The 288,358-nt window shown below is 32.2% G+C and overlaps 4 protein-coding genes and 1 long non-coding RNA gene across 6 annotated transcripts; 4 read left to right on the top strand and 1 right to left on the bottom strand.

The window, feature by feature from the left end:
• The first annotated feature begins 61,484 nt into the window (after window positions 1-61,484).
• On the top strand, window positions 61,485-238,485 carry LOC127703885 (uncharacterized). Of its 2 annotated transcripts, XR_007983102.1 has the most exons (6): window positions 61,485-61,781; window positions 63,699-63,753; window positions 64,164-64,237; window positions 69,248-69,301; window positions 74,060-75,287; window positions 238,085-238,485. XR_007983102.1 is itself a non-coding variant. In XM_052207955.1 (5 exons), exons 1-5 carry the CDS (start codon window positions 61,685-61,687, stop codon window positions 74,893-74,895), a joined length of 1,116 nt encoding a protein of 371 aa, XP_052063915.1. In that variant the 5' UTR covers window positions 61,485-61,684; the 3' UTR covers window positions 74,896-76,806. The 2 variants fall into 2 exon arrangements, 1 of the variants encoding a protein (XP_052063915.1); XM_052207955.1 differs by lacking the exon at window positions 238,085-238,485 and having other exon boundaries at window positions 74,060-76,806.
• LOC127703891 (asparagine-rich protein-like) lies at window positions 117,042-117,619 on the bottom strand. Its single transcript, XM_052207958.1, is given in 3 exon segments — window positions 117,042-117,161; window positions 117,501-117,559; window positions 117,562-117,619. Coding segments are annotated over 3 exon segments (237 nt in total).
• On the top strand, window positions 160,219-166,011 carry LOC127703887 (uncharacterized). Its single transcript, XM_052207956.1, has 5 exons — window positions 160,219-160,386; window positions 160,738-161,043; window positions 162,496-162,550; window positions 162,964-163,037; window positions 165,819-166,011. Exons 1-5 carry the CDS (start codon window positions 160,287-160,289, stop codon window positions 165,833-165,835), a joined length of 552 nt encoding a protein of 183 aa, XP_052063916.1. The 5' UTR covers window positions 160,219-160,286; the 3' UTR covers window positions 165,836-166,011.
• LOC127703890 (probable serine/threonine-protein kinase roco4) lies at window positions 208,261-215,658 on the top strand. The gene is made up of 3 exons (XM_052207957.1): window positions 208,261-208,485; window positions 212,044-212,165; window positions 215,641-215,658. The coding sequence occupies exons 1-3, from the start codon at window positions 208,272-208,274 to the stop codon at window positions 215,656-215,658; spliced, it is 354 nt and encodes a 117-aa protein (XP_052063917.1). The 5' UTR covers window positions 208,261-208,271.
• An 18,860-nt stretch (window positions 238,486-257,345) lies between the features above and the next one.
• LOC127703893 (uncharacterized) lies at window positions 257,346-271,166 on the top strand. The gene is made up of 3 exons (XR_007983110.1): window positions 257,346-257,433; window positions 270,000-270,082; window positions 271,033-271,166. It is a non-coding gene; the product is annotated as an uncharacterized LOC127703893 (long non-coding RNA).
• The last annotated feature ends 17,192 nt before the right edge of the window (window positions 271,167-288,358 follow it).

The raw sequence follows: 288,358 nt of genomic DNA, 5'->3' as shown, positions 1-288,358 counted from the left end.
CCACTCCATTTGAACCTTGATCATTTTGGCGGATAGTTGTCTCATTGGCCATTTTGGCGGATAGTTGTCTCATTGGCAATCATAAAATCATAATTTGTACTCCAAATTATATTTAAACCATGAAACTAGTTTTACATGTATGAAACATTTCAAACCTTTCTTTGAATTTGTATCTTTTTATTGAGCGTTCTGTTTCCAAATCTGCTTTATCCTCCTGTTTGATTGACAACTAATACAAAAGCTAAACGGTATAGACCAATGGCACTTCATGTCAAAGTTAACTGCATTTTAAATAAATGCAATGTTTAAAAAGGACCTTGACCTCATTTTCACGGTTCATTGCACAGTGTTAAGTTTTTGTGTTTTGGTTTGTTTTTCTTAAACTATAATCAATGTATAGGTCAACTTTATTTGTTGTATGGAAGGATTGTAAGCTGTACATGTCTGCCTGGCATGGTTCATCTGACCGTAACCTCATTTTCATGGTTCATTAGTCAATGTTTAGTTTTCTTAATTAAGTCTTTCTTAGAAACTTACCCCCAAGGGTGACTGGGGAATAGAAGTATGGTCACCATTGGTCTTCCTCCGACCGGCAGTAAAAACCTTGCTAAAGTGGGGCGTCCGTTTGGCTTTGCGGGATGTACACATTTGCAGCCACGTCCGGTCAGACTGGGGACGTTAAATCCGATGTCTCGTGTAAAGAGAGTGCCACGCTCTTTGTACATTAAGAACCATTGCAACAACTCTTTGAGGGGTTCGTAGGTGACCTGTTGCAAGACAGGCTAAATTTTTGTCCCTATCCAATATATCCTCATTTCCCGTGGCAGTCTAAATTTCTTCAACCTTAATCCCGGAAGCCCCTTTTACAGAACCTACCTATTATATTTATTGTAAATTTGTTCTCGTCCTGAATATACATGAAATAATTGCCACTGGACGTTAAGCAACCAACAATAAACCAATCTTAGACACTTTAAGCAATAGGTCAACTGTATTTAGTGTATTGAATGATTGTAATCTGTACATGTATTTCTCGTTTGGTTTATATGACCTTGACCTCTTTTTCTTGGATCATGTTAAGTTTATCCGATAGTTGTTGTTAAGTTTATGTGAGAGTTGTAGTAAAGCTTTATATTTAGGACTATATCAATGGGTAGTAAAGAAGGCGTGTGCACTCTTGTTGATCTAAGGTTTTTTACACTTCATTTATTGACAAGTGGTTAACAAATTGTACTTAAAAAGTACAAGTAAAGATATCCCCCTTTGAATGTACTAGAGAGCAATAATTTCTCTTCACGCACAACTTCATATGGTGTATTTCCTTATGGCATTTTTTCATTAAAATCTGAGCAGCAGTTAAGGATGAGTTGCACATATGAGGTAATATTGATGAATTGTATAAATAAAACAGACATGGTGATTCCTACATATTACACCCACCAACCCCGGAAATTTCATTGCAGATACATATATTTTTATTCAATGGCTAAGGAGGAGTTGGGATACAAAATTAAGTTGGGAACAGATACAATAGTACAAAAAAAAATGTAACACAACAAACACTTCACATTCTATTAACATACTACGTTTCTAAGCCTCGGGGTGTGAAAAATACCTGTGTTCTAACATCAGCCAAATTACTTTGTCTAGCCGGACTGTGTCTCATACTTTCTACAATGAAAAATGTCTATTAATGGTGAATAATCAGTCAATTTAAACCATATGAAAATATTTCAATAACTTTTTGTGGATGCAAGATCGACAATGTTAGCAAAACATCATTTAAATTTAAACATGAACTCAACAAGAATGTGTCCATAGTTCACGGATGCCCCACTTTTCCAATATTTTTTTCTGTGTTGACATTGGTATTCAGGTACTTTAATTGAAGAAGAAGTTGTTCTTTTGATAAAAGACCATTTTCTCTTTCGATGGATATGTTGTGTATAATTGTAATATCTTTTCTGCCATTTTATGAGTTGAACACAAGTTTCTGCTATTTTTGATAGTTTGTTTACAGTAGACTCAATTATCATGTATGACATTTTACGTCGTAGTAAAAATTCTCTCATCTTTAGTACCTCTGAAGTTTAAATTATAGTAGTGAAGAAATTGATGTAGTTCATAATTGCATCACATTTTGTATATTTGTTGGACTATCAGAAAGATTTGCTTTATCAATGTCATTTTAGTAGTTTTAAGTTCTTCGTTTCTGCTTTTAGCTGTACAAAATCTGTTTTTGTATGTTTGGCAGAATAGGTGATATGAGCATTTTTTGCCTTCATTTGAAGATCAGCCAGAGTCTTTTTGAACAAATCATGATTTTTTCACCTTTCTCTACTCTTGTCGTTATCAAAACCTTGTTCCATTTTGTCATGATGTTTTTTAAGTTCATCTGTAAGCTTAACAGATGTAAGCCAAGCAAGTAGGACAACATAATCAATCACTGATTGGTCATTTTCATAATATAAACAAGGTAATGTTGTTGGTTTTTTTTAACATATTGATAATATTCAATGGTGTTTTTGGGGACTTTAACGGCATTGACTCAGTTCTTGTGTTCGATTTAAGGTCTGAATTTGTTAAGGGCAATATCTCTGTTTGACTTTTCTGCAGATGTTGACGGCAATGACTGGTAATGTGTAAAAATAACAATCTGGAGGTTTTTGACACACTCTTTGATACAACCCGTCTCATTATAGCATAGACACATGTGCAGCGATTTCCATGATGGCTAAAATGTATGCTTCCTTTTTTTTTCATCGAAACAACTGTTGTACATTCCGCCTTTCCCCATTAGTTTTACTTTTTTCTCGCCTTGAGTCAAAAGGCGAGACATATGTATGCTGTTTCCGGCGTCGGCAGCGGTGTCAACAATGTATTTGTTTGTGATAAGGTCATTTTGTGGGAAACTGTTAGTGGTATGTCAATAATAATTGGTATGCAGTTGTATAAGCATTGGCATATCTCATTTCCATGAAGATTATTTAGTCCCGCCCCCTCAGTCATGGTCTATTGACTACTAAACCTTTGCTAAGTTGACATGTATTAGTTTGTGATTAGATCAGTTTAAGGTGAACACTAGTGTTAACTGAATGATATTTGGTAAGCAAATGTATTTGCAAGTTTCATATCCATGGAGATTATATAGCCCCATCCCCTAATCATGGCTCATTGACTTCGAAATTTTCATAGTTTACAAGTTAATGTTTGTGTTTAGGTTTAAAGGCAACAAGTAATAAAAAGTCAATGGTATTTGGTATGCAGTATTAACATTGACACATCTTATTTCCGTGGAGATTGTTTAGCCATAACCAATGGAATAGCTTTATGAATATGGTCTATATAGTTAATATAATGCTCTACAGTTAGAGCTTCCCAAAAACAGTCCAATACCAGATATCAAGGGTTCGATTGTCTTTTAATTCACTTAACTCTGTAGATATTATTTCAAAGTACTCAATTTCTATGGGATTCACATCTGGTGAGGTATCAGACATGTACTTTCTAATCATCAACTACTTAGTACTTTTACTGGTATGTTTACCGTCATTGTCCTGAAAAAAATGCAAGGTAGATATTCAAGACAAATTTTAATTTCAAAAAGATATTTGTGTGTATTGAAAGAGGGACGAAAAATACCAGAGGGACATTCAAACACATAAATTGAAATTAAACCAACAACGCCATGGCTAAAAAAGAAAACAGACAAACAATAGTATACAAAACACAACATAGAAAAATAAAGCCTGATCAACACGAACCCCACTAAATCTGGGGGTGATCTCGGGTACTCCTCGTGTTTGTCATGTTAGTACAAACCCGGTAACAAGTCTAATTCAGTAGGTGACATGGAGGTGTATATGTTCTAGTGAACACGGAAATGTATATATAAACAGATTATTTATAATTATTTACTATTGACAATACAAGTTTTGTCTTGTATATTTTTAGTATCATAACATTATTCTTGTTATCTTTGTTGACTGTCAATATCAATGCGAACGTTATCAAAACATAATTAAACAATTAATATGGGATTGCTGAAAAGTAAAATCACAAAAATACTGAACTCCGAGGAAAATTCAAAAGGGAAAGTCCCTAATCAAATGGCAAAATCAAAATCTCAAACACATCAAACGAATAGAGAACAACTGTCTGTTCTTGACTTGGTACTGGCATTTTCTTATGTAGAGAATTTAGCGCCATTTATAAGTTTTGCCACACACCACTAAAAAGCTAAGTGGAAATAATAGTTATAGAACAAAACAATACGAGAAGATATGCCCCCTAAAAATCATTAAAAACTCACATAAAAAAATGCAATAAATAATTATGATTGAGTACAAACGTTTTAAACGAAAAATATTTAAAAAATCTGTTAAAAATTCATTTATTTATACAATCAATTTTCCACTGTTAACTTCTAGTTTGGTCACAAATATGTTGCGAAGGGGTATGTTCCTGGCGTTAAACCATTTTAAGCACCCTTTGCTTTATCATGGCAGCCACATATTTATTGTTTGAGGCAGCCTCAATACCTGGAGAGAAACATTAATATTATAAAAAAAATACCTGGAGAAAACCTTCAAACTTTGACTGGAAACTGGCAATCACGATGTTGAGTAGAAGTAAAAAGGGCCTCAAACAAACACAATTTTAAAACCAGATAATATATGAAATAGGACTTTTATTGGTCACCATACTGTCTTCAACAAATACATGCCAATGTAAATTAGCTTAAAAAAATGAAACTCACCAAGTGTCTAAAACAAGTTATAAATTGAATACAACATTATGTTATAATCAATCACTTAAGAAAATAAAAATTTCTTTCCAAAATAAAGTGCTGCAAATCTGTCTAGTTTAGTCGTTTGCTTCAATCAGAAACAAAATAAAAGCTCGCTTACTTTTCCATGTTTTCTAAGAATTGTAGTATGTAGTCAATCTTACTTTTTCTAGTTGGCAATACAGAAATAATGTTTGGAAACTCCTCTGATAAAATGTAACAGATTTCTGATTGTTCAAAGAATTTCATGTGTTAGTCAATATTTTCTGTTTTCAACGATGAAGCTTTTGGTTTTTTTTTCTGAAGCTTGTTTTCTTACTGCTGATTTCCATGGAAGCACTGCTTGCATAGTTGTGCTAATTATTTGTTCGTTTCTGTATGCTATGTAGATTTTTTTCTTCTGCATTTTAAAAGACAACCAGACTTCTTGTTGATGAGATGGCCTTTCTCCTAGTTGAGCAAAGTATTCTCCCAACCAATGGATTGCAGTTTGCTTTTGTCCACTGAAACCTCTTTCCTCCTAAAAAGGAGGTGTGCTTCTCTTTTCCGCAACACGAACGAAGGTGTAGTGGATCCAGGAGAAAAATACTTTTCTCCTTGGCGCTTGATGAGTATGTTGTAGTACTGTCCTCTTTAGGGTTTGATGAGCATAGTGCGTTGATCTCTGGGGGGAAAACGTGACGATTGGTGAACCAAGTGATGAATCAGACATTGTATCATTTTTCTTTGACTTTGCTGAGATTTCTGGAGATGAATCTAATGTCAACTGTAACAACTTGGACGAACTTGATCTTTTGAAACTGCAGAGATGTTCCAACGGATAACACTTCCACTCAATTTTCTTGTCGGAGTGAAAGCAGCACCAATAAATATAATGTATAACTGATGTAATTACCCATGATGATACAGACAGCTTGAGATGACAAGTCTCAATGCTTTCGTCCAGCTTCCTGCAGAAAATGATGATCTAGGCTTATTACTTTACATGCATATATGAACTATTCACTTGTACAATTTCCTGGGGAATTGAGCATGATGTACAGATCATATGAAAATTGTTAAACAATGCATGCCAAATTCAAAATACTTGGGCATTACATGAACATTGAAGCATGCACTGTTTTTCAATTGCTTGGTGATCTAGGCTTCATTACTTTACATGCATACATGAACTGCTCACGTGAACAATTTCCCGGGAAATTGTGCATGATGTACAGGTCTTATGAAAATTGTAAAACAACATACCCATTTAGCTGATTTATTTTGCCGTTCTAAACCATACTTTAGCTGATGCAAGTATGCGTCGTCTTTTCAAAGCGCACGATTTATGTTTTTTGCTTTTGAGCTCTGCAATTATTCGCGTGTATGACTAATCATATAAATCTAGTCGTCTTCTTTTTGAAGGTGTAAGCAATATCACCTCCTCATTCAGTTGTTTTCCTTTTCTTAGATTGCTTTATCGGTCAGAACATATAAAACGGTGGCAAACTTTTTTGAAGATGAAGGCAAATGCTGTTTTGCACGATAAACATTTTCATACCGCCGCCTTGCCTGCATTTTGTTTTTGAAAATGGGAAATATAAACATTAATAACCTTAGTTTTAATATTTATAACAGATTCTGTATGCATTACATATGTTATTTTATATGAAAACATTCTTAGGGTTAATCATATGCACATCATCTAGTAACTTGAACATCTTAGTGTATCATTAAATAGCAAACCATTGACCTAATAGGATTTGAAAAACAATCACTTTACTGCACTATTTCCTGTACATTAGCTAATATAGTAATTAACCTGGGGTAAGATATTGACCATTTCAGCCACATATGGGTTTTGATAGCATTTTCACAAAAAAAATCATACATACAAAATCAATTGTTTCTATATTGTGATTCTTTATGGTAATGTTTACTGAAACTGGTAACATGTCCAGTGATACTTTGTCTATATCTTTTTCTCCTGTGCGAATGTCGTTCTAATGATATACTTTGATATGGTATAGTGTTGGTATGTCTCGTGGTCTTCTTCGGTGTGACACACCAATATTCTCTTGTTTTCATTACCATAGAAATACTTTCGATTAAAGTTTACACCAACCTCACCTGCATGCATGTAATCTAAACACAGTCCATTTATTATATCAAATTTAGGTTGCAATAATCCCAATCTAAGTCCCTTCACTTTCTTCTGAAGAAAACTATACAATTTTTGCAACTTTTAAGTATGGAATGAGAAACTTAACAGGATGTTTGAAATAGTTTTGATGCAAGTAATGAAACAACTCACAAGACCCTTTAAATATGTTAAGTTGTCTCACTGGCAGTCATAACACATACTTTAGAGACATGCGATACAGTTACAGTGGAGGTAATGACGTTGCTAACGTAAAATGTTATTTTTGCGACGTCTAACAGTGACATATCCGGAAAAGATGCATTTTTAAACTGATTTTTGTCGAACCTGCGACTTTTGTCGCAGAAAGCTTGACATAGGGATAGTGATCCGGGGGCGGCGCCGTTAACTAACTTCTTAAAAGCTTTATATTTTAGAAGGTTGAAGACCTGGATGCTTCATACTTTGTATATAGATGCCTTATGTTACGAAGTTTCTGTCTGTCATATGTCCATTGTCCTTCACGTCAAGTTCATGGTTCAGTGACTACTTGAAAAAACAGTTAAGATTTTTTGTATTGTTAATTTCTTTCTTATTATGAGAATATGATAACTATATTTAGTATGTGCGTGCCTTGCAAGGTATTCATGCCCGTCATGCAGTTTTCATTTGATCTCGACCTCATTTCATGGATCAGTGAACAAGGTTAATTTTTCGTAGTCAAGTCTATATATCAGATACTATAAGCAGTAGGTTTTTTTATATTTGATGTATGGAATGATTGTAAGGTGTACATGTCCAACTGCATCTGACCTGGACGTCATATTCATGGTTCAGTGGTCAAAGTTTAAAGTTTTTGAGTTTTGGTCTTTTTTCTAATACTAAATGCAATAGGTCAACTATATTTAGTGTATGGAAATATTTTATGATGTACATGTCAGTCTTGCAGGTTTTATAAGACCTTGATCTCATTTTCACGGTTCATTGCTCCGTGTTAAGCCTTTGTGTTTTGGTCTATTTTTCTAACATTTGTAACAGAAGGGTCGGGCTTGGTTTCTTCTGTCCCCATATAAAGATGTTTCTACTTGTTTTAAATGAACATGATGTAAAGCAACAATAACAATGTACATATTCAAAAAATGTAAACTTGCCAAAAAGCTAAATTAAATTGTACAGTTTGTAAGTTTAACAATAGCAAAATAAATTTCTGAGGAGTATAACAATTATTTACATTTCAGGACAAATAGTGTATTCGAGTGGACCCAAAGTTTATAACTAGTTTTTAGATTGACCTATTATTTACATTTTCTGGTTTATTTTTGTAACTCTATATTTAACTTAATTGTTTAAAATTGTAAAAGAACACGCTGAGGTAGTAAACTGGAAAAAGGACTTTCAATGTTATAGCTTACTTTACTTCATTTTTATCTATAATACTAGACACACTATTTATCAGTAATAATTGATTTTGCATATGAGCCTTACCTATCTAATGGTCTGAACACAAATTGTGTTTGGAACTTAGACTATTAATAAATTAATTATTTCATAACTTATATATAACTTTTCTTTCTTCACAAACCCCCAAGGGTGACTGGGGAATAGAAGTATGGTCACCATTGGTCTTCCTCCGATCGGCAGTAAAACCCATGCTAAAGTGGGGCGTCCGTTTGGCTGTGTGGGATGTATTAATTTGCAGCCACGTCCGGTCAGAATGGGGACGTTAAATCCGATGCCTCGTGTAAAGAGAGTGCCACGCTCTTTGCACGTTAAGAACCATTGCAACAACTCGTTGAGGGGTCCGTAGGTGGCCTGTTGCAAGGCAAAATTTCTGTCCCTATCCAATATACATTAATTTTCCAGTGGCAGTCGAAATTTCCCCAACCATCTTCCCGTATGGTCTCTATTACAAGACCTACCTATTGTATTTATTGTTAACTTGTTCTCGTCCTGAACATGCATGAAATATTTGCCACTGGACGTTAAGCAACCAAAAATCAAAAATCATCTTTCTTCACAAAATTTTAACTATACTTAGAAGTTTTCCAAGATAAATTAAAGTTAATCACACATATTGATAATTCATAAATATCATCAATTTGACCTTAAATTTACTGAAACAATATTTAAAAAAATGAAAAAAAATAACTAAATTTAGTCCATGCACATTGAAGGGAGATAATTATCATTAGTCCTATAACGAAATTGTTACATCCTCCCTAAGAGTCATATTTATATGAAAAATGTATATCAGTCTTGATATTTTTTTAAACAATTTAGCTAATAATCAAATATATAAAATTTAAAAATTAAATCTATAAAATGAACAGTTATCCCTATAAATAAATATTGCAAAATAATGTCCAAATAAATCACCAAAAAATGTCCCTTCATTGGCATTTTAAAAATATGAGCCTCTTCGTCACGAGGTACATTGATGACTCCTTGAAGGTTTGGAAACAGTTCATCACTATTTAACTTCAAAATTATTCTTTCTTTTCTGGATACCTCTCTTGCCTTTATATTGACTTTGTGTTTACATATTCCTTTCACCGTATATCCAGGATTAATATAGTTCATATTATCAATTAATTTTGGAATTGTGGTAAACATTTGTTCAGTAGTCAAGTACGTGTTGAAGCAGGTAGCATCTCTTCCATAACTTCTTTTGGCACAATCCACAAATTATGATTGAGAATTTCTTCGTATGAAAACGAAGCCAATGTTTTGAATACATTCAGGTGCTGTTGATGACAAAGGTTTCACACCCCTTTAAATCACATGGCATAACGTTATCTGGCCAATAGTCAGGATTACCTTCTTACGAAGATTTGACAAATTTAGCTACAGATATTTCAGACATGCTGAAAAAGTTAAAATATAAGGATTTTGTAGTGAATTTCGTGCTCTCCGGTTACAGACTTAATAATACAATATCATGAGAAATTCCTGGGAAACCAATCATTATCAATCTGCATTCTTTTTTTTTTAATTTTCCCCGAGGCCTTCGTCTGCACTTGTTAACAATTTCGAGATCGAGGGCTTAGAGGGATATTTCAAGACAGCTTCTCCATTTATTTTGATGAACTATTTAAAAAAATATATAATTACACTTCCGAAACTTACCATTTTTCTTCAGTTCTTCTCAATCTTTGGCTACCAGTGATTTTTTCATGGTGTTCATTCTATTCCATACTTTACAGATTGGCATTTCAATGTATAAGAAGTAAAATCACAAAAATACTGAACTCCGAGGAAAATTCAAAAAGGAAAGTCCCCAATCAATAATAAGGACAGTCTATCAGCTCTATAATTTATTATTCCTCTTTCAAAAAATTAAAATAATTATTGGATTCATATAGATTAATTCAAAGTTAATTATGACATTAGTCGGTTAAAATAAAAAAGTACATCTTCTTATTTTCATATTTACAGATCTATTCTCTCTCAGGTTCACAGATTTAAAATATCTCACACGTATATGTGAACGTGACTGAGAAAATGGGTCCAGATGAGATTTATACATATTTTTAGTTTTTTGCATTTTTTCAATGCTACTAATGTGCTTACCATGAAAACAAAATGTTATGATGATATCTCAACTGGTTTCGAAAATACAGCATGTTCATCTTCGGCATGCATTTGCGTACATAACATGTAATCAGAAAAATATTGAAATTCAAACAAAATTCTGACTAATTTTTTTTTTTGGTTATTGCAATGTATTAAATGTGTTCAACCTCGATATTGTATTATCTATAAATACTCCAGAGTCGAATATCTATATTGATGACAAAAATCTAGTTTTTTATGGAATATTTATTTGTTAAATATGTGGTTTCCATGGAAACAAAATATATATTCTAAAATTTTTTTTTCATATCCTCCAAGTGTCTTAATTTTTACATATTTCATATTTTATGTGTTGTTTCTGGTGATAATGTACTGTCTTCGTGTCATTGTCCCTAAATCTGTACTCTTTTCACATTGATACTTTGAAATTAAGTGTCTTTTTTTAAGTTTTGGTTGGTTTTCAATGAGTTGTTTTTTGTTATCGTATGTTTTGAATGTGTGTTTTGTTTTTATATGATATATAAAAAAAATGTATCAAACTTCTATCGGATTTTTTCCCCAAATTAAATGAAATAAAAACTTGAACTTAGTGGCATTGCTATTGAAAATGTCTGTACTAAGTGCAGGATATGCCAGTTCTCTGCCAAGTTGTCAATATATTCACAACTAAAAATGTTTTGACTTTGTTGGTGACATTAGCCTTGAGAATTTAATTTTTTTCAAATTAAAAAATAAACCAACAGAACAGTAGACAAAACAAACTTTGCTCCTGTCCCAAGTCAGGAGCCTCTGGCCTTTGTAAGTCTTGTATGATTTTAATTTTAGTTCATTTATATATTTCGGAATTTAGTATGACGTCCTTTATCACTGAACTAGTACACATTTTTGTTAAGGGGCCAGCTGAAGCACGCTTCCGGGTGCGGGATGTTCTTGCTGTGTTGAAGACCCATTAGTGGCCTTCGGCTGTTTTCTACTCTTTGGACGGTTTGTTGTCTCTTTGACATATTCCCCATTTCCATTCTCAATTTTATTTTGGTATTTTATTTCATAAAAAGCTCCGTTCTTGATGGACATTAATGTTTATTGGATTCTCCTTCATCGGTCAAGTCAACCTCAGTTATAGCAATGATTGGCTTTGGACAGACTATGTCATTATTAGTTTCATTATAGCGATATTCCCTGATTTGTCCATAGAGATACTACTGTCTTGCTGCATTTAATCCTTTGTGTGTTAAGGTGTTTGGCATAATAGATGGTGAAATTATAGTATTCTTTTTTATTAACATATTGATGATGAAATTATAGTATTCTTTTTTATTAACATATTGATGATAATAGGTTATGAGTCACATGAATCCTTAAATGTTAGCATGATATTACACATCGTTGTTTTGATGAATCAGCAATAAAGTGGTGATATGTGCTTATATGCTGCAGTGTTAAAATATATCTGAAGGTATTGCTTCCAATTTTAATATATGACAGGTTTCTCCATATCCTTGACTAGCTGGGCAATATTATGGCTATTCCTAATGGACTTGATTACACTATCTTCAATCTGCAAAATAATAAATTATAAATGCTATTACATCATCATCAAATATTGTACATGCAGTATGTTTTAAATGTAGACAGAAAAGACACTACATTAAAAAAGGGTTAAGCATGCTTTTTTCCTGCAATGGATATAGGATGCATACATGTATAATCTTCAATTGAATAAGTATATGTGTATGGTTAGTCAGTGCCACAGTGGTAAGACTCAGTGACAGATCCTGGGGTCAAGAGGGAGTGTTAAAGCCCCCGCCCCCACATACCCCTTTGATTGCCGAAAAAAAAATCATGTTTTTCTCGATTTATATAAATTTTAGTATAAAATCATCCAACACATTTTTTTAATGTCACACATTTTTTGGTGTAATCAATAATTGGGAATTACACCCCCTTTAAAACAAAATCAGGATCCGCTCCTGAAACTTAAGGTAGTCTGTAAAAGCAAGCACATTAAAGAATAAGATATGTTGTGATGATAACAGAAAATAATCTTTCTTATCCTTGATACACTTCTTTTAATTCTTTAGTGAATTATCATGATTATGCAAAAATATTTAAATATGTTTTTTCTAATGTACATGTGTTTTGACATTATTGTATTTTTAAGTGTTGACACAGTTAAAATCAAGTACTTATTATAAGAAAAAATGTCAAAAAAAATTAAACAAAAACATGATATGAATTCTTAAATTAACAAGAAAATTAATGTGAATGTTATTTGTTTGTAATAAACGAACTCATTCTGGTTTTCATGTTTTTATTTAGTATCTATTTTGAAAACAAATATTTTAATGAAAATAGAATTATGAAAACATAAAGGAGCTTTATATAGAAAAAAATGCTTTTGGCATAAAACAACAAAAATGTTATCTTTTAAATTGTCCATAATATTATTGGCATCTACATGTCCTTATAAAAAGTCACTTTGAATTTTAGCTCACAAATTTTATCTTGTTAACCTTGAGCTACCTTTCATTTTAAACTCAGTTTAGAAGTAAAATTAAAAAAAAACACAATTTAACACAAGTTTGAAATTAATATCATTAAATGCATTTCATTGCACTTAGGTGAAAATATGTTGCAAACATGGTAAACAGTTTTCCTGATAAATAAAAACCCAAATATATACCTTATATAAAAAAGAGGAAATGTGGTCTTATTGCCAATAATACAAGTATCTAATAAAGTTAAAATCAAGTGGTATAAAGCAATTTAAGGCACTGTACGGCCTTCAACAATGAGGAAAATCCATACTTTATAGCTGGCTGTATTAAAAAGTCCAGAGCATAAAAAGATGAAACAATTCAAACGAGAAAACTAAGAACTTAATTCATAACAAAACAATTACAAAAAACACATATGACATACATGATCATAATAACCACTGTACTACAGGTTACTAACTTTGGAACACGCCCTCCACCAACTTGGGACGGTGGTGTAACAGCCCAACAAATGAACAAACTACAAAAATCAGTAGCAATTGGCTTAACTTAAAAGATTTGTAGGAGTCACACAAACCACTAACATCAGAACAAAAGACAAAGAGTCAACATACATGTACATGTATATATTAAATTGGTTTTATTAACTCAGCTTTTACTTAGTAGACTGAGTTAAAAAGGACAATTTATAGGTTGAGTTAAACAAGATGAAATTTTATGTCTAAAATTACAAAGTCGCTTCATGAATGTGTACATTTTATAAGGACATGTAGATGCTGGTATAATATGCAAATGTGGATGCTAGTTATGCTATATGCAGTATAATATGCATATTCAGACTATTACACAAAGATGCAGTTTTCAGATTGATGCTGTCGGTATCATCTGTCTGTTAATTAAATTCATGGTGATGCATAAATTTTGGGTAAGATATTAATGATTTGTCAAATTCAGAGAAAACTAGCTAAAACACTCTTTTTCATACTAATACTAAACTACAATTGTGTGCTTTCATCATAAAATGTCACATGTACATGATAGAACATCATTATGCCATGTGTGCAGTGTGGTAAAAAAAAAGTGCATCTAAATTTATAAATGACATTTTTTCAATGTGTACATAGATTTCTACATATGATTTGCATATAAAAATTACAAGTAATATTTAAAACAAAATAAAAGTACATTTTTGATTGATTGATTGATTTTTGTGTTTTAACGCTACTTTTAAGCACCGCTTTTGGACTATTTCGTGGCGGCCAGTTTTTATTGGTGGAGGAAGCCGGAGTGCCCGGAGAAAACCACCGACCTTCGATAGGAAAACTGACAATCCTAGTCAATTGAGATTGGAGTCGAGTGCACCCGCACGAGCGGGATTCGAACTCACAACTTCAGTGTTGACTGGCTAGTGATTACAGTAGTAACTACTAAGACCACTCGGCCACCGAGGTCCCTAAGTACATTTTTGAATACATGTAATATACATACATGTATTACATGTATATTGTGCATACATTCTTGTTCTAAATGGATACATGTCATATGTAAGTTGTCAGTCACATTTTCCCTTACTTCAGCTGTTGAAAGGGGTACACAGCCTGAGTTGTCACAAAATTTATTGATTTTACTCAAAAATTTTATTTAATAAACATGATAAAACAAGATAAATATCAACAAAAAATGTTAATATTCAAATATGTAATTTAATGTGTTTTCATTTGATTTTAATTATTCAATATAATAACTTGTATCTTGGCTGTCACCTGGGAGTTTAGTATTGTTTTCTTTGCTGGAAGAGCATTAGTCCCTGTATGTTGTTGCTAGCTGAACATGTATATGTGTATTGTATTTATCAAGTAAATCATGGTTTTGACAGCACAATGTTAGGAAATCTTTAGAAAAAGCCTAAACCAGCACTTTTGTATTTCACTTATGCGGCATATGTTTCATACATTCCCGATTTTCTTAATTCATTTGTATAAAAAGATCATCCTAAATTGACTCGGATTCATCAGATTCACATGTTTTCAAACAGCACCAACATGATCGTTTAGATTATCACGTTGAGAACTTTTTATCTGGGCAAAATATAATTCACAAACTTCTCAAAATCCTCAATAAACTCTCATCATGTTTATCTGTGCGTTCCGATGGGATTCTTTAGCAAAGTAACAAAATTAGCTTCAGACTCTTTCACTTTGTAAACTTTCGTTTTCGGTAAGGGAAGTAACTTATAATATGAACAGGCTTAAATACGGAATCGTGTTAAAATGATAATTGCGGACTTTGATATATAAAGATAATTACGAAATACGCCCACATCGTAAGCTGTACATGTGATATAATTAGTGAAATAGTATTGTTTTAGGCAGCGACCAAATATTTTGCAGGTGCTCGTCAACGTTAACTTGCAATGTCATAGCCAAAATTACGTTTTACCGCATCTGGGCCCATTTTGTCAGACGTCGTCACAATTATATCGACTCCAAATAAATGGTCCGAGCGGATAATAATTGTTCCCAGAAACTGCTGTCTTTACAAACGAAAGCTGATGACTAAGCTGTTTTGAATAAATACAGCAAAATAAAAGCAAACATCAAGTCACTTTTAGAGTATATATTCAATAGATAACCGTAATAACAGACAGACAGCAATCTAAACAAATTAAGAGTACAGCGTTCATCAACCTATATGGAGCTGCCATCCCGTCTAGAAGATATAATCTAGGAGACTAACAATAAAGACAAGACATTTTAGCGTCCACATACGATAACATCTATCTCAGGCAGTGTGGTTGGGGGCATGATATGATATATGACGTGATATATAATAAAATATAGTTCTAATGGACGTGATATATAATTGACGATTGTTGTTATTGACGGACATGATATATAATTGAAAATTGTTCTTAATGACGGACGTGATATATAATTGAAGATTGCTTTTATTGACGGATGTGATATCTAATTGAAGATTGTCATAAGGGACGTTATATATAATTGAAAATTGTTATAACGAATATTATATATCATTAAAGATTGTTCTCACGGACGTGATATTTAAATGTAGAATGTTCTAATGGACGCGATATATAATTGAAGATTGATCTAACAAACGTGATATATAAATGTGGTATGTTCTAATAGACGCGATATATAATTGTAGATTGTTCAAACAGACGTGATATAGTTGAAGATTTTTCTAACGGACGTTGAAGATTGTTGTTATCGACGGTCATGTTATATAATTGAAGATTGTTCTAACGGACGTGATATACGACTGAAGATTGTTGTTTATGACGGACGTGATTGTTCTAATGGACGTGATATAGAATAGATGATTGTTGTTATTGACAGATATGATATATAATTGTTGATTGTTCTAGCGGTCGTGATATATATAATTGGAGATTCCTGTAACGGACGTGATATACAATTGAAGATTGTTATAACGGACGTGATATTTAATTAAAGAGTTTTTTAACGGACGTGATATATAATTGAAGATTGTTCTAACAGACGTGATATATCATTGAAGATTGTTGTTATTGACGAAAATGCTATAAAATTAAAGATTGTTGTTATTGGCGGACGAGATATATAATTATATTTTGTAATTTTTGACGGACGTGACATATAATTGAGGATTATTGTTATTGACGGACGTAATATATAAATAAATATTGATATCATTGACGGACGTGACATATAATTGAAGATTGTTGTTATTGACGGACGTGATATTTAATTGAATATTGTTCTAACGGACGTGATATTCAATTGCAGAATGTTCTAAGGGACGTGATATATAGTTAAATATTGTTCTAACGAACTTGATATATAATTGACGAATTTTCTAACGGACGCAATTGATGGTTCAAGATTGTTCAAACGAACCTGATATAAAATTGAAGATTGTTCTAATCGACGTGATATATAATTGAAGATTGTTTTAACAGACGTGATGTATAGTTGAAGATTGTCCAAAGAACGTGATATATAGTCGAAGATTGTTCTTAACAATCTGATATATAATCGAAGATTGTTTCAACGGACGTGATATATAATTGAAGATTGTTGTCATTGACAGACGTGATAGATAATTTAAGATTGTTCTAACAGACGTGATATATAACTGAAGATTGTTGTTATTGGCGCAAATAAGATTGAACCAACCCTTATATGTGTACACGAACTGTGTAAAACCCTCGCCAATGTGGGGCGTCCGTTTGGCTGTGCGGGATGTACAAATTTGCAGCCACGTCCGGTCAGAATGGGAACGTTAAATCCGATGCCTCGTGTAAAGAGAGTGCCACGCTCTTTGCACGTTAAGAACCCTTGCAACTACTCTTTGAGGGGTCCGTAAGTGACCTGTTGCAAGGCAAAATTTCTGTCCCTATCCAATATACCCTCGTTTCCCGTGGCAGTCTAAATTTCTCCGACCTTAATCCCTTAATCTATTTTAGAACCTACCTATTGTATTTATTGTAAAATTGTTCTCGTCCTGAATAAGCATGAAATATTTGCCACTGGACGTTAAGCAACCAACAATCAATCAATCAATCCTTTCTTTTAAAGTAAAAGAACCTTAATTAAGCAAAATCATTGACATGGCTAAATGAAATGTGTATCATTTATCCCAACCGTATTGTCAATTTGTATAATTTTGTAGATACTATTAAAACCTATTACGACAGCGTGACATTGGCATTCGTGTTATAGAAGAGATCAGTATCATACTTCAGATTGTCGTGTCCAGTCAAGGGATAGTTTTTGTGAATCTGATATCCGAAAAAACTTTCACCACTCCAACTGTTTGTATTAGAGAATGTTATAAATATTTGTTGTACGTACACGAATCATATCAGGTTTATTTGTATCTATCATTAAATCAGTAAACATCAAATTGAATAAGAAACTGGATATATTTGTTTATCATGTCTTGTGTTATGTAAAACTGACTTTTAACCCAAGTAAGCCGTGCAGAAGTGTCCGAATTCATTTATTTGTCTCCACCATAAGAAAATTATTTGTAAAATTATAGTACTGCCGTGTCAAAACTATATACGTGTTTAACATTGTATTACAAAAATCTATTCAAGGTGTATAAAATTACTTTGTAAATCATTCTGTTTTGGCGTATTCACGCGAGTTTGTAATCTCATTTAGATCCTTATCTGTATAATTAGAATGATGTCAGTTTTAGATTTAATGAAATAATATCATATGAGAAGTCGAAGTCAAAGATTAGTTTTGTCACAAATAAGTGCAGGTGTTGCAATACTATTTTGATCATTGGAAACCTTTACTTTAATAATTTTGTCGTTCAGATATTCTTAAAGACTTCTCAACTGAATGTGAAATATTTGCATATAAAACAAATGAAAATATCTAGTGTAGAATTATACTTTCAATTTGTACAAGAAGGATTCTGAATCCTCCTGAATTCTGATTTTGTACTGTCACATTTACATCTAAACCAAATTCATTCTTGCAAAATAATTTAAAAAAAGCATACTACACATCAGTACTGTATGGCTTTATATCTAACCAAATAATTAAAGATGTAAGTAAATAATGGGACTATAGTTAAATTTCCTCTCTAAAAAAATCTTATTGTTATTTGTATTTGATACACAGGTTTTACAAAACATTTCCTTTTTTACGTTTGTACTTGTTTTTTGTAATTTATCTCGGACCAAAACAAAACCCTAAAAGCAGACGTCAGAGCAATCTCGGACTTTTCTGTTTAATATGCAAGTTGTGTGTTTAGATTTTTTTTTTGTTCAAATGTGAATTAAAGGTGATGTTGGGTGAGAAACAGTTACCCAAAGACACAAACAAACAAACGACCATCAACTGACAGGAATTAAATATACAAAATTTAAAGCTAACATGGTTTACCGAACTATTTGTTTAATGTCTAAATATTAATTACGAGCCACTTTGATTGTCTTTTAAACGGATATTTTGTATCCGATATCGCATCTAGTTGGTTAGAATATATCATTGTGTAAATGTAAGATACCAAATCCAGGATAATACGTTCTTTGTCTAGTTGAAGTTTTAAAGAAGAAATAACAAATTTGTACAACTGTAAATGAATTTCAAAATCCAAAAGTTCAATGAATTACCGACAAACATCAGCTTATCCAAAGTACATTTAATTACCGACACACATTAGCTTATCGAATTACATTAAATTACCAACACACATTTCCTTACCGAAAGTACATTAAATTACCGACAAACATTACCTTACCGAAAGTACAATAAATTACCGGCAAACATTACCTTTCCGAAAGTACATTTAATTACCGACAAACATTTACCTTACCAAAAGTACATTAAATTACCGACAAACATTACTTTACCGAAAGTACATCAAATTACCGGCAATCATAACCTTACTGAAAGTACATTAAATTACCGACAAACATTACCTTATCGAAAGTACATTAAATAACTGACAAATATTACCTAACCGAAAGTACATGAAATTACCGACAAACATTACCTTACCGCAAGTAAATTAAATTACCGACACACATTATCTTACCGAAAGTACATTAAATTACCGGCAAACATAAGCTTTACTTTTGTTACACAAGTAAAAAATGTTTCATGTCATTTTCTTTTCAATCAAGTTGCAGTAGAACCTGAGTCTACGTGTAGCCCATTTACTAATGTAATTCTCAGATATGCCATTGCTGTGTACCCATTTCCAAATCCAAAACAGTTAAAGGAAAACATTCTTTCACATTCTCGATTGAAGTTGATGCAGTGTTACTGCTTGCGGTATTTTTCTGTACTTTTCGTAACTATGGTTATCTTTGGATGAGACCAATGATTCTCTCAGAAACTTTTCTTCTAAACGGAAATGGTATGACAATTAACAATTTCTTTTAACATATATATAATTCTGTGTAATGTGGGCTATTTCACGATATACATATTGACATTGAAATGTAACTTAAATTGCCGCTATGTTTTTCTAAAATTGTTTTAGTATATAAAGTGTTTTCGTAAATATGAATTTCTTTATCTTTAAAGCAAACATGATGGAAAAACATATGCTTGGTTAACTACGCTGATTAAGTACAGTGACATAGAGACATGTCAAATACAAAAAAATAATACTCTTTATTAGGTGTTGTTTAATCCTTAATTGAATGAACAACACTTTACCTCTGTTAAAAAAACACGACCGCTTTTTTGCATATCTATAAAATAAATCTTAAACAATAGAATTTCGGAAACATTTAATCAATCCAAATCTGATATTTATTTTCTATATTTAACTACCCTTATTATAGAGTACATGCACGGATTTTTTTTAACACTTGAATTTTAACGCAAATTACTGAATTCGAGTTCGGACGTTACTTTTGGTCGTTGATAGCAATTTTGAGAGAGAAAAAACAATTTAAGTTACGTAGGTAAAAAGCATGTCCGGAATTGGTTAGGATGTATTTTGCTCGCCATATGTGTTTCGTCTTTTCAACATATCTTTTATCATCAATATTACTAATATTAGTATAATAAGGATTATTCCGCCCTTTATCCCGTCTTGAAGATTACAAAGGGGCAATTGTTTGGAAGAAATATTACAATTAATTTGTATTTAAACAAGTTAATGAATATTCGAATTCAAAGCATGGTCGGTAATACAACCATCTCATCGCAACTTGTTTTTATTTAAAATTTATTTCTGATTTCGTAATCTGCCAGAAATATGGAATTTCCCTCGAATATTGTTCGATAGTGGTTGAATTTTGAATGTTTCTCCTTATCCATGGCATTTTAAATGCTGAATCTGATGAATATTTATCAGGAAAAATAAAACATGTTGAAATAAGAATATGTGACATTGCAAACTTTGTAGTATAACATATACACTCATATCTACTTCTATTAAGAATTCTCATAATCAAAGTTCATTTTCTCGTTATTAAAATACACATATACCATCGCTCACCTAACTGATGGAGTTAAAAAGTGTCTTTTTAATTGATGTTTTTACAGTTTCACGAATATATTTATATTCAGAATAACTTATCATATGGACACACTGATGCAGGTTTTCTGCTGGTAATATATTAATCTATATAAAACCTGAAGATGAAATAAATCACCTATAACACACCGTCCCTTTTAATTTGAAATCCATTTAAAATTACTGAACTACGTCGATGTTCGTCATGCAATAATTTTGATGAAGACATAGAACATCTTAACATTTTATAGTGAAGAAAAACATTCAAATGTGAAAAAAATGTTTTGAAAACCATCAGTACGGAGATCGGGTAAGTTGTTATCGAATAATTCGTTTCTATGTTTGTTGGCGTTTGTGTTTGTTGCACTTCAGTGGTCCTGTTGTGTCTTTGTTTTCCTCTTATAGTTGATGTGTTTCCCTCGGTTTTAGTTTGTAACCATGATTTGTTTTCTCTCAAAATCGATTTATTACTTTTGAACGCCGGTATACTACTGTTGCCTTTATTTATAAAACTATAATACGTAAAGCTTACATAACGTTTCGATATGTTAACATTCTCGTATATCCTATATGCCAATCATCATCAATTCTGTTTAAACACTTTTTGACAGCTTCCAGAAATGGACAATTATAATCAAAGATTGATGGAAATAATTACATGCTAGTAGGTCCTTTGTTCTGATATGATTTATACCATAATTTTGCTTAATTTCTGTTGATAAATTAGAATACAATTATTGAGAAACTAGGGTTCCAATTCCCTCAGGCAAAGTTGACGTTAGGTGAATTTTGATCTTGTTTTTGTGTCCGTTTTTGTCATATAGCTCATCCTGATTTTCAGCACTTATACACCAATTCCTTTATTACATATGCGTTCCCGGTGAAGTAATATCAACAAAGCATATCGGACGCGCGGAATTTATCAATTGTTTTTTTTTTTTTTTGTATTCCTTTACTGTCGGTATACATCGAACTTGCACTGCATAACCTGATAAATGTCCGGTTATTCATTAACGTTTGCTGTAAATATTAATCACAAACATTGGTCTTACTAACAATTTTGATTTGAATTAGCGGGTCTATTGTATAGCGGTTAATATAACAAGTTGAATGGTGTAAATTTAAAAAGAAATTGTTTATGAAGACATCCAACTTGTCGACAAAGGAAACATTGTCCTCTCATTGGGTAAATTGAAAACTATCAAATACAGCTCGTTCTTTATTTCCATTTAAACCAGTATACATAAGTGCAATTTTGTTCTCTCTGATTTTTAATCGGACGATGGGCTTCTTTCCCATAGTATATTTACACCATGTTATTGTAATCTTAGTAAGATATATAATTGATTAATATATGAATGTAAAGATGATAGACTGAAACCAGTTTATATAGTATGATTTTAGTGTGAAAAAAACATACATGAAAGTGAAAACTGTGAGAATTCCAATTCATGTAAATTGATTGATTTACGTAAAGTATAACCTCTGTCAATTATTTCAGAAATTGTGTTAAAACTAAGGTAATTAATAACTTCCTAAGCAAATATTGATTTAATGTCATTTTTGTTTTGGGCCCGTTCCTTTCAAATAACTAAATTTTTGGTTTGCACGTTCCAAATGAAGATCCATACACACATTTGTAACATTACATCGTGTTGTCTCCATAACAATGGATTTACATTTCTGAATGTCTCAAAGAGAAAGGATTCGATTGATTAAAAATCAAAGTTGGTCCAAAATATCGATGAAATTAAATCAGCTTTTGACTGGTTCGCTGTCAGATTAAAATGCCGATTTGATCTGTGTAAAAAGGTATCAGAAAAATACCTAACTCCAAGGTAAATTCCTGTTATTTACTGACTTTGGAGTACACCTCTTTTGAGTTTCTTCGTGTAATTTCCAAGACATATCTACATATAAATCAACATGGTTGAAATCTACAGAAGACTCCTTATTGAAGTTTTTGCCATGTAATGAGGACTTTTATCATTTTTTTTTCGTTTTCGCGTCTGAAAAACTATTATAGATAGATAGTCCGGTCAGAATGGGGACGTTAAATCCGATGTCTCGTGTAAAGAGAGTGCTACTCTCTTTGCACGTTAAGAACCCTTGCAACAACTCTGAGGGGTCTGTAGGTGACCTGTAGCAAGGCTTAATTTCTGTCCCCATCCAATATACCCTCATTTCCCGTGGCAGTCTAAATTGCCCCAACCTTAATCCTTGACGCCTCTAATACAGAATCTACCTATTGTTTTTTTTGTTAATTTGTTCTCGTTCTGAATATGCATGAAATATTTGCCACTGGACGTTAAGCAACCAACAATCAACAATCAATCAATCAACCCTTCAAAACAGATTCTTTAAAGACCTCTTTAACTTTATAAAACTTAACATTTAATACTCTATATTTATAAAGCCCACACGATACATAACCTTACTGACACATTTGAAAAGTCTCTCATTTAAAATTCTCATAAATTAAACGAATTCGTGTTTACTGTATAATATGATATTATCGTATAACTTTTCCCTCTATTTGACAAAATAAACGTCAAAAATAGATTAAGGATGATATTTGATATTAACCAAACAAGGCATTTAAAACTCAACGAAAATAGTCTGTAGAATACATTAAGGTAAAAATCGTCACGAGTTAACAAAGGCATTTAAAAATAACAAGCTGTAAAGATGTGCTATCGAAATCAAATCCCATCATTGTATTCACGAAATGTACTTTAACTACTTCATCGATCCAACGTATTTTTGTTTTTAACAATTTTGTCATGTGACGTCATTCTTGCAGATAATCATCTAGAGGTTTGGGAGCGTTACTTCTTGACGACTTTTTTTGTTGTTTGATTTTCATTGAGTTATACGCCAGTGAGAAGGTGATAGAAACTACTTTCGAACAATTGTATATCGCGACGTCATTGATACAAAGTAGAATAAACACCGAAATATAAAGATCGATAATCAAGTTCCAAATGCTTACTTACTATTTTTGTTAACACCATGTTGTGGTTCCTCGACAAAGCCCATACAATAATGTGTTTATTGTATAAACTTCATTAGGCGTTACTTTCTATGAAAGGTAATGATTCTTTATACGTATACAATATATATATATATATATAAACAAGTCTAAATTGAAAACAACGTTCAAACCTATGATTGCGTTGGATAAAAACCGCAATTTTTATACGTGTGCATGCAAAACAAATTTCTTGTTAGAGGGGTCTAAATACAGCACAAACAACATTTTCCAAAAGATCAAAAAAGTGAAAAAGTATATTTTAACAAAACGCATTTGACTAACAGGTCGAACAACAAATGTTCTTAAACCCTGCTGACTGTCATTGGCGATTGCCAAATAAACGGATCACAAGGTGTAATAAATGGATCTTAACTACAAATTTAATACCAAACTAAAAACAATATACTAGCGGCAAAGATGGTATACCGCAAACAAAGGTGCAAAGATTTTTTGTACACCATATCCGGATTTCGACAATTAATGTCTCTTCAGTGATGTTAGGAATCGAAACGGTTATTGGAAGGCCACATAATTTACCTCAACTTAGGATAGACTCTTGAATTTTGAGGAGTCAAAAAAGGATGAACGGATCATATAAACCCGAAGGCAAATATAATACAAGCCCAAACGAAAAAATATAAACAAGCCTAAATTGAAAACAACGTTCAAACCTATGATTGCGTTGGATCGCAATTTTCATACGTGTGCATGCAAAACAAATTTCTTGTTAGAGGGGTCTTAATATATATATATATATATATATATATATATATCTCAATTGCAACGAGATGATTATGTTGGATAGGTTGTCACATATTTTATGTTTGTCTCAAATTTAGATATCCTCCACTCTTTATTTTGTTAAAAAAAAAATCGTTTGCTTTATTGTTTGTAACCCAATGTTTCTGTAGTATATAATAATTTCTGCTTGGAAAATAAAATGAATACGATTATAACCAATTGAAAACATGTTTGACTGTTTGTTTATTGATAACAATTTAGTTCGTCACTGATCCCCAATTTGTCCAATGAATAAAAACGCAGTTTCCTCTCATTTGAACGATATCAGCAGTATCATGGATATGTTTTTGTCAGCTGGATGTGTTTTTTTTTTTATGATATTCGTTTTTTAGCTCACCTGGCCTAAAAGGCCAAATGATCTTTTCTCTTCACTTGTCGTCCGTCGTCGTTAACTTTTTACATTTTGGACTTCTTCTAGATAACCACTAAATGGAATGAAATCAAACATTGCATGAATATTCCTTATGAGGTGCTGACCAAGTGTCGTTACTTTGTAGCCAATCAATCATCCAAGATGGCTGCCAGCGGGGAACTTAGTTTAACAAAGGACCCTATGTGAAATACATACAAAAGTCTTTTTTTGGAAGAACCACTGAATGAAATGAAACCAAACATAACATGAATGTTTTTTATGAGGTGCTGACAAAGTGTTGTTATTTTGTAGCGAATCCATAAAAAAAGATGGCTGCCAACAGGGAACTCAGTTTAATAAAGGACCCTATGGGAAATATTGAAACGTCTACTTCTAGAAAACCGCTTAATGGATTGAAACCAAACATGGTATGAATGTTTCGTTTGATGTGCTGGCCAAGTGTTGTTACTTTGTAGCTAATTTATTATCTAAGATGGCTGCAAGCAGGGGGAGTAACTTAAACATAAAACCCTATGGGAAATACATACAAATGTTTTTTTTTAGAGAACCACGGAATGGAATGAAAGCAAAAATAACATGAATGTTCCTAATGAGGTGCTAACCAAGTGTTGTAACTTTGTAGCCAAATAATCATCCAAGATGGCTGCCAGCAGGGAACTTACTTTTAACAAAGGACCCTATGTGAAATACATTCAAAAGTCTTCTTTTGAAAAACCACTGAATGGAATGAAACCAAACATGACAGTATGTTTCCTTATGAGGTGCTGACCAAGTGTTGTTACTTTGTAGCAAATCCATCAACCAAGATGGCTGCCAACGGGGGACTTAGTTTAACAAAGGACCCTATGCGAAATATATACAAATGTCGTCTTCTAGAAAACCGCTTAATGGATTGGAACCAAACATGGTATGAATGTTTCTTTTGAGGTGCTGGCAAAGTGTTGTTACTTTGTAGCTGATCCATCATCCAGGATGGCCGCCAGCGGGGGACTTCGTTTAACATATGACCCTATGGACAATACATTTGTAGCAAATCCATCAACCAAGATGGCTGCCTTAACAAAAGACCCTATGGGAAATATATACAAAAGTCGTCTTCTAGAAAACCGCTTAATGGATTGAAACCAAACATGGTATGAATGTTTTTTTTTTGTGAAGTGCTGGCCAAGTGTTGTTACTTTGTAGCTGATCCATCATCCAGGATGGCCGCCAGCGGGGGACTTCGTTTAACATATGACCCTATGGACAATGCATACAAATGTCTTCTTTTAGAGAACCACTGAATGGAATGAAACCAAACATGAACATGGCATGAACGATCCTGATGAGGTGCTGACCAAGTGTTGTTGCTTTGTAGCAAATCCATCAACCAAGATGGCTGCCAACGGGGGACTTAGTTTTACAAAGGACCCAATTTTTTTTTTGTTTTTTGTTTTTTTGGTTCATTTATATGATATAGAGTTTAGTGTGAAGTCCATTTTGGCGGACCTAGAATACATTTTTTTTATGGGTCAGCTAAAGCCCGCATCATTGGCGGGATTTTCTCGCTTGGTTGAAGACCCATTTCTCAATTTTATTTTAAATGTTTTCAGTGTCTAGTCCTAAACGATGTTTTTAACATCACTCTTAGTTTAGTGACAAAGTGTCATACTATTTTAATAGTTACTAAATGAACCTTTTGCGATATGAATAAATGAACATAAAGATAAGAAACGGCTGCAAAATTACGACAGCGCCCTTCGAATGTTCTCTGTGAGTAACTAGAAACGTATGTATACAGAAAAAAAGTATGAAGAAAACATAACTATAAAGCTAATTAGATTCTTTTGCAAAACTTAAAAAGAGCAAGTATGACACAAAATGAAAATATGACTTAAATTTATGATTTCAAAATCATGACCAATATTTGTTTCTTGCTATTCAGATCATTTAAAACGTTACCCTATATAATTGGATATGTAGCTAGCGTAAACAACTTGACGGAATATTACATATTTATACCTTTAACTTTTTCAATGATAATGGTTCAGTAGTTTTCCATTGACCTTTGTTCGTAATACACATAGGATCCATCATTCATTTAAGTGTTATAAGGCAAGTGAAACCGAATTTAGTGTATATATTCTTGACATATTCATTCTTTTCTTATAATCAAATTGAAGGAAAACATGCCGAAACAAGAAACAATATATAGACTATCTTAAACAATACACTCATCGGAGATACTAGGCTTACATATCTTTTCTTAAAATAATCATTGCATGAACACTTTAAAATTAAACTATCTATTACAGAGTGTCAAATTGTAAACAAACATATCACTACCACTACCCCGCTTAAAGCCTCTTCCGAACATTTGAAAGTCCCTACTATGTACTGGTTACCTAAATTGCACCAAAAAAAAAAAAAACATTTAAATTCCGTTTCATCTCCGCATCTAGTAAGTGATCTACTACTAATCTGTCAGTGCTTCTAACTACCTCCCTTACTACTATCAAAGAACTTGTTATTAACTTTTGTAATAAAGCTTGTGAAAATAATGGTATTAAATATTTTTGGAGTGTTAAAAATTCTTTAGAGGTTTTGGATAAAATACGTGCTTTTGATGGTCCTTTTAATTCTGTTGACAGTTATGGTTTTTCTACTCTCTACACTACACTTCCACAAAATCTTATCAAGAAAAAGTTTTCATATTTAATTGAATTGAAATCTCGTTGCAAATTTATTTGCTGTAACTCATTTAAAGTCTTTTTCTATAACGAAAAAGGAAAGTATGCTAGATACACTTACTGGAAATGTGAGGATATGATTGAAGCTTTAAATTTTCTCCTGGACAACATATATGTACGTTTCGGCGATAAAGTGTGTCGACAAGTAGTAGGTATTCCTATGGGCACTAACTGCGCCCCTTTAATAGCAGATTTATTCCTGTATTTCTATGAATCTCAGTTTATGACCAAACTCAGTAAAAACACGTCATTGTTACATTTGGTTGATACATTCAACAATACCTACCGTTATCTGGATGATATTGTTTCGTTAAATAATCCAGAGTTCTCTAAATATACTACCGAAATTTACCCAAAAGAACTTACTTTTAACTAAATCTAACATAAACAGCAGTAGTTGTCCTTTTCTAGATTTAAACATTTAAATTTCTAAAGTGAAACTCCATACTAAAATTTACGACAAAAGAGACGATTTTTCATTCGATATTGTTAATTTTTCCTTTTTTAGACGGCGATGTTCTTTTGGTGTTTATATATCCCAACTCGTTCGTTATGCCCGTGTGTGTAGTGATGTCATAGATTTTAACAAGTGAACGTAATCAATGCACCACTAGTAAATTATTAAGTCAGGGATTTCGTTACCATAAATTACTTAAAACTTTACTAAATTCTTTCATAGATACAAAAAATTTGGATGTACCTGTAGAAAACTTATAAAAAACGGTATTTCACATCCTAAATTTTACAGTAATGTTGTACTAAAAGCGCGGAAATCACTATGTGATCCGTGTAAACTCATCGAACCTTTAAACAAACTTATTAGTAAAGGTTATCTTACCAATGTTGTGATTAGATCTTTAAATATAGTTAACATTGGCACTAATATCGATTCTGTCATCAGCAAATTAAAACCTAACTAAAATTGTATTATTTTCAAACGGGATGTATAAAGACAAGCCCTAGTTCATTTTTATTTATTAAGAAGTTAACTCCCAACTATCCTACTGCCTGTCGATACATTTATTTTTGGCATTGCACAAGTCATGTCTTCTTTGACTGTCCATGACGTTAAAATACTAAATCCCTGGGATGTGTTTTAGTTGATTTTTGTCTCTGGTTTGATGACTGAATATGAATGTTAACTGTAAACAAAACTAAGTCCATTTATCAGTAAACAACGGAAAAAATTAAAAATAAAATTTTCAAAATATCTGTCCAAATTGCATAAAATTCCATAAAAGATTGACATAGTTATTGATTTCTAAAAAACTTTAACCACAGACTGAACCTATATGTTGACGCCGCCGACGCCGACGACGGAATCTAGGATTGCTAGTCTCGTATTCGCGACATAAATTCGCAGGCTCGACAATGAAAGAGTAATACAAGGAAAATATTGGAGGTGAAACCTTTTAGATATAAAAAAAAAAGGATATGTGGTTTGGTAGCAATTGAGAAACATGACACCAGAGATTGATTGATTGCTTGTTGTTTACGCCGCATAAGCACAAAAAGGCTATATCGCAGCGAGAGCTAATTCGAATATTTTTACAATTTAAGGTATATTTTTTAAAATCAGACAAAAGGTCCTTCAATAAACTGAAATTCTAGACTAAAGGAAATTGATTATTTACAAATATATCAACACTAAGATAACGTGATAAAAATTAAAAATGTTTTAAATGTATACAACATTTTTATATTTTATAATATATTCCAACTTCTTTTAAGAATGAAACAATATTTGTAAATGGAACACTATTAAATAAATCATACATATTATTGACATTGAAATGCTTCCTACGAATATCAGCAAAGTCAATACAATTAATTAAAACATGTTTAATAGTATACTTGCAGTTGCAAGCTATACATTGTGGTTCATCTTCATTGTTTAAAAGATATTCGTGTGCTATTCTAGTATGACCAATACGACATCTAGAAATGACACACTGATCTTTTCTGCACATAAAATTATTGAAAGGTTTACCTAAATTAGGTTTAATTTCATGTAATTTATTATCATCTTTTTTATTCCATTCATTTTTCAGTATATTAAAAACGTATTCTCTGATATTAGATCTAAATCGGTATATGGTATATCACAGTTAGATAAAGGGTCATCCAGGGCATTCTTTGCTTCCTGGTCTACAACCATGTTTCCATGGATTCCAACATGACTCGGTACATATAGAAAAATTATCTCTTTATGAAGAATTTTAAAATTCCTCATTTCTGATAAAATCTTTAGAATTATCGGGTTTTTAATTTTAGTATGTTGTATAGCTTGTAAGCATGAAAGTGAATCGGAACATATTATAAATTTGGATTTGTCTGAAGTAGCAATAAATTTTAAAGCTAAAATTATTGCCTGTGCTTCAGCAGTAAATAAGGATGCGTCAGATAACAAACGGAGAGTCGCAGCTCTGTTTCCAAGGACAGCAGCAGATGCAACTCGGTTACCATCCTTCGATCCATCTGTATAAACAGTTGAAAAATCTGAATAATTTGCCTTAATTTCAGCAAAATGTTGCTGAATTAAAAGAGGGTTTGTTTTTTTGTATTTACGGAGATCAAAAATCATTTTAGGTTTGGAGATTTCCCATGGAGGGCATTTGCAAGTTTCTACATGTGCAACAGATTTTAAATCAAAGGTGGTTAAATGTGGTTTTAAACGAACTCCTACTGGAGGAATTTTATTTTCATGTTTTGCAAATATATCTTCATCAATGGGATTAAAAACACAGTCGTAGGCAGGATTTTCTGGATAAGCTTTCAGCTTGACAGCGTATTGAAGTCCTAGCTTCAAACGTCTGTTTGACAGTGAGTGCATGACACCAGAGACTAAATGGCCCAGATAATACAAAATTTGAATCAATTCCAACAAGAAAACTTACGGCCTGATAACAAACTTGATGTGAAAACAAAGTTGGTTTTCTTTTTGATTTTTTAACATTTTGTTATGTCGAGGCCTTTTATAGCGTACTGTGCTGTATGGATTTTACCTATTTTATCAGTCTGATAATGTTCGATGACGCAACAGATACAATCACTAAGATAGAAAAATAATTCCTCCGCGGTCTTCCTGTTGCATTTAGTTAATGAATCAAACCGACGCTAGTCAGGTCTCATCTAATAGATGTAAAAAATTATGGTCAATTTCCACTCTAAACAAATTCGAAACCCATATGTTGTTACAACCGCTAGAATTTGAATATTGTAAAAGAGTCTTGAACCTACATTGAAATGAGAGTTGCTGTTATATCTCTTGCTCGGCCTCATTGTGATTACAGCAATGAAAGCTATGTAAAAGTTCCTTTATTATTGGTTTTAAGTCTGCGCTGTAATTTGTGTGCAATTAATTCATATACTGTGGTTTATTATTATACGTTGGATACCAACTCCGTGGATTTCCTGGGTACAGGTGAACCACGAATTTAAATGTTCAACGAATTGCTTATTTAGTATAGGGTTGTATGTAGACTTTGGCAAAACCATGAAATCAAATATCCACGAAAATGCAGGTTTTTTTCAATCCACGAGAATTGGTACCCACGAAAATAAATGAATCCACAGTACCATATCCTTTTCCCCATTCTTTATAATATGCATTGCATATGTAACAACAAAATTACATAAAATAAAAAAAAAAAACAACAAAAAGACAAACAACAGTTCAAAAAACACATCATGAAAAACTTCAGACTTAGCAACACCAACACAACCAAACAAAGCGGGCTCCGGAAGGATATACAGATCATGCTCTACATGTGGCCATCGTCGTGTTGCTGATATATGTACAAAATCGGTGATAAGTGTTATTTGGTAAGTCACATTCGAGTAAAAGAAGACGGGAATTAGTATTTTAAAAAGTAAAACCTGAAATTTTATAATAAAATCTAGGAAACCAGAAAGTTTGTCAAATGTATTCTATTTTAAATATAACAAACAAGATTGTATACGATACAAAATTTCAAAACCAGAAATTACTACTTCGAGTCAAAAACTAGGATGTGTTTCACGGATATCCGAAAACAGGAAACCGGAAAAATTGTCAAATGTAGTTCAATTAGGATTTTTGTAAATTTTTTCATCATGAAACAATATTTAAAACATATTTTTTAGTCAAAAGCTATCCATTTAAAAAAGAAGAAAAAATAATAATTTTTATATATATAATAAATGGAGAAAGAGTCCATGGGACACGGACAATGTCCCCGCTTACATATTACGTTATAAAGGGACATAACTCAAGAACGGTAAAAATTACGGTACAAATGACGCAACCCAAATTTGAACATGAAGGCCGTACTTTTACTTATAATGGTTTAATTTTACAAATTGTGACTTGAATGGAAAGTTGTCTCATTGGCACTCATACCACATCTTCTTATATCTATTGATCTGTGTTTTGTGGTAATTAGCATCGTGTATAAGTTTCATCAGGGGCGTTACTTAAACAAGTAATTTTTTTTAGTTACTTATATAGGTAATTTTTGTTTTTGAAAATTATAAAATAACTCAATAGAGTTATTTTAAATTTTAATAGAAGCATGGAATAAATATAGTTTTCATGAATTTTTACATCAATTTTTATCATAAAATGAAGAATTTAATAGATTTGAGAGGAGTATCGAGATAAAGGGTTACTTTAAAAATAATGACAAAAATATTACTTGAATAAGTTATTTTATTCATCTTTGAAAGAATTAGTAATAACACTTATTTAAGGAACATATGTAATTGTTTTGGGTTACAAATTATATAAATAACTTCAAGTTTAATTAATTCACAAGTTTCTATCTATTTATATCTGTCTACCTTCAAGATTTTCGAGGAAAATGATTTTTTAATAGTCCCAAGAGACCAATCTTTGACCCAGAAGCGTCGATATGAAAGATAAGTGCGTCAGAAAGGCAATTAGTGTTTCAGAAGGATTAGATTTTATATTTTATGGGAAAAATAACCAGATGACTGTGAAAATTTGTTAAAGCTAGTAAAATCTGTATAATTGGACACCTATAAAAATAATATTTAGAAAAGTTACTTATATAAGTAATATTTAGAATAGCCTCGTTTTCAACATTACTTGTATAGGTAATTTTTGAAAGTTACTTGTTTAAGTAATGCCCCTGTTCATAACGTTTGGTTGAGACAAACTTAAGTTAGAGAACGAAAATTATTTTGGACGTACGAACAAACGGACGTACGGACTAAAAAGGGTAGCACTTAATCTCCTCTACTGCAGTGGGGGCATAAGAATAAGAAGATGTGGTATGATTGTCAATGAGACAACTCTCCAACAGAGACAAAATGACATAGACGTTTACAACTATATGTCACCGTATGACATTTAGCAATGAACAGAACCCATACCACATAGTAAGCTATAAAATGCTTCGAATTGACAAATGTAAAACAATTCAAACGAGAAAACTAACGGCCAGATTTATGTACAAAACAATGAACAAACCACTGAATTACAGGCTCCAGATTTGGGAAAGGCACAAACAGAATATGTATGTTATGATTCTGTCACCACCTCTGTTGCAAAGACTTTTGAAAAGCTTAGTTAGAACTTAGATTTCGTATAGCTATGTATGAATTATTCCAGGGCATGAGAAGTCGCAGGAAAATTGGAATAAGTGTAAGGCAGATTAAAGTTTATAATCATCCCCTGTTTTTGGTGGGGTTCCTGTTACTCAGTCTTGAGTTTTCTATGTTTTGTTTTGTGTACTATTGTTTGTCTGTTGGTCTTTTTTTTCTTTCTTTTTGTTTTTGCCATGGCGTTGTCAGTTTATTTTCGAGTTTGAATGTCCCTCTGGTATCTTTCGCCTCTCTTTTATAGATTTAAATACAAGACGTGGCATCATTAATATTTGTCTGATAATCCGGCCACTAACTATTTATGTGCATGTAAATGTATATAAAGTAAGGAGATACTTGCCGTAGATCGAGACAGCTTACCAAACAAAAGACCAGAATGGCGCAGACGGGCGAAACAATAGATCACCGTACGAGCCTTCAACAATTAGCATACTGTTAGCAATAAGAGGCCTCGACTTATGAATCAATTCAAATGAGAAAACAAGTATATATAACATTATGACTCGGGGACGATATAGAGCTCGATTTATCACGACAGACTCGGGACAATAAAGAGCTCAATTATTGTGGCAGGTTCGATGCTGACGACTCCGGACGATAAAGAACTCGATATATTGCGTCAGGTTTATTGTTGAAGACTCGGGACAGTAATAAACTCGATATGTCGCGACATCTTTATTATTGAAGACTGTATGTACCGTTTATGAAGTAGAGTTAATTCCAATGCAAAAATTAAATATTGTTTACGCAAAAACGAGACGCATTACAATGAATGAACTAAGACACGCAGTTAATGTAACAGTTACAAAATGAGAAGCGATGATACCGAAGGGACATTCAAACTTATATATGGAAAATAAACTGATGAAATATAAAAGGCCAAGGCAAAAAGAAAAGACCAAACACATACAACATTATACAAAACACAACAGAAAAAACTAAAGATTGATCAACACAAACACCGTCCTATAAACCGATGGATATCTCAAGTGCTCCGGAAGGGAAGCAGATCTGCACACTGCTTTTATTAACATAGATCATCTTTAAATTTTAAGTAATGTCGCCACTAGTACAAGAGTTATCCCCTTTTTGGGTTGACAAATTTAAAAACAAATTCCGTTTAAGTTCTCTCGGGGTCCGAAGTGGCATATTGTAAGGCAAAGTTCTGTCTATATCCAATATACCCTCATTTTGGTCCGTGTATATTTGCGTCCATTCGTTTTTCATTTTGAAATATCAAAAACAAAAAACAAAAAACGAGAGTGTTTTCATTTTTCGTTTTTGATTTCTCAAAAACCAAAATGAAAAACAAAAGTCTTTTCGTTTTTCGTTTTTGATTTCTCTAAATCCAAAATGAAAATCAAAAGTGTTTCCGTTTTTCGTTTTTGAATTCACTAAAGAAGAGTTTTGTATTTAATTTTATTTATTTCTCGTTTTATAATGTACAATGTTTTCCTTTCTTGTTTCACAGTCATTGATAGTAAATAATGCCAATGTAAACACCCCGGTGTTCTTTCAACATAATGTAGACAAAATAGACCGCCTGACTTATGAACTGAACTACGGTGATAAATGAATCAAAGCCTTTCAAATTACCTTGTTTATATCTTTAATAAAAAATAAATTATTATATTTGAATATTAAACGAATCATAAATTTAAATTGTACAATACAATATTATATAAAGATGGTACAAATAAATAGATTGATTACAACATCACATTAACAAGGGAGGTTACTACTTTTTAAAACTTATAAGAAAACTACCCCGGTCGTTAAAGTATACATGCACAGTCACTGTGGTTATCGGATCTTTAATCGAAAATAATGTCGACGGATGCAAAAGACTTTATCAATCTGAACAATAAGGGTGCGTGATCTTTACTTTTAAATTTAAAAAGGTTGATCCCAGATGATTAGAATCCATAACCAAGGTCCATTATACGAACATTCAGGACGATAATGTGTTTTGCTTGATCAATTGATTGAAAAACAAATTTCCGCTGTTTCACAATTCAAACCGGGATTAGCATTCAATCATTTTGCCATTTGGAGCCTACTTGGTATTAGTTTTGCTTATTTTTGAAAGCTATATGGCGACCTTAACTAGAGCCTGGGTGTGGATGGGGGTTTACGGAATAGAGAATAGTGGGCAAAAATATAAATAATAGAGACAATGGACCAAGAAATAAACAAAAAAGAATAATGAGGTGTTAAAATATAAAAAGGATAGAATAATTGGCAAAAAGTATAAAGAAATAAACATGATAAAGAATAGAGAAAAATGGCCTGAAACACTGATTAAAGAATAAAGAAAAATGGAATAGAATATCAAAGAATACAGAAATGAAGAAATACGCATCCAGACCATCATACTAGTTGCTTAAACCAACGTTATTTTTTCTCCGGTAGAATGTTATTGGTTTTCATAAGTTTTCTTTTTATTTCTATGCCTATCAATTAAGACATGAGCTTTCATAATTTGCCAGCTTATAACATTATAAAAAAGACTAAGCCGAACATCACTCTGGATTTTTTCTCAAGTAGACCTCAGCTACCCACCCTACCACACCATTACCGAAAAGTAAATAAAAAAAAATCTACGGCAATACTTTTGTCTGCACTAGGTGCAAAGGGAAGCTGGGTACCTGAGGTCTTCTGGAGAAAAAATCCAGGGTTTAGAATAAAGCAAAACATTGTAATCCACATAGCCAAGTTTGTGGCTGTTGTTTTCAGGGTATGAATGGTTCGTTCACTCGTTGAAGACCCTCCAGCTACTTTCAAGATGAAGAACAGGAATAAAAGCCCTGTTCATTGATAATTTGTATTTTTTCTATGTATTGTGTGCGATTTTGTCCAATGCACATCTCTTTATTTTCTATTTTAGGGCCTAAACACGGCTCAATGCATGTTTAGCCTTTCAATATTAAAGGTCATATGTTACATTAATTTATTGTTTCGGATAAGAATGAATTTGGTACCTATTAAAACGTGTAAACCCGCTGCATTTGTTTGCACCTGTTCTAAGTCAGGAACCTGTAGTTGCCGTTTGTTGATGTGGTTCATAAGTGTTCTCGTTTCTTGTTTATTATATAAACAATACCGTTGCATAGTTTTCCCGTTTGAATGGTTTTGCACTGGTCATTTTGGGGTCCTTTGTAGCTTGCTGTTCGGTGTGAGCCAAGGCTCCGTGTTAAAAATCGTACTTCGACCTATAATGGTTTTTCTTTTACAAATTGTGACTTGGATGGAGAAATGTCTCATTGGCACTCATACCACATCTTCTTATATCTATATATGGTCTTTTTAAGTGAATTGGGAGATTGGGATTTCTAGCTTTAATCTCACCCATGTCAGCTTTTTATTTGTATTTACAGAAAAGAGAGCTAGTTTTGTATCTTTAATATGCTGTAACAGTTTAATTTTCCATGAAAAAAGGACAGTTTTTTCTATGTCCGGTAGCATCGTATCATATCTGGACATCGGCTGTTGTCTGCTCTTTGGTAGGGTTGTTGTCTCTTTGACATATTCCCCATTTCCATTGTCAATTTTATTATCGGTAGGCATGTAAAATTGCCAAACCATACACGACCGTTCATTAGTCATCGTAGATCTATTCCAAGTCTAAATAAGTCTACACAAAGCAGAAAAGGAACTTTTACAACAAGGAATATTACAAAACTGAAGCCATAGTCATAAAGATCGATTGACTGATTGGTGTTCCTTTAACGTCGCCGCAGAACATAAAATGATTACCTGATCTTCATTCTCAACATCTTCAATCTCTATTGTTCCCAAGGAAGCAACCATTTGACTCTCTGGGGTGGGGCAGGGATTTGTACCCGAAGTCAATATTTTTTTTTAACCCAGACTGAAAAACATGCCTTTATCCATGGCCACACACAAACACAATAATATTTTCAAGATTTAATTAAAACAAATTTTTTTTTACACTTTTATATTTTTATGTGGTTTTGAAATATTTAATTAGGTCTTTCCACTTTTCCGTGGAAAGACCTATTGATTTTGTTCTGATTATTATTATTTTTTTTTTTTTTCTTCCGCCTAATTGTTTTCTTGCGTAGTATTGTTGTTTCATAAGATGTCGCTTAGATATTTGGTATATGATATCGAACAGTTTATACGCTTTTGAAACTGACAACCGCTTAACCGAATACTTTACGTTGTAAGAGTTATCTCCCCAAACACTGTTTTTCTTGTGGCCACTACTCCTTCGCAACCGTAAAAGATTACAACAAATTTATTTTACCAAATTGCTCGCTATATCTTCAGGATTTTGAGTTTGGTTTTCATCGAAGCGTTCCGGAGACTCCATATGAGAGTTATTTTCCCTTATGCATTTGATATAAGTGATATGCATTTCTCACTGGTAAACCATAAGTCATAGAGACCTAGAGTCTTTTGATTTGAGGTCCTTGGTCCAAAAAAAAGAAAATTTGGTCAAGGTCAAAGGTCAAGGTCATATTCTAAATTTTGATTTTGGCTTATTTTCACTTCTTTTCAAAAACCGTATAAGATATCGACAACATATTATTACTAAATTGTTAGTTGCGACATGTCGTAACACATCCATTTTGGTTTAAAGGGTGCGCTAACATTAAATTAGAGTTTTCTCCCCTTTTGTATTTAAAAATACGTGTATGGTGATATAACTCATTAACCATATATAACTAAGACCTATGGTCTTTTGATTTGAGGTCCTTGGTTTATGACCTTGAAATTAAGCTCAAGGTCATAGGTAAATTTGACGTTCTAGATTTTGACCTTTGCTTTTACCTCATATGTATACATGATAAAGCCATGGGACTTTTTGCATTAGGTTGCAAGCCATTTGACCTTGAAAAATCCAACCGGATGTGACCTTTTGTAAACCGGAAGTAGCTATTTTTTCGACTTATTTAATATAAAAGTATATAGAACCATATATTTTTGGAATCAGTGTCAAGTAAACATTCAAATTATACCGGAAGTAACATTTTTCAAACCGTAAGTAACAAATTATCTCCCTTATTTAAAAAAAATGTATAGAGACCATATATTTTTGGAATCAGCGTACAATTTGACGCTGGAAATGACATTTTAAACCGAATTTTAATATTTTTATATCAAAATAGATCTTTATGGGTGGAAAGACCTTTAATTGTTCTCTGAACAATTGGTTTTTAATTTGACTTTATACGAATTTACTAAATATACATGTTTATACCAAGCCAAGTCCGTTTATATCTTGTTTCTCGCCTGACTATACAATAGGCCAGGAGAGCTTTGGCCATCATTTGTCGTCTTTGATAGATATGGTTGACTGATAAGCTGTCTATATAAAGTAATGGGACAATGGCATGAAGACATCACCAAATCACCATATACAATACACAAAAAGACACCTAGAGCTTACCATATGGTCTTCAACTACCCACCAACAGGTAGTAAGCTCTGGTTGGCCTTAAACACAAATCCAAGGGCACAGCAAAATGAGAAAATATCTAATTAAAACTGGGTGACCTGGGAGGAAAACATTGGAACTTTCCTAAGAAATACAAATTTCACCCCCTCCCCCCTCAACATTTAAATAAGGAGATGTGGTATGATTGCCAATGTGTAGAACTATCCCCAAAGTTCAGATGAAGTGGATGTAAGCAATAATATATAGGCAACCGTACCACCTTCAACAATGAGAAAAAAACCAGTAGGGTATAGTCGGCTATGAAAGGCTCTGACATGAAAAATATGAAACAGTTTAGTTGAGAAAAAACGGCCTAATTTATAGCACGATAAAACGAAAAACAAATATGACAGACATCAACAAACGACAACCATTGAACTACAGGCTCCTAACCTGGGACAGGCACATACAGTATGTGGCGGGGTTAAACATGCAAGTGAGCGCTCAACCCTCTCGTTAACCTGGGACGAGTTTTGTTACAGAACAACATAAGAACAAACTATAAAAATCAGTTGAAAAGGGCTTAACATATCAGATCGATACAAAACAGAAAAAAAACATCTAAAAGCAAAGACCGGACGTGGCAGGGTATTTATACATCCTTAACAAACAAAAAAGGACACAAAGTACAGATCTAAGAGTAATCGCAGTACTGACAGCTAGTTTAAAGCCACTAACAACTAATACAAAAATCATGTATCTAAGACTAAAATATCAATCAGTACACATCCAACTTCCAATGGATTTAGTGTAAAGACGTCATTAACAGTCAGAGAAAGACATGACCTTGTGCAATGCCAAATCATAGGTATCAACAGATTGTAGTACCTTGATGTGTATAACAATAATATGTAGTATAATTTTAAGTTACTGATAACAAAATTAATATTTGTACCAATAAAAACAATATTCAAAGATCTATTTACAGTGTTCAATTGGTAACCTTTTAAAATAAGTTTATTTAAAGAATTGATAAGTTTACCCTGATCGTTTTTAATTTACATGCATACAATTTCTATTTATATTATTATTGATAAATACAATATTGCAGAAGTAGTGGAAATAGATCTACAAGTGAGGGAAGTTGTTTGTGACTTCAGGGAACTTTATTTGGATATGCCCGTTATGGTCTAATTGAGATTTACAAGACCTTCAGTCAATTTCAGCACATTTTGTGAATGTATGTCCCATTTATAGGCATTATGTTTTTCGGTCTGTGCGTCCGTTTGTTCTTCCGTTCATCCGTCTGTTCCGCTTAGGTTAATGTTTTTGGTCAAAGTAGTTTTTGATGAAGTTGAAGTCCAATTAACTTGAAACTCAGTACACATGTTCCATATGATATGATCTTTCTAATGTTAATGCCAAATTAGAGTTCTGACCGCAATTTACGTCCACTGGGCATAGAAAATGATAGTGCGAGTGGGGCATTCATGTACTATGGACACATTCTTGTTCAAATCCTTTATTAAAGAAGTTAGTAAATCTACTTCAGATAAAAATACTAAATTAGACGAACCAATCTAATTAAAAGATATATCTCTGATTTCGTTATACTTATATATTTTTTTTGTATGAATTTTAATAAGATTACTGGACAAACGATTTCAATCTTCGGACTTAATTCTTAACAATTTTACCGCGCGGAGCGAGGCGAAAAAAAAGTCTTTCAAGCCAAATTTTATATGTATTCTATGCACACAAATTTAATAACGTGGTAATCAATTAATCTAAAATAAAATCTGAAATAGCTTTCCATATTCTCGGCATCCTGTCAAATAGTTCATGAAAAGTAACAATTGTTCCGATTAGAAGAAAAAAAAGTTGCACTCGTGCTTTAACTTTTTTCTTGCCACACAAAACTGTTTTGACAAAACATTCTACTTCTGAAACAATGGATTTCGCTTACTTATGATTGGACGAAATGTTTATTTTTTTGCACTGAAAATATGGTGGGCAAGGAAATTATTTATTAGCTTTAAAAAATAATCCGTGCTATACCCAAACTGGGAATTTTGATCAAGTAGGCGCTAGGTTTCTAGCTTACGTTTGCACCTAGTGCGGAAAAAAGTATTGCCATAGAATTTTTGTTTGTTAACTTTTCGGTAAGGGTTGGGTAGGGTATCTGATCTCAACTTTGGACCTATTTTAGAAAAAAAAACTCAGCCGAAAAATACCCTGTGTTTTTTCTACTGTAGACCTCAGCTACTAAGCTTCCCTTTGTCTTAGTGCGGACAAAAGTATTGATTTAGAATTTTTTTTTATTAAATTTTCGGTAAGGGTGGGGTTGGTTGTCCGCGGACCCCAACTTTGGACCTACTTGAAAAAAAAAAACTTAAGACGAATAACACCCTGGATTTTTTTCTCCAGTAGACCTCAGCTACCCAACTTCCCTTTGCACCTAGTGCGGACAAAAGTGTTGCCGTAGATTTTTTTTATTAACTTTTCGGTAATGGTTTGGTAGGGTAGGTAGCTGATGTCCACTTGAGAAAAAATCCAGAGTGATGTTCGGCTTTGTCTTTTTTTATAATGTAATAAGCTGGCAAATTATGAAAGCTCACGTCTTAATTGATATGCATAGAAATAAAAAGAAAACGTATGATAACCAATAACAATCTACCGGAGACAAAATAACGTTGGTTTAGGCAACTAGAATGATGGTCTGGATACGGGGATCTTCATTTCTGTATTCTTTGATATTCTATGCCGATTTTCTCTATTCTTTAATCAGTGTTTCAGGCCATTTTTCTCTATTCTTTATTTCTTTATACTTTTTGCCAATTATTCTGTTCTCTTTATATTTTAACACCTCATTATTCTATTTTTTTATTTTATTTCTTGGTCCATTGTCTCTATTATTCATATTTTTTGCCCTCTATTCTCTATTCCGTAAACCCCCATCCACACCCAGGCTCTAGTTAAGGTCACCATATAGCTTTCAAAAATAAGCAAAACTAATACCGAGTAGGCTCCGAATGGCAAAATGATTGAATGCTAATCCCGGTTTGAATTGTGATATTGCGGAAATTTGTTTTTCAATCAATTGATCAAGCAAAACACATTATTGTCCTGAATGTTCGTATAATGGACCTTGGTTATGGATTCTAATCATCTGAGATAAACCTTTTTAAATTTAAAAGTAAAGATCACGCACCCTTATTGTTCAGATTGATAAAGTCTTTTGCATCCGTCGACATTATCTTCGATTAAAGATCTGATAACCACAGTGACTGTGCATGTACACTTTAACGACCGGGGTAGTTTTCTTATAAGTTTTAAAAAGTAGTAACCTCCCTTGGTAATGTGATGTTGTAATCAATCTATTTATTTGTACCATCTTTATATAATATTGTATTGTACAATTTAAATTTATGATTCGTTTAATATTCAAATATAATAATTTATTTTTTATTAAAGATATAAACAAGGTAATTTGAAAGGCTTTGATTCATTTATCACCGTAGTTCAATTCATAAGTCAGGCGGTCTATTTTGTCTACATTATGTTGAAAGAACACCGGGGTGTTTACATTGGCATTATTTACTATCAATGACTGTGAAACAAGAAAGGAAAACATTGTACATTATAAAACGAGAAATAATTAAAATTAAATACAAAACTCTTCTTTAGTGAATTCAAAAACGACAAACGGAAACACTTTTGATTTTCATTTTGGATTTAGAGAAATCAAAAACAAAAAATGAAAACACTTTCGTTTTCCGTATTGGTTTTAGAGAAATCAAAAACGAAGAATGAAAACACTTTTGTTTTTTGTTTTGTTTTGGTTTTTGAGAAATCAAAAACGAAAAATGAAAACACTCTCGTTTTTTGTTTTTTGTTTTTGATATTTCAAAATGAAAAACGAATGGACGCAAATATACACGGACCCATTTTTCCGTGGTAGTCCAAATTTTGACTTCATTCCAGACAGTCTCTTTTACGGAACTTACCTTTTGTATTTATTGTTAATTTGTTCTTGTCCTGAACATTCATGAAATATTTTCAACTGGACAATAAGCAATCAACAATCAATTGATTAATCGTTTATTAACAAAAATATGTATTTAGTTTTTGATTTCAAGCAAGGCGAACAAGTGTAGTTATATCAATACATATTTTTTTCTGGCATAATGCATATCCTTATTACACAAAATCATCTTAACCAAAACCCTGTAAATATCTTGCGAAAAAAAAACACATTTCGTGTATAAAATATCTACTTATAATCATTTCTACCTTAAAACATCACGCAAGTACAAACAATACCAAAACAATACTACATCAGTCGAGGCAAATAGGAAAGTGCATAATATTATGAAGTATCCTAATTTAACACATTATTATGAAACTTCATAATATTATTTAATCGGATAATTTTGTAACTATATTATGGGATTTCGTAATTCATAAGATTATAGAAATACATAAGATAAGAAACATTTTATAATTTTTAATATTTTTTTCTGTCGGTTATTGGGCCCTGCGACTAATTTTGGGAAATTTCTAGAAAAAAAAAGTTATTTTTGAGTGGCGTTTATACCAGGTCATAATGAACAACCGTCAGATTTTCTCAGAAACCCCAAAAAATTCTCCCGAAACCCCAAAGTTTGCTTTATGTTCATAATTCAACGAAAGGAGACAACTAGTGTCGGTTTAAAATACAACTTGTGGTTATAGTTCTTTGATACTTCGATCTTTTTAATACTAATCTAAGGTTGAAGATGTGTTTTTTATATATTTCTATCTTAATTTGCATGTGATTTACAGCTGCATACTTCATTTTCATTTCAGAAATCTTGAATTATCTAGTTCAAGACGTTTGAAATGAATATACTTTAGATAAAACTTAAAGGTTAATCTAACCTTTTGTCTGTTGTCATGTTGGAACAATAAAATATCAAAACACAAAATAAAATATTATGTATGTATAATGCATAACGATGTATTTGTTCAATAAAATAATGACAAATAACAAAAATATTTAACAGCTAAAATCACATGTTTGATCACAATTTTGTAAATGGCGACATTTTCTTTATTTTTACCGCGTGTAGAATCTTTATTATATGTATATTTTTTTTAATTGGAGAATTATTTATTTTGTATTTTACCGTATTCTTTTGTTGATTTGCTACTGTAAATTGGCCCATAGACGTATTATATTGTCAATAGAATACTTCCATGATCGTATTATCATGATAAGATTAAATCGTTAGATACGGCATTTAAGTGCACAACAATGTATCATGGTTTATTTTCATTACTGCTGTCAAGATATGCAGCGTAAGAGACATATATATGCCTCTGGCAGCGTATAAGAAAAACTCCTCTTGGTATGATTAAAGAACAAAAGTTATCTTTTACAATCTAAACAATGAAAAAAGAAACGATTGTAGAAAATTTATGTCGTAAAAAAGAGTATTTGTATTAATAACATACAATAGATAGAATTAAAAAAAAAAGACACTCTGAGATCAACAAAATAGTACGGAAGCGTATTAACGCCGCATATTCTTTTTTTAACGAAACTTTTTCTATATAACGCAAACATTTTGATTTTAATGATTCATTAAGTTTTTAATATTTCATAATCAAAATCTTTTATATTGAAGTTACATTTAATGTTTATTATATAATTTGAAAGTGGTGTTTTTTAAATATCGGCATTTGCATGTCCGTCTGCCAGTAAACATTGGTTGTGATTTAGTTAAGAAAGAGAACATAAAAACCAGGCTAAATTTTTAATAAATATACATAAGGATAAGGGAATACTTGTATCACAATTATACACAAATTAAGAAAGATTTTTGTATTAGAAAATTATATAAATTTAACGTAAAAATCGATATGGTGTAGAACAATTTTAATTGAAAGACTACGCTTTCGGTAATTTTGATTTACGGGAAAGTGACAAAGTAAGGAAGAGCAACAAAAAAGTTCATACAGTTGTGAAACTATCGAGTTCAGTAGATACAATGATCTTTCGGCTTTAAAATTATTTACTTTGAAGAAGAAAAAAAAAATGAGTTTTGAGATGTAAAAAATCGTTTGTTGAATTTCAGTATATGATAAAGTTTCTTTAATAAAAAAGTATGGGAATTTTAAATTTCAATCTAGTGAGATAATTATTTAAGATGCTTGAGTAGAAAGTTATTATAGACTACATAATTATAATAATAAAAAAATCTTCATCTTATACATTTATTTCAATATGGTAGCTTGTATCAATCTAACCAATCTTTCACAATGCTCAAACGAGCGCTTACTTTTAAAGTGTTTTTTTTTCGGCTACATTAACGGGTTCATTTTTTTATTTTCTGCGGTATAACTTCTATAAATCTACAATTTTTTTAATAAAAAATTTATATACGTGTATTCTCCTCCTCATTGTTATGCCATGGTATGTGCATAATACTCAGCATTTTACTTTGCAGTAAGAACAAAGGGTGGTAAATTTTAATACATGCACCTTCCTTCATAAGAACTAGAAATAAAAAATGTTTGCGTTATATCGCACATGTTTGCCATATTTTGCAAATGTTTACGTTAGTTCGTAAAGGTTCGAATTATACGCAAATTTTTGCGTTATTTCGTAAAGGTTTGCATTATAACATGAACATAGGGAGACATGTAAGAAAACAAATGTGTGGGGCTTTTACGCTTCCGTAAAATAGCGACAAAAACGAAGTAAAATCATAAATAGCATTGCCTGTTTCTCAATTTTTATTTATGGGTAAAAAAAAAACTTTTTATTTAACAATCATCGTTAAAGGCCATACGGTGATAGTTAGTTGTTACCTTCAACGTCTTTTAGTTTTTAGTGGATTGTTGTCTCATTGGCAATCTTACAGCATCTTGGTTTTTTTTTATTATATGAATATTTTTTACAAAACCGTACTAACAAATAATAAATGTCTACCCAGGATATCATACTGCTTCCAGTTTGTTTTCATTAGAAGTACTAGCTTGTGAGTGTCGTCCGTATCGTACATTTTTTTTATTATTTATTATAACATTTTTCTATTGAATATCTATGCCTTGTTGTGAATCCTGGAATTTCGTACATATTGTGTCGAATGTAGGTTTTATAATGATTACTTAGTAATGCCACTGCCATACGCCACTTGATCGGTATAAACATTGTTTTACCTTTTAGTTTAATGTTATGTGTATTTTTAATCAAACTGGGACCCTGTTTACAATCAAAAGTATGCAAGAATTAAGAAGCATACAAAAAGCAGCGTATTTGTTAACGAATGATAATCTTCTGAACGTACGACATTCTACACAATCTGTTTTATAATCTAATCAGATTTAGGAAATCATTCTGTATGATAAGTTTTATCTACCAGCTTGCAGTTATAGCATAAACTTGATTAATATATAATGAGAAACAGATTTCTCACTATGCCTGCGATGTTTATTTAAAGGGACAATAGTTATCATTATCGTTATGAAAGTGTTTGCTATTCAAAACACAAAATTATTTGCTTAATTAAAGATATGGAGGGATATTGTGCAATAATTGAAAAACCTAAACACAGTATATCATCGATATAAAGTGTTTGGTATGTCATGTAAATAATATATTCATTGTGTTCATGTATCGTTAATGATCCAGATCGTTGGCAATTATCTAGACGTTTTATACATTTTAGCCTTTCTACATAATTTTGAAAATATCAAAATAAACCAATGAAATTTGTTTTTTTTTAAACAGTCATCTACAATTAGAGCAACATATAACAAAACATTTGACTGTATGTTCATGCACGCCTGAGAAAATAGTATTATACTTTTTTTGTTTATAAACAACTAATGAATGCAAGGGGAACAACCAAAGTTTTTCTTTGACATTTTTTCATACTAAGAGGAATAACCCAATGTTCACTCACTACTCACACCAGGTACCGTGGTTTAAAAATATAATTTCGGTCTTCACAAATTGAAACAAGCTTAGATGAACTATGATGGTACAGTTCCCCGGACTATTCATACAACAGAATAACCACAAGAGGAATATAGTTTTCAATTTTAATCCACTAATAAGAAAGCTAATTGAAGAATTTCGGTCAAAATTTAAATGTACCATCCATAAAAGTTTCTTTTTGTCTATCGTTTACCAAGAAACGTAAACTGTATTTTCTATAATATGTCTGGTTTACTCGAATATGTTTTTCTAATTTTGTCGTTTGTTCGGAAGACCTTTCAAAGAATATGTTGACTTAAATTTTCTAAAAATTACAGGTAAACTTTTAGAGGCAAAAGCGCAAATGTCAATTTTGTTCAGGTGTATCAATGTTTAAAGCGCAAATGTCCATAGTGTTTGAAGCGCACATGTCCATAGTGTTTGAAGCGCAAATGTCCTTTAGTGTTACAGGTAAAATAGCGAAAACGTCTTGCGTCCGTCTGGTCACGCCTTGTCTTTCGCGATCAAATAATGCGTTGCCCGATCTTTCACGATCAATTTTGATGAAAAAAATCAACAAAATTTATTGTTTTCAAAAACAAAATGAATGGCTTCAAGCAAAAATTTTACTGTACTATCTGACACACCAAAGATTGCGTTTCAAATATATCATTATATATTGGAATGTGACCATTATAGGTACAAAACGTGGTGTTTTTTCAATGAATATCCTTGACTTGTGTTGTGCCTTTTGTGTTTTCTCATAAAGTACTGCATATTTTCGTAATCTTATTACACGGTATTATTGAGAAAGTTGAATCATTTTGACAGACATAATTTTTGTTTTCGGATTTGTACTGCATTTTGAAAATACAGCAGATTTTTCACAGATTTTGAAGTAGAATTGCAATTAATTACAATACGATCCGATACCAGGTCTTTCACGATCCGATCGCAATGCTTGACCACCGTAAGGTATTCTTTCACGATCATTTTTCTCGATATACCGAATGACAGCCGTGGATATGGCATCTAGTTGGTTAAAATAAATCATTGTGTAAATGTAAGATACCAAATCCTTGATGAATGGTTGTTTGTCCAATTGTAGTTGAGATTTACGTTTTAAAGAAGAAATAAGAATTGTGTACTGCTGTAAATTATAAATAAATTTCAAAATCGATAGTACATTAAATTACCGACAATCATTAAGCTTAACTTTTGTTACCTAAGAAGGAATGTTTTATATCATTTTCTTTTCCTTCAAAGTTACAAATCATGCCTACGTGTAGCCAATTTCCTGATATAATCCTCGGATATGCCATTGCTGTGTACCCATTTCGAAATCCAAAACAATCCAAGAAATATATTCTTTCACATTCTCGATTGCAGCTGATGCAGTGATATTGCTTGCGGTATTTTTCTTTACTTTTTTTTTAAACTATGGTTATCTTAAGATGAGACCGATGTATTCTCTTAGAATCTTAATTTCTGAATGGAAATGGTATGACAATTAACAATTTCGTTTAACATATATATAATCCTGTGTCATGTTGGCTATTTCAAGAAATACATTTTGACATTTTGTTCTAGTGTGACATGTTACTTAAATTGCCGCCATGGTTTTTCTAAAATTGTTTTAGTATATAAAGTCTTTTTCCTAAATACCTTTTTCTTTATCTTTTAAAGCAATCGTGATGGAAAAAAACATATGCTGGTTAACTACGCTGCTGAAGTACAGTAACCTAGAGACATGTAAAATAAAAAGAAAATAATACTCTTTAGTAGGTGTTGTTCAATCCTTAATTGAATGAACAACACTTTAACTCTGTTTGCATATTTTTTGAAATTTATTTCATACAATAGAAATTTAAAAACATTTAAATAATCCAAATATGATATTTCTTTTCCATGTTTAATTACCCTAATACTAGAGTATATGCACAAATGTTTTTAACACTTGAAGTTTAACGCCAATTATTAAATTAGAGTTCGGACTTTTGGTCGTTGACACCGGATTGATAGCAATTTTGAGAGAGAGAAAAAAGTGTAAGATATGTAGGTAAAAAGTGTAAGATATTTAGGTAAAAAGTGTAAGATATTTAGGTAAAAAGCATGTCTGGATTTGGTTAAGATGTATTTTGCACGTCATATGTGTTTCGGCTTTTTAACATATCTTTTATCATCATTATTACTAATATAAGTATAATGAGGTTAATTCCGCCCTGTATCCCGTCTGGAAGATTACAAAGGGGTATTTTTTTGTAAGAAATATAACAATTATTTTGTAGTTATACAAGTTAATGCATATTCAAATTCAAAGCATTGTCGGTAATACAACCATCTCATCGCAACTTGTTTTTATTCGAAATTTATTTCTGATTTCGTCCTCTGCCGGACATATGGAACTTCCCTCGGGTATTGTTCAATGGTGGTTGAATTTTGAATGTTCTCCTTATCCATGGCATTTTAAAAGCTGAATCTGGTGGATATTTATCAGAAAAAAATAAAACATGTTGAAATAAGAATATGTGACATTGAACACTTTGTAGTATAACATATACACTCATATCTACTTCTATTTAGACATCTCATAATCCCAGTTCATTTTCTCTTTATTAAATTACACATATAACACCGCTCTCTTAAACTGAGGGAGTAAACAAGTGTCTTTTTAATTGATTTTTGTACAGTTTCTCGAATATATTTATATTAAGAATAACTTATCATATGGATACACTGATACATATTTCTGTTGGTAATATATTTATCTACATGAAACCTGAAGATGAAATTAATCACCTGTTAAAAACCGCCCTTTTTATTTGATATCCATTTAAAATTACTGAACTACGTCGATGTTCGTCATACAATGATTTTGATGAAGAAAGAACATCTTAACATTTTATAGTGAGGAAAAACACATTCAAATATGAAAAAAAAAGTTTTGAAAACCACCACTAAGGAGATCTGGTAATTTATAAAACAACTATAATACGTAAAGCTAACATTACGCTTCAATATGTTAACTTTCTCATATATCCTATATACCAATCATTATCTATTCTGTTTAAACACTTTTTGACAGCTTCCAGAAATTGAAAATTTTAAGCATAGATTGATGCAAAATATTTACATGCTAGTAGGTCCTTTGTTCTGACATGATTTATACCACAATTGTGTTTAATTTCTGTTGATAAATTAGAATAAGATTATTGAGAAACTAAGGTTCCAAATCCTTCAGGCAAAGTTGACGTTAGGTGAATTTTGATCTTGCTTTTGTGTCCGTTTTTGTCATATAGCCAATCCTTATTTTCAGTACTTATACACCTTTAAAACTTTATTGTTTTGTCGTTCACGGTGAAGTTAAATCAACAAAGCACATCGGACGCGCGGAATTTATCAATATTTTTTTTTTTTTAATATTCCTTTACTGTCTGTATATATCTAACTTGCACTGCATAATCTGATAAATGTCCAGTTATTCCATTATAGTAGACTGTAAATATTGATCATCCACATTGGTCTTACTAACAATTTCAATTTGAATTGGCGGGTCTATTGTATAGCGGTTAATATAATAAGTTGAATGGGGTAAATTTACAAAGAAATTGTTTATGAATACATCCAACTTGTCGACAAAGGGACAAATCGTCCTCTCATAGAGTCAATTGAAAACTATCATACACATCTTGTTCTTTATTTCCATTTAAACAAGTATACATAAGTGCAATTTTGTTCTCTCTGATTTTTAATCGGACGATGGGCTTCTTTCTAATAGTATATTTACACCATGTTATTGCAATCTTAGTAAGATATATATTTGATTAATATATGAGTGTAAAGATGATATACTGAAACCAGTTTATATAGTTTGATTTTAGTGTGAAAAAAACATACATGAAAGTGAAAACTGTGAGAATTCCAATTCATGTAAACTGATTGATTGACGTAAAGTATAACCTCCGTCAATTATTTCAGAAATTTTTTAAAAACTAAGGTAGTTAATAACTTCCTAAGCAAAAGTTGATTTAATGTGATTTTTGTTTTGGGCCCGTTCTTTTCAAATAACACAATTTTTGGTTTGCACGTTCCAAATGAAGATTCATACACACATTTGTAACATTACATCGTGTTGTCTCCATAACAATGGATATACATTTCTGAATGTCTCAAAGAGAAAGGATTCGATTGATTAAAAATCAAAGTTGGTCCAAAATATCGGTGAAATTAAAACAGCTGTTGACTGGTTCGCTGTCAGATTAAAATGCCGTTTTAGTCAACAAATTTCTTATGTAAAAGGATAAACACAAATTTTGGTATTATGTGCCAGTTTTTGCAAATGTTAGTGATCTGTGTAAAAAGGTATCAGAAAAATACCTAACTCAAGGTACATTCCTGTCATTTCCTGACTTCAGAGTATACCTCTTTTGAGTTTCTTCGTGTCTTTCCAAGACAAGATCGACTTATAAATCAACATGGTTGAAATCTACAGACGACTCCTTACTGGAGTTTTTGCCATGTAATGAGGACTTTTATCATTTTTTTTTTCGTTTTCGCGTCTGAAAAACTGTTATAGATAAATAAAATTAAAACAGCCAAAATTATCAGCAAGACGAGATCTTCATATAAGGCTTCTGACCAAATTTGTTAATTCATTCTCCTTGTTAGAGTAATTGCTCTTTAATGACGATTTTTACCTCTTTTGAATGTTCTGCTTCTTATTTTGGAAACTATTAAAGATCGATAGTCACTTTAAATAGCAAAAATTATCAGCAAGACAAGATCTATAAGTAGGTAAAATGTTGTCGAATTGGTTAGTAGTGATTCCCCTTAAATGACAATTTTGGTTTACCCTTTTTGTGTGTTTGCCTTAAACTAAATAAGAAGAGAATAATAAAGAGAGAAAATGTAAACAAAAAAAAAAAAGGATCTCAGCAATACAAGATTTTTGCCATGAGTTCTATCCTAGTCCACAATGTTGGAGAGTGTCAATGTTGTAGATACCCATAAGCCTTGAGTTTTAGTCTGAAACAAATTTAAAGTCTACATGTGTCTGCTGTTTACGTTTATCTATTTTAGAATTAAGAAGAAATAGTGACTCTCAAAGTAGTATATACAACTATAAGTATACTTCAACCCTTCAAAAAAGATTCTTTAAAGACCTCTTTAATTTTATAAAACTTAACATTTAATACTCTATATTTATAATGCCCACACAATACATAACCTTACCGACACATTTTAAAAGTCTCACATTTAAAATTATAAATTAAATGAATTCGTGTTTACTGTATAATATGATATTATCGTATAACTTTTCCCTCTATTTGACAAAATAAACGTCAAAAAAAGATAAAGGACGATATTTGATATCAACTAAACAAGGCATTTAAAAGTCAACGAAAATAATAATTCAACAATAGTCTGTAGAATACATTAAGGTAAAAATCGTCACGAGTTAACAAAGGCATTTAAAAATAACAGGCTGTAAAGATGTGCTATCGAAATCAGATCCCATCATTGTATTCACGAAATGTACTTTAACTACTTCATCGATCCAACATATTTTTTGCTTTTAACAATTTTGTCATATGACGTGATTCTTCCAGCTAATCATCTAAAGGTTTGGGAGCGTTACTTGTTGAAGACTTTTTTGTTGTTTGATTTTTATTGAGTTATACGCCAGTGAGAAGGTGATAGAAACTGTTTTCGAACAAGTTTATGTCGCGACGTCATTGATACAATATAGAATAAACACAAACATATGTAGATCGATAATCAATGACTACATGCTTACTTGCCATAATTGTTATCACAATAATGGTTCCTCCACAAAGCCCAAGTAATAATGTGTTTATTGTAAAAAGTAAAATAACAAAAATACCAATTCCGAGGAAAATTCAAACCGGAAAGTCCCTAATCAAATGGTACAATCAAAAGCTCAACCAAATCAAACGAATTGGTAACAACTGTCATATTCCTAACTTGGTACAGGCATTTTCTTATGTAGAAGATGGTGGAATAAACCTGGTTTTATAGCTAGCTAAACCTCTCATATGACAGTCGCATAAAATTCCATTATATTGACATCGATGTGTGAACAAAACAAACAGATATAATAGGTAAAAATGTTTAAAAATAGGGGTACAGCAGCCAACATTGTGTTATAATCTTAATCACTATAAAAACAATGAAATATGTCAACAAACGGCAAAGCACAAGAATGCAAATATTTACCATAGCACAACGGCACAATGACGGGATGTATAAGTACCGAATCACGTCAAATGGATATTTCCAAAAATAGACTAAACAGTAGATTAATAATTTACAAAGAACTTCATCGGGCTTTACTTTGTATGAGCGGTTAATAGCAATTTAGATTTTTTATATTCGAAAGACAAAACGTATATATCAATTGCAACGAAATGATTTTGGTTTCATATGCTATCACATATTTCATGTTTGTCTCAAATTAAGAAAGCCCTCACTCTTCATTTAGGAACTGTTCATAGCTATTAGATATCCTCACTCTTCATTTCATAACCAATTGACAACAGGTTAATATATATATATATATATAAGAAGATGTGGTATGAGTGCTAATGAGACAACTCTCCATCCAAGTCACAATGTGTAAAAAGTAAACCGTTATAGGTCAAAGTACGGGCGTCAACACGGAGCCTTGGCTCACACTGAACAGCAAGCTATAAAGAGCCCCAAAAATGACTAGTGTAAAACCATTCAAACAGGAAAACAAACGTTCTAATCTACATAAAAAACGAGTAACACCTATGAACCACATCAACAAACGACAACCACTGAACAACTGGTTTTTGACTTGGGACAGCTGCAAAAAAAAATGCAGCTGGTTTAAACGTTTTACCAGGCGCCAACATTAACCCTTACCCGAAACAGGTTAATCGAAATTCAATCCATGCATTCACAAATTAAAACAATGCATTAATAAACACTGGGATCTACTAAAACAGGATGCGGTTTGCAAAGAAATGTCTCAAGCAAACCAATAATAGCTTATAAAAAGCATAAAAATATAGCCGATCTATTGACATCGATAAAATTAAAATAAATTGATAGGTAAATCCCTGATGATGGCGGGCCTACAGTGCTTAAACCCTTCATCATTAGCATATAATACAATAAACTGCTGCGCCTTCAGCGCATGATACGCCCGTTACTTTTTCAAAGAATAAAGTTCAATAACTTCTCAATGTCATATCAGAAATAAAAAAAAAAAATTAAATGGAGGTGTTTTTAATAGATATAAACCAGTCACCAAAGTTTCATGAAACTGCTCAAAGTACTTTTTGGTTATTGTCGAAAAATGGAAAATCATCCCTTTTTTATGAATGAAATCCCATAACTCTGAAACGTAAAATCTAAAATTTATAAACATTGAAAGGGAGCTTACATTAATAGATATAAACAATTCACCGAAATTTCATAAAACCTGCTCAAAGCGTTTTTGAGTTATTGTCTGAAAACTGGAAAATCCCCTTTGTGAAATGAATATAACCCCATAACTGGGAAACGTGAAATCTAAAATTCATAAACATTCAAAGGGAGCTCAAATCAATAAATATAAACAATTCACCAAAGTTTCTTGTAGATTAGTTAAAGTGTTTTTGAGTTATTCTCCGAAAACTTGAAAATCCCGTCTTTTTTAATGAATAAAACCCTATAACTCGGAAACGTAAAATCGAAAATTTATAAAAATCGAAAGGGAGCTTACGTCAATAGATATAAACAATTCACCAAAGTTTCATGCAAATTAGTGAAAGACTTTTTGAGTTACTGTCCGACATGTTAACGACAGACAGACGGACATACGGACGGACAACGGCATACCATTATACGTCACGTAAACGGGCGTAAAAAACCGCCGAAACATTAAATTAGTGTCTGATTGATGTAAGCAATTGCAAGTAATACTAGCATCATTAAATCATTATGTTGTAATACAATTACAATAAAATACTAATAGTATGTATACGGATTCTTCCTAATAAGATTTTTTTGCTATCGGAATTCGGATTGATGTTTGAATGCGTGGATGTTAGGTGTCACTTTTATACAAAGCTTATTCATTGATATCAAATTATTTCGTCATTGATACCTAATTTGTCCAGTAAATATTCATTAATATTCACTGAGTTATACTTGAAGAACGCATTTGTCTCTCATTTTAACGATATCAGCAGCATCATGTACATGTTTATGACAGATGAATTAGTTATTCTTTTTTTACGAGATTTGTTTTTTTAAATTGTTCGTCCATTTTCGTTTTTATTTAAATACCATAAACTTCCAGCAACTTATAGAAGGAATGTAAATGATTCGTCTTGGTTATAATATGTATCTCTATATTTTGAATATTTGTTAAGTTTTAAGTTAATTCTAAATAAGGTTATCATATGAACACACTAAAATGTGTTTAAAAAAAATTGAATTTACATGAAACCTGTATACAATAACAAAACAACTACCAAACATCGCACCACTTGAATTGAAATTAATTTAAAATTACTGAACTGCATCTTTATTCGTCATGAAATAATTTTATGTAGAAAACAAACACCTTAATATTTTATTTAGGAGCAAGACATATTTGTTTCTTGGTTAGAATACATCTTGTGACATTAAACAAAACGTTTAAAATCTAGGGCGTTAAAAAAATTACTATTTTGCTTATTTTTCATACATCTAATACTGTCCACCTGAGATTTACTTTTTTTGACAGAATCTGCTACCGACATTTTAGTTTCGATTTAGACATTTAATTAATGACAAAATATCAACAGTTACATACAATTTAATATCTGACAGATTTTGTAGGAACTTGCATTGTTGTATTTATGTACTGTTTGTTAACTTCTTCTTGCAGCTCTTTCAAAGGGTTTATAATGTTTTGATTGTATGAATAGATGATTTTTCGTTTCTTCTGAATTCGTATAATATGTCACTAAACTTGTGTATTATTTCTGTGATTCCGTCATATTACGGAAGTAGTAAATTTAAGACAAATTGTTGTTAATAGAAATTATTATAACCAACCATTAAAAAAACTATCAAACACTTTTCAATGATGGTATATATATATAATATGTTCCATATACCTTTCATAATATTAATTTAAATGAATCAATATTTTGACACAATATTGCAAGAGAAAGAAATATCAAAATCAATAAAAATGAAGATTTAAAAAAAAACTTCCTGCGAGTTTAAACACACTTTCATAACTATTTAACACAATAAAAAAAAACAAATATGGCAAAATTTGTAAAACTGAAGTCGTATGTTTATTTTATTCATGAAAACAAGGAAAATGACTTTGATATCTGTTTACAAATGTTTTTTTTTAATTTTTTTAAATGACCAATCTCAAATTAACTTTACTAGAATTTAACAACGTTAAAGCAGAAGAGACAAATTGTAAACATAACTGTACAATGAAGGACGTGGTGCGGTATTTAAATTACTTGGATTATTATTATTAACCCCACAAGGTGACTGGTGAATAGAAGTATGGTCACTCTTGGTTTTCTCCCTACCGGCAGTAAAACCGTAGCCGAAGGGGGTCGTCAGTTTGACTGTGCGGGATGTACAACTTCGCAGCCAGTGCCAATCATAATGGGAAGGTTAAATACGATGATCGTGTAGAGAGATTACCAAGCTCTCCTATGAACGGAATTTGAATCTATATGATAACTAACTCAATGACTAATTTTATGAAGACTTATAGACAGGGAAGGTCTAGCTATTTTACCCCAATAATGTTCCTCATCTAATTGCAAATTGACATTTCAAGCCCTCCATACATATGAAATTTGTAATAGTATACATTTGTACCAGTTGTATATATTTAACGTAGAATAGTTATAGATAGTTCATTAGAGAACGCAAAGAGCAGTTGTACATATTATAGTTCATTGATATCAATTGATGAATAAAGTTTATTTATTCGATATTTTATAAATAGAACATTTTTTATCCAGTATCAAACTGGTAAAGAACCTATTCTAAAATAGAAATAGATACGCGTACACTGTGTACACGTTAAAAATGTAAACAATGACGTTATTTTTGCGTAATTGTTTGTGTTGATCCAAATTATTTGACGAAACGTGTTGAATCGATTGGTAAACTAATTCGAATGACAAGGGAATATAAAATTTGCCAGAAGTGACAAGATATCAAGCAATCAGATGAGATTAAAATACGAACGATAAATTATGCATACAAACAGGTAACGAGTAAAGTCGAAAGTATTCGAGATTGAATTAGGAATTTTTTATTAATTAAAAATTTACCAATTGTTAGCTTTTAAATAAAGCATGTAAAGAGAAGAGGTATTTCCCAAGGCACGTAGTAAAACGGTAATCAGTGTCTCTTTGGTGAAATATTATTATATTACCGAGGCGGATCAATTGTTAGCTCCACAAATTATAATGGTAAATAGGTAGTTAAATGATTATCACTTCAAGCCTAGTTTTCGTACATCAAATTTTTAATCGGCATAAAGAATGTTCAATTTGGTAATTTTTCATGGACTCTTTATAACGATATATGTATATATATATAGTATAAAGGGTATGTCTAGGATTTGGATAATATAAATTGCGTCTTCAAAGTCTGATTAATAGTTGTAGTTTTAGGGCAAATTGTAAGTAAAATTGTGCATGTCTTTGACATGAAATTTGTAAATGATGTCCTTCGAATCGCGTGGCATTGAGAAAATTTGGATTTCCATGATCGGCCAAGAGACAGTGCTTTGTGTGTTTTAGATGTTGATATTTTGAGATATGATAGAAATAGTACTTTGTATACATTCAATGTCGTTATTTCTCTTATTGTAGTACAATCTAGAGCTTAGAAGATACTAACAGCGAGCTAGTCAATAAACTTAGGTTTATTGTTGAGTTATTTGTTTCATATAATTAACTATAGAATAGAATTGGATGTAAAGGTACATAAGTAAAGAGAAGATTAAATGAATTATACGTTCAATAGTCAAAATATTATTAACTCCAGCACATAACTAATTTTATACATCAGCTTTCCAGACGATATTATCTCATTAATTCTAAAGTCCATTACTCAAATTATATAGTTTCATATTCAAACAGTTGGATTTCTTCAAATGAAGATGATATTCCAAATTCCCACGATTACAACTAAGCTGATAAATAATTTATAAAGCAATTTTACATTTTTTAAATAGTTTTTGGTAATAAATGTTTAACGATTAAGTAATTTTGACATGACATTAACATTATTTTATAGACACTATTCTTTTGTTGGAGACTTATATCTGAGACATGATACTTTGTCATGCCTTACCACAAAGAAAAGTGTTGATGTATGAAATTTCTGTGGTTAAATGTCTCATCAATTTAATCAGGATAACCCAACACGATAAAAACACACCTGTTTATCCAGTTGTAGTATAATATTTATGTTGACTGATTTAATGTCGGTTAACTATTTTTGTTCGTACAACTGATATTAAGAACTGTCTCAAATATAAATATTATGATTAAAGTTATTAGAGGATCAAATGCCTTTTCATGGGAATTAGCAAAAACAGTCTGTCTGACTCTTACGATAGGTTTGTGAGTCACTTGGTCCTGTTTAAACACCAATAAATTCCTTTAAAAATGCGTTTAATCCTTATAGTTCTTTAAATTTGGAGATAAGAAATTTAATTTCCCCACTCGTAACCTCTATCACACGTCAATTGTATATTTGAGTCATTGAATTGGCCTGGCGCATGAATATATTTTTTTATTAACGGAATGAAAATTGCTGTCTGATAAACTATACAATACTAATAAACTACAAATTATCGTATTATCATTTAAATGAAAAAATGTTTTGTGTTTATTTTTTAAATTAACGATGAACACGAAGTGAACATAAAATTATATTTAATGTTGAGCCAGTTTGGGTTATCTTGTTTACCTTGGTAACAAAAAATAGTTTCGTCAACGTCGTTTATCGAAAAATAAACAAGAGCCACTAAGGGAAGTCCTCTTGACCAATCAATTAAACATATTCCCTAATATGCAAATCATATAAGAATTAGTGTCTAACACACATTCACAAAGACAACTATCGCCGCGACATAGCCTTTTTGTGCTAATGCGGCGTAAATCAATCACCAATGAATCAATCAAAGACAACTGTTAGACCAGATACTAGCATTTGAAGTATCATACCTATATCTGTCATTACCCGATGATCACTTTCACGTCATCTATATAATTTTTAATATATCTTCCAATAATACTACATAATACAAATATATAGGCAGATTTCAATAATACACATCAACGTTTAGCCATGTCAATGATTTTGCTGAATAAAATAACTATATTCTGTCACTGCAATGCGTACATGTTAATTAATGTTCATATTAAGGAGAGTGTACTTAATCACAATCAATAATCACATATAAGTTTATTCTCATTTGTTGCCATCACAATTCTATTTCTAAAATAACCAACAGTTGATTTCTTCCAATGCTTAAGATTTTTTGTCTCATAATTTGATTGATAGTTCGAAATTATTCCTTCCTAGCAATCAGTAAAGATGGGTGTGTAAATATTTACAACTATCTGTAATGTTAATTTCTAAAGGCGTTTATGTAGGCTGCATGCTAATTAAATATTTTGTTTTGGTATACTAGACCAATATTACAGGATACACATTTGAAATTTTTCATGATAGGAATTGATCAATTAAAACTGGTCTTTCACACAAATGATACACATCTTTGTTTATTTGATAACCAAGAATTGTAACACAAAATATCATGCTGACCACAAAACAATGACTAGTCAGTGTCTTATATATAATCATTTATACAATACTATTGCATTTTTTAAAGATATATTTCATAGCTAAATGTAAATTAATCTTTTTTAATAACAAAATATGAGTGTCCTGATGGGTATTTCAGAGTAGAGAATAATGGGCTAAATATTATAGCTTAGAGAAACACGGAAAAAAATGAAGACAAGAGGTGCTTAAGTGCTAAAATACAGATTGATTGATAACTGATTAGTGGTTACTTAACGCCCAGTGACAAAAATGTCATTCATGTTCAGGACGAGAACACGTTAACAATAAATTGGAATAAAGCATCAGATTTATGTCTATACCAAGTTACAGTAAAACAAAACTGAGAAAATTACCCTTTTATTGTACTATATATAGCCGATATCTACATATTTGTTGTTAACTATATTATTGGTTATAAAGTTTTCTGTTGTGCTTTCTGTTAGATGGAATGTTCCCTGTCCTTTTTGTTTTTTTATTAATTCTTAGCATGTAGGTATTGTTCCAATTGTTGTTTCACATTGGACAATGGGAATATTCCTCCAGTGTGCTTTAAAAAAAAATCAGTTATAAACTTTGCAAGTATATTTCAACATCCATGATTTTAACGAACTTCACAACAATTTCATATGTATATGTCTACTGTGCAACTTTAAAGTTTTTCTATAAGAGTTTTTTTGGTTTCCGGGATAAATTTCGAGCAGAATTTCCCAAATAACTGCATAACAACACTTTCAATATCGGTATTCTGATTCAAATGAAAATTATGGAGTGTTGAAAAGGACTCAAATTAGAGGTAGCAGTAATTGAACAATGCTCAAATTTCATAAGTCAGTCGTGCCTTGTCGTAACTAAATAAGAAGATATAAAAAGATGTGGATTAAGTGCCAATGAGACAACTCTTCATCCATGTCACAATTAGTAAAAAGTAAATCATTATAGGTCAAAGTATGGCCTTTAACAAGGAGCCTTGGCTCACACCGAACAGCAAGCTATAAAAAACCCCAACAATGGCTAGTAAAAATCATTCAAACAGGAAAACCAACGGTCTAATCTATATAAAGAAACGAAAAACGAGAATTACTTATGAACCACGGCAACAAACGACAACTACTGAACAACAGGTTTTACATCCTCATACACCCCGGGTGTGTGTGTGTTGAACAAATAAAACGTTGACGCGGTAAAGGTTAACTTTGCTTTAACTATTGATGAATATGGATTTATCTATTTTGTAGATGTTATGCTTTAATGATGCATTTGACTTCACCTGTCCATCGCAGGCACACTGGAAACTTCGGGCAAAATCCATGTGTAAGACTCCAAGAAATTATACTTGCTTATTTGACGTAAAATTTCAAATAAATGTATACAGGGATAAATGTTACAGACCTAGAATTTTAGGTCCTGGTATGTATTTTTTTATTTTATGTTTGTCCTGTAAATGATAGCATATTTAAAACTTGATAAGACAATGAATTGAAGTAACTACTATTTCGAATATATTGAACAATAACTGTATTTTCATTTAGAAAAGAAATGATTGAAACATAATAAACAGAAATTGTCTTAAATAGAATAGCCGTTAATATTAAAGAAATGAATTTCATTGTATATAAAAAAAATTGAAAAAATGGAATTGACAAATTACGGATGTAGCAGAATATAACTAAAATAACTTTATTCATAAATTCATGTATATTAAGCACTTTCTTTGCAGGTTATAAATACGTCTTTCAACCTAACTTAAACAGAGCAGCATGTAGTGCTAATAGATATCAGCCTATTATTTTTGAGACAATTGGATACAGTGACTGCACCTTTCAAAAATCATTTTGCAACAGTCTAGGTCAGGTGACGTATGAAAACGGCGACACTACGATCGACGGACAATGTATTTGTAATAATGATAGAGGATACATTTTAGTCATGAACTCAAAAAACCTATGTTACTGCAATCCTTCAACTGAAGATTGCTCCTGCTCTCTCGGAATAAATCCGTACAACCAAACGGTTGGACTGGAAGGTAAAGTACAATTATCTTTTCAGTCAGATTCAAATTCTATCAATACTTTATTTAGCGTGTTCACTAGAAATCCAAACTGGTTTAGGGGGTTAAAGTTAGGGATATTTTTAGAATAAGAGTTTCTTTTTATCTAATGGGTTTATTCCATTGCAGGCACAGATAGACGTTTAGACCCCCGGAATTTCGTAGCCAAATAGTCATCACTTTTGTCCTGCTATCAATTATTATTGATACGTTTACTGTATGCACATTTAATGTTTATTACTTGCCTAATTATTCGAAATACTCATATTTAGCAAAGAACGTCTGGTCCTTTTTCTAAGAAAAAGTCCATCGAATGATACCAATACTTTGTTATTCCGGATCAACTTCACAAATAATACACGGTGGTCTTGAAGAAGAGATTCTAGGTACTGACGTTGTTTATCATCTTAATAACGTGTTATAGTATTCTTTTCATATTCTTTTTTAATTATTACCTGTTCAGTTTGGTCCATTTTTTGTTATATCTCTCGGCGTGGCTCGGTACTTAAACATCGCGTCATTGTGTTATTTCAAATTTTGTTATCTTGTCTATCAATTTTGCTTCCATGCTTTGTCTTTCATTTTTGCTTATGTGCTTTGTCTATATGCCATTTTGTTTTTCTTTGTTGACATATTTGTTCGTTTTTATAGTGATTAAGGTAGATTTATGGTATACCGCCATCTTGGATTGTACAATCGCAGTACACAATCGGTCTTGTTCTTTGCCTAACTCTGCAAATTTGGAGACAGATTTGCAATTTATTGGTACGACTTTTTGTTAGAATCAATTTTTCAACATAGCCATTTAAGGGTAGATGACTCTATTAGTAGTAAAAAACAATACTGGAATGATAGGGACATTTTAATGTTTTACTTGTAGTAAGGAAACAAGTTCGGTGACACCTTTTTTTCTATTCATTTTCTTAAAGCATATTATAAAACCTATCTTCTCATATTTTATTTCAAAATTCTATCTCATAGATTTTTTTGTATGCACAAAAATCTGTTTTTCCATGAACAACCTATGCAAATTTGGGCAATTTTGCACGACTTATAGCTTGAAAAATAGCAGGTCGACCTATACTTTTTATTATATTTTTGAAAAAAACATAGTTAAATCTTCATTTTGGCAAAGTATAAGAAAATCTATTTGAGGAAATATATACCGATAATCCATCTTAAGAAAATAACACTATGTTTACTGCTGTACCCCCTTTTTTTTTTACATTTTTACCTATTACATCTGTTTGTTTTGTTCACACATTGTTGTCAATATAATGGAATTTTATGCGACTGTCATACAAGCGAGAAGTTAAGCTAGCTAAAGAACCAGGTTTAATCCACTATTTTCTACATAAGGAAATGCCTGCACCAAGTTAGGAATATGACAGTTGTTTTCCATTCGTTTAATGTGTTTGAGCTTTTGATTTTTCCCTTTGATGAAGGACATGCGGTTTTGATTTTTCAATGCAGTTCTTTTTTTTTTTATATAACTTTTTACTATTATATCTTTCCAAATTGTTTACAGGCTTGGGACGCTTAAGAATTTGACATAATGTGTAGACTCCTGTCTATTGTTGAGGACTCGGACTGTCTTTCTGATTAACATTACACACTTTTTTTTATTAAGAAACGAATTAGTTGCACACAAATGTAAATGTAATAACATCTTATATTAAAGAAACAAATACCTCCTGTATGTTTATAACCAATACACTTTTATTGTGTAATGAAATCAATTCAGTAGATTTGCATACATACTGGTTATTGAGACTGTGCAAACTAGTTAAATACCGACCATTAAAACTGACGAAAAAGAAGATCATGTGTATACTGCTTACAAAATGAAAAGCATTTTATTAGAAAACCAAACTTCTCAATTATGTATTTCAGATATCAAATGTTATGATGACATAAAAATGTCAAGAAGTCTTTACACAGAAGATATGTAAGTGTTTGTTTATCTTTCAAATTATATTTCTTTGAGATGTTCTGTAACTTGAGTGTAGCTATACATATGTATCATGTCTCGGATAATTAATTAAAATCCTAGTTGTCATGATGCGCAAATGAATATCTTTTCACAAGTTTGAATGTTTCACACAACTACCAGATGGATGAAGTAGCACAACCATCAGTTGCTGAAATTTCAAAAGCTACTTCCTGTAACCTTTGTGTAATTCATTAAAGAAACGTCGATAAAAAAAGTCAAATTCTTCTAGCGGTAACTTTGCTTTAGGGAGTTGTATACTTAATTATATTTGAATTTATTACTATATATGTTTTATGGGTATTTATCTTATTTGATCTGAACAAAACTATACGACAATAACCATGTGTTCGTGGTTTTTTTTATAGATTAAATGTATCACGGACAATAAAGATCATTGAGTTTGACAACTTCAAATACAACATAAACCATCTTCCGACCAGTAAGTTTTAACCTGATACAGAAAGGATCAATCAATAAATATCAAGTTATTTGAAAACCGGATTACTTGTTTTGCGTTGCATTTTGTAAGTTTCCACCGTAACTAGATTAAAAGAAATTAGAACAAAATTAAACAAGAATTTGAAAATTATAAAAAGTCTGAAATAAACAATTTACGATGCTCCAACTCAATAATTTGTATCGGCAATTCGTGTGTTTTTTAGTCTAGATGCCATCTGATTACTCATCGAGGTGACCTCCGAAGACTGACGACGGTCTTATAACACGATATAAACTAAAATATAAGTATACATAGATAACAAACACGTGCAATTTGACTGTTCTAGGTCTTATAAAAAGAAGAAGTTTTATAATCGTCAATGAAACACCTCTTCATAAGACACAAAATGACAGAGAAATTATAAACTATAGGTCACCGTACGATCTTCAACAATGAGCAAAGCCCATACTGTATAGTCAGCTAAAAAGGCCCCGAAATGACAAATGTAAAACAATTCAAACGAGAACAAAAAAACCAACCTAATGTATTTACAAAATAATATACGAAAAACAAATATGTAACACAGCAAAAAACGACAACCACTGAATTACAGGTTCCTGACTTGGGACAGGCACATACATACAGAATTTCATGTTTGTTTTCATATTCTAATTTAAACAAATATGTTAATCATCGTTTCTACCTGTATTATAATGAGGTGGATTGATTCAGTCAACCAAATGGTTTGCCCTTGTTTCAATTCCAAATTTCTTTTTAATAGCCGAACACGCATAGTTACTGCGTAACCCATCTCTATCATAGGAGTTCAATTGAATTCATATGAATTCGGATTTAATAAAGTCGAACTATTCACTTGCAAGTGAATAATTCATTAGCGATGTTTCTTTGCTCATTTTGACAAAACTGAACTAAACTGGCTGCTAAAACCGAATTATTATATCACTATTTCACTTTCATTAATGATTGAACAAAAATAAATCATATTTTATTTTTTCTATAGCTACAATGTAATGCTCCTTTAATGTTTGTATTATACTCCGTAAGAATTTGTTGACCACATTTGCCATCTGGTCCGAGTACACAGTTATCGTCCTTTGATTTTCGTTGTCCACAAATATAGTCCCTAGTGTGGACAGTGTGTTACTTGCCAATTTGTTTTATACCCCTTCCAAATTTATTTCTCCATGTTTTATGCCTCAAATAGCAAGTAGGGGGATGAAATTACACTGTAAAAAAATTTAGGTCATGAATTTTAAAGTAAAGTAGTGATTTGGTCCAGCTGAGGTGAAATCAGAAAATATAGAATGTGTACTTTGGCAACTTCCCTGAATGATTTGATGGTGTCAATTTGTCAAATAGCATGAAACTAAAGGATTTAAACTTTTATTTGATAGAATTTCTGCAAAATTGACCAATTTTGGCATTATATGGTCAAAATAAGCATTTCATAGCTTTTGCAATTTTGATGCATAAGTGGCATTCTGACTTTCTATATGACAGGTTTTCATGTAAAAATATTTGTGTTTCTATGCTTTAATCCAGTTGTATTACTCATTTGTGAACTCTGAATCTACAGAAAAGAAGATTATCTCAGACAATATGTGTAAAATGTGTTGTATAAATGACCCTTGTCTAACGCCCTGTTTGGATCAAGTTAAATGCGAGGAGCTTTGTACATAAAAGTTGAAGTCCATAATAAAGACCTCACTAAATTTGTATAAAAAGCACTTAACAATGTCTTTTGTACCTGTTTCATTTCACATAATATCTTTCTTTTCTTCTGTAGGATAGCAAGTGGTTCAAATATAAGCCTGTTGAGACTAAAATTGCCTGCAAGTTTTTCACTAAAAAGTGAAAAATCTTTGTATCAGACCATACTGTCTGCAAAAAATGTTGAATGCAAGAGTCTTTTTGTGCTCAGATTTATTGTATCATGTCACCTGAGTATAGAAATGATAGAAAAGACACACTTTTTTATTTCCTATAGCTTCAATATGCATTTTTAAATGTAAATATGTGCTACGGCCTAAATTGACCCTAAATTATTTTCAGTCTTACTTGGCCTAAGACCCTTTTAAACTAATATGATATGTTATTTGTAAGTTTTCTTTCCATTTAAAGTACATTAAATACATATGTAAGGATTATTTATAACCAAAAAGCTCCACAAATTTAAAATTGCTGGAAAATATTACATCTTCATGTAAGGCCCCCCTTCATTGGAAAACCTCCATTTTTAGGCACAGGCTCATGTAAATTTGACTTTTGAATAATTATGCTAAGTCTGACATATCAATTGAGTACTCTATTGCTTTGAATACATGATATGTCATATATTAAGGCATTTTAAAAGTATTTTTTTGCAATATTTTAATTTTAAAAGCCCCAAATGTTGATAGTTGAAATTTTTCAATTTTAACGTCAAAATTTAACACGCAAAGTTGAATATAGAATTTATCATATTGTCTATAATATATATCTTATTGCCATGAAACTTTGTAAGCAGTCTCATAATTTATTAAGCTTTGGTCATACCAAGTTTTGTTAAGATTGGTCAACTTTTTCTATCCTATTAGGTCGTACACAGTTATCGTCCTCGTTGTCCACAAATATAGTCCCTAGTGTGGACAGTGTGTTACTTGCCAATTTTTTTTATACCCCTTCCAAATTTATTTCTCCATGTTTTATGCCTCAAATAGCAAGTAGGGGGATGAAATTACACTTTAAAAAAATTTGGGTCATGAATTTTAAAGTAAAGTAGTGATTTGGTCCAGCTGAAAAAGGTTAAAAATAAGCACTTCGACAGCTGTCAAAAGATTTCAAGACCCCCTTAACATAAAATTGTCCATATTTTGAGTTAGAGCTGATGAAGTTTTCTATAATTTTGATATAATTTGTCCCAAAAGTAGTACAACACACTGTAAAAATATTATTGAGAAAGCGCAGGTAGGATTTTTTTAATTTTCATTTATTGTCTAAAAGAAATGCACTACGAAATAACTGTGTACTCGGACCATCTATGCTGACCATATTACCACAATCAAAGAAAGACTTTGTTACCTTCAATTGAAAACTTATGGTACTTTCATTTTTTTTAAATCTAAATTTTAATCTTTTCACTTGATTTTGTACCACTATTGTATGCACATAGTAACTTTTGGCAGACCTCATGGTTTTATAATACTAACACTTTGAAGCTGATATCAATACATCAATAATAAATCCTTGACTTTCAAAATTTTGGTTTTGAACGTTCGTAATGAAAGTAAATCTTAAAAAGCGCTTCGGACGCATTTAATTTAGTTAGTGTTATTTTCGTTGTATACATTCGAGGTATAATAAATTCTATAGATAGATGATTGTTTTTGGCCAATTGTACATACTATAAGTTTTAGTATCCCTCATTATTTAACAATATACAAAGAAGTAACGTAAACAAACCACTTGGTAAAATAGTGAAGGGAGGATAACGCATGTACGCAATCGTCTCATCCCGACGATCATTATTGACCAAATAAGTGGTAAACTGTTAAAATGAAGTTGGTCAATATATTTTAAAATTACAATAAAACTCACCAAAAATTCCAAGTTAAAATTGTAAGGTATGCCATACGCTTGTTTTGTTCACATATTACAAATTACGGTCCGTGATGGGGTTGTCGGTTTGTCTACGACTAATGTGTTTGAATATAACTTTAGTACATGTTTCTTCCGCCTCTGTTTTACATGTGAAAATATCCTTAAGATATCCATGGAAAATCAGTTATTTTAAATTGGCAAAGAAAAGTCAAATAATAACAAAATAGGTTTTCCAAAGATAAAAGTATGGGGCGTTATAACAAAAAGTTAAATCGACTGTGAGCTTCAGTGGCAGTCCTTATTTCCCGCCTGTCAATCCCGGTTGACCCCCTATAACAGTATTTACCTATTGTATGTATTGCAATCTATTCTCGTCCTGAAATATTTGCTACTGGACATTCAATCAATCATGAATTTTAGCATAAGTCATTTACAAAAAATTCATGTAGATGTCATGTTGGCCAAAACTTAAAACATATTCTAAATTCTATGTTGATTGTAACGATTCGTGAAAGAATTAATTAAACAAATCAGTTAAAACTGAATAAATATTTCATGGGATACAAACACGTTATATTTATATCTTTTACGTTTATGAAAAATGTGCACTTAGAAAAAATGCTTTTGGAGAGATATCTCTATTTAGAAAAAAGGTTTTGAATAGGTTGTCAATTTAGTTTGAAGTCACGTACCAAAATACCTTTTGGATAACTTGCGGAACAAAATATTCCTAGCGATTTAATACCTGATTATTATAATAATCACACGAATAATTAAATGTCTGTCCACTGTAATGCGACATCATGTTGTTGTAAAATGTTTTAGTAAGGAGCAAACCCCTGTTAGTGGAGTCCGAATAGTTTGTACCTGCACGACCGTGCCGTATATATCAACCAAAGAGTTTTTCCCTGAAAAAGGTGAAAACATCCTCAAAATAATTTATATCTTGTAAATGTCAATAGCTAACAAACGGGCATTTGATATCTTTTTTCAGAAATGTCGTCACCATAACTTTTGCTTCATGCTTCTTGTTTATCTTCCTTCATAATAATGGTTAATGATAAAAACGACATTTAAAAATGGCTGTCACTGCTGTTCAGAACAGATATTGGATATATTTCAATGAACAAGATATGAGTAAAAAAGGATACATGTAAGAAAACGTATGAAAGTTTAGATGATAATAACGTTTATGTTGCTCATCAGAATCTTTAGGAACGTGTTTTATTATAATTGAACAATTGAACATAGAAAACAATCACTAAATAAAACATTGAGTTGAGAAAAAGTTCATGAACCCAACTGTCAGTTAAAATTACCCTGTTTGGTCATAAAATTATACATTGAATCGACATTGAAACTGTCGTAAAATACAAAACACCTTCATTAACTGTATATCGTATTTTGCAGATGAATATCGAATTGAAGCAGTTAAATCGGTTTTCCTGTTGTCATTAGCATACGGTAAGTACTGTAAAATATATGAACTATTTAATTTATGATTCTTCAACATATTATTTTTAATTATCCATCCATATTTTTTAACGGATTCGAAAAATGTCTGTGAGAAACTTATTCAAATTTGTACACCATAAAAAATCATGCATTTAATAAGCAAATGTACAAATTTTAAAAGGATGTTTGCCAAAAATATTAATGTAAATAGTAGAATTTAAAATAAAATAAGTCAACAATACATTAAAGAAATCAAGCACCTAAATAAATACATATCTAATAATTACACATTTTTTCCCCTTGAACCCTGATCAATTCAGATGTTATCACTGTTGTATAAAGTTTACACATTTTTTTACATTAAGTACCACAAAAACAGTTGTTTTCTCTTTTTGTAGAATTATTATTTAAATTTAACCTTTAATACATAATGTTTTGTATGTAAATAATAATTTGAAATCATTTTAATCAAAACTGTCGATAAATACTCAATCTCTGTGTTTGCCAACATGTTGATTTTCTATGTTCAGTTAATAATTGGACATTATTCGAAATAATAGTTATGTCTAGAAGTCAAAGTAATGACGCACGGATTGAAGACCAAAGGGAACACGATTATTAAACTTAATTGTTTGAAAGTAAGAAAGACAGAATCCTTTCATAATGTTATGTAATAGGACTTCGAAAATGTAAAACGCTTAGCGTAGATCGGGTGTTTAGGATTGTAAAATAACCAGAAACAAATCTGTCAAGTCTGTTTTTACAAATACAATTCATTTGTTTGTTTCATTTTTGTTTCGACTTAGATATATAAGGGGCTACAACTCAGATAACCTAACTTTCAAAGAGATTGTTGTTTGCCTAACATCCAGTGGTAAATATTTCATGCATTTTTTCAGGACAATCTGTGTTTAAAAGGATTGTAGTAAATTAAACTATTTTGCCTTTCTAGCATACATTTATTTTTTTACCACACACAATTGCTTTTGCTATGAATAATATATAGAAAACATTGTCAACTGTGCACAACCTGTGGCTTGGAAGCTCCATAAACCAAACTTTTTAAAAGCATGATATAATGAAACGATAATAAGAAGATACAGTAAAACAGTAGCTTTTTTGTATGTGTCAAAGAGAAAAAGGACTGTCCAAAAAAGTTAATATAGAATGAAATGGACTGCAAAATATCAAAATATAAGTTAAGCAGACCAAAACAACCAGCAGACTCCTGTAATAAGTAAGCGTATAAACAACAATACAAAAGTCCAGATAGTCTAACGTAGTACGAAATTAAAACATATGCACTTTTGTGCGTCTAATATCTTTGATTTACTTCACATGGACTGCTGAAACCTTTTTAAAACATTGAAGGCAAAGGATGTACAACTAATTGAATACGTATGAATTTCCAAAGTCCTATTCAATGCATCACTTTATTACTTTGGTATATTATGAATATTAATGGATTTGTTATATGGTTATTATGCCCTTTTAATGTCTTTGAAAAATAAAAAGTTGAAACTTGACTTTTTGCTGTCAATTATTTACTGTTCAGAAGCTTCTCAGACAAATGATGTTGATAAGTACCGGTAATTTAAAGCATCTGAACACATTGTTATCTGCAAGTGAACTGTCTGAACAGTGCTTACTTTACCGCAGTGGAGAAGTCTGAAAATGACTTAACAATTTATTGAAGCTGTTCATAAAAAAATGACCGTTTTAGATCAACATCAATAAAAGTTACCTGTAAAATAAACCAATAGAAAACATCTTCATCTGAAAGTCCTGTTGTATTGCATGTCATCTATGAGTTACCAAATAACATTACAGTCGGCGACAACGATTAATTGATTTAATTAAAAGGACCACATAAAACACAATTTGGGAACACATTTATTAATCTTCAGCTGGTCTGAAGGACGGGGTATTTGGGATTATGACAACCCAAATACACAGACATGTTACATAGGGTCAACAATTTTGCTTCGGATAGGCAACCCTCAACACGTTTTAATATTTAGCTGTCGAAAGCGTGTCATTACCTGACATCATATTCAACGTCCCCAATTCTGATCTGACGTGGATGCGTACTTATACATTCCGCAGACCTACGTGAAAACCGCAAAAGGCGACACCTTGATTTTTAAACGGTTCTTGAACCAATTTCTCAATCGTTTTTAGTTGGGGGCTCCCTAGGAAGACATCAAATGAACTGACGTGGATTCGTATTTATATATCCCACATATATTTCTTAGTTATCAGTACATTTGTGATATGCTTTAACATGAACGGATAGAAAGATAAGCACTTCATACATTAGTAATTTGTCAAGACCTGCACTGAGTTGATATCAGTGTTGCAGAGAGTAGGAGGTGATTTATACGACATGTTTTAACCTAAATTACAAAGATTGCATCTCTCTCGGACAAAGTTGATTAATTGCTTTTTGGTTGCGTAATGTCCAGTGGCAAATATTTCGTGCAGGTTTCGTGACAATTTATTAAAAAATGCAATAGGTATGTCCTGTAATAGAGGCCATTTGGCATGAATGTCGGGAGAATTTTGACTGCTACTGGGAAATGAGTGTTTATTAAGATAAGGACAGAAATGTTGCCTTACAAACCTCACCTTCGGACCCCTCAAAGAGTTTTGGTAAGTCCTGTTTTCCATTTCTTTCTTATGTAATTTAAACCTCAAATAAATTTTATCTTGAACATTTAAGATTGAGTCATAATGATTGATTGTTGGTTGCTTAGCGTCCAGTGGCAATTATTTCCTACATGTTCAGGGAGAGAATAAATTTACAATAAATACATTAGGTAGGTCCTGTAATATAGGTCGTCCGGGATGAAGGTCAGTGAAATTAGGACTGCCACGGGAAAATGAGGGTATACTGGATAGGGATAGAAATTTAGCCTTGCAACAGGCCACCTACGGACCGCTCAAAGAGTTGATGCAAGGGTTGTTAACGTGCAAAGAACTTGGCATTCTCTTTACGCGAGACATCGGATTTCACGTCTCCATTATACCCGGACGTGGCTGCGTACTTGAAAAATCCCGCACAGCTAAACTAACGCCCCACTTTGACGAGGGTTTTATTGCCGGTCGGAGGAAGACCAATGGAGGCCATATTTCTATTCCTCAGTCACCCCTTGGGGGGAGTCTAAATGAATACTGTGGATTATTTATTTTCGTGGGTACCAATTTTTGTGGATTTAAGATATTTGATTTCCAGGTTAAACCAAAATTTGCATATAATCCAATAGAAAACATTTTCATCAAAAATTCTTGATAAATTGTATTTCATCTATTGAGTTAACAAATAACATAACAATCGGCGACAACGACAGAGTGGTTTAAATAAAAAGACCACAAAGACCACAATTTTGGAAAAAAAAATAATGGTCTTCAGCTGGCAGAAAGGACGGGGTATTTTGGAATTTGACTACCTCAAAAACGAAGACATGTTACATAGGGTCAACAATTTTGCATCGGATAGGCAATCCCATACACATTGTAATGTAAAGCTGTAGAAAGCGTGCTATTACCCTATTTCATATTGAACGTCTAAAATGCGTATTTATGCAACCAACAGATCTACGTGAAGCCCATTGAGCCTTAGTCCTTAAACGAAGACTTTTACCTATTTCTCTATCGTGGTTACTAGGGGACTCTCTTTCAAAAACTTGCTCCATACGAGATACTTTTGTACTAAGATGTGCATAATCATAATATTAATTTTTACCCCTATCATACAAAAAATCAGTTTTATTCATGAAGAATATTTTTAATGAAACTAAACATGGGCCACAACAATCCGTCGAAATATGTTTTCTGACTGTTAAGCTAATAAAAGATCAATTGATTAATTGTTGTATGCTTTACGTTCAGTGGCAAAATTTTTAATCATTTTCCAGACGAGAACAAATTAAGACTACATTTAAACTGCAATTTCTGTAAAGTGAGACAATTTAAAATTCCTATCGTAAAAAACCGCTCTACTAGCCAACTCTGCCGGTGTGGTTTTACTTTATTCATTAAATTCGGATGCTTGTTTTCTTTACAAAAACACCATATCCTCAATAAAGTTCGATTTAGTAAGGACCACTGCGGGGGGTATCAACATGGCATTGTGGGTACAGACGTGCAGCGCAGCTGGTATTTCAAAAAACCATTCATATATTGAAGTATTGTGAAAAACACGGCGAAGGAATATAATATATTTCAGGACAAATTAATAACCCGTTCAAATATTTCTTATTTATCAGTGTATTTTTTATAAATCTTAACTGTATTTAAAAGCGATAAAAACATTTATACAGATTTTCAATCGAAAGATAAAATATATTGATCTATTCACATTTTACCTAAGTGAAATGGCAACTCGCTAATATATTTGACACGTATGTGTATACATTCATATAGAAAGAAATCCTTTCCCCCGGGATAGGGACAAGGGAAGCATAAACATTCATTTTTTTTTCATCTTGCACATGATTTTGAATCGGTATGTCAAAAAAATATCTTCTCCCACTGCATTGGTATGTCCAGTACAATACTACATGTATACTCTACACATTTATGTTTTTCAGTGTCTGTCATGTATAAACTTTTTCTATTTTCCTTTGATTATACGCTGTTGTCGAATCATGCTGAGCTGGATTTGTTCAAAGTGAATCATTCAATCACTTTTAGCGGTAAACTGCATTATAGATTAAGAAATCAATTGTTGAAATAACCAAATCAATACTTGATTATTTATTTCAGAAACTGAACCAAACAAAGAAGAAGCATTCGTTCAGGATCAATCATCTGTCAAAACCAACCTTCCTGTTTCTGTCATTTTGCGTCAACAGTTAAATATCAAAAAGTCAAAGAATAAAAGTCTGGCCATTACTAGCTGTATCAAAACAGGCAATACATTAGTGTTTACCGACTTTTATAATTACCGACTTATTATTTGTAATTCAGACGGTACTGATATCCATCACATTTCTCTGTCCTATACACCATATTATATGACAGTGGTAAATAGTAACACTGTAGCAGTATCCTGTACACCTGACAAAACCATACTGATAATAAATATATCTACAGGTTCTGTCACCAGTACAATCAACATCCGTGGTGACTGCTACGGAATATCATATAATGATAATAACCTGTACGTTGTTATTGGTAGGAGTATAATACATGTGATGGACCTGACAGGTAAAGTAATACGTACTATACCTTTACCTTCACACCGTATTTTCGACATTACAGTAGACAGAAACAGGTTGGTTTGTATAGACGAGACATCAATATACAACTGCTCGTTTTATGGAACACCAATTTGGAAGTTTAAAAAGGATACATTTAAAGATTTACGTCGTGTGACAACAGATAATGAGGGGAATGTATATGTGGCTAATTATAACACGAACACTGTAGTAGTTGTATCAGATGATGGTCAACATCACAAAGAAATTCTTACTAAATCAGATGGATTGAACAAGTCGTGGGGAATTTATTTTGACAAAAAAGATAAAATTCTGCTTGTAAGTAATGATTTTGATGCTTCTATGTTTGACGTAAGAAAGAACGAAAATAAACATGAATAATTCTTTCAGACAATGAGTTCATTCGGACTCGGATCTGTTTGTGTATTTAGTCATTCAAAATAACTTTTATTTATTTTTGTTTTCTTTACTATCTATCTAACTTAATTGAAAACAAAATTACAGAAAGATTATAATTGTTTTTGAAAAATGTAACTTGAATTTTCCTCGGCTTTTGTATTTCATTAATGTTGTTCGAATATTACTTTTACGCATTTTTTCAAACATTGAAACATTCATTTGTTCCATAAATATTTCAATATGGAAAATAAAAAAAATAAGAAATCCGAATAAGAAAAACTGTTCTTGTTTGGAATTTATTTTAACAAACAAGAAAATATTCTGCATGTTTGTAATATAAATGAAGGAAATGTTGTAATATAAATGACGGAAAGGTTGTTATATGAATGACGGAAAGGTTAACTTTTTGTACGTAAAAACGAAACAAACATAAATGAACATTAATAAGTTTATTCGAATTCAGAGTTGTTTTTATACGCCCGTCAAAATTTTGACGGGACGTATTATGGTACACAAATGTCGTCTGTCCGTCTGTCTGTCCGGCGTACTGCGCGTAAACATGTCGCACCGTAACTTGAGAACGACTTATCCAAATTTCATGAAACTTAACATAGTTGTTTCTTATGATGGTCAAACGATCTGTATACTTTTTGGTGAAAATAAGATTAAAACGTTTTGAGTTTCGGGACTTAGTAACTAAAACAGGTGTATGTTTTTTTTTCACATGTCGTGCCGTATCTCAAAAACAATTTATGATTATTGCTTAAAACTTTACACACTTTTTAGTAATATTAATCTTAAGATCTGTATACTTTTTGGTGCTGATTCAAAATTTTATTTTTGAGTTATTGAGTATTTTGTAAAATAAGGGGGAGGGGTTTTTTACATGTCGCGCCGTATCTCAAAACGATTTATGATTATTGCTTACAATTTTACACACTTCTTAGTCATATTAATCTAAAGATCTGTATAGTTTTTGGTTTTGATTCAAAGTTTTGTTTTAGAGATATTGGTTTTTTTTTTTAAAGGGGGATTTCACTTGTCGCGCCGTTTCTCAAAAACGATTTATGATTTTTGTTTAAAATTTTACACACTTCTTAGTTATAGTAATCTAAAGATCTGTATGCTTTTTGGTTTTGATTCAAAATTTTATTTTAGAGATATTGAGTTTTTTGTAAAAAAAAAAGGGGGAGGGGGGTTCGCATGTCGCGCCGTATGTCAGAAACTATTTATGATTATTGCATAAAAATTCACACACAAGACGACGGGCGTATCATGCGTTCAAGGCGCATAGTTATTGCATTGAGTAATTCGAAATGGATTGTATGTATTTGTGTGTTATCTACCGAATACAAATTACAATTAATCAATTATGATTTATTTTATGGAATTACTACAATGATTTCTAAAAAGTTCAATATAAGATATAAATTAGTAAATTTTGGCCCAAAATGATCTAAATATGATCACCGCTTAAATTTAATTTGCGACAACAAAACAACTCTTTCACTAAACATTTTATTTCTGCAAATTTGTTGGTTAGGTCAACAATGACATCAAAAGCACTATTTTGTGTCAGAGTAGGGCTACTTTTACGTTTTAAATTAGAGGGAGTGAATTGGTGGTCTGACACCTATATATATGTGAAATTTCAGAGAAAGTTTGCTTAGGCTAAAGACATGTTGTTCTTGGTTTATTTCTTTTTGCCGGTTGGGTTGTGATGGTTAAAACTGAAAATATATTTCAGAGCATCTTTTTGAAACCCATTTGCACATAATTAACTTGCCTCGTTCAGAACTTTATTTCATGTGTTTTATGCTTTTTATGTAATAATAATTTTTGCATTGTAACCTGTGGGGATTTGACTTTTTACAATAAAGATTATTCTTTGAATTTTCTTATTTATCTATGTCCTATATCTTAATTTGTCCTCGGTATAAAACGATTCTATACGAATGTTTAGAAAAATAGAACAATTTTTGAATATTTATGTGTCACTTGTATTCTGCTGTTTATATCCTCCGAAATAACAGCAACTCCGCCCCACTTCTAGTTTATTAAGTCTCCCAAACGAAGTTTGGGAAGACTTATTGTTCTTGCTCAGTTATTATTATTATTATTATTATTATTATTATTATTATTATCATTCTTCTTCTTCTTCCGCCGCTTTTAAATTTGAACTTGTCCGCACCCGTTCTCCAAAACCGCTTGTCAGGGTTTCACAATATGTTAGACTAACATGTCTAGTGGTGCAATCAGGGTTTTGTTTGTGCAATGGGGTTTATAAAGGGATACTTTGAGGGGCAGAAAGAAAGGATGGTTTTACTATAGAACCCTATGGGATTTTATTTTTTAAAATTTTCAAATGATTATAAATTGAAAACCGTTTGTGATAGACACAATCTTTTAATTGAAAATGTTCTAAATGATAAAGCACATTAAATGAAATACAGGGTTAGTCCCCAGGGGTCACCCCACCCCCTGCCATTTAAGAAAGTTCTAATATCTTGTAAGTGGTCAAGATCCCCATCCCTAAACCATATATATTCTGGTTTGTCATGCAAAGATGGTTTGAATGATATACAGGGTAAGTCCCCAGGGGTCATCCCGACCCCCTGCCATTTGAGAAAGTTCTAATATCTTGTAAATTGCCGAGATCCCCATCCCTAAACCATATATATTCTGGATTGTCATGATAAAGCACATCAAATGAAATACAGGGTTAGTCCCCAGGGGTCACCCCACCCCCTGCCATTTAAGAAAGTTCTAATATCTTGTAAGTGGTAAAGATCCCCTAAACCATATATATTCTGGTTTGTCATGCGAAGATGGTTTGAATGATATACAGGGTTAGTCCCCAGGGGTCATCCCGACCCCCTGCCATTTGAGAAAGTTCTAATATCTTGTAAATGGTCGAGATCCCCACCCCTAAACCATATATATTCTGGATTGTCATGCCAAGATGATTTGAATGATATACAGGGTTAGTCCCCATGTATCACTAATGCATATAACTTTACTGGACCAAACAAATTTTCACTGGACTTTGCCCAATGTCAGGCGACCCTGGGAATTACGAATTATAGGAGCTTCGTTTGGGAGACTTCGTAACAGCATCCTGTTACAATCATTTCTTGTTTCTGTAGACTTTAATGTACATCAATTTTTTTATTCGTCTGTTCCTAAATATGAATATATTTTAACAACTGCACGATTATTTTTTCACTGGAACCAACCATTAATTTTTCACGTCCTCACAAATAATTAAAAAAAACTACACCAATGATGCATTTTTCCAAGGACATATAACAACAAATGTGACATATATGAATGAGACAGTAACCAAACGACACAAAGGAACATAAAAAGTAAAATCACAAAAATACTGAACTACGAGGAAAATTCAAAAAGGAAAGTCCCTAATCAAATGGAAAAATCAAAAGCTCAAACACATCAAACGAATGGATAACAACTGTGATATTCCTGACTTGGTACAGGCATTTTCTTATGTAGAAAATGGTGGATTAAACCTGGTTTTAAAGCTAGCTAAACCTCTCAATTGTATGACAGTCGCATCAAATTCCATTATATTGATAACGATGTCTGAACAAAACAAACAGACATAATAGGAAAAAGGTCAAAAACAGGGGTACAGCAGTCAACATTGTGTTATAATCTTAATCACTATAAAAACAATCAAATATGTATAAACAAAGAAGTACAAAATGACATATAGACCAAGCATATTAGCAAAAATTGAAGTCAAGAATACACAAATTTACCATGGTACAATGACGGGATGTATAAGTACAGAGCCACGTCATATATGTATCAAACAAACATAAAAAGGCATATAGACAAAGCACATTAGCAAAAATGAAAGACAAGGATACAAAAATGATTTACAATAACACAATGACGAGATGTACAAGTACCGAGCCACGTCAAATGGATATCAATAAAAACAGACTGAACAGTATATTCATAAAGACAAATAAAAGAATAGTATAACATGTTATTAAGATGATAAACAACGTCAGTACCCAGAATCTATACTACAAGACCATCGTGTATTATTTGTGAAGTTGATAATGAATATTTATCAACAAGGTCTTGGTACCTTCCGAAGAACTTGTTTAGAAAAATGACAAGACGTTCTTTTATATACCCCTGGTTCATCAACTTTCTGCTCAGACACTGGTGACGTGTCATATACGCCAAGGACACAGTACTCAAACAGAAAAATTAGATGTGGAATATTCGTTATTGAGACGCAGATAATAAAAAAGGTATAGCATATGATATGCAACCTTTAAGACAGAATCACTAAAGAAAGTGTGGCATAAACGTCAATCAAACATAACTCCAAAGAATATGAACAAATGTGGAATAGGTTAACGGGACATTTCCTAACATAGCATGTATCACATAATTGATTGATTGTTGGCTGCTTAACGTCCAATGGCAAACATTACATGCATGCTCAGGACGAGAACAAGTTAACAATAAATACAATAGATAGGTCTTATAAAAGAAGCCAAGGTCGGGGAAATTCGTACTGCCACTGGAAAATGAGGGTGTATTTGATAGGGACATAAATTTGGCCTTGCAATAGGCTACCTACTGACCTCCCAAAGATTTGTTGAGATGTTCTTAAGGTGCAAAGAGCGTGGCATTCTCTCAACACGAGACATCGGATTTAACGTCCCCGCTCTGACCGATCGTGGTTGCATACTAGATCATCCGGCACAGCCAAACGGACGCCCCACATAGGCGAGGGTTCCACTGCCGTTCGGGGGAAGACCAATGGTAATCATATCTCTACTTCCCAGTCACCTTTGGCAGTGATGTATCATATAAATTAATGGCACAGTACTGTAACGAAATAAATAATAACAACAGATGTATCAGGTTGCTACTCAACGATACAAAAAAAAATAATTAAACAATGTGGCATATACGTAAATGATTGATTGTTCGTTGCTAAAAGTCCAGTGGCTCACTATTTCAATTTCAGAGATAACAAATTAACAATAAAGACCATAGGAAGGTCCCGAAGTCCTGAAGTAGAGGCCGTCTGGGGTTAAAGTCGGGATACATTAACTGTCATTGGAAAATGAGGGTAAAGTGAATTGGGACTGAAATTGTGGTTTGCAACATTCCATTTACGGACCCCTCAAAGAAATGTTACAAGGGTTCTTAACGTGCAGGGAGCATGGTGCTATGTCGACATGAGGCATCAGATTTAATGTCCTCCAACCAGACGTTGCTGCGTACTTGTACAACCAGCACAGTTAAACGATGTTAACAGGACAGTATCTGGCGAAACAAAGTCGGAAAATATGTTGCATTAAACCTACTGACATCATACTCCCACGACGCAAATAATAAAAAAACTTGTGTCATTTTTGTCAATGAGAAAGTATCATTACATTAAACATGTTCAAACTAGTGTAAAAAGTGGCATTTACATTTCTGTGCATCAGCGATACAGTATCCTCACAACACAAATAGTGAATGAGGTAAGAGAAGAAAATATTACATATACGCTGGACAAAGAGTACCCCAAAGACAAAAATAATTAAAAAAGGTTGCATATACGGAATAAGACGTTACTCCAATAACAAATCATGTTTTTTAAAATGTGTTAAATACGTCAATGAGACAGTAGACCAACGACACTTATGATAAAAAAACTGTGGCATTTTCGCCAACAAGAAAGTACACTAACGACGCAAGTTGTTGAATACTGTGATATTAATGACAATAAGACAGTACTCCAAAGACAGTAAAATGGTGTGGCACATATTTCACATAACTCAAACGACACAAATAATAAAAACAATGTTGTGGCATATAGGTTTTTGAAATAAATACTGAAATAGAATGTTTCGTATATATCTTTTGACATAGTACTCCTATGATACAAATCAAACATAAGTTGTGGCATATTTGTCAATGTGACAGTACCTTAACGACGCGAAAAAAAATATAGCATATAGGTCAACAGACCATGCCCTGACGAAACAATAATACAAGAAAGATGTGGCATAACCGTCAATGCTGAGACAGTACCCTAACAACACAAATAAAGAAAATGTGGCATTACGGTCAAGGATACAGTACCGAACAACACAAACGACAAACAAGAGGTGCCGTGTAAATCAATGACACAGTTCTTCAACGATACAAATGGTAATAAAGTGCATATCCGTCAGGGATACAGTACAGTGCACATACAAAAATTAACACAAATGTGGCATATTTGTCAGGAAAACAGAACTCAAACGACACAAATAATGACAAAATGTGTCATACGAGGCCAATAATAAAACAAAAAGATGTGGCTTCTACGTCAATGAGAGAGTACCCTGAGACAGCAAATTGTAAAAAAGTCTTATGTGTCATCGAGACAGTTTCATAACAACGCAATTAATGAAAACATGGCATATTCGTCGTTAAGACAGAACCCTAACGACGCGAATGAAAGAGATGTGACATTAACGTCTAGAAAATATACCCAAGCTACACAGATCTTTAAAGAGTATGTGTCATATACGTGAATGACACAGTACACTGACGACATAAATAATAAAACAACAATGTGGCAATGAAAGAATACCCTTACAAAACAAATAGTGAAAATGTGACTTAGGAATGAAAAAAGGCAGTATACGTACAACGCAAGTAGTGAAAATGGTGGCATAGACGTCCATAAGCCGCCCCCAAAATTCATTTCCAACAAACCCACCCCTCCTCCATATTCGCCATGGACACAGTACTCAAACAGAAAAAGATGTGGCATAAACGTCAATGAGACTATACCCTTACAACGCAGATAATAAAAAAAAGTTATGTCATATGATATACAACCTTAACGACACAAAAACTAAAGAAAGATGTGGCATATACGTCAATAGTAAAATGTGACTTAGAAATGAATAAGGCAGCAAATAGTGAAAATGTGACCTAGAAATGAATAAGGCAGCAAATAGTGAAAATGGTGGCATAGACGTCAATAAGACAACAACCAACAACAAAATTAATAACAAATAAATATTGCATTACTTTTCTAGCAAACGGTTCCAGAACTAATACATACTACAAGGGACATAAACTGCATCCCTGTTTACGCCTCGAGTCAACGAAAAAGGATCCTATATAAGATTATTAACTATATCAGAAGAAGAAATATCAGTGTTTAAAATTTTAATCAATTTAATAACATTTGGACCAAAATCATTCTTTTCTTACGCTTAAAAAAGGAAATCATACTCATCACGATCATATGGTTGCCCTTGATCAAGACTAACAAAAGCACAAGGAATGTGTTTTTATGTTTGTTCGCCAAATCAGATATATTCCTAAAACGATGAGCATTGTCAAGAATTGATCGATCACGAACCGCACATGTCTGATCTGGATGTATCAAAACATGAATGACAGTCATAAATCTATTGGTGATAATTATGGATACAATCTTGACGTCAACATTTAACAGTGATATCGGTCGATACATCTTTAATAGATGAGATTTTTCTGGATATTTACATACATTATAATGTTATATATGATAGTTTCTGATCATTGGACAATGTACCTTCTTTAAATATATTATTTTACATATCGAGTAAAAAATCAGACACAATATCAAAAAAAGTTACATACAATTCATTAGATATGCCATCTGGACCAGGAGACTTATTATTCTCCATACCTAGGTTTTAAAATTTTCATCTTTTGTAAAAGGTTTATCTTTTATATTTTAGTAAGATTCACTCAATTTTGGTAAATCTTCTAAAAAAAGATTCACGAAGTTTACTATATATACCTTCTGTAGTGAATAAAGTGGTATGAAAATTCCGAAACTGGTCTATAATATCGCCAGAAGTGGAAAAATGTTTAAAATTTTTGTAATAAATTTTTTCCGTCCTCTATTAGCTTCAAGTTGAAAAAAAAACTTGGACGGTTATTCAGAATTGTCTAAAAAATAGCTCTCGAACGAATTTTTGAACCTTGAAAATTATCTTTTTGAAACTCCTGTATGAACTGTTTGATGGCCTTTACCTGTTCCATATATTCGCCAGGGTTAGACTGCGCATGTCAATGTAATCTATACTATTGTGGTTCATATCCATGTATAATTTTACGTTTAATTTATTCCTGCAACTTTATATTTATCCATATTTATGACTTATGTTACTTGAAAAGCAAAACTTGTATATATACAGACACATGTACATATGAAATTTATTAAACAACAATATGATTTATAAATATTAAACTAATGTATGTAGAAAATTGAACGAAAAACAAACATATGTAACACATCAACAAACGACAACCACTGAATTACAGGCTCCTGATTTGGTACAGGCACAAACATACAGAATGTGGTGGGTTTAAACATGTTAGCGGGATCCCAACTCTCTTCCTAACCTTGGACAGTGGTGTAACAGTACAACATAAGAACGAACTATAAAAATCAGTTGAAAAAGGCTTAACTCATCAGATGGATACCAATAGAAATACATATAACAAAAAGAAAGAGTGGACGTGGCCGGGTACTTGTATATCCCAACAACAAAAAGACACTAAGTACAGATCTGAGAGTGCTCGCATTTACTAACTGCTAGTTCAAACCCACTAACAACTAATAAAAAATAATCATGCATCTAAGACTCAATCCAAGTTTTTTTTTCAACTTGAAGCTAAAAGAGGACGGAAAAAGTTAATTACAAAAATTGAGGAAAATTCAAAACATTTTTCAACTTCGGGCGATATTATAGACCAGTATTCACTACAGAAGGTATTAATAATAAACTTTGTGATTTGTTTTAGAAGATTAACCTGATCATTACTAACTGCAGCTCACCTTAGACTTCGAAGAGTATCTGAGTGGAAAACCTTGACGATTTTTTGAGTAATTACAACATTGACAATCTGACCTATAGTGACCAAGACCTCCACACTTCAGACATATTGGTGGCCTTTCAGGAATAGTGATTAAACACTGTCTGTTGTTGATTGTTGCTCTGTAGGGTATATCAAACTGCGTGGCCTCTCTGACGTCCATCCATGACGCCAGTTCCGCTCCCATTTGTAAGAGTGTTATGGTTCTGCGACTCTTCATAACAGCTTGATACCCTTCTTAACTACATAAAAAAGGAAACCACGTAAAGAGTAGGAGTCCACAAAGAATGCCAGTGGACACGTACATGCAGATGTCTTCTATTGATAGGGATGAAAACCAGAGAGTACTCATCTCCAACTACAACTCTCTTGTCTACAAGAGAGTCATCCTCTTCAGGCGTTTCTACGGTAGCAAACCAAACAGGATCTGCTTATGTCCTTTACAGGGAACGTAGATTTGTCCTGTTCCCGAGTAGTTCTACCAGTCTGGAAATTATCGTCCCTCTGGTGACCTTGGTTCTCCTAAGGACCGGAAATGGTAACTTTTACCAACCGCTTCAAAACTGCAAGCTCCATCTTTTTAAAACCACGTCCAAATCCCCGAAGGGATATTCTTAGCTTCTACTCGTCAAGGATCGTCTCTTCTCGTCAAATAGCTAGACAGTACTTACTAGACTGCGGTTATGTTAGACAGTGTGCATTGGCAATCGTATATGTAAAAATTAGTTGATGAAAAAGGTATAATACAGAGATAATTCAAAGTTTTGAAAAACTCGTGTTTGTTATCAGGAAAAAAACATGCTAAAAACTCATTTTATTTATTAATTCTAATTTACATTGTACCTGTATGGTCAGTTGAGCAAGAACCAAAGTTTGACTTTTCCACTCTGATGAACACCAACGACTTTCATATATTTGCTCATACTCCTGGTTGTCCCCCGTGCAACGCGTTGCAGGGGACATACAAATACCTGCCGTCTATGCGTCCGTCCGTCCAGTCTTGTTAGCGCTCTCATATGAACAATTCTTGCCAGAATTTTATAAAACTTATATAAGCAATGTCTCGGACAAGTTCAAAATCAGTGCCGACAAATAATTTTGATTAATGGCCCTTAGAAGTATTAATAATATGGTAAATTGCATTGTTGGCACTCTCATGTGTACTATTCTTGCCAGTTTTTTTATGAAACTTATATTGTTTGTTTATAACAACGATGTCTCAGACGAGTTCTAAAGTCAGTGCCGATCGTTTAAAATAGTATGCCCCTTAGAAATATTAATTATATGGAAAATTACATTGTTACCGCTCTCATGTGTACAATTCTTGCCAGATTTTATGAAAGTCATATCAAAGGTTAATATCAGTAATGTAACAGACAATTTCGAAAATAATTGCCAATCAAATATTTATAAAGAGTTCTGCCCCTTTGAAATATTATATATATTAGAAATTGCTCTCAAGTCTCCAGCTCTCTTAGATAATTTAAAAAAATTAAGAAAACAGAAAAAAGTTTTTGACCTTGAACTGATAAATTTTGTGCAATGCGAGGGACATTGGAAATCTGTTCTTTTATTAATTTATTCATTAAATTAATGACAATTCAAGGTTTAACTGAATTCAATTAAAAATATTCGTATTCGAATCATTTGTCTGTAATGGTTTTGCGAAAAATGAACACGTGGTGGCAGTCTTTATTCGATCTCGAAGGCCTATGACACTACATGGAAGTTATGTAATTTAAAATATCTTTTTGATATGGGACTGAAAGGCAATATGCCAAATTTTATTTCGAATTTTCTGTCTAACAGACAATTTAATATTAGAGTAAATTCAACCATGTCTGATTTGTATGATCAAGAGATGGGTGTCCCTCAGGGGAGTATATTATCTGTTACATTATTTAGTCTAAAGATGTTGAAGTTTTGAAAAGTAATATTGAAGGTTCATTGTACGTTGATGATTTTTTAATATGTCACAGAGGCAAAACTATGAATGACATTGAACAATTACAACTGTGTCTTGGAAGAATTGAAAATTGGGTCTCGGAAAATGGTTTTAAATTTTCCTTATCAAAAACGGTTGGAAAGCATTTTTGTAACAAAAGGCAATTGCATCTTGATCCAGAAATCTCCTTATACGGAAATCCAATTAAAATGGTTGATGATACCAAATTTCTTGGGTTAGTTTTGATCAAAAATTAACCTTTCTACCCTATATTAAAATGTAAAAATCAAGATGTTAAAAAGCATTAGATACTTTAAAAGTTGTCCGCAGCCCTGACTGGGGTGCTGATCGCATCATTTTACTTAATTTATATAGATCTCTGGTTAGATCTAAACTAGATTATGGCTCAATAGTGTATGCCTCTGCAAGGAAGTCCTACATACAGAGTATCGATGCTGTTCATCACCAGGGTTTGCGTCTCTGTCTTGGCGCCTCTAAGATCTCACCAGCTGAGAGTCTGTATGTAGAGGCTGGTGAGCACTCACTCAACAGACGTTTGAAGCTTGGACTTCAATACGCTGTCAAGTTAAAAGCATATCCAGAAAATCCTGCATACAACTGTGTTTTTAATCCCATTTATGAAGATACAGTTGGGTGCAGACCAAACATAACATGTAGATGCGCGGAAAAAGTTAACGTGCACTTCATGTGAATGCCGCGTTAACTCTGAGTTTACTTAAACAATTTAGTAGACATCAAAGGCAAACGGGCGTTTACTTTCACGTTTACCTCCGCTTTAACGCGAAAAAGGCGCGTCTTCTAATTTTGTTCATAGTAAACGGGCGTTTACTTCCGCGTTAAGGTGAAATGGCGCGTCCTCTGTTTGTTAAAAGTAAACTCACGTTTACTACTGCATATTGGGCTAAAATAATGACTGGACTAATGACAGGATCAAAATGAAAATAAATGCTAATAACTATTTTTTTATCATAGGATTTAACTTGAATTAAATTTCATTATTTAATATTTAAAGATATAATTTAAAAAAAAAAAACGAACAAAAATCTTCAAAGATAGCCAAAACGTGACCTGATCAACGTTGACAATAACTGGACTTATATCGACCATGACAAGACCAAATAAAATGCTAATACCTTTTTTTATTTCTTAAAAGATACATTACAAGTTTGAAATATAATAAGCCTGATAAATGTGTACTTTTTGTTCCTAAGGACATGAAGGATGAATAGTTTTACACAAATTGAGAGCTCTATAAGTCTATGGTTACTAATATTTATGTCGATAACATTAACAAGTGACAATAATTCATTTTTTTATTAATATTCTTGTACTTGCCTAAAATTTGTAAAACAATTATACCTCAGGATTGGTTGTTAGACATAAAGTGAAGACATTTAAGTTTCAAATTGCAAAATTTGTTGTTGCATACAAAAAAAGGTGCGAATATTTTTCCTTTTTTAAGAATATTGTACGATAAGAATAAAAAGTGACTAGAATTTGTTTTTTTTATTAATATTCTTGCACTTGCCTGATAATTGAGTATTTTTTAAACCTCAGGATGGATTGTTAGACATAAGAGTGAAGAAATTTAAGTTTAAAATTGCAAAACTTGTTGTCGCATACAAAAAAGATGCCAAAATTTTCCATTTTGTTAGAAAATTTTACAACGGCATTCAAGATTTGTACTTTTTGTCCGAAAGGTTGAATAGTTTCACACAAATTGAGAGCTCTACAGGTCTATGGTTACTAATATTTATGTCGATAACAATAAAAAGTGACAATATTTCTTTTTTTTTATTAATTTTCGTGTACTTGACTGATAATTGAGTACTTTTTATACCTCAGGATGGATTGTTTGACATAAAAGTGAAGAAATTTAAGTTTCAAATTGCAAAATATGTTGTCTAATGCAAAAACAGGTGCTAATAATTTCCTTTTTGTTAGAATATTATTCACTGGCTTTAAGATTCTGTTTTTTTTTGTCCTTAAGGATAATTAGTTTTACACAAATTGAGAGCTCTATAAGTCTATGGTTACTAATATTTATGTTGAAAACAATAAAAAATTACTATAATTATTTCTTTTAATAATATTCTTGTACTTGCCTGATAATTGAGTACTTTTTATACCTCAGGATGAATTGTAAGACATAATAGTGAAGAAAATTATGTTTCAAATGGCAAAATTTGTTGTCGGAACAAACAAGGGTGGGAACATTTTCCATTTTGTTAGAATTTTATACACCGGCATTACGATTCTGTTCTTTTTGCCCCTAAGGATGAATATATTTTACATAAACTGAGAGCTCTATAAGTCTACGGTTACTAATATTTATGTCGATAAGAATAAAAAGGGACTAGAATTTGTTTATTTTTATTAATATTCTTGCACTTGAGTATTTTTTAAACCTCAGGATGGATTGTTAGACATACAGTGAAGAAATTTAAGTTTCAAATTGCAAAATTTGTTGTTGCATACAAAAAAAGGTGCGAAAATTTTTACTTTTTGTAGAATATTGTACACCGGCATTAAGATTCAGTTCTTTTTGTCCCTAAGGATGAATAGTTTTACATAAATTGAGAGCTCTATAAGTCTACGGTTACTAATATTTATGTGGATAAGAATAAAAAGTGACTAAAATTTGTGTTTCTATTTATATTCATGTACTTGCCTGATAATTGAGTACTTTTTATACCTCAGGATGGATTGTTAAACATACAAATGAAGAAATTTAAGTTTCAAATTGCAAATTTTTTTTGTCGAATTAAAAAACAAGGTGCCAATATTTTCCATTTTGTAAGAATATTATACACTGGCATTAATATTCTGTTCTTTTTGTCCCTAAGAATGAATAGTTCTACTTAAATTGAGAGCTCTATAAGTCTACGGTTACTAATATTTATGTTGATAACAGTAAAAAGTGACTGCCCTCATGAATTTTATTGTCTTAATTTTGTCTTTTTATCATTCTGATTCCTGTCTGAATTTTGTATTACAGTTGTCTAACTTTTATTATCATAATTTTAACTGGATTTGGTACATTCGGTCATTATTAAAGCAAATTAAGACAAAAATCAGACAAATTTTGTCTGAACTATGTCTTAATTTGTGTTATAAGAAAGTATTTAGACATTAGTAAGACACAATGCAGATTAAATTAAGACTACATTAAGTAATTTTGATATATGTCTGATAATAGTCTTACTGTCTGAATTTTGTCTAATTATCATTCTGATTTCTGTCTGAATTTTGTATTACAGTTGTCTTAGTTTTATTGTTTTAATTTTAACTGGATTTGGTACATTCGGTCATTATTAAGACAAATTAAGACACAAATCAGAAAACTTTTGTCTAAAATATGTCTTAATTTTTTGTTATAAGAAAGTATGCAGACATTTGTAAGACACAATGCAGATTAAATTAAGACTACATTAAGTAATTTTGGTATATGTTTGATAATAGTTTTACTGTCTTAAATTTTCCAGAATTATGTACTTTTCAGTCATTATTCTTAATTTTGTATTACATTCTCAAAGAAGACATTTGAATATCCTCTAATGTAACAAATTTACATACACTTGGGTCTTCCAAGTGCTCCACGAAACCTCTTTCTAAATTATTAACATCTATTTTATCAGCAATCAAAGCCGGGCTCCAAAGTTATTGTGAAACTGCCTATTCTAGAGGTGGCGTGAATCAGATGTGGATACTAAAAAATTCCAAAGATCTTTTAGAGTACATACAATCTAAGACTCTCTCATCTTGCAATAGTACTAAAACATTTGACTTTTCTACACTTTACACAAGTATTCCCCATTCCAAACTAAAAGACAAATTGAAAGAGTTGGTTTTACTTTGTTTCATTAAAAAGAATGGCGAACGTAGATACAAGTATCTTGTCTTGGGGAGGGATAAATCCTACTTTGTAAGGAATCACTCTGATTCAAACAAAAAATTCTCTGAAACTGACATTATCAAGATGCTTGATTTCTTGATTGACAACATATTTGTTACGTTTGGAGGACGTGTTTTTCCAACAGACTGTCGGAATTCCAATGGGAACTAATTGTGCCCCTCTTCTTGCCGACTTGTTTCTTTATTATTATGAGGCTGACTTCATACAGGAACTTCTTAGGAAGAAAGATAAGAAGTTAGCAATATCCTTTAACTCTACGTTCCGCTATATAGATGATGTTCTTTCACTAAATAATACAAAATTTGGTGACTATGTTGAACGAATCTATCCCATCGAACTAGAGATAAAGGATACTACAGATACAGTTAAGTCTGCCTCATATCTTGACTTACATCTAGAAATTGACAATGAGGGTCGGTTGAAAACAAAACTTTACGACAAAAGAGATGATTTCAGCTTCCCAATTGTGAACTTTCCATTTCTATGTAGCAACATTCCAGCAGCGCCTGTATACGAAGTATATATCTCCCAATTGATACGATATTCCCGCGCTTGTGTTTCCTATCATGATTTCCTTGATAGAGGATTGCTGCTCACAAGGAAGCTATTAAGCCAAGAGTTCCAAATGGTGAAGTTGAGATCATCCCTTCGTAAATTTTACGGACGCCATCACGAGTTGGTTGACCGTTATGGAATAACCGTTTCACAGATGATATCGGATATGTTCCTTATGTCGTAACTACAATACCCTTCCCTTTTCACGAATGTGACTTACCGAATTAGACTATTTACCGGATTTGTAATAACATAAGCAACACGACGGGTGCCACATGTGGAGCAGGATCTGCTTACCCTTCCGGAGCACCTGAGATCACCCCCAGTTTTTGGTGGGGTTCGTGTTGCTTAGTCTTTAGTTTTCTATATGGTGTCATCTGTACTTTTATTTGTCTGTTTGTCTTTTTATTGTTGGCCATGGCGTTGTCAGTTTGTTTTCGATCTATGAGTTTGACTGTCCCTCTGGTATCTTTCGTCCCTCTTCTTTAATAGACAAGTCCAAATTTGACACAACAATGTTTTGATTCGAAATTTTAATTAAATTCTGACACCTGAACTGATATCTTCTTTTAAAAATGTTCGATATGAACATTCTGAACTAATTGTTTTCCAAATTCATCTAAATATGTAATAAACATTAAAAGTTCACAAAAAGCATAAACATAATATATATCTTTTACAACTTTATGGTTCAAACATACTTGCTACCCAGTGAGTAATGTACTTTTATTATTTGGTTCTATAAACTTTTGGGAAATTTCTAGGGGGGGGGGGGGGGGGGGGGGTTGTTGAAATTGCATCTACCCTTATTTCAAAGTTTCTTTTCTAGACATATATATGCAGCAGTCTTTACTTTGAAGATAATTTGTTAAAGTGCAATATTTTAAGTATAAATGTCATGTCTTTGAAGTAACTTGCAAATACAACTAAAACTGTTAAACAACAAGACTTTACTTTTGAATATTATAATTTTATCAATCAAACATTTTTCAATTACAGTAAATCTTGTATATAGTCATTTGCATCATCATCATCATCTTGTTCAAAGTCAGTTTGGGATCTATCATCTGCTGCACTCTGTGCTTTATCATCTGCTACGACTGCTACACTCCTATTAACTCTTTCCTTCATGCCCTGTCTGTAAGGAAAAGAAAAGAACATAATTTTTCTGATGAGTAATCAGGAAGCCATAAATAATCAAAACTTTAATCTCTTTCCAAATCATTTTTACTTTGTATTCCATTGTTGTATTGTCACACCAGGTTAGCTGGAAGGTTGAGGGCTCACAAAACAAGCCCTGCCACATCCTAAATGTGCACGTTCCATTCCTGTATTCCAGTGGTTGCGGTCTTCCACTAATGTTTTGTTTTGTTTTGTTTAAATCAGTTTTTTTTTTCTTTCTTCTTTTAAATAGTTTCACAATTTGTAATCATTAAGCCGTTTATAGTTTAGGGTTGTTCCATAAAAACATACATAGGACCCAGTGAAGGCACTTTCAAATCTCAACTATGGGTGGGTGTCATCAATGTTTTTGGCATAATGGAAATGTAAGTGATTTTTTTTAATTTGCCTCCATAGGTACGGTGGTTACTTCATTTTTAAAGTGCCTTCCTGGGTACCATGTATGAAATAATGGAACAGCCCTTCAAGTATACTATTTGGTATGCATTCTGGTCGGTAGTCTGCAATTGTTTGTGCTATGTATCTGAAAGTTTTAGGGAATAAAGACCTTTTAAACTGACATAAATAACAAAAACTGTAAATAAAACTGTTGTGTACAGTATTGTTTTCATAACGATATAAGCAAAGATCTATGACTAATATCTAGACATGTTATATAAAAAAGATATTGAACAGCTTTAGATGATCATTCCAGTCTTTTTCAGCAGAACTTAATACATTATAAAATCTCACTTGATTGCCGTAAACTTAATTTTAGAATTATGCAACTGTGGTTAGGTTTTTGATTTGTATTTCATTCAAGACTTTTTAATTCTGGTATGAAAAATAAGTATAGTGACGAGATTCATTTTACATGAAAAATCCGACAATTAGTTTATATTTTCAATTTGAACAATTTAGTACTTAGATTATTTTTTTACTTGTCGATTCAGATTTTGATAATATTTGCATTCATAATTGGTTATACTATATTAATCGAACATTTGTGGATTACAACAACTAAATATGGGTGCTGAAGACCTGTTAATTGTGGTTAAGACAGTAAATGTAAGCCAATAAAAAAAAATACTGTTACATAAATAATTGGAATTATTTCTTTACTCTTTAGATTGATAATGTACATGCATTCACATTATACCTTTTTATATAAGCCATTGCATTGTGCAATGCTTTTCTGATATTACTGGGTGACACTTCTTTTAGACCCTCGTGTTTCATTCTTATACTGCAAGCTAAAAAAATAAAGAAGACATAATTTTGGTAATTGTTCTTATGTAGTGAATAAAACTTTAAAACATGATTAACATGAATTGATATTCTATGAACCTGCATCAATTCAATTTAATACACAAAGAACTGTGTCAGGTTTTGTTGTCATTCCCTTATACCTATTTTTTGTGGAAAAGGATTTATTAAAGCTCAGGAGTTGCAAGAAACATAAATAAGGATTAAAATAACTAATTTAACCTGTAAATGTTAACAGGTGCCAATCCAGGATTTTCAAAAAGGAAAGACCTCCCCTGGCAAGCCAATGTATGGGTGGAGTGTTACTTGTAAATAGTCTATGTTTTTATCATATAAACAGCTCAATAAAAAAGGAGGGTGGGGGGCTAAATCAGCCTCTGGTTTGTAATTATATATGAAAAACTTGTTTATCTATTTTAATAGGAGCCAAATTATCTCCTGTTGAGTGTATCTTTTCTCCCTTTAAATTTTGTGCATTTTATGTCTTGCTGTAACATTTCTGTTTTGTTTACAATTTTTATCTGGCTAATAAACTTACCAATTATGGCTGGGATGATAATGGACCCATTTTTTAATGTATTGATTGATTTGGTGCAGCTTATCTCCTCATTACAATAAAATGTTTTGAGGAGTTTAGCTGCAACCTCCCCTCTACTCGTAGCCCCTGTAAATATAAGTGCTCTGCTTTGGGAGGTGATGTAAACGTTGATCTGAGGACATATCTCAATCAGCTGTAGTAAAAAATTGAAACAAGAATTATTGTGTGCCCATAAACATGTTGAAGATAATCTTGTTATAAATAATGTCAAAATTTAAAAATAAAAATCTTTTTCCACAACGTTAAATTTCGATAATAGATTGTACTAGCCTAATTAGATGACTTCAATCATTAACTTAATTATAATAGAACTCATAAACTTTTATTTTTAACACTTTATCCTGTATTTATGTTATTTTAAATCCTTGATAAATATTTTCCATACAAAATAACCAAACAAATTGAACCCTCATAGGAAGTAAACATAGAAAAATCGTTATTATACCTTACATTATATAGCAATTATTTGATTGGCTAATACGGAATCTCGTGTCGATGTTTTTCCAAAAATTGGCAGGAACGATGAATAATACCAACAAATTTAAGCCTCCATCGAATAACCCTTTATTCCCCGGTGAATAACCCCGACAAATTGAAGCCTCCATCGAACAACCCTATTATTCCCCGGTGAATAACCCTTGTCGTACCTCAATGATCACGGGTTAACTCCCTTTAAAGTATGACGTCACTTAACGTCAGATAAACAAAAACAAATATGACAATGGCCAGGTTAGAAGTCCATCAAGTGACGAAGAAACAAGACCAAACAAGACTTGGAAATTCATCTAGTGTCGACGATATCTCTTGTAAAACGGCCCTTTTCAGGGCCATCTATATTTTACAGAAAGAGTCTACCTTTGTTGTACATACGCGAAATGTCAATAGACACAAAATAGTTTTCTAACGTAAACGTTTTGACAATCTGTTACAATATTTTACTTTTAATTGTTATTTGTTCGTTCGGTATAATAAAACAATTATGGCCCATTGAGTCGGTGAATATCCAAAATTGTCAACCCGAATAAGGGTTGACAATTTTGGATATACACCTCCTCAGCGGGCCATAATTGTATATTATACAGGTGAATAACAGCTTTAAATGGTGAACCAATACTGTTTAACAATTAAAACAAGTATGAAAATTCATAAAGCTTATAATAAGAAATTGATTAAAAAAATCTGTTTTCAACTAATTGCTTTGCCTCATTCTTTCTGCATCATTTTTCGCTCAAATTACCGCCTTGTTGGTATTTCCATTTCCTAATACTAAAAAAGTTTAAAAAAATGTAATTAGGTGATATAGTAATGACAGAGACCCAAGCTTGCAGAAAACTCAATAATGACAAACATTGTAGCAGACTATATGGTATGGGTTTTTTTCATTTTAGAAGGCTGTAAGGTTGCCTTTAAATACTACATCCACTTTATTTAAAACTGGTGAATAGTTGTCTCATTGGAAATCATACCTCATCTCCTTATTTTCATATGAACAGTATTGAAAAAAAAACATTACTACTACATGTATTATTATTAAATCATTGTGGTACAATTAAAAAAAAACAGATATGTGGTCAATTAATCACTGGGAAGAACTCTTTTAATCGTTGGATTAGCTTGAGATGGACAATTGTCACAGATCAAAGCATAATTTTAATAAACATGATGTCAAAATTAATTGGACTGTACAGAAACTATTATGAACTGAAACTTGCATTTATCTAGAAGCTCCTTATATGGACAGTCCAAACTAAAGGCAAGTGCTTCCTACAGTCAAACATTTAGAATAGTTGCAACAGCATTACTAATAAGAATGATAGGGTCAGAACATTTATCACAATGCTAACACATGATATATGTATTAACCAAAACCCCATTAAAAACATTGAACTGTGAATTTGTGAGTTTTGGAAAATAATTCATAATATTTTAACATAATCATACTTGTACTATAGTCACTGACCAGTCTTTTGTAAATGAAATGAAATGTCTAGTATCTTTAATGATTTTTTATTGTCAGAAATTCGTAAACTATATTGATAATATTGTATTTTCATAATGGTTGCAAACTCCTCAAATTGTTACTGTGTAGTCCCTTTATTAAACATTTTATTAGTAATCTTGTAATTCAATAACTTGTATCCATCTTACTAATATGGCAACTATAAAGATTTATATCATTATTCATCAATGGTCATAATCATTAATAATTTGAAAAAAGTCTTAATTTTTTCCACCCATCAAGTTATAATAGTTTCATTTTTAATTTAAATTTTTGTAGCGGAATTTTTCTTTGTTGCTATAAGAAATAACATACAGGTACTTCAATTGGATCCTCTACCACCTCCAAAATTTTCTTGATTGGGACAACTGGCAACTCTATTTGTTGTTCTGCTTATCTATAACATGGAGAAAAAAGAATCATTAAAAGATTGTATATTAGCAGTCACGGGTTCAAGGGTTTAAAGTACTACATGTAGTTTGTTTTTCAAAGTATGCTTTGAAAGCAAAATGTGAAAAAAATCTTAAACAATTCTATGAAGCATTCCAAAACTACCTCTCCTTTCAGGAATAATCTAGATCTATAATCAATTTATTAAAATGGTGTTAAAGACAGACAAATAGGATGGATTAGGTTTTAATCAACATCGTCATATTTACGGCTGTTCCCTGAATAAACATTTCACTTATGTTCTAAATTCACTTCTTGGAACAAACATAAAATATCTATGTGTACAATGCTACTTAATTTCAGAAACATACTACAACCCAATGCTGTACTCTCTGTCGTACTTGACATAAAATAATAAAACACAGAGATTCCTAAGGTTTTTTGGACCTCAATGGTCTGAAGGTCCATTTATTGTTCAAGCATTACTGGTCCTCTCAGTGTTTTAACAGTCTTTCACATTTATATAAGTATTACAAAATTCTTACATCTACACGGGTCATTTTTTACTCGACATTGCCACATGTCTGATAGACCACTGGAATGACTGAAAAAACATTTCTGATTTTGTTAGGCATAGTTACCATGTTGATCAATTATTTTCAGTGCCCTCAACCTGTACAATCAATTTTTGAACAGCGCTTTAAAATTATTTTTTTTACACAATTTTTTAAATTAATTTCTTCACTGGTTCATTAGGTTTTATTGATACTTTTTTTACTGTTTCATTTGGTCTTACTGGTCCTTTTACTACTTCATTTGTTTTCACTGCCTTGTCTTTAATTAACCCAATGTACGTAAATGGTCGATATTTTCCTTTCTGTTGGTATCAATCATTTTGATGTACTGCAAATACAGAAAAAAATATGTGTATACCTGTTATTGGTAAAAAACTGATATTGCAGTATAAATCTGTCTACCTAGCTCAGCTACACGTCGCTAGGTTAACTTAATTTGTGACATGAAAACCTACATTTTATGTAAATTTAAGCTAAGATTAAAATACGATACAGTCTCCTAAGAGATAGATCATCACAGTGTAAAGTAGGTTTACAAAGTTGATAATACCAAATTTCATAGTGTTCTTGAGAAAAATGAAACAAACATTCATGGCCATTAGGACATGCAAAAAATATTGTCAGTTCCCCTGACCTTGCTGGGACTGTTTTTATCCTCAGAGTCAATCCTTTTTTAAATGGATGAAAAGAAAAGAACAAGATTCACTTTTAAGATAATTATCAATGTGATTTTAATTGTCTGATAATTTCTTTAAAAATTATGTCATTATATCATTCTTAAAGTTTAAATAAGCTTATATCACAAGATAGATCAAGATACAATTTTTTAAGAATTTCCTTTCAAAGGTTTAAAAAAACATCTATTAAAGTATAGGGTAAACAAGAAATTGATATACCTTTGATTTCTCATTCTCCGTTGCTTTGAGACTCTCAAACTTGTTATTACCCTATAAACAAATTGAAAAGAATTAATCATAATTATCATTATCAAGGCTTCACCATCATCTGTAATTTTTCAAATATTTATCTTAAATTGGTCTACATGGTTAACTATTTCATTGCACATCATACCACATTTTTTTATGTATGAGATGAGGTTTCTCGTTAATTGTTTTCCCCTGACCAAATTGCAAAATTGTTTTATGCTTCAAGGGATATAAAATGTATATGAGAGAGCCTAAAACCGAGATTCTAATTTTTCTTGCAGAACGCATGCAAGGTTTAATGAGAAAAATTATAAATCAAACTTCAGGAGGATACAAATACTTAAAAAAAAGAATATAATACATTTATGGAAAATATATTGTAAAACTTTTTTCTTAGATGTTTCATCAATCAAAGGAAGTTGAAATAAAACAGAAATGAGGGAAAATCAATTTTATAATAATATAACACTATTGGAACGTCAGATATTGTTACCTCCCAAGAAAATAAGGTTCTGAATAGTTCCTTTATTGTAAATCTATACACTTACATTTACATCTTCATCTAAATCATCACTTCCTGAATCATCACTCCCTGAGTTTGAACTATTAATAAAATGCTGAAATTAAAAGTAATAAAAAATGGAGCAGTCCTTATTTACAGCTTAAATTCCCCAAACCTAAATAAATACAATAGCAAAAATAATAAACTAACGTAGTTTTAAAAACAGTCATTGCAAATTTGCAATTAGAAAAAATCACGTAACTTCTTGGATAATATTAGTGAACTAGTTGCATTCCTGTCTCAACCATTGCTTATTTCATTGAAAAAACTGGTAAATCTGTTACAGGCATAAACATATTAATTGATTGCTGCATGGTATTTAACCCCACTATCAGCACTATTGCCTATAAAGTGGCTGCCATTTTATATTGATGAAATTGAAATATCCAGAGGGAAACACAACCTTTAACAATAACAATTGCAGTTCTTAAATCTGGTCGAAAAATTGGTATTGCTTATGTTATTACTAGAGGTTTTTTTTAATACAATATCATGATAGAAGAAGACCTCTAATCTACCGTAATCCTGCCCATTACAAAACAGGCTGAGACAGGTTAACAAGACTATTTATATATGTTTTGACTATATTCATGTTCATTACCGTAGCAAATGGCATATGTTTTGCCATTTCTAGTCGAGCCTTAATTGACTCCTCATTTGTTTTTGGCTTCTGTTCTGTGGGGGGGGGGGGGGGGGTGGGCTAGGATGACATTTAAAAAAAAAGGCAAGACAGGAGTTTTGAGTAAAAAAGGCAGGATTAGCAACTAGGCAAAAAAGTGAAAAAATAAAAAGGCAGGACAGAGATTACAACTTAAAAAAAAGCAGGACAAAAATGTTCAGCCTAGCCCCCCCCCATAAAATCAAATGGTAGCTCCCTTAATATTTACTAGAAACAGACCAAGTCATGAAAATGAAGTCAAGGTTAGACGATCACTGCCAGACAGACATGTACAACTTACAATCTGTATATGCTTAACATATAGTTGACCAACTGTACATAGTATCTAAGAAACATACTTAACTAGGAAAACTTAACACAGTTTAATAAACCATGAAAATGAGTTCAAGGTCGGATGGACTCTCAGCTAGACAGACATGACATAGACCATGTCCTAGAGGTCAGGGCCTCAAAAACGTAGTCAAACTGATATGTACTTCATGAAACTTCATACAAAATATCATTGATCTTTCACAAGTAGATCCTATCAATCTTACTTAAGCAGAAAACTAAACAATTAATTTTGTTGCCGCCGTATAGCCATCGCCAGAAAAGCAATCCATGTGTCTTGCTTGTTGCAGGTGAGACAACAGTAAGATGTAGAAATTAACTATAGGTCACCTTACATCCTTTAACAATGAGCAAAACCTATAATGTATAGTTAGCTGTAAAGGTTCAGGAAATGACCAATGTAAACCAATTCAAACAAGAAAACTAACGCCCTGATTTAGGTTCAAAACAACAAATGAAAAACAATTATGATATAGCAACAAACAATAACCACCAAATTACTGTGGCTCCTGACTTAGGACCGGCACATACAGAATAAGGGGGGATAAAATTGTTTAAAGACGCAAATTCCTCCCTCTCATCTTGGATAGTGGTGTAACAGTAACAATAAATTATAATTCAAAAATCATAGGTAGAAGTGTTAACATAAACATGATAAGTTATAAAATGGAAACGACAAAGTATCATTTTCCAATATATCGACCAAGGATAACAAAATTTAACTGTTTTTCATGCATGTTGTTCTCTTTTTCAAAATGTAATTACAAATACATCAGTACCTTTGTATATTAGTACAGCTCATGTATACACGTTTATATGACAGTGAAAATATTTGTGCAAATATACTGATGTGAGAAACAAAAAAGTAACAAAGTTACCTGTCTTGTTTAGATTTAGAATGTCATCCTACTTCTCTTTCAGGGACTCCCTGCTTGCTATTATGAAATAGAAGAGTATATATCAAAAGATCTAAGCATACTTTTTTTTATATATGTAATAAACATAAATATTATAAAAGAACAGAGTTCCAATGTCACCCTCCTCCTTCTTTTTTTGCACATATTTAATGTATAGAAGTTACCAACAAATCCACAGATGACATGTAACACCCCAAGTTGCATATATTATATAAAGTTATAAAGGGACATATCTCAAGAACTGTAATAGTGATGCTACCCAAATTTGTACTTGATCTTAGTTTTGTGGTATTAATCAGAATTGTGTATAATTTTCATAACATTTTGGTGAGGCAAACTTTGGGAGCTATCATTTGATTTTTATGGGAGGGCTAGGATGAAATTTGAGAAAAAAGGCAGGACAGGAGTTTTGAGTAAAAAAAAGGCACTATGAGACAATATGCTAAAAAAAAAAGGCAGGATAAACAGATAAAAAAAGGCAGGACCGAATATAGTGAAAAATAAAAAGGCAGGACAGAGATTACAACTAAAAAAAAAATTAGAACAACATTTTTCAACAAAGCCCCCACCAAATAAATCAAATGGTAGCTCCCTTAAGGTTAGAGAACGGAAACGAAAATTACAGCATTAATTCAGTTTGTAAAAGGGAATGACTCTAGAATTGTTTAATTGACGCCACAAAAATTCAAACTTGATCTATATTTTTTGTTAATAAGCATTGTGTATAAGTTTCATAACATTTGGTTGAGGCAAACTTAAGTTAGTGAACTGAACGAAAAATTCAGCAATTTTTCAATTTGTAAAGGGGCACAACTCTAGAACGGTAAAAGTGATACGAAAAAAATTTGAGCCTGATTTGTGTGTTTTTTTTTTTTTTTTTGGTAATAAGCATTGTGTATAAGTTTCATGACATTTGGTTGAGGCAAACCAAAGTCAGAGAACGGAAACGAAAAATTTAGCAGTTTTTCCATTTGTAAAGGGGCATAACTCTAGAACAGTAAAAGTGACGCCAAAAAAATTTGAGCCTGATTTGTGTTTTGTGGTAATAAGCATTGTGTATAAGTTTCATAACATTTATTTGAGGCAAACTTAAGTTAGAGACCTGAACGAAAAATTCAACATTTTTTTCAATTTGTAAAGGGACACAACTCTAGAACAGTAAAAGTGATGCCAAAAAAGTTTGAGCCTGATTTGTGTTTTTTTGTTAATAAGCATTGTGTATAAGTTTCATCACATTTGGTTGAGGCAAAGTAAAGTCAGAGAACGGAAACGAAAATGTTGGCAGTTTTTCCATTTGTAAAGGGGGATAACTCTAGAACAGTAAAAGTGACGCCAAAAAAATTTGAGCCTGATTTGTGTTTTGTGGTAATAAGCATTGTGTATAAGTTTCATAACATTTATTTGAGGCAAACTTAAGTTAGAGACCTGAACGAAAAATTCAACATTTTTTTCAATTTGTAAAGGGACACAACTCTAGAACAGTAAAAGTGATGCCAAAAAAGTTTGAGCCTGATTTGTGTTTTTTTGTTAATAAGCATTGTGTATAAGTTTCATCACATTTGGTTGAGGCAAAGTAAAGTCAGAGAACGGAAACGAAAATGTTGGCAGTTTTTACATTTGTAAAGGGGCAAAACTCAAGAACAGTACAAGTGACGCCAAAAAAATTTCAGCCTGATTTGTGCTTTTTGTTAATAAGCAGTGTGTATAAGTTTCATAACATTTGGTTAAGGCAAAGTAAAGTCAGAGAACGGAAACGAAAATGTTGGCAGTTTTTACATTTGTAAAGGGGCAAAACTCAAGAACAGTACAAGTGACGCCAAAAAAATTTCAGCCTGATTTGTGCTTTTTGTTAATAAGCAGTGTGTATAAGTTTCATAACATTTGGTTAAGGCAAACTAGTCAGAGAACGGAAACGAAAAATTTAGCAGTTTTTCCATTTGTAAAGGGGCATAACTCTAGAACAGTAAAAGTGACGCCAAACCAATTTGAGCCTGATTTGTGTTTTGTGTTAATAAGCATTGTGTATAAGTTTCATAACATTTGGTTAAAGCAAACCAAAGTCAGAGAACAGAAGCGAAAAATTCAGCAACTTTTCAATTTGTAAAGGGACAAAACTCTAGAACAGTAAAAGTGACGCCAAAAAAAATTTGAGACTGATATTGTGTTTTTTTGGTAATAAGCATTGTGTATAAGTTTCATAACATTTGGTTGAGGCAAACTTAAGTTAGTGAACTGAACGAAAAATTCAGCAATTTTTCAATTTGTAAAGGGGCACAACTCTAGAACGGTAAAAGTGATACGAAAAAAAATTGAGCCTGATTTGTGTGGTTTTTTTTTTTTTTTTTGGTAATAAGCATTGTGTATAAGTTTCATGACATTTGGTTGAGGCAAACCAAAGTCAGAGAACGGAAACGAAAAATTTAGCAGTTTTTCCATTTGTAAAGGGGCATAACTCTAGAACAGTAAAAGTGACGCCAAAAAAATTTGAGCCTGATTTGTGTTTTGTGGTAATAAGCATTGTGTATAAGTTTCATAACATTTATTTGAGGCAAACTTAAGTTAGAGACCTGAACGAAAAATTCAACATTTTTTTCAATTTGTAAAGGGACACAACTCTAGAACAGTAAAAGTGATGCCAAAAAAGTTTGAGCCTGATTTGTGTTTTTTTGTTAATAAGCATTGTGTATAAGTTTCATCACATTTGGTTGAGGCAAACTTAAGTTAGTGAACTGAACGAAAAATTCAGCAATTTTTCAATTTGTAAAGGGGCACAACTCTAGAACGGTAAAAGTGATACGAAAAAAAATTGAGCCTGATTTGTGTGTTTTTTTTGTTTTTTTTGGTAATAAGCATTGTGTATAAGTTTCATGACATTTGGTTGAGGCAAACCAAAGTCAGAGAACGGAAACGAAAAATTTAGCAGTTTTTCCATTTGTAAAGGGGCATAACTCTAGAACAGTAAAAGTGACGCCAAAAAAATTTGAGCCTGATTTGTGTTTTGTGGTAATAAGCATTGTGTATAAGTTTCATAACATTTATTTGAGGCAAACTTAAGTTAGAGACCTGAACGAAAAATTCAACATTTTTTTCAATTTGTAAAGGGACACAACTCTAGAACAGTAAAAGTGATGCCAAAAAAGTTTGAGCCTGATTTGTGTTTTTTTGTTAATAAGCATTGTGTATAAGTTTCATCACATTTGGTTGAGGCAAAGTAAAGTCAGAGAACGGAAACGAAAATGTTGGCAGTTTTTCCATTTGTAAAGGGGGATAACTCTAGAACAGTAAAAGTGACGCCAAAAAAATTTGAGCCTGATTTGTGTTTTGTGGTAATAAGCATTGTGTATAAGTTTCATAACATTTATTTGAGGCAAACTTAAGTTAGAGACCTGAACGAAAAATTCAACATTTTTTTCAATTTGTAAAGGGACACAACTCTAGAACAGTAAAAGTGATGCCAAAAAAGTTTGAGCCTGATTTGTGTTTTTTTGTTAATAAGCATTGTGTATAAGTTTCATCACATTTGGTTGAGGCAAAGTAAAGTCAGAGAACGGAAACGAAAATGTTGGCAGTTTTTACATTTGTAAAGGGGCAAAACTCAAGAACAGTACAAGTGACGCCAAAAAAATTTCAGCCTGATTTGTGCTTTTTGTTAATAAGCAGTGTGTATAAGTTTCATAACATTTGGTTAAGGCAAAGTAAAGTCAGAGAACGGAAACGAAAATGTTGGCAGTTTTTACATTTGTAAAGGGGCAAAACTCAAGAACAGTACAAGTGACGCCAAAAAAATTTCAGCCTGATTTGTGCTTTTTGTTAATAAGCAGTGTGTATAAGTTTCATAACATTTGGTTAAGGCAAACTAGTCAGAGAACGGAAACGAAAAATTTAGCAGTTTTTCCATTTGTAAAGGGGCATAACTCTAGAACAGTAAAAGTGACGCCAAACCAATTTGAGCCTGATTTGTGTTTTGTGTTAATAAGCATTGTGTATAAGTTTCATAACATTTGGTTAAAGCAAACCAAAGTCAGAGAACAGAAGCGAAAAATTCAGCAACTTTTCAATTTGTAAAGGGACAAAACTCTAGAACAGTAAAAGTGACGCCAAAAAAAATTTGAGACTGATATTGTGTTTTTTTGGTAATAAGCATTGTGTATAAGTTTCATAACATTTGGTTGAGGCAAACTTAAGTTAGTGAACTGAACGAAAAATTCAGCAATTTTTCAATTTGTAAAGGGGCACAACTCTAGAACGGTAAAAGTGATACGAAAAAAAATTGAGCCTGATTTGTGTGTTTTTTTTTTTTTTTTTTGGTAATAAGCATTGTGTATAAGTTTCATGACATTTGGTTGAGGCAAACCAAAGTCAGAGAACGGAAACGAAAAATTTAGCAGTTTTTCCATTTGTAAAGGGGCATAACTCTAGAACAGTAAAAGTGACGCCAAAAAAATTTGAGCCTGATTTGTGTTTTGTGGTAATAAGCATTGTGTATAAGTTTCATAACATTTATTTGAGGCAAACTTAAGTTAGAGACCTGAACGAAAAATTCAACATTTTTTTCAATTTGTAAAGGGACACAACTCTAGAACAGTAAAAGTGATGCCAAAAAAGTTTGAGCCTGATTTGTGTTTTTTTGTTAATAAGCATTGTGTATAAGTTTCATCACATTTGGTTGAGGCAAACTTAAGTTAGTGAACTGAACGAAAAATTCAGCAATTTTTCAATTTGTAAAGGGGCACAACTCTAGAACGGTAAAAGTGATACGAAAAAAAATTGAGCCTGATTTGTGTGGTTTTTTTTTTTTTTTTTGGTAATAAGCATTGTGTATAAGTTTCATGACATTTGGTTGAGGCAAACCAAAGTCAGAGAACGGAAACGAAAAATTTAGCAGTTTTTCCATTTGTAAAGGGGCATAACTCTAGAACAGTAAAAGTGACGCCAAAAAAATTTGAGCCTGATTTGTGTTTTGTGGTAATAAGCATTGTGTATAAGTTTCATAACATTTATTTGAGGCAAACTTAAGTTAGAGACCTGAACGAAAAATTCAACATTTTTTTCAATTTGTAAAGGGACACAACTCTAGAACAGTAAAAGTGATGCCAAAAAAGTTTGAGCCTGATTTGTGTTTTTTTGTTAATAAGCATTGTGTATAAGTTTCATCACATTTGGTTGAGGCAAAGTAAAGTCAGAGAACGGAAACGAAAATGTTGGCAGTTTTTCCATTTGTAAAGGGGGATAACTCTAGAACAGTAAAAGTGACGCCAAAAAAATTTGAGCCTGATTTGTGTTTTGTGGTAATAAGCATTGTGTATAAGTTTCATAACATTTATTTGAGGCAAACTTAAGTTAGAGACCTGAACGAAAAATTCAACATTTTTTTCAATTTGTAAAGGGACACAACTCTAGAACAGTAAAAGTGATGCCAAAAAAGTTTGAGCCTGATTTGTGTTTTTTTGTTAATAAGCATTGTGTATAAGTTTCATCACATTTGGTTGAGGCAAAGTAAAGTCAGAGAACGGAAACGAAAATGTTGGCAGTTTTTACATTTGTAAAGGGGCAAAACTCAAGAACAGTACAAGTGACGCCAAAAAAATTTCAGCCTGATTTGTGCTTTTTGTTAATAAGCAGTGTGTATAAGTTTCATAACATTTGGTTAAGGCAAAGTAAAGTCAGAGAACGGAAACGAAAATGTTGGCAGTTTTTACATTTGTAAAGGGGCAAAACTCAAGAACAGTACAAGTGACGCCAAAAAAATTTCAGCCTGATTTGTGCTTTTTGTTAATAAGCAGTGTGTATAAGTTTCATAACATTTGGTTAAGGCAAACTAGTCAGAGAACGGAAACGAAAAATTTAGCAGTTTTTCCATTTGTAAAGGGGCATAACTCTAGAACAGTAAAAGTGACGCCAAACCAATTTGAGCCTGATTTGTGTTTTGTGTTAATAAGCATTGTGTATAAGTTTCATAACATTTGGTTAAAGCAAACCAAAGTCAGAGAACAGAAGCGAAAAATTCAGCAACTTTTCAATTTGTAAAGGGACAAAACTCTAGAACAGTAAAAGTGACGCCAAAAAAAATTTGAGACTGATATTGTGTTTTTTTGGTAATAAGCATTGTGTATAAGTTTCATAACATTTGGTTGAGGCAAACTTAAGTTAGTGAACTGAACGAAAAATTCAGCAATTTTTCAATTTGTAAAGGGGCACAACTCTAGAACGGTAAAAGTGATACGAAAAAAAATTGAGCCTGATTTGTGTGTTTTTTTTTTTTTTTTTGGTAATAAGCATTGTGTATAAGTTTCATGACATTTGGTTGAGGCAAACCAAAGTCAGAGAACGGAAACGAAAAATTTAGCAGTTTTTCCATTTGTAAAGGGGCATAACTCTAGAACAGTAAAAGTGACGCCAAAAAAATTTGAGCCTGATTTGTGTTTTGTGGTAATAAGCATTGTGTATAAGTTTCATAACATTTATTTGAGGCAAACTTAAGTTAGAGACCTGAACGAAAAATTCAACATTTTTTTCAATTTGTAAAGGGACACAACTCTAGAACAGTAAAAGTGATGCCAAAAAAGTTTGAGCCTGATTTGTGTTTTTTTGTTAATAAGCATTGTGTATAAGTTTCATCACATTTGGTTGAGGCAAAGTAAAGTCAGAGAACGGAAACGAAAATGTTGGCAGTTTTTCCATTTGTAAAGGGGCATAACTCTAGAACAGTAAAAGTGACGCCAAAAAAATTTGAGCCTGATTTGTGTTTTGTGGTAATAAGCATTGTGTATAAGTTTCATAACATTTATTTGAGGCAAACTTAAGTTAGAGACCTGAACGAAAAATTCAACATTTTTTTCAATTTGTAAAGGGACACAACTCTAGAACAGTAAAAGTGATGCCAAAAAAGTTTGAGCCTGATTTGTGTTTTTTTGTTAATAAGCATTGTGTATAAGTTTCATCACATTTGGTTGAGGCAAAGTAAAGTCAGAGAACGGAAACGAAAATGTTGGCAGTTTTTACATTTGTAAAGGGGCAAAACTCAAGAACAGTACAAGTGACGCCAAAAAAATTTCAGCCTGATTTGTGCTTTTTGTTAATAAGCAGTGTGTATAAGTTTCATAACATTTGGTTAAGGCAAAGTAAAGTCAGAGAACGGAAACGAAAATGTTGGCAGTTTTTACATTTGTAAAGGGGCAAAACTCAAGAACAGTACAAGTGACGCCAAAAAAATTTCAGCCTGATTTGTGCTTTTTGTTAATAAGCAGTGTGTATAAGTTTCATAACATTTGGTTAAGGCAAACTAGTCAGAGAACGGAAACGAAAAATTTAGCAGTTTTTCCATTTGTAAAGGGGCATAACTCTAGAACAGTAAAAGTGACGCCAAACCAATTTGAGCCTGATTTGTGTTTTGTGTTAATAAGCATTGTGTATAAGTTTCATAACATTTGGTTAAAGCAAACCAAAGTCAGAGAACAGAAGCGAAAAATTCAGCAACTTTTCAATTTGTAAAGGGACAAAACTCTAGAACAGTAAAAGTGACGCCAAAAAAAATTTGAGACTGATATTGTGTTTTTTTGGTAATAAGCATTGTGTATAAGTTTCATAACATGTGGTTGAGGCAAACTTAAGTTAGAGAACTGAACGAAAAATTCAGCATTTTTTCAATTTGTAAAGAGACAAAACTCTAGAACGGTCAAAGTGATGCCAAAAAAATTTTAGCCTGATTTGTGTTTTGTGGTAATTAGCATTGTGTATAAGTTTTATATCATTTGGTTTAGGCAAACTTAAGTTAGAGAACTGAACGAAAAATTCAACAATTTTTCAATTTGTAAAGAGATACAACTCTAGAACAGTAAAAGTGATGCCAAAAATATTTAAGCCTGATTTGTGTTTTTTTGTTAATAAGCATTGTGTATAAGTTTCGTCACATTTGGTTTAGGCAAAGTAAAGTCAGAGAACGGAAACGAAAAATTTAGCAGTTTTTCCATTTGTAAAGGGGCATAACTTTAGAATAGTAAAAGTGACGCCAAAAAAAATTGAGACTGATTTGTGTTTTGTAGTAATACGCATTATGTATAAGTTTCATAATATTTGGTTAAGGCAAAATTATGAGAATAAACTGTCCTTCCCGACCAATTCTTATTGTCATATGACATGTATAAGTCTGAGTTCATTCAAAAGCAAGAAAATCGAAGAAGCCTGATCATTTAATTTTACATTCAGATATATATATATTAATGATTTTAATATTGTATGTGTTGTTGTTATTATTGTTATTAATGTCGGCAAAAAGCTTTACAGAGCTTATGTTTGTAATGTTTCATGTAACCCCAAATTAAAATAAAATTTTCTATTTTTTTCTATTCTATTTCCATTAACATACAACACTTTTCTGATTGGGTTCCATTATTATATCCTCCAGAACTAGAAATTAAAGAAACAACAGAAAGGCTTCTCCGCCTCATATGTAGAATTATAACTCGAATTTGACATAAGTGGTCATCTCAATCTATGACAAGCGAGACGATTTTTATTTTGAAATTATAAATTTTCAACATCTTAGCAGCAACATACCAACTTCACCTGCATCCGGGATATACATTTCCAAACTCTTTCGGTATTTATGAATACCATGACCTTGTTGATAAATTTTCCGTATCAACTTCACAAATATTACATGATGGTCTTGAAGTATAAATTCTCTGTACTGACGTTGTTTCTAATCTTAATTGCGTGTTAAATTATCCTTTGCTGTCCTTTAACATTTTAACCTTTACTATATATTCATTTTTTATTTATATATACCAGGAACATACATATTGAAATTTCCCAGTATATACGTATGACGTGGATCGGTACTCATACCTCCCACTATTGTGTTATGGTCAATTTTGAGTTCTTGTCTTTCATGTTTGCTTATGTACTTTGTCTATATATGCCCTCGAGTATATGCCATTTTGTGTTTCTTTGTTGAAACAGTTATTTGTTTTTATACTGATTACGATTATATTTTTGTTACAATGTTAACTGCTGTACCCAAATTTTTGACGTTTCTACGTATTATGCATGTTGGTTTTGCTCAAACATTGTTGTCAATATGATGGAATTCTATGTGACTGTCATACAAGTGAGAGGTTTAGCTAGTTATAAAACCAGGTTTAATCCACCAGCTTTATGCCCCCGCCGTATCGGAGGGGGCATTACGTTTAACCCTTGTCCGTCTGTACGTCCGTACACGTACGTTCACAAAACACAAATTAGGCTCAAATATTTTTGGTGTCACTTTTACAGTTCTAGAGTTATGCCCCTTTACCAATGGAAAAAATCTGAATTTTTGGTTTTCGTTCTCTAACTTAAGTTTGCCTCAACCAAATGTTATGAAACTTATACACAATGCTTATTACCATAAAACTAAGATCAAGTACAAATTTGGGTAGTTTTACAGTTCTTTAGATATGTCCCTTTATAACGTTATATGCAAGCGGGGCATCGTCTGTATCCCATGGACACATTCCACATTTATCTACATAAGGAAATGCCTGTTACAAAATCTGGAATATGACAGCTGTTTTCCATTCGTTGGATGTGTTTGAGTTTTTGATTTAGTCATTTTATAAAGAACTTTCCGTTTTGAATTTCCCTTGGAGTTCGGTATTTTTTTATTATTTCTTTTCCTTTTTACTATTAATGTATCCTCTTTGTACTGCTACCCTGTGAAGTAGTTTTCGACACTAAGCTATACTGTTTGAATGTGATTTTTAGTTTACTCATCTTTGTCACCTATCTTAGTGAACTCCTCAGTTTCATTATCCAATAGTTAATGGCTCATTTGTTTTAAAGAGTTTTTCTATTCATTTAGGTCTCGATTCAGTCAAGCTTAGTATTATCACTCTCTTGTACATGATGACGTAGGATTTTATCAACCTTGAATAACCGGGACGGTCTTGCGTGGTCGGTTAATCATGTTACTTAAGGGGGTTTTTAACGACCTTGACTGGCTTTAAAGCCCTCGCACGGTCGGAACTTAATCAAAGACCAAATCATACCTTATTAATGCAATTTGAGCATTAAATAGATATATGATCATGAATAAATCTCTGAAATAATTTTCAAAATATTTTTTTTTATTGTCCTAAGACATTTAAAATAATAAATTACCATCCTTATATGATTCTTCGTTGAATTTGTATTTCATTAATATTCTTTTATCAAAATGCATTATTCTAAAACATGATAAAACAAGGGAAGTCACCCGAAATTTCTTGTAAGTATTTTCAAATATACACCAAGTTTTTATTACATAACGGCAATGGTCTGAGGTGAAAACCTTTATTTAATAGTATGTTTGACACCCAAGCTGTCCAGTGAAGCCATATAAATAAACAAGTCCTTTTATTTACAGGTAAAAATTACCTCCATAAGTGGCACAAAAACGCTATTAATGTTGACAACGATGGTAATAAAAATAAACCAACAAAGTTGAAAATAAAAAAAAACAAAAAAACAGAAGATTTTAATTATAACTTATCATAAATATTTAAAGTCTAAAGATCTGTCACCCATCATAAAGCCCCGTTTTTACTAAATTCCAAAGGAAAGACATTTTTTTACATTGTAGTTTATTTGTCTTACACATCGATGTCAACATGCTTGCGAACCAATGTACACAACTATTAGTGTAAACTTCAAAATACACATTTGTTTGAAAAAGCTATGGAAAATTCAGCTGTGATTTTGACTGGATAAATCATTCTCTTTAGTTTTAATTGTTTGAAACAAAAAGGTAAAGCAATTTTATTCTTTCTGTACTCAAGCTAAAATCATGATGATTGGAAATAAATATTGGTTAACGTAAATATTTTATTTTTGTAATGAAGTACTCCTATAATTGTAAAAGTTGAAAGTTAGCACAAATATTACATGTACAATCATTGACTTAGCACTCAAAAACTTCACTGAAATTGGTCTATAGTTGTTTTTTTTTAATGGAAGAAAAAGTTATGAGTGATCATGAGAACAAATCTTTCTCAATATAATTTATTCACAAGTTCATGATTTACCATTTAAATTATTATTTGTTAGTTTGTGATTCTTTTTTTACAATTTGGCTCCATTTAGTTGAACCTGTGTACAATGAGACAATATTTATAGTTATTCAATTTGATAAACATACACAAAAAAATACCTTTATATAATTATTTCAAATTATGAATTATTTACATTGAGAAAGCTTTGATTATTATTTCTTTTAAATATATAAAAACATATTGCAAGGGAATTCATCTTTATTTTTGACATTTTAATCCTGTCTGGATCCAGTATTGATGCATATTATGGCCAGCCCTGGCCTTTATGCAGCATAAATTTATTCATGTGTTATTATTATTTGGTTACCAAAATATCATAGAAACTCATGTGGGGAAAGACTCATGTCAAAGTTTAAAGTTATTACAAAAATGACATGTGCAATGCCAATGAAAACATTAATGTCTATTGTCTTGTCCTCCTTTGAACTTAAAGTAATTTATCAGACTTGCATTTTACTATTTTATCCCTCTTATCAAATGCATAACCACATAAAGTGTGACTTATTTCTGTTAAAAAAATAATTATTGACTTATCTGTTATCTCTCAACTGCAGTAGAATGGCTAATAGGACTTGTTATGTTTTTTTTTCAAACAGAAGACAAATATATGAGAACAAATCTTTCTCAGTATAATTTATTCACAAGTTCTTGGTTTTCCATTTAAATTATTATCCATCAGTTCGTGCTTTTTTTTTTTACAATATGGGTCCATTTAGTACCTGTATGAATGAGACAATTCGACAATATTTACATGACTTCCAGTTTTTTTTGTTTTTTTTTGGGGGGGGGGGGGTGTTCGTGTTGCTTAGTCTTTAGTTTTCTATGTTATGTTTTATGTACTATTGTTTGTCTGTTTGTCTTTTTCTTTCTTAGCCATGGCGTTGTCAGTTAATTTTCTACTTATGTTATGTGTATGAATAGCCCTCTGGTATCTTTCGCCTCTCTTTTTCAAATGGACTGTATAAAACATGACACTGTCAATTTGATTTCTACTTATGTGTTTGAATATTCCTTAGGTATCTTCTCCCTTCTTTTAAAGATTATCAAAACAATCTGTAATTATGCAAATAATCTTGCCCCCGGATACTTACGGCCAACTCCATGAATGATAAATTCCCATAAACCTTTACAGCCAGGATAAACAGCACTCCCTTCATCTCCTGTCTTATATTCATTGTAAACCTTTGCCCGGGTTTTTATATATTTGATGTGGTGGATGGAGACACTGTTTCTACCACCTGGCCACTGCAATAATGCATACAGATTCTGCTCCATTTTTTCTTCCAGACGACAAATTCGCGCATCCCGTTGTACACGAGATCGCGTTCGAATTCGTATCGTTACTGCGTTTTTAGATATCTAAAAACAACACGAATTAATCAAAAATCTACGGGATTGATGTTTCCATAGACGCTGCAATAATAAATGTAGAAAAACAGAAATACTTTAAGTATTTAAATGATGAAAATCCGGTAACGCCGAGAACCGCCTTATCTGCAAGAAAGAGAAGGGCCAGAAATGCTACATTCAATGCAGTAGAATTTGATGCAGATCCTGCAAATGTTATACTACGGGATTCCGGGGAAGACAGTTTAACACATGAAAGCGAGGAAATTGATGATTTAGTAGAAGATGAAGAAAGTTTTATTGGGAATGTGGATCACTTGGATTTCATTGAAGATATTTTCCCCGATATTCCAAGTTCCTTAGATGAAGATGATGACATGTTAAAGTTTGATATTAACGACAACAATGACAAACAACCACTTTTCGATGGATGTCAAATTAACTTACATGACCTGGCAGTAATGTTAATTCAGCTTAAAACAGTATTCAAGCTGTCTGCAGTGGCCATTGATTTTGTTATAAAGATTATATCACTGATTTTACCCAATTCTACTTGTTTTCAAAGTATAAAACACCTATACCAGTATTTAAGCAAAAAAGATATAAGCATGACAAGACATTATTACTGTACCCATTGTGGTTTCTATTCGGCCATTCAATTAGATACTGGTTTGATCTGCAAAAGGAATACCTTCCAATACTTTGTCGAGCTGCCACTAGAGCCACGAATTAAGAAAGTAATTACCAGTACAAGTAAGTATGTGATTTGTTTTGCAATTATATTCAACTTGAACTTTATCAGACTTCTGCTTATGAATTGAAAAGTCTACATTAAAAAAATAAATGTCTTTAACTCTTATAAAGAATTTTTAAATTCTGCTTCAATTTAATTGATCAATCATGTCAATTGTTTATTTTGACAGAATAAGCAATAAAAAAAAGATCAGTGGAAAGATTGCTATCCAACAAATACAATATACACCAAATGATGTGATGTAAGCAGTATTAAGCAACTATAGCTCACTGTCATTGTACAGCCTGTAACAATTATGCACATTCTTATGAATATGTTGTATTGCAGGTCTATGGGAACATTTATCAGAAAGACTTCACAGAAACAAGATACATCAAACCAGTGTTTCAGATGTGTATGATGGAAAAATTTATAGAGAACATTGTGGTACGTACAGATTACACACATTTTGATTATATTTCTTGACACATTTGAGATAGTTATCATATGTTATAACAAAAGCTATAGATATAGATATAATAACATCTTAAGGGGTACATTTGTTAATGGAATGTGAATAAAAGTGGATATAATTTTATTGAATTTGAAGTTTAAATCAATTAGACAACCACAAAACAATTTGAAAAAAAAAGAAATTTAGTTCAAAAATGTTTATGTTTAAAGTCAATACATTACAATACATGTTAAAGATTTGCAAACTAACATAAAAGTATTAAAAAGGAACTCTGTCGGTGCAAGCGACTCCACCAGTACAGAGCCTAGGTAATGTCACAATACATGTATGATACATGTGATATAAATCTAATCTAACTGTTTAGACATTGATAAGATATATTTTTGTTGTTGTAATTGGTACATATATAATATTAAGTTATTCTTATGAAAGTCCAATTATGTGTATGAAATCACTTGTATTATGTTAGTCTGAAACATATTCCTAATTGAAGCAATACTTATACAATATTCTGTAATTCCTATGAACGTCCAATTATGTGTATGAAATCATTTGTATTATATTAGTCTGAAACATATTCATAATTGAGGCAAAAAAGTTTTATCATTTAATCAAGGATTTGTAAATCCTTGATTTAATTTAGAAAAATAGAATAATTACATTGTCATTGATAGTATTTTTCTATAAATATTGTAATACCGTCATTAGAATATTTGATAACAAATCTGAAATTCATGTTTGTAATTTACCAGTTCATAGTAAAAATCCAATGAACAATACACAAGTGTCGTCTGCCATTTAGGCCATGCGGTTATCACGCTTGGTTGAATACAATTTTCATTTTCACGTTATTTAAATCGATAACGAAAACTTCTGTGTAGTGTTAAGTTAACACAATAAGCGACAAATTACTTCATTCTGTCAGTAGTTGTTGATTTTTTACTCGAAATGTCCTATTTTTTCGGAAAGATTCATCTTCAGTAACATTAATACTCCACGCACCTTGCTTGATTTTTATGAATGAAATGTACTGACATGCGCATTAGAACCCATGTGTCAATTAGAACGTTTTTCAATAAATACACTGTTGGTAAATTTCGGCAACTGATTGCACATGATCTTTGTAATTCCTTATGGTATTTGTGAACATCGCCTTCAATATTTTGCAGATGTTAATAATCACTATCCGTGATATTTATTATTTTATCCGCCGGTGACACACATAGCTTTGCTGTGTCATCTGTACTATTGTTTGTCTGTTTGTCTTTTTATTTTTGGCCATGGCGTTGTCAGTTTGTTTTCGATCTATGAGTTTGACTGTCCCTCTGGTATCTTTCGTCTCTCTTTTCTTTGCAATATTGATTACGTATCGTGACCTCTGGAAGTGCTAAAATGTTTGGTCCTTACAGAAAATAATTGCTTACATTTATTTTATGTTTACTTTATTTTGCTCGTCATTAATTTTAGTCAGAATGGTTTATTTTTCTCACAAACTTTATTTTTTGCTGTTGTTTTATTAGAAAGGAATATAACATTTTTAATGTTTTTAGTGGATTTTTATCGGAGAATTTTGCTTAAAGTATTTGATTTTTTGAAAATTTTAGAAAAGTTCTTAAAATTGTTTTAAAATATTTTTTGGGTTAATTATTGTATATTTATTGCTGGCAAGCTTATTTCAAGTTTTACTTTTAAAGTTAAGATTATTGTTATTGTACATTTAATATTGCAGTTCACTTTCACTGTCAACGTTTGCCTTTTTTCTAATAAAAAAAATTAAATAGGTTAACATTTGGTAGTTAATGTATAAGTTCCTAAAGGTCATGAAATTATAACAAACAAAACAGTACAGTAAAGGTGTAAACTGTATTTCATTGTTAGTTACTTAATTCAGTAAATATTTTGAATACAGGGTGCTTAATATATAGCAAATGATAATCAACATTTTTTTATGTAACTTGTGAGATATCAGATATTCGTTACAAATTTAACCATTGCCCGCTACAATAAGTTAATATTTCAATCAAAGCTTGCTTAAAATTAAATTTTAAAAGTGATAATTGGAAGTCTTAATAATAAATAATTCATTGTTTTCATTATAAACTTTGATGACTTTACAGGTAATGGTGGATTCTTTGATAATCCAAATAATATCAGCTTCCTGGGAAACACAGAGGTGTTGCAATATTTAAGTAAGTTTTATAAGTATTGTCAGTAATAGTTTGCCATGTAAACTACAGGGCCTTAGTACAGAATTGTGCATTAATAAATATTCGTCAAGAACGCTTCATGGTGTCTCCGGTTGGAACTGGCTGTATCTTACTTATGGGGATTTTTAACGACATTGACTGGCTATAAAGTCCCCGCATGGTTGGCGGCTGTACCTGCATGTGATGGGGATATTTATTCCAATCCAGATACAGGGACAACCATTTAGTTTTTTGAGTGGATGGTCCCAGAAGTATTTTTAAAATGATTATCAATGTTACTTATTATTCAGGAAAGAGTATGTTCAAATATATGTTATAATAATAAAGTTTTTTTGGTATGGTATTAGTTATATTATAAAATATCTGTCAGAAATAAGTCTTGTGACAAATTGTCTTGAAATCTTCACGTTATAGGACAAAAATATATTATAATATTTCTCATTTGGCGAAAGTCATGCATTAAAATATGCGGTCATATCTAGTAGTTGTTACTGATCATCACCATCACCATCTTGATCTGCATTAGCGGTTTTCCAATTCTATATGTTGCCAAGGTTTGATTGTTAGTTGGTATTTGTTGTACATGTACAGGACAGTGGCAGATCCAGAAATTTTCATAAGGGTGGGATGGGGGGCGGGGGGCACTGACTGCCTAAGAAGGGGCCCCGCATCAGTCATGCTTCAGTGATTACCAATATAATAAACCAAATATTTTCCCACAAAAAGGGGGGGCACGAAATCCGCCTCTGCAGGAAAAATACAAACAGTTAGACAGTCACTGGACACAACAAGATATATGTTAAATAGCATGGCATGAAAACACTTCATAATATTATTCATTGTTTTTTTTTCTGTGAGTTGTTGAAGAGTTATTCATAATATTATTCATTGTTTTTTTCTTTCAGTTGTTGAAGAGTTATTCATAATATTATTCATTGGTTTTTTTTCTGTCAGTTGTTGAAGAGTTATTCATAATATTATTCATTGTATTTTTCTGTCAGTTGTTGAAGAGTTATTCATAATATTATTCATTGGTTTTTTTTCTGTCAGTTGTTGAAGAGTTATTCATAATATTATTTATTGTTTTTTTCTGTCAGTTGTTGAAGGGGTATTCAAAATATTATTCATTGGTTTTTTTTCTGTCAGTTGTTGAAGAGTAATTCATAATATTATTCATTGTTTTTTTCTGTCAGTTGTGGAAGAGTTATTCATAAGATTATTCATTGGTTTTTTTCTGTCAGTTGTTGAAGAGTAATTCATAATATTATTCATTGTTTTTTTCTGTCAGTTGTGGAAGAGTTATTCATAATATTATTCATTGTTTTTTTTCTGTCAGTTGTTGAAGAGTTATTCATAATATTATTCATTTTTTTTTCTGTCAGTTGTTGAAGAGTTATTCATAATATTATTCATTGGTTTTTTTTTCTGTTAGTTGTTGAAGAGTTATTCATAATATTATTCATTGTTTTTTTCTGTCAGTTGTTGAAGAGTTCTTCATAATATTATTCATTGGTTTTCTTTTCTGTCAGTTGTTGAAGAGTTATTCATAATATTATTAATTGTTTTTTTCTGTCAGTTGTTGAAGAGTTCTTCATAATATTATTCATTGGTTTTTTTCTGTTAGTTGTTGAAGAGTTATTCATAATATTATTCATTGTTTTTTTCTGTCAGTTGTTGAAGAGTTCTTCATAATATTATTCATTGGTTTTTTTTCTGTCAGTTGTTGAAGAGTTATTCATAATATTATTAATTGTTTTTTTCTGTCAGTTGTTGAAGAGTTCTTCATGATATTATTCATTGGTTTTTTTTCTGTCAGTTGTTGAAGAGTTATTCATAATATTATTCATTGTATTTTTCTGTCAGTTGTTGAAGAGTTATTCATAATATTATTCATTGGTTTTTTTTCTGTCAGTTGTTGAAGAGTTATTCATAATATTATTTATTGTTTTTTTCTGTCAGTTGTTGAAGGGGTATTCAAAATATTATTCATTGGTTTTTTTTCTGTCAGTTGTTGAAGAGTTATTCATAATATTATTCATTGTTTTGTTCTGTCAGTTGTTGAAGAGTTATTCATAATATTATTCATTGTTTTTTTTCTGTCAGTTGTTGAAGAGTTATTCATAATATTATTCATTATTTTTTTCTGTCAGTTGTTGAAGAGTTATTCATAATATTATTCATTGGTTTTTTTTTCTGTCAGTTGTTAAAGAGTTATTCATAATATTATTCATTGTTTTTTTCTGTCAGTTGTTGAAGAGTTATTCATAATATTATTCATTGGTTTTTTTTCTGTCAGTTGTTGAAGAGTTATTCATAATATTATTCATTGTTTTTTTCTGTCAGTTGTTGAAGAGTTATTCATGATATTATTCATTGGTTTTTTTTTCTGTCAGTTGTTGAAGAGTTATTCATAATGTTATTCATTGTTTTTTTTCTGTCAGTTGTTGAAGAGTTATTCTTAAAATCATAATACTGTGGATTCATCATGTTCATATTTGCGGGATGTACAAATTTGCAGCCACGTCCAGTCAGAATGGGGACGTTAAATCCGATGCCTCGTGTAAAGAGAGTGCCACGCTCTTTGCACGTTAAGAACCCTTGCAACAACTCTTTGAGGGGTCCGTAGGTGACCTGTTGCAAGGCTAAATTTCTGTCCCTATCCAATATACCCTCATTTCCCGTGGCAGTCTAAATTTCTCCGACCTTAATCCCGGACGCCCCTATTACAGAACCTACCTATTGTATTTATTGTTAATTTGTTCTCGTCCTAAATATGCATGAAAAATTTGCCACTGGACGTTAAGCAACCAACAATCAATCAATCAATCATGTTCATATTTTACTGTGGATACCAATTTTCATAGATTAAGAAAAAATGTATTTTTGAACCAATCGTGTATATTTGATTATGAGGTTTTGCCCACGTCTTCATGAAGGCTTACAGAAAAGACGTACTCTGTTGAAAATTAAAATTCATGATTAACCTAAACCAATGAAATCCACGAAAATTGGTTTACAACTAATAATAATGAATCCACAATACTTAAAAAATAATTTGTTTTCTTTTTCAGGTCATCATCTTTTAGCATTTGGCCAGTCTACTTTGTAATAAATGAATTGGCTCCAAATATAAGGCAAGTGAAAAGTGGGAATAAGACTAGGAGGAAGACACAGTTTGACACATAAGGCGTTGCCTTTAGCACTTTATTTGAAAATAGTATGAAATAAATGATAAGTACAAAGAGCGGAAAACAGCCCAAGGCCACCGATGGGTCTTCAACACAGCGAGAAAATCCACTACGGGGAGGTGGGCTTCATCTGGCACCGAAACAAAAATGTATACATAATACATTTGTACATTGTATAAGCAAGATTATTTATTACATAATTTGGCATATTCCTGTAGATTATATTTTCTAATGAAAAAAATAAGTAGTTTTTTTTATCACATGAAATGCCACCTTGCAAGTGAAAATAATTGATATTTTTTTTAAAGATTCAAAAGAGAAAACAAGATTTTGTGCGGACTTTGGTTTTGAAGAAATAAGCCAAATTTTGTAACGTTCTTCAAACCATTTGCTGAAGTCTTATGGAAGCTATACAAATATGGTAAGTATCTATATTATAACTGGTTCCCTTAAGAATATGAGATAATAAGATTATATACGATTTTAAGGATTCTTACTATATATGTCATAATTTTATAACAAAAGTTCCAATACAATCTAAATTTAGTGTCATTTTCCTGTTCTTTTTTGTAATGAAGACTGAAATAATAAATTATACAGCAATAACATTTTATCTTCTAAGTGTTTGACTCACCATAGCCAAAAATGATGAGTCCCTGGAATATGGATAGATGTCTATTTATTAAGTATAATTTCTCAGTAAAATACAAGGACAACAACTTCAGTCTTGCTCATCTCACAACAACAACAAAGTATGTCACAACTACCCCAAACAATGCAGGTGTCTTAATGTCTTCTAAAATGATTAGGGTTATCATTTTGAACCTGCAGGTTGTAACCCAGCTTCCTCCACCCAAAATAAACGGGTTGGCATGATATAGCAAGGAGTGCAGAAAGTATTATTCATTATTAACAGTCAATCATTATGTTTCACAAAATTACTTTCTTTTTCTCCTGAAATGAACACTTAAAAGGTTTACTGGCACAGAAAAATACTATCCATATCTTCAACTGTTGCACAGAATTCTTTACAATATATACTAAGGTTTTTTCCTGAGTACAAAAAAAAAACATTTTATGAACATTTCTAATTTTTTTTTTTAGGTATTCAAATCAAAACTGAAGAAGGCTCAATACATATTTGTAGAGCGTTACTTTTGCAACTGACCTGTGATTCTCCAGCAAAGTGTTTATTTCAAGACTTTATTCAATACAATGGATACTATGGTTGTCCTTTATGCCTTCCCCCTGGAGAATATGATAAACTTGGACACTGCCACCCTAATAATACAGGTATGCAATTATGATTAACTGTATACATGTATTTATCAATAACATCTATCAAATGGACAAATGCTTAAGCAATATTGCATACACAGGATTTCATTTTGTTTAATCTTGCTGCTTACTAAAATAATGTTCTTTTTCTAAAGAGTTTAATGGTTAACCTAAAATAAACAATTATCAATAACAAAAACAAATTTTAAGTGTTGTTAAAATTCAACATGTTATATTTTAAAGTATAAAATAAAAAATAAGATGAAACCGTTTACAGCATAATTTATTTATTTTTATTTTTAATAATTTCACTTGCTTAATTACGAAAATTGAGGCTTTTTGATCTTTTACTATTGATAGTTGTAAATTGACTATTTAATAATTTCCACAGTATATGATGACAAGTTTTAAGATTTTTACCTGTTAGTTGTAAATACTGTATTTTAATATAAGACTTTTTAATTCCTTTAGGGGCCTCGTTGGCCAATGGTCTAAGTAGTTCAACTACTGTATCACTACTGCCTGTTAACGATTAGAGTCCTGCACACCTCTGGCTTGACTGGCTGTCAAGAAATAGCCAACTGTGCTGAATGTGACGTTAAACTCCTATCCGTCAATCAATCAATTTCTTTCATTTTTCCCTACATTTCCTATATGTCACAATGCTTATCTTATTCATGAACAGTAGAAATTACTGTTGAATGACATCAATTGGACTTTATTAAGTCTGATTATAACTTCTACATAAAAATACAGATCAGATTGGTGCATAATTTTGTTGAAATATTTTGCGTAAAAAAACATCGATTTAGCATTTGAAACAATCACAACCACAAAATTACTCAAAAAACATATCGATTTAGAATTTTAAACGGTTACAACCTCAAAATTACACAAAAAACCTATAAGGAAACCTGGTTGTCAACTTCATAAAAAATGATGTTTTGCTGTGCATGTACTGATTTTATGTCATGGATAGATACCCCATATCATTTGTTTTTTCTATTTATACTGTTAGTGACTGCATGTATATTACAAATAAATGAAGATGTTGCAGTATAAATAGTAAAGACCTGAATTGTTACAAATTAAAGAAGATATAGTTACAAGCCTTTATACATACATATCTCAATAACTGTTAATTTGGCCACATAGAGTGACACATCCTAAATCCAATATGTTATGTTTGTTCTTTAACTGTGCATTGCAGTAATGCAACTGGAGTTGGAGAAATAAGAAACCATGAAGGAACAGTCCTCCATTCACAGGTTGCAAGAGAAAATTTACAAACTGGGCAAAACAAGTCAAGTAGAAATACCATTTTTATCAACTAAATAAAATTGAGAATGGAAATGGGGAATGTGTACTAGTTCAGTGATAATGGACGTCATACTAAACTCCAAAACATATAAATGAACTAAAATTAAAAATCATACAAGACTAACAAAGGCCAGAGACTCCTGACATTTGACAAGCGCAAAAATGCGGCGGGGTTAAACGAGTTTTGTGAGATCTCATCCCTCCCCTATACCTCAAGCAAATGTAGAAAAAAAAACAAATACATAACACTCTTCCGGATATTAATCAAATGACTGTCAGATATAAAAAAATGAAAGACCAAATAACAGTATGACAAGTTTTCAGAAATAAATGTTTTACTTTGAAGCAACAAACAACATCATAACATGTTGAATATCTTTAATAGATTGAATAGCTATAATGGCAATACAATAAAGTATTTATATTTATCTCAGATTTGATAATCATTAGTTTACAAGTCTAAGCAATGTACTAATTGTCCAGACTAAAGTATAATATTTTTTCTTCTTCACACAATTAGTATGCAGAGAAGGGAGTAAAAGGTTTTAGCTGGGGTTTCTCACTTCCTGAATTTGACATTATAAACAGCATGTGCTTGGATTACATGCATGCAGGTAATTAGTGAATCTTACAAAGTATGATATTGAAATAACTTGCACTTCCTAATATCGGTTATATGTCAGTCTAAATAACAACTATAGTTACTTCGATTTTTCATTACTTGATTATAGACAAATACTTAAAATTCAGCTAAAGATTATCCTCTCAAGTGACTCATGTTTTTACTTGTCTGTAAGATTTGTTTAATAGTAGGAATATTGATTAATTGTATCATTTTAATTTCAAGTAGTAGGTCTTGGCTGTAGTATGTAGTTTTTTTTATTGTAGCATCAGAATACAGAAATTTTTGCTGTTCTCTGGACCTGTTTGCCTAAAAGGTGTTTTAGATCAAGTATACTATGACCATTTCATGCATTTATTAACTGCTATATGGATGCTTCTCCAAGACGAAGTTGTTGACAAAGATTTGCAACTTGCCAAAAAGCACCTTCAGTATTTTTGCTTCCAGATATCCTCATTATATGGTATATATATATGCATACTTGATAAATATTTTATTATTTTTTTGATGACGCATGCATTAAATTGAAGTCATTCATGTAGAGCAGATTATAAGACTGATAGCCTGTCAGAAAAAAACAAAAAACTCATTCAGACAGTTGTTTACCAGTTTCATCTGATCCTGCATAAAACTTTTATGTAAATTTATAATGTTTCAAAATGTTTAAAAGAATGTTGAAGAATTTTAATTTATCAGTTATTTTTATAACAACATTTAATTTACTTATAGGCTCAAGTGCAATGGTTTTTTCAGTGCATCTCCTTTTACATCTACCTGAAGCTGTGGTTCAAAATGGACCCCTTTGGTGCCAAAGTTTTTTTTAAGATTACAACGGTGAACTGAGACAATTATAAATTATAAATTGCTGATTAAAACCATTATCAGTCAAAAATGCTTGAGATGGAAAATTGTACACCAAAAAATCACATCAAAACTTAAGAAAGTAATGATAAAATTTATAATTTGAAAATATTTGTTCAATTACTATTTCAGATAGTGAGAGCAATTACAATTGTCCAGTCATAGCCAGAAATGATCAAGGAAATGGACCAAAATTCACTTTTAGTCTGCTACAACTGATGTTTAATGATAGAAACAAAACGTAAGTACAATTTTATTAATTTAAATTCGAAATACAACACGGTTCTTTCCTAATTTAATTAGAATAGCCAAGTTAAAAGAACGAGAATGTAAATACTCCTCTTTACAGAAAAAACTGTTTGCAAAAGAGTGTGATCATGGACAACAGACATGTGCCATCAAAAAACTTAAGACCATAAGTGGTCTGAACACCAAATTTTGATTAGTTTTACTTTCTGATATATTCGGCTTAATACAATATGCAAATGCTATCCAGTGACAGATTAACATATATATTGTACATTCTGTGACATTTGCCACTGACAGGACAAACATCTTACTTTTAATGATGTATTATTAGAGTGGTCTTTAATGAATTTGAATTTTCATATTTTTGTTAATTCAAATTATATTACAATGCAGATTTGGCTATTTTTTTTTGCATAATTTTTTGGTCATATAGCTTTTCAAAGGTTTCAGTACTTATACATTCTCGGCTTTCATATATTAGGCTTTGAGCCTTCCTGATGAAATAAATCTAGAAAAGCAATTCAGGCGCATGAAATTATTTATTTTACTGCAATTCGTTTGTAATGATTATTTTCATTGGACGTTGACAATTATTTTGAAGGGTTAGATTCCACGTTATACCAGTCCGTAACTAAGAAAACCACCATTTTGAATTCCGATTTTTTTTTTTGGTATGTAATTTTCTCACAAAATAAACAAGAAAGTCACATTTTGAGCCTCAAAATGTACTTTTTGTCAACATTGAAACCATTCTGAAGCGTACAAAACGAATAAATACGTCTAGTGATTATGTTTGACATCTTGAGTATACATATTACGTCACATTGTTTAGATGTTAAAAACGCTGCAACAGTTTCGCGGACTTTTTCATTTATGTCATTTTAAGCCAAAATATATATTAAATGTAATTTATTTTAATATGCTGCATTAGAATGGAGATAACTATATTGTATTTTAAGCTTGGCCTTCGTAAAACTTGATTTTACTGTCGCAAATATCCGTTTACCAAGCTCCACTTAGCGTCGCTAGGTAAACCCAAATTAAAAGGGTTTTACGAAGGTCAAGCTAAAAAAACAGTTATCTCCTAAACATGTTGTTTTCATTTTTTACAAACTGAACAATTATAAAAAAAAGTTGTATACTTTACACAGGAAAATGGTGAAAGATATTTCAAAGGGAGAATGTTTTCTTGGCAATTCTGAGATTGTTTCTGAGATCGGTATAAAGGAAATGGTAGCAGAAACACGTTTGGATTTTGATGGTGACATAAAGAAATACAAAAGAGCTTTGATAAATGGACAGATGATTCACTCAAAGGAATATCAAAGGGTTTTCCAAAGAAACAGTTACAGTGAAATGTACATTAATGAGACAATGGAAACAAGTTTTGGAGAGGTTATATGGTTTTTTTGGAGTTGGTGGATAACAATGATCAAGAATGCGAAGAGAACTTCTTTGCTTTGATAAACAACTTAAAAGTAAAACATGAGACGCCAACTATGGATCAGACAACTCAGCTGAATGTTAGACATATAAATGCACCGGAACATGATAGGTATAATTAATAATAATATATTGAAATGTAGTTATTTAGACTGCTATATATTATTAGTGCTACATATATACAAAAGTTACCCGGGTGAAATTCATATGTGTACTCTGATGCGCAGCAGCATGTAATATTAAGAACACAACTCGTTACACCAAAATCACAAATTTATTTCTGATGCAGCATTACATAACTCTTTTTTTAATTTTACTGACTACAGGTACGCAAGCAAAAACAGTGCATTAACAAAAAATAAATCATCCATTTTATTTGTTTGTGTCGCCTTGATGGGGTAAAAAAGATAGACATAGATTTGCTGTTTTTGGCGTCGATGGTGAAGTCAACAATGTATCAGTTTGTGATTAAATCTAGTTTATGGTGAACTACTTGTGGTACTGGTCAAAGATATTGTATTAGCAGTTGCACATCTCATTACCATAGAGATTATTTGGCCCCACCTCTCAGTCGTGGTCTATTGAATTTGAAACTTTGCTTAGTTTATGATTAAGTTAGTTTATGGGGACCCACTAGTGGTAGATCAATGATATTTGGTATGCAGTTGTATAAGCATTAGCACATCTTATTTCCATGGATAATATTTGGTCCTTACCACTCAGTCATGGTGTATTGACTTTAAAACTTTTGCCTAGTTTACATATATTAGTTTGTTATTACTGCATGATTAGGTCAGTTTAAGATGAACCACTATTGTTTTTATTAAATGATATTTGGTATGCAAAGGTATTGGCATTTGCAAGTTTCATTTTCATGGAGATTATGTGACCCCAAACCCTTATTATGGTTCATTGACTTGGAAACTTTTACATAGTTAACAAGTTAATGTTTGTGTTCAGGTTTGTTTAACGGAAACGATTTATTAAAAGTCAATGGTAAATGTATGCAGTTGTATATAGTATTGGCACATCTCATTTCCATGGAGATTTTTAAGTCCTGAACCTTTAGTCATGGTTCATTGACTTTGAATATTTGCATAACTTACATGTTAAAGTATTGCTGTTTTAATTTCAACATTCGCATTTATCAAAATAACAAATAGGCGAAACATATCTCTGTGTTAACGGTATATGTTTTTAAACATTAAAATGAATACAGTATTACACATATGATTGTTTGTAATCATTGAAATATAAATAAATGTATCATTTAATATTTCTGCACATAGATATTACCTTTCTTATCCCTTGGTGTAAATGTTTAGCTTAGGGGCGAGATGCTATTTGCAACCAGGAAATTAACCAATCAGATTGCAAGGTTCTTGTTTCATTGGAATCAAATGCATTTATAACAACATTGAAGTACAACAGCTAATATACATGTATAAAACCATGATTGCATTAAATTGTTCAGGGATTCAGATTTTTATTTTAATTTTTCAGGATTTATAAATATTTTTTTTTCCAGGGATCCCAATATGGAAAATATGCAGCTCGTGCATATTAGAGCAGTAAAAACTAAAGTTCTACTAATGGACATTAGAGATTTGGATTGTTATTATGTGGTAATGTTTCCAAATTTTATTGAAAGAGATTAATATAGTCTAATATACATTGTCATTATTTCTTGTGTATTCACTACTACACTCCCATTTATACTTTTGTTCATGACATATAAAAAATAGAAAATAAGGAGCTATAGTATAATTGCCAATGAGACAAATATCCATCAATATTCAAATGAAGATGATGCAAGTAATTATAGGCTTTCAACAATTAGAAAAACCCATACAGTATAGAAGGCTATAAAAGGCACACACATAAAAAAATATGAAGCAATTTAAACTATGGCCTAATTTATTACAAAACAATTTACGAAATACAAATAAGCCAAACATGAACCAATAACATCCAATGAACTACAGGATCTTGACTTGAGACAGGCACATAAGAATGTGGGGGTTAAACATGTTAGTGAGCGCTCAACCCTCCCCTTGACCTGGGACAGTGGTATAACAGCACAACATAAGATCAAACTATAAACATCAGTTGAAAAAGACTTAATTTATCAGATCGATACAAAGCAGACAAACATCAAACACAAACACAGATAAGATGTGGTAAGGTCTTTATATATAAATGTAAAAGTTACTATTATATATTGTTATACTATACAACATATGCCAATACTGACTGTTAGTACACTAACTAAACTATTTATCCTGCAATCAGCCAACTATTGTACAAATAACAGGTACACAAATAAATGTTTACTTTGTTTGTACTTGTACAAATAAAGTATCCTGTTATCCGCTTCTATGTTGAGCAATCGGTAATGTGGATATTTCTTTTTGCGTACCAGTTCATATTGAGGTCCTCTTCGCGGTCCACGTTTTAAAAAAACTGTCGATGTCTTTGAAAAAATAGAGACGATGATTTAGATTTTAACAACTAAAGTTTCAGGTGTTGGTGTTAATTTTAGGATAAAAACAATATGCTCGGCGAGCCTTGCTTTTCGTCCTGTTTGTAAAGCTCATACAAATTTCTTATATATTTTCCGACAATGTACATATATTGTATATATATTCAATGCAATTGTGTAATAAATGAAGAATAAAGTAAATGCAGGTACATATCTATAGCAATTTTTGCTTTTATATTGAAAAATTTCCATTTATATTGATTTCAAAAAAATGTTGTCCTTGTAACATCATTAAAAGCAGGACTATAGATCAAGTAATGTTAATTTATGGATAATGCTAATTGGATTAAGTAATGGCTTCATTTTTTTTATATTATTAGTAAAATTTCAGTTCCTGACAATTTTTCATGTTATAACATTGATTTAGATTGAATTATCATAACCTTCATTCCACAGTTAGTGTACATCATTTCAATTGGCATAAGAGGTGGGCACAAATAATTCTAGGACATTTAAACAGTACGATTATTATATATATAGACTTTTATAACTTTTCTAAGACATAATTCAGAATATAAAAGCTTGAAATTATTTATTTATTATAGGTTGCATTTCTGTAAATATTGACAATGCAATTTCCCATAGGAATTCCTTTTACGGCTAAAACTGTACCACTTTTGCTATGAAGTTTTGAAAAAAAATCATATCCTAGAATGGAAAGTTCATATGCACTACAATTTTTTTCAAAGGTCAAAATATAGGACTGTGCGGCATATTTTCAACGTTTATATGCCCCGAACTTCTAAGAGTTTAAACTAACACTAAGTTTCTTAACTATCGCTACCTTGGCTGTAGGATTACCACAGATTTCTATATAGACAATATGCAAATGTATATTTACCGGTAACATTCCCAAGTTATATCTCTATGAGATGAAACCTAGAGATCATAACTGGGAACCACTATGTAAACAAAATTAATTATCTATGAATATTCTATATCTCCCCAAAAGAGACGTGGTTTGAGAAACAGATGTATTTACAAAGTGCAACCTATACAAACATTTATTCCAATAGAAAACTCTCTAAAAACACTTTTTTCTCACATTGATACTTATTTATCAGAATTATAGCCTTAAGGAAATCACTGCATAAACTCTAAGTTTTCTTTAACTGTTCATTTGATACCCACTCCCCTGTTTCAATTTTTTAAAGAATTTGAAAACAAGACTTTAATTATTGCCAGCTTACCCTATTTGCATGTTTTCTGACATAAAATGTCTAGAACCTGTTTAAAACTGTTCTGATAACATATTGAAAGCATTTCAGAATACTGTAAATGTTATGTTTAGCAGTCAATCATTCCAACATTCAAGATTATATAATGTATCAAATCCTGCCTGTGTCTCCAGTCCACATTTTACTGTATGCCTATTTGTCAATGAAAGTTCATAATTTCTGCCTCAAATGGTCAGTTTAGAATTCTTGTCACAACAGTATCATCTCTAACCATATATCTGACATAATTCAGCTAATATATGAGCTAGAAGTGTCAAAACAAAGCCATTTTTGCAATAGTTGTATGTATGCAGATACCAGTCTGATGTATAAATTCACTTAAAATTTTATAGAAATGACTGCTAACATCTAATTTTTGCATAACTTCCAAGCACAGTTATTGTTTTCTATATAAAGACCTTTAAAATCATAAAATCATAGCATTTACAAGTTAAATTATTTGTTTTATGACCCAGGGGGTAGGCAATTTTCTCTGTTTTTTGCCCCTGGGACCTGAAATTTCCTAAATCATTCTGCTGTTTCTAGCAATGTGGAGTATTTAGTACATATTCAGGATAGAACACACTATTGTAAGTTTTGTTGAGATATTTTTGTATTTCTAGCTTGTATTTTTTATGCTGCGGTGACAAAAAAGCAGATTTAGGCGTTACAGCTTACTTTTGGGTTATGGACAGGACAAAAACACCCCACCAATAATATTCAGGAAGGATCTATGAGTTTCAATGACTGCGAAGAGTAAATATAAGCACTTCTAAACAATTTAACTTACAAATATGCATATATTATGAATTTATTTTGCATTCAGGGCTTTAAGTAAACTGTGCATTTATGCTGAGTTATCATAGTTAAAGCCCAGGATTTTCTCAATCTTCATGAAATATTTATAAAACTTCATATTTGAGTTAATTTCTTTAAAATCTGTGAGATAAACCAAATTTGGTTAAATTCTGTATGTTCTCTTTTTTCACCCAATATAGGTTGCATTTCTGTAAATATTGACAATGCAATTTCCCATAGGAATTCCTTTTACGGCTAAAACTGTACCACTTTTACTATGAAGTTTTGAAAAAAATCATATCCTAGAATGGAAAGTTCATATGCACTACAATTTTTTTCAAAGGTCAAAATATAGGGCTGTGCGGCATATTTTCAACGTTTATATGCCCCGAACTTCTAAGAGTTTAAACTAACACTAAATTTCTTAACTATCGCTACCTTGACTGTAGGATTTACAGATTTCTATATAGACAATATGCATATGTATATTTACTGGTAACATTCCCAAGTTATATCTCTATGAGATGAAACCTAGAGATCATAACTGGGAACCACTATGTAAACAAAATTTATTATCTATGAATATTCTATATCTCCCCAAAAGAGGCGTGGTTTGAGAAACAGCTGTATTTACAAAGTGCAACCTATAGACAGACAATATTTTTTTTTTCAATATCTAAATGTAAGACAATTATCAGAATTTATAAAATAGATTTTTTTCATATACTTAAAGTATAAGATCATATTCAGAATTTACAAATGAGAATGAAAGAAATGTGTTATTTGATAAGACAACTTTCAGAATTAATAAGAATGAATTAAGATTTATCTTTTTGTAAGCTGAAATTAAGCCAATAAGAAATCATTCATATTTCTGAATTTATGCTTAATATTAAATAAAGACATTATCCAGACATGCAAATATCTATAAGTCAAAATTAAGCCAATTCTAAGCCATTTTAAGACATTTTAAGACAAAAATCAGAAAGAAAATTTCATGAGGGAATAATTCCTTTTTTTAATAATATTCTTGTACTTACCTGTTAATTGAGTACTTTTTATACCTCAGGATGGTTGTTAGACATAAAAGTGAAGAAATTTAGGTTTTAAATAGCAAAATTTGTTGTTGCATAAAAAAAAAGGTGCCAACATTTTCAATTTTGTAAGAATACTATACACCGGCATTAAGATTCTGTTGTTTTTGTCCCTAAGGATGAATAGTTTTACACAAATTGAGAGCTCTATAAGTCTACTGTTACTAATATTTATGTTGTTAATAAAAAGTGACTATAATTTTTTTTTTTATTAATTTTCTTGTACTTGCCTGATAATTGAGTACTTTTTATACCTCAGGATGGAAATGTTACACAAAAAAAGAAGAAATCTAAGTTGTAAATTGCAAAATGCGTTGTCCCATACAAAAAAGGTGCCAATATTTTCCATTTTGTTTGAAAATTATTCAACGGAATCAAAACAATTGTTGTGTTTGTCCCTATGGCTGAATAGTTTTACACAAATTGAGAGCTCTATAAGTCTACGGTTACTAATTTTTCTGTAGATAACAATAAAAAGTGACTATAATTTGTTTTTTTTATTAATATTCTTGTACTTGCCTGATAATTGAGTACTTTTTATACCTCAGGATGGAAATATTACACAAAAGTGAAGAAATTTATGTTTAAAATTGCAAAACTTGTGGTCACATACAAAAAAGGCGCCAATATTTTCCATTTTTTTTGAAAATTATACAAGGACATAAAAAAAATTTTTTTTTTCTTTTTGTCCATATGGATAAATAGTTTTACACAAATTGAGGACTCTATAGGTCTACAGCTACTTATATTTATATCGATTATAATAAAAAGTGACAATATTTCTATTTTTTATTAATTTTCTTGTACTTGCCTGATAATTGAGTACTTTTTATACCTCAGAATGGAAATGTTACACAAAAGTGAAGAAATTTTATATTTAATATTGCAAATTATGTTGTCGCATACAAAAAAAGGTGCCAATATTTTCCATTTTGTAAAAAAATTATACTACAGCATAAAAATTTTGTTCTTTTTGTCCCTATGGATGAACCATTTTACACAAATTGAGAGCTCTATAAGTCTATGGTTACTAATATTTATGTCAATAACAATAAAAAGTGACTATAATTTGGTTTTTTTATCAATATTCTTGTACTTGCCTGATAATTCAGTACTTTTTATACCTCGGGATGGATTGTTAGACATAAAAGTGAAGAAATTTAAGTTTCAAATTGCAAAATTTTTTGTCGAATAAAAACAAAAGGTGCCAATATTTTCCATTTTGTTAGAATATTATACACTGGCTTAAAGATTATCTTCTTTTCGTCCCAAAGGATGAATAGTTTTACTCAAATTGAGAGCTCTATAAGTCTATGGTTACTAATATTTATATCAATAATAATAAAAAGTGACAATATTACTATTTTTTATTAATTTTCTTGTACTTGCCTAATAATTGAGTACTTTTTATACCTCAGGATGGAAATGTTACACATAAATGAAGAAATTATGGTTCAAAATTGCAAAATTTGTGGTCACATACAAAAAAGGTGCCAATATTTTCCATTTTGTTTGAAATTTATATAACGGCATAAAAATTTTGTTCTTTTTGTCCCTAAGGATGGATAGTTTTACACATATTGAGAACTCTATGAGTCTATGGTTACTAATATTTATATCAATAATAATAAAAAGTGACAATATTACTATTTTTTATTAATTTTCTTGTACTTGCCTAATAATTAAGTACTTTTTATACCTCAGGATGGAAATGTTACACAAAAGTGAAGAAATTTATGTTAAATAATGCAAAATTTCTGGCCACATACAATAAGAGGCTCCAATATTTTTGATTTTGTTTGAAAATTATACAACGGCATCAAAATTTTGTTCTTTTTGTCTCACAGGATGAATAGTTTTACACAAATTGAGAACTCTATAAGTTTACGGTTACTAATATTTATGTTGATAACAATAAAAAGTGACTATAATTCTTTTCTTAATAATATTCTTGTACTTGCCTGATAATTGAGTACTTTTTATACCTCAGGATGGAAATGTTACACAAAAGTGAAGAAATTTATGTTTAAAATTGCAAAATTTGTGGTCACATACAAAAAAGGCGCCAATATTTTCCATTTTTTTTGAAAATTATACAAGGACATAAAAAAATTTTTTTTTTTCTTTTTGTCCATATGGATAAATAGTTTTACACAAATTGAGGACTCTATAGGTCTACAGCTACTAATATTTATATCGATTATAATAAAAAGTGACAATATTTCTATTTTTTATTAATTTTCTTGTACTTGCCTGATAATTGAGTACTTTTTATACCTCAGAATGGAAATGTTACACAAAAGTGAAGAAATTTTATATTTAATATTGCAAATTATGTTGTCGCATACAAAAAAAGGTGCCAATATTTTCCATTTTGTAAAAAAATTATACTACAGCATAAAAATTTTGTTCTTTTTGTCCCTATGGATGAACCATTTTACACAAATTGAGAGCTCTATAAGTCTATGGCTACTAATATTTATGTCAATAACTATAAAAAGTGACTTTAATTTGGTTTTTTTATCAATATTCTTGTACTTGCCTGATAATTCAGTACTTTTTATACCTCGGGATGGATTGTTAGACATAAAAGTAAAGAAATTTAAGTTTCAAATTGCAAAATTTTTTGTCGAATAAAAACAAAAGGTGCCAATATTTTCCATTTTGTTAGAATATTATACACTGGCTTTAAGATTCTCTTCTTTTCGTCCCAAAGGATGAATAGTTTTACTCAAATTGAGAGCTCTATCAGTCTATGGTTACTAATATTTATATCAATAATAATAAAAAGTGACAATATTACTATTTTTTATTAATTTTCTTGTACTTGCCTAATAATTGAGTACTTTTTATACCTCAGGATGGAAATGTTACACAAAAGTGAAGAAATTTATGTTTAAAATTGCAAAATTTGTTGTCACATACAAAAAAGGCGCCAATATTTTCCATTTTGTTTGAAAATTATACAACGGCATCAAAATTTTGTTCTTTTTGTCCCTAAGTGAATAGTTTTGCACAAATTGAGGACTCTATAAATCTACAGTTACTAATATTTATGTCGATAACAATAAAAAGTGACTATAATTCTTGTTTTTATTAATATTATTGTACTGGCCTGATAGTTGAGTACTTTTTATACCTCGGGATGGAAATGTTACACAAAAGTGAAGAAATTTATGTTTAAAAATTGCAAAATTTCTGGTCACATACAATAAGAGGCGCCAATATTTTTGATTTTGTTTGAAAATTATACAACGGCATCAAAATTTTGTTCTTTTTGTCCCAAAGGATGAATAGTTTTACACAAATTGAGAACTCTATAAGTTTACGGTTACTAATATTTATGTCAATAACAATAAAAAGTGACTATAATTTGGTTTTTTTATCAATATTCTTGTACTTGCCTGATAGCTCAGTACTTTTTATACCTCGGGATGGATTGGTAGACATAAAAGTGAAGAAATTTAAGTTTCAAATTGCAAAATTTTTGGTCGAATAAAAACAAAAAATGGTGCCAATATTTTCCATTTTGTTAGAATATTATACACTGGCTTTAAGATTCTCTTCTTTTCGTCCCAAAGGATGAATAGTTTTACTCAAATTGAGAGCTGTATAAGTCTATGGTTACTAATATTTATATCAATAATAATAAAAAGTGACAATATTACTATTTTTTATTAATTTTTCTACATGCCTAATAATTGAGTACTTTTTATACCTCAGGATGGAAATGTTACACATAAATGAAGAAATTATGGTTCAAAATTGCAAAATTTGTATTCACATACAAAAAAGGCGCCAATATTTTTCATTTTGTTTGAAAATTATATAAGGGCATACAAATTTTGTTCTTTTTGTCCCTAAGGATGGATAGTTTTACACATATTGAGAACTCTATGAGTCTACGGTTACTAATATTCATGTCGATAACAATAAAAAGTGACTATAATTCTTGTTTTTATTAATATTATTGTACTTGCCTGATAATTTAGTACTTTTTATACCTCAGGATGGAAATGTTACACAAAAGTGAAGAAATTTATGTTTAAAATTGCAAAATTTGTGGTCACATACAAAAAAGGCACCAATATTTTCCATTTTTTATGAAAATTATACAACGGCATAAAAATTTTGTTCTTTTTGTCCCTATGAATGAACCGTTTTACACAAATTGAGTGCTCTATTAGTCTATGGTTACTAATATTTATGTCAATAACAATAAAAAGTGACTATAATTTGTTTTTTTTTATCAATATTCTTGTACTTGCCTGATAATTCAGTTTCTTTTATACCTCAGGATGGATTGTTAGACATAAAAGTGAAGAAATTTAAGTTTCAAATTGCAAAATTTTTTGTCGAATAAAAAAAAAGGTGCCAATATTTTCCATTTTGTTAAATTATTATACACTGGCATTAAGATTCTGTTCTTTTTGTCCCAAAGGATGAATAGTTTTACTCAAATTGAGAGCTCTATAAGTCTACAGTTACTAATATTTATGTTGATAACAATAAAAAGTGACTATAATTTTTTATTTTATTAATATTCTTGTACTTGGCTGGTAATTGAGTACTTTTTATACCTCTGGATGGAAATGTTACACAAAAGTGAAGAACTTTATGTTTAAAATTGCAAAATTTGTGGTCACATACAAAAAAAGCGCTAATATTTTCCATTTTGTTTGAAAATTATACAACGGCATAAAAATTTTGTTCTTTTTGTCCCTCAGGATGAATAGTTTTACACAATTTGAGAACTCTATAAGTCTACAGTTACTAATATTTATGTGGATAACAATAAAAAGTGACTATAATTATTGTTTTTATTAATATTATTGTACTTGCCTGATAATTGAGTACTTTTTATACCTCAGGATGGAATTGTTACACAAAAGTGAAGAAATTTATGTTTAAAATTGCCAAATTTCTGGTCACATACAAAAAATGCGCCAATATTTTCCATTTTGTTAGAAAATTATACACTGGCTTTAGGATTCTGTTCTTTTCGTCCCAAAGGATGAATAGTTCTACACAAATTGAGAACTCTATATGTCTACGGTTACTAATATTTATGTGGATAACAATAAAAAGTGACTATAATTCTTGTTTTTATTAATATTATTGTATTTGCCTGATAATTGAGTACTTTTTATACCTCAGGATGGAAATGTTACACAAAAGTGAAGAAATTTATGTTTAAAATTGTAAAATTTGTAGTCACATACAAAAAAATTGCCAATATTTTCCATTTTGTTTGAAAATTATACAACGGCATAAAAATTTTGTTCTTTTTGTCCCTCAGGATGAATAGTTTAACACAAATTGAGAACTCTATAAGTCTACGGTTACTAATATTTATGTGGATAACAATAAAAAGTGACTATAATTATTGTTTTTATTAATATTATTGTACTTGCCTGATAATTCAGTACTTTTTATACCTCGGGATGGATTGTTAGACATAAAAGTAAAGAAATTTAAGTTTCAAATTGCAAACTTTTTGGTCGAATAAAAAAAAAGTGCCAATATTTTCCATTTTGTTGGAATATTATACACTGGCTTTAAGATTCTCTTCTTTTCGTCCCAAAGGATGAATTGTTTTATTCAAATTGAGAGCTCTATAAGTCTATGGTTACTAATATTTATATCAATAATAATAAAAAGTGACAATATTACTATTTTTTATTAAGTTTCTTGTACTTGCCTGATAATTGAGTACTTTTTAAACCTCAGGATGGAATGTTACACATAAATGAAGAAATTTATGTTCAGAATTGCAAAATTTGTGGTCACATACAAAAAAGGTGCCAATATTTTCCATTTTGTTTGAAAATTATATAACGGCATAAAAATTTTGTTCTTTTTGTCCCTAAGGATGGATAGTTTTACACATATTGAGAACTCTATGAGTCTACGGTTACTAATATTTATGTCGATAACAATAAAAAGTGACTATAATTCTTGTTTTTATTAATATTCTTGTACTTGCCTGATAGTTGAGAACTTTTTATACCTCAGGATGGAAATGTTACACAAAAATGAAGAAATTTATGTTTAAAATTGCAAAATTTGTGGTCACATACAAAAAAGGCGCCTATTTTTTTCCATTTTGTTTGAAAATTATACAACAGCATATAAATTTTGTTCTTTTAGTCCCTAAGGATGAATAGTTTTACACAAATTGAGAACTCTATAAGTCTACCGTTACTAATATTTATGTGAATAACAATAAAAAGTGACTATAATTCTAGTTTTTATTAATATTATTGTACTTGCCTGATAGTTGAGTACTTTTTATACCTCAGGATGGAAATGTTACACAAAAGTGAAGAAATTTATGTTTAAAATTGCAAAATTTTTTGTTGAAAATAATAAAAAAAGGTGCCAATATTTTCCATTTTGTTAGAATATTATACACTGGCATTAAGATTCTGTTCTTTTTTTCCCAAAGGAAGAATAGTTTTACTGAAATTTAGAGCTCTATAAGTCTACGGTTACTAATATTTATGTTGATCACAATAAAAAGTTACTATAATTCTTTTTTTTATTAATATTCTTGTACTTGCCTGATAATTGAGTCCTTTTTATACCTCAGGATGGAAATGTTACACAAAAGTGAAGAAGTTTATGTTTAAAATTGCAAAATTTTTGGTCGAATAAAAAAAAAGGTGCCTATATTTTTCATTTTGTTATAATATTATACACATGCATTAAGATTTTGTTGGTTTTGTTCCTAAGGATGAATAGTTTTACACATATTGAGAGCTCTATAAGTCTACAGTTACTAATATTTATGTTGATAACAATAAAAAGTGACTATAATTCTTTTTCTTAATAATATTCTTGTACTTCCCTGATAATTGAGTACTTTTTATACCTCAGGATGGATTATTAGACATAAAAGTGAAGAAATTTAAGTTTCAAATTGCAAAACTTTTGGTCAAATAAAATAAAGGTGCCAATATTTTCCATTTTGTTAGAATATTATACACTGGCTTTAAGATTCTGTTCTTTTCGTCCCAAAGGATGAATAGTTTTACTCAAATTGAGAGCTCTATAAGTCTACGGTTACTAATATTTATATTGATAATAATAAAAAGTGACAATAATTTGTTTTTTTTATCAATATCCTTGTACTTGCCTGATAATTCAGTTGTTTTTATACCTCAGGATGGAAATGTTACACAAAAGTGAAGAAATTTATGTTGAAAATGGCAAAATTTGTGGTCACATACAAAAAGGCTCCAATATTTTCCATTTTGTTTGAAAATTATATAACAGCATAAAAATTTTGTTCTTTTTGTCCCTAAGGATTGATAGTTTTACACATATTGAGAACTCTATAAGTCCATGGTTACTTATATTTATGTCGATAACAATAAAAAGTTACTATAATTTGTTTTCTTTTATAAATATTCTTGTACTTGCCTGATAATTCAGTACTTTTTATACCTCAGGATGGATTGTTAGACATAAAAGTTAAGAAATTTAAGTTTCAAATTGAAAAATTTTTTGTCGAATAAAAAAAAATGTGCCAATAATTTCCATTTTGTTAGAATATTATACACTGGCTTTAAGATTCTGTTCTTTTTGTCCCAAAGGATGAATAGTTTTACTCAATATGAGAACTCTATAAGTCTACAGTTACTAATATTTATGTTGATCACAATAAAAAGTGACTATAATTCTTTTTTTTATTAATATTCTTGTACTTGCCTGATAATTGAGTAATTTTTTTACCTCGGGATGGAAATGTTACACAAAAGTGAAGAAATTTATGTTTAAAATTGCAAAATTTGTGGTCACATACAAAAAATGCGCCAATATTTTCCATTTTGTTTGAAAACTATACAACAGCATAAAAATTTTGTTCTTTTTGTCCCTTTGGATGAACAGTTTTACACAAATTAAGAGCTCTATAGGTCTATGGTTACTAACATTTATGTCGATAATAATAAAAAGTGACAATATTTCTATTTTTTATTAATTTTCTTGTACTTGCCTGATAATGGAGTACTTTTTATACCTCAGGATGGAAATGTTACACAAAAATGAAGAAATTTATGTTGAAAAATGCAAAATGTGTGGTCACATACAAAAAAGGCGCCAATATTTTTCATTTTGTTTGAAAATTATACAACGGCATAAAAATTTTGTTCTTTTTGTCCCTATGGATGAATAGTTTTACACAAATTGAGAGCTCTATAAGGATACGGTTACTAATATTTATGTCTATAACAATAAAAGTGACTATAATTTTGTTTTTTTTATCAATATTTTTGTACTTGCCTGGTAATTGAGTACTTTTTATACCTCAGTATGGTTTGTTAGACATAAAAGTGAAGAAACTTGATTTCAAATTGCAAAAATTATTGTCGCATACAATTTTGTTCTTTTTGTCCCTATGGATGAACAGTTTTACACAAATTGAGAGCTCTATAAGTCTACGGTTACTAATATTTATGTCGATAACAATAAAAAGTGACTACCCAGCAGGCATTTCAACGTTGAAACAACGATGAATCAACGTTGATCTGTAACGTTGAAAAGACGTTGAATTAACGGTTGGTTTTGAAAGTTGACACAACGTTGAATATATGACGTTGAAACAACGTTATATTTTCTACATTGTATCAACGTTGATTTTTGATTGAATATAGGTTGAAACTTAACTTTGAAACAACGTCACCCTCATATTACATCATATTGTTTCATGTTGAAATAAGCAATGCGTTGCTTGTTGTTGGTTCATCTGTCACATGTGTTTGTCATTACAAATTTCGGCGGGTGGTTTTTCCCGTTTGAATTGATTATTGAAGGGTTTATTGTGTCCGGGTCTTCTATTGCGGACTATACGGTTCGGTGTGTGCTTATTTTTGAAGTCCGTTTGGTTTAGTGACCTCCACGTCAATTGGACTCTGGTGGATAGTTGTCTCATTGGAAATCATACCACATCTTCTTATATCTATAATAGTTAGTAACCACACACAATATTGAAGCCACATGACTCTACAAATGACATCAGCAAGATTTGAAAAAAAAAACAGTACAACAGATGTCAAGTTATGACAAAAGCTAATATAGCCAAAAAGTGATCTGGTAAATGAATACAAATAATCTCTAAATTAATTTTTAATATTTTCGTGAAAATGAACTGTAGTCTCTAAACTCCTCCAATCATTTCTGGGTCACAATCCTTCTTCATTTCAGCTTCTGTTATCTTTGTGTAGGCCTCCATTACTCTTCCTGAAAAAAAAACCACAAATGATATTTTGTAAACATGACTTAGCAATTACGTAGCACGTCAAAGGCAGGGAATAAAATGTTATAAAGGCCAGTTTTTTTAAAATAATTTACTGGTTTACATAATAGCGGATCCGTTTTTACCATTTTTTTCGCTCCTGTACATGTACAATGCAGAAATCCCACCTATTTCGAGCACCACGATCTATTGTTCAAATGCCACCTATTTCGAGCACCACAATCTATTGTAAAAATGCCATCCATCTCAAGCACCAGGATCTATTGTAACAATGCCACCAATCTCGAGCACCAGGATCTATTGTAACAATGCCACCCATCTCGGGCACAAGGATCTATTGTAATAAATCCACCAATCTCGAGCACCAGGATCTATTGTAATAATGCCACCAATCTCGAGCACCAGGATCTATTGTAACAATGTCACCCATCTCGAGCACCAGGATCTATTGCAACAATGCCACCCATCTCGAGCACCAGGATCTATTGTAATAATGCCACCCATCTCGAGTACCAGGATCTATTGTTAAATGCCACCTATCTCGAGCACCATGATCTTTTGTACAAATGCCACCTATTTCGAGCACCACGATCTATTGTAACAATGCCACCCATCTCAAGCACCAGGATCTATTGTAACAATGTCACCCATCTCGAGCACCAGGTTCTATTGCAACAATGCCACCAATCTCGAGCACCAGGATCTATTGTAATAATGCCACCCATCTCGAGCACCAGGATCTATTGTTAAATGCCACCTATCTCGAGCACCATGATCTTTTGTACAAATGCCACCTATCTCGAGCACCAGGATCTATTGTACAAATGCCACCTATTTCGAGCACCAGGATATATTGTAACAATGCCATCCATCTCGAATACCAAGATCTATTGTAACAATGCCACCCATCTCGGGCACCAGGATTTATTGTCAAAATGTCACCCATCTCGAACACCGGGATCTATTGTAACAATACCACCTGTCTTATTAATTGCAGATGTTATGTTTTAAATTTGATATGCATTAAAAAAAATATTTATCCAAATCAAATCAAATCAAATCAAATGTCTTTACTAGTATTCCTAATTAAAGGGCCCATATAGAGCATATAAATCAATTCAAATCAATTCAAATCACAAAGTTCACACAAACAACACAGGCAATCCAACATACATACTGATTATTGATTATAAAGATGTTAAAAATTTAAGATTAAATACATACCTTGACAGCTATTACTTTTATCCTAAGTTACTGATCCGTCCCTTTCCTAAGTTACTGTTCTGTCTCTAATACCTGAGCAAAAAATAAGAATAACATCGATCATCATCGCCAAGCAATATTTCAAATTTGTAAAATTCGATTGAAGAATAAAAAGAAATCATTTACAATTTCAGAGCATAGTTGACAATAATTAAAATAATGTGATAGTGGATGACGGGTTCAAATTTTAGATAAAAAAGGGGGAGTTGATAATCTTACTTTGCAAAAGTTCCTTGTCTTTAACAAATCAGCAGTAAAGAACTAAAATAAACTGTATGTAGGATCATGTAGGCTGAGTATGCTGTTTCCAGATTATAGTACATATTTATATAGAATTGCAGTCATAAATTGGAACGTACAACAAAAAAGACGATGGACACACTGAAGTCAGTAAATATATCTGTACAACATACAATACAGCGAGATTTTCAAAATATTACACGTTTGTGCCTCGAGGTTTGTGCATTTATAATCTCCCAATGTTAACATCACACAAGCATTGAAAGACAATTAATACAGCAACGGATAATAATTTAAAGAAACACTTACATTTCTATGAATTATTCTTTGCTGAAAACGGTCCTAAATATTGTCCAGGAAAATTGTACAGTCTCCTGTGTTTGTATAACACTTGATGATCGCTGCCGCGTGTGAAAAAGGCAGTCACACACGTGCGGTTATACATTAATCAGCATCATGTCACTTGATAATTTTATCAATAGATTACTGGGAGTGCTAATCCTCGTGTATCTGCTGTGTATATGCCGCACTTTCTTCACATGCTGTGTCTTATCTATGATTAAAATATTTCCAGATAATGACAAATTAGTTAGTAGCATATTTCGATGAATGAAAACTTATATTTTTGTATACTTTTATGATTTAAATAAACGTCCCGGTTAGACGTCGGTTTGAGCTTATATTTCTAGGAAATTCCTGATTTTTCTAGATATTGTACAAAAAAAAAAAAAGGCAACCTTCATTACAATTTTTCCATAGCAAAATCCTTATTTGTGAACTTTTGTTGCTGCAACAACAAACAATGTACAACTATCATGATTCCCCTTAAACACTGATGGTGAATAATTTTTTACATCTTTTTTTTCGACGAACTCCCATCGTCGACATATCAATTAACATTAAACGTTGAAACAACATATTTATTTCAACCTAACTTCAACATTAAAAATTCAACTAAAATTCAACGTTGAAACAACTTAATTTCTGCAACATAACTTCGACGTTGCTGTTACAACGTTGAAGCAACATCATGACAAAATTTCAACCACATTTCAACGTTGAAATGACGTTGCGTGCCGGGTGGGTATAATTTGTCTTTTTTTATCAATGTTCTTGTACTTGCCTGATAATTGAGTACTTTTTATACATCAGGATGGATTGTCAGACATAAAACTGAAGAAATTTAAGTTTCAAATTGCAAAATTTTTTGTTAAATAAAAAAAAAGGTGCCAATATTTTCCATTTTGTAAGAATATTATACACTGGCATTAAGATTCTGTTCTTTTTGTCCAAAAGGATGAATAGATTTACTCAAATTGAGAGCTCTATAAGTCTACGGTTACTAATATTTATGTCGATAACAATAAAAAGTGACTATAATTCTTTTTTTTATTAATATTCTTGTGCTTGCCTGATAATTGAGTACTTTTTATACCTCAGGATGGAAATGTTACACAAAAATGAAGAAATTTATGTTTAAAATTTGAAAATTTTTGGTCAAATACAAAAAAATGCACCAATATTTTCCATTTTGTTTGAAAATTATACAACGGCATAAAAATTTTGTTCTTTTTGTCCCTATCGATGAATAGTTTTACACAAATTGAGAGCTCGATAAGACCGTTCTTTGACCTGTAATGGTGTACTTTTACAAATTGTGACTTGGATGGAGAGTTGTCTCATTGGCACTCATACCACATCTTCTAATATCTATGTACACCATACTAAAATTAAAAACCCGATAATTTTTAAGTTTTAATATGTAATGAGTTAATGTGATCTGTGTCTCTACCGGGCTGAGGTTAAGTTAATGTTATTTGTTTCTTTTTTTTCACGACTTACCAGACTTTGAGTTGATTTGGTATACTATCAATTAACTCCAACAAAAAGCTATAAAGTGAAACTCACCATTTTTCAACATAGACCAGGCTGAAGTTAAGTTGAAATGGTCATTGTCTCCATTTTCCCGACATTTTCAAAAGAAATTCATCTATTTTAAAAAAATCTATAACCAGGGATGGGTCGATTACTATAAAATGTAATCGATTACTTTACAATTACTTTACTTATTTGAAGTAATCGATTACATTACAATCACACCTAAATTCAAATGTAATTTATTACATTAGATTACTTGTCTTTGATCATGATTACTTTAGATTACTTATGTATACATTAGTATTGAAAAGAAATTTTTTAAATACTTGATCCTCACATAAAAAAGATAATCCAAGTGAAAAATGGTGTTTTAATATTTTAAATATAAACATGTTATTTACGAGAACTTAGAAAAGGAGCAGTGTAATATTTGTATTGTTTGATGACATAATTTTTATTTGACATTTTTACTTTGAATATAAATGTCTCTGTGCTTTCTCTGATAAAGGAATAACATTGGTTTTTTTTATTAGATTTTAACCCAAATTCAAAAAAATATTTTTAATTAACACTGATTAAGAAAAAGAAATAAACAAATAGTGATCATTTAATGATCAAGTAGTCTTTTTGTCTGTGTGGATATAGTTGACACTCAATGTGTTTTTACAGGTGTTAATCACTACTTCAAATTTTATAACAAACAATAGGCGAGGTTGGGTTCTTAAAATGAATTGTTTTGATTGGAATAATCAATAAATGTGTATACAATTTATTTCTTATTATATACTTGATTGTAAAACTTATATTTCTATACAAACATATTAAGAAAACACTTGATAAAAAATATGGAATTTTTGTTATATTTGTAAAAACATAGTTGTTTCTAAATTTCATTATCATTTAAAGATGACCATCAAAGTCAATATGAAGAGAAAAATATGCACTTAACATTAAGTCTAAGAATTGTTTGCAACCCAAGGGAACAACCAAAGAAACCAGACATCTTATAACACAAGGACTCAATCTCAAAATGAAACTTTTGGAAAGGTAAATTCATGTAGTATACTGTTAAAAAAAAAAGCCACACATTTACACCCTACATACCCTTAAGTATGAGTATACTGAAACTGAAATTATCAGATATTCAATAGGATCGATTAATTTGAACCATGATCAATCATAGGGATTATTAGTTTGAGGATTTTTTAAATTTATGCTTGTATATAAAAAAAAAAAAATTTTCATAAATAAAATTTGTAATCAGCAAGTATTCATTAGAATGTAATAAAAAAGTAATCTTAAAGTAATCATGATTACACCTGTTTTTTGCATTGTAATAGATAACATTACGATTACTTGTAATCAGCAAAAGCATGATTACTGATTACATGTGATTACACTGCAAAAAGAGCTGAAGTTAAGTTAATGTGGTCAGTGTCTGAACCGACCTGAGGTTAAGTTAATGTGATCAGCGTCTCTACCGGGCTGAGGTTAAGTTAATGTGATCAGTGTCTCTACCATGCTGAAGTTAAGTTAATGTGATCAGTGTCTCTACCGGGCTGAGGTTAAGTCAATGTGATCCGTGTCTCTACCGGGCTGAGGTTAAGTTAATGTGATCAGTGTCTTGACCGGCCTGAGGTTAAGTTATTGTGATCAATGTCTCAACCGGGCTGAGGTTAAGTCAATGTGATAAGTGTCTCTACCGGTCTGAGGTTAAGTTAATGAGATCAGTGTCTTTACCGGTCTGAGGTTAAGTTAATGTGACCAGTGTTTCTACCAGGCTGAGGTTAAAATAATGTGATCAGAGACTCAACCGGGCTGAGGTTAAGTTAATGTGATCAGTGTCTCTACCGGGCTGAGGTGTAGTCAATGTGATCAATGTCTCAACCGGGCTGATGTTAAATTAATGTGATCAATGTCTCAACCGGGCTGAGGTTAAGTTAATATGATCTGTGTCTCTACCGGGCTGAGGTTAAGTTAATGTGATCAGTGTCTTAACCGGGCGGAGGTTAAGTTAATGTGACCAGTGTCTCTACCGGGCTGAGGTTAAGTTAATGTGACCAGTGTCTCTACCAAGCTGAGGTTAAGTTAATGTGATCAGTGTCTCTACCGGGCTGAGGTTAAGTTAATGTGATCAGTGTCTCTACCGGGCCGAGGTTAAGTTAATGTGATCAGTGTCTTTACCGGGCTGAGGTTAAGTTTATGTGACCAGTGTCTCTACCGGGCTGAGGTTAAGTTAATGTGATCAGTGTCTCTACCGGGCTGAGGTTAAGTCAATGTGATCAGTGTCTCTACCGGGCTGAGGTTAAGTCAATATGATCAGTGTCTCTACCGGGCTGAGGTAAATTCAATATGATCAGTGTCTTTACCGGGCTAAAGTTAAGTTAATGTAATGTGATCAGTGTATTGACCGGGCTGAAGTTAAGTCAATGTGATCAGTGTCTCTACAGAGCTGAGGTAAAGTTAATGTGGTCAGTGTCTGAACCGGCCTGAGCTTAAGTTAATGTGATCAGCGTCTCTACCGGGCTGAGGTTAAGTCATTGTGATAAGTGTCTCTACCGTGCTAGAGTTAAGTTAATGTGATCAGTGTCTCTACCGGGCTGGGGTTAGGTTAATGTGATCAGTGTCTTGAACGGGCTGAGGTTAAATTAATGTGATGAGTGTCTCAACCAGGCTAGAAGTTAAGTTAATGTGATCAGTGTCTCTAACGGGCTGAGGTTAAGTCAATGTGATCGGTGTCTCTACTGGGATAAGGTTAAGTTAATATGATCAGTGTCTTGACCGGCCTGCGGTTAAGTTAATGTGATCAGTGTCTCTACCGGGCCGAGGTTAAGTTAATGTGATCAGTGTCTTTACCGGGCTGAGGTTAAGTTAATGTGACCAGTGTCTCTACCGGGCTGAGGTTAAGTTAATGTGATCAGTGTCTCTACCGGGCTGAGGTTAAGTCAATGTGATCAGTGTCTCTACCGGGCTGAAGTTAAGTCAATGTGATCAGTGTCTCTATCGGGCTGAGGTTAAGTCAGTGTGATCAGTGTCTCTACCGGGCTAAAGTTTAGTTAATGTAATGTGATCAGTGTCTTGACCGGGCTGAAGTTAAGTCAATGTGATCAGTGTCTCTACAGAGCTGAGGTTAAGTCAATGTGATTAGTGTCTCTACTGGGCTGAGGTTAAATCAATGTGATCAGTGTCTCTACTGGGATGAGGTTAAGTTAATGTGATCAGTGTCTTGACCGGGCTGAGGTTAAGGTCATGTGATCAGTGTCTCAACCGGGCTGAAGTTAAGTTAATGTGATCAGTGTCTCAACCGGGTTGAGGTCAAGTCAATGTGATCAGTGTCTCTACCGGGCTGAGGTTAAGTTAATATGATCAGTGTCTCTACTGGGCTGAGGTTAAGTCAATTTGATCAGTGTTTCTACTGGGCTGAGGTTAAGTCAATGTGATCAGTGTCTCTACCGGGCTGAGGTTAAGTCAATGTGATCAGTGTCTCTACCGGGCTGAGGTTAAGTTAATGTGATCATTGTCTCTACCGGGCTGAGGTTAAGTCAATGTGATCAGTGTCTCGACCGGGCTGATGTTAAGTTAATGTGATCTGTGTCTCTACCGGGCTGAAGTTAAGTTAATGTGATCAGTGTCTGTACCAGGCTGAAGTTAAGTTAATGTGACCAGTGTCTGTACCGGGCTGAAGTTAAGTTTATGTTATTTGTTTTTGTTTTTTCACGACTTACCAGACTTTGAGTTGATTTGGTATACCATCAATTAACTCCAACAAAAAGCTATAAAGTGAAACTCACCATTTGTCAACATAGACCAGGCTGAAGTTAAGTTGAAATGGTCATTGTCTCCATTTTCCCGACATTTTAAAAAGAAATTCATCTATTTTAAAACAATCTATAACCAGGGATATGTCGATTACTATAAAATGTAATCGATTACATTACAATTACTTTACTAATTTGAAGTAATCGATTACATTACAATCACACCTAAATTCAAATGTAATTGATTACATTAGATTACTTGTCTTTGATCATGATAACTTTAGATTACTTATGTATACATTAGTATTGAAAAGAATTTTTTTAAATACTTGATCCTCACATAAAAAAGATAATCCAAGTGAAAAATAGTGTTTTAATATTTTAAATATAAACATGTTATTTACGAGAACTTAGAAAAGGAGCAGTGTAATATTTGTATTGTTTGATGACATAATTTTTATTTGACATATTTACTTTGAATATAAATGTCTCTGTGCTTTCTCTGATAAAGGAATAACATTGGTTTTTTTATTAGATTTTAACCCAAATTCAAAAAAAATATTTTTAATTAACACTGATTAAGAAAAAGAAATAAACAAATAGTGATCATTTAATGATCAAGTAGTCTTTTTGTCTGTGTGGATATAGTTGACACTCAATGTGTTTTTACATGTGTTAATCACTACTTCAAATTTTATAACAAACAAAAGGCGAGGTTGGGTTCTTAAAATGAATTGTTTTGATTGGAATAATCAATAAATGTGTATACAATTTATTTCTTATTATATACTTGATTGTAAAACTTATATTTCTATACAAACATATTAAGAAAACACTTGATAAAAAATATGGAATTTTTGTTATATTTGTGAAAACATAGTTGTTATTAAATTTCATTATCATTTAAAGATGACCATCAAAGTCAATATGAAGAGAAAAATATGCACTTAACATTAACAGTCAAAGAATTTTTTGCAACCCAAGGGAACAAAAAAAACCCAGACATCTTATATCACAAGGACTCAATCTCAAAATGAAACTTTTGGAAAGGTAAATTCATGTAGTATACTGTAAAAAAAAAAGCCAAAAAATTTACACTCTACATACCCTTAAGTATGAATATACTAAAACTGAAATTATCAAATATTTAATAGGATCGATTAATTTAAACCCTGATCAATCATAGGGATTATTAGTTTGAGGATTTTTTAAATTTATGCTTGTATATAAAAAAAAAACAATAAAATTTGTAATCAGCAAGTATTCATTAGAATGTAATCAAAAAGTAATCTTAAAGTAATCATGATTACACCTGTTTTTTGCATTGTAATAGATTACATTACGATTACTTGTAATCAGCAAAAGCATGATTACTGATTACATGTGATTACACTGCAAAATGTAATTGAATACAGCTGATTACGACTACTGATTACGATTACCCCATGCCTGACTATAACATGATATGTTTTCAACATGTGAGGTCATTTCTTTTTTGATGGGATTATAAATGATGAACATCATTGTTCCGTATTCTTTCATTCAAAAGTTTCCTTAAATGAAAAAAATCAAAGCATCTGGACGATTTTAAAAGTTTAAAGTACATCAATTTGAATTGTTAAAAAAACAAATTTCAATTTTAATTTAGGTCAATGTTAAATACCAGATTTCAAACTTTAGTTGAAATATCATTTGCATGGTCTGTCAGTTTTCTATTGAAAAATATCAGGTATCCTGTTTAAAGTCTGATTTCAAATACAACCACCTATTTTAATATGTCGTTATATAAGATACACGTATATATAATACAATTATAAATATTGGAGTTTGTCCACATGGATCGTAAAGTGTCATATTTAAGTTCAAATGCGGAATCCGTTGGGATAAAATGGAATTTAAGACAAATAACATTTCACTAAAATGCTGAATATGTGATGATATTGCACAATGGACACTCTGTACTTTCAAGTCAATAACTTATAACGGATAACATAAAGCATTCATTTCATCATCTTTGTCGTATTCAACTCTGGATGAAATAGTTTCAGGTAAGCATATTTAGTTTAATAAACATGGTCATTCTACCTTTTATCTATCTCAAAAACCAAAGTTAAAATGGGGGTTTTAGGAGAGAAAAACGGGTGGACGGCTTCCAACACTTTCCGTACAATAACTTGATGAACCGTTCAACCAATGGTTTTTCAAATTTTGGACGATTTTCACTTTTACTGTTCAGGAGTTACCGTATGTCCCTTGATCTATTAGAAACTGGCGACTGCGAACAGTGTCCGTGCAATGGCTTATAAACCGTTCAACCAATGCTTATCAAATGGTGATATGTTGATACTGATGACAAAAATGGAGGTCAAGTTTGATATATCCGATTTTGATTTGTACCGTTCAGGAGTTATGGTCTTTATTTAAAACTGGCACTTTATTTCGTTTCCGTTTAATAACTTATGATTCAATTTCTATCATGAATAAGTATCTATGGATAAATGACGACAGTATTTATCCGATGTTTAAATTTCGTAAAAACGACTGTTTATATAACATTTTTGTCAGTAGACTGTTACTACTAAAATCAAGTACTGTATCTGTGATCAAAGGTATGTCTGTATTCCTGTTGGCAAACTTTAGTCACTTCTTATTCAAAATTTGTTTTCTGATTTTGAGTACTGTAGTTTTGAACACATTTTAAATAGAAAATTCATTTATTTTACACAAAATAGAACATGATCTGTGTTGAACATGCGAGGTCAGTACTCCTTTGTTTGGATTATAAATAATGAACATTATCATTCAAAAGTTTACTTAAATAAAAAAAATACTGAACACGATATTTTAAACATTTTTTAAAGTTTAAATTCAGTACCTTAACTCGAATTGTTAAACTACAAATTAACAATTATTATTCAGGTCAATGTTAAATACAAGACTTCAAGCTTTAGTTCAAAAATCATTTGCATGGTCTGCCAGTTTACTATTGAAAAAAATTCTGTTTAAATGTTTATTTTAAATACAACAAGTTATTTAAAATATGTCACAATATAAGGTACACACATATACATAAAGCAATTATAAACATTGGGGTGTGTTGTGTCCAAATGAATAACAAATATCACTGTTAAGTTTAAATACAGTATCCGTTGTGTTAAAATGGAACTTTTATCAAATAACATTTCACAACAATAACGAATATGTGATGACATTGCACAATAAACACTCTGTACTTGCAAGCCAATAACTTAAAATGTACAACATACAGCATTCATTTTATCATCTATGTTTTATTTACATTTGTAAATGGATCAAGTAGTTTCAGGTAAGCATAATTAGTTTAGTGTATCTTGTCATCCTACGTGTTATCAATCTTAAAAAAAAAATGATTTTAATATCTGAAAATTTAAGCACAAACAAAATACAATTACACGATTTCACTTAACATGTTAACTCAATCTTCACAAATTGATTTCATTGTTAATGTCCTCAGGTTAGTCTTAAATATGTCGAAACCAAGTAAAGACAATTCAACTCTTTGCAATGTATTCACATAATTTCAAATATTGTTTAAAAACTACACCTGGTCCATTAAATAACAAATATGGCTTACCGTTGTCACTTGAAAGATGTGAGTCGTTTATTCTTTAAGAATGACAAGGGAGAAAATATTTGTGATTTTGAGAATTTATGATGTAAAATTTGCTAATAACGACTAATCGAATGTGCAACAAAAACCGATAATGTTTTACTGATACATTTTTTATTTTGTTTAAATCGTTTGTTAAGAGATACTATGTACCTGTCCTCTTTATATTTATAATTACTATTATTAAGATAAACTTGTTTTCAACGGATTTCCCTTGTTATAAAATTTAGAATACTGATTTTTTTACTGACTGAGAAATATCAGTGAAAGAAATACAAAGAGTGGAAATTGTTATCGTAATTTAAGTACTTGTTTTATAAAATTAAATCAACGTGAAAACCATGATAACTTGGGTAAATGCCAATAAAACAGCATCACAGCCAGATACGATTTCATTCATATATAAATCTGTGAGTTAATGACAACAGTAGTTTTTCGATGTTCAAATCTCGTAAATTAGTGAAAGGAGACATATCATGACAGCAAACAAAACTTACGGGAATCGCAAGAACTTTAAATTGAACGAAACCATGTGCGTCGACAGACAAGCGCCATTTTCAAAGCAAACATACCCGCTATGCCAATCTACAAGCACTCGAATTGGCACAAACTACAGGATCACATCCTGTAAAATTACAGTACATATAATTGTTCTGCTATCTAAAGAACTTAGACCGCGCAGCATGTCGTTAGAGTATTGAGACACCGACGTATCTTATCGGTCATTCAATTCGTGAATGTGACAGTAAAATTTCAATCGTTCTTCCTCGTAATTCTGTTGGAGCAGTTTTTGTATAAAATTAGGTAAAATCTACAAAATTAAAATTGTACAATGTTTACATATAAAATCGTAATTGCACGGTAAAGGAAATTATGCATTTGTAAACATGCTTCCACAATAAATGTCAATATCTGAAATACAAGTTGTAAACGTTGAAAACAATTATAGGTTTTTTTTTTTATAAATTACGATTTTATCAAAATCTTTGTCATTTATTAATTCATAATTTTGTCTTCAAACTTGTTTTCGTATGATCACATTTGTGGAAAATTCTAAAACGTGATCATATTCAAGCATTCGGGTTGCATTGAAAACATATAACTACTTCAACAAATACAAGACGTATACATAAAGATCTATACAATTCGTCAAGTCGTCTTAATAAATCAATTTTTATCAAGTTTAAATTCAATACCTTTATTCGAGCTGTTAAACTACATTTTTACAATTCTAATTTAGGTCAATGTTAAATACCAGGCTTCTACTTTAGTTCAAATATTATTTGCATGGTCTGTCATTTTTCTATTGAAAACTATCAGGTATCCTGTTTAAATTGTGGTTTAAAATACAACCAATTATCACAAAATATCATTTTTATTCTAAAATGCGGAATCCGTTGTGTTTAAAGGGAAGTTACATCAAATAACATTTCACTACAATGATAAATATGTGACGATATTGCACAATGGACACTCTGTACTTTCAAGTCAATAACTTATAATGGACATCGTTAAACATCCATTTCATCCACTTTGTCTTATTTGACTCTAAATCAAGAAGTTTCAGGTAAGGTTATTAGGTTTATTTAACATTGTCATTCTACGTTTTATCAATCTTAAACCCTAATTTTATTATCTTATAAATGTAACCACAAACAACAGACAATTTTATTTGATTGTAAATGTCCTCAGGTCAGCCTAAAATATATCAAAACCCAGTGAGCACAGTTAAACTCTCTATGCAAGGTATTCACATTATTACAAATAGTGCTAACATTTGTAAAAGCTACACGATAAAAAAATTAAGCAAACATGACTGTTCTCACGTTTAAGATGTGAGTCGTTGAATATTTTAAAATGATAAGGGGAAAAATACTGATGATTAGAAATAAAAGACAGTAGTGATAGCGTTTATTTTAATAATAATATTTGTGATTTTGGGTAAATTAATGTTAGGTTTTTAAATAACTAACAAATCGCATGATGCTAATGAAATTGATATTAATTATATAATGAAAAAAAAAAAACAATAAATTTTCTGGCGACGTCATTAATATATATTACGGCTTGGTGTACACTTACTATCCTTTTGTTTAAATCGTTCAATAAGCGAGAATGTGCACCCGTCCTCTTTATTGGAGGCTAAATACTAGAATTAAATAAACATTTATTCTAAGGCTTTCTTTTGTTCAAAAATTTAAAATATCAGTAAAAGGAAGTGGGCTCTGGATTCAAAGATTAAATGATTTTTTCATAATCTATTTACTCGTTTTATAAAGAAAAATTAACATGAAAAACATGATAAATTTGGTAAATGCCAATGAAACAGCATCACAACCAGATACGTGTTCAATCATAAACGATCTATGCATTAAAGACTACAGTTTTTTTTTCCGATCTTCAAATCTCGTGAATTGATTAACCATGTTAAAATGAGAAAAATCAAGTTAGCAAATTAACACTTCGGGAATCGCATTCTCTTCAAATGTAATGAAGAAAGTGCGTCGACTGATAGTGTTACCTGCTATACGAACCTACACTCGCCTAAATGTCACAATCGATGAGGACTCAACCTGTAAAATTACAGTTTAGACGTTAATTCTGATTTTTAAAGATCTCAGACCGCGCAACATGTCGCTAGAGTATTGAAACACCGACGCATCGTCTCGGTCATTCAGTTCGTGATTTGTGACCGTAATTTTTTTATCGTTCTCCCTCATAATTTTGTTGGAGTAGTTTTTGTATAAAATTGTGGTAAATTCTATAAAATAAAAATAGAACAATGTTACATATAAAACCGTAAATGAACAGTAGTTGAAATGTTGCAATTGGAAATATGCTTCCAGAATAAATCTCAATATTTGTAACACAAGTTGTAAACGTTGAAAACAATTATAGGTTATATATAAATTATGATTATATTTAAGATGTTTGTCATTTATAAATCCATAATTTTGTCTTCAAACTTGTTTTCGTATGATCACATTATCATTTGTGTAAAATTCTAAAACATGATCATATTCGTAAATTAAGATCGTTGTGCTTTTGTTAAAATGACAAAAAAAGGACATGATATGTTTTCTTAATGCATTAAAGACATATACGTATTTTAAGAAATACAAAACATGTACATAAAGAACTATACAACTTCCAAATCGACTTAATGAAGAGATCACATTTCACCACTTCTTTTGTTATGGTAGAAGTCTATTAATACTATGGCAAAGAGTAATCTTTTAAATGCGTTTTTTTTTTAAACCGGTTATGTTCGTCATACCTGGCCAACCTTTGGAACGTGTATAGCGTCTATTGACAATCCTGATATGTCATTTTTTTTAAATACACCAAAAATGTTGATTGTTGCAAATGAGTTCCCGTTGACAATTTGACGGAGAAGCAGTTAATTGAAAAAGAAAAAAATTATCAGACGGACTTAATGTTTGAGATGGGAATTGAAGGTTACAAAGTTAAATGCCATATGTAAACATATCGTATGCTATAATATGTAACTTTGTCCAGTAATTCTCTAATAAAATATTTGCATGTCCTATATTTCACATCTTTAAGCGTATATAAACACAGCCAAACCTCTCTTTTTCAAAGGGTACTTGTACGAAGCAGTTAGTAGTCAGAAAATTCGAATACCAAACAAGAGTCAATGTAAAAAATATCAAAATATCCTGATCATTTGTTTACACAAATTTACCATTTGAACAAAATGTATAAGATTCTACAACTCTCCAGACAGCCTACTGTAGAACGAATGGTAGTAAACAATTGGGGAAAGATAACACATCTAAAGGATCCGATTATGTACCGTTCTCCATAATTAATTACGTTTTGTTAAGTTTTGGTATCCAGTATGAAGAAAGGAGATTATCATCTTACTTTTTTCTACAATATCAAATAAAAAAAAAAGAGGGAAAATAACATATTTAGTGCTGATGATAACACCATTTAGTGAATTTCGCTAGCGTCCGTGTATCTTCGTTAGTGTTGATATTTAGGAGTAATGAGCACTAAAAGTATTCTACATCAAATAGTTTCAACATGTTATTTGATGTTTCTGATATTAATATGTAATTTATCATCCATACTCAATCCGGTGTATGTATGCATTCCCTTTGCCACCTTGTATGTGTGATAACACAAATTTTAGCGCGTTTCACTGTTTACATTGGTCTCCTGGAAAATTAAGGTTTGGTATTATTAAATTTCAAACATAAGTCAGAGGCTCTATAATTCGTGTGTATTTAATGCCTAATCAAATTTTACACTATTTTACACAATAATGTTATCGAAGTCTTCCTATTTACCTATGACTGTTCAATTTTTAGTAGTTTTACAGAATACTTTCTATTCCTCTCATCATTAACTGATGTAGACATGTATGTTTAGAATTAAGGACATCTGACTTCTTGATTATAATAACTTGAAGATATATTTACTAGGAAATAAAAATAACAAACATCTTGACATTGACCAACGTTGCATTTAGAATATACAATATTATAAAGCCAAAGGTTGGGTTATTAAGCATTGTAATGTACAGTTTATGGTCTAATAAATTTACCTTATATTTGTTTAATATTTATTTTTTTAGATGGCATAGATTATAAACGAAGAACGAAATCATGGACATGTTCATCCTAGTGATTGTCCTTCATGTATGTATGATTTAAATCTGACACCTCTGTTTTCTTTTCTGTATCTCCTTCTTGTTTCGGGTAATGAGTACGGTTAAGAAAGTTTACCATACAATTGTCACATCATTATTAAACCTAGTACACATGTTCTTTGTAATGTAATAGAAAAGAAAGGATATTGGGGTAATCCATCGATGACACAGCAAAAAACACAAAAAGCAATGACAAAGCGCCTTTATTGCTGTTCTTAATCTCAAAATTACAGTGAGGCCTTTCACACGGAGCAAAAACACTCTCAACTCACTTCAAGTTTAAGATGGCCACATGAACCGGTTTGTGGGGACTTCTATGAAAACTGACGATCACGACGAAATTGTGAATTGAAGAACAAAGCCTTGGAGTATTATCAATAAAATAAATCTGGCAAATAAATTTTACATGTACTGTCGTACTGAAGCGTGCAAAAACAATACAAGCATTTAGTCAACCACTGGGCACATCGAGATATATGTTAGATAACTTGAAGGAAATAACGTATACGGCAAATAATTCTGATGGACTATGTAAGATGAATGTTATTACACAAACTGGCCTTAAATAGTGGTAAACCTTTTGAATCATATTCCAAATAGTAACAGATTTAACCCTATTTTATGGTTTCCTAATCACACAAATGTAAAGTGTGAAAACAGTGCATCTCAGAATAAGATTTAGTTTAAAGTAAAGTTTAAAGTAATTTACCATCAAGTCAACTTGAAATTTTATAACACATGTCCGTTATGTTGTTTTTCACGATTTATTTAAGGCGAATACATGACAGTGCGAGCGTGGCAGTTTGTCCTATGGATATATACCCGTGTTCACAAACAGTCTTACTTCATCAAGGATTGTTGTTTGCTTTACGTCAAATGACAAATATTTTATACATTTTCAGGACGAAACAAATTATCAATATATACAGTAGAAGGTTAAACTGTCACAAGACGGCATAGGACACAATCAAAAAAGTAACAATAATCGTTTTAATCTTTTGATTAATGAACAGAAAAAGAGAATAACATAGAAATTATCTATTTCAAAAACAGCGTTATATATAATTAATATGTTGTTACTCGTTTTAAAGATAAGAAAAGGGACCCTCTTGTTCAACACCTGATTCACTCTAGGGGTGACTGGGGAATAGAAGTATGGTCACCATTGGTCTTCCTCCGACCGGCAGTAAAATCCTTGCCAAAGTGGGGCGTCCGTTTGGCTGTGCGGGATGTACAAATATGCAGCCACGTCCGGTCAGAATGTGGACGTTAAAACCGATGCCTGGTGTAAAGAGACTCTTTGAGGGGTCTGTAGGTGACCTGTTGCAAGGCTAAATTTCTGTTCCTATCCAATATACCCTCATTTCCCGTGGCAGTCTAAATTTCTCCGACCTTAATCTCGGACACCCCTTTTACAGAACCTACCTATTGTGTTTATTGTTAAATTGTTCTCGTCCTGAATATGCATGAAATATTTGCCACTGGACGTTAATCAACCAACACTCAATCAATTAACACCTGATTCCTAACAAATGCTCATCGCAACACACCATATAAGCATATGCGTTGAACGGAATAATGATGGATTGTTGTTTGCCTTACGTTCAATGGCAAATATTTCATTCTGGTCAGGACGAGAACAAATTAGTTTTGAATGCAAAAGGTATATCCTATAATAATAGACTGGTATTATAGGCGGAAATTTGGAAGCCACTGGAAAAGAAGATTTATTAAATAGGGACAGAAGAGGGGCGAAAGATACCAAAGGAATATTCAAACCCATAAGTCGAAAATAAAAAGACAACGCCATGGCTAAAAAAGAAAAAGACCAACAGAAAACAATAGTACACAAAACACAACATATAAAACTAAAGACTGAATAACACGAACCCCACCAAACACTGGGGGTGATCTCAGGTGCTCCGGAAGGGTAAGCAGATCCTGCTCCACATGTGGCACCCGTCGCGTTGCTCATGTTAGTACAAACCCGGTAATAAAGCCTTGACCGGACATGGCTGTGTATTTATATATCCCTCACAGCAAAACGAACGCCCAATTTTCGGTTTTTAGTGGGGTTCGTGTTGCTCAGTCTTTAGTTACCTATGTTGTGTACTATTGTTCGTCCTTTCGTCGTTTTTTGTTTTGTTTTTTGCTCTGACATTGTTAGTTTGTTTTTTGCTCTGACATTGTTAGTTTGTTTTTCGGTCTGACATTGTTAGTTTGTTTTTTGGTTTGACATTGTTAGTTTGTTTTTGCTCTGACATTGTTAGTTTGTTTTTTGCTCTGACATTGTTAGTTTGTTTTTTTGCTCTGACATTGTTAGTTTGTTTTTTTGCTCTGACATTGTTAATTTGTTTTTTGCTCTGACATTGTTAGTTTGTTTTTTGCTCTGACATTGTTAGTTTGTTGTTTTGCTCTGACATTGTTAGTTTGTTTTATTGCTCTGACATTGTTAGTTTGTTTTTTTGCTCTGACATTGTTAGTTTGTTTTTTTGCTCTGACATTGTTAGTTTGTTTTTTTGCTCTGACATTGTTAGTTTGTTTTTTTGCTCTGACATTGTTAGTTTGTTTTTTTGCTCTGACATTGTTAGTTTGTTTTTTTGCTCTGACATTGTTAGTTTGTTTTTTTGCTCTGACATTGTTAGTTTGTTTTTTTGCTCTGACATTGTTAATTTGTTTTCGACTTATAATTTTGGATATCCCTTTGGTATCTTTCATCTCTCTTTCGCAAAGGTTTAACTTCTAGGATTTACAGAATAAGTATCCATTTTAAAGACTTTATCGTCAGATATTTTTATATACCACCAGTGCTTCGTAGATTCTCCTCCAAGAATTGTATTGTCCGTATTAAACTAAAATGTATCCAAAAAATAAGTAATTGAATTATAACCAGTTTTAGGCCACAATAAAGTCCCAAATTTTAAACTCGGTCTGATCGTAAACTTAATAATTCACTTATTGAAAGATTTAACTTCTTCTATTTCACTAACTTTATACCGGGACAATATTGTCAAATGACGTGATGGTATTGTAACTTCAGCTGCACTGTTTTCTGGACAACTACTTATGAACACCGTTAAAGATCATATGGTATTTAGCATGATAGAGTCAATCAAAATGTCCCATTCAATTTATTTGTGGCCATTACATCATCAGACAAAAGTTTGTTTGGCAATCTATTCCGTAGTTTTCGTCATTTATCTGCAGTTGCACGAACTGAAAAGAACCGAGGATTCACAACAACAAATAGAAATGTGATCGTTGAATTTCAAATCAATTCCCAGAAATATCACACAGTCATATTCAGTATCAAATATTTAATCTTGTATAAATGTCAAATAAAAGTCTAGGTCAGTTTAACCATTCGTTTGATGTGTTTGAACTTGCCTTGGAGTTCTTTATTTTTGTAATATTACTGTTTTCAATACTTTCACTGTCAGAAAAGCGATTCAAAGAAAATTATGTAAGAGTTGAAATTGACGCATATAAGAGGCAACAGTAGATTACCGATATCCAATCTCAAAAGTCAGTCATTCTTCTTCATAACTCGGATGGGTTTGCTTTAATTTTCTATATATACAATCATGTTAAAGTTTTCAAAGCATTAAGGTGTTTTCTACCCCTGGATCAGATTTCCTTATCTGTAACTGGCACTAATTTTCTGTATTCAAAGCTATAAAATAACATTAACGGTAGTAATTCTTCTGCACCAGATGCGTATTTCGATGAAACCCGTCTCTTTCGTTATAATCGAGGCCTATTTTAGAGGTGGCGTGAATCAGATGTGAATACTAAAAAAGTCCAAAGATCTTTTAGCATGTTTAGAGTACGTACAATTTAAGACTCTTTCATCTTGCAATAGTATTAAAACATTTGACTGTTCTACACTTTACACAAGTATTCTCCATTCCAAACTAAATGACAAATTGAAAGAGTCGGTCCTTATTATAAAAAAAAAGAATAACCAAAGCAGATACAAGTATCTTGACTTAGAGAGGGATAAATCATACTTTGGAAAAAAAAACCACTCTGATACAAACAAAAAATTCTCTGAAACTGACATTATCAAGATGCTTGATTTCTTGATTGACAACATATTTGTTACGTTTGGAGGGACTGTTTTTCAACAAGCAATTGGCATTCCCATGGGAACCAACTGTGCCCCTCTTCTTGCCGACTTGTTTCTTTATTCATATGAGGCTGACTTTATACAGGAACGTTTTAGGAAGAAAGATAAGAAGTTAGCAGTATCTTTTAACTTTACTTTCCGCTATATAGATGATATTCTCTCACTAAATAATTCCAAATTTGGTGATTATGATGAACGCATCCATCCCATCGAACTAGAAATACAGAATACAACAGATACAGCTAAGTCTGCTTCATATCCTGACTTCCATATAGAAATTGATAATGAGGGTCGGTTGAAAACAAAACTTTACGACACAAGAGATGATTTCAGCTTCCCAATTGTGGCCTTTCCATTTCTATGTAACAGCATTGCAGCAGCCCCTGCATACAGAGTATATATTTCCCAGCTGTTACGATATTCCAGGGCTATTCCAGGGCTTGTATTTCCTATTATGATTTTCTTGATAGAGGATTTATGCTCTCAAGGAAACTATTGATCCAACAGTTCAAAATGGTGAAATTAAAATCATCCCTTCGTAAATGTTATGAACACCATCACAAGTTGGTTGCCCTTTATGAAATATCCGTTTCACAGATGATAGTGGATATGTTCCTCATGTAGGGACTACAATCCTTTCCCCTTTTCACTAATGTGACCTACCGAATTAGATTTATAACCGGATTTGAACTAAAATGAGCAACACAACGGGTGCTCCATGTGGAGCAGGATCTGCTTACCCTTCCGGACCACCTGAAATCACCCCCAGTTTTTGGTGGGATTCATGTTGCTCAGTCTTTAGTTTTCTATGTTGTGTTTTGTGTACTATTGTTTGTCTCTTGGTCTATTTTCTTTTTTAGCCATGGCGTTGTCTTTTTATTTTCGACTTATGGGTTTGAATGTCCCTCCTGTATCTTTCGCCTCTCCTTTAAAGTATAGTCGAAAGCCAGGCAAGGAATCAGTTCTTGCATGAGAGAAATATATTCCTTTATTTCAAATAATTTCCAACAGCAAAGTTTTATTACACACTATCCGTAGAACTTCGTATTTGATTTGACCTACCAACATAATTGGTGAGTCTTATTTAGCCTAAACGCGCGTCTGGAATACACAATACTAAGGCTGGTGTTTTTCATACGTTTGTTTACATGCTCACAAACCTTCGACTATGTGCGTCTGTGTTGACAAAATACAATTTTGATTGAACACTTGCTTAAATTATTGATGAATATGCATATATCTTTTTTGTAGATATTATCCTTAAATGAAGCATACAACTTCACTTGTCCATCACAGGGACACTGGATTATTCGGGCAACATCCATGTGCAGGCCTCCAGAAAATTATACTTGCTTATTTAACGTAACTTTTAGAGTAAATGTATATAGAGATATTTGTAATAAACCTAGAATTTTACATCCTGGTAAGCTTTTGTAAATATCTAAACAATTGTCCTGTTAATAATATCATGTAAAATTATTTAGTTGTGAGCTTTATCAGAGTAAATAAATGTAAGTAATATTTCAAACAATAACTGTATTTTCATATACAAAAAAATGTTTGATAAACAATTAAACAGAACGTTTCTTAAAAAAAAATACTAGTCTTTTTTTATTATTTATAGCATTTCATTGTAACTAAAATAATTTTGTTGTGAATATATTTAATCAAATTATTTCCATGTACCTCTATTAAGAAGTGGCTATTGCGGCAAGATAACCCTGGTGAAACCATTAATAAATTATTAAGCACTTTCTTTACTTAACATTTGCAGGATATAAATACGTCTTTCAGCCGAACTTAAACAAAGCAACATGCAGTGCAACTCGATATCAGCCTTTCATTTTTTACACAATTGGGAACAGTGACTGCACCTATCAAAAATCACTATGTAGCAGCTTAGGTCAAGAGACGTATCAAATCGGCAACACTACGGTCGACAGAAAATGTATTTGTAATACCGATAGAGGATATTCGTTTGTCAGGAACCCGAAAAACCAGTGTTACTGCAATCCTTCAACTGAAGATTGCTCCTGCTATCTTGGAATAAATCCATACAACGAAACGGTTGAACTGAAAGGTAAATTACTATTCTCTGTTTGTTAGGCCTAAATACTATCAATATGTAGCAAAATTATGGAGCCGTCTCTCTATTAATGATGCAAAACAGATTTAATTGGATTTATATTTAGGGTTAAGTTTAACATTTCATTGACCAATATTCTATCATCGTAATTTTCTATAAAAACTTAACAACAGACAAAAACTTTTTCATATTTAGATTATTACTAAAATTCATTAATATTTTATATCGTAAATTCTTATGTCAGCTGATTACATTTTGTCGGTAAATGTTCAGCCTAACCATTATCAAACATTTTTTTACATAGATTTTAGCCTGTTTTTTAAAAACCAGTATAGGGATTAAGGCTAGGATTATTAATATAATAAGGCCTTTTTTCTACTATTGGGTCGATTTCAGTGCAGATGGACATTTAGTACCCAGGATATTTCCAGCCAAGTAGTCAGCACTTTTGTGTTGCTATCAAAAATTATTGCAAACGTTCATTTTTTAAGTAAATTGATTTTTTATTAAAAGTTGAAATATTCGAAATAATAAGGATAAGTCAGAATCCCCGTCAGTAATTGTCGCATATTTAGATTATTTCATTGAGAACTAGATGGAAACGGTGAGTCATTGATTGTTACTATTGATAAGGTATTTCATTGAGAACTAGATGAAAACGGTGGGACATTGATTGTTACTATTAATAAGGTATTTCATTGAGAACTAGATGGAAACGGTGAGTCATTAATTGTTACTATTGATAAGGTATGTCATTGAGAACTAGATGGAAACGGTGGGACATTGATTGTTACTATTGATAAGATATTCCTTTGAGAACTAGATGGTAACGGTGAGTCATTGACTGTTACTATTAATAATGTATTGCATTGAGAACTAGATGGAAACGGTGGGACATTGATTGTTACTATTGATAAGATATTCCTTTGAGAACTAGATGTAAACGGTGAGTCATTGATTGTTACTATTAATAAGGTATGTCATTGAGAACTAGATGGAAACGGTGAGACATTGATTCTTACTATTGATAAGGTATTTCATTGAGAACTAGATGGAAACGGTTGGACATTGATTGTTACTATTCATAAGGTATTTCATTAGGAACTAGATGGAAACGGTAGGTCCTTGATTGTTATTCAGTTTGATGCATTATTTATAATTTCATAGTTATCTCTTAAAAAATGTACATGTTGCACAAAATGTAAAGTAATACCATCTTAATATAAAGAAAACGAATCCCTCGTGTATGTTTATAACCAACAAACTTTAATTATGTAATGAAAACAATTGAACGAATTTGTATATCTGGTTATCGAGATTGTGCAAACTAACTTGTTACCGAACATTTCAACTGACGGGAAAAGCTCCGTATATTCATATGTATACCACTCACAGAAGTGAAAAACATTTGATCAGAAGAATAAACTTCTCAATTATATTTTTCAGATATCAAATGCTATAATGACATAACAATGACAAGAAGTCCCAACTTAGGAGATAGGTAAGTGTTTATATCTCAAATTATATGTCTTTGTTTTGTTCAATTATTTGTATACATTAATCTACATATATCTATATATTCAGTTTAGCACGTTGAATATATTTTACAAAAACATAAATTTAAATTGTCATGATGCGTAAATGAATATGACATTGTATTCCAAAGTTTTTATTTCTTAATACCATATGGATACAGGTGTATCAGTTATGCTCACGACGAAAAGTTCATGAAATTTCAAAAGCTTCATACTTTTAACTTTTGCGTAATTCATATAAGTAACGTCGACAACAAATAATTCAGATTCTGCTAGCGGTAAATAGGGAGTCGAACTTATATATTTTAATAAATATTTTTCTGATTCAATCTGTACAAAACTATGCGACAATAAACATGTTTATGCGTTATTTTTATAGGTTTAATATATCACGGACAATAACGATCAACGAGTTTGACAACTACAGATACAACCTAAACAATGTTCCTACAAGTAAGTAAAAACCTGATTAAAAAAATATCAATCTAACATAATAAATTAATTTGAAGACATTACAATCTAGTTTTTTGTTGCGTTGCATTGTGTATTGTGTCTGCACCGTTAGTAAATTAACAGATGCAAAAATCAAGGTAAGCGTCCCCTGCCGTTCATGCATCACCAGCAATGAAAATCTAAAGTCAGTCAAAGGTCACAATTGGGAATAGGACAGAATTTGAAAAATTACAGATTTGACAAATATACTGACATCTAAGATTTTAACACCGCAAAGACATGTCGCTTGTAAGTTGAAACACCGACACATCGTATCGGCCAACCAATTCGTGATGGTGATCGTAAAACTTGTGAAATGTTAATTTTTCTTCCTCTTAACTCCTTTGAAGCAGTTTTTGTCTAAGGCCATTCTTAACGAAGTCCGCATAGTGGCAACATGCACGAGCAAGAAGTAGTATAAAATATTGAAAACAACACGTTTAATAATTTCTTGCGTCCGAAGCTGAGATATGAAAACGATATACGACGGAGTTTCATACAGCTTACATTGTCATACAATAATGTTGCTTAATACCATACTGCTCACTACTTTTACCAGTTGGTTGTTTATTTTCATACTACATACTACTTAGTAATTCATACTACTCAACCCTATGACTGGGACCTATTGAAATATATACTATACGTTAATAAGATATATGCATACGCTTATATATTACACATGTTGCATAAATAATCATGAATACTTAGTACGACTACTCATGCGTTCAATCTATACAAGATTGCGTTACATAAAATGATGCTTTACTTTACACAAAAAATAATTACGGCATATCGCATAATGCCTTACGTTACATGTCACATAATTGACTATAAAGTATAATGTCATTATTCAATTACTACACACACACTATATAGCTTTAACGATGAATATACATTCATGTCTATACTTTGCATATTGCTTTACATACTGATGGAGATATATACAACATTGCATTATCGTAAGCAAATTTACATAAAATACTAACTATTTCAACAATCGCTTATTTACTATAGGCGGAAGCATACACACGTTCTAAACTATCATTATATAGAACATTAATTAACTTATTTCATTAATAAAATTACAATGTCGGAAATTTAAATGTAAATAGATATCATATATTTGCGTTGTTGCAGAAAACTGAACATTTAGCACGAATAAATATTAACAATAAGAATAAATTCAATCCTTCTTCTTACATCCCAGCTCCTTTGTTCTACCAGGGTTGATCTAAGCCGGAACACCCCTACCAGATCACACTAGCTTGCATTTCTTTGTTCTGTATGCTTTCCTTTGTTCTGTAACATTTTGGCGGGAATGTACAATGCACAATAAAACTTAGAAATATTCACAGGAAACGACTAACTATCAAAATTTATGTAGAAAAAATCCAGTGTCTATGCTGGGAATCGAACTCAAGACCTTTAGTATATAGACCCACGATTCATACCCCTTCACCAGGACGACTGGATGAAAACTTTCAGTTAATTTAGCGTATTTAAACATTGTGCCCGGGGCTCATAAAGGGTATATACTATATAGTAATATATAAAGTATATTATAATGATTGTGCGGCGTTCTAAAACTAGACGTTATGAAGCGTAAATGTTTTTTTTATATAATCTAGAACAGCTGGAATGTAAAATAGTTATCCCATTCGGACTTGGTTTGTCAGTGTAAGATCACCCTCCGGCCTCCGGCCGTTGGGGTGATCTAACACTGACACACCGCGTCCTCATGGGATAACTATTACAGAAATCCACTGACTGCATCCACGCCACATTGCAAACTAAATTTTAAACACATATACACCTACCACACCTTTACTGGTTAAGGTGTTACCTGATGATGAATACGCAGCTCATCAAGAACAGGTATCACGTGATACTCAAACCGTTCGACGAGTTTACAGGTAAATGCCCAAGTAAAAAGTGGTCACCACCTAATTAATTAAATGTAAATTGTGCACATGTATTATACACTGAAGTTTGCAGAATATACAATATTCATAAGATACTGACGGTCTGCAAATTGAAATAGAATCAACCAATCAAAATAACTATACATAAACGAGTAAATAAAGTCACCTTGTGACATTGACAAAGTAAAATTTATCATGACTCAAACAGATTGAAGACCTGAAAAAAATCAGAAGAATCTCAAAGGTGTTCAAAGGATAGAGCCAATGAAGGATATAGTAAGCATTATCAAATATCAACAAAAAGGATCTTCGCTGAAAATGTGGATCGTCCTCAAAATTATTTTTATGTAAATGTCTTAACAGTAAAATAACAAAAATACCGAACATTCAATTCCCTCATCAAATGGCAAATCAAAAGCTTAAACAAATCAAACGAATGGAGAACAACTCTCATGTTAGGCATTTCCTCATATAGAACATGGTGGATTAAACCTGGTTTTATAACTAGCTAAACCTCTCACTTGTATGACAGTCGCATACAATTTCATTATAATATTGACAACAATGTGTGAACAAAACAAACAGACATAATACGTAAAAATGTCAAAAATAAGAGTACAGCAGTCAACATTGTGTTAAAACCTTAATCACTATAAAACAATCAAATATGTTAAAAAAGCAAAACAAAATGGCATAAAAACATCCACAAATTAAGCAAAAATGAAAGACAAGAATACAAAAAAATGACTATAGCACAATAACACAATGGCGGGACGTAATCAGTAAATGATATGCCTTTGATGTTGTTTTTTTCCAGAATTGCTGTCATCATAACTTTTGCTACATAGAACACAGACACTTAATAAAATATTCAATTGAAAAATAGCTAATGATCCAAACTATCAGTTAAAATTACCGTCTTTGGTAGTAAAATTATACTTTTATTAAAAATCGACAATACAAATGTCGTAAAATGCAAAACACTTTCTTTCATCAGCTGCATTTCGTATTTTTTGTAGATCTATATCGCATCTTAGCAGCTGTATTGGTTTTGATATTGTCATTTGCATGCTGTAAGTACTTTAAAATATATCAATGGGCTAAGAAGAAGTCTATGAGAAACTTATTAAAATTTCCAGACCAAAAAAATGGAATATTGCATTAAATAATAAAACATAACTAAATTTGTATTCTTTCCAAATGCTTTTGTTTTTTGTTTTTTTTTGGGGAAGGGGGGAGGGGGGATATATAAAAACACATCCACGTTCATTTACTATATAGAGATTGCTTTATCTATATCTAACATTTACATGTATTTTATAAGGTTAAATCCTAACTACCCTACTGTTTGTCGATACTTTTTTTTTGGCATTGCACAAGTCATGTCTTCTTTGACTGTCCATGATGTTAAAACACTAAATCCCTGGGATGTGTTTTAGTTGATTTTAGTCTACGATGCATGATTTTTTATTATTACTTGTTTTTGCCTTTTAACTAGCTTTCAATAACTGCGAGTACTCTCAAATCGTACTTTCGTGTTAATGTGACCTGATGATACAATTTGTAATGCATTTTTTTTATTCAATGTTTACTTATTTTGTGTTATATCTTGTCTCACTATTTTTAATATATACCACCTTTGATGGGTGTTTAGTGTGACGATAAATTTTCAAGTCTGTTCGCGAACTTTGAACAACAAATTTATTTGTTTTGTGGAAAATATTTCCGTACTCCATGTACTCCTTACAACAGAATTATTATATTTACCTGTGTACGTTGTTTTATTAAACGCCATGTTGTCCAAGGTAAAAGTTGTTTTTCTGATAATGTTTAGCTTTTCCCTCTTTTTTATTGGTGTTGTGTTTACATTGTGTCATGGATCAAATTTGTTCGTTCAGTATATGTTTGCTTGTTTTTTTTTAATATGTCTTATGATTGAGTTAAGTCATTTCAATTGATATTTCCCCCCAAGGGTGACTGGGGAATAGAAGTATGGTCACCATTGGTCTTCCTCCGACCGGCAGTAAAACCTTTGCTAAAGTGAAGCGTCCGTTTGGCTGTGCGGGATGTACAAATTTGCAGCCACGTCCGGTCAGAATGGGGACGTTAAATCCGATGTCTCGTGTAAAGGGAGTGCCACGCTCTTTGCACGTTAAGAACCCTTGCAACAACTCTTTGAGGGGTCCGTAGGTGACCTGTTGCAAGGCTAAATTCTGTCCCTATCCAATATACCCTCATTTCCCGTGGCAGTCTAAATTTCTCCGACCTGAATCCCGGACGGCCCCTATTACAGAACCTACCTATTGTATTTATTGTTAATTTGTTCTCGTCCTGAATATGCATGAAATATTTGCCACTGAACGTTAAGCAACCAACAATCAATCAATCAATCAATTGATATTTTATAGTGTGTCTTTCTATGTTGTGAAGTTTCATTCAGATTATGTCGAAGGTTGGCGCCTGTTAGAGCGTTTAAGTCCGCTGCATTTGTTTGCACCTGTCCTAGGTCAGGAACCTGTTGTTCAGTGAATGTCGTTTGTTGATGTGGTTCATAAGTGTTTCTCGTTTCTTTTTATATAGATTAGACTGTTGGTTTTCCTGTTTGAATGGTTTTACACTAGTCATTTTCGGAGCCCTTTATAACTTGCTGTTCGGTGTGAGCCAAGGCTCCTTTTAGAAGGATTTTTGTAATATTATTTGTGGTTATGTTGTGAATGCCTAGACGATTTGGTTTTTAAATTCAGCATTACCATTATTCAACCAAGGAGTTAAAGATCGTTTGTGTTACAATTGTATACATTAAAGTCATATGAAGCTTCAAATTTAAAAAAAAAGTTGAATATGTTTTATATACTTCAATGGCTAAAAAACAAGTGTACGTGAACTTTTCAGTGAAAAAAATATCCTTTATATTATCAAAACTTAAATAAATGTACTGCTATTGAATTAATTTTTCTCTTCCCATATACTAATTCGCCAATAGTTTCCCGTATGCAGTGACCTTATCTACGAGACCTCTCGCTAAGACTTCGTCCACCGCACAGCGCGAGTGCGAGTGGAAAATCGAGAAGAAAGAATGTAAACAAGTGCACTGAAAGGTAAATAGTAATAACTCATTTCTAAAGAGAACAAATTAAATATACCACATCGATCAACAAATGTTAAGGAAAAGTTTAATTAAATGGGAACACATGGACAATTTACCTCCTTATCCATCTTTACTTCAGATGCTAAGGAAATAATTCTGGCCTTGCAGTTTATTGCTTCATCAGACAAATTGAAATTTATTATATGTTCTGACCCACTTTCGTGTTTTCAACCTATACAAAATACTAAAATTAAAAAAAAATGTAAACGTATTAAGAAATTTGAAATTATTTTTCCATGAGTGCCGAGTCACACTGTCATCTATGGAAACACAGTTGTAAATCAGGAAGCAACAAATACCGTAAGTGATCCCATAGCTCAATGTAAAATACCATATACCAATTTTAGATCTTATATTAGAGAATATGTTATTAAAATATGGCAAAAAGCGTAAAAGGAACGATAATAGATTACATGAAATAAACCCAAAGTAAGCAAACCTTAAAATAATTTCATATGTTGAAAATATCAGTGTAATATTTCTTAATGCCGTTACTGTCATAATAGAATGACACACGAGTATCTTCTGAAAAATGAAATTCAACCACTGTATACCTTGCAATTGCAAGTGTACTATTTAACATGTTTTAATTCAACGTATTGACTTTGCTGATATTCATAGGAAGCACTTTAATGTTAATAATATGTATGATTTATTTGATAGTTAGAAAAGTTATTTCATTTTTAAAGGAAATTGGAATGTATTATAAAATATAAATATGCTGTTTCAGTTAAAAATTATATCACGTTGTCTTAGTGTTGAATTGTATTTGTAAATAAGTAATTTTGCTTTAAACTTAAGTCTAGTATATTGAAGGAGCTTTTGTCTGATTTTAAAAAATTACCGTTGTGAAGAAATTTGAATTGGCTCTAGCCGCGATATAGCCTTTTTGTGCTGAGGCGGCGTGAAACAAACACCAATCAAGCAATCAGCCCATACAGGTATTAATGCAACTGATACAGTAATATGCTATTTTTTTTTTCATTTTCAAAAATAGTTTGTGATCAACATATTAAAAGTGTTTTCTAGTCAATAATTGTTTATACCATACAAATCATGAATCCGAAGGCATTAAGAAACAGGTTTTCTGATTACATACCACGTTAATAAAATGGTAAAATTTAGTAATGTTCACAGGAACAATAATGATAAGGCCACACAAAATTAATGTCTAGTTCTTTCGACTATTTCTTTTCAAAAAGGGTAGTGAGAGAGCGAAATTTTCATTTAGTTTTTTTTTCGAAGTTTGATTTTTGGCAGGTGAAAGAATTTTTTACTAGCGAGCGATATTATTTTGAAATATTTTTTAAAAAAAATCTGTAAAAAGAATTTTTAGCAAGGAGTGAATAGAAATTTGCACAGTTTCGGTGTTTGATCTCATATCCTAGTTCTTATATTACCCTACTTTGCTTCTCAATTTGTTCTCTGACACCCAGTTTATTTTTTTCATAACATTTCCAAGTATAAAACGGTAAACTTTTAGCAAAACCTACAACTTTGTGTCGTATGATCAAATAAATATGACGCTGCTGATCATGTTTGTGAGAGCTCACTATTAGAAGTTCGGGGCATATAAATGTTGAAAATATGCCGCACAGCCCTATGTTCTGACCTTTGCAGAAAATAGTAGTGCTTATTAAATTTAGATTCTAGGATATACTTTTTTACGAAACTTCATAGTAAAGTTTTAGCCGTAAAAGGAAATGCATTGACTATATTTACAGAAGTGCAACCAACATGCATAGCAAAAACACACATAAAGCAACGGCTCAGTGCTTCGAGTTTGCATTTCTTTGTTGTTTTTGTTTTACATCCAACTAATTTGACCACTTATCTGCTGTTTTGAGTTAAGCAATAATGAGGATGAACTAGAGCTTGTAAGAACTCATTAACACTTTGTTTCTGAAACAAGTGTCATATGACGTCTGCCCAGTACTTTCGCATGATGCTTTGAATAATATTATATAAGAGCAGTGCACACTTTGTTAAGTGTTCGTTTAGTCTGTTCCTTTGTCTATTTATAAAATCACTAAGACTCTGTTAAATGTGTCATCAACGGAGAGTATGTGAATGCAGACGCCATCTGAAATACTGAAATATTGTAATCAATACTTTACCACGAACAAATGACTTATCTGGACCAACAGAATATCAAATGACCGACAATGTGACTATGCCTTTAGATAGATAATGATCCATTGGCCTTAATTATTAATTGGATGATATATATAAATAAGCCCACTTAAGAAAATGGAATAAGACGCCAAATTTTTTTTTTTCACAATTTGTATAAATTTTGTTTTCAATAAACAAAACTGACTATAGTGTTTTTTAAGTATCCAATATCAAAATTTGTCATGCAATCCTTTACATAATCAAAATAACCTACATATTTATTGGTTATGGCAAATAAAACAATTAATGTATAAAACACAAACCAACTTCCTATTGTTTGTCCTAAACTTTGAAGTAGGGATTGACACATGTAAAAACATATGTTAATGTAAACTATATATCCACAGACAATACGACTACTTACTCATTAATTACTCGACAGGTCGAAGGGTAGAGGCCAGACTAAAGTGATCCTAACATCGCACGAGTTGCCCGATGTTTAAAATAAAAATAGGCACTCCAACCTGTAAGCCGTGGGTTGATACCCGTGTCGATGATTGACGAGATCCTGGTGGATGAGAGACTGTTGCTAGACTCCTGGTGAGTTGAAGAGGCTTCAGACTCAATATTCTGCTTTTGCTCCGATATCATCTAAACGGGAGGTCAATCGGCTGGTCACGCCAAGACCTTCAGTTTTTCCTTAAATTTAGCTTTCCTGTAACCATGATGTATTCAATGTTGAATTATAGCTTTTTAAAAACAATGATGAATAAAGAAGACGGTGGTTCATGAGTCAGTTAAGTGGTACGCTTTCTATTACGCTTTATGGATACGCTCTGCTTGATTATACTGTTCTTGGAACATCTGGTGCTTTCAGCAGTGGATCTTGGGTGCTAATTTTGGGGACGAGCTACATTTTTTGGAGCTCGGTTTCAGCATTAGCACTTGACCCCGGCTCGCCACGGTAACACAGTATCGCCCTTGTAGGACTCCGAGGAGGGTGGATGACAAGAATGGTGAATATTTTTTCCTCTCATTATGGCACACCAAAACCAAAACTCTCAATCAGCTCTATTAAAAAAAAGCAAATGTGATGACTCTGAGTCCTGTCAGGAAGATGATAGTTGGCCCCGATTTATTGTGATTACGGGTACTGTCGACAAACCTATATCCAAAATTTCTCCTTTTGTAATTCTGAAATGTATTCATGGCATTGCTTGAACGGTAAAAAATGTTTCTAAAATGAGATAAGGGAATTTGTTGGTTGAATGTATAAACAGAGGTCAGTCAGCACATTTGCTTAAATTGACAACTATAACTGGTTTTACCGTTTCGGCCTCAGCACACACTAGTTTAAGCAGTAGCAAGGAAATCATTCGAGACAGAAGTCAATATTTGTCTGATTTAACTGTTGAAGATATTTGCAAAGAACTTTTAAACCAAGGTGTAACTGATGTGGTTAGATTCCAAATTAAAAAGAATGACCAAATGATTAAATTGAATACTTATCTGTTGACTTTCAAAACTCCAACTCTTCCTTCCTCTTTGAAATTTGGATGCTTTGGCATCAAGGTAAACATGTACATCCCTAACCCAATTAGGTGTTTCAAATGCCAAAAGTTTGGTCATGGGACCAAACAATGTCATGGTAAGCAGAAATGCTTCAAGTGTTCTGGAGAAGGACACGAAGGAACAACTTGTCACCCTGATTCTTTCAAATGCTCAAATTGTGATGGATCCCATTTGTCATCATCTCGGGACTGCCCAGTTTACTTAAAAGAAAAAAAATATAATTAAAATTAAATCAGAAAGAAACATCAGTTACATAGAAGCTTAACAGATAGCTTCTGTTTCGAGTGATTTCAAAGCTACGAATAAGCCATCGTATGCCAGCAAAGTTAGCCATTCATTCAGCCACGAGTCGACACAGACTCGAATGAACTGGCCCACTGATGCTGAAAAGTTTACGATGTTGCCATTTCAAACTGAACCATCAGACATAATTATTACAGCAAGAAAACCAAATTCTACCAAAACCAGTACTCAGTTAACTCAATCTTCCTTACAGAGCTCAATGTCATCAACTAAAAAAAATGAAAATAAGAAATCAAGTACAAAAGACGCAGATAAATCAGACAGTTGGGGAAATGGATCTTTCTGGGCTCTTTCCGTTGACATACATAATTCATCCGTCGTAAATTGTCTTCCTACATCTGCATCTAATGAAAAGTCTACTATTTTATATTCTGCATCTCGTAAAGAGTCAACTTAAGCCCCGTCTCCTCTTCGTTCTCCAGAACAGTAGAACGTCCCCAAAACGCCAGCAAGTCTTCTGATAGAAGGTCGCGGGGAAGGGGTCGAGCGGAGTAACATCAGCTGCGTCTAGTCAAAGACTCTCTTCACAAAATAGATTTGCCACACTTAATGATGAATCAGAAATGGGAAGCGAAAATGTTGTGCCACCCGAAAGATCACAATCTCAGGGTGATTGAAATAAGAATGCTGGCAAACTCGATAGCATTCGTCCTTCTATTCATAAACTATGACAGATATCATTCAATGGAATTACCGAGGTCTTAAAATAAATCTTCTCGAGTTAACGCTTCTAGTTCAGTCTTTTTTCCTATTGCATTTTGTCTTCAAGAAACTCATCTAAAAGAAAGAGACAATATATCTTTAAAAGGATACGACATCAATAGCACATTTTCTGCGGAAGACGAACTTGCTGCAGGCGAATCAACCATTTTGGTGAATGACAACGTCATTCATAGCACTGTCAAACTCACCACAGATCTGCAGGCCGTTGCAATTCGTTTATCATTAGATAAAACAATTACATTATGTTCTTTATATGTTCCACCTAATTCAAATATAGATAAAGCTTAACTCAAAATCCTCACTGATCAATTACCTTCACCTTTTATACTTATGGGAGACTTCAATGGCCACAATCAATTGTGGGGAAGCAAGTCTCATAATGCCAAAGGTAAGATCATCGAAGACTTTGTCTCTCAAGAAGGATTATGCATTTTTAATGATGGATCTAATACTTATCTTCCACCTGGAAACGGGTCTTATTCTGCTATTGATATCACTATTTGTGATCCGTCTTTTCTTCTGGATTATTCATGGCGTGTCCAAGATGATATATGTGGAAGTGATCACTTCCAAATAATACTTGAACATCTTTTTACATCTGTTCAACACAGAGTTCCACGTTGGAAACTGGACAAGGCGGACTGACCCTTGTTTGAGAATCTCTGTCAAGCGGAACTTCAGTCAAAGATGTTTGAGACTGTACAAGATCCAATTTTAACTTTAAACACAATTTTGACGTCAATTGCTGACAGAACAATTCCTACGACCTCGGCAAATCCGAAACATCCCAGCAAACAATGGTTTGATGAGGCTTGTGATCAAGCCATAGATGACCGTAAAAAATCTGAAAGCCGGTTTAATCAACATCCTACGACTGAAAATTTAAGTAATTTCCTTATTTTTTGTGCTAAGGCACGGCGGACTAACAGGTAAGCTCGACGGACGTCTAGGAAAAAAATTGTGAATGGGATAACATCTCGCACTCCGATGACAAAAGTATGAAACATGATACAAAAGATAAAGACTAAAGCCACGGTAAAATATTTAAAAGAATGCAACATTTTATTAAAATCTGAAAAAAGATATTCCAAACACGCTTGGTGAAACTTTTGCGAAATCTTATTCTTCTAACAACTACAACTTTTCAAACACTTGCCAGATTCCTCACTGGAAGCTCTTTTGCAGCTAATGATTAACATCTGGGAATCTGGTGATTTTCCATCAATCTTGAAGCTTGCAACCGTCGTGCCTATTCCGAAACCAAGCAAAGATCACACGGATCCTATTAACTATCGACCAATTGCTCTTACCAGTTGTGTCTGTAAAACATTAGAACGGATGGTCAATGATCGCTTTGTTTGGTTCCTGGAATCAAATGGGCTGTAAGCCAATATCCAGTGTGGATTCCGACTGTACTCTTGATCATCTTGTTCGATTCGAATCATTTGTCCGTAATGGTTTTGCGAAAAATGAACACGTGGTGTCAGTCTTTTTCGATCTTGAAAAGGCCTATGACACTACATGGGAGTATGGTATTTTAAAAGATCTTTTTGATATGGGATTGAAAGGCAATATGCCAAATTTTATTTCGAATTTTCTGTCTAACAGACGATTTAATGTTAGAGTTAATTCAACCGTGTCTGATTTGTATGATGAAGTGATGGGTGTCCCTCAGGGGAGTATTTTATCTGTTACATTTTTTAGTCTTACAATCAACAGCCTTGTTGAAGGTTCATTGAACGTTGATGATTTTTCAATATGTTACAGAGGCAATAATATGAATAACATAAAACGAAAATTACAACTGTGTCTTGGAAGAATTGAAAAATATGCCTCGGAAAATGGTTTTAAATTTTTTACATCAAAAACGGTTGGGATGCATTTTTGTAACAAAAGGAAATTGCAACTTGATCCAGAACTCACCTTATACGGAAACCCAATTAAAATGGTTGATGAAACCAAATTTCTTGGGTTAGTTTTTGATAAAAAGTTAACATTTCTACCCCATATCAAAATACTAAAATCAAGATGTTTAAAAGCATTAGATATTTTAAAAGTTGTCGGCAGCATTGACTGGGGTGCTGATCGCCACATTTTACTTAATTTATATACATCTCTAGTTAGATCTAAACTAGATTATGGCTCAATAGTATATGGCTCTACAAGGAAGTCCTACATACAGATTCTCGATGCTTTTCATCACCAGGGTTTGCGTCTCTTTCTTGGCGCCTTTAAAACCTCACCAGTTGAGAGTCTGTATGTAGAGGCTGATGAGCACTCACTCTCCAACAGACGTCTGAAGCTTGGACTTCAATACGCTGTCAAGCTAAAAGCATATACAGAAAATCCTGCCAACAACTGTGTTTTTAATCCCATTTATAAAGATATATCTGCAAAACATGAAAACAAAATTTCTCCTACAGGAATTCGTTTAAAACCACATTTAACCACTTTTGATTTAAAATATGTTGCTCAAGTTGAAACTAGCAAATGCTCTCAATGGGAACTTCCCAAGTGGAAAATGATATTTGATCTCCGTAAATACAATAAAACTGAAACAAACCCTCTTTTAATTCAACAACATTATGCTGAAATTAAGGCAAATTATTCAGATTTTTCAATTGTCTATACGGATGGATCAAAAGATGGTAACCGTGTTGCATCTGCTGCTGTCTTTGGAGACAGAGCTGCGACTCTCTGTTTGCCATCTGCCGCATCCATATTTACTGCTGAAGCAAAGGCAATAATTTTGGCTTGAAAATTATTGCTTCTTCAAACAAATCAAAATTTGTTATATGTTCTGATTCACTTTCATGCTTACAAGCTATACAACTACTTGAATACTGCTTATCTACACGATGTGTATGTATAATTATGTTTAACATTCCTTTCAGAATGACAACTTTAATGATTTATTGGTGTAGAAATACATTTACATTTAGACACTTCTATACAGAACATGAAATTTTATCATTTTTTTCAGTGGTTGTGATTATTGTCATGAGAATTATGCGACGATGGAAATTCAAAACTATTATCAGTAAGTTCTTTAAACATACAGACCTAAAGGGTGACTGGGGGATAGAAATGTGGTCTATTTTGATCACTTGAAACTATCGTACTTAATTTTATTTCATCCAGATGCGAATCTTGAATATGAACAAAAGTTGAGTAGAAATATACTAGACTTATTGTTTACTTCTTAATGAAATTGATTTTCACGGTATTTGAATAGCTGTTTAAGATTAAATGTGTTTATCAAGAACAATGAAGCTGTCAAATATATACTAAATCAAGTGAACATTAATTTAGTAAAATAGAATACCACACTCATTGCACATTAAAGAACCATCTGTTGCAAGGCAAAATTTCTGCTCATTTTCAAATTAAACATATTTCTGACTGAAAGAGGTGTGTAGATCAAAATGACCGTTTCTGAGCAACATCACTACATGTATAGATGCCTATACCGGGTCCAAAAAAATAAAGTCCATACCGTATAAGAAATCAGGCAAGGTTAATAAGAATTATTGCACTTGATTTCTGAATGACTACTAGACTAAGTATAAAACGTGATGTTAAATTCGTGTGGTCTTTTCATAGAACTTTAAGTAGAATTAGTGTTTGTCCTATCATCACTTTCATTCAACATGACTTTGTCTTTATTTTTTTAACAAATTTTATGGAATTAACTCTTTTAGATAATTTTCTTTCTTTGAATTGCTACCTTGATTTCCAGGTAGATTGAAGACATTATATACATCTATTTACAGTTCCTAGAAAATGTGACATAGTTGAATGCACTGATTGTTCAATAACCATACAATGGTTTATTGATTTCCTAGACGACAGCATGTCGTATGAGCTTTATCATCGACCTCAAGGGACAGATGACTGGACTCTCAGGAAATTGTCTTCTGAAGATGTATTGGAAGAGGGAAATGGACGGCGCATGCACAAACTTCAAAATCTGCTACCTGAAACATATTATGAATTTAAAATACGTTCTGTTTATAAAGATGTCAAAAGCCGTTATTCGGAGTCCATGACCATGCAGACGCTGAAACTAGGTAGGGAAAGATTTGGATTTTAATTTTCGATTCATTGTTCCTTTAACATTCTTTAACATGAAATATTTATATTAACTGACACCATCCATTTTTTTTTTTTATTTTTCCAATCCAGAGTTGCCAGTTGTTCCTCTTATTTTGGCTAATAGCTTAAAGGATTTTAAAATGCGTTCTGTTTATAACGATGCCAAAGGCCATTTATCAGAGTCTATGACAAAGCAATCAATGAATCTAGGTAGGGAAAAATTTGGATTTTTTCTATTCAATTAAGTGATCGCTTAACACGAAAAATTGATATTAACTGACACAATCTGTTTTTTTTTTTTTTTTTTTTTTTTGTTTTTTTTCATTTTTCTAATTCCGATATATATATATATATATATATATATAATTAGGAATCTGATGTTCAGTAGTTGATGTGGTTCATAAGTGTTTCTCGTTTCTCGTTTTTTATATAGATTAGACCGTTGGTTTTCCCGTTTGAATGGTTTTACACTAGTAATTTTTTGGGGCCCTTTATAGCTTACTGTTCGGTGTGAGCCAAGGCTCCGTGCTGATGACCGTACTGTGACCTTTAATGGTTTACTTTTATAAATTTTGACTTGGATGGAGAGTTGTCTCATTGGCACTCATACCACATCTTCTTATATCTATATATATGCCAGTTGTCAAACTACATACTGCTTGTCGTAATATTTAGAATAATCCTGATATAGTTACCAATCTGGTATCTGGTGATGATTGGTCGCTCTTTACGATGTTAAGCTTGTTTCACTATACAGGTAGGAACCGATGATCCTTAAGGATAATGTGTGTTTGTCCTATCATCATTTTTCATTGAACACGACATTGTCTGTATTTTTCTACTAATTGTATGGCATTAACACATTGAGATCATTATCTCCTTACTTTGAATAACTACAAGATTTACAGGTAGTTTGATGCCATTTTTATTTATTTATTTACAGCTCTTAGAAACGTTAACATAGTCGAATGCACGGATTGTTCAATAACCATTGAATGGTTTGTACATGACCAAGACGACTGTCTCGAGTATGAGCTTGATCATCGAATTCAAGGAACAGATATGTGGACTGTCAGGACACTTTCTCCTCGAGATGTGTTGGCAGAGGAAAATAAACGACGCATTTATAAGCTTCTAAATATGTTGCCTGAAACATGTTATGAAATAAAATTGTGTTATGTTGATAACCATGTCAAAAGCCATTATACGGATTATTATACAACGCAGACACTGAAACGAGGTAATGGAACATTTAAATTTACTTTTCTACCTGAAAAATCGTTTTACGTATTGTTTCTTAGATTAGTTTATATAACCACTGAATAGATGCTTCTACACGTTGATGTTTTGTCTGCGAGGGTATCACCAACCTAGTAGTCGGCACAATTGTGTTGACTTGACATATCTGGTCTGCATTCTTTATATTCAAATTTTCTGTTCATAGAATTTTTAATCACTAGTTTACAAAAGATAAGGGGTTTTGTACCTGCACATATAGATAGCCTTAGCCGTTTTTGTCACAAACCGACTAGTCAGTATCTATACAGTAGATTGAAAATAGTTGTAAATAGCAAATATGATCACCATTATACGATATACTAAATACATTAATATGAATTAAAATATCAGTAGTCTCTTCGTAGTCTTTCTATTTCTTCAGATTATAATGTAAATTGGCAGTTGAAAAAAGAGATAAGTTGAATATAATACAGTTTTATACGAAATTATATGTTCGTTTTTTCCACCTATTTTCACAGATAAACTAAGCAAAATATATTCCACAGAAGAAAAAGAAAAAAACAACAATATGTGTCTAGATAACAATTTGTCTCCCATTTCTGTCAGCCCTTTATAAACTCCGTTTGAACTAAATTATGCAGGGAGGACATTTTATGACGTTATACCTGTTAGTCTCCCGTCGACTGTGAAAAGAAATTAGGTGTATTTCCAAATGCACAACTGTTTAAAAAAAAACGATTGTGAATCAAGCTGTGACTTTGTCTGGGTTTTAATATTCTTTACGTTTGCTTAAATGAAACAAAAAAGGTGAGGTAAATTTATACTGTCTGCTAAAATCAAGATAAATAAAAAAAAAAATCAATCATACAACACTACAAGAAATTTGTTTTGTAATTAGAATAATATATCTAAATCCTGCATGCCCTTTAGTTAATTTTAAATATTTCTGCAATTTTCTATATTTATGCCACGTGATTAATGCTTAGCTTGAAATGCGTTTTCTGTAAACATTTGCTGTTGAAACAAAAGTGTGATTAAAGACTCCTATACAAGTTTGAAGTTAATACAAATATTACAAGTACAATGGAAACATAAAAGTCGTGTTGTTTGAACTTACAGCAATCTCTATTCGACTTGCAATCGGACTGGTATTATTATATTTCATAATTACATGAAGTGTGACTTAATTCTGTTCTAAAACGAATAATTAAAATAATTATTGATTTAAAACTAAAAAACTGGGCTGAAATACGCCTAGTTATATTTTAAAATGTAAGAAAAGTTATGAGATTGATACTTTATCATTTTTATTTATTCACTGGTTCATGATTTGTCATATTTATTATTCTTTTGCTTAGGTTTCTTTTTTTACAAATTGAGTATATGCAGTATAAAATGAGACAAAATAATGGTATTTAGTTTAATCAACACACAAACAGATTGCAAACCATTTTCCTTAATTTCGAATTATGAATAATTTACATTGATATAGCTAATTATGTCTTTAAACACATATAAGCACTGTTGCACAATGCCACATAAGTAGGGGTTCGAATCTCGCTGATGAAAGAATAAAAATCTGCTAACGCAAAATAAGCAGATTTAACATTGTTTGGCTACATTTGAGACGATTAAATATAATTATGGTATGGTATGATGTTAGCCCTGAATTACCATGAGTTATTCGATGGAGAATGTGTATCCATGTACGATTTGACATGATAATCCTATCTAGATGTATGCATACTTTGACTTACTATACTTATGCAGTAGAATTCAATGTCTGTACAAGTTTTATAAGGTTACAACAGTAAAAACATATATCAAAAGATTAATGTAAGGTCTTTACTCTAATTCACTAGAGATAAGATAACTTGGATAAAAAATAATGTGTCTGGTGTCAGAAGATAGCTTATCTCACATGATTTCAAAAATACAATGTTTAAGGCACTTTTCATAAATAAGGGGAGATTATAAGCCATGTCCGGTTTAATTAAAGTCACTTCTGGTGTCAAATAACATGTTACTTCACACCGATTCAAAAATATATGTTTTCTATGTACTTATGCTTAAAATAAGAGAGATAAGTTGCTACTTCCAGTTTACAAATTTCACTTCCGATATCATCTGTTAGTTCCATTGATTCCTAAAAGATAAACGAATAAGAGCAGCAAATGGCTACTTCCAATTACATTTTGTCACTTACGTCGGACCTTGTTAAGTTCATATGTCTACTAGCCGAATGCAAAAGATCCCATGGCTTTATCATGTATGATCATGAATTTATAGCAAAGGTCAACATCTAAAATGACAAATTGTGCTTTGACTGTGGCCTTAATTTCCAGGTCATAAAGAAAGGACATCAAATCAAAAGACCCCAAGTCTACACTTATATGGTTAATAGTTATATCACAATACAGTTAAACATTAGAGGAGAGAAATCTAAAAGGATTACCGCTAAAACTTGTACAGCGATGTATCAGCACAGAAAAAGTCCAAACTGTGAAAATTGATTTAAAAAAGACTTCACTTCAGATATACACAAAGCAAACAAAAATATACTAAAATCACAACTTGCCAATCTAAGATTACCCGGAGTTACTAATAGCTAGTTAAAGGCCAATTAAAACAAACACATGAATCGTGTTTCGAAGACAAAATATCAATCAGTACACATCCAATGAATTTAGTGTATAAAAGCCTGACCTTGTGCAATGCCACATATAAGTTTCTACAGAATGTATTACGTAGTATCGTACATGTTCATAACTTAAATGGATACATATTTAGTTAAGCTTAGATTAAATAATATCAAAATTAAGTTTTTTACCAATAAAAACAATATTCAAAGATCTTATAACAGTGTTAACTTTAGAATACGTTTATTCAAATAATAGATAAGTTAATATGTTGGTCGGGTTGTTGTTTCTTTGATACATTCCCCATTTCCATTCTCAATTTTATTAATCTGAGAGAGCATGATTTTTTTAATTGACTTTACACTAGTCTTAAGTAACTGCGAGTATTTGTAGGTGCTTTATTTCTATTGTGTTTATGTTTTTTTAATTTTTGTGTCTTGTACCGATCTTTTGAGGTAAGCCAATTGCTACTGATTTTTAACAGTTTGCTCTTATGTTGTGCTTTTACACCACTGTCCCATGTTAGTGGAATGCTTGAGCGCCCACAAACATATTTAACCCACCATATTCTTTATAATATTACATCTCTTTATTTTTACATGAATCGTGCCTATATTTAAGGGGGTACAGAACACCTAAGAAAGATAACTCTTACTTACAGTCTGTTTCATTGCAGTGTTTTCAAATCACATGCAATATGCAATAATTTTCAAAATCCAAATTAGAATGTTTACATTGTTGCTAAGAGCAGATGTGCATCTATTGTTATTAGTTTAATCGTTTAATACATTTATAGTTACACATTTTACATACATGAATCGTCAGAGAAACCAAACAGAACAATGTCAAAGCAAAATAAATTTTAAAAAGAAAAGCAGTTCAATTTTTTTCCAAATGGGAAAATGAAGGGAAACAGAAAACTAAAAAGTGAGCACTTTAACATAACAGTTTTCAACCTTTATCCTGACAGGGGTAGAAAATAAACAGGTGTTTTCTATTCCGTCTGCAATTTTTGGGGAAAGTAAAATCAAAATTTAGAACCATGGTTGAAACTGAAACTACACTTGCTGTTCGGTGTGAGCCAATGCTCCGTGTTGAAGGACGTACCTTGACCTATAATGGTTTACTTTTATAAATTGTGACTTGGATGGAGAGTTGTCACATTGGCACTCAAACCACATCTTCCTATATCTATGTATAATAAAAATAGAACATGCTATTGTTGCTTTATTAAATTCTAATTTCGAAGGGTTAGCGAAATTTGTTTTCTTTTATTGTGCTTTTGTGTATCTTTCCGAAGAATTGAATGCAATTTTGAAGTAAAGTTTTTCTTCCCAAGTCTCAATTCAAGATTAAGACTGAATAGAGTATAAGGGGGTCAAAAAATAATGTGACACTTGTAACTGCAATTTGATATTAGGTGGAATGAGAGGTGAAATGAGGAAAGACTCTTACATTTTGATAGCAATTTAAAGACTGATTTGTTTTAATGTAAACATCAGTTGAATCCAATTTTTATAACCTCTGCAGAAATACTATCAAATTCTATGTTTAACAAACTTGATTTTACATAAGGATCTTGCACGGTCAGCTCTATTCTATCACCTAGTTCAAATTTTCAGGAGCTGTGGTTCTTTGCACCAATGGATTCGTCGTTCATTTTTAGATCGTATTTTTTTTTTTAAATCTGTGGACCAACAAAATAGAAAATCTTAATTATGTAAATATATCTGCCAATTTTTTTAACATTTTCCCTATGTATCCTTTGTATTTTTGGCGTCTCATGCTGTTAATTTCAACAGCTTGTATCACAAAAACGAAAAAGGTTACTACCTTTTTTTATTTTATTATCTGGTGTACTTTTACAAGCAGAATCCGTATGTTAAATCTATGGAGTAGTTAAGTACACTTCGACTTAATAGAAACTAGTTTTTTTTAAATTTTTTATGTAACTACATGTACTTTTTGTCTTGATAACAGATACCTTATGTATTTCATATGCATGGACTTTGTTGGTATGTCATAATGTGTGTCTATATTGTTGTATGGTCGATTTCAATAGCGCATTAGAGTTTGTGTAATATGTATTAATTTATTAAATATTGACTATAAACTAAACTTTGAATATAATTGAATTGAATTAACAAGCTAAATATCTCAGGCCTAGTTCAAAAGACAACAAGTCATGGCCTGCTCAAGTGTTTCTTGCCAAAAATACATTTATTGTCCTCGAGTACAAAGTTCAAGGTCACATGAAGGTCATAATTGTACGGGTATACACCACCTCATGATGATTCATCCACAAGCCAAAGATGTAAGGCTTAGGTCAAACGACGAAGAAGTTATGGACTGGTCGTGTATTTTTGAGAAAAAAATACATTAAGTTGACCTTGAGGTCAAATTTGAAGGTCACATGAAGGTCATCATGAAACAAGACACTTAACCTCACGATGATACATCCACATGCCAAATAGCTAAGGCCTAGATCATAAGACAAAAAAGTTATGGCCATTATGTACTATCAGAATGGATCTTGCTCTTATTTATTGAGACAATTTGAGGGTGAGGGCATATTTTAATCTTTAATAGAAAAAAATCTGTTGGTTTATTTTTTATAAATGTTTGCAAGAATAACAGACTGATATAGCATTGCAATTGGTTAGTTTTTTTTGTAAATTAAACGACACATTTAAAAAAAATCTTGATATACTAGACCCATCATATTCACTTTCGGGGGTTGAATCTGAGACCCCCCCCCCTTTTTTTAGTTCGGACAAAAAAAAAAAGAAACTTACAAGTAAAGGGTATCGGTGAACTAAAATTCGTCTCATTAATCACTATAAACTATGCTATTGTCAATTTAGGATATACTTTTTTTTAATGCTCACATATATACCACTATAAAATTGAGAATGGAAATATTTCTGAAACTTCTAAACTTGGATGATATTAGCATGTACAAGATGCCACATTTGAGTTACCTAATCTTTTAAACCTATGGTTCAAATCTTATGAAATTATATAGAAACAATTCTGTTATTTAAGGGGCGTAATTGGTGACAATATGAATACCTACAACGTAAAGAAAGTATACATTGCCGAAATATATGTCTAGTAGAAATTTACCACTTAAATCAAACAATCACATTTCCAATTTAAAGGACTTTTGAATTAAAAAGAGCCCTTTTGTAGTATAAGATTTTGTTGAAATGCATTGTAGTCGAAAAGCAATCAATGTCAACGGAATTGAACAGACAATTAATTTCACGTAATGCGTCTAAAACATCAAAACAACATAATCCATTATTTTCATATTCTTTATAACAAAAGGTAATCCTAACTTCTTTATCAATAGTAAGGGAACTAGCTATAAAGTTAATAGGTCGGAAATACAAGTTGAAGAACACTTATTAGAACCCGAGATGAAAAGATATTTGACGATTTTTATGAAATTGAGAATTAGCTAATATATAGTCCAGTTTATAGAAGACTTTAAGCTGATATCTTTTATATGATATGATTGTTTTTCATTTGACACTATGTTGATTTAACCAACTTCAGTGTATAAAAATTAAGAATTTATTTCTACATAATGTCCGGGTAATATTTACGTCATGCATGTACTTCAACCAAATTGATGGCTGATTGTTTGATCGATATGAACACAAACGATTTACATGCACCCGAAGAGTGTTCAAATTCCAAGAAATGTGTGGATGAGAAACCCTTTCATTAATTTCAAAATGGGATATTTTTATTTTCCACAATATTCATATATCTATTTATTTTAGAATCAAAAGAATATTTATTAGATGTCTTCCATTAACATCAAGAATGAAAACGCGTCATTAATGACCTGAAGAATCTCTTGCCATTCACTTTCGATCTCTTTCAGAAGTTTTTAACCATGTGATCTTGAAAGATGATGTGGTTCCCTAGTTTAATGGACGGGTTCATATTTTACTCTATCTTATATTTCAATTTTTAGTTTCTAGATAATTTTGAGAATAAATGAGACAAAGTGTGCATTTTTCTACTTTCTTTTATGTCTATATTGGTTTTCATCACTATTTTACTAGATTGTTATGACAGGTAAACCTTCGCGGAAAAATGTAAGTATAGACTGCCCTCGTCTCGTATCTGCCGTCGAGATAATAAGAAAACATTTTATTTGATCCATCTTTATTGAGAAATCTAGAAGACTTACTTTTTAACCTGTGTAAGGTATTATGCAGGATTCACAATTTACGGAAAATATTCATTATTTTTTTTTTTAATTATGACCAGAAATGAAGTTAAACACATTTGTGATCATATAAGACCAAGAACAAATATTTTCTTTGGAAACGTTAACAATAGCGCAGGCAGAGTGGTTTGATTATTCATATATCTCGCAGCATTTCCTATGTTCTTGCTACTCGTTAAACACAAGTTGTAATCAAACTGGTATGCCTAATTTCCAGGTATCTTAATTGTTTCTTAAAGACAGCAGTCCCATAGATATACACAATGTCTGTCGTATTTTGATATGTGTATGCAACTGATTAAGCGTGTCCTATTCATTTATTTAAGGAAATACAATCTTCTATAATCTCAATTCATTGAAAGTTGAAAAAACTATTGACAGGTGTCTACTTAAAAATATAAGGTAATAATGTCCGGTGTTGAACCTAAAACGTGTTCATAGTCCGAAAACCTACCTTGAAATATGCACAACAAACTCTGAAAAAGCCTCTTCTAGTTATATTTGATATTCCCTTTTGACAACATTATATAATAAAGTGTACAAATTTGTATTAAAAACATAAATTTTCCTCCTTTTAGGGAAACAGTAAAATAACAAAAAAATTAAAAAAATTGTACAAGAGAAAGTAAAATCACAAAAATACTGAACTCCGAGGAAAATTCAGAACGGAAAGTCCCCAGTCAAATGGCAAAATCAAAAGTTGAAACGAATGGATAACAACTGTCACATTCCTGACTTGGTACAGGCATTTTCTTATGTAGAAAATGGTGGATTGAACCAATCCTTGAAAACAACCCTTATACATTGATAAGATGTGATATAATAACCATTGAGACAATTTTCTACCAGACAACAAATAACAAAGATCGAATTAAGTATTTGTCAGCGTCCGGCCTTCGATATGCGTCAAATACCTACCGTATAGTCAGTTATAAAAGACATCAGCCCTAACCCTAACCACATAATGCAAAACAAATTCAAACAAAAAAATCAATGGCCTGATCTATAAAAAACAACGAAAAACTAAACTGATAGCTATTTATTAAGAACACCAACTAAATTATAGACTATTTATATGGGAAAGCACAAGTCGAATAACACAAACATAATGAAGGATTACAGTGAGAAAATATTTCAAGAATACAGGGAAATTATAACTTGAGATGATGTAAATTAAACGATTAAAGTACTGTTTACCTAACTTTAAAAAAAACTAAACGAACAAACAAATTGAAAAAAAAGTAAGATAAGGAATTTTTAAATTTCTGATCAGTAAGGTCTATTTTAAAACACGAACAGGAAGTCGAATCAAAATAAAATTATGTGTGAATTTTTGTCTTTATTTGTATATCGAATGTTATTTTTAGAAATGTCATAGAAGACAACTATTTGTGAAAGAATGATGTCCCTTGTAAATATAAATTAAAGATTGAGGTTGAGAAATTTCATTATAAGCACTTTCTAACTTATATTTCTTGTCTGATTGTATGAAAACCTAAAAGTGTTGCCAAATACAGCTACGGTTATCTATTCCTGTGGTGGAAACAGTCAATTAATAATTATAACCATATCAATAAGAATTCATGTCAACATAGAAGTGCTGACTACAGGCTTGTGACAACCTCGAGAAGAAAAACTACACCAGCAGTAGCATCAACCCAGTGGTTGTAAATAAATTCATCATAGATACCAGGATTGACATTCTGTTCGCCAGATTCGAGTTTCGACTCATCAGTGACGCTCGAATCTAAAAAGTTAAATATGGACTAGATCTACAGAGTCTGAAAATCAGCAGAGAACAATTATTTTTACAAAAATATGTCTTTATCAGTCAAAAGTCTTGGAAATGTGAAGAATAAGGGAAGTCCTAACGTGAGCTTTATTGTGGCTACAATTCTTGTCACAGTTTAATGACATGTAAATGAAAGGTTTATTTCACCAATTTCTCCCTCGGGTTTTGAAACTAAATGTTTTCAAATTTTTAGTGGGAGTTCCTTTATTTAACATTACATAGAACATGTTGAATCGCCTATATTCCTGTTGGATTTGATGTAGTTATTTATCAGCAATTCCTCCAAAAAGGGAGCAAATCAGCATCAGCCAACTACTTCATTATAGACGAGTGACATTTTTTAAAAAGACGCTTAGTTAACGACTTTCATGCACCCACCTAACATACGGCTATATTATACATCATTCGAAAGCTTATTATCTGTACTTTTACTTTCTGTTTTGTCCGGTCGTCAATAATTCGTACGGTGCAATTTTTGTTAATTTAATGTCAAAGGTCAAGAATGAACATTCATAAATTTCGTAATAATTTAACAAAATGATCTTTGCTGGTTCTCTATGATATTTGTTTTTCTAAAAATCATATGAACATAATAGAACAGAATACCAGAATTCTAAATAAGGTGCACATTAAAATGTTAATTGCGCAATAGTAACATAAAATTGCAATTTTTTAAAAATCTTTCAAAAATGATCAAATTGCGCTAAAAGCAAAATATTTCTATGTGTATCAATATTTATATGTCAAAAATAAAATAAACTTATCGTTTATAGACGAAGGAAATGTTTTTTGTCATTTTTAACTGCAATTAATATAAAACTGGTCAGGAATCAGCCTTCTAAAGAAGCTTTTGCAGTTGCACTTTAAACCACCATCTGCATATATGGATCATTTTGCTTTTCATTGTTTAGATAACACATCGATTGTTGTCAATATCAGGAAAAAATAATTTACCATATTTAAAAAAGGGATTATAAAAGTGAGTAAGCAATATACAAGGTATATATAATAGAAATATGTTTTATTCGATGTCAAAAGTGAAAGACATATAAAGAAGTTTATTCTCGTTCAATACTCGAATAACTAATGTTTGCACCACACACTTTACATCACAAATCATTAATGTTAGCACATTATTACATACTAATTTGGGATATTATTTGTTTTATCAAATATGACTGAAGTTTTATACTGTGGAAGATTGATTACCATTCCTGACCAACTTCAATCACCACTGGTATAAGGTAGTGTTCGTACATTTCGGTGTAGTGTTTGGAGAACCGTTGTTTGTATGTCCTAATTTTTTCGCTTTATTCATGGTGTTATATGTGTGTTTATCGGATATGTAGGAATCATCTTGTCCCTACGCCCATTTGTGTTTTGTTCTTTCCATTCATATATCCATCCATCATTCTAAAAAACATTGTAATGAGCAATACTCCTCTTACATCACTTGGTAAAGTTTAGTGAAGTTCAAAGTTTTAAAGTGCACATTTGCATATTGAACAGGAAGGGATTTTATTCATGATAAACACATTCAAATAGAGTTAAATAGCAAGCAATTCAAATTCACCATTACAGTCCAGGTTGTAAGTGATCTCACTTCTAACGCTTTTTTATCTCACATTTACCTCTGCTGGTGGACTAGCAGTCCCCGAGGGTATAATCAGCTCAGTAGTCAGTACTGACACAACAAACTATCTAAAAATGCCCGTTTATAAATTTTGAAATTATACAGAAACTAAGGTTTCAACTCCCTCAGGCAAAGTTGGCTTTAGATGTATTTGGCTATATTTTTTAGGTCATTTTTGGTTTATAGGTCTTCAACGTTTTCGGTCCTTTTAAATCCTTGGCTTTCAAATATTCGGCTTTGAGCGATCCGGATGAAGGTAAATATAGAAAAGCGCTTAAGACGCATGAAATTTATAACGTGTTGTTTTAAACATATAATTTGGTATGTTTTTTTAAGGTCAAATAATAGCAGACACTTATTGCAGTTATGAGATCTTCTCACCATTAGAAAACCAAACGAACAGATTATAACATGCAAAGCATTGGAATGTAAAAAAACGATTTTACTTATTCATGTTATTGTTTTATTAAAGTTTTAGAGGTTTTAAGTTAGTTTTGGAAAAGACAATACTTCAAATCAACTAATTTTGGCAACTAATTTATTCATGTGACTTTTGTGATTAGAAAAAATAAGGCAATAGAATTAACCTCGTTCTTCTTTAGTATGCAAATAAAATGTAAAAATCACCCAAAAATTGCTGCTAGGTGAACAACAGTTGGGATTAACGCAGCAATATGAAAAGTGCTATGTTTTGTCAGAGGTTCCCTACTTTTACAAAACATTCTTGGTGATAATTGGTTCAATTGTTGGTGAGACACATACCCAGTAATGTTTTTCTTTATAGCTATTTATTTTATATGTAATAATTTAACTATTTAGGAAGTCTAATCATAACTATAACTATTGCGAATTGCTAGAATTTTCAAATCAAAAGAAATAGATTGTAAGTCAATGTAAATACAATCCTCATAATACCAGGCTTAAAATGTTGTACGCCAGAAGCTCGTTTCGTCTACAAAAGATTCATCATTGACACTCGAATCAAAAAAGTTAAAAAGGCCAAATAAAGCACGAAGTTGAAGAGCATTGAGTACCCAACACTTGGAAAGGTTTTGTCAAATACAGCTAAGGTTATCTACACTTTTTGTGTAAAATTTATTTATCTGTCTGTAAATATTTCGTGTTTATTCAGTGAGTCTTGGCTGGGACTGACACATTTTAATATAATGATACATGTTAGATACGTACAAACAATAACATGATGACATTTCTACGACAGAACAGTTAAATTTGGATTTTCTATTCAACAGAGCGAAATAGGCTAAACAAAATATTTTGTTGAACAACTGTTACTTGTTAAAAAAATTCTGTCAATTAAAAACAGAAGTGCTTTTGCAAGATTTAGATATGGGGTAGCTCCACTAAAAATAGAAACTGGAAGGTATGAAAGAAAAGAAGTACACGAGATGACATGTTTAGTAGCTCTACTATTGAAGATGAACTTCATGTCCTTTTAAAATGCCCATTATATGTAGATTTAAGACAAATCATGATACATTAAGCTAAACATTTTAATGAACATTTTAACCTATTATCGGATAGCGAAAAATTTATATTTTTATTTGATAACGACAATGTTGCTGCTATAGTTGCCAAAAACTTCAACAATATTTTATTGAAAAGAAACGGTATTTTATTTCACTTGTTCTTAAAGAAACAAATGTTTTATTTTCATTTAGTATGGACACTGTAAATTTTAAATGTAAATGAGTAAAAATATGTTTATATGTATATATTGTGTCTTAAAAGTCTATCATAAATCTTTTTAAGATTGGTGCATATACAGTGCAAATGTTTTAATGTTTCATCTTTATTTCTGTGAATCCCATTTTATGTGTGTATGTGGTGAGACTATAATAAAATATTGAATCTAAAAATATTGAAACTATAAACTTTACTTAAATCTGTACAATCATTTAAGTTTTGGTAAATACCATTACAAATATCATATTTGTCTCAGTTTCGGACGGTCACATGAACATGAGGGTATTTCATAAAGAAAAAACGATATACAAGGATGTCGGGTAAATGTGGATTGCGGATTAAGAAGTTAGATGTAAAACTTGAATTAACAAACTGAAGCGAATTTAACACGGATATGTATTTTCTCTTCAACAGTGTTTTTTTTTTATTAAACTAAGCTAAATACTTTTTGTGGCAAATTAAATAAAAATAAACATTATATGTGCTTGAAGGCATTTTGTAATTAAACAAGTATAAGATCAGGCAAATATATCACGTATTCCTTAAGAAAGATTTTAAATTTAATTGAGGAACATTTTTAACTTGAAATTGTGTTTACGGGTTTAAAATACAGTATTTTTTTAATTTTCTGAAAAAATAGTTAAATCTATGGTATTATCATAATAATTCTTTATTTGAATAAAATAAACATGTAACACTTTCTCGTATTCACTTTTCATCATGCCATGGTTGTATATCCGAGACACCGTTTTTAATGTTTGTCTAAAAGATTGATATCCGAAAAAATAATTTTTTACAATAGTACTTTGTTAACCTTCTAGGATTATAAAAGAATGACGGATTTTTTTTTACGGGGGGGTATTTTTTGTTTCCCTTACTGAGGATATTTTTTGTCCTTTACGAATCCATATGACCAATTTGACTACAATAGGGATAAGTTTTGTCTCATAGAAATTTATCCGATAGATTTTTATTTTCATTTTTTAGTTATTTTGAAAAATACAAACAATTCATTGAAGTTTCGTATGCATCTATCCAGCAACTTTTTTCTAGTAATACGTACAAAAAAAGTACACCATATGATATGCAACTTAATCACCAATGAATGAGATGGAGTACATTTATCATAAACTTGGGTTTTTAAATCATTCCAATTCCTTTTTATCCGAGCTTTCATTGTTGGGGAATAATACAGAATACATGATTCATCCATCCGATATACATGTAGTAGTTTACGTTTGACTCTCAAATTGGTTCATCATTATAAAAGGTTAACCGTTAGGTCTTGTCTGTATCCTTATAGCTCAAAACGGTATTATTTGTTTTGCTTTATACATTGGATAAATAATGAAATGTATATATGAGTCAGAAATTTACATAAGTTTAATTTCGGCTTTGACTCCATGGGACACTGTCATTTACAGTAAAAAACGAAAATCTACACATGTACGTCCTTATCAAAAAGAAGATGTGGCATGATTGCCAATGTTCATAAATATATCATAATTATTGTTCTCCCCCTAATCTGAGACTGTTATAGTAGTCTCAGCCCTAATAATGAATCTATAATAGATGCCACTGGACGTTAAACGATCAACTACTAATTCATCTATCTTATCCTTTTAGTTTTGTGATAATTTGCATATCAAATACATGAAACAACTGCAGATTTGCACTAAAGTTAGGAGGCCGATATAATTGCACATATAAAAAACTCATTCACATCCCTACGTTTTGATTCCCTCACAAAACAACATTTTATAAATTTCATGCATCCGTAACGCTTTTCTGGATTTACATTAACTAGGAACGCTCAATGCTAAATATTTGAAAGCCAAAGAATGTATAAAAACAGTGTAGAGCTATATGACTAATAAAGGACCTACACATTCACAACATTCTTTGTATATATGTGTCTGTCCAAAGTCAAAAGCACGTAGTTCAGTGGTTGTCATAACTTCAATTCTGTTATACATTTGGGCTTTTTTTTGTGTGGCAAGATTGCTTTGTTATAAAGAAGTCCGTTAGTTTGCTCAATTGAATTGTTTCATATTTTTTTCATGTCGGGCGGGGCCTTTAATAACCACTTTACGGTTTCCGTATTTTTCATTATTGAAGGTCGTATAGATAAAACTGTTAACATTCCTCTTGATTTGAACTTTCTTGAATAGTTGTCTCACTAGCAATTATACCACATTTTCTTATTTTTACACAAGCCTTCAATCCATGAAAGGCTAACTTAGTCTGCTGTAGCTGAACCTACGTTTCTTAAAAAAAAATTCTAAATTTATATACTGACATTTTAAACCATGTTTGTCATAGATATCTGTTCGTGACATAAGTATCAAAATATTTTAGCTATGAAGATGTGTAAACCCTTAAATAAACCTTATTTCTTTGGGCAATACCTACGGGAATTAAAATTATTACTTTAATACAATAAAAACCATTATCAGAAAATCGGTACAAAGTGTTTGCAATTATCAAAATCAAGTAAAAGAAATGTATATATATGTATGACTCGGAGGTGCAATGGGGATCATGAAGTTCGATGGTCACGCGTGAAGTGCGCTGGTCTGCGCCGAAGTGTGATGAGCCGTTCGATGGTGTGCGATGGTTTATATAACGCGGGATACCTAGATTAAAGTCTACAGATGTGCAATTATAATGAGCAGTATGTTTGTTTCAATGTCAGTATATAAAGCATTTACTAGTGTCATTGTCTATGGTTGAATTTGTTACAGTTGCATATACTAATTGAGAGATCGTCCTTTTTGATGTTCTGCATGTGGAAATTATTCTTGCTTCAACATGTATCTTCACTTTGTTCCTCTAATGAGATCCTCATTTACCGTTATATTATAACAGGAATAGTTTGTGGACCCGTATGGAAATGCCACTCTCAATCGTACGTAAAAAAAAACTTTCGTATATTACACGTTTCAGAGTCCTACATGTATATTGAATTTGACTCAGAACTCAGAAAGTTGATACCAGCGTGGTTTATGCTTAAATCTCTTATTCTAGATGTCAGGTAACCCATTTGTGTTTATGTTGGATCGCTGTCTGATTGACGAATACCCGTCATTTTTATATATATTTTTTTGATTTGATTTTAGTGATGCATCCAGTTGCACCTTTTCACTTAAAATATATTTCCGTGACGTAACCTCAAACGATTAGTCACTTCAATTAAAAAATTTGAGGGAAAATCAAACCTCTTCTCGCATGTTGCACTTTGTTAAATATTCTCTTTGACAAAATACTGCCTTGAATTTCAATTTTGATATAAATATAAAGGAGCCACAATCTGTTCCTGGATGGTTATTTTTAAAACCCCTAAAGCTATGGAAATCCTATCTCTTGATATAGGCTCTTAAATTCAGCAACTTTTAGAGACCGACCGTGCGAGGGCTGTATAGCCAGTCCAGGTAGTTAATACTTTTATCATCCTTTTAGAGATTTTTTTGAAAATATGATTGTTTTTGCCTTTTTCGGATCTAAAACGTGATCAAATATCACTGGTGGCATTCGGCTGTTATCTGCTCTTTTCGGATTGTTGTCTCTTTCACATATTCCCCATTTCCATTCTCAATTTTAAATAAACTAAAAATACGATAAACAAATATATTCTTGTTGTCAGATCAAAATACATTTAACAAGCCAGTGCGTTGATACAGGTTATATTCTTCTGAATTTACTATATCGATAATTTTACATTCGTTACTATTACGTAATATATATAAGTCCTGTGTCCAGGTGATTAATAACAACATGTGGTTTTTATGTCAGGTGAGAAGTGACAACGGGTGGTATGTATACTAAAATGTTGATCGTTTTCCATTATACATAAGGATGTGGATGGGGGTTTACAGAAAAGAAAATTATTGACAAAAAAATAAAGAATACAGAAAAAAAACCAGACATATATATAGAAAAGAGTATGATGAGGTACTAGAATATAGTGAATAAAGAATGATCGGCTAAAGGTATAACGAATAGAAAAAAATGACTAAAATGATAGAATCCCCATTCAGACCCTCATTATCTGACGATGACATTTAGCTTTAGGGCAAATTTTGGCATATAATACAGCTTTAAACCTACAGTAATTTTTTTTACAAAAGTTCACATACAAGCTATTTTTTACAAAATCAATTTGAATATGTAATAAAAATTATATCTTCATGTGCTAAATTTAAAAGATAAATGGGTTTGAATTTTTCGACATTTACTTAATAAATTCGGTTTCTTGGACATTTCTGTCCTTTGAACAGACATCCTTTACTATTTTGTTTCAAAAGATAAACATATGCGGATTTCGGTAAAGAGATTAGGAATATCTTCGTTACAAAACTGGGTTCTACATTTGTGTACTTACAATTCTTTGTTAATAATTAATTTTTGTTAAAAGAAATTGAGTTTAGAAAAAAACGGCATTTTTGTTGTATATTTATCTAGTTGAAAAAAGAGGCGGTTATTTCTTCATAAAACTTGGAACGAATAATTTTCATACAGTATCAAGCCAAATGTCATTTTTAAAAAAAGAGGGATCTATGTGCTTGTTTTTAAGCTAATGGTTAAATCTCAAAAATGCATCTTTTCTCGATATTTCACAGTTGGAAGTCGCGAAAAATAAAATTTTACGGCAACAATTAATGTGTCGATAAAGAGAACGAATTCTACTATATAAAATTCTGTAAAAAATCATTGTATAGGTAAATATTATTAAGGTCATCCGAAAGAGTGATTAGACTGATAACAACATACTAATTCAATTTCATGCAATTAGGTTTTGATGCTAAAAGTGTTAGAAGAAAGAGTTTAATGTCTGCTTATTTAGATTTATTTTGCGAATTGTTTTTGTCTGCAAAAACATCATAGAGAGAGATAAAGAGAATGACAACCAATTGAATAAAATGGAGAATGGAAATCGAGAATGTGTCAAAGAGACAACAATCCGACCAAAGAGCAGAAAAGGGTGTGTCTAAACACGACTTAATATGCCACTAAGGACTAAAAGGGGTGCTATACCATGTAAACAAATTTCATATCATGGTAGAGATTGACATTTAATGCATGAATTCAAATTTAATCAATGAAAAAATCGCAAATGATAATTGAACAATGTTCATTTCGGGGCCTTATATTGCTGACTATGCGGTATGGGCTTGAACATTGTTGAAGGCCGTACGGTGACCTATAGTTTTTAATATCTGTGTCATTTTGTCTCTTGTGGAGAGTTGTCTCATTGGCAATTATACCACATCTTCTTTTTTATATTAGGTACGTGCCGGTTTTTCTTTGATTTTACCGAAAATTTCTGAACCATAAGACACGTGTCAAATTACATAACTGGTTACACGATTACCTTAAAAAAATGAAAAAAAATTATTTGCATAAGAAACTAACCCAGACACTAGATATATTTACCATAAAGATATTTTTTTAATTTGTTAAAATTCATTGAATATTCATCGGTTGGTAATTAAATGAAAAAGCGTTTTTTAAGAAAGGAAAAAATGTTTGTCCCTAGAAAAATAGCCCCTCCCCCTATGAATGATCATTACCTAATTGGGGGCTTAAATTTGGAGACCGATCGCGAGGCCTTACTGCCATAAACAACAGATGACGAACAACAAACAGTGGATACAACATTTCATATGTATGAAAGACGACGACGGACACAAAATGATTGCACTGAATAATTTCAACCACCACATGATACCCTAAGAATTTATTTACATACTTGAACTTGTATAAGTAATATAAACAAATTCAGTATTTTACTGTACAAATAAACAACAGACACCAAGTGATGGATACAATTGTGGCTTATATTGTTTAATTCATTTTTACTGAGAGCAAAATTTGATTGATTGATTATTGGTTGCTTAAACGTCCAGTGGCAAATATTGCATGCATATTCAGGACGAGAAGTTGTTTCAGAAGTATATTATGAAGTATTAGGTATCACAAATGTAAGTATATTATGAAGTATTAGGAATCAAAAATGTTACAATTTTCTCATTATTTGGTATATGTTATTTTCTTAGCTATTTTTAATTAATTTGTACTAATCATATTTTTCTGACAAAATTATATCTTTTGCTCTAAATTAACACATACGATTCTGATCATATAAGGAACATTGTAACTCAGGTAAAAAAAGATTATGATTGTTTAATCAGTTGTTGTGTAAGTTTGCTCGTGTCAATCGGATCACTGATTTTCGGCAATATCAAGAAAAAACCGGCATGTTCCAAATATTGTTCAACTACTCATTTATTGGTGGTTCTTTTTCCATAAAAATTGGAATTTATGTATTGAAAATCTATCTCTACCATAATATGAAAACAGTATATAAGTAACACCACCCCATCTAGTCCTCAGTGGAATATTATAAGTCTTTAGTGCACTAAAGAGTCCTTAGCAATGTTTAGACGTACCTGCAAAAAACAGCCGAAGGCCACAAATAGGTCTTCAACACAGCGAGAAAATCCCGCACCCGAAGGCGTGTTTCAGCAGGCCCCTAAACAAAAATGTATTTTAGTTCAGTGATAATGGACATCATACATAACTTCGAAACATGCAAATATATCATAAATTTCTGAACGTAAACAAATGATAAAGAAATTAGTTAAGGTTACAAATTAAGGCAGATAAAAAAAGGGGGGTTGGTCCTGAGGGTTGGAACATCCTTGTTTGACGATTAATGCTTTTGAATGGGGACATATGGTTTGAAACACCTCTTTTATCCTGGGTTGAGAACCCTCTTTTTAAAAATGGCTAGAATCGCCACTCGTTAAAATGTAGCAATTTATAAATATTTGTTTTTATCTTATTTTGATATTAAGTAGAATTATAAAAATCGATGAGTTTTATAATTTGACAAAATTCATTGATATTGGAAATACACTATACATTGTACGACAATTAATTTATTCAAGATATGGAATGTTTAGTAAAATTGTCGACCAATCAACACGGAAAGCGAGATATCTAAAATTTATATACCCTTATATATTTTCATTATCATACATCAATTTTAAATGCAATTCCAGATAAAATGGCTTTGAAAATCGTGTATAAAGCGCGTATCGTTCATTCGTCAATGAATTATTCACCGTGCGTGTGTCGTGCGTGTATCATTCATCACTCATCGTGCGTGTATCGTGTGTTCATCATTCACAGTGCATCGTGCGTGTATCGTGCGTTCATCATTCATCATTCATTTTTCGTTAATCCTCCGTGTAACGCTCTTCGCTCATATTGCGTGTATCGTGTATCGTGCATTCACTGTGCATTCACCGTGCGTGTATCGTGCGTGTGGTCAGTTTGAATTGTAGAAGGTCTGTTCAATCAGTCGATACCTATTTTTTGTCATTTCACAAGGTCATGTTTTTCTCTGACTGTTAACGACGACGATATACTAAATCCATTGGATGTTGGATCTGTTCTGATTGATATGTTAGTCTAACATCTTAGATTCATGATTTTCTTTATTACTTGTTATTCGCTTTGAACTAGTTTTCAGTAACTGCGAGTACTCTCAGATCTGTACTTAGTGTCTTGTTTGTTGTTAGGCATGAGGGATGAACAAATACCCTGCCACGTCCGGTCTGTGTTTTTGTTTGATGTTTTTCTGCTTCGTATCGATTTGATGAGTTAAGCCTTTTTCAACTGATTTTAATGGTTTGTTCTTATGTTGTGCTGTTACATCCCTGTCTCAGGTTAGCGGAGGGTTGAGCGCTTACAACATGTTTAACCCGCCACATTATTTATGTGCCTGTCCCAAGTCAGGAGGCTGTTGTTCAGTGGTTGACGTTGGTTATGTTTTTCGTAAATTGTTTTTTTTTTATAAATAAGGGCGTAGTTTTCTCAATTGAATTGTTTCATATTTTTCATGTGGGGCCATTTTACAGACGACTATACAGTATGGGTTTTTCTCATTGTTGAAGGTAGTAAGGTTGCCTATAATTGCTAAAATCCACTTAATTTAAAATTTGGTGGATAGTTGTCTCATTGGCAATCATACCACATCTCCTTTTTTTATAAGCTTATGTTGATTTCGATGTAAAGTTCATGTGTTGAGAAATTACGCCGTAATCCAGTAATAATTCTTGCAGCTTCTATTTGAGTATTACTCATGGTGAGGGCAGTTGCCCCAAAACAACATCACGATACTTTGATATAGGTCTAAGAAAAGCAAAGTAAATACATATGAGTGAATTCCTGTCTAACAAATATTAGTACAGATAATGAGAGCATTTTTTTAAAAAAAAATTTCAATATTCCATGAAGCTGATGAATAAAATGTTATCCAAGATGACAGTGATTATTTATTTCCATAACCTCTTCACCATTAATCAAAAACAAATACAGGTTGATGCTCCCTTTCCCTTTGAGTAAAAACAATTTCTAGGCAAGGGAAACAAATGTTGAAAAAATGGAATCTAAATAGAAAAGAAAAAGGAATAGGGCGAGGATTGTCAAGACCTGGTCGAGTATGGTCCAAACGTTAGTCGATTATGATTCAGACTTGGGTTGAGATGGTTCATACTTTTTAGAATTGTTTAGAACTGATCGAGTATAGGTTCAGTAAAAGTTACAATAACCAAAATACCGAACTCCAAGTAAAAGTTTAGGCTGCTTTGTATGATTCAGACTAGAGTCGAGAAATATCGAGTAAAATTCGGACCAACTCAGTATGGTAGATTTAAAATCAGAACAGTCAAGTACACTTTCTTTATCTTGAAAATGTGGAATATCAAGTCTATCATGAAATATTCGGGAATATTAAATTGAAGATTAAGTAATTCATGCACAAACTTGAGAAGTATAAATTTAATTTTGTTTGATTACATCGTAAAGAAGATTTTGTCCTACTGACATTCTTTCTTGAATGTGTTGAAAAAAAAGTTTCGATGTCCAGTTTTAAATCACATATCTAATGATTTTTTCTATTGTGTTTCATTGTTAGAAATCCAGATACACCATACAACCAGTTTTGACGCAATCAAAGACCGAACAGAAATAAGACGTTATGTTAGAATTCAGGTTATTGGAAAAGATGGAGTTGGCAAGTCAAGTCTTGTACATAGATTAGTTGGAGATTTTAATACAAAACTAAACAGCACGGACGGAATCGATATTGTTAGAAAATGCCAAATAAGAACAACTGATGGTGAATGGATCATTGGTGAAGGTGAGTTACCACTTTTACTTCCGATTGAAAATAGAATGACAACCTGACAAGACTTTGCATCTGCCCTCAATTTTACTCATAGCATCTTTTAAATAATAAGAAGTCAGTAAATCTATTTTGCCAAGTTATCTCACTGAATGTGATAAAAAGACAAAATGAGCTCCATAATATTCAGTGTAGACAATTTTTAGATAAGTTAGTGAAATAAATTTCCTATTTTTGTGACAATGATTTACATGCTTATTTAATTTGTTTTATATGTGTGTTTTTGCCAATTTAATGAAATTTATAGAATTCAATATCAGGTTGTCACAAGTGCTTATATAGAACTTTCCCAAAAAAAAAATTAAAAGTAGACTTGTTTTTGTAACTTATAGACAGTTATACATAATGTTTTCGTTCGTCTTATGTTGAACCGGCAACTTTGTTTTGTTCGCACTTGCAGTCGGATTGAAGTTTGAAACGGTAGTTTTGGTCTGTATTGATAGTCACTGCATATATTTACGACCTGTTAAAACATGCCATTGTAAACAAAACGGATTGTTTTACTATTCAATGCTGACTTGATCAGGCACCAACGGTTTAAAAAGGATAAAAGTAATGTTAAGATAGGTCAGATCGTATTCAGTCTGGTTCAGTATGCCACTTTGGTTTTTATGGAGTTTTTTTTAAACATATCTATTATTAAAACAAATGTGGCACTTTCAAACGTGTCCTTTATCCCAAACATGTCCTCAATGCAAAAACGTGTCTTTTTCGCTTCAACGTGTTTTAAATCACTAATCGGCCAAAGGTGTCAAATCTCATTTCCCTTGAATGTTTCCGTTTATTTCCTCAACTCAACGTGTCCAACAATTTATATTCGCCGTAACGTGTAAACTTCAAAACATTTAGACCCAATATACTATATGTGACGTCAATAATGTCTATAACTTTCGTAAGATACTGGATTGAAACCATCGAGTTGTTGCTGGAGTCCAAACTCACAACAAAAACCAAAACCGTATTTGTCAGTGATTAGTTCACAAACAAATTTTATGACTAATGCTGATCGTAAGTATACTGATCATGACTTACGATCAACTTAAGTCGTAATATTTGTTGACAGGACATCATAAAGAATTACTGGAACATCACCGTCCAAAAATGGAAAATTAAGAAGGGGGGAAAATCGCCCCGTTGTGGTTAATTTTTGTGTAGAGTTTTCCGTGTAAGACTGAAATATATACATATAGAAAAGGACAGTTTATATTTGATTTATTTAAAGGGCATTAGCTGTCAAATTCATGTTCACCGATATAACTAGAATTTTCATTTTTGATTTATAACATACTAAAACGTTTATCCAAATGCAATAAGTCTGAAATAAATCATAAACAATGCATGGACTTAGTATTTCGTGTGATTTTTGTCTAGACGCCATATAATTTACGATCGAGATCACATCCGAAGACTGCCGACGGTCACATAATCCGATTTTAACTTAAACATAAAATATAAGAAGATAGCGACCACGTGCGATTTCATGTTAAAGGTTAAAAAAAAATAAGTTAATTACCGTTTTCACCTGTATAAGAATGATTTTTGTGGATCGAATCAGTCAACGAAATTGTTTTCCTTTGTTTCACTTTCAATGTTGACATTCTTTTCCTTTTTATGGCTGAACACGAATAATACATGCGTAACCAATCTCTAGCTAATGGGTTATATAGAAGGTCACATGAATATGGATTCAATGAGGCCGAATTATTCACTTGGAAGTGAATAATTTATCAGCGATGTTTATTAGCATGTTTTGACATAATTGAACTAAACTGGCTGCTAAAAGCGAATTATTATTTCAGTATTTCACTTTCATTAATGATTGAACAAGAAAATTCATATATTTTTTTTTATCTCGTTGCTCATGCCCCTTTAAAGTAAGTTCCTTTGTGTAAATTTCGGCAGTATATTCTTTATTATTCGTCGAAAAAATATCAAGATAACGGTAAGTGTTGGTGAATTGATTAATTAAATGAAATTAAGAAGGGTCTTTACTGAGTTAAGTCATAAACTGTGTTTCATAAAGAGTACAAAAACAAATCAGAAGAAAGATAACTCACAAGAGTTCAGTTTCGCTGTCGACTTTACAGCATTTTTTATATAAATATTAATGAAAAAAATACATTTTCCTCCTTTGTCCTTTACAGAGTCAAAAAGCGAAACATAGCTATGCTGTATCCGGCGTCGGCGTTGTCTACAATGTATTAGTTTGAAACATTTGCATAGTTTACATGTATTAATTTGTGATTAGAACAGTTTATGGGGAACCACTAGTGGTAGGTCAATGATATTTGGTATGCAGTGATATAAGCATTGGCTCATCTCATTTACATGGTTATTATTTGGTACCGCCCCGTCAGTCGTGGTATATTGATATTGAATCTTTTGCTTAGTTTATATCTATTGCTTGGTTATTAGCTAAATTAATAGGGAACCGCTAGAGGTTGGTTAATAATACTTGGTATTTAGCATTGGCACACCTCATTTCCATTTAGATTGTTTGACCCCGCCCCTTCAGTCGTGGTCTATTGACTTTGTAAATTTTGCTTAGTTTTCATGTATTAATTTGTAATTAGGTTCGTTATTTGGTAACAACTACTGGTAGGTCAATGACATTTGGTATGCATATGTTTAAGCACTGGCACATTTCATTTTCATGGAGATTGTTTGGCCATTTATCTTCAGTCTTGGTTCATTGACCTCGAATATTTTGCATAACTTATATGTTAAAATATTGTTCTTTTAATTTCAAGATTGCATTTTACCATCCAGATAACACAAAGGCGAGATATATCTCTGTGTTAACAGTTTATTTTTTTATGAAGGTTATCAAGAATAAAGTATGAAAAAATCTTTTTTATTCTATAATTACATCATTTTGATTTACTCTACACACATAATCACTTACTGTAAATAGTACTGCAACTGACCTCCAAAAAGACGCTTAATTAACGAGTTTAATGTACCAGAATAACACACGGCTGGAAATTGTTTTAAATGATGGAATAATATCTATATTTTAATTTTCGTTTGATCGTAAACTTTCTTTGGTCACATTTTTGTTTTTAAGCCTGTTTATGGAGTATCCCTCAATGTATGGTTTTGGTCGGTCTCTTTCAAATTTGAAACAAATTGTTTATTCAATTTAAGGCTCTGTTCGTAAATATTTTCGATACACATATCAGCAAGTGTCATCGGATAATGAAGACATAAATAATTAAAAACAAATTGTTCAGAGAACAATTTAAAGTCTGTTCACCCAAAACGATATATTTGATATGAAAAAAAAAATCCTGTTTAACATGTCGCTACACGTGTCAAATGATAGATTATTGTATACTGATTCCAAAAATATATGGTTTCCTTACACTTTTGTTTGAAATAAGGGAGATAATATGTTACTTCCGGTTTGAAAAATGTAATTTCCGTTATTACTTGATAGTTTACTTGACACTGATTCCAAAAATATCTAGTTCTATATACTTTCACATTAAATAAGTACAAAAAATAGCTACTTCCAGTTTACGTAAGGTCATTTCCGGTTGGAATTTTCAAGGTCATATGGCTTGCAACATATTGCAAAAGTCCCATGGCTTTATCATGTATAAATATGAAGTTAAAGCAAAGCTCAAAATCTAGAACGTAAAATTCAACTTTGACCTTGACCTCAATTTTAAGGTTATAAACCAAGAACATCAAAAGAAAAGACCCTTGGTCTTTATTATATTTGGTTAATGAGTTATATCACCATACGCGTAGTTTTAAATATCATAGGGTAGAAAACTCCCATTTAATGTAAGCCTACCCTTTCAACCAAAATGTATGTGTTACGACATGTCGCAACTAACAATTTAGTAAAAATATGTTGTCGATATCTTATACGGTTTTTAAATAGAAGTGAAAATAAGCCAAATCAAAATTTAGAGTATGATCTTGACCTTTGACCTTGACCTAATTTTTCTTTTTTTTTTACCAAGGACCTCAAATCAAAAGACCCTGGGTCTCTATCACTAATGGTTTACCAGTTAGAAATGCATAAGGGGGAATGACTCTCATATGGAGTCTCCGGATATCTCGGTCAAAATGATTTTCAACATCCTTCCCATAGTAAAATACATTTTTCGTTATCTTTTACGGTTTCGAAGGAGTAGCGGACACAAGAAAAACAGTTTTGGGGAGATAACTCTCACAATTAAAAGTGTTCGGTTCAACAGGGTCAGTTTTAAAAGCGTATAAACTGTTCGATATCATATTTCAAAAATCTTAGCGACATCTTGTGAAATAACAATACTGCGCAAAAAAAAAAATTAGGCGGAAAAAAAAAAATACTAATCAGAACAAAATCAATAGGTCTTTCCAATAATAAACCAATCCCGAATAGAATTTTAAAACTTAAAGTTGGCAGGTTTTTAGCTGGAAATTTAACGCATTTTTTTTTTTGGAAAACGAGAAAACATATGATTCAAAAACATTATGTCGTATTTGAGTGGAAAGAATATATTATTGAGATACTACATGCAACTGCAAATAGTTTTGTCAAAAATCAAGAAATTAAAACATCTTTTATACCTTTGTTTAACTATGGAAATTTTATATTCGTCATTCACATCCATTATTTATAGTAACATTGGTCAAGTTCAATTATTATGACGTTTTGTTTAACAATAAATTTGATAGTTTTGATGTGATTTTGTACAGAAAATCTGCTAATTATTAGATATTTTTGAGTTTTTTAAGAGTGCTTTGATCACAATGTGTTGTTCTTTTTCTGTAAATTAGTTCTTTTTTGTTGCTTAAATTTTGACTTTTCATAATAATTGACCGAATCCTTTGGATAAGATTTTTTTCCGGATAATGGCCAGTTTTGGTAGTCCTGTAAAGTGTACTCCTATTATTGCAAAAAGGAGATCGAATGAGGTTTAGTTGAAAAAATGCATTGTGTGTCAATGTTCGTCACAATAGCAATTATTATGCATGCGAGGGGCCGGGATAAATATTTTTGAAGCATGGATTCTTGCAGAGTATAATGCAAAAATGAGAATAAAACTGAATTAACTGTCCCAGAAAAATCTTCTCATGATGAAACTAGACCAACTGCCTTACGACGAGCATGTCAAACTTATTACAGACCAGGCTGACCAGCGACTCCTTTTAATATAAAGTCTCATCGCAAGTCACTGATAAACATCTCAACTGGAATACACGCGCCTAAAGAAATTGGAACCTCAATGAAAAAAACAGTTGATGATGGTATATTAATTGTCAATTGGTTGTGCGATGGAAGAAGGTGACAACCGTGACTCATATGGCACAATACCTAAATCAAAACTTTCGAAGACTTAACGAAAAAGTCTAAAATCAAGTGCAGGTCAGGTCAGATACTCAATGTACATATTAGTCCAGGAGAAGTAATCCTCCGTGCCCTAGTTAGTGCTGGGTGTCGTGAAGACATTACAATAGAGAAGGCTTTATCACTCTCAATTGGATCTATTCCTTCCTCTCTTTTCCACGAGGACGGCACCATGCTAAAACATGAAAGGCCGATCATAATAATTATCAAAGGTACCAGGAGTATCATTTATTACGCCAGACGCGCGTTTTGTCTTCATAAGACGCTCGGATCAAAAAGTTATAAAGCCAAACAAGTACAAAGTTGAAGAGCATTGAGGACCCAAAATTCTAAAAAGTTGTGCCAAATACGGCTAAGGTAATCTATTCCTGGGATAAGAAAATCCTTAGTTTTTCGAAAAATTCAAAGTATATATATACATAAAATAGAAGCACAAGCTGTATCTCAGCATCAGTTGGCACCGTATGATCGATCCGCTACCGTACTCATAAGGAACGAAATGACCTTAGCACAATTGTTAAATGTTAGACATTTAACACTTTCAGGTACTTGGCTCTACATTTCATTTAATATCAGGTATCATGCATAACCAATGCTGGTACAGCTGTTGCTGTCTTTGATAGATACATCAAACTTTCTATTACTAGTAAATCGGTCAAATGAGACCAAAGAACTAGTGTAAATTCTAGCCGAAATGTAATTCCGGTAATAGATGATCGATCCATACCAGACTGGAAAGTTCTTTTGAGCGTTTTCATGCACAGTCCTCTGATTGACTTCGAATGAGCATAAACTCGTTTTAGAGGGTAATTTTGTTGACCTGATTGTCGTGAAGAAATTCTCTTCATCATAGGTTACTCACTTTCAGGATTAAGCCAGGACACACGAAGAGGAAAATACCGAATGATAATGCATGTCATGTTTGGTGACAGAGCGATTGGAAGGAAAAACAAGAAGGGTCGAATAGGTAAAAAGTCTCTAGATACATTTGTTCCATTCTTTGTGTGCAATAAAAACTGACAGCCAGGAACTGTGGTTTCATAGATTACCTTAGCTGTATTTGGGAAAACTCATAGATTACCTTAGCCGTCTTTGGGAAAACCTATCAGAATGTTGGGTCATTAATGTTCTTCAACTTCGTTAAGCCTTATGCCTTTTTAACCTTTTTTTATTCGAGAATCACTAGTGAGTCTTTTGTAAACAAAACGCGCGTCAAACGTACACAATGTTAATCCGGGTATCTATCATGAGTTTCTTCAATCAGGGACAATAACCAGCAATAAATATGGTCGTAGATTTCTCCCTGCAATGTCTTCAGATTACTTGCAAGATTTACTTTGAACTTGTAAATCTGTCTTGCACCGAACTGTGTCCGCGTCAAGGCGGTGAAGCGGACTAATACGCTTACATGATTCGTAAACAAGGACGATGAGATTGACGTGTTACTAAGATTCTTGTATATAATTTCTAAGGGTATAGCATTATTAACTGTTTACCCCTATTTCATGAAGACCAGAGCTAATGATTGTAGCCCTTCAAAGACAAGTTATATAAGGGTCTTGGCAAATTGTCAAATTACAACATTAGCAAATTAACCTTATAATCAATCACTTTGCTAAAAAATAATAATGAGATTACACTTTTTTACCTGGATAATCCCACAGAGAGAATGTTCATAGCATAAACTTTTGTTTAAAAATGAACCAACAAAGCAAGTTTCACCTATGAATTTATTTTAAACCTCGCTTTTGCCTCGGCTGACAATTTTTTTTTTTGGGTTATAACTGATCTTTCGACTTTTAGTACATGATATTTTTGAATCTATTACCACATATTATTTTCCAAAATGATATTATGTGTATGCAAAATGGAAAACACGGTTTCAGTGTTTGATTTTTTTTTTTTTTTTTTTTTAATGAAGAAAAATAACTGAAACATATCGAGAAACTGCTGTTTTACAATTTAGAAAATAATTCTGTTATTAGCTGCGATAAGAAATTATCAGCAGTGTAAGAGGTAATGGATGTGAAAAGGTCAAGGTCATGTCTACATTTTCTTTGTCGTAAATTGAAAAAAAAATCAGAAGATTCATCATTGACGCCATTTTGTAATGTCAGCTGTTTATACAAATAGCTAAACTTTTTGCCATCTTTTGCAGTAAGTGCATGTTATTAAATCGTTTTTGTAGCATTCTACTAAATACATCTCAGAAAATTCCTTCTTTTTTCTTCATGTTTGAAGTTGTGATATATTTGAGGTTTGACCTTTGAACTCAATTTCGCAAAAATGTGACCACTCTGGGTAATTACGACTTAACTATTTTCCTCTTTCCATCGATATGCATTATAGGTGTGTGTTCTTCCAGTACAATAAAGTTTAAAAAATGAACTCTGGTTGCAGTACTAATAATACAATCAATATTTTAAAATCAATATCGGTGTCGGATATATTTCTATGATTTATTTGTTTAAATAACGCGATATACTTAAGTACAAAGTTAGGCAACTTTTTGTTTTAGCTGGCATATTTATTTCGTCGAGGTTTTAAACCATTTTCTCTGTAACCAACATGTGCATTTCGTAAACGTATTTTATAAAAAACAAAAATCAAAAATGTTTTGAAAGAATTATACCTCTCACATATTGGTGAGAATTATTTTGTTGGCCCTTTACAGTCGTCAAGAAAGGGTTGAAATTTGATAATTAAAAAACTGCGATAACAAGATACAAAGCAGATTATATGACACATGATAACTGAAGATATTTTTATCACAGGTTCAGTGCAATTTCAATTAATTTGACTGTTGTATTCTTGAGTTTTTTGTGCAATGTTTCTTATTTGTTATTTCGGTGGCTTTGCGTGAAATTAATCATACACGCTTGTTTTTAATATGGGAAGTGGGGCGTGATTATTTCGTATCTATTAATATTTCATTACGCAGTCTGCTTAAAAAACGTTAGAGATATTTCAATTTATCCATAAGCATGTTACATGTCAAAAAACTTATTACAGCCGAAACAGAGAGGAAGAAAATTATAAAAAGAATACAAGAGGCTGTTTATAAAGAGCAAAAACAAAGCAAATTAGTTTCTCAAGAAGTAATTCCATATGAAGTGGATATCAAGGGGAAAGAAGCACTTTCATCTGAAGAATTGTTGTCTGAAGATGAAAGAAAACAAGAAAATAAACCCCAAACTAAAGATAAAATAAGAATAGCGTCATCAGGTTCAAATGCAATTAACAAGAATGAAACAAATGATGTGGATAACATTCCGACTGCATCAATTGATAAATCGTTAACAGGCGAAAACAACGTAAACAAAGGAGACACTGTTACTTTGGTTGCAGAAAAATCAAATATTAACAAACCTAACAAAGATAATAGTGTCCTGTCTAAAGATGTTCAAAAGTCTGAAGAATCAGTAGAAACTGACAATATAAGGAAAACGATTACCGAAGAAATGAATGCAATTCTTGTTGAAGTCAAGAAAGATCAAGACAGAATGACGTCTGAGAGTTTGGTAGAATGTGGTTTCTGGGATTTTGCAGGTCAGAAAGACTATTATGCCACACATCAGACTTTTTTAAATCCACATGCTATCTATCTTCTTGTTACAAATATATCGGAAGACATAGCAGCTACAGAAGATGATAAAAACTTTGATTCAATTGAAGGTAAGATGTTAAGATCTCCGTCAATAACAAGACAAAACAAGTGTAGTTTTTAATTTTAATCGTGGTATCTATTATGATTGTTTTACCATTTAATTATGTTGGCCAGTATTGGTTTATACAATCCTTTGCTTGTTCACAATTATCTAAAACTTTAGCTGAACGAAACTAGTCTTCTCCAATTCTACCAAATACTGCTAGCTTGATATTCAGTAATGCTATACATTCCCGTAACACTATTGTATGCAAAAATGTTTTAATGCATGACCACAGCATTTATGATTAAATATTGTTGATGTATTTAAATTAATTGAGACTAAATATTAGTCAGCACGATTTTATTTTATCTTGTTTGTATACAGTTTATCTTTTATCAGCAGCGTTGCGCAAAGCCTTAGACTACTTTAAGTTACTTTATAATTGGGTCAACCTGTTCAAATACACATATAAACACAGAAAATGTATTATAAATAGAGATTTACGGAAAGTCTCGATTCCGACTGTTGACTTGGACTCTAACAGCAAAAATTACAGGGGTCGTCTCAAAAGTTAATTTAGAGGCGCACTTGATTCATAAGGAGACCATAAACGGAGCATACTATGGCTCCACCGACAATAAGAATCAAAATTTGAATGCAGAGTTTTCGTAACAGCACATTTCAATCGGATATGTCGTCAAGCTCATGCACATGTATATGAAGCCAAATACGTTATTTTGAATGATTTTTATCTTTCAACTATAATGCCATAGTTATATATAAATGTATATAAACTTATCTTTGATATAAAATGCATTCTGTCATTTCAATCTTTCCATCAAAAAGCTTTACACATTTAGAATATCAATATTTTTTAACAATGCTTAGATTAGATAATTATGGCAAAGATATTTAATATGTTTCGTTTATCTAAACTACAAAAAAAATGACTTTTTACCAGAAACAGTCTTCCATGATAACAATGGGTCCTGTGAGAAAACAAGCGTTTCTTGTGATTTTTCCAGTTTTTAATCTTCACCCTCCTGATTCGATTCAGATCATTCTTTCAATTATTCGAACTCCCCCGGACCCTTTAATGGATAAAATTTATCCAAATCAGCATCCCGTATTTACGCGACAGCAAATCAACAGAAAACCTGATCACCAGAAACACAAGAGTCCAAAATCTAATAGAATCATTGTAGAATATTGAATTTTTGCCGAACATGCCATAGATGACCTAAAAAGATGGGTACTTTGTAGAGGCACCCAAGACAAAAATTCAAACAAATTGTTGAGACTTGTGCAGGATTTTTAAACAGAAGACAAACCTTATTTGATTAAATAAATCGTTGTGTAAAATCTTGTTTAACTGTTTTTGCAAATTTTACCTTGAAAAGCTAATTATTTAGTACTTTTTATTATTTTGAGACGACCCACTTCATTTAACCTGTCAGAGTCGGTGTCAACAGTCGGTACCTATACTTTCCGTAAATGTCCAATAAAACATTTCTATTTAGGCAAGTTGATAAAAAACAGTACTAATCGAAAACAATAGTCATTCACACATTCAAATGATTAAAACAGGACAATACTGAATTGATTTTCCTTTCAGTCCTACGCTGGAATAATAAATAACTATAATTATGAAATAAGCAATTGCGATATTTAGACGTTAATTCTTAAAACGTGTAGTGCTAAGGTTCCTCCGTATTCTAAAGTTATGTTCATGATTCGTGTGATATCCTTGGAACAGTTTTAGTTGATTGATTGTTGCTAAACGTCCAGGGGCAAATATTTCAGGACGAGAACAAATTACCAATAAATACAATATGAAGGTTTTGAAATGGAGTCCGTCCGGGATGAATGTCGTTGAAATTTGGACTGCCACAGAAACGTGAGAGTTTATTTGTTTGTGACAGAAATTTTGTCTACTAACAGGCCTTCTTAAAGTGCAAAGATCGCAGCACTCTCCTTACACGAAACATCGGTTTTAACAACTCAATTTCGACCGGACATGACTGTGTAATTTTACATCTCGCACAGCCAAACGGACGCCTCAATTTGCAAGAGTTTTACTGTCGGTCGGAGGAGACCTTAGTGACCATATTTCTATTCCCCAGTCATCCTTGGACAACTGTATCTATTTACATAGATAGTAATTTAATTCATTTACTTTAATTAAGGGCGGAAAGATACAAACTGACAACGCTATGGTAAACAAATAAAATAAGACGACATAGACAAATAAAGAATGAGCAACACGAACCCAATCAAAAACAAGGGTTGATTACAGGTGCTCCGGAAAGGTAGGCAGATCCTGCTCCACATGTGACACCTGTCGTGGTACTCCTATACATCACGAAAACAAGTTATATCCATTGATAGCGGGTTGATATTGACTGTTGTCTAACCATAACACATCATTAATTGTGTAAACCATCAGTCATGTAAATCTTTCGACACTGAAACATGAACGAGTATGAGATTATGAAATTAAAGCGCTTTAAATGATTATCAAGACTATGACCAGTATAAACAACACAACACAACATTAAACAAATAAAACACGAAGACCAACCCTAAACATACATGTAGTTTTAAGAGGAAAAGACTAACTTATCTTATTTATTGCATTAGCAATGACTAGTCTTATTATTATTATTTATTTATTTTCTTATTGTATTTATTCATTTTTATTTCCATTTCATTTATTTATTGATGTATTTTCGCCATTTATCATTTATTTATTTATTTATTTTTATTCATTTCTTTATTATCATTTTATTTATATCTCTAATTTTTTCTTTATTCACTAACTTCCTTATACTTTTTGGGATACGTTGTTTCTTTTCATGATTGATTACTTTTTTTACTTTTTTTTTATCTATTTTATAATGTTTTTAGCGTTATGAACTGTTGAAATATAAGCGCGTGTCAAACTAACATAACAAAACTAAACAACAGTTTGTATCATTACATGCGATTTTTGAGCCAGGAAGACATGGGAATTAATCCTTTGTGTTATCTATTTAATTTATTACAATACCCTACCCAATATGCCTGTAACAAGTATTCCTCGACATGTATAATTGTCTTTTTAAAGATAATTATTACTAGTATTTTCGATAATAATAACGTAAACATTACAAGTATATTTCCTCACTTCATTATTATATACCAATAAATCTATAATTGATTGAAAGTTGGTTATACACATTGAGAAGAAAACAAACTTAACCATACATCAACGACTGTAATATGTTTTATGATTTAATAATCTGACTTACATGGAAAACCAAGCTGTTCTAAATCGAAGTCAAGAACTGTTCTTTCCGAGAACCGATTCTTACAGTTTTACCCTGATCAGATTTGGACAGTTCAACCTATAGTTTTACTCTAGAACTTATTCTGAGAATTCTACTATAAAAAAATATATTGAAATATTTACAGCATTTCGATCACACATTAATCTGACGGAATTGAAAAAAAATGTTAGAATGTATCCAAACTGTATACTCATTTAACCAATAGATGAAAGATGACGAATACAAAGTTAAGCTATTTTTGTTATTTTTTTTAGAATACATTGACTTTTGGTTTGACAGTATTCACTGTCTACGTACAAGTTCTACGGGACATGGTTTATACCCACCTGTCATTGTAGTATGCACTCATATTGACGAGTATAAGACAAATAAAGAGGTACAGTATAATAATACATGCATTGTGTTGCTTTCTCAAATATTTGTATATTTCTGAACATAAATATACGTACAGTACTTGCAACCTTTGGCGTTACTATTATAGCGATCAATCAGCGGTCATCGATCAGTCTACTACGTCACATATTAAACTCATACAAATTACGGAATCTTAGTTTCGTTTCATTTTTAATTAAAATGGCGCCTAAGCTCGACATTTTTTCATTGATCATTAAGCAAAGTTTTAAAAATTAAAAGATGAGAGAAATGTGCAGATAACACTAAATTTAAATATTATTAAGGAGTTGTGATTGCCGTTTATATTAAGGTTATTTTCTTCAATCCCGAAGAGTACTGAAACGGTGTTTATCGCGACTGTTTTTTTCCGAAAATGCTCTGAAAAATTAAATGAAATGACCATTTAATTCAAATTAAATAAAGACATATGCAAGTTGTAGACTCGAAAACAATGCAAACAAAATATAAAGTATATTTTCCCTCAAAATTCATCATATTTTTGGGGGACCAACCCAACAAAAATAAATATATCCAATGATGGTTTTTGTGTAGTTAGATAATTTTATAATTTTGCAAATAACATTGCATTATATTGGATAAAAAGAAGAAATATTGGCATATCTAAACAATACGAACACAATTTTAGTATCTTTACTCTGATATTTATCATTATTTGTAAAAATACAACCGATCCTGATGTATAAAAAGTAATAAATTCCAATGTGGCGGTTCATGATTTCCCTTAAATTAAGAAAATAATTGCTCTCTTTATCAACCCAATGAAAGCTTTAAGTATCTTGACTGTTATATTATTTTTATATTCATCATCTAGAGACATTCAAATGCATAATTGCTACATAGGGTACGTATTCAAATGACAACGTTTTATCTCTTTTTAGTGATACAGAAACATTCTGGGCATTACATTATTCTGCAATTATGTAACTCATTTGGCAGAAAAATAAGAGAACCTATAATAAAGTAATACATATGATACCTGAACAGTGTATATTTTTTATGTGCTTTTGCGACCAAGTTGATTACAAATTAACAAGTAAAGGTGTTTTTTTTCTTCGTATGAGCTTCCTCTTTTGAGGGTAATATGGGTAAAAAGTCTTTAAACTATGCACACACATATACAGTCTAAAATAAACATAACTTTCCGACGACAAGTTACAATTGTCAACAGCCATTACACACTTAGCAAATTTAATCTTGAATTATCCATCTTGTAGCACATATTTGCTGTTAACTGTTCCAGTTCTTCTATTTTGAGCCTGCTTTCACTGAGTACCTGAGTGAAGTTTGTACAGTCTACAATAAGAACTGTGATTTTATGTCTATCTATAAAGGTCTTGTTCTATTTCCTTTCTCCGATACAATGGCAATTTACATTTTGATTGGCGTAAAACTTTCTTTTCTGGTCTCAATTAACGCTGAGAAGTAAGTAAGCATATGCGGAAGGCCTTCTGGTTCTTGATTACACAATTGACATGTTGGAGCAATTTCATATCTACTAAATTTATGTCGATCAGCTTGTAGGGTATGTGTTCTTGTCATCATCCTACTTTTGATAATACCTTTCCGAACATCTACAATTGCAGGTTGCAATGTAGTGTAGGAGATGTGTGGCTTTCCAATTTTAATACTCTTTACAGCTAAATATATAAGTGATGTCTTTTGGACTGTGCCAATTCGGAGAGCGTTATTCCAGTAGTTTGACATGTTACAGTTTACTATTTTTTTCCATTTAGATTTTATAGGCAAATTGTTTTGAAGTTCCCATATGCTTAGAAGACCGTATTTTTGAAGTGTGTCCATTGCACCACAGAAAAAAACTTTTTTGGATTGTCAAAATTGATTGATGGTTGGCGTTGTAAGAGATCTTGAATAGTTTGTTTTTTTGGTCGATAATAGATTGATTGATTGTTGGTTGCGTAAAGTGCAGTGGCTAATATTTCTTGCATATTCAGGACTAGAACAAGTTAACAATAAATATAATAGGTAGGTTCTGTAATAGGGGCTTCCGGGATTAAGGTCGGAGAAATTTAGACTGCCACGGGAAATGAGGGTATATTGGATAGGGACAGAAATTTAGCCTTGCAACAGGTCACCTACGGACCCTTCAAAGAGTTGTTGCAAGGGTTCTTAACGTGCGAAGAGCGTGGCACTCTCTTTACACGAGGCATCGGATTTAACGTCCCCATTCTGACCGGACGTTGTTGCAAATTTGTACATCCCGCACAGCCAAACGGACGCCCAATTTTAGCAAAGGATTTACGACCGGTCGGAGGAAGACAAATGGTGACCATACTTCTATTCCCCAGTCACCCTTGGGGGCGGTCGATAATAGACATTCTAGCATAGATAATGACGCTTTTGTAGTTCTCCTTCAATTGGAATTGCTCGTAGTAAATAAATATATTCCTGATTTGCTGTTCTTTGAAGCAGTGATTGAATATGCCTCAAGGTATTTTTGTGAAACTTTTCGAGTATTTCAATTTGACTTTTTAGCCAGTGGTAGTATTTCTAAGCCATATAGAAGCCGCGGAAGAATATATGTATAGTAGATGTTATAGCCTGTGATTGGGTCAACCCCGTTTGTCCCATGAAGGCCTGAGCTGCACTGTACTATTTTGGTTTTAGTAGGATGGATGATATATGGATGTTGATCTGCATATCTACCTATAATGTCTAGCATTAATTGCTTTTCAGATGTGTCCAAGCTATATAGGGCAATGTCATCTGCACAAAAAGGTGCGCCTTTTTATATATTACCTAGGTGCAAGCCAATAGAGTTGTTTTTGAGTTCTTCTAGTAGGTTTTGGACGTACAGGTTATAGAGGTTGGCAGAAAGAATGCCTCCTTGTCTTACACCGTGTCTGATATTAAAGGTGTTACTAATTTCCCCTTCCATTTCACTTTTGATTCTAGATATGTATATAATCCCTAGATTAATTGTAAGAGATCTGGAGGTAGTAATTTGTCCATTAGTATGATATGTTTGACTACATCTAAAGCTGATTGTACATCTACTGTTGTTATGAATAATGATATTTTCTTTTGAAGTTTTTCACATTTTGCTTCTGTTATGAGTAAACTTGCAATGATAGGACATAATCCTTCTGTGAAACCAAATTATAGATCTTGACCCGGGTGTAGTTGAAGCTTCTTGAGTATGCATAGTGCATGTACTTTTCCAATAATGGGAGTAACAACAATTCCTCTGTAGCTCTTTACATCTAGAGGGTTTTTCCCACTCTATATAACTGGATTTGGAATTCCCATTTTATAGGCTCTTGGGATTAAGTTGGTCTCCTTGATTTTATTACAAAAAGTTGTTAATACTGGTGTTAATACTATTTTTGCATACTTTAGATGTTCGGCTGTGAACCCGTATTCGTCTGGTGATTTCCCTATATTTAAATTTTGAATTGAGTTTTGAATTTCTTTTTCAGTATATGGGTCAGATGTAACTGGATTTTCTTTGTAGAATGTCTCAATCAGGTTTTGGCGTGTTTTGCAAAGTTCTGAGTAAGAGTTGTCATATTCAGAGTTTTTTTGCTACCCAAGTCTTCATAATATTGGGCAAATAATTTTCTTTGGTTTGAATGAGAGTATTCCTTTTCCCCATCTATTTCTTAACAAGTTGTAGTATTATTTCTTGATTTGCGGTTTCTGTTTATTAACCTATAAACAATTTGGTTGTGGAGTTTTCCATGATCTGTTGGTAGAGGTTTTTTCTCGCAATGCCTTGTTATATTCTTTGTGAATATCTTAGAAGTTTCTTGGCTTTTCTCAATTCAGAATGTGATGGATGGTTTTGTGGCCTTCCCTGATTTTTCCAATGGGAGTAGAGTAATTTACACGATTTCAGATGTTTTCGATCATTGTTGATGTTGCTTTCCTTTTTTGGCCCTTGTAACTTAATTGGTTTTGATGGAACAGTTAATTTTGTTGCTTTGATTAATTCAGTTGTAATAGATGAAGTTAGTCTGAAGTTGATTCGTCATATAGAATTTTAAGGGTTCATTCGGATAACTTTGAGTTAAATAAGAAGTCAAGATGTGGTATGAGTGCTAATGAGACAACTATCCATCCAAGTCACAATGTGCATAAAGGAAACAATTATAGGTCAAAGTACGGCTTTCAACATGGAGCCTTGGCTCACACCGAACAACAAGCTATCAAGGGCCCCAAAAAAAGACTAGTGTAAAACAATTCAAACAGGAAAACCAACGTGCTAATCTATAAAAAAAAAACGAGAAACGAGAAACACTTATGAACCACACCAACAAATGACAACCACTGAACAACAGGCTCCTTGCTATTTCATCCCAGAGTAGATTTTTGTATGAAATTTCTTCCGATGATTTTCTCTTTGCTCCACTTTTTTTTTTACAGTAGTTTTTTTATTCTACTGGCAAAATTAGCTGAGCTATTTGTAGCTAAACGGTTCCAAATTGTGTATTTTTGGTATATTGATAAATTTCGAAGTAGAATGTAGTCGATTTAGGAGGATGATTGACCAGAATGATGGAAGAAAGTCATTTTTGTTTCATAACTTCCTGCCGTTTAACGGCCTATTTCTTGTACAATTTGTTTTCATTAGTTTATCATGCTTGTTCGATCTTGCTTGTAATAAGGTCCTATTGAGATCCCCGCAGAAGATTATTTTATAGACATCCTGGTATTTTTGTATTATATCATAGACTGTATCTAGATATTCAGAATATTCATATGACGAGTTTTTATCGTTTTTGGTAAATCTGCATTGATTATGCATAAATTGTAGTTTGAGGAAAGAGTGACTGCTACAATACTTTCATATCTCTCATTTAATTTCTTAAAATTCCCACTCCAGGACATTGGCTGTAAATCTTCCCCGACTCCATCATTTCTTCGTTTTGGGTTGTATTGACTGGTGGTTTGTACCTGAGGCCGATTTGCCGAAAAGGAGGATTTTGAATTTGTGCAATTATGACTTGCTCTTCTTGTATATCCGGGCCTTCAGGTTTATTATGTGAAATGTGGTCTATTCCTTCAAATTCACCAATTTGGGTACAATGCTCTATGTTTGGCTTATTTGTACTAATTGTGTGATTGATAGGGGTAGTTTGTAATTGCTCATGTTGGTTGGAGTGTACTACCATCATTGTGTTATTCAGTGGTCCCTGCTATATTTATATTTGTGCTACTGGCACTGTTGTTCATAGGATGACTAGTGTGCCTTATGGACGAGGTTGACCGCAATGTTGTGAACGTTGTTGTTCATAGTGATATCTAGGCGGATTGTATGTTGTTGGAATTTGTAGAACTGTATGATGTCTTGGTACATTTATACCAAGATTTGGCAATGTTCCAAAAGGTAGCATTCCTCCATGATTTAGATGGTAAGGGTTGTTTTGCATTGGATAGCCATCTTGTGGAATACCTTGTTGGTGCATATGTCCTCCATAGAAATTGTTAGGAAAATGTGTAGCGTATCCCATTTCATTAAGATGGACATATTGTCCATGAAATAGTGGAGGTTGTGCAAGAGGAACATGGGTCGGCTGATTGTTTGCTATTCTCAATTATTGTGCAATATATAGGCTTAAAGCTGTGCTAAGACTTAAATGATTTTCAAGAGAGCGTATACGTTGTTCCATTAGATCTTGTTGGTGGTTGCAAGATTGTTGTCTAGCATTGCACGTGTGGTTGTGACAAGTACTACAGTTACTATATTGCTGATATGGTATATTGTTTTGGCAATTGTGCGTACTAGAGTTGTTTCCATATATTGTGTTTGGAGCTTCTGTATTGTTGTTGATAATTGGTGATGTGTTTTGTTTAGTTTTAATCACTCTTTTAAGTTGTATATTTTCGTTTTTAAGACTAAAAATTCGTGCTGTCTGTGAGTTTGATATATTTCTTTCCTCTATTTTTGATTGATTTTCCCTTACATTCTTCTTATTTTGGCTGTTTTTTATTTGATGTTACATAATGTGTTGGTTTGTTTGTAATACCAGTTGTAGGACTTTCAATATAAGTTGATAACATTGGTTCCCTTAAATGTCTATCATGTGATATTGTAGGCGCTGTGACTGGCTTGGAAGGTAACTCTTGTATCAATACCTCAGGGTCAGAATTTTGTTGTATCTGACTAGTTGTATGTCTTAGTTCATTAAGTGAATCTAATTTCCTATCATAGTCTTGTATAGAATAGTTTGGCACATTGCTGTCTACATACATTGGTGAAGTTTCATGAAGGCTATTATTTAATATGTCAATATAGTCAAATATTAATTGTTCATTACACTGTGTTCAGTGGAAACAAATTTCTTTGTATATATTGTCAATGGCTGATGGAAGTATATTGCCACATTTGAAATGGAACAATTGATCACAAGAGTCACATGCTATACACTCAACAGTTGCCTATGCTTCACATATAGGACATATGCATGAATTGTTACTGTTTTTGTTTAACGTTGTATTTGTGTCTATTAAACAGTTTGTGTTGTTATCATTGTATTCTAATAGATGCCTACATTTTGGCAGTGTTGCTTCTGACTGCAGCATGTGCGAGTCATTATCTTTTACAGTTAGTTGTTCACATGTTCTTGTTATTGAAACAATATTCTCTTTTGAGTTTTTGTTGCTCAAAGTGTAATGACACCAAATCATAGTACGTCACATCCGGTTGCATACGAAAAAGGTTCTAATAAAAATATTCCCTTGAATTTGACAGTTGTAGGAAATTTATCCTACATTTCATTGCAGTAAAAAAAATCCGAGTCATAAACATATATCTTGGGTGTTTCAAAGCACCATTATTTTTTTATTTGGTGTTTCTATAGAATATTTTGGAAACTTGAGGTTACATGGTTACTAAAGCTTGTACATAGAAAAAAAAGGGGTGAAAATTTGATTGGTCAACTTCCAGTGAGGATTATTTTCTTATATGCAATGAAATGTTATGTGAAATTTTGTATATAGTACTGGACAGGATAAAACTTTACTCATGCCAAGTATTTCTTTATTTGAAACAAAGATACATTCTGCACAATTTTTTGAAAAGTGCAAATTTAACAAAGACTAATAGGGGAAAATAAATGGTGGTATTACACCTCAAACGTGTTGAAATGTTTTGATTAATGACATCTAATGTTTTGAGATTTTATTTAGGGATATTGCATAGTTCTTTTAGTATATCATTGACAAACAAATCTACACGATTTCCATGTACGGTCATTGTGTTGGTGGAATTGTAGCAATTTACAGTTAACTTTAACTGGTTACCAGGATAGCCATTGTTTTTTCGATTGAAGATTTTGTAGCAATGATCTATTATTGAGTTTGAATTGTCTATGACAGTTTGTGCTTAGATAATATTGGGGTCACTAAATTCCATATTATAAAATGTCTAAAATTAACTGTTTTTTGCTAGCTCATATGCCGCCGTACTATATATTAGCACAACATTTTTGCCGGTTTTCATTTCATATTTGATATGTTCACGGTGACAGTTGTCATGCTTTTTATCTAGAGCTGTTTGTCTGTTCAGTTATATAACGTGACATAGTGATACCTGATTTAGTCAATATATTAGTAGTGCAGGGACGTAGTGGAAAGTACCACAGTCGCCCTGTTAATATATATGTAAGAATGACCCAGGATATTTACAAAATAGTTCTTTTTCAGCGTCGTAGTGGAAAATCCCACAGTTGCCCTGTGAACGATTAGATAAGTCTACCAGCAGTCAGATTTTATATTATTTGAGTGCTAAATTTTCGCAGCCAAACCCTAGATAAATTTGATTTAGGATGTACACCGTCCTTATGTAGAGGTCCGTGTTAATAGCATGTAAATACTGTGGAGTTGATTTTACACAAGTATTTTATGTATACACGTATCCGTCCGATCCGTGCATATAATTAATTTACTAATCGATTGCTGACCGTTGTCACGGTAACTCTCACATAGCTTATTTTTGACGTATCAGACGGATTCTATGGGTCATCGATCACCAATCATTCACCGATCAGTCAAGTTACCGACAAACAATAACAATTAAGGTTGGAAGTACTATATACACACTTCAAGATGATTTTTGTCAGACTCAGTATTATGACAAAATATTCAAGGGAAAAGGTATGATTTGGTGCTAATTTGACTATGTAAATTTGCCAAATTTTTTTTAAAAACTGGTCGATATAATTATTGAATACTTTTATAATCGCTAATAAAAACTCGTCATTTCATCGTCTTAGTACATTTGTGTGTGTATATTAAAGTATTAGTTTTCAGATGGCAGTATACCATAAATATGCAATTCGCCCGTTATTGCATCAGTGTCAGTAAATCTTACTGCTAAGCGTCGTCTAAAAGTACATAAACACAAAACATCTTTTTGTGTAAATAATATTTTTGGCGAGAATGTGTTCTTTGACAATTTGCAATTATTTTGAAATAACTGTTTGTTCGTGCTGTACTACCAATGACTGGGCCAACATATCTTTAAAAAAAAACGCAATATTTAATTAAGTTACATACATGTACATGTAAATTCAACATTACATTTAAATTTTATAAATTAAAGTCACTATAAGTACCAAATCGTACCCTGTCCAGTTCCCCTTTACAGAATATTACATGCGTTGGTGAATTGTCTTTTTGCATATATTTTCCATTGCTACTTTTTTGTTTTTGTTATGTATTGTAAACGTAAGTCTCCAATGGTACCATCACTAGTAAATGAATTAAAGTCGTTAACGGTAATCGTGGTTTCAACATCATCAGAAAAGTCTTTACAATCGATTACTCAGTCATGTTCAGTTTTTCCATAAATTTTCAGACTTATCCAATGTGCTACAAATAATTTTCAATATATTCCAAATTTATATATATATATTTATAAACGCTTTGCTGGTGTTTGAACACAACATGAATACAACATGGACTTAAACTGAAACACCAATCAAATTTGATTGCAACTCGGAGTTCAGTATTTTTGTGATTTTACTTTTTCCACAACTTTTTTTTAGTTTTTTTTCATTTTACTATTTCTAAATAAGCAGCCAAGTTTGATTGATTGATTGATTGATTGTTGGTTGCTTAACGTCCAGTGGCAAATATTTCATGCATATTCAGGACGAGAACAAGTTAACAATAAATACAATAGGTAGGTTCTGTAATAGATTAAGGGATTAAGGTCGGAGAAATTTAGACTGCCACGGGAAATGAGGGTATATTGGATAGGGACAGAAATTTAGCCTTGCAACAGGTCACCTACGGACCCCTCAAAGAGTTGTTGCAAGGGTTCTTAACGTGCAAAGAGCGTGGCACTCTCTTTACACGAGGCATCGGATTTAACGTCCCCATTCTGACCGGACGTGGCTGCAAATTTGTACATCCCGCACAGCCAAACGGACGCCCCACTTTAGCACGGGTTTTACTGCCGGTCGGAGGAAGACCAATGGTGACCATACTTCTATTCCCTAGTCACCCTTGGGGGGCAGCCAAGTTTGAAGCTTGGTGGAGTAACTAAATATTATCATAAACGAAAATTATTAGTGTATGAAATAAGCAACGATTTGTAGCAATTTTTTCGACATTTCATATGATTATTAAAATATCTTGACTATTTTTGGTGGGTTAAATGTTTATTTTTTAACAACAGTAGCAGCCATGTTTGAAAGATTCAAATCATCATTATAATACATGTAATCGTGACAATTTTCAACAGAATAATTAGAATTAACCAAAATATATTATCAAAGATGTCCTTTTACGTATTTGTTAATATTAGTACTGATAACAACAACATTTCAAGGTCTTTTACATCTTATTTCTAGGTTTTAGCAATATATTTTAAGGGTCCGATCTTTAGATACCGTAGTAGTAGTCTGATATGTAAATTACCAATGCTGTCTTTTTCCAAATGTCTGCCACTGTGTTGTTACCAAATCACATCATGAACTTAGTTAAGTTTAACTAATTTTTTTGAGTTAAGTTGATGGAATAATTAAGTGTTTTTGAACAACCATTGTTTTGTTTAAATCATCAGTGGTATTTTCTAAAAGGAGCTGAATAAATGTCACTATGTACTTTGGTTTTTTTTTCATTATGTCAGAGAAGCACTGATATGTTTTCAGGTACAACAATCTTTTCAAGGTTTAGGTTTCACTTTGGCATAACTGTTCTGTTGCCCATTGGATACATATAAAGTATTTAATAAATAAAGTGAAAAAAGAGTCGGTACTTTGTGGGTAGTATCAGAAAAGAAAAGCATGCAGTTGTAGCAAATTTGGAAAAGTAACAACCTTTTTGTTGTTTATATTGTCATCATTTTAACAGTGTGATGGACGCAATCATGATTTGGTTGAATGTCATTGAATGTATGTGTCGCAGATGTCCGGTTGTCTTCAACTTGTCGGAGCTACAATTCCGTCCTCTATTATTTGATTGTGACATTATCTTTTGAGACTTAAGATCTTACTTTTTATTCTGATGAAGATAACGACGCATCAAGCTGGAACTGTCTACCCTTCCAGAGCATCTGACAGCACTCCCAAATGTCCGTGATGTCACTAGTCGCAAGATTTCAGTCTGAAACGGTCATTTTGGTATGAATAAGTCTTAATCGAATGAATTTCCCGCCACATTTAAATGTTTCGTTCGATAGCGATTGCAGGCTGTTCAGTCCGTTTAGTCATGACAAGATAAACAAGACGGATTATCCTACAAAGTTGTAGCCTACAATTAAGATTGGATAAGATTACGTTAGGACGATATCAAACCTAAGTTTATAAGCATGAACGTTATGTTTTTTTTTTTTTTTTATTGCTACCAATATTTATCGACAAAATTAAAAACAGTAATTCATAATATAATTTGCAACACAAATAAAACCTGACAGTTTATTGCGTCTTTTAAGGTCACTATTAAACTGTTCCTAAAGTGTACAATGCTCCAAAATATTCAAGGATAAAGCCTTTAACATGTTAAGCATCATCGATTCGAATATGAATAATTAAACATTTTAAATGAAAACAACTTGAAACTGTCAATTTTCTTCATCGTTTATGATTTTCAATGAAATATGGAAAAATAAATACATCTTATAAATGAGAAGTTAAGTAAAAGGATTTCACATCATTTCGTTATGATTAGGTTAAATAGATAAATTTTATGTACCAAAATTATATTGTTTGTGGTAAACATTTTCAAAAAGAGGAACAACCAACCATGAACGATAAGAAGTAAAGAAAGAAATTTTAGAATTACAACTTACACGTATGTAAAAATAAGATATGGTATGAAAACCGGTATGTTCATTTATGTCTGCTTGACCAGTCTTTTATACTATATTTGAACACTAGTTTTAGTATTTGGAGAATTGGAATAAAAAGATACAAAGCTAAATTTTAAAACATAACCATTAACGTTACAATTAAAATATTGCGATCCGACTTGATTTGAATAAGCATGTACATTCCTGCGTCTCTCTGTCGATGAATGTGTGTTGCATGTTGTTATTAGGAGTTAATTGTGTATGCAAGATTTTGATTGTACATCATGTATATGTAAAAGGAATTACAGAGTTTAAAGTAATTATTTGTCAAAGAAACTAATTTCTGTGAATTCGATTTGTACTGGTTATAAGATGTTTAGATCACTAACAAATTACAGTACTATTTGTTACATTGTTATAACATGTATAAGGGTTTTATCGTTTGACAAAAGTATTTAATTTTTTTTTTTAATTTCAGGTTGAAAAGAGGAAAACAGAATATATCGAAAGATTTGAAGAAATTTTTGGAGGCCAAGTTAAAGCTAATCACAATAGAGGCATATTCTTTATTTCTAACACAGAATTTCTTGAACGCGACTGTAAAAAATTGAAAGACAAAATTTACGAAATTGCAAAAGAGACGATGTTTTTTGAGGAAGAACTTCCCTTGCAGTGGATTCAACTAGAAAATGCGTTAAGCGTGTTGAAACACGAATTGAAACAGAATATATTGTCATTGCAGAATGTTGTGGAATTAGCAACAATGACTTTCATCAAAGAAGAAGAACTTCTTCCTTTCCTAACTTACCAGCATAAAATTGGAAACATTATTTTTTTCGAGGACATAAAGGAGTATATCATTTTACAGCCAAATTGGTTAGTTAAGTGTTTCAGGTGCCTAGTATGTAATAACCATCCACTCAAACGAAACAATGAAATAGTAAAATTGACTGACTGGCACAATCTGACAAAGACAGGACAGTTATCAGATAACATAATTGATAGGCTTTTTGAAAAAGAACCTGACTTAGAGTTTGGAAAATTTAAAACTCACATACTTCATGTTATGGAAAAATTTTATATTTTAGTAAAACCTAAGTTTATAGATATCAACAACGATTCAAATCTGATACCAAATTCATACTACATGCCATGCATGATTACACAGCAATCGACTTCTCTCGATATTATTCAGAAAATGTTCGAAGGCGAAAGGTGTAAATTTAGTTTTTCACCATGGTTGATACTTGAATTTTCATTTCTTCCTCTTGCTTATTTCAATCACATTCTGTTCTATTATATTACAAGATATACAGTCTGTGAAGAGAAAGCGGGGCGGAAAACTATATATAGAGGAAAGGCATTGGTCAATTTAGATAAAACTGGGCTCAGAAAGTTATGCATCTGTTTCTCAAAGAATGCTATAGTCTTACAGGTATGGAAATTAGATGATGTCAAGTATTGCAGCTATAGCACTATTTTAGAAGAGCTATGTAGAAAAGTTGAGGAGTTAAAGATAAAATTAACCCAGAACATATCTTACGATATAAAAGCGAAATGCAGAATTGGGAATTATTCTAACAAACAAGGCAGAATTACCAATAAAGAACTAGGTGAAATATGTGAACAAGGAGAGTACTTTTGTCCTGAGCATAAAGGAATGCACAGTAAGGACGACTTACAGAGTACCTGGTTACAGCATGCTGACATAGTGAGTATGATATGATGTTTGAGTGTACGAATTTGTCTGCTATTTTATTTTTTGTTTGTATTTTTGTGAACTGGGGATGCTTTTATTTGGCTTGCATTAGGAGAGAATGAATTTAAGTATTAATAAAGCCCACTATCTGTATCATCAGCTAATATGATATGTAATATAAATAAATATAATAGGTTTTGATCACACCCTCTCTTTCCCATTCTGAATATTTGTAAAAATATAAAATATAAAATATAAAATTTAGAATGGAAATAGAAAATATGTCAAAGAGACACCAACCCGACCAAAGAGCAGAAAACAGCCGGAGGCCACCAATGGGTCTTCAACACAGCGAGAAATCCCGCACCCGGAGGCGGGCTTCAGCTGGCTCCTTAATACAAATGTGTACTAGTTCAGTGAAAATGGATGTTATACTAAACTCTAAAACATACAAATGAACTAAAATTAAAAAAACATACAAGACTAACAAAGGCCAGAGCCTCTTGACTTGGGCCAGGCGGAAAAATGCAGCGGGTTAAACATGTTTTGTGAGATCTCAACCCCCCCTAATACCTCTAGCCAACTAGCCAATGTAGAATAAACAAACAAACAAACAAACAGCAATACGCACAGTAAAACTCGTTTAATAGAAGTCAGAGTCCGATGTCAGAATCTTATCTTTTAGATGTTTAATAACACTTTCAAACTTGTTAACTATCAGTGTTCTAAATTAATATTCGTTTCTAAACAACACTTTACTTCTATGTTTAGACCTTAGATGAATTTGGCTATTTGGTTTAGGTATTTTTGTCATATAGCTCTTCAACTGTTTTGGTACTTATACATCCCTCGGTTTTCAAATGTTTGGCATTGAGCGTCCCTGATGAAGGTAAATCTAGAAAAGCGCTTCGGACGCATGAAATTATTAAACGTGTTATTTTCAATTTTTTAAAGAGTTACCAACCAATCTCACTGTGTTTTTTTTTTCCTACAAATAATAACTTTGTTACTATGAAACTCCTTGCCATTTTATCGTTAAAACCTTACTCTACATCATAAGATTATAGTTTGCAAATGAATAATTTGTAGTAATATGCAGTAATGCAATTCACATATACTTTGATTGTTTGTATTATTAAATTTCGTTATTCATCATAGGTGCCGTTAGTTAACTTTGTTCTCCACAGGAGTTACATCCATTGAAAATAATCGAAACCAATTTTTTTTAAAAACCAAATCCTTACAACATATACGCACCAAAAACCTAAAGATTACTACGAAAATGTTTTAAGTATTTTATTGTGATAATGAACCATGATTTAAATGTCATTCTATAAACAAAGTGATAATTACTATCAAATATGTGTGATATTCAATCTTGCAAATAACAAGGCACCAACTTATGGATAGAAGGTAGCACCGATCTCATGGTATTAACTTATAGATATATATTATTCGTAATTGTAGTAACTTGTGAATATGTATTATTCCCATGGTTGTAACTTATGAATATGTATTATAACGATGTTACTGTTCACTATTTAAATGTTGGGGATAAAGGCACAATCATTTGTGTGTTGTTGCTAACATTTATAAAAGCGACATAAACCGGCATTGTTTGTTGTTGATTTATTTAATTTAAAGAAAAATCATCCGGGATTTTTTTCGATAAATTAAACCTGTTCAATATGTAAAAACTTCTGGATGACCAAGAAGGCTTTCTTGTAATTTTTATTATTATATTCGTACATTCGAAGTTTTATGTGAAGTAAATACATGGTCGTAAAACTAGTGTTGTCATCCGTGTCCTTTAATATTTATCATAATGCTCTTTTACTGAAGCATGCGTTTCAATGTAAATGAACGTATAATTTTTTTTCCTGTAAATACTTCATCAACCACCAAATTGTGTTATCGGTATATTCATGTACGTAAACAACAAGTTGCTATTCATAACAATATTCACAGAGTGGTCATGATTTGAAGAAGTTAAAGACTACACGAGCATCCTTTACGAATGAATACATAACTGTGCAACCTTCTCGTATATATCATAGGTTTGTCTTTTTTTCTGTCGTTATAATGGTCGTTTTCATTGTTTAATGTAAAACAATGTATTTCTTATATAAACAAATAATTTTATTTTTCCAAATACTTTTCTTCAATATTCAATGGACAAATGTGAACAAGCACTTGTCATAAATTTCCATGCTTGAGTTCAATTAGTTCTGTATGGTTTTCACTAGCTTCCGCCATTTTCGAATTCAGAGTTTTTTTAGAAACCACATATGGTTAATACCACTACGCGAGTCAATTTCACAGTATTTCTGAAGACCCTCTTTCACTGCGGACAGAAATTTGTTAATGAACAATTCCTTCGTTGAACATGCAGATGAGCCGCTAATGTGCCGATGTTTGTGCGGAGTTTTGTGAAGCTTAGATATCCAATACAAACAAAGTAAGTGTTGGGGTTCTCTGAACTTAGGACCATGATATATCACCTTTCTGAGATGTTCATATTGAATTCTGTTTAGATCCTAAGTAATAACTGGGCCAGAGGTGCTGTGAATATAAGGGGAGTCACATATCAAAGGTTTTTATTAGGTATTCTTCTAATTCAAGGTCCTGCAACGCTTGCTTATAGTTAAATACTTTAGTGCTATGGATTTGGTATAACTATAGGATACAAAAGGAACAAACTGATTCTGAAAATAAAGTGGAATTGTCTTGTTAAAGAATTAGAAATAAATGAGCACTCAAGTTAACCCACATACAAAAACATATTATTCGACAAAGAGAAGATTTGACGTATCATAAGTCCAACATTACATTGAACAGCAAATCTGAAGACTTACCTTGTTTGTATTGGATAAGCTTCACAAAATTCCGTACAAACAACGGTACATTGATGGCTCATCTGCATGTTCTAGACAGAAATTGTCCTTTAGATTGCTAAAATATAGATCCGCAGTGAAAGGGGGTCTTCGGAAATATTGTGGAACTGTTTACTCGCGTAGCGGTGTGGATTCTAAAAAACTCTAAAGTACTTTTGAATAATATAGGTCTCCATCTTTCATTGAAATTAATTCTATCAAAACTTTTGATTTTTCAACATTGTTTACCACCATCCCCCCTCTGAAATTAAAAATTCGTCTAAAAAAAATAATCCACAATGCCTTCTAGTATAAAAAATTGTATCACACGCTATAAATTTATTACTTTGGGATACCATACGGGATATTCCGTTATTAGTGAACAAAAAAGTAAAACATGCTACACAGAGGAACAAATAAAGGAAACAGTAGTATACCCCTGTTCAAAAGTCATAAATCGATTTAGAGAAAACAAATCCGGGTTACAAACTCAAACAGAGGAAAAAACATCAACTATAAGAGGAAAACAACGAAACAACAGAAACACTGAAGTGCAACAAAAACAAACGCCATGCAACATACATAGAAACGAACTATTAGATACCAACTGCCATATTCCTGACTTGGTACAGGACAGGTACAGGACATTTTAAGACAAAATGGTGGATTGAACCTCGTTTTGTGGCTAGCCACACCTCGCGCTTGATGGCAATGTTAAAAATACCGCTAAAATGGCAACATTACATGACAGGAATACAGTACAAAATGCAAGAACACTCAGGACAGAGAAATACATAAATAAATAATATAATAGTACATTTCGACATGTTAACCACAGCATGACAAATTAATTTACGACAGTACACAAAACAGAATAATAGAATTATGAACTGTACGTCACACGAATGTATCAACGCCACAAAAAAAGTAACGTCATAGGTAAATTTCTAAAAATTGGATATAAATCGTTATTAGGTTTGTAATGATGTTATTTGATCCGATCAGAATTACAAATAAAACATCATAACTAAATACATGAATGTTGGATGTACAAATACCGAGACACGTCTTATAGCAAATGCGAATTTACACGCAGCAAAACAGTCATATTCGGGAATAGGTCACGTTCGGTACTCAAAAGACCAGAGTTTCTTATTTACAACATATTTGTTGACTTTGGAGGTAAACTTTTTTTAACAAATTGTGGGCATTCCTATGGGAACGAACTGTGCGCCTTTCTTTGCCGACCTCTTTTTTTCATACGAGTCGGAATTCCTTTAGACACTTGTCAAAACAAGAAGATCAAACAAGCCAGATAATTTAATTTCACATTCATATATTGATGATGTGCTTTCCTTTACCAATCCAAATTTGTCTGATTGGGTTGCATAAATAAATCCTCCAGAACCAGAAAATAAGGAAACAACAGATATGGCTTTCCTCACCACCTCAATTTTAGACCTCGAATATGACATAAGAGGTCATCTCAGTACCAGAATCTATGACAAACGATACCATTTTAATTTTGAAATTATTAATTTCTCCCACCTTAGCAACAATATACCAACCTACCCTGCATATGGGATATACATTTCCCAACTCATTCGATATTCAAGAGCTTGCAGCTGCTTCTCACACCAGTGTCTGAGCAGAAAGTTGATGAACCAGGGTTATGTCAAAGAACGTCATGTCCTTTTTCTAAAAAAAAATTTCAACGGAACCTTGTTGATAAATATTCCGTATCAACTTTACAAATAATACATGATGGTTTTGAAGTATATATTATAGGTACTGTTGTTGTTTAGCATCATAATTGCGTGTTATATAGTGTTCTTTTATTTGTCTTTGTAAATTATAAAGCTTTACCGTTTAGTCCATTTTTGGTTATAATCCTGTTGGCGTAGCTCAGTACTTTTACATCCCGCCATTGTGGTATGGTCATTTTTTTGCATTCTTGCATTTCATTTTTGCTTATGTGCTTTGTCTATATGCCATTTTAATTTTCTTTGTTGACATATTTGTTTGTTTTATAGTGATTAAAATTATAACGTAATGTTGACTGCTGCACCCCTATTTTTGACATTTTGTCCCAGTGTGTCCGTTTGTTTTGTCACACATTGTTTCCAATATAATTATATGCGATTGTCATACAAGTAAGAGGTTTAGCTAGCTATAAAACCAGGTTTAATTCACGATTTTCTGCATAAGGAAATGCCTGTACCAATTCAGGACTATGACAGTTGTTTTTCATTTGTTTCATGTGTTTGAGTTTTTGATTTGCCATTTGTTAAGGGGACTTTCCGTTTTGAATTGTCCTTGGAGTTCGGTATTTTTGTTGTTTTACTTTTAAATTTCTACTCCTTTAAGTGAAGAAAAAATGTGTTTATGCATCTCTTTTCAAAATCTCTCAAATCATCAAAATCCAATATTTTACAGACGCAATCCGGAGTTGGTTGACCATTATTGAATATATGTGTCACAAATGACTACGGATATGTTCCAACTGTCGTCACCACAATCCCGTTTTCTTTTCCCCGAATGTAAACTACCGAATAAGACTTGTCACCACATGTGAAGCACGATCTACATACCCTTCCAAACATCCACAATCACTATCAGTGTTTAACGGGGTTCCTTTGCTCAGTCTATAGTTTTCTACACTGTTATTTGTCTTTTGGTCTTTTTCTTTGTTTTCATGGTGTTGTCACTTTATTTTCGACTTACGAGTTTTAACGTTCCTTTGGTATCTTTCGTCCTCTTTTCATCTGTACCTAATCCATGTTAATCGATCGATCAGTAAATTAATTATATGCACTGATCAGACGGATACTTATGTAATTTAAATACTTATGGAAAACGAACTCCACATTATTTACATGCGATAAACGGGACTCTCTACGAAGTTAGTTTGTAATCAACTTGGTCGCAATAACTTATAAAAAATATATGAATTACTTTTCAAGCATTATATGTATTACTTCATTATTGGTTCTCTTATTTTTCTGCCAAATAAATTACAGGAGTGCAGAATATTGTCTTGCTCAGAATGTTTCTGTATCACTTCAAAGAGATAAAATGTTATCATTTGAAAAAAGTCCCCTGTTCAGCAATTATGCATTTTACTGTCACTAGATGATGAAAATAAAAATAATATAACTAAGCTTTGTTTGGGTTGATTAAGAGTGCAATTAGATCTTTATTTTGATTGAAATAATCTGTTTGCATTGTTTTCGAGTCTCCAACTTGCATATTTCTTTATCTTATTGAAAACAAAACGGCGAAATTTGCAACAAATGATGATTTCATTTTCAGAGCATTTTCGGAAAAACAAAATTCACAGTCGTGATAAACACCTTTTCAGTACTCTTTTGGTTTGAAAGAAATAGCCTAAATATAAACGAAAATCTCAGTTATTTTATAATAATATTTAAATTTAGTTTTATCTGCATAGTTCTCTCCTTTTATAATTCTTAAAACTTTGCTGAATAATTAACAATAAAATGTTTAGCTTCTGTACTATCTCATTTTTTCATGGCGCCATTTTAATTAAATGAAGCGAAACTAAGACTCCGTAATTTGTATGAGTTCAACATGTGCCGTAGTAGAGTTAAATCCGTCAGAAAGGTCAATCCGTCTGATCAGTCAAATATTTTTACTATACGTCTGACGGATTGATAGACTTGAGTTTGACTGATCGATGACCGCTGATTGCTCGCTAAAATAGTAACGTCTAAGGTTGCAAGTTGTGTATATATCACGGATCACCTAATTTTCGCAACAATATTAAGTGCCACATCCCAATTAAAAAAAAACAAAACTGTTGACATTTTACTTTGCTGTCAGGCTTTAAAATTAGTAAACATTGTAATGATCGTTTAAATATTGAGCTGCGCCGTGTTCACATGTCTGTCCAATACGGCGAATACCATCTCGTGATATGTGTTTTGTGTGTTTGGTATATGTATAAAATGCTAAATCATTTAAAAATATTTCGCCTTGATTAAACATTTTAAATTGCCTGCAAATTAGTAAACATGTTCAACAGGTTGGGTGCTGTTATAACATTCCATCGTGTGTGTGCATGAATAAAATGAGGTGTCGAGTATACTCTAATAAGACAAAAAGAAAAGAACCAAACAAAATATACCACACCATGTAAATTGTTAATTCATAATTAACAAAAGAATAACAAGAATCATTAAAAAATACAATATAGTCGCCAACACAAGCTTTTCCGTTAACGAACAAACACAAGTGGTCAGGATAGCCTGATTTGGTGCAAACACAAGTGTGTTTGAGTCAAACGAATATTGTTTGCATACACATCTCCTTTTTGTTTATGCAAATCATTTGTTTAAACTCAAGTATGATATCGTTTTATATTCAACAAAAATACTCGTATCTTTTTCAGGTAAAAGCGAAATTAAATAAAGAGAAGGATGAAAGGAATTCAACGTTGAGAATGGGTAATGGACGTAGTTTTGTTTTCATTGAAATTAAGGTTCATTCACAATAAGCAAGAGCTCCTCCACTCTTTTATAAATTTGCCGAATGCTTTCGTCATATATATAAAAACATATTGTACTAGATAGAATTTTCCCTCGTAGGTCATTGATTTATTGAAAATATTTCTATTCTTTTCCATCGAAATAGAAAATGTTCATTTATATTTGTGTGCTTATATTCAGTAGAATCAATTCGGAGTTACCAGTACTTCTGGTCTTTTCAGTTACACTAGAAAAGTCTACAAAAATCATAAAAGAAACAAAATATCTTCATCAAGGAATTAAATTATTTTATAAATAATAAACTGTTAACAGAGAGATATATCTCGCCTATTTGTTATTTTGATAATGCAAATGTTGAAATTAAAATAGCAATACTTTAACATGTAAGTGATGCAAATATTCAAAGTCAATGAACCATGGCTGACGGTACAGGGCTAAACAATATCCATGGAAATGAGATGTGCCAATGCTAAATCAACTGCAAACCAAATACCATTGACTTTTCATAAGTCGTTCCCTTTAAACAAACCTAAACACAAACATTAACTTGTAAACTATGTTAAAGTTTCAAAGTCAATAAACCATAATTAGGCGGTGGGGTTATATAATCTCCATGGAAATGAAACTTGCAAATGCCAATACATTTGCATACCGAATATCATTGACTTAACATTAGTGGTTCATCTTAAACTGACCTAATCACAAACTTATACATGTAAACTAAGCAAAAGTTTCAAAGTCAATAGACTATGACTGAGGGGTAAGGACTAAATATTCTCCATGGAAATGAGATGTGCTAATGCTTATACAACTGCATACCAATTATCATTGACCTACCACTAACGGTTCCCCTTAAACTGACCTTATCACAAACTAATACATGAAAACTAAGCAAAAGGTTCCAAAGTCAATAAACCCTGAATGAGGGGGCGGGGCCAAACAATCTCCATGGAAATGAGATATGCCAATGCATATACAACTGCATACCAAATATCATTGACCTACCAGTAGTGGTTCCGCATAAACTGACCTAATCACAAACTAATACATGTACACTAAGCAAATAGACCTTGACTGAGGGGGCGGGGTCAAATAATCTCCATGGTAATGAGATGTGCCAATGCTAATACAACTGCATACCAAATACCATTGACCTACCACTAGTGGTTCACCATGAACTAGACCTAATCATAAACTAATGCATTGTTGACGCTGCCGCCGTCGTTGTCAACAGCATACCTATTTCTCGCTTTTTGACTCCGTCAAGGCAAGACAAAAATATCATACGTGTTGTTACAATAACTTTAGGAAGAGACATACCCAACGATATGTTGAAAGAAAATCCCTAAGCTCGTGAAAAAGTAGAAAACCTCAAAATGATAAAATAAAACGTATCAATAGACATATGGATATTACTAAACCCTCATTAGATAAAAAATATACACAAAAACGACAAAATCCCGTCCAGTCTAATCGAAATGATATGTTCCTAATTCAAAAAAAAAATTGTATTCAAAGTTGTGTTTTATTAGTTCTTTCTTTTAAGAAGCGATGTCAATCAAGCAGTTTCAAAACAATTACAATCTGTCTCACTTAAACCAGAGGAAACTGAATAACGGTATTTATGACGAGCAAACATATACATATATATGCCAAAAATCATAGTAAAAGTGAAATAGATTCATGACTTTTGTGATAATAGTAATATGTAGAATAAATTCAGACAAAACAACAACAAAATAAGACAAAAACAAAAGATCAAATCAGAAACATATGATGTCCTACTTTGCTGAAAAAAATTTCTGTATAAAACCAAAGAAAATAAAATCCTTTCCTTACAATTCTTGCATTTTAATGGTTCTACTAGCAATCATTGCAAATGATTGATGGATTCATTGTTAACGTCTCAGACTTTGGTGACAAATAGTTCATGTCCATGCATGTTTATGACGAGAACAAATTAACAATACATTCAATTGGTAGGTCATGATAAAGGGGCCGTCCGGGATAAAGGTCGGAGAAATTTGTCTAACCACTGAAAAATAAGGGTATATTGGATAGGGACAGAAAATGTGCTTTGCATAATGCATCCAACGGACCTCTAGTAGAGTAGTTGCAATAATATTGATTTTATTCTCAGTGAATAAAAATCAAACTAAATAAATTTTTGCTTTATACATATGCACATTCATTACTTTACAATCTGTCGATACCTGTATCTTGGTATTGCACATATTTTCTATGACTGTTAATGAAATTTTTACACGAAATCCATGATATTGAATGTGTACCGACTGATATTTTAAACTTATTTGCATGACTTTTTATATTGGTTGTTATTAGCTTTGAACTAGTTGTCAGTAACTGCGAGTACTGTTAGATCTGTATTTATTGTCTTTTTTTTTTGTTGGGATATAAAAGTACCCTGCCACGTCCACTCTGTGTTTTAGTCAGATGTATTTTTGCTTTGTATCTATCTGATTTGAACCCTTTTGAACTGATTTTTATAGTTTGTTCTTATGTTGTACTATTACACCCTGTTCCATGTTAGAGAGAGGGTTGGCGCCTCCAAACAAGTTTAACCCATCCACATTCGGCATGTGTATGTCGCAAGTTAGGAACCTGTAATTCAGTGGTTGTCGTTTGTTGCTGTATATCATATTGTTTTTTTTTTTAATTATTTTGTACATTTATCAGGCCGTTATTATTTCTTTTGAATTGTTTTACATTTGTCATTTCGAGGCCTTTTAGAGCTTACTATGCGGTATGGGTTTTACTCATTTTTAAGGCCGTACGGTGACCTACAGTTGTAAATGTTTGTGTCATTTGGTCCCTTGTGGAGAGTTGTTAATCCACATCTTCTTTATATTGATATGATGTGAAAGGTAAACCGGAAAAGATAAACGATCCCTAAATAATATAGCAAGGGTTCTTAAACGTGCAATTAACGGGACACTCTGTATTTACACGTGACACCAGACTTAACGTCCCGATGGCGACTTGACGTAGCTGCGTAGTTAAATATCCCTCACACCTAACGCAAGGGTGTTGCTGCTGGTCGGATTAAATCAAGTAACAATATTTGTTTAAGGCCAGTCACCCTATAGATTTATTATATATCAGCGAAGCAGAAAGAGTACAAATCAAATAGTTAATCCAAGATGTTGCATATGGTAAAAAAAAATACGTCGCAACATAAGGATCCCTCAAAACGTTGTTGTAAGGGTATTTTGCAGAAAGCGTGTCACTACCCTACAAGAGTCATCATATACAACTTCCCCATTCTGAAATGACGTGAATGCGTATTTTTACATCCCATTGTGCAACCTGAAGCTATTTACGGCGAAACCTTACCCCTCAAATTGTTCGATTTGTACCGATTTCTCAATCCTCGTTAATAGGAGAGTTCTCTAGCAGAACTTACTGTTAACCAGATCTTTGTGAAACCAAAAACATCATGCAGATTATTAGAAACAATTCATGTAACTAAAAAAAAACGCATCGTAAGCTCATAAATGATCGATCGATTGATATTGTTTGCTTAACGTCCAGTGGCAAATTTTTTGTTTGTTTCCAAAATGACAACAAAGTAAGAATAAAATCTGTGTGTGGACACAGGAAAACAGAAGCACCTTTTACGCATGGAACGTTTATCATATTCCCTTACAGCCGTGAAACCTATTGATAGTTCATATATGATTTCAAATTCCTTATTGCTGGTGGGTTTCTACTTTTATTAAGTTTTTCTAGTGTCATGTGTATTTTAGAGGTTGAGTTCTATAAAACCAGGTTCAATCCACCATTTTCTACAGAAGAAAATGCCTCTACTAAATTAGGAATATGACTGTTGTTGTCCATTCGTTTGATGTGTTTGAGCTTTTGATTTTGCTATTTGATAAGGGACTTTCCGTTTTGAATTTTCCTCGGAGTTCAGTATTTTTGTGATTTAACTTTTTATCAGTTGGAAGCCTGTTTATGATTCAATTTGTTTATCCAAAAACCTTCTCCAATTACATTAGTATGTCCAGTACAAGACTGCTCTAACTATATCTGATTTCTCAAGTCTCTTTTTAAAACACTTTTTGTATTTTCATTGAGTTATTGATGTAGTCTGATCATGCTTTGCTCGATTAAGAATTTTAGTGAGTTTTCAAAGTGAAAATTACACTGCTTGAAAGAGATAACATCTGAGGGAAAATTTGAGGTCGTGAAATATTCAATATCATATATTTATAGTGTGCAAAATATTTAATCACTTTTAACGGTAATCTGCTCTATAGATTAAGCAATCCATTGTAGAAATAACCAATTGAATACTTCATTATTTATTTCAGAAAATGGACCAAGCAAAGAAGAAGAAGCATTCACTCAGGATCAATCATCTGTCAAAACCAACCTTCCTGTTTCTGTAACTTTGCGTCAACAGATAAATATCAAAAAGTCAAACAATGAAAGTCTGACCATTACTAGCTGTATCAAAACAGGCAATACATTAGTGTTTACCGACTTTTACAATAACCAACTTATTATTTGTAATTCAGACGGTACTGATATCCATCACATTCCTCTGTCCTATAAACCGTATTATATGTCAGTGGTAAATAGTAACACTGTAGCAGTATCATGTGGAAGTGGCAGTACCATACTGATAATAAATATATCTACAGGTTCTGTCTCCAGTACAATCAACACCAGTTATTTCTGCTACGGAATATCATATAATGATAATAACCTGTACGTTGTTATTGGTAAGAGTAGGTTACATGTGATGAACCTGACAGGTAAAGTAATATGTAAAATACCTTTACCTTCATACCGTATTTTCGACATTATAGTAGACAGAAACAGGTTGGTTTGTATAGACGAGACATCAATATACAACTGCTCGTTTTATGGAACACTAATTTGGAAGTTTAAAAAGGATACATTTCAAGATTTACGTCGTGTGACAACAGATAATGAGGGCAATGTGTATGTGACTAATTATAAGACTGACAATGTAGTAGTCATATCAGATGATGGTCAACATCACAAAGAAATTCTTACTAAATCAGATGGATTGAACAAGTCGTGGGGAATTTATTTTGACAAAAAAGATAAAATTCTGCTTGTAAGTAATGATTTTGATGCTTCTATGTTTGACGTAAGAAAGATCGAAAATAAACATGAATAATTCTTTCAGACAATCAGTTCATTCGGACTCGGATCTGTTCGTGTATTTAGTCATTCAAAATAACTTTTATTTATTTTTGTTTTTTTACTATCAATCTAACTTAATTGAAAACAAAATTACAGAAAGATTATAATTGTTTTTGAAAATGTAACTTGAATTTTCCTCGGCTTTTGTATTTCATTAATGTTGTTCGAATATTTTTTTACGCATTTTTCAAACATTTAAACATTCATTTGTTCCATAAATATTTCAATGTGGAAATCCGAATAAGAAAAACTGTTCTTGTTTGGAATTTATTTTAACAAACAAGAAAATATTCTGCATGTTTGTAATATAAATGAAGGAAATTTTGTAATATAAATGACGGAAAGGTTGTAATATAAATGACGGAAAGGTTAACTTTTTGTACGTAAAAACGAAACAAACATAAATGAACATTAATAAGTTTATTCGAATTCAGATTTGTTTTTATACGCCCGTCAAAATTTTGACGGGACATATTATGTTACATAAATGTCGTCTGTCCGGCGTAAACATGTCGCACCGTAACTTGAGAACGACTTATCCAAATTTCATGAAACTTAACATAGTTGTTTCTTATGATGGTCAAACGATCTGTATACTTTTTGGTGAAAATAAGATTAAAACGTTTTGAGTTTCGGGACTTAGTAACTAAAACAGGTGTGTGTTTTTTTTCACATGTCGTGCCGTATCTCAAAAACAATTTATGATTATTGCTTAAAACTTTACACACTTTTTAGTAATATTATTCTTAAGATCTGTATACTTTTTGGTGATGATTCAAAATTTTATTTTTGAGTTAGTGAGTATTTTGTAAAATAAGGGGGAGGGTTTTTTACATGTCGCGCCGTATCTCAAAACGATTTATGATTATTGCTTAAAATTTTACACACTTCTTAGTTATATTAATCTAAAGATCTGTATAGTTTTTGGTTTTGATTCAAAGTTTTGTTTTAGAGATATTGATTTTTTTTAAAGGGGGGTTTTCACTTGTCGCGCTGTATCTCAAAAACGATTTATGATTTTTGATTAAAATTTTACAAACTTCTTAGTTATAGTAATCTAAAAGATCTGTATACTTTTTGGTTTTGATTCAAAATTTTATTTTAGAGATATTGAGTTTTTTGTTAAAAAAAAAGGGGGGGGGGGGGGTTCGCATGTCGCGCCGTATGTCAGAAATTATTTATGATTATTGCATACAAATTCACACACAAGACGACGGGCGTATCATGCGTTCAAGGCGCATAGATATTGCATTGAGTAATTCGAAATGGACTGTATGTGTTTGTGTGTTATCTACCGAATACAAATTACAATTAATCAATTATGATTTATTTTATGGAATTACTACAATGCTTTCTTAAAAGTTCAATATAAGATATAAATTAGTAAATTTTGGCCCAAAATGATCTTAAATTTAATTTGCGACAACAAAACAACTATTTCACTAAACATTGCATTTCTGCAAATTTGTTGGTTAGGTCAACAATGACATCAAAAGCACTATTAGTGTCAGAGTAGGGCTACTTTTACGTTTTAAATTAGAGGGAGTGAATTGGTGGTCTGACACCTATATATATGTGAAATTTCAGAGAAAGTTTGCTTAGGCTAAAGACATGTTGTTCTTGGTTTATTTCTTTTTGCCGGTTGGGTTGTGATGGTTAAAACTGAAAATATATTTCAGAGCATCTTTTTGAAACCCATTTGCACATAATTAACTTGCCTCGTTCAGAACTTTATTTCATGTGTTTTATGCTTTTTATGTAATTATAATTTTTGCATTGTAACCTGTGGGGATTTGACTTTTTACAATAAAGATTATTCTTTAAATTTTCTTATTTATCTATGTCCTATATCTTAATCTGTCCTCGGTATGAAACGATTCTATACGAATGTTTAGAAAAATAGAACAATTTTTGAATATTTATTTGTCACTTGTATTCTGCTGTTTATATCCTCCGAAATAACAGCAACTCCGCCCCACTTCCAGTTTATTAAGTCTCCCAAACGAAGTTTGGGAAGACCTATTGTTTTTGCTCAGTTATTATTATTATTATTATTATTATTATTATTCGTCTTCTTCTTCTTCCTCTTCCGCCGCTTTTAAATTTGAACTTGTCCGCACCCGTTGTCCAAAACCGCTTGTCAGATTAACTTAGGGTTTCACAATATGTTAGACTAACATGTCTAGTGGTGCAATCAGGGTTTTGTTTGTGCAATGGGGTTTATAAAGGGGTACTTTGAGGGGCAGAAAGAAAGGAGGGTTTTACTATAGAACCCTATGGGATTTTATTTTTTAAAATTTTAAAATGATTATAAATTGAAAACTGTTTGTGATAGACACAATCTTTTTAATTGAAAATGTTCTAAATGACAAAGCACATTAAATGAAATACAGGGTTAGTTCCCAGGGGTCACCCCCTACCCCTGCCATTTAAGAAAGTTCTTATATCTTGTAAGTGGTCAAGATCCCCACCCCTTAACCATATATATTCTGGTTTGTCATGCTAAGATGGTTTGAATAATATACAGGGTTATTCCCCAGGGGTCATCCCGACCCCCTGCCATTTGAGAAAGTTATAATATCTTGTAAATGGTCGAGATCCCCACCCCTAAACCATACATATTACGGATTGTCATGATAAAGCACATCAAATGAAATACAAGGTTAGTCCCCAGGGGTCACCCCCACCCCCTGTCATTTAAGAAAGTTCTAATATCTTGTAAGTGGTAAAGATCCCTATCCCTAACCCATATATATTCTGGTTTGTCATGCGAAGATGGTTTGAATGATATACAGGGTTAGTCCCCAGGAGTCATTCCGACCCCCTGCAATTTGAGAAAGTTCTAATATCTTGTAAATGGTCGAGATCCCCACCCCTAAACCATACATATTCCTGTTCGTCATGTCTCGAACATTTGAATGACGTATACGGTCAGTCCCCAGGGGTTCCCACCACTAATGCATATAACTTTACTGTACCAAACCAATTTTCACTGGACTTTACCCAATGTCAGGCGACCCTGGGAATTACGAATTATGGGAGCTTCGTTTGGGAGACTTCGTAACAGCATCCTGCTACAATCATTTCTTGTTTCTGTAGACTTTAATGTACATCATTTTTTTTTATTCGTCTGTTTCTAAATATGAATGTATTTTAACAACTGCACGATTATTTTTTCACTGGAACCAACCATTAATATTTCACGTCCTCACAAATAATTAAAAAAAACTACACCAATGATGCAATTCTCCAAGGACATATAACAACAAATGTGACATATGTGAATGTGACATATGCGAATCAGACAATAACCAAACGACACACAGGAACATAAAAAGTAAAATCACAAAAATACTGAACTCCGAGGATAATTCAAAAAGGAAAGTCCCTAATCAAATGGAAAAATCAAAAGCTCAAACACATCAAACGAATGGATAACAACTGTCATATTCCTGACTTGGTACAGGCATTTTTTTATTTAGAAAATGGTGGATTAAACCTGGTTTTAAAGCTAGCTAAACCTCTCAATTGTATGACAGTCGCATCAAATTCCATTATATTGATAACGATGTGTGAACAAAACAAACAGAAATAATAGGTAAAAATGTCAAAAATAGGGGTACAGCAGTCAACTTTGTGTTATAATCTTAATCACTATAAAAACAATCAAATATGTATAAACAAAGAAGTACAAAATGACATATAGACCAAGCATATTAGCAAAAATTGAAGACAAGAATACACAAATTTACCATGGTACAATGACGGGATGTATAAGTACAGAGCCACGTCATATATGTATCAAACAAACATAAAAAGGCATATAGACAAAGCACATTAGCAAAAATGAAAGACAAGGATACAAAAATGATTTACAATAGCACAATGACGAGATGTATAAGTACAGAGCCACGTCATATGTATCAAAGAAACACCAAAAGGCATATAGACAAAGCACATTAGCAAAAATGAAAGACCATATACGAGAATCATCATAGAACAATAACACAATGACGAGATGTACAAGTATCGAGCCACGTCAAATGGATATCAATAAAAACAAACTGAACAGTATATTCATAAAGACAAATAAAAGAATAGTATAACATGTTATTAAGATGATAAACAACGTCAGTACCCAGAATCTATACTACAAGACCATCGTGTATTATTTGTGAAGTTGATAATGAATATTTATCAACAAGGTCTTGGTACCTTCCGATGAACTTTTTTAGAAAAATGACGAGACGTTCTTTGACATACCCCTGGTTCATCAACTTTCTGCTCAGACACAATGGTGACGTGTCATATACGCCAAGGACACAGTACTCAAACAGAAAAATTAGATGTGGAATATTTGTTATTGAGACGCAGATAATAAAAAAGGTATAGCATATGATATGCAACCTTTAAGACAGAATCACTAAAGAAAGTGTGGCATAAACGTCAATCAAACATAACTCCAAAGAATATGAACAAATGTGGAATAGGTTAACGGGACATTTCCTAACATAGCATGTATCACATAATTGATTGATTGTTGGTTGCTTAACGTCCAATGGCAAACATTACATGCATGTTCAGGACGAGAACAAGTTAACAATAAATACAATAGATAGTTCTTACAAAAGAAGCCAAGGTCGGGGAAATTCGTACTGCCACTGGAGAATGAGGGTGTATTTGATAGGGACATAAATTTGGCCTTGCAATAGGCTACCTACTGACCTCCCAAAGATTTGTTGAGATGTTCTTAAGTTGCTTAGAGCGTGGCATTCTCTCAACACGAGACATCGGATTTAACGTCCCCGCTCTGACCGATCGAGGTTGCATACTTGATCATCCGGCACAGCCAAACGGACGCCCCACTTAGGCGAGGGTTCCACTGCCGTTCGGGGGAAGACCAATGGTAATCATATCTCTACTTCCCAGTCACCTTTGGCAGTGATGTATCATATAAATCAATGGCACAGTACTGTAACGAAATAAATAATAACAACAGATGTATCAGGTTACTACTCAACGATACAAAAAAAAAATAATTAAACAATGTGGCATATACGTAAATGATTGATTGTTCGTTGCTTAAAGTCCAGTGGCTCACTGTTTCAATTTCAGAGATAACAAATTAACAATAAAGACCATAGGAAAGTCCCGAAGTCCTGAAGTAGAGGTCGTCTGGGGTTAAAGTCGGGATACATTAACTGTCATTGGAAAATGAGGGTAAAGTGAATTGGGACAGAAATTGTGGTTTGCAACATTCCATTTAAGGACCCCTCAAAGAAATGTTGCAAGGGTTCTTAACGTGCAGAGAGCATGGTGCTATGTCGACATGAGGCATCAGATTTAATGTCCTCCCACCAGACGTTGCTGCGTACTTGTACAACCAGCACAGTTAACAATGTTAACAGGACAGTATCTGGCGAAACATAGTCGGAAAATATGTTGCATTAAACCTATTGACACCATACTCCCAAGACGCAAATAATAAAAAAAATTGTGTCATTTTCGTCAATGAGAAAGTATCATTACATTAAACATGTTCAAACTAGTGTAAAAAGTGGCATTTACATTTCTGTGCATCAGCGATACAGTATCCTAACAACACAAATAGTGAATGAGGTAAGAGAAGAAAATATTACATATACGCTGGACAAAGAGTACCCAAAGACAAAAATAATTAAAAAAGGTTGCATATACGGAATTAGACGTTACTCCAATAACAAATCATGTTTTTTAAAATGTGTTAAATACATTAATGAGACAGTAGACCAACGACACTAATGATAAAAAAACTGTGGCATTTTCGCCAACAAGAAAGTACACTAACGACGCAAGTTGTTGAATACTGTGATATTAATGACAATAAGACAGTACTCCAAAGACAGTAAAATGGTGTGGCACATATTTCACGTAACTCAAACGACACAAATAATAAAAACAATGTTGTGGCATATAGGTTTTTGAAATAAATACTGAAATAGAATGTTTCGTATATATCTTTGACATAGTACTCCTTTGATACAAATCAAACATAAGTTGTGGCATATTTGTCAATGTGACAGTACCTTAACGACGCCAAAAAAAAATAAAGCATATAGGTCAACAGACCATGCCCTGACGAAACAATAATACAAGAAAGATGTGGCATAACCGTCAATGCTGAGACAGTACCCTAACAACACAAATAAAGAAAATGTGGCATTACGGTCAAGGATACAGTACCGAACAGAACAAACGACAAACAAGAGGTGCCGTATAAATCAATGACACAGTTCTTCAACGATACAAATGGTAATAAAGTGCATATCCGTCAAGGATACAGTACAGTGCACATAACAAAAATTAACACATATGTGGCATATTTGTCAGGAAAACAGAACTCAAACGACACAAATAATGACAAAATGTGTCATACGAGGCCAATAATAAAACAAAAAGATGTGGCTTCTACGTCAATGAGAGAGTACCCTTAGACAGCAAATTGTAAAAAAAGTCTTATGTGTCATCGAGACAGTTTCATAACAACGCAATTAATGAAAACATGGCATATTCGTCATTAAGACAGAACCCTAACGACGCGAATGAAAGAGATGTGACATTAACGTCTAGAAAATATACCCAAGCTACACAGATCTTTAAAGAGTATGTGTCATATACGTCAATGACACAGTACACTGACGACATCAATAATAAAACAACAATGTGGCAATGAAAGAATACCCTTACAAAACAAATAGTGAAAATGTGACTTAGGAATGAAAAAAGGCAGTATACGTACAACGCAAGTAGTGAAACAGGTGGCATAGACGTCCATAAGCCGCCCCCAAAATTCATTTCCAACAAACCCTCCCCTCCTCCATATTCGCCATGGACATAGTACTCACACGGACAAAAGATGTGGCATCAACGTCAATGAGACTATACCCTTACAACGCAGATAATAAAAAAAAATTATCTCATATGATATACAACCTTAACGACACAAGAACTAAAGAAAGATGTGGCATATACGTCAATAGTGAAAATGTGACTTAGAAATGAATATGGCAGCAAATAGTGAAAATGGTTGCATAGATGTCAACAAGACAACAACCAACAAAGGCAGCAAATAGTGAAAATGGTGGCATAGACGTCAATAAGACAACAACCAACAAAGGCAGCAAATAGTGAAAATGGTGGCATAGACGTCAATAAGACAACAACCAACAAAGGCAGCAAATAGTGAAAATGGTGGCATAGACGTCAATAAGACAACAACCAACAACATAAGTAATAACAAATAAATCTTGCATTACTTTTCTAGCAAACGGTTCCAGAACTAGTACATACTACAAGGGACATAAACTGCATCCCTGTTTACGCCTCGAGTCAACGGAAAAGGATCCTATATAAGATAATTAACTATATCAGAAGAAGAAATATCAGTGTTTAAAATTTTAACAATTTAATAACATTTGGACCAAAATTATTCTTTTCTTACGCTTAAAAAAGGAAATCATACTCAACACGATCATATGGTTTCTCTTGATTAAGACCAACAAAAGCACAAGGAATGTATTTTTTTTTTTGTTCGCCAAATCAGATATATTCCTAAAACGATGAGCATTATCAAGAATTGATCGATCACGAACCGCACATGTCTCATCTGGATGTATCAAAACATGAATGACAGTCATAAATCTGTTGGTGATAATTATAGATACAATCTTGACGTCAACATTTAACAGTGATATCGGTCGATACAACTTTAATAGATGAGATTTTTCTGGATATTTACATACATTATAAGTGTTACATATGATAGTTTCTGATCATTGGACAATGTACCTTCTTTAAATATATTATTTTACATATCGAGTAAAAAATCAGACACAATATATAAAAAAGTTACATACAATTCATTAGATATGCCATCTGGACCAGGAGACTTATTATTCTCCATACCTAGGTTTTAAAATTTTCATCTTTTGTAAAAGGTTTATCTATTATATTTTAGTAAGATTCACTCAAATTTGGTAAATCTTCTAAAAACAGATTCACGAAGTTTACTATATATACCTTCTGTAGTGAATAAAGTGGTATGAAAATTCCGAAACTGGTCTATAATATCGCCAGAAGTGGAAAAATGTTTTGAATTTTCCTCAGTTTTTGTAATAAATTTTTTCCGTCCTCTATTAGCTTCAAGTTGAAAAAAGAACTTGGACGGTTATTCAGAATTGTCTAAAAAATAGCTCTCGAACGAATTTTTGAACCTTGAAAATTATCTTTCTGAAACTGATGTATCAACTGTTTGATGGCCTTTACCTGTTCCATATATTCGCCAGGGTTAGACTGCGCATGTCAATGTAATCTATACTATTGTGGTTCATATCCATGTATAATTTTACGTTTAATGTTATTCTTGCAACTTTATATTTATCCATATTTATGACTTATGTTACTTAAAAAGGAAAACTTGTATATAGACAGGCACATGTACATATGAAATTTATTAAACAACAATATGATTTATAAATATTAAACAAATTTTGTGACATGAAAACAATAATGAAATGGAGCAAAGCTCTTCGAAGTATTTAATGTCCGTATGTCATATCCATATCATTTACATCCTGCTCCCTACAACACTAGTCTTGCAAGGGGGGCATACTAACTTCGTCCTGACCCCATCCGTACTTGTCTTGCCAAGGCCTATACTGTCTCCTCCTCCCCTCCCGCGCCAACCCCCAGGGTGACTGGGGAATAGAAGTATGGTCACCATTGGTCTTCCTCCGACCGGCAGTAAAACCCGTGCTAAAGTGGGGCGTCCGTTTGGCTGTACGGGATGTACAAATTTGCAGCCACGTCCGGTCAGAATGGGGACGTTAAATCCGATGCCTCGTGTAAAGAGAGTGCCACGCTCTTTGCACGTTAAGAACCCTTGCAACAACTCTTTGAGGGGTCCGTAGGTGACCTGCTGCAAGGCTAAATTTATGTCCCTATCCAATATACCCTCATTTCCCGTGGTAGTCTAAATTTGTCCGACCTAAATCCCGAACGCCCCTATTACAGAACCTACCTATTGTATTTATTGTTAATTTGTTCTCGTCCTGAATATGCATGAAATATTTGCCACTGGACGTTCAGCAACCAACAATTAATCAATCAATCCCCTCCCGCGCTTGTCTTACTGTGTCAGCAGAAACATCAATGAAAACTTCGCATATTCGTCATTAAGACATAACCCTAACGACGCAAATGGAAAAGAGATGTGACATTTACGTTTAGGAAACCATACCCAAACTTACCATATATTAAAAGAGTATGTGTCATATACGTCAACGACACAGTACATTGATAACTTCAATAATAAAACAACACTGTGGCATATACGTCAATGAAAGAATACCCTTACAAAGCAAATAGTGAAAAATGTGACTTAGGAATGAATAAGGTAGTATACTTAAACGCAAACAGTGAAAAAGGTTGCATAGACGTCAATAAGACAACATCCAACAACAAAATTAACAACAAATAAATCTTGCATTTATTTTTCTAGCAACTTTTAGAACTTTTACATACTACAAGGGAGATAAATTGCATCCCTGTTTTACGCTTCGACTCAATGGAAAAGGATCATAGTATATAAAATTATAAACTATAACAGAAGAAGAAATATCAGTGTATACAATTTTGATCCATTAAATAATATTTGGACCAAAATCATACTTTTCTATATATAGCTAACGCTTCAAAAAGAAAATCATACTCAACACGATCATACGCTTTCAACACCAACAAAGGCAAAAAGAATGTTTTTTGTTCGACAAACCAGAGATATTCCTTAAAATATGAGCATTATCAAGAATTGATCGATCACGAGCCGCACATGTCTCATCTGGATGTATCAAAACATACATGACAGTCATAAATCTATAAGTCATAATTCTGGATATAATCTTGACGTCAACATTTAACAGTGATATCGGTCGATACAGCTTTAAAATATGAGATTTTATCTGGATTTTTACATATACGTGTTAGATATGATAGTTTCTGATCATCAGGCAAAGTACTTCCTTTTAATATATTATTATACATATCAAGTAAAAAATCAGACACAATATAAAAAAAGTTACATAAAATTCTTTAGATAGACCATCTGGACCAGGAATTCTCCATACCTTTGAGAGCTTTTAAAATGTCATCTTTTATAAAAGGTTCGTCAAAAAATGTTCGTCAAATTCACTCAATTTTGGTTAATCTTCTAAAACAAATCACAAAGTTTATTATCAATACCTTTCGTAGTGAATACAGTGGTATACAAATTCCGAAACTGGTCTATAATATCGCCCGAAGTTGAAAAATGTTTTGAATTTTTCCCAATTTTTGTAATTATTTTTTTCTGTTCTCTTTTAGCTTCAAGTTGAAAAAAAACCTTGGATTTAGTCTAAGAGGCATGATTTTTTTTTATTAGTTGGTACTGGCTATGAACTAGCTGTCAGTAACTGCGAGTACTCTCAGATCTGTACTTAGTGTCTTTTTGTTGTTGGGATATACAAGGCCACGTCCACTATGTGTTTTTGCTATATGTATTTCTATTTGTATCCATCTGATAAGTTAAGCCTTTTTCAACTGATTTTTATAGTTCGTTCTTATGTTGTACTGTTACACCACTGTCCCAGGTTAGGGGGAGGGTTGGGGTCCCGCTAACATGTTTAACCCCGCTACATTCTGTATGTATGTGCCTGTCCCAAGTCAGGAGCCTGTAATTCAGTGGTTGTCGTTTGTTGATTTGTTACATATTTGTTTTTCGTTCAATTTTTGTACATAAATTAGGCCGTTAGTTTTCTCGTTTGAATTGTTTTACATTTGTCATTTCGGGGCCTTTTATAGCTGACTATGCGGTATGGGCTTTACTCATTGTTGAAGGCTGAACGGTGACCTATAGTTGTTAATTTCTGTGTCATTTGGTCTCTTGTGGAGAGTTGTCTCATTGGCAATCATACCACATCTTCTTTTTTATATTGGACGGTTATTCAGAATTGTCTAAAATTTTAGCTTTTGAACGAATTTTTTAACCTTGAAAATGATCTTTTTGAAATTCGTGTATCAACTGTTTGATGGCCTTTACCTGTTCAATATATTCGCAAGGGTTAGACTGCTCATGTTTTGTAATCTATATAATTGTTGTTCATATTCATGTATAATTTGACGTTTAATTTTATTCTTGCGTTTACAATAATAAATAATAATTAACTTTATCGTATCTTTACAAATTGACCAAATATCTTGATCTCCATCCAAATCATCAATTAAATTTAACAAAATATTTTTGAAGGCGTTTCTAAAAGGTTTATCTTGTTAAATATCATTATCAATTTTCCAATAACAATAAACAGTGGTTAAGTTTTTATATTTTCAAAAGTTAAAATAACAGCATCACTATCACTACAACCAGTAGCGTTTACAGTAACATTATGTATATATTGTTTAAAAATGCTACTTATATATATTCTATCTAAACGACATGAAACATTTTGAGCATGAGAACACCAAGTTTAAGAAGTTTTGTCAGTAAAAAGATATCTGAACGAATCGCATAAACTGTAATAAGAAAGTAATGCTCTAATCTGATCAGCCCATTTTTGCCCAAAATTTGAATTACCTCCCCTCTTATCCAACTTGGCATTCATAATACAATTAAAATCCCCGGCGAATATTATTTTCCTGTCACATACAAAATGTGGGTGAATTCTATTCAAAACTTCCACTCTTTCTGTTTTATTATTTGGACAATATACATTAATAAGTCTGAATGTATTACCATTTATATTACAGTCTACATAAATAAATCTTCCATCAATATCAAATTTAAAATTATCAGTTATAATATGTTTATTACATATTAATATTCTAACATCTCTGGCTATATTAGATCCATATGAAAAAAATATGATTTCCATTTAAAAAAGTTTTCATTATTATTATTATTATTATGATTAGTAATATTTTTCTTCCACCTAATTTTGTTTGGGAGTTTTTTTTTGAAATTTTTGACATTTGCTGGTTTCCATGGTAACAGAAACCATTTTCAAAATTTTAATGACAGATGCCACATTGATACATTGGAGTGTACATACCATCGAAGTTTCAATGGATTTGACCTACCATTTTAAGAGAGGAAATTCTTCTTTAAGGTTTTTGGAGAATTTTGACCTTTTTTTGCATTGTTTCCATGGTAAAGGCAGCCGTTTTGGAAATTCCGAAGCCAAATGTCACATTTTAAAATGCCAGTCAACATTACTGTGAAGTTTCATCAAGTTTGGATCCCAATTATTGTCACATTAAACTTTGATGTCCGTTTGTGTTGCTTATCCAATTGTGTCATATTAACGGAACTATAAACAATTGTCATACGACAGGGAGGTTAAGCTAGCTATAAACCAGGTCTAACCCATCATTTTTTTTGGAAAATGCCTGTATCAGGTCAGGAATATAAAAGTTGTTTTCCATTCGTTCCATCCGTTGGTTGAGAGAGTCTAGCATTTGATTTTGTCAGTTTTTATGGGTTTTCCTTTTTGAATTCACCTTGGTGTTCGATATTTGTATTATACTTTTTTTCCAAATGTATTTTATTGTGTTTTAGATTTTTGTTTCATTGTATTGTTCTGCAGACGTAAGAGAAGACAACCCCAAAAATCAGACTTCTAATATACATACTATATATAATAAGTCTGATTGAGTAAAATAGAAACGACAATAATTACAAAATCAAATGTTATAGGCATGTGGGAAAATAGGAAAAGTTGAGAAAATAGACGGCGATGGTGACGTTGTTGTACAGTTTGGACAGCAAGTCTGGGTTTATAGTCCTGCTTGCCTTATTCTGCACCAGGTCAGAAGGTCCATAATCTGGAATTGGTACAGACCCAAATAAAACCAAAAGCAAGAGAAAGTTATTATTAAAACATGAATAAAGCAACAGCAGTCTACCGATTTTCAAATTTCACGAATCGAATAAGAAGGAAACTAAGGTTACAGACACAAAAACTGAGGGAATCGTATTAACTCACAAAGGAACTGCGTAAGCGTCTCTTGCTAAGCATGCATCCCCGCCAATCCACACTCAGTCAAGAATTCCCAATCAGAAATAGGACAAAATCGAAACATTGCAGATTATAGGACTTCTCTTATATATTAAGATTTAAGACTGCTGGTGTGTTTAGACACAGAAATATGTCTCAGTTGCCTTATTCGTTATGATGACCGTAAAACATGTGTCGATTTTGTCGTTCTTCCTCATAACTCTTTTTGATCGGTTTTTGTGTTAAGAACACATCCTTGCTAATGAACGTTGTATGAAGTAAACATGCATGAGATTAACGTATCAAATGATATATTATTCGATAGAGGGTATGTAACTGCTTTGAAATGGGAACTTGTAGATTGGGAAGTTGAAATCATCAAGGTCGAAATAAAATTTAGTTTGAAGTAGTTGATCTGTGGAATGAGGTGGTTGACTTAACAATTTACAGGCAATTAGATTTATTTCTAACAGTTTGATAATGTAAGAATATATATGTGATTGGCTCTAAACAAGTATGGTTAGTTCGTCTTATTAGAAAATGAGGTGTGTAACTGTAAATTTCCTTTTATTTTAGTAGTATTATTTCTATGGTTTTAATAACTGTCTAAACCTTTGCTTATATCAGAAAGTACAAGAAATGACTTATCCGACAGCCTTGCCAGACTTGTTGCACACATGGAAATCCTGGGTCATCATCAAAGGATGCAAACTATTGGACCAGAGCAGATGGTGCAAGCTGTAGTAAAAGGCGATATAGCTACTGTTCAGCAATATATCAAACTGAAGAAAGATTTGGTAATAGTTCCATTCGATATAAATAAACTTAAACAAATAGACAGACAACACCATGACGACAAAATAAAATAAGAACAAAAACATAGGACATAATATAGTCCATGAAATACCAAATAATAAATGAAAGGTGGTGCATATTAAATTCAACTTAATATTTTTTCAATACGATTAATGCTTACTTCCCCCGTAGTGACACTCATTGTGAGTTCATACAAAACAACTCATATAATTTACTGTACTGAAATAAAGCAAAACTGGACTAGCATAAAATTAGATTCAATAAAACAAGAAACGACTGATTTGCGAATAAATATGAATTTGACTTTCTTATTTAGAAACAATTAATTAAAAATTGAGAAAGGAAATGCGGAATGTGTCAAAGAGACAACAATCCGACCAAAGATTAGAAAACAGCCCAAGGCCACCAATGGGTTTTCAACACAGAGAAAAAATCTCGCACCCGGAGACGGGCTTCAGCTGGCACATAAACAATAATGTGTACTAGTTCAGAGACAATGGACGTCACACTAAACTCCGAAACATATAAATGAACTAAAATTTAAAAAAAAAAAACAAGACTAACAAAGGCCAGAGGCTCCAGACTTGGGACAGGCGCAAAATGCGGCGGGGTTAAACATGTTTTGTGAGATCTCAACCCTCCCCCTATACCTCAAGCAAATGTAGAATAAACAAACACACAGAAATACACATAGTAAAGCTCAGAAGTCCGAGTCCGATGTCAGAATAGGAAATAGAAGAAACTAAGCAAAATGACAATGATACATAAATTAACAAAGGACGACTAGCAGTTACTGACATGCCAGCTCCAGACCTCAATATAACTGATTAAAAGATTATGTCTTCACCATATGAAGATCAAGCACAATCCTTCCCGTTAAGGATTTAATATAATACCATCATAAAATATACGAGAAGAACATAACCTGTATCATAAAAAAAAAAATTCACAAAGATAATGAACTCCGAGGAAAATTCAAAACGGAAAGTCCCTAATCAAATGGCAAAATCAAATGATAAAACACATCAAACGAATGGACAACAACTGTCATATTCCTGACTTGGTACAGGCATTTTCAAATGTAGAAACTGGTGGATTGAACCTGGTTTTATAGCGCTAAACCTCTCACTTGTATGACAGTCGCATCAAATTCCATCATATTTACAACGATGCGTAAACAAAACAGACATTATAGGTAACATTGTCAAAATATGGGTACAGCAGTCATCACTGTGTCACAATCTCAAAACAAACAAACATTTAACAAAGAAGCACAAAAAACATCTATCACATTTAACAACCACATTCATTGCTTACTTATATATGTATTGTAAATGAAACCATAAAGGATTGAAATATCTAAAGTCCTCTGACTACATTCGATGTACATCTACTCTTAGTGTAGACTCGCGTGTTTGACGCCAGAAAATGTAAACGTCACACAGGAAGAAATATAAAATAATTTTGTCATTCAAAGTATTTTCAAAATTATAATTTCACATGGGGAATGGTGGAATACAGGGTTGAAAAATCAAAAGTTTTTTGTTAGAACTAATTTCAGAAAAAGACCAAGATTTAAAATTATCCAGAAGTTCTTAAGAATTTTTAAGAATCCACATATGGTTAATAGCACTACGCGAGTAAATTAATTGTGTCGCTCAAAGTATTTTCAAAATTATAATAGAACAATAACATAATGGTATTATAATAACACAATAACAAAATGGTGGGATCTTTAAAAGTACAGAGCCACGTCATATGTATTAAAGAAACACATAAAGTAACACGTACAAAACACACCAGCAAAAATCAAAGATAATACAAACACATTGACGGGATGTGTAAGTACCGAGCCATGTCAAATGGATATCACAGAAAACAGACCAAATATTAAAAGTAATATTAATGATAGAACAAAGACAATTAAAAGAACAATATAACACGTTATTAAGATGATAAGCAACGTCAGTACGCAGAATCTATACATCAAGACCATCATGTATTATTTGTGAAGTTGATACGGAATATTTATCAACAAGGTCTTGGTACCTTCCGATGAACTTTTTTTAGAAAAAGGATGAGACGTTTTCTGACATACCCTTGGTTCGTCAAATTTCTGCTCAGACACTGGTGACGCTTTACAAAGTCTGAGTAGGAGCTGCAAGCTCTTGAATATCGAATGCATTGGGAAATGTATAACCCATATAATGCTGGTTTTAGAATACATGTGTTTATTTCCGATGCAAAGACCCAATGAGTGAATTAATATTAATTCCAAAATATGCCATCTTTAATGTCCTGACAACATTATCGTGACTATATCCCGTCTGTTTGAAGGTTCGGTTAGCTTTTGAGGTGAATGATGACATTTTTGTGCTTTGCATAGAACTGTATTACATCGACATATCCGTGAAAATTTACCGTCCTAAGAAATTTAGTAGTAGCACTTTTTGAGCAAAGTTGAAATACAGTTTTTGCTATACTTTAACGGCTGTTTTCTGTTTTACGCCCACCGAAATTATATTTGTAATTTTTGTTTAAATAATTTTGTCCTAAATTTTATAGCAAATTAAAATCCTTGTAAACTCATTACTTCTTTCATGTTCGAAGATGGAGAGCATTATGGACCCGCAATTTCTATAAAAAAAACCACCAAACAGTCCTAAACAATTGTAAAATTTCGATTTTGGTATTTCTACAGTAAAAATGATAAATTAATAATACATTATCAGCATAAATATAGTAATTACATGTGTTTTTTTAAGTGAAGACGTTCCATAATTTTGTTATTTGACATTTAGGATGTCAAAGGTGACACACCATTGCATGATGCAATTGCAGCAGGAAACGACAATGCAGTAGAATTATTACTTGCTATTCCATCAATCAATCTGACACTTCGTAACAACGCTCTTTGCACGTTAAGAACCCTTGCAACAACTCTTTGAGGGGTCCGTAGGTGACCTGTTGCAAGGCTAAATTTCTGTCCCTATCCAATATACCCTCATTTCCCGTGGCAGTCTAAATTTCTCCGACCTTAATCCCGGACGCCTCTATTACAGAACCTACCTATTGTATTTATTGTTAATTTGTTCTCGTCCTGAATATGCATGAAATATTTGCCACTGGACGTTAAGCAACCAACAATCAATCAATCACTTCGTAACAACAAAGATTTTAACCTACTAATTTTTGCTGCATTCAAGGGAAACGATAAGTATGTTCTTGAATGTATAGTATTATCATTAACTGGTACTACGGTGTTTAAAAATTAAACCTCCTGATAATACTTTAAATGCAAGATTAGAAAACTTAAACTAATCGCTCAGTTCAATTGAATGTGAGTGGGAAACTCAATAACTTATTTGTGCATAAACAAATATTTGTTAGTATGACAACAGAAGCTGTAGCAATTATTAAGTAGTAAAAGATTCTGAAATAATACGGCATAAATAATCACTGTGTCGCTGTTGGTTGATTACCAGACAAACGAAATGTCATCATCACAGGAGCCAGTTCTTCAGTACTGGAATTTTAAGTATAATAAATATTGTTTGCAATATCAAGTTTCATAAAATGATGTAAATGTGCTATAAACTTATATCCCTCACGAAAATGTAAAGATAGACGAACATGGCTATTCTACAGATATTTATGATTGTGTGAATAAAACTTTCGTTTCAGTTTGTATTCGTCCTAATTGAACATATTTGCGTTTTCTGTACATGAACTGGTAATCAAGTATGTCTTTGGGTCTTTTTGCATCGGAAATAAACACATTTATTCTAAAATCAGTTGTTGGCATGATACGGGTTATGTTCTTCTCATATATTTTATGATGGTATGATACTAAACCTCTAACGGGAGGGATTGTGCTTGATTTTCATATGATGAAGACATAATCTTTCAATCAGTTTAATCGAGGTCTGGAGCTGGCATGTCAGTAACTGCTGTAGTCCCTTGTTAATTTATGTATCATTGTTATTTTGCTCAGTTTCTTAAGTTACCTATTCTGACATCGGACTCGGACTTCTTTTGAACTGAGTTTTACTGTGCGTATTACTCTGTGTTTGTTTTATTCTACATAGCTAGAGGTATAGGGGGAGGGTTGACATCTCACAAAACATGTATAACTCCGCCGCATTTTTGCGCCTGTCCCAAGTCAGGAGCCTCTGGCCTTTCTAAGTCTTGTATGTTTTTTTAATTTTAGCTCATTTATATGTTTTGGAGTTTAGTGTGACGTTCATTTTCATTGAACTAGTACACATATTGTTTAGAGGCCAGCTGAAGCCCGCCTCCGGGTGCGGGATTTTCTCGCTGTGTTGAAGACCAATTGGTGGCCGTCGACTGTTTTCTGCTGTTTGGTCGGGTTGTTGTCTCTTTGACACATTCCCCATTTCAATTCTCAATTTTAATAAAGTCAACATACATATAAACATATCAGCTGATTATGTCAGAAAGGGGGTCTTATTTACCCTTTTTGTACTAAAAACAACTGCAAAAAAGAAATTAAGTAGATTACCTGTTTTTTACAAAATTCTATCTTGAAGTGCGACAGAAAAACTGCTAGAAAAATCCCAAGAGCTGTCTAAAACAACGAAAAAAGATGAATTTTTGGCCCTGCATGTTGCTGCAATCAATGATCATCAAGATGTTGCAGAAAAACTTTTAACCAAGGTTATGTTTTTCAAAAGCTTATACTAAGGATCAATGACGGAGATTACTAGTTATATATAAATAACACATAGATGAGACATTGATAGAGCAGATTGTTACCCCGAGAGAGCATTGTTAAGTGAGGCAAAGCCGGGGTTGACAATGTTTTTTCGAGGGGTACCAACCTCTCTATCACCCTCTCAACTATGTGTTATTTAATTTATTATACTGAATGTTCTATCACTATTGTATTTTACTGTAAAAATTTTAATTTAAAGTACATAACAACGTCACAGTTATTAGAAAAACAACAAAAGTGAAGCAAAATGATTTTTAATTTTGACAGTCAATGAAAACGTTCTGAGGTCAAAACGTAGAACATGAGGATTGTCTTTTATTTGTCGATGTAAAGTCAATTCAATATTGATTTTTGATTGGTCTACACGAGAGGGTGATATTCAAGAAATTGTCTTCCGCTGAGCCAAGGGAGAGAGTAAATTGTCTCCCTTGTATTAGCCAATCAAAATCTTGTATTTTAACGTGAAGCATAATAATAGAAAATAGATGTTTCTGTTGTAGTTACTGTCATTATCTATGCTACTTGAATAATGCAGTACGATATATTATCTAACATAACGTAAACACAACGCATCCAAGAATTAAACTTATATATAACTAACATATGGTGTTGATTAAAAATCACACCATTCCAGGCCTTTTTGTCTTCCACATAACTAATATTACCAATAAGTAACAAGTTCCGGGTCGAATCCGATACCAATACCAATAGAATATGTCACATGTAGTTAACGGTTGTATTAAGAAAACCAGGACAGGATCAAACAGAAAGATTTTAAAAGCAGAGACAACTGTGCACCTTATAATCAACATTACTTTATCAGATGGCTATACGAATACTAAAAATATAGGCTAAAAATAAGGCGTATGTATTTTAATTCCATCAAGGAACCACGATCAATATCGCGGATGTTTTCTAGTGGTTCTGTAGTAAATGTGTATCATTTGTACAAAGCATTTTTATATTCTTCAAGGGTGACACAGACATTAATCTGAAGAATGATGAAGGATTAACTCCTCTTCACGTTGCATGTCATGAAACATATTTTGAAATGGCTGAGCTGCTAATCGAAAACGGTAAGTGCGCTCTTATGGTCTGCACTGACAAATACATTATCGAATATACCTTAAAAGGACTTTTACATTTGGTTGATATCTGTACCCTATTCCTTGACTGACGCGGGAATTAAGGCTCTTTCTCTACTGATGTTGATGTGATTTTTTTGTTCGGTACTTAAATGTTTCACTATGGAAATCGTTGTTCCCACGAGTCTTTAAGGAAAGAAATGGGTATTCTCCTGTTGAACGGTGTTTTACTTTCTTGTTTCGCTTAATAGTATAACACGAATTATATTATTCTTAATTCATGCAAGAGATTGAAAAATTGAAAAGAAAGTGATCTTTTTAGATACCCGTATAGTCGTATGATCTGTACGTCAGCCTATTGTGTCATATTGCTGATTAAGTTTTAATTCGCATGGCGGGTGATGCATGCATAGCAGTAGACGATTACCATGGTGATACATCCGGTCTCTCTCCTTTTGGAGATAATGTGATTCCGTCATTTTTTGTGAAACATTGATTGGTCTCTTCTAAATCGATTTACGAGATTAGAACATCACCAAACCTCTGTCGACCTAATACTTTCTTAAATAACTTTTTTTAATATGCAACTGAAAATGATATGATGCAAAGCTTATCCGGATAACTTGACTTCATGCCCGGTTTTCGTATGGTTAGTTTTATGTTGTTTGTCCAATCGTCGCTTTTATTTTTGAACATGGTGCTGTGAGTTAATATTGGGCATGCTTTTCTATTGACCCCTTGCTATCTTCTCTCTTTTTTATTTGTCTCTTTCTCTCTCTTTAACTAAACAGTGCATACATCTGGAAAATTTGATATGATATGAATGCTTCGACTGATTGCTTGTTCGCTTGATTCCAGTGGCACATATTGCTTGAATGTTCATGGCATGAACAAATTAAAAATTGACACTATCGAGGAAGGTTCTGTAAAAGGTGGTCGACCAGGATGAAGGACTTGAAATTTAGAATGTCACTAGAAAATGATTTTATATTGGATAGGGACATACATTTAGCCTCCCAAAAGGCCATTAACGGACCCCCTCAAAAAGGTGTTTTAATTGTTCTTACAGTGTAGAGAGGAGAGCATGCTACTCACTATACGAGGAATCAGATTTAATGTCCTCATTCTGATTGGGCATGCCTGTGAATTTACACATTGCCAAACGGACACACCAACTTAACAATCATAATACTCCCAATCGAAAAAGGACAAATGATGACCAGTCATATATATTCACGTCAACCCACTACACGAAATCCCAGATTTGAAGAGGTATGCAAATGTTATGTAAATGTATTCAGAGACCGACATTTACATATATTTACAAACCGCTGCATTTAGTTTATCTTGTCTTTACATGTAGTAAATATCAACATTTCTTGTGCTATACCCTCCTATGGGCGGTTATGAGAGACCGCGGTTTATAAAATATATTAACACCTAATCAAACCATTTTAAAGTTTAGAATTTGCATATATTTATGACCATCTCAAAACTTTCGCAAACTTATGTATTTGTATACCTCTACAAATGGAAATCTTTGTCATGTATTTTTCTATGATGTAAATTTATCCGCAAATGTGTTTCTTTGTCTAGGTAGCAAAGCATCATCATTCAAATAGTTTTATAGGGGTTATAAAGTGTAAGGTGCATCTACATTTGCCTGGTATGTAAACCAATTCAAAACGAGAACTTTATAGAGGGGTGTAAAGCATCATTTTCTTTAATATGCAGAGACCTGTCAAATGTATTGTAAAGGAATATGTTTGTTAGTCTTTATAGTCGGCTGAAATGTATGACAAATCAGAACATATCAAAAGCCTTTGAACATATTCCTAAATGTATGGTAAATACATAGATTTGCAGACAATTTGTTTAATTAAGAAATGTGGTCAAATAATAATATCAATGACATGTGTAAATATATTGGGCATATGTAACTTTGAATACATATGCAAAGAAATGATAAAGAAAGATATTTCAGACAGCTAGAAATGTATGTGTAAATATTTTGGGCATATGTAACTTTGAATATGTATACCAAGATATTATAAAGAAAGATATTTAAGACAGCTAGAAATGTATGGTAAATAGTTATATTTGCTTTTAATTTGCTGATATATTTGAAAGGTGCAGATTTTATGGACAAATATTGCCATAGCTTTACTGGTCAAGCTATGATATGACAAATATAGCTGCTTTGGGATTGGTTTTGGCATATTGGTAATACCATTTATTATACATGTATTTTAATAATTTCGTTTTAATAAAAAAAAAATCGGGTCTACAAAATCGATTCTTGATCTCTTCTCTGTTTGATGTCTGCGTGAATTTCTTTATCCATCAAAATCTTCTATTCTCGGGAAGTTATGATGGTTCATTCGCATAGCATAAAACGATCGTTTCCTTTGAGTATCTCTTTGAAACTTCTGGAATTGCACGAGTCATAATTCACTTTGTTTATAAAACATAGAATTTAATTTTTTTTAAAAGAGACATATACTACAATATGTATTATATGTTACTGCAGAGACATATATACTATATGTATATGTCTCTGGTTACTGGTAGAAATAATACACATATACAAATTAAGCCTAAACAATACTAGATATGCGGCCTCAGTATCAAATTTAAAATCGGTAGCATTCGGAAGGTTATCGAGCGATTTATCAAGTTTTTATAAAAAGTCCAAGTTTCTGAAATAGTCTAGAAATATTCCTTCATCGGTAGATTAGTTGCCACATAATATTTGACACAAAACACATCTTGAGAGAATGTTTTTTTTTTAAAGAATCGGCTAGTTTGCACACATATATAAACGTTAAATCTATTGACGAATATTTGTAAAATTTGTTTTCCTTATCCGTTAAGTCCAGTCACGAGATGTTGAACTCCGTGTGCTTCAAAAAGCGTCCTCTGCAAAAACTTTCTTGTGTGTGAGAAAGAAAGTTAAAAATTACAAACAAAGAACCAATGAGTCACGTGTCATAATTGACACACAATTTACCAATGAAATCAAACAAAGTCGATAGATAATATTATTCCATCGACGAGATGTCGCCCTTCCTCCGATCAACGGGGTTTATCAGCAGTTAAGTGTGACAATTATCACCTTTTACAGAAAGATCTGGTCCGAAAAGATTAATAGAAGACCACCGCTAGTATCAATATTCATCAATATAATAAGGCACAAATCATTATCATTTCTTTATGATTTATAAATTGTCTTAAAACAATGCTCCCATTGTCATTTGATTGTGTTGTTTTTAAATACGCAAAACTAAAATAAGAACTATCAGTCATTCGATATCTCATTTACCGCCTATTTTATCCTCAAATTTTACAGCTTTCATATGTACTTTGACAGGAATCGTTTTTTTTTTATATCATGATCAAATAAGTTTGGGTTTTTTTGGGGTTTTTTTTTTTGCAATAATTGCATTTAACATATACGTTGCACACATTTCAATTGAAATAACATTGAAACAAGATTGAAGGTCATATAAGTCACAAAATTGATGTGACGAAGTAAATTTGTTTTAACATAATTCAAGAAGATTTGTAAGCGACAAATACATATTACACTAATGTTGATAGGGGCTCGTATCATGGAAAACCTATCTTTAAAAAATATAAGGCAATTGTACCCTGTACAACAAGACGAAGTCTAGACATATAGTTTAAGCGGAAATGTATATGATTCGTGTTTGAATAATGGAATATCTTGCACGTCTTTCTTATTCATATTTTACGCAAAGTCTTAAAATAACTACTATTACATGTATCATTTGTCCTTTAACAGTCGAGTCTAAAACATGTATCATTGTACTTGCTTTCCACACAGACGGAAAATAAGGAAAGAGGGGCAACATACATAAACTACCGTTATTGTTAAATCGCATTGATAAGTGTTTAAAACTCGAAATATGTTGAAATATTAAAGAATATTTTCCAATAAAAAAATAAAACAAAAAAGGTGACAAGCCCCTGTGTCTATATATATATCTAGGCACATTTCTGATTTTACAATCTTTATCTCGCATCATGCTTATCGTTGAAGCTGTTAATATAAATTCCTTAGGTCCCTGGCGGATAAAAGTATTCGTCCCATTGGCTATCATACGACATCTTTTATTTTACATACAACTCCCCCGTTCACGATGTTGTAATACCTATGCAGGTTGAACTTCATTTTAAAGGTTTATCTATTGAAGTTTTAGTTCTTTGGGTACCAAACGTGACCTTAATAATTCATGCCCCTGCATGACCACTCTTACAATTTTCTGTAAAGTTTTCAGTAAAAAAAGAATGTTGACCATATCATATGCTATGAGAATTCAAAGACGATTCAAGTAGATCAAATAAAAATAAACCGAGCGTTCCGAGAAGAGTAAAGAGTACTCAAAGGGTTGCAAGCGCAACATGAGTTTAAAGGCTGTCAATCCTTCTAAATTTGATACTAGATACACTCTTAGCAGATGAGATTAATCTTTAGCACTAAGATTGTGCCAAAACTTATTTAGGAGGGAGGTGGGTATTCTTCAATTCTTAATATTATTTACGGCATTTTTTCTCTATTCTATATAAATTTTGCCCATCATTCTCTATTCATTATATTCTAGCAGCCCACTATTCTCTATTCTTAAATTTTTGGCCTTTCCTTTTCTTTTCTATTCTTTATTTTTTTAGCCCATTTTTCCATTCTGTAAACTCCATCCACACCCTCATAGAAGATGTCATTCTAGTTATCTACGTCTTTTTTATTTGCACTAAATTATTATGATTTTATCTCTTAATGTTAATTTTTTTTCATTTCTTTTTTAAAAGTAGTGTCTTTTTCTAACCTAGGTTTGTATGTTTGATTTTGCTCCAGATTTTTTTTCATTTTCAATGCAGTTTCGTGTTCCATGCAAGTGGGCAATTTTTCTTCATAATCCAAAACTGTGTACTTATATATCAAGATAACACGATACCGAATGGCATATCTCCCGATTTCTAAAATTCTCGGCACACTTGTACTTTGAATCGAGTTACATCGGAATATGTAATAAAAAAATGAGGGTCACCATTTTTGATTTTTCGTAAATTTGATTAGAAAACGTCAATTTTGACGATAAATTTACATAGAGAAAATGCCTAGTTTTAACTTTATTTTTTATTTTTCAATACATGGATTTGTTCTTATATACGGAGAAAGGTTGTCTCATTGGCACTCATACCACATCTTCTTATATCTAAAAACTAAAAACTAACATAATATCCAGGATTGTATACTGAATCCATGCATCTAAGATGCATTATTTTTGTATTAGTTGTTATTAGCTTTCAACTAGCTGTCAGTAACTGCGAGTACTCTAAGATCTGTACTTAAAGTCTTTTGGTTGTTGGGAAGTATAAGTACCCTTCCACGTCCACTCTGTTTTTGTTATATGTATTCTATTTATATCCATCTGATGGGTTAAGCCTTTTTTAACTGATTTCTACAGTTTATTCTTATGTTGTACTGTTACACCACTGTCCCAGGTTAAACTGGTCCGCCATTCCATCTTAAGCTTAGCACCGTTAGTGTAGCGATAAGTGAACACAACAGGGGTCCAGTTTATGTCCCAGGTTAGGGGAAGGAATGGCGCCTTTAAACGAAATTAACCTCGCCACATTCTGTATGTTCCTGTCCCGAGTCAAGTAGCCTGTAACTCAGTTTGTTGCTATGTAACATATTTGTTTTTCGTTCATTATTTTGTACATAAATTAGGTCGTTAGTTTTCTCGTTTGAATTGTTTTACATATGTAATTTCGGGGCCTTTTATAGCTGCTTATGCGGTATGGGCTTTGCTCATTGTTGAAGGCAGTACATTGACCTATAGATGTAAATTTCAGTGTCATTTGGTCTCTTGTGGAGAGTTGTATCATTGGCAATCATACCACATCCTCTTTTTTATATATATATATAGAAACACATATGTCATCATCCTTGTTTTTTAATATACATTGCTTCAAAGTTGACCGATACGCTTAGAATTTGACAGAAAACGTGTGACGTTACAGAATAACGTAATTTGGTAAACAGTGATATTGATGTACAATTTGAATTGATTGATTGATGGTTGCTGAAACGTCCGGTGGCAAATATTTCATGCATTTACAGGACGATAAAGTGCAATTTGAATTGTTGTGTCTGAAAACCCCATTTGGTGCAGCAGTCAAGAAAGGTTAAACATTCTGTTAGTTGTGAAAATTAAAAAGAAAATCAACATCCTGATACAATACACAATATAAATATAGGATACTCTGTATGATGTATACGTGTGGGTTGTGTGCGTAGTTAGTCGAACAAACCTTTCAAAATTTCACTCAAATACACCAAGTTCAACATTCTGTCGTTCGTGAAAAATTATTAAAGAAAAAATTATCCTGATAATATATATGCATTCTCAATATAGGTAAAAAATAAATTGGCGCAATATATTTCAAAATGCCAAATTTAGCAACCTGTCATAAAAAAAAGAAAAAAAATTGACAAGATGCGAATCTTTAGTGTATGTACTAACACCAAGTACATCATTTAAAGTTTAAGCTAAAAAAAACTGTACATAATCCTACGAAATCAGCCGTATAAACCTATACTAGTATACCAAGTGCGGGATGGACTGTCGAAAGGATACTGGTAAAACAATATGATCCCATTTAGCCAAGGGAACACAATTTATATTAGCATATATAATGATGTTCTTTTTTATAAATTATTATAAATCATTTGGTGACAAAATATCTTTTTGTATAAGCAGTTCATAGTGGGATGGTAATTGGGAGATCTCAAATATAGCAAGCTAGCATGTACGTCATTTGGTCTTTGATGGAAAGTTGTTTAATTGGCAATCATATCACATCTCCTTATGTCATAATGGTTTGAGTTTTTTCAAGACTAACAAATACGTACTAGGAGACTGAACTATGTTGCTGTTATAGCTTAAATTTGACTATTGTTGTGAACATGTGATGTTATAATTTGATATGTTAAATACTTGCTATACTAAATATACTTATTAACTTTCATATTCAAGAGACCAACGAATCGTTACTAATACTACTGTAACAGATTAGCAGTAAAAAAATACTTGTCCATCCTGCATTAGTCACGTGTTATCTATATGTCTTTGGTTTTGATTGTCGTTAATTAGCCGGTTGCTGTGCATATCCCACATTTCCATTTATGCAAATAAAGAAATAGCAACCCTTTTAATTTGCATAAACACTTGTATACTTGTTAGAAAAACTCCTTATAAGACTGTGAATACTCTCGGGCTTTTCCCGACGCCTATGTGACCAATATGCCCCCCACAAAAAGGCACCTTTGCTAACCGTCTGTTAGTCGTTTTGTCTCCCCACTTTGTGAAAAGGTGCATTTTTTACCAGCTGTACCAGGCCTGTTCATCATGTCTAACTCAAAACACCAAATACACCCATCCCCGAAGACCAAAGTGCAAATTAATATGAATCTAAATTCAAAATGATTTTAAGATGTCGTTGGATTTTTGTCCCCCGTGCGACGCGTTGATGGGGACATAGAAATACCGGGCGTCTGTCCTTCCGTCCGGTCTTGTTAGCTCTCTAACGTGTACAATTCTTGCTAGATTTTTATAAAACTTATATATCAGGTATATATCAACCTTGTTGCTGACAAGTTTCAAAAATCAGTGCCGACACACTGCTTATTGAATTGAGTAAAAACAAAAGGCGACTCCAAGACAAACACCAGTTTACAAGTATACGACATAAACATGAGGATGTCAGATGTTGACAGTAAACCGGATTTATTTTACATTTATTAATGACTTGCTATTTTTATTACCGGATTTCCCGTCCCGTTATTGATTTATTGTTATACTGCGGACGAGCGGGCGGGCTGCTCCAGTCGTTTTCGTGCGATGACTTATGAACCTTTCATCCAAAGGTTTTCAAATTCTAATATGTTGTCACTGATGACAAAATGGAGGTAGAGTTTGATATTGACGATTAACTTTACACCATTCAGCAACAACATTATTTTGATTTCAAATGAAATGCTAATCTTGATAAGAAATGTTTTTAAAAAATTTGAGCCTTCGATTGGAACAAATACATGTACTGGGAATTTTGTTTTATATCATTATACCTTTAAATAGGATAAAGTCAAGATCGGGAAACCAAAGGGCACCAATATTTTTTATTAAAATTTTGAATTGATTAAATACTTGCATATATCATTTGAATAAAACTGATACAGGAGCAGGAAGATTATTGAAATTGATGTAGTTTTTTTCATTAATGTTGGTCATTTTTTATTCTTGTTAAAACACGAAATACAGAGGTTATACCTGATTCAAAAATTAAAGTACTTGCTTTGCATCGAATCTATTATATCTGCTATGAGAAGCGGGGAAGCGAGAATGTTTTTATATACAAAAGATAATTGTTTAAAAACAGTTTTACTGTATATAATTTAAACATATTTTTAGATACAATGTTACAGTAACTGTTCTTATTTCTTCTTTAATTTTCTAGCATGCAAACTTTTAAATTATTTGCGTTTTTCAAAGTATTAACATGTTTTCACGAATACAAACTGCATGTTTAATTACAGAATGATACCGATGTCTTTATTTGGCATATTCTTGGCTTGCGTAATTGGTATATTTGTATATTATCAATCTCTTTACAACATCTGGATTTTATTATACACAATTAGCGTTATTAGATCGATTTTGGTAATTAACACATACGGTTTTCCTTTTAAGGTACCCCATAGTGCTAAATGATGAATCTTTTCACAGTCAGGAAAATCCCTTCATTTACATACAAGTGACACATTTATCACCTATTAAGGGATAGTTGATTCATGCTCCCTCTTTATTGTATTATTATACATTTTCAATTGTAAACATAAACATTCTGATAAATACCATGTACATGTACATTTGTTTGTGCATACTCGTGTATTTTCAAATTATAGGATCATGCAAAACACACGCCTTGGCTCAAGGTTTATGGAAATAATTAATTTGTATTCTCTTGTTTAAAATGAAAAAAGGTCACAAATGAGCAGAAGCTAAACTAACTTTTTTCCAAGTCCACACCAAGATTGATAGACTTAAGCTTGGGTTGAGAAAACGTACCGTGTTTATCGATTTGATATTATTTATTCTAGTTTAGATTTCATTCCTGAATGACATCGTTGTTTTCATATTTTGAAGTACAAAAGGTAAAGCTGCTTACAATTTAGAACAGTGTTATTATAATAGTGCATTTCTTCCTACACCTGAGATTCATGTAGTATTTGCAACTGAATGTTTACACAAATCAATCCATCAACCCATTTATTATGTGTCTATAAGATGTAAAAAAAAATATCAATTTACTGTTACAATTCATCGTCTCAGTTAAAGTTTCCGTTCTGATACAAGCATATCGAATTGTAAACTCTGTTGTAAAGAAAGTTATGAACATTTTAAAGCATTTGTGTTTTGCAAGCAAGATCTTAAAAAAAATCCCCATTACTGTTTTAAATACTTTCCATGGTTCTGGAGTAAAGCTTTGGGGATTTTCTTATTTATTCAAATAGAAAAAAAATATCATCGGTCCGACATTTGAAAAGCACCCTGCCATTAATTATATCTTCAATCAGTTCTGTTTTGAATCGGGAAGAACAATATCTACTTCAATTCAAATATTCGCTCGGTGTGCCTCTCTGAAACCATCAATACGTGAACTTTGCTGCAAAAATTACTATACAATATATGGATTTATTTTTTCCGTAAATGCGAAATAATCGACAAATCTTACAGCATTCACTAGGGTCTGTATGGGGTCTTTCATATCTGTATTCTTTGATAATTTAGGTGATATTTCTCTATTTTTTTTATATTTTATGTCCATTGTCATGATTATTTTCTATTCTGTATATATAAGACCCTTTTTATCTAACTTTTTGGGAGTAAATTATTTTCTTTTTTTTCTTCTTTTAGCTCTAATCACGATCCTCATTTACGTTTGTTGTGCAGGCGAGATATAAACTGCAGTCTCGCAAAGCTGTACCTCTGTGAAGACAACTTAACAGTATCAATGTTTAATATGATAACTATGAAGTAAATAAAATGCATTTCTTTACGTACATGAATACATCCGACAAATGTTTGCAAAAATAAGCAAATATTTGTCAGCATTTACTTAGGTTGTAAATGTTTTATAAACCGCGGTCTCTCAAAACTTTGCATACCGGTGTAAAGATATGTTGCAAATATCAATATTTAGCAAAATAACTATAATACTGGAAAGTATTAGTAAAAAAAATACACTTCTTTACATACATAAACGATATCGACAAACGTTTGCAAATATAACACAAACATTTGACAGCATTTACTTTGGTTGTAAATGTTTTATAAACCGCGGTCTCTCAAAACTTTGCATACGTCTGTAAAGATATGTTGCAAATACCAATATTTATCAAAATAACTATGATAATGGAAAGTATTAGGTAAATAAAATACATGTCTTTACATACATAAACTATATCGACAAACGTTTGCAAATATAACACAGACATTTGACAGCATTTACTTTGGCTGTAAATGTTTTATAAATCGCGGACTCTCAAAACTTTGCATACGTCTGTAAAGATATGTTGCAAATACCAATATTTATCAAAATAACTATGATAATGGAAAGTATTAGTAAATAAAATACATTTCTTTACAAACATGAACGATATCGACAAACGTTTGCAAATATAACACAAACATTTCACAGCATTTACATTGGTTGTAAATATTTTATAAACCGCGGTCTCTCAAAACTTTGCATACGTCTGTAAAGATATGTTGTAAATGTCAATATTTATCAAAATAACTATAATACTGGAAAGTATAAGTAAATAAAATACATTTCTTTACATGCATGAACGATATCGAGAAACGTTTGCAAATATAACAGAAACATTTGACATCATTTACATTGGTTGTAAATGTTTTATAAATCGCGGTCTCTCAAAACTGCCCACACCTCTGTAAAACAGTTATGCAAATTTTAAACTTTGCATATACCTCCTATCCATGAAAGTGCATGTGAATCTAAGGCCTATCTTTACATATCTTTGGAATATGAATAAAGCTATGGAAATAAAACAATTATCTTTAGCATATCTTTGAGGACGTCCTAAATAATGCCAAAGGAATAATACATTTACATATACATTAGTAGGTCCGCAAATATATCTGGCAGAAAAGTAGTTATATTTGTCAAACATTTACATGACTGTCCAAATTGTTGTAAATCTGCCTTTTCGTGTAGTGACCCTTGGGATAATTGGTATGAGTGCAATTATGACAACTTCCCATCAAAACATATTTAAAGATAAAATATAAATGCATACAATTATTATTATTATTATTATTCAGGACAATTTTTTTGGATATGCCGGTTATGGTCTCATTGAACACCTCAATTCCATTTTAGCTTCAGCTAAAAATTTCTCTCCTGGAAGAACTTGATGAAACTTAGAATTTGGGATATTAAGAATTGAGCCGAGTGGAAAGAGGCAAAAAAAGATATGTCCTTTCGTGCCAAAATGTTACATTTGTTTTATTGCAGGGGGAAGCTTTGGTTGTAGGTCCCCTGATTACGCATCTCCAGGTCATAAAGGAAAATTAGGAAAAAACGTTGAAAATGCAACGCTTGACTCTCAGATTTTATCTTATACCATTGATATGAATATATATTTGCTCAATCATAAGTTTTAAAAATAATTATATAAGGAAACAGCTATCAATATTATAAGTGTTTTATTACATGAAAGAGAGTATAGTTAGAAAAGCTTTAAAAACCTGCAAACACTAAGACAGCACACCACCAATATCTGATAGTGTCGTTCTTTATGTCTAACAAACAAACAGAAGAAGGTATTAACTTACATTAACCAAATATTGAAATGAAGTTTGAATATAGTTATCAAAGGTACCAGGCTTATAATTTGATACGCCAGACGCGCGTTTCGTCTACATAAGACTCATCAGTGACGCTAAGATCAAAATAGTTAGAAAGCCAAAAAAGTATAAAGTTGAAGCCAGAAATGATGACACAACATAGATAGAAATGAATCAAGTCTTAGACACCCCTACTGAATAAACAGTCTATCAGATACTGATTTAATGTATTCATCAAATTTGCGATAAGTTTAGCACGTTTAAAATACAGAATTGCTGAAATCTTGTTAACAAATTTCGATGCCCGCCTTAGAAGTATTAAAAAATTGGAAACCCCCCTTTCCATTTTCAAAAATTTTCAAGGCCCCCTTTATTTCCCTCCTCCTTTCAAGTTACAAATGAACAATTGGCACGAAGCATAAAAACACAATTATCTCAGATTTTATTGGGAAATATCTCCATCAATGCTGTAGTAAATAAAAACCGCTCACAACGCGATATCAGATCAGACTAACTTCTTACAATATACCGCCTCTCATACATGTCATAGTCTTTTGAACCTGTTTTCGTATAAACTTATCAGACTTTTTTTTCCAGATGCCGATGTCAATACAAAGAGTAATACTGGGCATACACCTTTACATGTCACGCTTGGTGTTGAGCAACAAAATCTCCCAGGTGTAAGATATCTCTTTTTTTTTGTTAATTTTATTTGAAAGCAAATGTTTTAAAGATATTGTTGATGATGATTGGTTGATCAAGTGTAACGTTTGTTTTTGTTAGTTTGAATGAACTTTTTCCTTATTGAATGTACCTGGGAGTTTGGTGTTTCTGTTATTTGTTTTCTTTGACGCTTAGTACATTATATCAATGTATTACTTTTCATTTATTAAACTTCAAATACTAGTATTGAAAACCAAGAGTTCCCAGTATGGGAGGGGTCATATATGCCGAATGTTCGAATAATTTAACATCCCATATACAGTACAGATAGCGATATTGATGGTATCGGTGATGTTATATGTCAACACACAAGCACCAACAACTGTTATTCCACCAGTACTAAAATCAGCCCCGTGGTGTACAAAATCACAAAGATACCAAGAGTGAAATTTGATAGGACAAACGTGCAGTTCGTCTTCCTAAGACTCAACAGTTACGATCGAATCAAAATAATTGAAAGGCCAAAAATACGGAGCTCATGAGCACTGGAAACTGTATTGCTGATCATCGGAATCATTTCCATAGATTACTCCTAAAATTCCTTTGGCACAAAAAAAAAAATAACGCTGTCATTTGACAACGTATCCTAAGTAAAAGCAAGCAAAAAAATGACTGAGGGGAATACTGCTTTCTTATGTGCTACAGGACATATTTAATCTTTAATTTTTCGACGCCAAACGTAGCATTCTACCAACATACAGCTGTTAGCATTAAATATCACAATTTGTAGAAGTAAAGAGAGAAAGTAAAACCACATTCGCAAAATGTAATCTGTTTATTTAGAGGTTAAAAATGAGCGGACATTCTTTTTCATATTTTAACATTATCAATTCATTCATAATTGGCATAAAGGTATAATTATACCTTGATCGTAAATTTTAATATACTTAACATTTTTGTTGTGAAGCTGTTAGGATTAATGTTGAGTCGACCAAATGACGAGAGCGAACGGGTGAAAATCGCCTGTTTGTTAATTGACAACGATGCAGACACTACAATCAAAGATAATACAGGGAAAACCCCTCTTCAAATATGCAAAAGTCCTAGAGTACGAGACGGAGTTCTTAACTTCATTAAGCGGATGTAAGTACATTATTATATATCAGGCGATCATATACACATAAATGTTCTTCAGTTGCTAAATAAATACCAGTTACACATATAAAATCAAAAAAAAAGCATATTAATGAAATGTTGTCACTTGAAAAGGGAAAAGGGAAAATTATCAGCCATTTCAATCTGATTTTAACAGTTCGTTAATACGTTGAGCTGTTTACCCACTGTCCCTTGTTTGGGGAAGGTTTAACGCCCAATACTATGTTTAACCCCTTATTCTATATAAGTCAAGAGCATGTAATGTAGTTGTTGATGTTCGTTGCTGTCTGTCATATTAATTTTCGTGTATTGTTTTGTCATAAATCAGGCCGTAGGTTTTTGTTTATGTTGTTTTACATTTTGTCATATCATGGTCTCTTATATGTGACTGCAGGTTTAATTTTGCGCATTGTTGAAGGCCGTATATTGCTTAAGCGTTGCTTAAATCTACGTTATTTGGACTTTTATGGGTCGTTTCGCATTTATAATCCTATTTAATTTATTTAGAGTTACTACATCGTGTTACCTCCGCCATGACAAACGACAGTCTACAAAACACAACAACGAAAACTGAGCAAAACGTACTACACCAACAACCGGGACTGATCTGAGAGCTCCAAAAGGGTAAGGAGATTCAGCTCCAAAAAATGAAAACAACTCTTTATAAGCATCCGAAGCGCTTTTCTGGATTATCCTCCGTCAGGAACGATCAAAGTCGAATATTTGAAAGCCAATGATGTATAAGAAACGAGACAGTTGAAGAGCTGCATGACCAAATTAACAAAATTAGAAACAATGAATCAGATGTGAATATTTGAAACGACAAACGATATAGTTTGTTTATGTGTGCATAAGTATAAAAAAAAACCATTCTATTCTCGATCCTAAATTTAATGTCAGATTAAAAAATAAAATCCAACTTTGTTTCATTGAATAAAAGCAAACGTAGACTTACATAACTTGTTAGAGGAAAATAAAACTTTGCAAGGAAATTTTCTGATTTTAACAAATATTTCTCTGAATCTGACAATATCACCATCTTAGGACGTATTTTTTTTTAACAAAAAACGGGGTTTTTTATAGCCTATCAACGGTATGAGTTTTTCTCATTGTTTAAGACCATACAATTGCCTATAATTGCTTACATCCACTTCATTTGAACTTTGGTGGATATTTGTCTTATTAGCAATCATACCACATCTCCTTTATTTTTATATTTATATCAATTTGCTCCTCTATTTATTGTTTCAGGCAACAAAAGAAAAGTCAGAGTGGAGCAACAGCCGCAGGTGATCCATTTTTGGCCCTTTTGTCTGCCTTGCTAGTTTTGCCTTGCATTTCATGTAACGACAATGTTGCCAACGCAACTTTCCGTCCATGCGGTCATAAAATTGTGTGTGCTGAATGTAGCGTTCGTTTTGACGTATGTCCAAAGTGTAGAACTGATGTTGAAACACGAATTGATGACGGTAAGAATAACACATTGTGTTCAATCATCACTATTAAACTTTATGCCTGAATTCGATTAGAATGAAGTTAATTTTGATAATGTTCTGGCAAATCATAAACAAGACAGGTATTGAAATGTACGGACATTTACTATCAATAGACCGTAGATAGGATACCCGTTATGTCGGGGTAATAATCGATATTTCACAATCATAATTAACATTTTGATACCATAGTAGCAGTGATTTGTTCGCCTACTAAAGATATTTTTGGTCATGTTGGACTCTAATATTCGATAATGAACATTTGAATATCAAAGAAAAGTTTTTTTTTGTAATAACATTGTAAACCAATGTATGTTTAATTTCAAACTGAAAACCGTTCAAAGAGCATCCTTTTTCCAAGTCGTCCTTATACACTTACGTCTGTTTGTAAAACACAAACAATTATAATTAATCTTCCTTTTATGTATTTAAAGGTTAACCCTCCGGTTTGTATAATTATTACAGTAATTATTGAAATTGAATCGAACTTTTTCCATTTATTTTTATGTTCTGTTGTTCTTTTCATATTTCCAGAGGGAAGACGCATCGTATTAGAAAATCCCTGTCAAGTGCAGTAAAAACAATGGAGGATAGAATTTACCCGTCAAGACATGAAGTGAACAATGTTGTTAACCTATATGTAGTTTTAATGAGACTGTATTTTATATAAGTTGTCTCCCATGCATGTTATGTATATTCTTAAATCATCTTTGAATGCTTCTTAGTAAATAATATAATTCCTAACAAGGAGTAGTAGATAGCAAATTAAAACAATTGTCTAATGCTATAGATTACTATCCCACACGGAAGACAACTGCCATGTACTTAGTAGTCTATGTCGTAAGATCTTTTGAAAAGAAATATGATTGATAGCGGTTATAAGTCATCATAATAAAGATATAGACGTTTACTTCTAGGAATATTTATACGCTCATTTTAATAATCACTTATTGTAAAATGTATTAAAACGTTAGAATTACTCATCCAAATTCATATGTTATGTTTATATATCAAAAACATGTATCTAATCTCTAATCTGTAAATGTTACTATTAACCGTATCAATTTTACAGCACAAAATGCGATCCGTTTTTTTTTAGTTTTTAGAGACAAATCATGTTTCTTTTGTCATTATCCAAATTTAACTTCAGTCTTGATTTAGCTTTGATTGAGAAGTATTTATGCTAAACGTGGCATCAATCAAGTAGACATTACACTACAAATTAATTTGTTGTGTCCAGTATATTCCAGTTTACTCAACTGTAATTTATATTTGTATTTTATAGTATTTTGATAGTCTTAAATTGTTTAACATTTCACAGCGGTATAACATGTTACTTTAATTATTCTTCATTTAGTTTATTTATTTTGTATTTACCTTGTATCATAGTATAAATTTATTTGTTCTGTGTATGTTTTCTGGTGGTAATATGTCTTTTGATTGAGATAAGCCATTTTAATTGATATTTTATAGTGTGTCTTTCTATGTTGTGATGTTACACTATTGTTTCAGATAAGGGTGAAGGTTTGGTACCATTAAAACGTTTAAACCCGCTGCAATTGTTTGCACCTGTCCTTAATAAGGAATCTGATGTTCAGTAGTTGTCGTTTGTTGAAGTGGTTCCTAAGTGTTTCTCGTTTTTCGTTTTTTATATAGATTAGACCGTTGGTTTTCCCGTTTGAATGGTTTTACACTAGTAATTTTTGGGGCCCTTTATAGCTTGCTGTTCGGTGTGAGCCAAGGCTCCATGTTGAAGACCGTACTTTGACCTATAATGGTTTACTTTTATAAATTTTGACTTGGATGGAGAGTTGTTTCATTGGCACTCATACCACATCTTCTTATATCTAAGTCTTAATTTTTTTTATCGTATAAATTGATAAAAGGAAAATTGTTGAAATGTCTAAGTGAACTTCCACATGTTCGGTTTCAGTGTTCCTGATGAACATAAAGCCAGAAATGCGTTACGGATGCATCAAATTAATAATGTTATTTTCCTATACTATCACTGGGTCGATACCCCGAGGATATCATCAAATCAGTAGTCAGCGCATCGTAATTGACATGAATTTCAAAAAAATTTTCTTTAATTTTCCGGTCATAAATAAAAAAAATTATTTAGAAAATAAGGTTCCAACTGCCTCAGACAAAGTTGACCGTACATAACTTTGGCTATATTTTTAGACCTCTTTTGGTCATATATTTTTTCATGTCTTAAGATCTGATCCTTGGCCTTCACATGTATGGGTTTGAGTGAATCTGAAAAAATTAAATCAGAAAAGTGCTTCGAACGCACATATTAATAGTTTATTTTCATTTGGAAGGGTTAGTAACTTCGTCTATGTTTGAGATGTTAGCTAATTTGTCTAAGTTAGATTCTTAAGAACTTCGAGAAAATGTAAAATATCATTCTCTAAACCAAATTCTATCAAAACCTTTAATTTTTCCACCCTACACCTCACCTTACCACATGAAACATTAAAACCCTGTCTTAAAGAAATAATCCACAATGCTTTCCGCCATTCAAAAAGGTACCATACGCTACAAATCAATTGTGTTGGGACATAGTTTTGCTTGTTTTGTAAAATATGAGCCCGAAAATAAAACATACTACACCGAAGAACAAGAAATCAGTATGCTGGAGTTTATCATTGACAACATATTTGTTGCATTTAGAGGTCGAATTTTCTAGCAGATTAGGAAATATTAACTGCCACAAGGAATTCGAATTTTCAATAAAAATGGGCGTAAATCTTGCCTTGTCGTGTTCCTCATGTAGGTACACACTCGTTAAAAAATCTAATTCGGGTAGGTCACATATAAGAAAAAGAGTACGGTTGTCATTACGACCATAAAACATACCCGTTGTCATCTATCAGCCAACTCATGACTGCGACCGTAATTGTTTGAAGGGATGTTTTCCTCTTTACCGCTTGTAACACTGGGTTCAATAGCTTCTCTGTACCCAGCAATCCTCTTTAAAAAAAATCATGATAGATAAAGCATGCTCTCTATCAATATATACATGAAAGAATATACAAAGACTATTTTCAACTTAATGCAAATCAGAACAAAAATCAACTCATCAATGATTTATTCAGTTATACACAAGATAGAAATAAAAAAATAGACACCGGTGCTTCTACCATCTTTATAAACCGAACCACAGTTTATCTTAAAGTGCAAAAATTAAAGACACAATATGTCCATGTTGTAAGAAAATATATAATTTATTTATTTATACCAGCTTTAGAAACAGAGAGAAAAGTCAGGCTCGCCGAGCTTTTCTCCGGTTTCTTAACGATTACAAGTATATTTTATATTTTCTTACAATGTGTGTATATTGATTTTATACTGCAGTTTAATATCAACGCTTAAGTGTTTAGTTTTTTTTAATTATTTCCCAACCGTTGGATTTGATTTTTTTAACGAAATCAACATGACTGCAACGCAGACAACGATGAGGACCCAAACCTGAACTGTTACGTGAATAGTAATTTGAATATAACTGGTCGCTCACTACAGAAGCGGGATACCAGGAGAATATAAATGTATACTTTATGTGTATTGCCTCATGTTATCTGTCTACCTGTTTTTGTTTAGTAGAAAAGTCGATTGCAGGATTATTATAAAATAAAACAAATAAAGAGATAACAGGGATATAGTTTACTAGTTTAAAAACTACGATACAATACAACAAACCATCAACTACTAAAAACTACGATACAATACAACAAACCATCAACTACTAACAACTTCGATACAATACAACAAACCATCAACTACTAACAACTACGATACAATACAACAAACCATCAACTACTAACAACTACGATACAATACAACAAACCATCAACTACTAACAGCTACGATACAATACAACAAACCATCAACTACTAACAACTACGATACAATACAACAAACCATCAACTACTAACAACTACGATACAATACAACAAACCATCAACTACTAACAACTTCGATACAGTACAACAAACCATCAACTACTAACAACTACGATACAATACAACAAACCATCAACTACTAACAACTACGATACAATACAACAAACCATCAACTACTAACAACTTCGATACAATACAACAAACCATCAACTACTAACAACTACGATACAATACAACAAACCATCAACTACTAACAACTTTATCTTCAAAAAATCTGGGATACACGCATAGGTAATCTGTGGTCGCCCTTGGTCTTCTTCTGAACGGGTGTAAAATCTTGCCAAAATTGGGACATTCGTTTGACTGTGCAAGATGTACAAGTACGCATCATGATTTCCCCGACATTCATCCCGGAAGGCCTCTATTACAGGGCCTACCTATTGTACTTATTATTTATTTGTTCTCGTCCTGAAAATGAAGATTTGTCACTGGACTTTGAGTAACCAACAATCGATCAATCAAACACACACAGATAAAGAAAATAGAACAGCACGTAGACAAGATAGCCTGACTTGGTCACAAGATGTGATAGGTTTATACCAATTTAACGTACAACACATAGTCCAGATAGCCTGACTTGGTGACAAGATGTGGTAGGTTTATACCATTTAAGGTACAACAAATGGTCCAGATAGTCTGACTTGGTCAAAAGATGTGATAGGTTTGTACGAATTTAACGTACAACACATAGTCCAAATAACCTGACTTGGTCAATTGATGTGGTAGGTTTATACTTATTTAACGTCCAACACATGATCCATATAGCTTGACTTGGTTACAAGATGTGGTAGGGTTATACCAATTTAACGTACAACTCATAGTCCAGATAGCCTGACTTGGTTCAAGACTAGGTGAGTTTATACCAATTTAACGTACAACACATAGTCCAGATAGCCTGACTTGGTGACAATCTGTGGTAGTTTTATACCAATTTAACGTACAACACATAGACCAGATAGCCTGACTTATTCAAAAGATGTGGTAGGTTTATACCAATTTAACGTACACCACATAGTCCAGATAGCCTGACGTGGTCACAAGATTTGGTAGGTGTATACCATTTAAGGCACAACACATGGTCCAGATAGTCTGACTTGGTCAAAAGATGTGGTAGGTTTATACAAATTTAACGTACACAACATAGTCCAGATAGCCTTACGTGGTCACAAGATTTGGTATGTGTATACCATTTAAGGTACAACACATAGTCCAGATAGGTTGACTTGGTTCAAGACATGGTGGGTTCATACTTATTTAACGTACAGCACATGGTGCAGATAGCCTGACGTGGTCACAATATTTGGTAGGTGTATACCACTTAAGGTACAACACATGGTCCAGATAGTTTGACTTGGTCAAAAGATGTGGTAGGTGCCAACAAGCCTGACTTGGTGACAAGATGTGGTAGGTTTTTACCAATTTAGCGTACAACACATAGTCCAGATAGCCTGACGTGGTCACAAGATGTGGTAGGTTTATACCAATTTAAATGCAAAGAAATCATTGCTTATCTATACGATATGTCGTAAAACACGCAGCTTTTAGGATGATTACTTAATTGAACATAGGATAAACAAGAAAAGAAAAATGTGTATGAGGACACGAATGCCCTCAGCTTAAGCTTGCTTGTTTTGGTTCGGAGAGAGGTGTATGAGTTTCATAAAATATGCGAATGGCAGACTTAAGTTACACTTAGGAAACGAAAAAAAAATTAGGAATTTTCCAAGTTTAAAAGGGGCATAACTCAAGAACGGTAAGTGACTTAGTGCCCAAATTCGAACTCTCTCTCTCTCTGCGAGGTTTGGTTCTTAGCATTGTGTATGAGTTTCATTAACTTTAAATGGGGCAAACTTAAGTAAAAGTGAGGAAACGAAACAATGTTCAATTTTCCAAGTTATAGAGAGGTATAACTCTAGAACGGTTTATGACTCACTGCCCAAATTCGAGCTCTGTATGCTAGTTTTAATTCTTAGCATTGTGTGTGAGTTTCATAAAATAAACATAAGGCAAATGTAATCGATTACATTATATAACTTTTATCTAAAATAACCATAATTACCTGGAATTACATAAGATGACATTGTATACTGAGATATTGACAAAATGTTCTGAAATATTTATCCTCACATAAAAAACCTTTTTTGAGTGGATATATGTGTTTTTCATTTTTTTTAATATACAGATATATACACATATATACACAGCTGGCGTTGTCAGTTTGTTTTCGATCTATGAGTTTGACTGTCCCTCTGGTATCCTTCGTCCCTCTTTTAGGAAATAAAACAAGAACAGTGTGCCATTGCACTGTTTGATAGCATTCCCTTTTAAAAGCAATACTATTGTCTAATTAACACTAACATTATCTAATTAATCCTAAGCCTGGTGCATATTTTCAATTTACAAACAAAAACTGAACATTACATCCACTTCATTTGAACTTTGCTGGATAGTTGTTTCATTGGCAATCATACCACATCTCCTTATGTTTATATATAATGACTAATTAATGACCCTGTAGGTATAAAACCACTAATTTATCGCCCCATTGCTTTCTATGTTAAATTCTGCAATTTCAAGCACAAATGGCTACTTTATCTTAAGTTCAAATAAAGTGGCAGTTATTTCATGTCAAAACTGTACCTTATGCTGACTTTTGCTGAAAAAATCAACATACCTTTAATTGCATATTACAGCGTACTGGTTCCCGGAAGTTTGATAGTACAAAAACAGGAACTTCTGATCTGAACAACAGGCCAAATGAGACCTCCTATTAAAATTTCCTATACTTCATTATTATTCAAATAAAACTTTCAAGAAGGGTTCTACAGTGACCCCAAGTCCCCAAGCTTTCATTTGATACTAATAATACACAAATATTCCCACTATTGACAAAGATACAGCTATGCGTAGGAACTATTTTGTTTAAAATATGTACTACTTTCTTGTATGTTCTTTCCGACCGGGCCTGAATTAGTGGTTCTATACCTATAACAGCACCAAACTTGTTATATTGACTTCTGCTTGACTTAATTTCCTTCTATGATCTATTTCTAGCATAGAAAAACACATAAAGCTTTTGTCAAAACACTATACCACTGAATTCAAGCTCAAATTGGACTGGAAGTAACATATGCGTTAAACAAAGAAAACTACATATGGATACTAATAGTGACAGATATGACACTTTTTCAATTTTTACTAGTTCTGATTTGTTAATATCTACTCAAATAACAGTGTTCTTACCTATATGTCTTATTTTTATCAGAGATTCTTCCTTGAATATAAATATAGTGGTCCAAACATAAAATATAATTGATAATTTTGTCCCCCCTTTTTTCTACATGTTGGAAAAGGAGAGTGATTAGGTAAAAAAACCATACTTTTATGTATAAACATAGATCAACAAAGCAATTTATGTATCTCCAAGCTAGACAACTTGCTAAAATGGTTATAAAATGCATTTCAAGTGAGATTTTGGAATTCCTATATAAGTATACACCAATTTTCCTTGAAATAAATAATTCACCAAGAAACACAATAAAACATGAACACTCACTAGATAATTTGACCAAAAACAATATTTATACTATAAACTAGTCATAATATACAAGTTTCATTGGTTTCAGTGTTAGATAATCCAAAAATTTAAATTTCAGGTAAAATCTTAACTGTGTGCATGCTAAATGACCAAAAAAGGCTAAAATAACTTATTGTAGCAAATTGAGGGCTGTAATTTGACACTAACATAATTGTTACAAAAAAAAAATAATGTAACATGATTTCTGACAACAAATGTGACCAATTTTCACTGTAAAGGGTATGATTTCTAAAAATAGAATTTCACATGCCTGTCAGTAATAGGTATAAAACCACTAATTTATCGCCCCATTGCTTTCTATGTTAAATTCTGCAATTTCAAGCACAAATGGCTACTTTATCTTAAGTTCAAATAAAGTGGCAGTTATTTCATGTCAAAACTGTACCTTATGCTGACTTGTGCTGAAAAAATCAACATACCTTTAATTGCATATTACAGCGTACTGGTTCCCGGAAGTTTGATAGTACAAAAACAGGAACTTCTGATCTGAACAACAGGCCAAATGAGCCCTCCTATTAAAATTTCCTATACTTCATTATTATTCAAATAAAACTTTCAACAAGGGTTCTACAGTGACCCCAAGTCCCCAAGCTTTCATTTGATACTAATAATACACAAATATTCCCACTATTGACAAAGATACAGCTATGCGTAGGAACTATTTTGTTTAAAATATGTACTACTTTCTTGTATGTTCTTTCCGACCGGGCCTGAATTAGTGGTTCTATACCTGTAGCTTTTTTTCTGTTTACATTTACTTTTATTTACATTTTTTACATGTGTAAATTATCACTTAAAATTTTATGAAAAACAATAGGTGACCTTGGGAAATAAAAACAGATTATATTAATTGCTCGAACCAATAAAGTTATTAGTTTATTTTCATACTTTACATCGATGAATAAAATATTTCAATATTGGTTATTTAAAAAACACATTAAAATTTGTATGGAAAGCAACATATATACAAATTATGAATTCCAATATTGATTAGGTGTGCTAATTTATGTTAATAATCAAATTCAAAATTGGAACCGAACCCCTACATACATGTTATATGCTGTTGAATGTCCTTGTAATTATATTGTGTAAACCCCAAAATGAAAATATGGAAAGGTTATTCATTAAGTGAACTGTTTTTAAAATAAATGGCATATTTACACTTAACATGGTTATATTAAATCTAAAATTGTTATATTATGAAAAGGATCAATCACATTGACCCATGGTCAGTCACAGTGATCATAATTTTGATGATTTTCTTTTTGCATGCTTGTACAAAATATGTATAAAAAACAGTTCTCATATACAAGTACAAATACGGCTATTGTTTGATTGAAATTTGCTGGTATTCTCCTCGGATTGTATAGTATTTTGCCTCGGACTTGGTACAGCATATTAACTTGGACTTGGTAAAGAATCCTTCCCTGGCCTTGATGCAGTTTTATCCCTCGAACATGGTACAATATTCCCCTTTGGATGTAATATAGCAGTATCCCTCGAACATGGTACTATAGTCTTCCTCTGACTGGTTACAGTATTCTGCCCTGGACTTGGTACAGCATATCAACTCGGACTTGGTACAGAATCCTACCGCTATCTCAATGCAGTATTATACGTCGAACTTGGTGCAGTATTCTCCCTCGGACTTGGTACTAAAGTCTCCTTCGGACTTGGTACTATAGTCGCCCCCGGACTTTGTACAGTATTCTCCGTCGGACTTGATACAGTATTATCCCTCAAACTTGGTACTATAGACTCCCTGGAACTTGGTAGAGTAGTATCCCTCGAACTTGGTAGAGTATTCTCCCTCAAACTTGGTAAACTATTCTCCTTCGAACGTGTTACAGTATTCATCCTTTGAACTAGGTATTGTAGTATCCCTCGTACTCGTTACTGTATTCTGCCTTGGACTTGGTACAACATCTTAACAGAATCTTACCCCGGTTTTAATGCAGTACTATCCCTCGGACTTGGTACTGTATTCTTCCTCGGACTTGATACAGTATTATCCCTCGAACATGGTACCCTAGTCTCCATCGGACTTGATAAAACATCTTAACTCAGACTTGGTATAAAATTCTACCCCGGCCTTCATGCAGTATATCCCTTTACCTTGGTACAATGTACTCCCTCGGACTTATAACAGTAGTATTCCTCAAACATGATAAATTAATCGCCCTCGGAATTAGAACAGTATTCTGCATCGAACTTTGTACAGCATCATAACTCGGACTTGTAGTCAGCACTTCGGTGTTGACATGTATATCAATTATATGGTCATTTTTATAAATTTCCTGTTACAAAACTTTGAATTTTTCGGAAAACTAAGGATTTTCTTATCCCAGGAATAGATTACCTTAACCGTATTTGGCAAAACTTTTTGGAATTTTGGGTCCTCAATGCTCTTCAACTTTGTACTTGTTTGGCTTCATAACTATTTTGATCTGAGCGTCACTGATGAGTCTTATGTAGACGAAACGCGCGTCTGGCGTATTAAATTATAATCCTGGTACCTTTAATAACTATTGGTACAGAATCCTACTCCGGCCTTGATGCATTATTATATCTCGAACTTGGTACAGTATACTCCCTCTAACTTGTTACAGTATTCTCCATCGAACTTGGTAAAGTATTTTCCATCGGACTTGGTACTGTATTCCGCCCTCAGTATTGATACAGCATTATTTCGCGAACATGGTACTATAGTGTCCCTCGGACTTGTTACAGTATAACCCTTGATCTTGGTACAATATAATCCCTCGCACTTGTTACAGTACTATCCTTTGAACTCGGTATTTAAGTCTCTCTCGAACTTTGGTACATTTATCTGCCTTGGACTTGGTACATCATCTTAACTCGGACTTGGTACAGAAAACTAATCCGGGCTTGATGCAGTATTATCCCTCGAACTTGGTACAGCATTATCCCTTTAACTTGGTACAATATTCTCCCTTGGACTTGATTCAGAAGTATTCCCGTAATTTGGTACTTTAGTCTACCTTGGACTTGGAACAGTATTCTTCCTCGGACTTGGTACAGCATCTCAACTCGGCATTGGTACATAATCCTACCCCGGTTTTGGTGCAGGTTTATCCCTCGAACTTAATGAAGTATTTTCTCTTTGACTTTGTACAGTATTATTTCTCGAACTTGGGACAGTATTTCCCCTCGAATTCGGTACAATATTCTCCCTCGGACTTGATACAGTAGTATCCCTCAACTTTGGTACTGTAGTCTCCTTCGGACTTGGACCAGTATTCTCCAACCGCCTTGTTGCAGTATTATCTCTCGAATTTGGTACAGTATTCTGCCTTGGACTTGGTACAGTTAAATCCATCGAACTTGGTACAGTATTCTCCCTCGTACTTGGTATATCATCGTTACTCGGACTTGGTACAGAATCCTACCCATACCTTGATACAGAATTATCACATGAACTTGGTACGTTGTTCTAACTCGGACGTATGACAATTATCTACCTCGCTTTAAAATATCAACAACGGATTTAGTACAGTGTCATATCTTTGACTTTGTACAGTCTCATTAGCACAGGAAACATTGATGTGAAATTAGATATACAGGGATAATATGTTGTGTACAGTTTTGTTCATTTGCGCGCCTTTGTAAGTAAATAAATCTGTGTTAATTGTTTATTCTGCTCAGCAAAGTAAGAATTAAATAAGTATATGTTAATTTTGTCATGAGATCGTGAACTAGAAAATACATTGGTACGCATAGGACAAATGAAAGATAACTGGTTGATTTAAGATGACAAAATGAAGACATGTTCATGACCTTTTGTATATGCATTTATGTTTTATACAGGATGTGAACATGATTAATTACGTCAACTCGAATTAAGTTGGTTTTATATATAGCAAATGACGGCTTGTAATATTTGAAAGTGCACAAAACATCGAAATGAGATTACCACATTGTTATTTCACATTTCTTGTTATAGTTTTTGCATGTGGAGTTTTTAGGCCAAGTCTCTGTACCCATTTTCGGGGTTAATCAGGTATGTCTAAATAATTTCAATTCTAGAAGTCTGTGTAATTCTTTGATTGACTCTGGAAAAACTTATGTTATTCATTGAAAGAAAAGCAGATAAAAACACAATTAACAAGTAAAAAGATTACTTATCTTTAACTAAAGAATTACTAAAAAAGGCGGGATATACTAAGGAGACATCCAAAAGTCAAACGGAAACTAATAACACAATGATAAAAAACAAAAGATGACACACAGACAAATAAGTACACAAACACAAAATAGAAAAAGTAAAGACTGAATAACATGAATCAAATCAAAAACAGGGGGTAATCGCATATGGTTCTGACGGGGAAGCAGATCCGGTTCCAATAGGGGCACCCTTTACGTCATTACATAGCAAATCTTATAGGAAAATAGAATCGTGTGCTCCGGAAGGGTTGACAATTCCTTTCTCTTAATGTGGGGTTGTTGATTCTATGTATCAATTAAATGTTTTACTTATAAGAACATCAATATAATCACTAAACCTATATTCAGGAACTGTTGAGGACTCAATTACCACGTAACAGAACGATGTTGTTTCACGTGCCTATGATATATCGTTACGGCTCGGTAAACTACACGATGGTATAAACGTTGCTACATGCGCATGAGATTGTCACGTCTCGATAAATAAAAAGATGGTATAAACGTTGCTACATGCGTATTATATACCGTCACGGCTTGGTAAATAAAACGATGGTCTTAATGTTGCTACATGCGTATGATCGCAATAATAAGTTCAGGCATTTTGATATCAGATATATATATTTGTATGCAGATTTTTATAAAATGATTAATCATCCATTTTTGTGATTTTTTCACTTTAACTTATAATTATAATAGATTCACGGACATTTTTTTCTGAATTTTCAGTAATAACGGTTCAGTCGAAAGAAAAATAATGTTTGTAAACAAACATGGCATATTGTTACGATGTTTTGGGTTCAAGCATGTGATAATCTTTTACGGTTAAGTCAATTAAACAAAGTCGTTGGTACATAGAAATAAGAAGATGTGGTATGAGTGCCAATGAGACAACTCTCCATCCAAGTCACAATGTGTAAAAAGTTAACAATTATAGGTCAAAGTACGGCCTTCAACACGGAGCCTTGGCTCACACCGAACAGCAAGCTATAAAGGGCCCCAAATTGACTAGTGTTAAACAATTCAAACAGGAAAACCAACAGTCTAATCTATATAAAAAAAACGAGAAACGAAAAACACTCAAGAACCACATCAAGAAACGACAACCACAGAAACAGGTTCCTGACTAAGAACATGTTGAAACAAATGCAGCGGGTTTGAAAATTTCAAAATAATAAAATTCAAATGAAACTTGTTAACACAAATTTCCTCTTTCATTGTTGGTAAAAGACTGGCGAAAAATATCAAAGGGACATTCAATCTCACAAGTCGAAATCAAACTGACAACGCCATGTCAAAAAAAAAAGGACCATGAGATAACAATGGACATACTGATTTATTAGCTATTTGTGTCTGCTCTCTTATTAGTTTCGGAAAGAAACAATATGTAGACACCACCATTTCTATTTTGATGAAAAGACACTTATTACGACTTTTATAAAACAAAAAATCAGAGTATTATAATTAAACGATTAAAAAAGTTCAATTTACTATTTGTGATTTATTTTCCAAATCTAAGATGTTGTAATTTAGTTACGAATCAATTTGTCTACGTTTGAAAATTTCAAATATATTCTGCCAAAATCCGGTGACATGTGAACAAAAGAAAAAAACACACGATTTGTTTTTTTTTTTCATTACAAAAAAAAGCTTTTTTCGCTGAATTAATATATCGGAATAGCATCCATCGAAATGTTCATAATTCATTTTAAGTTAGCTATTTAAATATGAATTGCTAAAATGATTCTTAGTTGGATTAGTTTTTGTTTTTATAGGATTCAAAGCCATATTTTATCCTTATTGCTAGCTGTGCTTCGACAAACATACCAGTGAAACATACAACATTTTATTTGATAAATATGAAGTCTCAATATACCGTTTTTCCCTAAAAATCTTTTTCAAAACATTTGTAAGACAAAATGAAATACGGAGTAAAACGGCATTAATCACCCGAATTTCCAAAAGTTGTGCCATATACAGCTTAATTGGTTAAAGCAAATAAATCTGCAATCATCTTTTTAAAAGGACAATTTAATCAATATGAAAACTTCTTTTTGGTAAGATTGCTTGGCAGTATAGTGTTAAGTTTCGAAAAGTCATATCTGTTAAACTAATTAAAAGGACGACCAATAGCACGTAATTTTCCGACTTTCCTTTCTTTATCAACTTAAACCATTTGGAATTTAAACAATATAGTCCTCTTGCATTTCATTTAACCTTTCAACTGTTAGTTTGAGTCTTATGTAAACGAAACGCGCGTCCTGCGTACAGAATAAAAAATAAGTCTGGTAATCCCAACCCCTGTATATCTATTGACATTCCTCCTTAAGATGTTCTAAGAAACACTAAAGCTTTAGAAAGAATAAATAGAAGCTAGCATTATCATTAAACTTCACGTTCCGCTATATAGATGATGTCCTCTCACTAAATAATTCAAAGTTTGGTGGCTCTGTTGAACGCATCTATCCCATCGAACTTGCTTTTGTTTCGCCCATGATATGTGTTGTTTCAGCCTTGGTAGCCGTTGTTTCGACATTGCTATCTATTGTTTTTGCCTTGTTAGCTGTTGTTTTGACCTTGCTATCTATTGTTTTGGCCTTACGATCTGTTGTTCGCCATTGTGAGCTGTTGTTTCACCCTTGCTATCTGTTGTTTCGGCCTTGTTAGCTGTTGTTTCGACATTGCTATCTGTTGTTTCGGCCTTGCTATCTGTTGTTTCGATCTTGCTACCTGGTGTTTTGACCTTGCTTGCTGTTGTTTCGCCCTTTCTCTCTGTGGTTCGGCCTTGCTATCTGTTTTTTCGGCCTTGCTATCTATTGTTTCGGCCTTGCTATCTGTTGTTTCGGCCTTGCTCTCTGTTGTTCGCCCTTGCTAGCCGTTGTATCGGCCTTGCTAGCTGCTTGCTAGCCGTTGTTTTGGCCTTGATAGCTGATGTTTTGGCCTTGATAGCTGTTGTTTCGTCTTGCTAGCTGCTGTTTGAGCCTTGCTCGGTCTTTCGCCCATGCTAGATGTTTTTTTGGCCTTGCTAGCTGCTGGTTGGGCTTTGCGAGGTGTTGTTCGCCCTTGTTAGATATCGATGTTGTTTTGGCCTTGCTAGCTGTTGTTTGGGCCGTGGTAGGTGTTGTTCGCCCTTGCTAGATGTTGTGAACATTTATTTTCAATTTGTTTACAATTGTTTCCTGCGTTTTTTGTTGCAGCATATTTATTTTCATCCTGTATTGTGTAAAACTATATGTTCAGCTCTTACCAGACCATGATATTTATTTTTAAGGTACCCCTGTTCCCCTCTCTTTTCATGAAAAAATGAAATGGTCGTTTCTTAACCAAAGTCCTTGAATTTAGAATTTTTCAATTATGTGTAATCAGTTGTGCTTGAAAACAAGGAACACCGTTTATTCTTCGTGTATATACGGAACAGTGTGTTTGGTTCGACTTGAAGCTGAGGAATTTAACACTATCTGGTAGTTTAAATTAAAAATAAAGCATGTTATCAGATAGGCGAAAGATACCAAAAGGACATTCAAACTCATAAGTCGAAAATAAACTGACAACGTCATGGCTAAAAAAGAAAAAGACAAACAGACAAAAAAGAGTACACAAAACACAACATAGAAAACTAAAGACAGGTAATGGAATGTATATATCAGATGTGTACACTTAAAAAAGAAAAAAAACCTAACTGTTATAAAAATATATACTATGGAAAACTGGTCAATACCTTACCATGTTTCAGCCGTGCAGGTAAATTTCTATACTTTACAAGCCTGTTACTATTGACATGTTTGAATTATTAATTTTCAGGTATCCCAGTGAAAATTTGATATTAAGATAAAATATGTCTTATTGTGAATTTAGTAATGTGACAGGGGATATAGCGATACTGTTAACATGGACAGGTAA

This window comes from Mytilus californianus, unplaced genomic scaffold, assembly GCF_021869535.1.
Source record: "Mytilus californianus isolate M0D057914Y unplaced genomic scaffold, xbMytCali1.0.p SCAF_54, whole genome shotgun sequence".
NCBI lineage: Eukaryota > Metazoa > Mollusca > Bivalvia > Mytilida > Mytilidae > Mytilus > Mytilus californianus.
Note: the sequence above shows the minus strand (reverse complement) of the source record. Positions and strands in the feature narration are given on the sequence as shown.

Coding starts and splice junctions, on each gene's coding strand:
- LOC127703890 (XM_052207957.1), top strand. CDS start 208,272: ATGAATGCAATTCTTGTTGAAGTCAAGAAAGATCAAGACAGAATGACG. Junction 208,486..212,043: donor AAACTTTGATTCAATTGAAG/GTAAGATGTTAA, acceptor TATTTTTTTTAG/AATACATTGACTTTTGGTTT.
- LOC127703887 (XM_052207956.1), top strand. CDS start 160,287: ATGTGCAGGCCTCCAGAAAATTATACTTGCTTATTTAACGTAACTTTT. Junction 160,387..160,737: donor ACCTAGAATTTTACATCCTG/GTAAGCTTTTGT, acceptor TAACATTTGCAG/GATATAAATACGTCTTTCAG. Junction 161,044..162,495: donor CGAAACGGTTGAACTGAAAG/GTAAATTACTAT, acceptor TATATTTTTCAG/ATATCAAATGCTATAATGAC.
- LOC127703885 (XM_052207955.1), top strand. CDS start 61,685: ATGAACTCAAAAAACCTATGTTACTGCAATCCTTCAACTGAAGATTGC. Junction 63,754..64,163: donor AGTCTTTACACAGAAGATAT/GTAAGTGTTTGT, acceptor TTTTTTTTATAG/ATTAAATGTATCACGGACAA. Junction 69,302..74,059: donor CCTGTTGTCATTAGCATACG/GTAAGTACTGTA, acceptor TATTTATTTCAG/AAACTGAACCAAACAAAGAA.